Source organism: Crassostrea angulata, chromosome 7 (assembly GCF_025612915.1).
Source record: "Crassostrea angulata isolate pt1a10 chromosome 7, ASM2561291v2, whole genome shotgun sequence".
Lineage (NCBI taxonomy): Eukaryota > Metazoa > Mollusca > Bivalvia > Ostreida > Ostreidae > Magallana > Magallana angulata.
In genome coordinates, this window is record NC_069117.1 from 5,061,837 (window position 1) to 5,267,989 (window position 206,153).

General features: G+C 32.0%; 9 protein-coding genes and 3 pseudogenes across 11 annotated transcripts; 4 read left to right on the forward strand and 8 right to left on the reverse strand.

The window, feature by feature from the left end:
• Positions 1-602: 602 nt before the first annotated feature.
• LOC128155967 (uncharacterized) lies at positions 603-3,131 on the forward strand. The gene is made up of 2 exons (XM_052817898.1): positions 603-1,873; positions 2,252-3,131. Exons 1-2 carry the CDS (start codon positions 603-605, stop codon positions 3,129-3,131), a joined length of 2,151 nt encoding a protein of 716 aa, XP_052673858.1.
• Positions 3,132-37,778: 34,647 nt separating this feature from the next.
• On the reverse strand, positions 37,779-43,145 carry LOC128155927 (uncharacterized). 3 transcript variants are annotated; one of them, XM_052817814.1, is made up of 5 exons: positions 42,820-43,145; positions 40,078-40,183; positions 39,719-39,788; positions 39,368-39,463; positions 37,779-39,069 (listed from the first exon to the last, which is right to left on the reverse strand). In XM_052817814.1, the coding sequence occupies exons 2-5, from the start codon at positions 40,166-40,168 to the stop codon at positions 38,850-38,852; spliced, it is 477 nt and encodes a 158-aa protein (XP_052673774.1). In that variant the 5' UTR covers positions 40,169-40,183; positions 42,820-43,145; the 3' UTR covers positions 37,779-38,849. The 3 variants fall into 3 exon arrangements, with proteins under 3 accessions (XP_052673774.1, XP_052673776.1, XP_052673775.1); XM_052817816.1 differs by lacking the exon at positions 42,820-43,145 and adding an exon at positions 42,422-42,446; XM_052817815.1 differs by lacking the exon at positions 42,820-43,145 and adding an exon at positions 41,238-41,775.
• A 12,775-nt stretch (positions 43,146-55,920) lies between these two features.
• On the reverse strand, positions 55,921-56,916 carry LOC128156009 (uncharacterized). The gene has a single exon (XM_052817961.1). The coding sequence runs from the start codon at positions 56,914-56,916 to the stop codon at positions 55,921-55,923; it is 996 nt and encodes a 331-aa protein (XP_052673921.1).
• A 7,599-nt stretch (positions 56,917-64,515) lies between these two features.
• LOC128192067 (putative nuclease HARBI1) lies at positions 64,516-65,538 on the forward strand (annotated as a pseudogene).
• Positions 65,539-72,575: 7,037 nt separating this feature from the next.
• Positions 72,576-103,024, reverse strand: LOC128191744 (low-density lipoprotein receptor-like). Its single transcript, XM_052863986.1, has 26 exons — positions 103,009-103,024; positions 95,172-95,256; positions 93,994-94,060; positions 93,597-93,619; positions 93,162-93,213; positions 92,632-92,651; positions 92,047-92,098; positions 90,841-90,860; positions 90,059-90,110; positions 89,638-89,657; positions 88,777-88,828; positions 81,899-81,918; positions 81,682-81,727; positions 80,166-80,185; positions 78,769-78,820; positions 78,369-78,388; positions 77,715-77,766; positions 76,291-76,310; positions 75,565-75,631; positions 75,434-75,450; positions 75,205-75,250; positions 74,680-74,729; positions 73,174-73,222; positions 72,972-73,003; positions 72,837-72,888; positions 72,576-72,684 (listed from the first exon to the last, which is right to left on the reverse strand). Exons 2-26 carry the CDS (start codon positions 95,247-95,249, stop codon positions 72,668-72,670), a joined length of 996 nt encoding a protein of 331 aa, XP_052719946.1. The 5' UTR covers positions 95,250-95,256; positions 103,009-103,024; the 3' UTR covers positions 72,576-72,667.
• Positions 103,025-113,509: 10,485 nt separating this feature from the next.
• Positions 113,510-120,831, forward strand: LOC128156548 (uncharacterized; annotated as a pseudogene).
• Positions 120,832-120,878: 47 nt separating this feature from the next.
• On the reverse strand, positions 120,879-121,641 carry LOC128156016 (putative nuclease HARBI1). Its single transcript, XM_052817970.1, has 3 exons — positions 121,505-121,641; positions 121,221-121,403; positions 120,879-121,099 (listed from the first exon to the last, which is right to left on the reverse strand). Exons 1-3 carry the CDS (start codon positions 121,614-121,616, stop codon positions 120,879-120,881), a joined length of 516 nt encoding a protein of 171 aa, XP_052673930.1. The 5' UTR covers positions 121,617-121,641.
• A 7,795-nt stretch (positions 121,642-129,436) lies between these two features.
• Positions 129,437-133,540, forward strand: LOC128156027 (uncharacterized; annotated as a pseudogene).
• A 3,636-nt stretch (positions 133,541-137,176) lies between these two features.
• On the reverse strand, positions 137,177-151,141 carry LOC128156382 (tenascin-like). Its single transcript, XM_052818492.1, has 28 exons — positions 151,102-151,141; positions 150,383-150,470; positions 150,198-150,252; positions 149,906-149,925; positions 148,597-148,657; positions 148,473-148,489; positions 147,836-147,890; positions 147,721-147,737; positions 147,501-147,549; positions 146,493-146,512; positions 146,051-146,105; positions 145,924-145,940; positions 144,616-144,679; positions 144,484-144,500; positions 144,284-144,329; positions 143,945-143,961; positions 142,759-142,822; positions 142,643-142,659; positions 141,806-141,869; positions 141,694-141,710; positions 141,522-141,567; positions 140,028-140,065; positions 139,377-139,428; positions 139,055-139,077; positions 137,835-137,883; positions 137,635-137,666; positions 137,500-137,551; positions 137,177-137,309 (listed from the first exon to the last, which is right to left on the reverse strand). The coding sequence occupies exons 2-28, from the start codon at positions 150,467-150,469 to the stop codon at positions 137,299-137,301; spliced, it is 1,062 nt and encodes a 353-aa protein (XP_052674452.1). The 5' UTR covers position 150,470; positions 151,102-151,141; the 3' UTR covers positions 137,177-137,298.
• Positions 151,142-158,915: 7,774 nt separating this feature from the next.
• LOC128155830 (prion-like-(Q/N-rich) domain-bearing protein 25) lies at positions 158,916-174,346 on the reverse strand. Its single transcript, XM_052817706.1, has 21 exons — positions 174,305-174,346; positions 173,798-173,882; positions 172,597-172,663; positions 172,096-172,118; positions 171,846-171,897; positions 167,645-167,661; positions 166,578-166,641; positions 166,219-166,290; positions 166,069-166,088; positions 165,782-165,836; positions 162,610-162,629; positions 162,332-162,392; positions 161,996-162,012; positions 161,678-161,723; positions 161,373-161,407; positions 160,834-160,885; positions 160,400-160,422; positions 159,577-159,625; positions 159,441-159,469; positions 159,296-159,347; positions 158,916-159,165 (listed from the first exon to the last, which is right to left on the reverse strand). Exons 2-21 carry the CDS (start codon positions 173,873-173,875, stop codon positions 159,155-159,157), a joined length of 843 nt encoding a protein of 280 aa, XP_052673666.1. The 5' UTR covers positions 173,876-173,882; positions 174,305-174,346; the 3' UTR covers positions 158,916-159,154.
• Positions 174,347-176,406: 2,060 nt separating this feature from the next.
• On the reverse strand, positions 176,407-179,497 carry LOC128156672 (G-protein coupled receptor daf-38-like). Its single transcript, XM_052818901.1, has one exon. It carries the CDS (start codon positions 179,495-179,497, stop codon positions 178,304-178,306), a length of 1,194 nt encoding a protein of 397 aa, XP_052674861.1. The 3' UTR covers positions 176,407-178,303.
• A 1,423-nt stretch (positions 179,498-180,920) lies between these two features.
• On the reverse strand, positions 180,921-193,409 carry LOC128155488 (uncharacterized). Its single transcript, XM_052817209.1, has 9 exons — positions 193,340-193,409; positions 186,125-186,235; positions 185,520-185,653; positions 185,297-185,429; positions 184,654-184,793; positions 184,258-184,332; positions 183,787-183,908; positions 181,770-181,971; positions 180,921-181,275 (listed from the first exon to the last, which is right to left on the reverse strand). The coding sequence occupies exons 2-8, from the start codon at positions 186,225-186,227 to the stop codon at positions 181,776-181,778; spliced, it is 903 nt and encodes a 300-aa protein (XP_052673169.1). The 5' UTR covers positions 186,228-186,235; positions 193,340-193,409; the 3' UTR covers positions 180,921-181,275; positions 181,770-181,775.
• Between the last annotated feature and the right edge of the window lie 12,744 nt (positions 193,410-206,153).

Sequence of the window (206,153 nt, forward strand, 5' to 3'; positions counted from 1 at the left end):
TTGCAATACAGAGCATTTGATAGTACAACATATTGTGTGTATGTACATATTTTATTTGTCATATTTTCTATGCAAGCATACAAAAATGAATGAGTTCAATGAGTAATGACAGTAGGGAAAGGGGTGCTTCCTAGCAAGCATAAGTAAATGAAAGTACAATATTTGTATTTAAATAGACGGAAAGTCTTTATTTTTTAAAGGACAATTGTCATATATTTTGAAAATGTTTTAAGATTCATGGGCACTCATAGTCAATATCACGTTGTATTAGTCCTTTTAACTAAAACCGCTATTCAGTCACTTGTATAGGTTGTGTTTTATCCAGATATTTAATGTTTTGTTACTGGTGTTTTAAGACTGCTTATCGATAAGTTCGGCATTTGCAAATGGCGCTGCGAAGCAGGCACATATGGCCATGTGAGGTAAATTTATTTTTGGTTACTTTTCGAAAATCGATGTTTATGAGCTATCGGGACGTTGATTTATTTTCTTATTTGCAGACGTTTAAAAACTATAACAGAGAATTTTTTAAGAATTGACTGGTGAACTATAATACCGTTTCAAAAAAGGTGTCGCTATCCTCATCTAGCCAATACTTCATCATGAATAACACAGAAAGTGTTGAAATGTCAACAACGACATTGATAAACGAAAATAAAGTGAAAATTTTTCTAACGGAACTTGCCAAAGATATTAAAAACGGGGATAAACAGAGTGCTGATATTAAGCTTAAAACTTTACAGGAAAAAGGAAATCCTATTTGGTTGAAGGAGTATAAAAAATACAATACTCTGGGTGAGAGTCTGCTCCATTTGACAATCAAGAAACATTACGATGAAAAATTTGTAAGACAACTGTCAGAATTATGCCCTAGGCTTCTCTGTGCGGACATTAGAAAATCAAAAGAGTTTTTGGGGCAAACAGCGCTTCATATTGCAATTACCAAGGGCAACGCGAAAGCAACTAAAACAATGCTAGAAATTGGTCAAAAGAAACTACCTGGTAACCAGATGTCGACTTTATTACAGACAAAAGCGACAGGATCTCGGTTTGTGAATACTGTGATGATGGGACAGCTTCCTTTGACAGTAGCCGCACTGAAGGGGAATAAGAAAATCATAAAATATCTTTTAAAGTTCGGAGCCGAATTGCAAAATAAAAATGAGGAAGGAGACACGGTGTTTCATTCGTTAGTTAAGTATGCAGCAATATACCCAGAAAAAGTAATAGGCATTGTTGAGATAGTGAGATACTTAAACGAGAAAGTAGAATTTAAGATTCCATTGGACGAAAATGCGTTTGAAGACATAGAAATAGATGAATGTCGACCAATTTCTTCCTTTGTATGGTTTCTGAAAAATAATGAGAACCTGACGCCTCTTCAGCTTGCTGCCAAACACGGGGTTTCAAAACTTTTTGAAGAGATTCTTAACCTAAAAGATATCTACTGCTTCATTAGGGAAAACGATGGACTGTTTGACGTAAAAGAGTACGACATAACAGAAATAGATACCGTCAGCAATATTCGCTCATCAAGAGCAAGTAATCGAAAAATGTTCCCTTCAAAGAAAACTACACCAGAGAATATGGAAGGAGTAGCAAGAAAAAAAGTTGATCAGGCGCACGACACACAGTGTATGCCTTGTGTGGGGCAATGTTGTGCTTACCCAGAAACAGAATCTATCTTGGAAATGCTTTTCACATCTGACTATGAGAGCAAAGATGCTTACCGAATTATTGAGTTGATGCCTGTGAAAAACATCATACTAATGAAATGGAAGCGTTATCAGTATTTCTTTGGTTTGTTGATGTTATTCCATTATGTTTTTGTAATACTGTTGACTACATATAGCGTGTATAATGTATGTATAAGTGTTAATGGAAACAAAACCACAACATGGGAAAATGAGTTTGTTTCCGCATTTCGATGGGTTTCGTTTTGTGCAGGTGGTCTATATTCCTTCATCGCAATAAGTATACTGATTACAAAAATTTTAAAGAAAAGAAATTTTCTACATAATTTGGAGTACATTATTCCAATGATGATTTTAGCAGTTTCAATGATTGTTGATGTGCTTTGGTCTATTGCAGAAGAACACGATAATATTCCTTTGATTGTTGCAGTAATCTGTGGATGGTGGCTAAATGTTTTCTTCCTTTCACCCATAAAATATTTTAGCTTTTTTACTGAACTGATCAAACGTGTGATTATTGGCGATCTTATTCGGTTTGGACTTGTAATTGTTTTCATACTGGTTTCTTTTTCTGCTGGAATGTTTATCGCATTTCGTGGAACTGAAAAAGAAGACTTTGCATCCTTCTCTAGCACAATGATGGCAATGTTTAAGCTAGGGGTCGGGATTGAAGATATTAGTGTGATAAGTTCTGCGCGAATTCCCGTCGTAGCAACAGTGATTTTTATTGTCTTTACTGTATTTACGTATCTACTCATGCTAAATGCGTTAATTGCAATGATGTCACAGACCTGTTCTCTTGTGTTAGAGGAACAGTATCCCCAGTGGCGACTACAACAACTCTCTGTTGTTCTCTTTATTGAAGATATCCTCTGTCTATGCTGTTTTCACAAAATTCTGTCTAGTGTAGGGTCTAGAATTCCTACGATTAGGTATGACCCAATTACAAAACAAATGAAACAAGAAGATCGGTACTATTTAGAAATACATTCTTTGCAAATGGAATATGCGACAGCCGAGGAAAAAATAAGGGTGAAAAAGAAATCTAACGAAATACAAACATTACTCCTGCAATCAGATGAACAGCTCGCGAATCCAATGTCTTTAATTCGTCAAAGTCTGAGGGATAAGGTTGGAGATCCATTAAATCATTGGAAAAAGAAAATAAAAGACCGGAAACATACACCGATGGAAAACCGTGATGAAATGCAATCGGAAGAAGAAACGGGACACGCAGTTAAAGTATCACCAAATTACCAAATTGCATCTTCTTCTAAAACACCTTCAACGATACTAACGTCAGATTTGCAACTGAACGGTCCTTTGAATGAGAATGGCAAGAAAATGGAGCCACCTTTTTGTCGAGTATCCTTTATCAGAGTACCTCATAGCAAAAACACATTTGAATATGATATACGAACTCTTACTGATTCCTAGAGAAGCATTTCAGCTAGGGTTGTTTAATGAAGCAAATGGCGAGCTTAGCAAAATGACCTATGAAGGGTTTCTATTCTGATTCGATCTGTGATAACGTTTTCTGTGCAAGATGCAAACGTTGTCGATATGAGTTTTTATGCTTGGTAAAAAATAAGAAGGGCATCGATTATTCTAGTTTCGTAACATGTTAATTTTTTATTCATTTTGTTTTTGCAGAATTTTATAGGCAACAACTTTTGAAAACTTTTTCACGTAAATTTCAGACTTGATGCAATATATTCATTGCTAAAAAATCACCTTTTCAATTTTTACAATCCGCTAAGTATACTATTTTGTAGTGTTTAAAATACTTTATGCAGAGCTGTCAATTCAAGGTCAAACTCGCATAAATTGCAGTTTTACAAGATCAAATGCTTTTTGTTTAATTAATTTAACAAAAAGCACTTGGTTTCGTAAAACTGCACTTTATTGACAGCTCAATCTCACAAATGTCTCATACATGTTTCAAATGGAAACATTTTTTATCACTTTTAATTTTGTAAGAATTATAAGGAATTATTTGATTTTTTGTTCTGTTTTTAAAAAAAAAAATAATAAATTGATAAAAAAAAAGAAATTAACTGTAAATTGAATTATCCTGTGATTTAATAAAATCTCAGTAGTATTCCTAGAATGCTTTGACAAATACTAAAGGTATTATACGTATTCAAATATTTATTAAAGGGGCATGGTCACGATTTGGTTGAGTTATATTTTCAATTTCTATTTTTGAAATGCAATGTAATCTTGTTACATGTTCAATATGAGTGTCAGTGAGATACAAAGCTCACAATTCTTTGTTATCTAAACAAACCGCGTGCCATCTTTTTGTTAACATTGATTCATTATACCGTTTAAAGTGCTGTGTCAAGCTGATTTATTATATATACTGATTTGTTTTGAACAAAAACAAAAAACAATCCCCAGCGAGTGTCACATTCATTCTAGGTCTAAATCTTGAAACTTCTTTTTAACATCAAAATTGTAAACAAAAATCAAGACCTGAGCTTTATTTACATAACAAAGAACTGTGAGCGCTGAATCTTGCTTATAACTGGATGACAGACACTGAAATTTTGCTTGACCATTAAAAATGTCTTACTGAAGCATTGCAAGCATTAAGACAATGGAAAAATAGTGAACGAAATTGTGACTATGCCACTTCAGTAGTATTATTAAAGTTTTACTTTTTCTATCATGTATATTTTGTTTGACTTATAATTTCTGAATTGAATTATATTGTGTGTAAGAATGTTTTTTTGCATTGATTTTGGAATAAAGTGGAACATTTAACATGAGTATGAGTTTGAGAATCTTAATATGCAAACAGTATTCAACATAATTATGTTAGAATTCGTTATTTTAAATGTTTGTTTAATGGTCTTATATGGAATATATAACTGCCGTCATTTAAGGTCAAAATTTCGCGAACTTGCTTTCTGCTTTTTTGTAATTAGACAACTCTTTCTGAATGCAACTATACAAAGGTATCAAAGATCTTGTGTGTTTAAAGAATTTTATGACAATTTAGTAGGAAATGTTAACACTACTCCGACGTAGCTGGTCAAAAACGTCTTGAACGTCAAATTTTGTTTCCATTATTTTATTTCTTCATTGTTTCCTTTCACCGTCTTAAATTGTTTGAAGAAAATTTAAATTATAATGATCGACAATTGTAAATATCTTGCAATATGAAAAAAAACAACACATTTTGAATATCAGGATATCGCCTCAGTTCTGCAGCTAATCTATTTTGCTTGCAGTGAATCCAATTGCGGTAAATAAAACTCCAAGCAATATCATATAATAGATAAACAAAGGATATTTAAACCAAACAAATGTTAACTTTCTTCCCTACGTTTAAATACATAAAAATAATCTAAGCCGCCGAGAAGTTAATTGGCAAACATGTTTAAAAAATGCAGAAAAAAGATACTCAAAATCGATGCCTATGTTTCCTCAATTTTAAGGTATTGTTAAAACAGCATACAAGTGTTTATTTTTAAAAAGAGAATTGATTAGTCCTTTTGATAATCTTTATGCACCGACATGTTATCGCATATTTGCCGATATTACTATAAGTATCTTTATGGTTTTGAAGCAAGTTTAAAAGAAATAGCTGTTTTTGAAATTTGCAAGCAATATGATGGTAAATTATTTCCCTTAATTTTTCATCTCTTTAATTAGTTTAACACTCCTTATAAAATTACCGGAGAAAAAAATATCTTTGACAGCATCACTGTATTTTCCAACAACAAAACATAAAGACAGTTGTTTAAAAAGAAAAAAAAATTGAAATGCCTTCTATTTTTCATATGTTATTTCAAACAACTAGACGACATTGAGACCCACTTAAATAATGGACAATAGGATGAAAAGCATTTCAGAGAATTTTGCATTGACCTTGACCTTTAACTTAGAAATTCTGCAGCATAAAACTTTTAATTCAATCTCACTAGTCCTTGCATACATTTTTGTTCAACCTGAGCAAGATTAAGCAAATGGGATATAATTTACGGTCCAAAATTGAATATAAAGATATCTGCAATGCCCTTCACATTGACTTTATTCAAATTATAAAGTCACTGCACACCATGAACCCAAAAGCTCTGTTAATGTAAAGAAAAAGACAAATAAGGCCAAGTGGAGAGTATATGTATATGCTCTGAAAAACAAATTGCCTGATCCAATATGACCTTGACACTTGACCTAAAAACATCATTTAAGGTCACTGCACACCCTTTGATCATGAGAACTCTGGGAATGAAGTATGAGCCATATTGCATCAAAGGGAGAAAAGAAATGCTCCGGACAGTAATTTTTCATATAATTCTGCTATGTCTTTCACTTTTGATCTTGAAACCTGGTTCAAGGTCATTGCACACACTTTACTCAAAAGCTCTGTTTATGTGAAGTATGAGCTAAATAGAGCTAAGTGGAGAGAATATATGCTCTGAAAAAAAGAATTTTTGCATGATCCAATATGACCTTGACCCTTGACCTACAAACATCAATTCAGGTCACTGCACATCCTTTGATCATAGGCACTCTGTGAATTAAGTTTGAGCCAGATTGGATTAAGGGGAGAGAAAAAAGGCTCTGGACAGGGATTTTTCATGAAATTATATATGTCGTAGTCTCTTAAGATACGAGCTCTCCTTATTCTTCTTCTTCTATGAACAGCCATGTTTTGATAGTAATAAGTTAGGACACTTTCTATGCAAAGACGGGTTTTGCAGTATATTAACTATCGGTGAAATTCTAAGATATGTCTTATATAGGATAGATTTGATGTCCCCACTTAAGACTAAGGTATGTCTTAAGTTTATCTCAAGATATATCTTAGTCGTAAGAATGCTTCGATGGCATGTCTGCTGGTGTATAAACCCTTCGATTTCGTTAAACCCGATAGCATATCTGAGACTCGTGGCCAAAGTGTAGTATTCTTTTCGTGGTTTTCGTGATTTTTTTTTACCTGTACTAGATCTAAATCTAAGAAAATACGAAGTTTTTGGTTTGAACTGCTAGCTTTCACTTTAGTTTCACAGTAGTGAAGAGGAAGTAAGTATTGTCAAGTAATACATATAATTTCTGTTTAAATTGTGTTATTTTAACGATATAATAAAAAGAATTCAACTAATTGACTTGAAAATTGTTGCGCAAGGGTATAGAAACGAAAATCAAGGAGTCTCAACGGTAGACAGTTACTCGCCTATGAGTACTTGCAAAGAAGTACAAGTACGGAAACAGTAAGGGCGAGATGATTCGGGATAGAAATCTATTTGGGACATCGTCACAGGTGAGGGAAAAGCTTATCGCAGAAGGTGAGAAAATGACATTAAAAAAAGCATTACAGATAGCTCTGTCACACGAGTATTCTCAAGAACAGTTGAAGACCATGTCAGGCCACGAGCTGCATGCAGTAAGCCATTCACACAATCACAACATTAGGAAGACAGGTCGAAGCAGCCCAGCTCAAAACACTGCCAAAGATACATAGCAAAGAAGACCCCTGCAAGCCAGACCAAACATCACCACAATATGAAGACACAAGAGTGCGACAGTTGTGGTATGATCTTTCTAAAAGTGCTAAATGCCCTGCGAAGGGTAAACAGTGAAAGACTTGTAATAGATGGAACCATTTTGCTAGGAAATGTTTTATAAAAACTGTTGCATGTCATGGATTACAGACTTTGCCACAGCAATCAGATTCTGAACCAGAATTTTCATAGATATTATTGAGATAAATCACAACCATGACCAAGCATTTTGAAATTTGTTTTTGGGTTCAGACAAAATATATATCTTTAAGTTAGATACAGGTTCACATAATACTAAAACATATCCTCAACTCATTAGGTTTATTCCATATGTACGACCTGAAACAAACTGGGTGTCTGCCTACAATGGTAGCACTCTACGTTCCCTTGGTTGTTTTGAGCTCAATTGTACTTACAAAGGTCAGTCACAGAGTCTAACATTCCATGTTGTTGAGACAACTTTCCCTCCCATATTAGAGATGAGAGCATATTTAGACATTGGCCTCATAGAACTTGTCTACTTTTGTATCTTGGACACAACCCAAAATAATAGTGAACCCTGACTGCAAGTCGAGTCATGTCAGAGATTTCAGAGGTATTTGAAGGTATTGGTCTTTTACAAAGGGAATGTTCTGTACACACAGACCCTGCCGTGCACCCGAAGGTATACCCACCCCGTAGGGTACCCGTTGCCCTTCAAGACAAATTAGAAACCGAACTAGAGAGAATGGAATGTCTTAACATTATACAAAAGGTCACTGAGCCCAACCAATGGGTGAGCTCTCTAGTAGTTCTCGAAAAGCCCAATGGCAAACAACGGGTTTGTCTTGACCCAAAATACGTAGACCCCATTACCCAATGAAAACCCTTGAGGATGTCTTACCCCAACTAGATTAAGCTAGATTCTTCACTAATTCGGATGCTAGGAGTTGGTATTGGACTATCAAGTTATCAGAGGCACCTCCTTACCTCACAACTTAATACGCCATTTGGTCGTTATAGGTATCTAAGACTTCCTCATGTCGTCACAAGACGAGTTGCAGAGAATGATTGATGAATGCTATGAATGTCTTGACGTAGCTTTAGTCGATGATTTACTTGTATTTGGTCAAACTTGGGAAGAGCACGACAGGAACTAATAAGGTCAAAAGAGAGAGTTGTTAAGCTAAACAAAGACAAATTAGAGGTAGGAGTCACAAAGGTAAAATATTTTGGTCATTTGCTAACCTCAGAGGATGTGGGTCCAGATCTTGATCCTAAGAAAGTCTCTGCTGTGTGAGAGATGAAACCCCCAAAAGATAAATCTGAATTAGAAATCTTCCTGGTATGGTGACTTACTTAAAAAAGTTTGCATCTATCTTGTCCGAAATAAGTCGTTCCCTTAAGAATCTGCTTGCAAAGTACGTATTATTTCAATGGGATAGTGCCCAAAGCAAAGCTTTTGACAAGGTTAAAGACCTAATCACTTCTAGTCCAAGACCTATTTTAGCCTATATTGACCCCCATAAGATCACCACTCTACAATGTGATGCATCGAAGTATGGTCCTGGTGCTGCCTTGATGCAGGAAGGCCAGCCTATAGCATTTGAATCGAAAAGTCTCACACAGAGTGATTTGCAATATGTCCAGATAGAAAAGGAGATGTTTGCGAACTTCTTTGGTTGCAAACGTTTCATCAATATATCTATGATCGAAAGGTCAAGGTTGAACCAAACCACAAGCGGTTAGTACCTATCTTTAAGAAAACACTATTTGCAGCCCCACCTATACTTCAGAGAATGTTATTTAAATTATAGGGCTTTGATCTTGAAGTGGACTATATCCCGATTAAGCAAATCCTTGTTGCTGACTCACCGTCACGCAATTTTGTAGGTGACACATTCCCAGGTCTTTCTAAAGATATAGAAACCCAAATACACTCGGTACTGGCTAACATCCCTATTAGTGAAAGAAAACTTAGAGAGATAGAGACAGAATCGGACAATGCTAAACAATTTCAGTTGCTTAAACACACCATACTTAATGGTTGGGCTGAATGCCGTAGAGACTGCCCCCTCAAGTTATCGAATTCTGGAATCACAGGGATGGACTTTCTGTCACTAATGGTATCTTGCTTAAAGGTATGATAGTGTTGATTCCCCACTCTCTTAGAGCTAACATAGGTCAAATGAGTATTGAGAAATCACTGCAGAGGGCACGCACATCAGTACTTTGACCAAACATTTCATTAGATATCACAGAGTGAGTGTCAAATTGCAATGTGTGTTTAAAACACAGGTACTCAAACACCCAAGCAACCCCTCCACTCACACCAAGTACCTGATTATCCTGGCAAGTTGTCGCCACAGACTTGTTCTTGTGGGACAACAAGGATTGTTTAATCGTCCCTAAATACTACAGTCGACACTTTGAGGTCGTCCAGCCTCGCGACACAAAGAGCAAAACAATAATTCAGAAACTTAAAAGTATATTTGCTAGGCTAGGTATCTCCCAAAAAGTAGTGTCAGATAATGGTACTCAATATACCTCTCAGGAATTTGCAATTTTTTCTAAAGAGTATGACTTTATTCATGAATCTTCCTCCCCACGATACCCTCAGTCGAATGGTTTGGCTGAAAAGTCAGTGCAGATTGCGGCGAAAATATTCGAAAAGGGTGAGCTTAATGGCCGTGACCCATACTTTGGTATTCTTGAATACCGAACTAGACCCTTAGAAGTTGGTTATTTCCCGGCGGAACTCCTCCAAGGTAGACAACTGCATTCAAAGTTATCGACTCTAAGTGATCAACTAATCCCCAAGTTTATCGATCATGAGAAGGTCAAGGTCACGTTAAACAAAAACCATGAATACCAAAAGCACCATTATGACAAACAACCTGAACAACTCACCCCATTTGAAATATGAGATAATGTTAGATGTCAACATCGTGACCATGCCCCTTTAAGCCCCATTGCCCCCTTCCAATCCAAATCACTCTTTTTTTAACACTTTTTCACCAACGTTTTCTTTACATTTCTTTACATTTACACACCATGTTGAAATTTGGACCTATCGGGATTTTTCATAGTATGTGAACCGAGTTATCTCCCATATTTTCTTTGCTACAGAGACAACACACGGAACGCATTCTATCGATAAACCATGTCCATAGGACAATAATTCTATATTTTTAACGAGAAAAAATTCTATCTACACTCTATTTAGAAATATGATAAGAACTTTTTGAATGGAATTAAATATGTTTTTGCCTTTTGTCTCCACAATATCACAGATAAACTCAGAAACGGTAATACAAGTATGTTTATATTTTTAATACAAATTTATATATAAGAGAATATATAAAAAAACAAATATATATCAGCTTCTGTCTTCTGAGTTTAACACCGTGATTAAGCGTGAATGTATTGCGCATGTGCAAGATTGTAAAATCCAAAAAAATTCAAATGAATTACGGAATTTTTTGATAAATTTTCGTTGATTAATAATAAGAGAAGTTAAATTAATTAAAAAAAAAAATCGGTAATTTTCAAGTTCCAATGATGTTTAAAATCTTTAAAACAAAAGACAGTACTCTTACGATTTATCGGTATTAAAGGCGAACATTTCAGGTCTTTTTAATAATCAGATGACCCTGATCTAATGAACTTACTTTAAAACATTTCTGACAGCGGCATTATACTTAAGTTTGATAAGTTTTGTAATTACACGAGTTTTAAAAATGAATTGAATATTCAAGACACTGATTGTACAAACATATAATTTTATCTTAAGCCTCCCCCCTTCCCTGCAGCTAGGGGTTTGGGGCAAACTAGATAATGTCTATTGATTTATTGGAAGCATTAAACGCGACTAAAAGGTAACATACTCGCATTATTGCAATTTTTCAGAGTTCCCCCTGTCATGTTTTAACATGCTTCGTTTATTTTAAATTTTTTAATTCTGCATAGACATTCGTGTAGGAACAGAAAACACCCTGTTGGACGTCAAACATTACTGTTTCTCGAGTCAAGTTCATTTTATTAACGTTAAATTAATAATGCAAATTGTTGCATAATAGAAACAAACAATCCAAAAACCCAAAACAAAACAAAACAAAAACCAGTTATCCACAAGATCCATCGAAGTGTTATTTAAAAAAAAAATTGTAACAAGGGTTCCGTATGCTATGAAATTTGGGAAATTTGATACATGAAGATATATTTGCAGATTTGTATTTGAAATCGCACAACCATGCTGTTCTCATATTTGATTTACGATGCAACGTTGTGTTACGCGGTTATTGTTACATTGTGCAATACACCATGTACGTCATTTCGAGATGAATATAACTGTTTTACTGTAAACCATGTAATGTAAACTTATATATATATATATATATATATATATATATATATATATATATATATATATATATATTTATATATATATATATATATATATATATATATATATATATATATATATATATATATATATATATATATATATATATATATATATACTTAGACCTTATTCACTTTAATGGAAATACTGAAGAGTTGAATAATCATCTTTTCTGATATGTACAAATTGAAATTCTCGTTGGTTTAAATTGACTCGAACTAGAAATAATTATAAACGTTTATAAGTAGAACTGATTCAAAGTTTAAAATATTGAATATAGATGCTGAAATTGTGAAATAAAAGTCTTTGGAGCCCTTAATTTGGAAAGTTTTGTGAATAAAAACAGAACCAAATCGTCCTGTTGTTGTCGCGTCGTCAGAAGGGGACTGCTTGATAGCAAGGTGATCTGACATACCTATGTGCTTTTTCTTCTTCATTTTTAAAATATAAATCTTATAAAAATCTTCATCTTCACACGACCTTTATTTCTGACCAATCGGGGAAGGGCTTTCACTGCTTTAGAAAATCCATTGGAAATCTTCAAATGGAGATAGAAACATTAATTCCTTACTAATTTCTATGTTACCACCAGTATTGTAGAGTTACACCTGTTATAAAACAAATAAAACATGTCTGTGATTGAATTGGCTATATTTAAATTGAACGGAAGAGTCGAGATTGCAGATGACCTCTTATCAATACCTATCGGGCCCTGACGAGTATTATAAGAAGGGGTGGTTTTAATCAGCATGACATCAAACAAACTAAATGCGTTGTTGTTTTTGATGAATTTCAAAATAACTGTTTTTGTTATGACGACAAATCATGATAAAAGTTTTCTATTTCTCACAAAAATGTTTGTCGCATACAAAAGCGAAATTAAATTTCAGCTGTCCATCTATAAGGCTTGGAAGTTTACTTTTTTTCTAATGCAACAAACGTGCATATTTAAGATCCGAAACCCGTGTTTTACTTGGAATTTTTTAAATATAGATTTAATGTTTGTGGCATATGTAACAAACGATTTTACAATTCACTTCGAGTTTTATACCAGTTTAACATGTTATCAATGAATGTGCAATGTTTTAAGACATGTTTTAGTTTAGTATGAAAGCTGATAACCTAAAAATGATAAGAAATAGAATAAATGATATCATTTAGAACATCGATTATTTCGTTTGCTTTGAAAGTCGTTGTTCTTATACCCTTAAAGTCCCATGTAAATGGAAACGTAAATACATTGTTCAGTACCTTGCATGAACAAGTAAGCAATGGTTTTTCCTAACCTTTTCAAAAAAATGTATGTTACTTTCTTTTAAAATTGCTTCAAATTACGCTAGTACACTTTAAAACTACCTGTACTATTCAAAAGTTAATCTTTGATCTTTTTAAGAGGACATCATTCGATTCTTGAGAACAGTTGAAATATATAACTGTATTCAGATAACGAGGCCTAGATTATACAAGATATGTTGATGCATTGAAATGCGGCATGCAGGTGACATGGTACTCATGGCTCTAAGCATGTTTTAATTGATCTTCTACAGATAGCATGCTAAAGATAGGCATCAAAATAGCCGCTGGGATTTACTTAGAAAAGATTTTCTATTGATAAATCTCATAATAATATCGGGAAATTCTTTCATATTCAAACTAAAATGAATACCACACAGCTGATAACTCAATGAGTGCAAATTTTCAAAAGCGATCGCAGTGTCAAACATGCCCCAGCATGCTTTGTTTGATTGAGTGATTATTTAAATACAATGTATTCATATACTGCATACTGAGTCTAGACTTTAAAATTATTGAAATAAAGATATTTATCAGCAAATGTTATGTATTATTTCGCACAAGAAATGGTTCTCATTCCTTGATGATTTATATCCTTGTCACTCATCTAAGTCAAGTATGGTCTTGTATGCCGCGATTACAAATGCAAGGTATATTTATAAGTAGACGACAGTCATCTTATTAACATAACTGAAAATATGCATTGTTTACAAACTTTTTTGAAATTCCCGTAAGATATATTTTATTATATAAAAACATTCAAACACTGTACATTCCAGTATTGTACCATTCTGTTTGTGAATTTTCTTAGACTGACATTTAGTACATGTTGGTTGTATTCTACAGAACAAATGTGCACACGACCAAAATATTAACTTGTCAAGCATTATATAACATATCTGTATATATCACTGTATATATAACTCTTATCTTTGGTAAGTTTTGTAAGTAACAAAAACCTTGTTACAAACAGCAAAGAAATATATTCGTTTTGATTTGTTAAAAAAAAAGTATAAAAGTTTTAAACAAAATTGATCAGAATCAGTTGCATTTGAAAAAATTATTTTTATTTCAAGCAAGGAGTTTTGACCACGCGGCTTCTCTGGATATAAAAGCCCTTTTAATGAAGATAAAGAACGATAAATGCATGTTGCTCCTTCTGTAGACTTTGGTGTCTGTTTTTAAATTAAACCAACATTAAGTTAAACATTGATGGATTGCTCTTCAGCATTCCTCAAAAAATGTTTGCTAATCAAATTACGGTACATGTGTTTTCAACATTTATTATCTGCAAACGATACCCTTAAAGAAGCAACTAAGCTTGAAATCGTGAAAACTTACAACTTGTTTTTGTGGTAACAACCTTTTATGAATTGTGTGAAAACATTAGGTCAATGAGTATGTTTATCTGAAGGAAAAAATTTAAGAACCAAGCGTTATTCTAAATGAAGTTTGTACACAAAACAATCTTTGCAAAAGTTCAAAAAATTAAAGCATGTTAATCGTAGAAACAATGTTTATTTTAAAAAAATTCTCTGCCATATACCATCGTAATTAAAAAATGACAAACACTGATAAAAGATGTTTTATGTTTTGTTATAACACGAACTTATAAATTGAAAATACAACACACTCGATGATACCAAGTTATAAAGAATCATTTTGTATAATATAATCGTGCCTAGAGTGCACTGTCAAAATGATATACATTGTAAGATCGTTTGATCTACTGGAGTCATTAAATACGACTTAAAAGTAACAAACTGTCATAATGGCGTTTAAAGTTCTTGTCTTTCGTTCATGTTTTATTTATTTATTTTAGTCCTACAAAAAGTGTTACGTAAAATTACAAAAACCAAACTATTTGTCAGCTTTCGAGTCATTTAAAAAAAACAAAATTTGTCAAGGGCTTTACATTTTTACAAGCATTTGCAAAAAGGTTCACATGGCAACTATCCATATGGTTATATGATATGAAATACATTGTAGCAAGTTTTCAGGTCGATATAAAATTCAGCGATTTAAGTTAAAATAACACACTTCGAAAAAGTCACTCAATTAACAGTAATTTTTTTGATTATGAAAGATATATTGATTAATAAACTATACGTAAGTCAAATAGGCGAAACATTTAGTTATGTAATTATAGCAAAGTCTAATGAAATTTGCAACCATTATTTGTTTTAATCTATCAATAAAGTAAAGTTTGAATTACGTAAAAATTATTTATAAAAAAAAGATAGATAATCTTTGTTTATTCTTTTTCTGTTTAAACAGCTACATGTACATAAGAAAACCTGTAAACTGCTTAGCAATTATAACAGCCCAAGGTGGGTAAAATTTCCTTTGATAATTAGGATATAAACTGGATATATTTTTCTCAAAGTATGGAATGCGACTTGCGGTTTTCAAGTTGCCTTTAATCATGGCGCGATGTTTACATTCGTGTCTTTGCATGTTTTCTTGATCAGAGTTTGGCAAGGTCAGTTATGTAAGATTAAATAATCCCCCAAAACGTTATACAATAGACATTTATTAAATTATATAACATGAACCTAAGTACAGTTATGTCAACTTTTTCTAATCTTTCAGTTCAATGAGAGGTGTTATGCAATGTTTGCAAAGAGTTCTTCATGAACAAATATATGCAGAATTAGGTACATGCATACTAACACCAAACTGTCAGAAGACGAAATTTGTCTCGCTACAGTATTTACATTCCCCTGCGCTTGCATTGCTATTGAGCAGAAGGGAAATTCAATATTTCAGTGATGACACAAGAACTAATTCCATTTTTCTCATTTTAATTGGATCTATTTACTTTAAACTCCGAACGCGTATATTTTTAAAAGTTTTACATCTATTGAATTGTTAAATATGTAAAAATCGTGTCAAAATTCGATGTTTGGTAAATCATGGGTTTATGTGTAACCATGTCTCTTTAAAGCAATGTTTTTGTTGATAGCACATGGTTCTAGCCTGGAAATGTCAATTCCGCTACTTTCTACATTTCATGTTGATATGTGAACTACAACTGGTCTGTCATTCTTATCTATTAATACTTAAACAAAAGCCCATGGGCCACATCGCTCACCTGAATAACAGTCGCTTGTGTCATTTATATTTGGACCGTTCTCTGGAAAAAGGAATCTTAATGATATTTTTATCAAAAATTGTTTTTTTATTCGAAAATGTAGGAATGGGCCTACAGAATAATATTTCCAAATTCAAATTATGTACTCCCACTAGTTTTCTAGATACAGGCTTGTGAAAAACGCTACATTTATATTACTGGTACAGCGTCATAACGTCACTCGACAAGGAGTCTTTTCTGGTTTTTGACTTGTCAAACTTAAATTTGATTAACTAATTAAAACTAGTATAGTTTTCTTTCTTTTTTACTATCATACAACTTGGCATAGAAATATTAATAATTTTTTATAATCTAATAAGGACTATATTTCTGGCGGGATATTGGCGTAGAAAAATATCACATGTTTCGCAAACCAAAGTTGCTGTAGATTAATGAGTCTATTTTAGCATTTTTAAAACAATAACAATAATGTTGGAATTTTAACTAATGTGAACAAAAAACTATAATACTTGGGTTTCAGAATATATTTCTAAAATATGATTTGCCTGTTAAATGACATTTTTATAAGTTTTTTTTAAGCGTCCGTTCTATACTTTGATTTGTGTGGTAAAAAATCACTAAAATCAGTTTTCCTCTCTTATTAAATGGTCATTATAAAAGTTAGTTTTTTTTCCAATTTATATCTTTATATAGTCTTCGTAGTACTTTGAAATTAGAAATATTTCAATGCTGGAAACATAACAAAATAATCAAAATATCTTCAAAATTTAAGAAAGTTAGAGGAAATATTGGCTAAGCAATATCAATTTTAGTTTTAATAGTTATTCCAATTTAGCAGTATAGGCTGATAGACATTCTGATATTCTATCATTGCAGTAAAGAATAGAACCTTCATATCTTAAGCAGATGTCTCCATAACTGCAAAGAACTACATTTATTTTTATCATCCTTTAAGTCGAGGAAAGAGATAATGACCTTGACCTGATCTTTTGCAAAAACAGGGAGGTCAAATTTGAATAAACTGATAGAATCAATTGTTTATGATCTGTTTGACTGTGTGAAAAATTCATGAATTTCTTATCATAAGAAGTATGTTCGATAAGGAGAAAACTCCTTCCTTAAGGTGTTTCAGCTACTATATAACGTATGAGCCTTGACGTTGTGCACCTTACACATATTTTTTTTATTCAATTCAGATACATGTATGCACCTACTTGATTTTTTAAAGTTGTATAATTTTTAGAACTTGATAATATCTTTTTAAAAGTTTTCGTTAATTAGTTAATCATTATTTGATCAATTTAATTTTCTCACCAAGTAGTAATAAAAAATATACAAAAAAAATCATAGAATGAAATAGGGAATTGTTTTTAATTAAATAAGTCTTCATTTTCATATTTGTCAATTTATAAGTATATTCAAATCATATTTAATGGTGTAATTAACATATGAACTCTATTATAAAAAATAGATTTACACAATAAAAAGTCCACCACCTCCTTAAAAAAATGTTAACACCAAAATGTATCAAAGTAAAGTTTCAGTTCAGTGAGTTTATTACTGGACTGGAGAAGGGCACGTCTCCTCCCGGAAAGCAGGTACATGTATCACAAATGGCCCCACATGCGAGTAGAGATAACGCACCCTAGATTCAGACAGTCCACCAGTGGGAGGTACACCCGGTTTTATTATTTCTCTGAACTGAAATCCCTGATCTTTCAAAATCTCAATCTTCTCCTCGGTTCCATCACTAGTCTTCTTCGGCGTTATAATGTCTGGCCCGTTGGAATTAAATGAAAAGTGCTGGTACTGGCGGATATCCTTCACTGGTTTGAAAAAACTACCCGAGATACTTTTTCCAGGATCTTCATTGCCACGCTGGATATCGCACATCAGTGTTTGTAGTGGAAGAACTGTAAAAAACATCTTCAAGTTGGCCAATGCTATCAGAATCCCACCGCCTATACAACTTCTTGAGAAGAGCAAATCTTCCATCGACGAGGCACCGTGCGTATCCAGGGATCTGCATCCTAAACTCTATTCTGTTGCGTTGCTTTGTCATTACTCGCCACATGAAATATCAAATGACATACTGTTTTTGTTCTGGCCACAGCAGTTAACAACGTATATTGTGCATGACATTTCGCCCGAATCGTGGTTTTGTAAGTCCCAGTCTGATCTATGCACTTTGGTTCCATCTGGTTCGTTAGTTTCATTTTCGTTGATCAGAAAGAGTTCAGTTGTTTTGGTTCTCCATCGGAGCGGACACCAAATAATAATGTATGTATCAAAAGAATGATTTAACCAACTGCGCCACGGACGCTACTCAGGAAGAGGAAATAAAATGTGTCAGATCTTTGTAAACTTTGTACAAAAGGAGTTCTCCTTATTACTTCGAAGCACATTTTATATCTACTCATTTTTGCCTTAAAATACCCTAAAAGTACTATTCTTAAGGATACTAATGCTTGTACACCATGCAAACACACAGACAATACATAATTGCATCTATAAACAAAACTTTGCGATTTTCGGAAAGTTCGTTTGGTTCAAACATTATAAAAATACCGGCTTTGGCTGATTTTGAGAATTTTGTATTACTGATACACATTACTAAAGGTTTCTGAAGTTGTGTCTTAACGTATATCGCATATAAGAGCTAAAACAACTAAAAGAACATTATGTAAACATAACAGAGACGGCAATCTTAAAATAGTTCTCTTTAAATAAATGACCTTTATCATAATAATCAAAGCCTATCGTCAATAAAACATACATGGAACAAGTGAAAAGCTGTCAATGTGACAGCAAACCGGGTGTTCTTTTATGTGAACTATATCCATAACCCATGTCAATCCTGAATTCATAAACACTACCTACCATATCCAGTGAAATGGAGTACCATATATGCAATATTTTGCCATAAAATGACTAAGTTCAAAAGCTGGTATTTTTTTTTTTAAATTACCAGAAATCAATATCCTAACAATATGCACACCTCTGATATATGAAATATATATATAAATAATCGGAAAAGTCCGTAGACAATTAGGTGATTAATTATGGTCTAGCAGTTAGTATGAAAAACGTCAGACAGCATGCGACCCCGTTGAAGATTGTATTTGCTGACAAGGTCGTTGTATCGACCACAGAACTTACGAAAAGATAACTTCAAACGAGACTGTTGGTAGTCCTGTTTTATCAACTTGTTTGTCGGTAGCTTGCCTCGCATTAGAGACTGCTCATAAGAAGAGCATTCCCTTGCGTATCGAATCAACTGAGAGACAAAAACACCATATGCAGGTGTTGAAAGTATTTTGCTACATAAGTAAGGAAAGTTGACTATAGAAAAATTGAGGTCATCGCGTTTTACATAAAGTTTTGTTGTTAAGTTACCATCAATGTCTACTTCCAGTAAAATATCCAAATATGAAACACATGATGCAGACTCAGTGATATCTTTTATTTCAAGTTCACTGGGGTGTATCGAGTCGACGTAAGTATGGAAATAATAATTGTTAATTGATAATACGTCGTCGATATACCTGAATTTTGAATTGAAGGCCACAGCGAGTGATTTATTTTTTTCACGTACAAGTTTTGAATAAATTCTGCTTCATGAGAATACAAAAATAGATCTGCTAACAATGGGGCACAATAAGTAGCCATGGGAATTCCAACAGATTGTTGGAAGACTTGATTTCCAAAAACTACATAGATGTTGTCCATCAGAAACACAAGCATCTTTTTAATGTCAACTTCAGAGTACTTTGTGTACAATCAGAATGGTTTTTAACAAAATATTTGTTAAATTTCCAATGACAAGGTAAGCATTTTTACGACTTCCATTTTTATTGAAGAAACAACTGTCGATGATATCAAAAAGCCTAGATTTTGATTTGTCATGGGGAATTGTGTATAAAGCGTTGAAAAATCGTACGTTTTGATGCTATTGATTTTGGTAAAATTTTGTGACCTTCAAGTTTCTAATAATTCTTTAGAGTTTTTAGTATCCACATCTAATTCACACTGCTTCTGGAATATATTATTGTACAGTACGCTTGAAGTTTCTCCTCCACTACTATAAGAATTTAAGTAAGGAGTAAAAAGAGAGGTTTGGTAGAACATTTACTGTAACCTGCTATATATCTCTGTATGTAAGGACTTTTGTGAAGCTTTGGAATCCAGTACAAATAAAATAAATCAAAGTCATTTTGTTTATATTGGGGATATTAAAGATATCCATAACAGATTTATGTTTTGAACTATTTCCTGCTTGGAAAGGTTGCTATGGGTATAAGTAGGATTACCATGTGTAGAATCAAAACCTAGTTCTTAGAAAGTACAATTATAATATAATGTGTCTTACAAACAAAGACAATGTTGTTACTTGCCTTATCAGCAGGGACCAGTACATACTGATCATGCAATCTGTCTAGTTCTTTTCGCACTTCTGCTTTATTGAAAACAGAAAGATAAATGGTTTTCATTTGACCTCTCAGTCGTTTAATACGATATTTTAATATACATCTGATGCTTTTAACCTAATTTGACAAGGTATTCAAGTTCTTCTTTTTCAGATTTTGCCCATCGCTTGGCGTAATCTCCAACAGAATTCATGATATGTATAAAATTACGACGCCGTGTGAAAGATCTAGGCTATCTAAATTTTGGTCCTTTCATAATAAGTGATTGTTAACTAAATTAACATCACAAGTAATGGCGTGTCCGGAAGGACTATAGTTGTAGGGTGAAGAAGAATATGAGCGCGTTGGAGGATTATCTTTCACATGTTCGATATTAAGGTCTTGTAGATCTGGTTTGTAATTGAAGAGTTTGGGAGCAATGGTTGAAGTATAGTAGTAGAAAATACAAGGGGTTGACTTTATCTTGATATATGACGGAATTCAGGACTGAATTTTTTTGTGATTAAAAATATTGCTTATATTAGCAGCATCAATTCTCTGGTTGGCAAACTGCAGTTTGAAAAAATAACGAGGTGCATGAGCAGTATTTTCTGTTTGTGTAGGCTTAAAAGCCGATGATAAGCAATATCCAAAATCATGGACCCGAGTCTGTATTTAGGTGTAGAAAAGTAAAAAAGCGGCTTTTCCTTGACTTTTCCAAGAAAATTGTTAAACGCTTTCAAAGGAACAGAGTAAAGTTTGGTGCGAATGTAATGGAGACCCAATTGTTTATTACCATAAGGTAATCATGAATTAAAAAATAAATTGTGTATAATTGGTTTATTAAAAGATCGATGTCCATGACTTCGCCTACGTCTCTTGGTGCTGTTAAAAAGTCCCACTACATTAACATTGGTATACTGTGGACTTGAAAGATTCCTCACACTTTCAACATTATTACTGCATCCATACGGAAAGGCTGTGCCTAGTTTTCTTATCCAAACTTCTTGTTGTCTACGTAATGGCGTACTCAGCGATGGGCTATTGGTATGATGGTAATTTTTTTTTAGAATTCTAACTTTCATTGACAACACAGTATGATCATGTGAATAAAAGCTGCTGACCGCCATTATTGATTTGAAATCTATGACCTGATCCTCGTTTGTTCAGTGAACCTTTGGTTTCAACAACATAGATGAGTCCACAAAGGGTACATGCAATTCCGTAGATAACATTAGAGGTTTTACAGTTCAAATTTTCCCACATTTTGGTATTAAAACTTTTTCAAGTTAGATTGCTGGTAAAAGAGGTCTTTGTGATCAAAATGTCACAGGTTTAACATTTTTTGGCAGAATGTTTAGAAATAGAACACATAGGACCAGAATCTGCAAATATATCTGCGAGAAAAACATGGCATTGCTTGAAAACGTTGAAGGAGCTGTTGCTTTATACCAAAACTGGGAATCTGTTGACTGTACATATGACATATCTTTAATGTTCCTTAGGACAATCTGAGGGACACCAAGTGAAGTCCTAGAGTATGTGTCCCTTATGGACTCTGAGGAGTGACGCCTTATTATACTGGGCGACGCGTTTGCCAGTATGGTAGTGTTATATGCCGTACTGCTCATAAAAGAGGAAGTATCCTCGGGGACAGACTGTCCATCAGCAGAGATACTTGCTCGGTGGTTAAAATGAAAAAATGACAATAACAAACCCTAAACCATCTCATAAATCCATAAAAAGAAACATAAATTCAAAGCAGAGCAATACGGACCTCCAAATAGATAAGAGGTAGGATCAAGTGCCTAGGAGGAGTAAGCATCCTTGGCTGCCCGGTCACACCCGCCGCGCGCCCAATGTCATATCGGTAAAAATTTCATTACTAGGAAATACGGTATGTCGTAATTTGGAGAAAATATCATGGTCGGGAAAAACGGAGAAAAATACTTGGAAAATTCGGTATTCAATCAATAGTAGGGAGCAGAGCAATCACGGACCTCTTGAAAACTTCAGAGGAAGGATAAGGTGCCTGGTAGGAGTGAACATCCTCTGCCGACCGGTCACACCCACCGTGTGATCTTTGTTGTAATCGGAAATCAAAAACCGGAAAAGTCCGTAGACAATTAGGTGATTAATTATGGTCTAACAGTTAATATGAAAAAAGTCAGCAACGCCACTTCTTGGGGCCTCAGTATTGGTCCAGGGTTCACGATTTTAACAATTTAGAATCTACATTATTTGAAGATGCTTACATAGTAATATCACAGATTGAAGTACTGTAGTTCTTGAGAAGAAAATTTCTAAATAATTTCCCTATATATTTTATTGTTAAACTTTGAATCCCTTTTGGGGCCCCAGTTTTGGTCTTGGGGTGACATGTTAACAATTCTGAATCTACAGCATTTGAGGATGCTTGCATAGAAATCTCACAAACTGTATTTTTAAATATGTTTCCTATACGTTTATCTGTTAAACTTTAAACCCCTCATGGGGCCTCACTAATTGTATGGCCGTGACGATTTTCATAACTTATAATCTACATTATTTGAGGATACTTACACTGTTATCCAAGAAATTGTAGCATTATAGTTTTTGACAAGACGATTTTTAAATACCTTCTTTGTATATTTCTTATGTTAAAATTTGAACCCATATTGGTTCAAGGGGGTCACAAATTTATCAATTTGAAATCTACAGTATTTGAGGATGCTTGCATAGTAATATCACAAATTGTACCATTGTGGTTATTGAAAATTTTTTTCCTATATATTTTATGTTCTTGGTCCGGGGTCACAATTTAAACAATTTAGAATCTACATAATTTGAGGATGTTTGTATAGTTATATCACAAATTGGAACAATGTATTTCTTGAGAAGAAGATTTTTAAACAGCTTCCCTATATAAACCCTTCTTGGGTCCCCCGTATTGTCCATCGGTTAGGATTTCAACAATTCAGAATCTTAATAATATACACAAGCTTTGGTGTAAATATTGATATTTCTGGTGCAGTGGTTGTTAAGAAGAAGATTTTTTTAACATTTCGCAACTATCTCCATTTTTAAAAATGATATGCCCTTTATTTCAATAATTTAGAATCCCATTTTCATAAGGATGATTTGTACTTAGTTTAATTAAATTTGACCCAATGGTTCTTGAGAAGAAGTCAAACATGTGAAAAGTTTACAGACAGACGGACGTACGAGCGTGATCAGAAAAGCTCACTTGAACCTCCGGTTCAGGTGAGCTTAAAAGCATTTGGATTATATTCATCTTTTTGCTGTGTAATAAATATCAGAGCCTCACGTTGCACCTAACAAAGGTTCACATACAATAGTAGTAAAACAACTCCTTCTGCATTGGCACAATATGTTAAAGTCATGCATTGTTTTGTTGACCAGCCTGATAAATGTAGAACGTCATCTGTGTATTTCTGTCTCATTGCTTCCACAATCACTCCGGCTATACTCCTGTTTAACGTGAAACCTGTTTCATCTGAATTATTAATTGCATGCGGTTTATATAACAAGTTTCTCTCTGAAATAAATGATTGGTACTTTCCAAACCAATCATTTACAACCCCTTTAGTGACTTTTAAGGAAGGGGCTTCAAGAAGTGTATCTTTTCTTGTCTCTTATTAATCTGTTTATCTAAATGTACAGCCATAAATCCAGAGTACAAAGGTTAGCGTGGCATGTTTTCCTTTAAAGAAGTTTATTGGTCGTTTTTCAAGACATTCAAAACCAGATTCAGACTATCAGATGGTCCCAATCCCATTCCCCTTAGTACATATATCACATACATGATTGACAAACGCATTCTTTTTATCAATCACCAGAACAGCTGAAGGGTCATTCCTCCTTTCAAAAGACACTAGGCCACTAACTCTCCTTTAACTTTAAAGGTAGCTATAAAATAATTTGCACTTTTCTGCAGTTTAATTTATACTCTTTCTTTCTCTCTTTCTCAAAAAAGCCTTCTTAGCTATGGACTCTCTTGACGAGGATTTTGGAAATCCTCTTCTTTTCTATTTCTATTCTATATATTTACTTAAGACGCTGTAAGAACAATGGAAGTTCGGGTTTCAGAAGTATTATTTGCCTTTATTTTTTCTTTCACTGATATATCCTTAAACAATATGCAATTATACATGTATTCATGTTTATGTCAGTGTCATCTTTCCCAATACCCAATAGTACTCCTATGTTCATTAACTGATACTGAAGGCTAACATTAGTTATATTTGCAGCTTATAATGACCTACCAATAGTGTTTGCGTGAAATATTCTACCTGGTGCCAATTCAACACTGCATTGCTTTATAAAGAACGTATGCGACCCCATCCTCTAATTTTTTGCCTTTAAAACAAGTTTTTAAAGTTTTAAAAATTAATATTAATTCATTTTCATATATATATATATATATATATATATATATATATATATATATATATATATATATATATATATATATATATAGCTGATATCAACCAAAAAAAACATTGAATAAATCGGTTGAGGAGCGTTCATTACATTTGTTGTAAAATTTACTCTATTTTAAGTCTTGTTATCACATGAGTCTTTGAATTGAACACACTCAATGCTTTGAAGGTAATGAAGAATGCATTATTACATCTTACTCAGAAAGCAGGGTAAAAATTAGATAAGATCCTTTGATCTATTGGAAGCATTTAAAATTCAAAGATAACGATTAGTTGTAGTGCGTCAAAAAGACTTCTCTTTTATGTTAAAGGATGTTTTGTTCATTCTTGTTCTGCATAAACAGTTATGTAAGATTGGGAAAACCCACACAGTGGCGTCGGAACAAAATTGAAAGTGGGGGGGGGGGGGGCTAGACTAATCCTCAGATATCTTGACAAGCAAAAAACAAAACAAAACAAACAAAACAAAACAAAAACTTAATTCCCAAAATCAGGAAAATCATATTCGGGATGGGGGTATACCTATGGCTCCAACATCTCAATATTTCCGTCTTCTCAAGATAACTTTTGGAACAATTTTCTTTCCTGCGAGAAAAAGTGTGTGTGGGGGGGGGGGGGGGGGGGCTGAACCCTCTATGATGCTATGTGCCTAATGGTTAGGTCTAATTTTGCAAAGCTAAGGCTAAGCCTCCTAAGTTATCATTTTTACATGTGATTGCATTTTAAACAAAGACTATGTATATGTAACTCATTGTGTGAAATACATGTACATTGTTGCCATGGTTTTAGGGGGGTAGAAAAATTTAGCACTTTAAAAAATATATCAATTATTCTATTATTTTGACTCGTGTATTTATGGTCAAGTCAAGTGATAGAACTTTACAAAAGTGTGTATTTTATATTTACTAAATAAATATCTTTTTTTAATCTGCCAAAAGGCCAAAGCACAGAACATTAATTTCAAAGACTTTTATTATATAAAGGTGTAACTACGACGGTAAATCTCAACAGTCATTAGACTATATATCATAATAATATTTTACATTAAATTTGCTTAAAGTACATGTGGGTAAATACCAAAAATTATCATAATACTATATCTAAGTTCACATTTTGAGTTCTCAAGTTTAATTTAGAATCTAACATGATTAAAAATGTTTAGGTTCGGATTCATCTTGAAACTGGAATCTTTAAACAAATATTTAATAATCCTTGTATCATATTTTATGTTATCTCAATCATCTCCTCATTAATGAGATTTGATCATTAAAAAATCCACAAGTCTTTTAAAAAACGAAACCTTTTGCCGAGCTTTTGTAAACTTGCTTGATAATTTCATTTTGGGAAGATGAAAACGTGAGGTTAAAAACCCAGTCGAGCAAACAACAAAATGCAAGTAATACCATAGAATATAAAAAGATAGCATTAAATAGTGTATTTGTTGACACATTTGTACGCAAATGCATGGAAATGCCCTTTCTTTCGATTGATTGTGGCTGTAAAATTTTAATACAAATACGAAAAATTTAAATTATTTATCGATAAAAGACTTTTTTTAAAGTAAAAAGAGGAATAACTTTTGGAATTTACATTTACACACTTCTGTTTAAAGTAGTTGATAATACATGTACCCTTGATTATTTACAAAAAAATATCTCTTTGAATGATAGACAGTACATGTGCAATGTTGCTAAATTGATCATTTATTTCGAAAATGATTCCTAGCATCTCCTGTTAATCTTTATTGCATAAAATTCCGAAAGGGGGATTTGTGAGGTGGATTAAACAAAATAATCCACCCAATAAAGATGTTTTTGGATGATTGCATAAAATTACAAATTGTACAATTATAATATTTGAGATAAAAAAATTACAAAATGTTACCTTTATATTCGTATACAAAATTTAGTATTCCTCTGAGGTCTCATCATTGGTGTACGGAGCTTCGTTTCGATAATTTCAAATTTATATCAGTTTATTTGTATGATTTTAACACCCCAAATTACACCCTACATTTTCTGTAAAAAAAAAAATTGAAGCAATTTACTCTGAAATGAGGTCATTAGATTCTTTATGAATGATCAGAAAGCCAGACTGTTGCCGATCTTTTGTGATACTAGTCATCGAATAACTCTCCATTGCATTGACGCTCAGGATTGCTGGGTTCAAGTTAGTTCCTTCTGGTCATGTGTTTGCTACAATTTCAGACTAATGAATAAAGAGTTGATGACCCAACTATCATGATAGTTAAATATAAATAAAAGTACTGAAAGTACCGTTAGGCGGAAGCATAGTTGCAAGTTGTCAATGCCATAAATAAATGTTATTATAACTATTTTCTCCTTAAGAATTAGTTTAATAAAAGAACACAGTACTAATACATGTATGTCAATTGAGGTATATACATGTGGTAAATATGGAAAAACTCAGTTACTGCACAGTATTAATCTGGACCATGCCTTAAATAAAGATTAAATGAGAAAAGCAATTTAAACATCAAAATATTTATTTTGTTAGGTACATTTGTATAGCCAGTTGATTATGATATGCAAGCTGAAATTACTAGTATACATTTTCATTCATTATGCAGACTTGATGAAAATGTTTATTTTGACATCAAAATGATGAAAGAATATAATACTATTTTAATTCATTATACTTTCATGTTAAAAACTGAAATCTGATTGGTTTAGACGCATTTGATAATTCGTTCTATTACCCTCAGCGTTAGCAACATACTTAGCAACGGGTAACACAACGAATTGTTACATGCGCGTAAATTATGCGCGTACGGTTTGCCATAAAATTCACGTCATTTCTATATAAAAGCAGAAAAAAATTCTCTAAAATTAAGACATTCAGTATAATAAAATAAATAGTGGCTATTTGGGAGGATAACAGTTGAAATTGACACCTCCGCTTCGCGTCGGTTGACAATGGTTTCCTCGGGGTGTCAATTTCAACTGTTACCCTCCAAAACAGGCACTATTTATATACTAGTAAATTGAACTTCTGAAACTACAGTATTTTATTCCTTACAATAATGACTCACCAAAATAAATAAATTACAGTTGTACACTATTTGATAACAGTATTTTACACAATCAAGTAGTCTGTGTGTCACATTACTAGTATACATTTTCATTCATTATGCAGACTTGATGAAAATGTTTATTTTGATATCAAAATGATGAAAGAATATAATACTATTTTAATTTATTATACTTTCATGTTAAAAACTGAAATCTGATTGGTTTAGACGCATTTGATAATTCGTTCTATTACCCTCAGCGTTAGCAACATACTTAGCAACGGGTAACACAACGAATTGTTACATGCGCGTAAATTATGCGCGTACGGTTTGCCATAAAATTCACGTCATAACATTGCTCACTTGAGAAGCAATAGCCATTGAGAAATCAGCTTTATAGAATAATACACAAAATATCTTGACAATGTGTAGTAAAAAAGGTAATAAATAAAGATATTTTTAAGTTTTCTTAAGATATTCTCACGTTTTACAGTAACAGGATGATTATAAAAGTCATTTCATATGTGGAGAATTGCTGACCTCTAAATGATCCGCAGTTCATACATTTTGTTAACAATATATATGCAAATGGGAAATAAAAGCCCAGTGTTTTATATATACATGTATATAGCTGTTCAACCTCATCGATACACACTTTATGTACCGCAATTAGTGGCTGACCTTGCAATAAATTAACATGCTAAGATATGCATTTCAACGTTATTTAACATGCATTTAGTACTGTGGCGAGTTTTATATCAGTTCAAGTTAATTATAACCATCTACATCGGTTAGTTTACAGAATTTGAGCCATTGAACAAATCATTTTTACTTCCATCCGCTTCAACACACGTATTGAAAATAGAGTAAAACCGCCCCTTTGCTGAAGTTTTGAACTATTTTATCATACACAAATGTTAAGCATACTTTAATAGTTGTTTTGTTTCATGAGTCAACCTCTTAATAATGTACAAAAACTTTTTCTTAGAGTTTGCACAGTACTTCACATGAAAAATTGAAGAAAAAAAACGACAAACCGCACTATGGCATTTACCCCCATCAATCGACGTCAATGACATGGCCATTTCTTAAATGATATTAATTCAAAATCATCATATAAGTGCCATATTTTAATTTGGATAGAAAATCGATTGCAGTTTTAAAAAAAAATTATTTTGTCTCTCACAAGAACGCTTTTTCCCATTATGTTCAATTGAAGAAGAGATGTAACACAAACATTTTATAAATGGTCCCTACTAAAAATTTAATTTGATTTTTTGTTATTATTTTTTTTTGGATTGATTTTTATGTATATTTAGCAACTCTAACTCATATGAAATTTTCAAGAAAATCCCTATTGTCTGAATTGGGTCCGGCGTCTTTAATTCTTTATTACAACACAAATGGAATCTTCAAGAGAATTTTACCCATGACAGAACAGACTTCCTAAGAATTCTTTAACAGCTGCATGCTGTAAACGTGTTTTTGGCAAGCGTGTTATCTCAGTGTGTGCCATTATACTAATGACAACTATCTTTTTCAGCAGGATTTTCTAAAATGTGTTGATGAAAAATAAATTGTGGATATCTTATCAAAGCAATATTTCATATAGTTACCTTGCAAATGGTGTTAAAGCCATTGAGATAAGGGTCACTGCATATTTTAGATGCACTGCTTCAATTTAGAAGTTGCAAACGTTAACAGTGCTGAACTTGGAAGTCAACACCGCATTTATAGCATTCGTCTTTTTCTTTGTTCTGCTTAAACTTTGCCGTGTGTCCAAGTTTAGCAACTCTCCCCTTCACCAGAGATGAAGAATGATTGTTTCCTCTTGTCAGTTAATGTTAATAATTTTTAAACGGGGTCACGTGACCCCGTCTATTGGTTTACTGTCAGCCGAAGTCTCAAACCGGAAGCCACGCGTAGAACACATGAATTGAGTCTACGCGTAAGAAAATAGTGCAGAAAGTTGTCTTGCATTTAAGTAAATATGTGTTATAAAAACACGCATTAAATCTTTTTAAGTCCTCTGTGTATAAACAATTTCTATATAGAAAATAAACAAATAGTTTTATTGATCAAAATATTCTTGCTCGGGTTCAAATGCGGAATGAGTTACGTAACTGAATGCACAGCGCCGTTGACGATTCAGTTGGTGTACGAGCTCATTAATCAATATAAGAGGTTGATGGTGGAATCGAAATTAAAGTTCCCAAACGCAATGTGCCATTTTTGAAAAGTTGTGAATTTTATTTTGACAATCTTTCACCTTAATATTACCAAACTTCCTGCGCAAGCCGAAGTTAAAATCGGGACGGGTTATACACAGATGTTTTACAAATGAAATAGGTGTTTCATTGGCCTCCAGTCTACTTGCGGTATGACTGCTGTTCGTCTCTAAAGGAATTTTGTACAAAGAAAATAAAAACAAGTCTGAATTTGCCTTCTCGTTCGTTAGCTCTTTAGCTGATTAAACTGAATTAGAATTTTAAACAATTCATTGTAAGCAAAGTCTATAATAGATTATACATTTTGAAAGACTTATACATCATATAATATATACAATCTTATCGATTGAAGAACCAGGTTAAATGTTAATGTTCATGTTTTCCGGCTTAGTTGGAATCAGGCTTGGGGTGAATTACATTGTAAAATAATGCATTACATTACCATTACTTCATGAATTAGGGCATTAAATTACCAAAACCATTACTTAATTTTCTTGAAGTAATGCATTACATTACCATTACATGAGTTAAGTAATGCATTACCATTACTTTGTGAAAAGTCAATAAGTTTTAAAAAAGTAATTTAAAAACTAAATAAAGAGTTTTTGTAAATATTTCATAAATAAAACATGCTTAAAATATTTATAGGTTCATGTTCACTATCAGGTTCAAATTTAATGACTTATACAAGATTGCTGTAGCACCTGTAGTTCTCAAAGTAAGGTTGGTCCCGTAACATTTACACGCTAATGGCGGAGTTGACAATCTCTGTTATTTATGTCTCTGATTTTCGGAGTATGATTTTTAATGAAAGGAACGGTTATATCGTAATTCGTGTAGGTGATGCACGGGTTTACACAAAAAAGTAGTAAGTGGCGAACGGATTTATTTTTACCTATAAATTTTGCATGAATCGCAAATGAAGAAAATCGTGTGAGATAAGTCGGTCTTAAAAATCAAAATGGCGACCGTTACAAATCTTTTTATTGTTTAAGTTCTTGGAATCTTATTGTAAAAAAAATATTTCTAACGTCAGGTGCCTTTGTTTGTTATCGGCATACAAATGTTCACTTTGTTTGTTAATTCAGCAGTTTAAGAGTTTTTGGGGTTTTCATAAAACTTTTATTACGGATACCGTCCGACTTGTGGATTTTCCCTTGGATCACAAAATTGAATAAACCTAATGATTAAAATTATCTACTTTGATACAGTTGTTTGCCCGGTTAGTATTAATCTTAAAAAATTTTCCTGGGGGTCTTTTTTTTTTTTATAATATACCGTTGTGTCAATTTTCTACAATTATGAAGGCCTGTATTGAGTAAAATTTAGACAAAGTAGCAGACAATTGCAAAAAAGCCGAATTAACATAAATTGTAACAACTAATTCAAACTCATAAATTTTGGAAGCATATTCGAGGAAATCCAGGACAATTATAAATTCAAACTTTCAAGACCCCGTCTTTCAGTACTCTCAGTACTTTGATTTTGACATTCATCTGAAAGAACATACACATGTACCGTAATGAAATATTTATATCATATACCTAGTAGTGTATCAGCCCTGATACACGTGTTTTGGACTAGGTGAGACAGCAACTGGAAGCTAGGGCTGTATCACCCTCGGGGCTGATATTTCTCTGTCTCAGCCCGTCGTCAAGGGGGTGTAGTGCCCTCAAATTTAAAATCGCTAATTCCCAAATATCTCTGCTTTAAATTAAGACTAGTTTGTTAAATAACGATAGAATAACAAATAAATAATACAAAGCATCACCTTACACGTCTAAATATTTTTATTTATTGCTGATATTTGAAAAATAATATATCAAAAATAACGCCAAAGAGTGATATGTATTTAAGCAAGGGGAGGTAACCTACACAACGGTTGTGTATTCAGAACAATAGCACGCTTTATTTAATATCAATCAACATTTAAATTATGGAAGATATAACGTTAGAGAAGGATGGAACGAGACTTAATCTTAGAAAACCAGAGATTAGACTATAAAAATTAAGTGATTAAAGTAATGGACGCGCTTTTATGAACGCTCTCAAACAACTTGCTATAACAGTATGAATTTTTATAAATGGAATCTGACAGGAAACTTACGAAAACCCAGTGAAGGAATTTGACTCATTACGACGTTGCGAGGGATGAAAGATTCTCTCTCGATAATTTTGAATTCTAGAAGATAGTGCTTCATTTCAGGCTTGGGCCGATACCAACCGCTCGGGCTGATACCAGGGCCGAGATCAAAACAACAGTGTGATATTCTATATTAATCATATAGATATCATATGTTAGGTCATTATCTATAATCAGTGTCAGTTATATTATTGAGTCTTTATGGAATCATGAACATGGTAGATCAAAGACATAGTCCGAGTTCTCATAAATTGAAAATTTTCAAAAACATGCAAAATTCAAAATTATCATATAAATTTTGTTTTTAAGAAATTTCCCTAGGAAATTTTAGTCACTGGTCGCTGGTTCAAACCCAGCTGTGGTCACTTGATGTTGTGTGTTGTGCACTAAGACAAGGCACTTTATCTACATTGTCTCAGTCCACCCAGCTGAAATTGGGTACCGGCTTACGCTGGGGGTTAACCAGCGACGGACTGGTGTCCCATCCAGGGGGAGTCAATGACTCTCATCCGCTTAGCACCACGGAAACCGGGGATAAGCACCGGTCCTATGCGCCTTCATGTCTCAGAGAAGGATTTAACTGAACTAACTGACTCATTAGAGAGTAATGATAACGTAACTAATTAAGTACGTAAAAGGGTAACTCGTGTGAATTTTTTTTAAATGTTTAATTAAGGGTCTTCCACACACCTTGGAAAAGTTCTTCATACAAGCCCATTCTTCTAAATTACTTAAAATATGGATTTTCGGCATGTGTTCGACTTGGAAATGACAAAAAATAATTTCAATTTTTTTTTTTTTTTTGGGGGGGGGGGGCAACTTTTTAAATTTTACTGTTGTTCATGAAAATAAAAGTCCCTGCAGTACTCAAACTCTTGACCTGCGGGTTGGTAGACCAAAGAAACACCCATTGCGCCACAGAGATAGACAACAAATTATGGCGATATAAACTGTTTTACAATGCGTTAAAATCGCCATGTTGTGACGTACTGTCATAAAAAGTAGAAGTCACGGGTTGTCGAGGATCCTTAAATATCTTTACAAGTAACAGCTTTCCAAAAAGCTTGCCTGACTAAACAAATTTATTCAATGGAAGCATGCATGTATTAATTAGGCTATCTTATCAGAAATGAATTTTAATTTTCGTTGCTGATCATAAATTTATAAACGGAACGTGCAAATTTAAGACGAAATGTCAGTCTTTTCTTCGATCTAGAACATGCACATATATATATATATCACTTGAAATTCATTTATTTTATTAATTCAGTTTTTTAGGAATGTACACATATCATATAAGTGCATGTAAGCTTGAAAGCTGGAGAGTAAATAGTCGTTTTTTAAAATTGTATTTGTTATATTAAGATGCAAAATCAAATGAAAGGCATTTTTAAAAATTTCCAACCATATGAAATATGAAAGGGTATACAAACACGTATTGTTTTTGAATGTGTGTGGGCAGCTTCATCAAAATCATCTTGACAAGCAATTAAAAAAGGTTAAATTCTCAAATTCATAAAAAAAAAACCTAACTATAACTTCAATTCAATTAGAATTCCTTATTTGCAGTTTCGTTTATTGCATGCTCCTACAAAAGTGGGGGGTCCATGATATTTCCATTTATCCTATAAAGTTAAGAAAAGTGTCAGCTGCCAAAACAGTGGGGAAGCAGCCTCCCTCACCCCAACCCCCGATGCTACGTGCCTGTGATGTAAACACATGGTGTGCTCTGGGGGATTCGCATGATCCCAACGGACTCGTCAACTATTCGGCGCGCAAAAATTATGAATGAGATATTATGGCGCGAAATCCTGCTATTACCGTTCACGCAAGGAATGAGCTCATCCATTGGCAGAGGGGTCAGATGAATTTTTTGACATTTGTTTTGTAACAGCTACATACATGTATATTATACTTTGGAACGGATGTTTTGGAAGATTTCTATCGAATTAAAAAACACACTAGCTTGATTATATAGTAATTGTTAAATGTAGTAATGTACATTTAGTAAGACACGCGAGTTATGACCCCTTTTCAAGATTAATGAAATCGCCCAACTGAACGAAAATCGGGTCACACCCCGCTTTGGCGATTTAGTTCCTCCAGTAAACATTCCAGCTGTATAAATATATATTTGTTTTAACCCAAACTGATGACTCTCTTGCAATAATGATAATCCAACGCCAATTATTACTTACAAGTTGTACCGTAATAGACAAAATGTTACAACTTATTGCGATGACCCCTCCCCCTTTTTCACCGTTCAAATATGGTGGAATATATGCCTGATCTATTTTTAAATCAGGATTACACACGTGCACTGCATGCTGAACGTCCCTTTCACTTAAAAACTCTTGCTCGCTGTTGTTATAACATGCCATATAACATTTTCATCAATTGTGAATGTAAATGCTGACATCTTAAACATGCATCGGTAAATCTTTTTTGTGAAATATCATGATATTGCTTGTCCCATTGTCTGCACTGTTTCGGAGATTGCAACTTTTAAACCTTAGATATGCCTGACGTCATGACGTCAGGCAATGATAGCCTATCTGGAATATTTTATCATATCAACCAATCAATCGCATCTTGTATGAAACTTGAAAGCTACTGTACAGTATATTCTGAGTATTCTTTGTGTCATTGATTCCTTGTAATACCGGTTATTATGAAAATGACTATAAACATGTATAACAAATATATTGTAAATTTCTCTAAGCAAACTGAGCGAACCCTTTATCTTACAGTGCAGTAACGTATTATGAAATCACCATTTGAACATAAATGCTCGATGTGCAAAGGTGTCACAAAATATCAAAGGTTTAAAACAAGTCTAACGTTATCTTCCGTTTATTGAGATTCCATTGTGCTTAATTTAATGTTGAAAGAAATCCTATACGCCTTGTACAGTGTTCATAACTATATACTGACATTTTTTTTCAAAATGATCGATGAATGCCTAACAAAAACAATATAAACTAGAACGTTTTTGTCGTCAAAAGTAGGCTTTTTCGACATCCCATTTCCCCCTTTTTTTAAATGTCAAAAAAAAAATCATCTCTTAATTTCTGAACGCCTTGGAATAACCAGTTGCATAGATAGGAACTTATGAGTAGTGCAATGTCATAAGAAAGACAACTCCAGAACTTTACAGGCAGCTACACTTCTAATTTTCAAAAGAGTATTTTCAAAAAATCATTTTAAAGTAAGTATTAATTCCTGGGACACAAAACTTGGTATGCCTACAGTATTTATGATTTACATTCTTAGAGCAAAGCGAGATAACTCTTTCTTTAAAAAAAGTTTAAATCTAAACAAGCTGTGATCTTTAGGCCTTTCAAACCCCTATAAGGAGTCAAAAAGTGGCTCCTCGGACCACAATTTTTAGATTTATCTTTGTGTTTTTAACAATAAACTGAAAAGATTTTAAACATCGGACGAAAAATCAAAAAGTTACAGCTAAAGGGCTGTTTTAAACGTTAGCCCCTGCAGACCCCTTATTTTTTCGAATTGTCTACCCAAAACTCTTTCCGGTCCGCGGACTGTGTGTGTCATTATATAGATGAAATATTGTAACATTTAACTGAAAACTTTTTGAGAAAACGAATGACGCATGATTTTTGTTTAACATTGAAACTCCCATAGACGATTTTCATTGACCTATTAAACCGGAAGTAGTCAACATATTTTAATGAAACTCGGAATGTATATTACTTACTTCTACCTTAATAATGTCCGGGCATCAAATAAATTTTAAAGGTCATTTGAATGTTTTTGTTTTTTCATCCCCCTTTTCTAAATTTGTGGGCTTTATATTTCAAAAACGGTAAGATAAAGATACTTGTGAACGCTTACAATTTTGTAAGGCTAGACAAGGTACATCTAATTCTAAAATTTGAACGTTCAAACTTATAGAATAAACAAAATATTGCGTTTTCTTTAATTTTTAGAATTGTCCCTCTAGTTCCGGAACCGGAAGTCTAAAACCTTACATTCCATAGATTGAAAGGTTTGCTGTATAACTGTTGCATAATTGAATCAATATATCTGACAGCTTTTTAAAAATCCTGTCAAAAAACTGTCTAGTATAATAAAAAAAAAAAGACGAAAACAATAGGTCTTTTCGACTGAAAGTCGAAAAGCCCTGATAAAACAGAAGAATAACAATAGGTCTTTTCGACCGAAAGTCGAAATGCCCTAATTCTTCATAAAATTGATGTCAATATCATTTAATATTTATTCATTTGATGAGATATCGGCGCTTCTGATTGGTCGAAAAATTTCTTTGATACCTGCATCAATAAAATTTTTGCCGGATCTACTTTTCTCAACTGTTCTGATCTAACACTATTTATAGAACGGGAATTTCCAAGATAAACACTGTCAAGAAAATGTAAAGTTGTGTCTGTTTTATTGTCAGCAAACAAAATGCAACCTTGTGAATATAAAAAAATGAAAGTTTAACCTTCAAAAATAAACAAAACACATTATTTGATTCACAAAATAGAGAATTAAGCGTCTTCTCACGATTTCGTATGCTTGAGATCAATCAACATTTACAGCGAGGCTGGCTGTTCCTTTTCCAGGAATATTATAACGAACATATAGGCCTATAAACTTTCACGGTAACACTTCTGTTCAAATTTGGTAACGATGATTTTTGAATTTACACAAGAATGTACCAGCTCCTAGATCAAGATACCGTTATCACCATTATTTAAACATTAAAATCGGAAATAATGAGGCAAAAGTTTATACACGGAGAAATAACACATTAGTTACCTAACTTAACTTGCGTATGTCGAAGATGGACATTCACTAGTTATTCTCAACGTGCGTTTGTTGACAAACTTTGAGTTGTACTGCAGTATGGTGAAAGATTACTATGCGAAACGTTTGTATGTTTACAAATAATGTATAGGCATGGCATCACTTTAATCATCTTTTTTCAAATAGAATTAAACATGCCGTTTTGTCCTTTGTTTATTTTGCATACCAACGCAAGTATCATTCGTTCCTGTACTATCAAATAGATACAAGCCTAAACGTAAACTCATCTACCACTTGCTATCTTTCCTATTAATTAGGCATTTTCAATAGATAATTATGAACGATAAAGTAAAAATCTATACATTTACCAGAATAGTTTTACTATCAAATACGATGTTCAAACAGGGGTCGAACGGTGAAGGGGGGAGGTAAAGAGTTGACAAGTGTGCCCTTAGTTTAAATAACATCCGATAGATTTACCATGAAAATGACCTGTGACGTAAAAGGTAATGAAAACAATTGCAATATGCGCTTCCGCCTAAAAATGGTTAGAAAGTATTAGAATCAGTATTGTAAGCACAATCGGCTTACAAAAATAATAAACTAGTTTCCATATGCCTATTCCATCATTATCAGGATAATTGATGTCACCCCATATCTTGCAATGATGTGATTTATTATCAGTTTGCTATATGGAAATTCAAATGAAAGTCAAAACATAAATTGGACTATCCCATTTTATTTTCAGCATTAAATATTAAATATTCTGTTAGAATAGTATTCTATTACACATTTGACGATACAAGGGAACTGATTCTTTAAACTGAAAATAAGTCATCAATCTCAGACTGATGGAATCGGAAAAAACCTACCATTTTTTCTAAAACACAAGAAAGTGTCATATATGCATGTAGCTTTGTTCTCCTTTTAATACAATAAAATTTTGTATGTATATAAGATCTAAAATATGCCACATATTGATTTCATATTTCATATAATTAGATTCTAAAATATATAAATATGTTGTTTTTGATATTGGTTGGCTTTTAATTTTGTAAATACATTTTAATTTTTCAATTAACTCTCGCTACAAAATCTTTAACTTAAAGGGCGTGCATATGATCGGGCAATATTCTGATCTGTTAAAGAGCTTATCTTATTATGAGGATACAAAGGTTTATTGCAAATACGCCAGTGTTTTGATAAACATTTTAAAATACTAAAGCAAGATATAAAATAGTATGGTAAGAACCCAATAATTGTCAGAACCTGTGTTTGAACCATCGTTATATGTTAATACAATTATATATGTTCAAACAGCAAAATATATCAATAATGTGTGTACTATTTATCGATCAATAAGTAGATATTATACAAATCTTATGTACTTCAGTTCTCCTTTATCCTTCGTATCCATCATTAAGTAATAGAATACATTTAGAAAAGCTTTATTCTTCAATTAAATGCAATTTCAAAAAAATTGGAAACTATTTCCTCTAAACCTTTATTCAATGCGATTCAAATAGTGAAGTAATTTTGTTCTCATTTTGAGACAATTGATGCATTAAACGATCGACATGCTTTTGTCAACTGTCGATTTATAATGATCGATCCAAAGGTAACCAGGACAGTATAATATTGATGGGATGCAATACTTGATATGTCTCAATGACACTAGTTGGAACCAGAAATCCATTAGTTCTTTTATGACATCTCAATACCGCTGTTATTTTTTTATGAAACCTTTATTATTATAATTCTTGCTGGACAAAAAATAAATTGATCATAATTTGGGGTAATTGTCGATGGAGTATAGCCTTGAACAGACTGATGGCGAACTATCAATCAATTGTAACACTCCTTTTTGTGGGGATGGCAATACGGGTACCGACTGCAGCAATCGTTCGAAGTTTGGCATTTATATCCATGCCAGCAGTCATGACACACTTTCACATATGGATCACAAATATTATGACGTTGACAACAATCTGATGACGAGTCACATCGCTTCCGGTAACAGTGAAAGTCAGGAAGATTTTCCCACGGACGCCGAAAGTAGTTGTACCTGAAATAACAATATTAGTATATATCCCATCTTAACCAGAGTAATGATAAAAAATCAGCAAGGCCTGCTCATTTTGCTGTTTGGTCAATTCTTTTTTGCCCGAAAGTAATAAGATACATATACAAATTGTTTTCATTACTTGCCGGTTGTTTTTAACAATTATACAACTGTATTGATTTTTGTCCTTTAATTAAAATTTCATTGGACAACATTTTGTAATAGTTCTGTCCATAAGGAGAAAAATGTGGATATTCGATATATTATACGATGCAAAAACATGATTTCCGACAAAACCAACCTGTATCGCTTTGGGACATAGGCATTTCTTCGGCTTTGTAAATAGGTCGGCGAGTACCTTCTGCTTGATCCAAAATTGTAGGACAGCATAGCATACCTAGGGGTACAGAAGTATGTATTAAATTTGGGTCAGTTGTTACTTACAGAATAAATAGAATTTTGGGACAATTAACATAACATACCTAGACATGTAGAAACATGTTTTAAATTACTTTCAATTATAAATTCAATAGAATTAAAGGACAACGTAATATACCTAGACATGCAGAAATATGTTTTAACTTAACATTTTAGTCAGTTGTATATTTAAGTATAGAAAAGTATTCCTGATTTTGGGGAAAAGTTTAATTACCTCTTATTTGTCGGTAAACTCTCTTCTAAAAGACCCGCTGGGGAAAAGGATTTTGGCACCAGAATGTCATCTGAAAAATAGCCAAAGAACATTTGACAAATTATTGCCTGTTTTTGTATCTACGCATATGTAATTATTTTCTAACTAGCATCTAAACAGTAAGTAATCTGTGTTATTCTTTATTCACAATTTTTTAAACGATGATAAGACTAATGATTAAATATGCCAAAGATGTCACAGCTGTTATTTTTTGTTTCATTGCAGTATATATACAGAAAGATATGTTTATAAACAAATGTTTAATTCTTAATGGTTTTTGCTTTTCAACTTTTGCTGTCATCTAGCGGACGTTAACGTACCTGTAAATATTGCACTAGTTTTTTGTAGTAGCACCGTCAGAAGAGATAAGGCGAGAATCAACTGTGGGAAACTCATCATATTAGCGTTCATTGCGAGAGCTTCGTTCTGGAAGTAATAAAATTTCATATGACAAAAACATAAAGACGAACTCTGAATAATTAATAAACTCACAGTTCTCTGTTGATAAATTAGATGACATTTGCAACTGAGATTCGGCGCCCAATGCATTAGTAAAAGTGATAACATAGTTCCTAGATTATGTTTGTTTTAAGCTTTCTATCAGGATATTCCAATAGATAGTTCGAGATCCGGTTTATTTCTGCGATATTTTACAATCTTTTTTTTATATGGAGTCAATTTTGTAAAAATAAAATAAAAAATAAAACAAAATTATTTTATAAGTATTTCAAATATCAACTTTTAGCTTGCCGAATATCTAACTTTATGCCGATTTTATTCTTTTGTTTGATTGGATGGTAGCACTTAGTCAAAATGTCATTAATTCGAGAACACATCTAAAAATAAGTAATTGACACTTGGAAAACAAATCCATTTCACTTCCTGGCAGCTGAAGCTGTGTTTGGCAACAAAACGTCCATCAATTGTCGGGAAGCTAGAAGAGTCCTGATCTCATGAATGTTTTGGACGTGACAAAAGCGATAAAACAGCGCTGCATACAAGGAGATATGACGAAGGCCGCGTAAAAAAATACTTTTTCTTCCAAGAACCCCATCACCATATTAAATACAGTTTAGGGACCGGATTTTAGCTTAGAAATAAAAGCCCTAACAGACAAAGCCAGTGACACTTGATAAAAATTGGATAATTAACATTAAAAAAATTATCTAAATATAGACGTATTTAAAGACAAAATTATTATAGGTGCCGTTATTTTTTGTCCATTTGAAATTAAAAGTCAAAAGTTTAAAGGGGTGTTGAATGCTATGAATCCGGAAATATTAATTCTATGTAGTTAGCGCATACTACAAACTACACATACATACATTATATTTTTCAGTGTATAATATACAATATTTTTGTCACATGCATCTGATTCAATAATTTAATATGAATTAACTTTCAGCACAAAACTTTTTTGCTTGTAAGAAGATATTTTCTTTAGTTTTCAATTTTTAAAGTTAATATAGAGCACACGTACCAAGAAAAGGTCCTTTCACTAAATGTCAACCCTTCGAAACATTCCCAATGTCACAACACGAATTTCAGATGCATTGTTATTTATCAATTCCGTATCGATGTCTTCATAAAGTCAAATGGGTCGTGGGAAGACATTACGTCACGCTTACAACCACTCCTTTGAGGTTTTTCAGAGCCAAAAATCCTGTCTCTGTGGACGTTTGAATATTAATGTGTGTAAGACGCCATAGTCAGACTGTTTAACGAACAATCAATGATGTTCAATAATGGACGGGCGATGTCAGAGGAACTTCATACTCTCCCTTTTCCTATACTTAATGTATTCATTTTTATAAATGAACATACATATTGAGATTTATCGTATGCGATACCACGTAGGTAGTTGTGTTAATGCATCGGTTTTAGATGGCCAAGTCCGATTAAGTAACAATTATGATCTTATGAATAATACTGATAAAACCTTTTTTCAGCAACAAAGATAAAATTTCAATGCCTTTAATTTGTATGCCAATAACTTCAATAATTGAATAAAAGAAATAAAAACACTACCGCCGAAATCATTTTGATCATTGAACTATTTTGACACAGACCAGAAACCGTCAAAGATAATTGCATTGATTTTATTGAGAAAAACTATCGAATAACAGAATGATAGCCCAAATATGAATAGTGGACGCCAATTTGGTTTTGCTGAATTATCAACTGCTTGTTTTATATTTAATTTTCATATAACGAAAAAAACTTCCGTAAAAGCGAATAAAAAATCATGTAAAAGTACTCATTGCTATTAAAGAAAAGGATTATACAATCACTATAAAAACTGTAAAAAAAGAATGTGGTTATTTAACCTTATCTTATTGGCAAACACCTTCGACAAACTCAGGTATCCGTAAGAAAACCATAAACTTATTTTTTTGTTTGTTTGTTTTTTTTTTCAATTCATATAGATATTTTCAAATAAAGAATAAATAACTACCATAACAAGAATTTCATTTATAAATAAAACCGACAATGACAAACTGCTTTTTAGTTTGTCAATTTTTTTAAGCATGAAGATTGAACTTAAAAATCTATACATTAATTTATTATAAATAAAAAAAAATAAGAATGACGTTCTTATTGCAAATAAGCATAATAGCAATTAAGTTAACTTTTTTTTTATAAACTTTATGTATTCATACTTACTATAGGTTGTTTTCCGCGGCCTGTTAATTAAAAACTAAACACAATGTTGCTTAAGTAACTTCACTCATATATTGTTCATTAAAAATTTATCAGATATCAACACCATCACATTGAGGTAAGACTAAAAATGGATTAGTCAGGTGAGAAATCCCTTCTGCCCCCGCAGGGGAGTGATAAGATCAATGAAACATAAATACAAATACAGGCCATTTTGAAAAGATTGATAGCGTTATCTGATACTGTGCTATGTATTATAACCATCAATTTCTATCGATGCTTTTTTAATATATCATTGACTATTGGTAGATTAAATTTAAATCGATCATATTTAACCACGAAAAGATTAGTACAATTAGTAAGAAAATGTTAAAGTACTAAAAACAAGTCAATACACGTACCTTTTGAATAGTTGCACACTTTTACAACGCTTCCTTTTGAATAATATCTTCCATGTCACATGATGCAGACATACTGTTTTGATCTCCGACTTATTTCCCTCTCATTAATGCACTATTTTATGTTAGAAGTTTGAGAAAGTGGTTTGGTCTCAACAGACACGTAAATAAATGTCTGTCACGGAAGGTCGATCGAAAACGTGATGGAATTATTTACTGTAGAGGCGGGTTAATGCAATTTGTACTTCTCCTGGTAGCTGCAGCAGAAATTGATGGTGAATTTCAATCCTTGGCTCTCTGTTTCTCCCCCAGTGTAATGTAACAGCATAGGCTACCTGTCTCAGCGGACCGTGATCAAGGCCTATCAGGCGGGCGTGAGCTGTAATTCAGCCTCGTTACAATATGGGTTAATTTCAGATTCAATTTAGTTTTGCTAGCAATATAATATCTTTGATCATGCCATGTCAGTAATTAATGATTCAAGAGCCACATTTTACGAGAATGCCTCTCTGTGTTTTATTTAATTCAATTTATAGATTAGATCGATATTTCATGTCATTAAAATCTTATATCTGGGCGCATCTGTAGTAAAAATACTTGAAAAATGGCAAGAAAGTAAATTGAATGCACGTTTTTTATGATATTTAAAAAAAACTCAAACGGAACTTAAAATGACTTAAACTACCTTTTTCTTTAAAAGTTATTTTGTTACATGTAGGAAACAAATATAAATAAACCATTCATGTAAGGCCAAAAAAAAAAAAGGATATTCCTGTTTCCTGTCCACTGACCATAAAAATTAGGGTATGTAGGTAGGAACAAATTATTTTTAAAACATATTTTGTTTTTAAAAACTTGGAACAACTGTGTTATAATAGGATATAGAAGTAAATTCATATAGTGCATGAAACGTTAATGAAGATTGAAAATTTTAAAAGATCTTTGTGTTATTGATACGTGTAATGTATAGTCAACAACAAGCAAAGAAAAAATATTTTTTTTAATATAAAAAAATTAACTTGTTTGGAAAATTGAATCTACATATGTATTAATGTATTTATACTTTTTATGGATAGATATTTCTTTATTATGTTAGATGAATGACAATATTTATAAAATCAGTCTCTGCACTTCTGGGTATTTGGAATAAAGTCCAACGCTTTGACCCACTTCCTACCGTACGTTATGTAGGGCATCTGTTTAATTCTCAAGATGATGTAAAAAACAATTTTAAGGTAATCTTAACATTTATTGCAGAGGGATTAACTAATAACCGATTATTTACTAACTGTTATATCAGGATTAAAATATCGGTTTTGAAGTTCCTATGCAAAGTATGTTGTTGTGTGACGGTCAGACCGGTTCGAACACCGCTGCCAGATAGCTCAGTTGGTAAAGCACCTGGCTAGAGATTTAGGAGGCTTGGGTCTGATCCTTCATTATTTCTCCGATCCCGTTACATTTGGTGCCGTAACCAAACCTTGGAACTGACAGGTTAACTCCTACCAGGGGAAGAGCCTGGGGGTGATCTATGAGGTCCAAGATCATTTAAGGAGGAGGAATGTGACGGTCAGACCGGTTCAAACATTGGCCGGCGTCAGATAGCTCAGTTGGTAGAGCACCTGACTAGAGATTCAGGAGGCCTGGACTCAAATCCCGGTCTGCTCCGATATTATTTCTCCCAGTTGGTAGAGCACCTGACTAGAGATTCAGGAGGCCTGGATTCGAATCCCGGTCTGCTCCGATATTATTTCTCCCATCACGTTACAGTTGCATCACCCATATTTATAACCCCTAAAGATACGATAGTCGCACGTTATTAACCACAAGGTTAATTTGCACAGTTAAGATGTTTGTACATTTGTTTACTATCATTCTTTTGCCGGTGAGGTTAATTTACACGATTGTGAACTCAGAAGACTATAAACACCTTCATTTCTCATACGGAGGAAATTCTGGCAAAGTTTCCGATCACCACCATAATCACACAAAAAAAAACCTCCCAGTGTCGGAGGGTAAAAGATAGGGTCGGTCGAGCGACAAGAAACGGGAATAATATATATACATATATACAAACTAAATTTCCAATCTGCTTGTATACATTGTTTAAAAACATACAATGTTATTGTCATTTCATGTCTGTGACTCGTGTTCACACAACATGTCTTTGAATGCTAACAAATGTTGATGATGGTTTGAAAGTCTTAAAATATAAAAGAATGACGTTTAAACAACCTATCTACGAAAAGGGTTAAGTTGTGTAATTTAGGCAGTTTAAACAGTTTTTCGAAAGTCTATTAAGATTCAATGTATTACAGACATGAACTACAAATACTACGGCTAATGTAGGAACGAGTCTCCAAAGAGTCATTCACACAGAACGTTTTATCTCCTTGACGAAAAGTTCTAGAAAATCCAAGATTAATGACAGCTCAAAAATATCTCTAAGAAACCTGTGGGAAATCAGAGGAACCATTGGAGAAGTATGATTGATCTGTAGTTCTTTGTGAAAGCTGTAAACCACGACGGCAGAGTTCTTTTTTTGCACTGTTATTGGAATTTATCACAAAAGGAGAAGACGCATTATCCATACTTATTGCACAGTTCCGGTATTTAATTGAGATGAAATGGATTCATGATATTGAATTCTATGTTTTTACGATAACTGTCTTGTGAGAATCCATCAGGAGAAGTATCACTCATTTTGTAAATCACATTTTAAACGATTTTTGTTTACTACTAAATGTTGTAGTTGAACTTTGAGCTAGTAATGTTAATTTGTTTTTTTATCGTTTGTAACTTTTAAAAGAAAATAATCATTTTAGGTAGAAATTTCCCGATTTTTTGCTAATTTTTATTTAAAAGACAATCGTAAAACAAAACCAACCGCCTGTTGTGGTCCTGTGACGATCTAAACTTCCTTAAGTCGTTAAAAACCTGATTAATATTCATACCGATTTTAACTTACTATTGATCATTCCTTTAAATAATTTCATTAATGGGATGGAAATATATATTACTGTTAATGGATTCTCTACTGATGAGTTGGGGTACAGAATTTTTTCAAATATTTTCCCTCATGTACTGATTCAGTTACAACGTGGTTTTCCATAGGTTAGAGTTTTTATTATCGTATATAGGTAAAGTAAATAATGTAAGTATCAAAATGAAAATCTAAAAAATAATCTTCACTTTTATATTGATTTACCAATAGGTGACATAGCCATTGAATTTGAACAACAATTTTTTCCTATCAGGCTTATCCCTTATACGTTTAAGGAGTGATTTTTTGTTTTGAAATAAATCTATTATAATATTGAAATATCTACTTAAATTGCTGTAATACACGGAGTAACGATATAACATCAAAAGCAAATAATTATTTTCTAATATTTACATTGTCCAGTGTCTTTGCCTGTGATAACGCTACGTATCGATTTTGTACTATATAACCCATAACTTCATTCATTCATTTTATTTATTCTCATATTGTATTAAACAACATAGAGAAAATATACAATACATACAATATTATACGAAAAGCAAGAGTGTATACTGTACACATCAACCTGGAGAGTTGACTCTCTTATTAATAATATTGATAAATTTACATAAGTTATTAATAACAGCTAATTTATTACATGAAAATAATTCAAAAAATTTGAAAGCATTTGGTCGTCTAAAATACATTGATGGTAAATAAGCTTTTCTATATTCTTTCAATTCCGGACATATCATAATATAGTGATATTCGTCGCCAATGTTATTTTTACATAAATTACAAAATCGTTGATTTCTAGGTACATTGTTCCATCTTCCTGTCTCAATTGGCAGTTTATGGTTGCTTGTTCTAAATCTAGCTAATGTAGTAATGTTATTCATATAAGCACCAGAGTTTATGTAATTTCTAGGTACAAAAGTGTTATTGGTAAACAAGTTATAGATCAATCCTTTACTAGATGCGTTACAATCAGAGACCCATTTTTGTTGAAATTGGTCAATCAAAGTTTGCTTAACAACATTTAAAATCCATTTTTCATTTTCTACATTATGCGTCAACCAGACATAGCTTAGTCCACATTCATGTAAAATATTCTGTATACATTCAACCCATTTGAAATTATAATTATTGATTTGTGTTAGGCTATGTAAAAAATTATACAATATATATGACAATTTTGATTCTTTACCTTTCAACAATCTTGTCCAAAAATTCAACATTCTAATTTTTACTTTCACACACAATGGATATCTAGCAAGTTCACCGTAGATCATAAAATTTGGTGTGGACGTCTTAAGACTAAGTACAAGTTTACAAAATTTAAGATGCAATTTTTCAATGATACATAATTTTTCAAAACCCCACAATTCAGAACCATACAGTAAAATTGGAACAACCATTTTTTTTTTAAATTTTTTTTTCAACCTTTTATTGTCCCATCACTTAATATAAAGCAATATAATTGGTGCCAGGGTTGGGGCCCTGGGATCACCAAGTACTAAGTTACATACAGTTATATATAAATATATAAACTTTTACACTTTTGTGAGAGGTATTTCTCTTTAACATTTATACATCATTCATCCAAACACATGCATATGAAAATATGTAGACAACTATAATTTTACGTTAATCTTGATTTTGCAATAGATAATAGTATTACATCATCTGTAACTGCATAAAAAATAATTATCCTTTTTCTTAAAACATCATCAGGTTCCATCGCTTATTAAAACTTTCCACGTCACCATTTTTTTTATAAATATGTTTTTCACAGTGAAAGTAATAAACAATTTCCTCTTTAACCCTTTCAATTGAGGGTTTACAATTCTTGCTCCTACTTCTATAAATATGTTTTTTAATTATGCATATTATTAAATTAAATATATTGTAATACTTATAGTATTTTCCTAACAAAACATCAACTTTGTTTAGAGATATATCTATTCCAAACTGTTCTTTGAACCAAATCAATGCATTTTCCCAAATATTTTCAACAAATTCACATTCCCAGAAAAGATGACACAGTGTTTCTGGATATAACTTACAAAAACTACATAAATTTGTATTGGTAATGCCAATTTTACATAAGAATGTATTCGTTGCTAAGATTCTATGTATAATTCTATAATTAAACCACCTTAATTGTATATCATTGGTTATTTTAAAAAACAAAATATTCTGTTTTTTCCACCAGGAGTTGTCAACATTTAAGTTTAAAATATTTTCCCATTTGATTTCACTTTTTGGCTTTCTGTACTTCTGATTAATAAAAACATCATAGAAATCTCTACCACCTTGTTTGCTTTTTGTAATCAATTATAAGAATTTTGGGAAAAAAGGTTGACTTCTTTGAATATTATCATAGTCATAATTCAAATGTAATTTTCTAATACAATCAATTACTCCAAAAAATAATGTAAAAGGTGTTTTTAAGTCAAATTTTGTACAAAATTCCTGATATCCTAGCAAGGTTCCGTCCGTATTGTAAAAATCAAAAACAAACTGAATACCCTTTTTTAACCATGATCTATAACAAACACTTTTGTTGTTTATACATATATCTTGATTATACCATACTGGACTTAAAACAGATGTCAGATTATCAATGCATAGTCTCAAGTCTGATAAAGCTGAGAAAACATCAATCCAAAAAGCATTCTTGACATCTTTCTTAAACTTTCTATAAAAATCTACACCATATATAGCTAGATAACTTATATCTCGAATTAAATCCTTTATTAAATCCTTCCATTGTGAACTACAGGAATTATCAAAATATCTGCGAATCCATGTGATTTTTAAACTTTTACAAAAAGAGTCAAGACATGTCATTCTCATGCCACTGTATTCATAACTTTGGCATATAATGTTTTAGCTACCCTTGCTGTTTTGTTATTCCATATATAATTAAACAATAAATTCTCAATTTCTTTGAGTTTTTCTTTAGATGGGCTTGGTAGAGTCATCAATAAATGACTGAATTTGGGTATAAGCAAAGTCTTTACTATTGTTATGCGGCCTGCAGTAGTTAAAATCCTTCTTGACCATGATGATATTAATTTCTTAACTGATTCAATTTTTGGTAAAAAATTTAAATCAATCATTGTATTTGTATCTAAGTCTATGCAATATGTAACACCTAACACTGTAAATGGTTCCTGTGACCACATAAGGTTTTTGTATTTTTCATATAAATTATTGCCAGTATAAGCAGTAGATCCAATCTTTATACATTGTGTTTTATCATAGTTTGGTTTCAATCCAGAAAATTTGGAATACTGGTTGACTAAAGATAAAGTTGACCTGATGGAGTCCTCTGACCCATCCATGAATAAGACTGTATCATCAGCATATTGTAATAATTTGTATTCCTTATCTTCAATAACAATTCCCTTAATTAGATTATTATTTCTAATCATTATTTCTGCGCAAAGTAAGAACAAGTATGGTGAAATTGGGTCCCCTTGTCTACAACCTCGTCCCATATGAAAAAAATCAGAAAAAATACCATTTTGAATAACACATAACTTAGGCTCTTTAAACAAAATCTTTATCCACTTTATAAAATTCTCACCAAAATTAAAAAAATGCAATACTTTGTAAATAAATTTCCAAGAGATAGAATCAAATGCTTTTTCAAAATCGACCAGAAGAATAAGACCAGGATTATTATATTCCTTACAATAGTGCATAATGTCATACAATAATCTAGAGTTTTCACCTATGTATCTACCAGCAAGAAAGCCCTTTTGATTTTCGTGAATTATTTTCGTTAAAGTTGGTTTCATTCGATTCGCCAAGACACTAGAAAGCAGTTTATATGTAATATTCAATAAGGTGATTGGTCGCCAGTTTTTTAGAGATTCCCTTGGCTTATTGCCTTTTGGGAGAATAGATATAATTCCTAGCTTTTGATTATAAGATAACTGTCCCATTTCATAACTTTAATTAAAAGATTTGAGAATATAAGAATTAATATCCATCCAAAAAAATTTAAAAAATTCTGCAGTAAAGCCATCTGTTCCAGGTGTTTTGTCATTCTTAAAATTTTTGAGGGCTTGAAGCACCTCTTGTTTTGTAATTTCTGCATCTAAAATTTATTTTATTTTATTATTTATTTTGGGGACCTCTACTTTTTGTAGTTAATCTTTTAGGTTTACATCATCAAGATCTTGATCTTTATTTGCATACAGTTGTTTATAAAACTTTTTTACTTCTTGTAATATTTCTTCTTGTTTATTTATATGTTTACCCTCGATATCCAATTTGCTAATATTTTTGTTAACATAATTTCGTTTTTCTAAAGCACAAAAGTATTTTGCAGGTTTTTCTCCATCTTCTATCCACTTACAATGACTTCTTAGCAAAAGCCCCTTTAGTTCATATTTTCTAATTTCTTCCAGATCTCTCTCAAGGTCGTTTATCATATCTACATGTAAGTATAGTGGGAAATGGTTATCAGAATACATATCATGTAAAATTTTTAAATTATTACTAATCTTTACTTTATGTTCTCTCCTTTCTCGTGTTAATTTTGACGACATTTGTATTGCCATATCCCTTATTTTCATCAATAAAACATCTAAAAATAAGTTGTCTGGAATTTCCAGTGTTGATTCATTAATACGATATTCATTATCAGTTTCTTTAATAATTTTTTTAACATTTGTTACAAAGTCTTTATTCTTGAGTAGTGAATTATTAAATCGCCAGAATCCCTTTCCCTTTTTAAAGTCATTTATAGTGATGTCTAATTCAATAATAGAATGGTCAGTCCTATGACCGGGTAGTATGTGTACATTATCAATAATTGATAGGAGTTCCTCCGACACAAGGAAAAAGTCAAGTCGAGCTTGCTTTACAGGATTTTTTCTACTCCATGTATATTTTCTAACATTTGGATTTTAGATTCTCCAGGGATCTACTAGATTGAACTTTGATTTTAGTTTTTCTATTTCAATTTTATTTTCTGGATTATTTTCTCTAAGATAATTAAAACAATCTAATTGGTAATCTTGCACAACATTCCAATCCCCACACATAATTATAAAGTCAGTATCAAAAAAGTCATTTATTTTATCACTCAACTCAGAATAAAAATTAGGATTATCCCTATTGGGCCCGTATAAATTGACTAGCGTAATTGAGTACTAAAGTCTTGTTATCTATCATTATATTTGATATAATGAAATTTCCTTCATTATTGCTAAAAACTTTTAAAATATTTATTTCATTTCTGTTATTAAATAAGGTTAATGTTCCTCTTGCATCCGATTTACCCGGGCTTATCAGCATCTCATTACCCCATTGAGCATAAACTGATTTTTTATCTAATTCCGTACAGTGAGTGTCTTGTAAACAATAGATGGATGATTTATGACTTCTTAAATAGTTAAGAACATCTTTTCTTTTCATGGGATCATGTAACCCTCTGCAGTTTACAGAAGTTATTTTACACTTAGTCATTGATAAATTGTAAACTGTATTGCAAGTAAGCACCTATGCATGATACATTCACTCAACCCTTTCACACCTGCATCAAAAAAGAAAAATACTTCCTGTATGGTAATGTAACAAAACATGTCAAAAAAAAAATATATAATGTACAGATTTGGGTCTCGCTAGTTTAAAGTATGTTATGAAATTCTAAATAAGATAGTAAACCTTATCTTAAATACTTTGAAATGAGAAAACCATGTAATTGCTTATATAAACTCATACACAGGGGGACCAAAAAAAAACAAGTATAAGTCCCCATGCGTCGTTACTACGTATCAAAGCTTTAAGGGTATGTCTTAAATATATACTATATATCAATAGTATATATACTACGTATCAAAGCTTTAAGGGTATGTCACCTTTATTTTAAACAATCATACTTCAGGGCACAGAAAAAAACAAAACAAATGTAAGTCCCTATGTTTAGTTACATTATACTACATATCAAAGAGAATACCTGTAAATCTTAGTTTAATAACCAATACCTTGTAGACAGTGTAATTACTTATATAAACTCAGTATAATTCCCATGTGTGATTACTACATCTTTAAATCTTTTCTATCTTAGAAAATTCCTGTAAACTTCATGTATATATAGACCTACAAAAATATATGTAAATTCATACTTTGAGGCACAGGACAAAGAGCATACATCATTATAATGAATAAAGCACTTGCAAGAGATTTCTTCTCTTAAATTATTTGGTATTCTCTAATCACATCCATGAACACTGGAATATTACATCACAAAATTATCACGTTTTTCGTAACTAAACAGAAGCCTTGTATGCGAGCCATTCTTTTCCATCTCTTGGACGATATTCCAAAATAACGTCATCTTTTGTTTCACGGATTCTGGTCTTCCTTCCCGATTTCCTGAGTTCATATGCCTTTCGAGCCAATTCCCCCCTCTTCTTCTTCAAATGCACCGGTAGATCTGTTCGGACAGCGTAGCCCTTTGGTAAGGTTTTGAATCTTTCTAGGTTTAAGATCATATTTCGGTCCCCCATGCGGACAAATTTCACTATAATAGCCTCTGGTGCATCTGGTTTGTAGGTGCTTTTAGGATTCTTTTGTACTCTGTGCGAGTTTTCAATCAGGATTGACTCTGCTGATTCTAATGAAATGCTTAATTTCTCATGAAAATTTTTTACAATAATATCATGGGTTACTTCACCTGTTTCTTTTGGAATACCGTAAAATAATAAATTGTATTTACGTGATCTTGCCTCTTGTTGTATTATTCGATCCTGGAGTTCTTTCAATGCATCCTCCAGCATGTCCATCTTGTCAACCTGTGGATTAATAACTTCATTCTGTTGTTTTTCCAGCTCAGCCAGCCTGTCCTCATGATTTTGAAGGGAGTCGTTTATTTGTTTCAACTCGCTGGTCAACGCATCGTCCACCTTGCCTTCTAAAGCAGTTAACCGCGCAGATAGCGATTCGTCTAGTTTCTTAATTAAACGTGAGAAAAGGTCTTTTAAGTCTTTGTTTGATACCTCATCATCCTGTAGACCTTCTTTCTCTCTCTGAGTTTCCTTCTGGGTTTCCTTCTGCTGGCATTCTTTCTCTTTCTGTGTGTCTTTCCGCGGCATCTTTCTCGTGCGTCCCGAATTTCCTCGCTGGTAGTGTAAATTATTCCACTAAACCTTTACAAAGACGCAAAACCACGTAATACTCAATGTAGGACTCGAGAACCTTGGTTCACATATTGTTCTTGACCTATTGATGTTCTAACGCCTACTATCTTTTTAAATAGTCAACAATAACGGCCCTCTGCACTTTTTCACCTCACGCCATGTGCGTAGCAACACCGGAAGTCTGGAACAACCATTTTGTCGAACATATCAAGTTGACAATCAATCGATAGATTTAATTCTCTTGACTTTTTAATTATTGCGTACATAGCTCTGGTAGTTTCACTACATATTTCCTAGTACTGTAGAAAGAGCCTGTTCTTGAAAATATAACTCCTAAATATTTAAATTCCTTGACGATTTCTATTTCGTTACCATTGTATAGAAATGATACTTTTGAGGTTTGTTTACCTTTACCAAAAATAATAATTTTAGTTTTCTCAACATTCACTTGTAATTTCCATTTTTCACAGTACATTTGAAAACAATGAAGCTGATATTGTAGATCATCTTCGGTTTCGGACATCAACACAGTGTCGTCTGCATACAACATAATCATAATTCTTAGATAACAATTTAAATTTTGTTCAATTTCTTCAGACAGGCTTTTTAGTCCTATGACATTTTCATGTGATAAAAAATCTTCAAGATCATATGCATAAAGATATAATGCAAAAAGAAACGGAGATAAGTTTTCTCCCTGCCGGACACCATTTTGACAAGGGAAATATTTGGAAAAATCATTATTATAAAATATTCTTGATCTACAGCCATTATACATATTGACAACAACCCTTAAACATTTCCCTTAAATTTGATATTCAATGAGTTTTTTCCATAATCCTATTCTCCACACTTTATCGAATGCAGCTTTAAAATCAATAAAAGCACGGAAGAGTTTCTTTTTCTTAAGTGAAAAAAGTTCAATCAGGGAGTAAAGAACAAACATATTGTCAATTGTAGAATAATTTTCTCTAAAACCACTCAGATTTTCCCTGATAAGATTAACATTATCAGCAAAAGTAGTTAACCTTCTACACAATACAGAAGTAAAAACCTTTCCTAGACAGCTCAAAAGAGTAATCGGACGGTAATTTTGTGGGTCAGCATAACTACCCTTTTTCTTATATATTGGTTTTATGTTCCCGACCAGCCAGGCTTCCGGAATAATACCAGTATCAAACACTAAATTAAAAAGTTTAACATATAATGGTATCATGATATTAATAGATGACTTAATATATTCATTAACAACAGTATCTGGTCCCGGCGATATGTTATTTTTAATAGTTTTAACAACCTCAAGAATTTCGGCCGCGGTAACTGGGTCATTGAGCAAAGAGTTACAAAATGTATCTTCGCATTTATCATTGAAGGAAGAATAGTCTAATTCAATATCTAAATCATGTTCGTTCGCGTTAACAGTTTTAAAATAGTCATAAAAATCTACTATGTTAATATCGTTAGATTCGTTACAGCTTTTATCATTCACGAGTTTCCAGTATTCTCTTGGATTTGAACTTCTTAATGTTTTAATGTTACGCTGTAGGTTATTTCTATAAACTTTGTAAGATTTATTTAATGTGCGCTTATATTTTTTCTGTGCTCCTTGCAGCTCGGATTTAAACACGCTGGTTCCATATAACTTGAATTTGCGTCTAATTTTCCTACAATTTTTTCTTGCTGTGAAGCAATCCGCATTAAACCATTGTTTTGTTTTGCTATTTCTAACCGAAGTTTTATTGCGCGGTAAAAATGTTCCAAAAGTGGTTTTGGCTGAGGATAATAGTACATCAGCTAAACTATTGAACAAAAAATCTACATCTTCCTTCTGTATTTCGACAGGGTCGCGTACTTTATCATCTATAGTTTGTTCAATACTTAATAAATTTAATGTATTTATATTTTGGCAAAACTCGCTCGACTTGTTTGGATCCCATGATCTGATTCTTTGTGTAGGATTAACATGATATGATATATCCTTATGATTTTCGTTATTTAACATTTCACAGCTTAACTGACAAGTCAATGGCATGTGGATATCAGAGTACAAACAGTTAAAAACTAATACTTCAAAATGTTTAACAAACTTAAAAATATCTGCATTACAAATAAAATAGTCAACAACACTTGATCTTGTAGTGGTGAAATTCCCACTATCTGCATCTCCGTTAACTCTTCCATTCATTATATATAAACTATTTGTTTTACAAAAATTCAACAGCTGATTTCCAAAAAAAATTGTTTTTTTATCACAACTTTTTCTATCAATATTAATGTTAAAAATATTCAACTTGTTTACATCAGTTAGGATATCACAATCTGTGTCTATCGATACTTCAAAATTTGACAAATCACTTTCCTCAAAAAAATCTTTCTTGTCAGATACTCTGGCGTTGAAATCGCCTGTTAAACACACATAGTCAAACTGAGAAATTAAATTTAAGTACTCAAGTTCTATTTCGTTAAAGCTTCTGATGAACTATAATTTGAACATTGAGGTGGGATGTATACAAAACCAAATAAAACATCATTCTCACAATCAAACAATTCACCCTTCACCCTAAACCAATAAACATATCTACATTCTGTTGCTATAGGCGTAATACATTTAGATAAGTTTTCACGGCACCCGACGACGATACCACCCGACCGGATTCGCGCACACACCTGTCTATTTTTCGCAAACAATACGTAATTGTCCAGTTCGATGGTGTCCAGGTCGTCTGTTTTTGTTTCGGTGAAGCACAATAGATCATAACAGTTCACTAGTTCTATGAACTCTGGATAGTTGAGACGTCTGTTGATACTGCAGACGTTTATGGATAATAGTTTGAGAATATTTCCAGAATATTGTAGGTTAACATCATCAGAAGTATCAGTCTGAGAATAGTTAAGAGAGTCGGTGCCATAAAAATCATGCTGGTCATCAATCGCGTTTTCATCGCGCCCTCCATGGTTTCCCTATCTCCTCTGTCCTTTGCCTCCTCGACCTCCGCCCCTGGGTCTTGGTGTGAACGTCGGTGCCGCTGCTGATAGCCGTCTCGATTCGGTGGGCCCAGAACGTGTCGGAGGATCTAGTTGTGGATTGTTTGTGTCATCTTGGGGTGGGGGTGTGAATAATTCGCCATCGATGTAAAGTTTGTCATATATGAGTTGGGCCCGCTTCTGCTGTCTTTTTGCTGATTTATAGTAAGGATAGAGTAATTTTCTCTTCTCATTAATTTCACGCGGAAACTGTTCGTTGATTCCATAATTTCTATTTTGTTCTCCTTTTAGCTTAGTAAAGGCTGATTTCCGCACTAGTTCCCGTTCCTTAAATTGAACAAACTTTGCAATGATGGGTCTCGTTTTTTCGTGCACCCTGCGCCCCATTCTATGAACTCGATGGAATTCTACGGTGTGCCTTATGTCTAACTTTTCTGCAATGAACTCTTTTAACTTGTCTTCACAATTTTCATTATCTGTTTCGACAATTCCATGAAAGATTAAATTGTCCCTCATGCTCCGTGACTGTAGGTCGACATGTCGTTCATTCAAATCATTCATTTCACAACTTAATTTTTGCAATTGGGCAGAAAGATTGGCGTTAGTTGTTTCAAGAGTTTGTATGCTCTGTAATTTTGTTTTAATTTCTGAATTATTTTTTTCACTCTCATCTAATTTTTCGCTAGTGAATTTGACACTTTTTTCCAGCTCATGCACAGTTTTTTTCAGTTCATTTACATCCTTGGTGACAGCGGTCATCTTGTTCTCAAATGAGTTGATTTTGGATTCGATATTGTCGAGTTTGTTTAATTTTTGGAACGTAAGATCTAATTTTTGAGCAAGATTGTCGATTTTTGATTCATATTGGCTGTCCGTATGCGCTATGAATCCAACGGGCTGGGCTACAGACGGGTTTTGGGGTTGATAACCAACAGGGGATACATTATAGTTCATAGCATGCATTGGATTCATTGTTGTGATCGAGCTAATCGGTGTCGAAAAGCAAACTTTTAAATCTCTCGCCACTTCAGTGAAAATGCTATCGTTACTGTTACCATCACCCTGAAGTGTACTCAGTACATTGACTTTGTTATGATTTCCATCGTCACAACTTACATTTGCGTCTTTCTTCCTTTTTTTCCCTTTGTTTGTTTTTTTGTTGCCCTTTCCTTGACTTTTAGGATTCATAGAAACACATAGTTGCTCTCAGGAATTAAAATAAAACCGATTTTCCGTAGAAAAACACAAAAATATTAAGGCCTAAATTTTCGTGACTATACACTCTCGCACATGCGCATCGATCCCTCAGACGCCAAATTGAGGCGCCAGCGGGGTTTGCTTATTAAGTTTTAAATATTAAATCGTTCGATGGTTTAAAATTATATAAATATAAGTAATAAGAAATCATTCTTTGAGTATTATGAGGTGATAATTTCGGTCGGGGCGTGATCAAATCGATCGTAAAGCCCTGTGGGCTTTATTGGATTTGATCACGCCCCGACCAAAATTATCACCTCATAATACTCAAAGAATGATTCCTTACTCCTAAATTAAAATGTGTTCTAAACATTTGATGTAAATATTATAGCATTGAATCATGATTTTTTGAAGTATACACTCTCATAACTGCAGCGGTGTGTGCATACAAATTGAGTAACGCGCGTTAGCGCGTTACTCAATTTGTATGCACACACCGCTGCAGTTATGAGAGTGTATACTTCAAAAAATCACGATTTAATGCTTATATTTACATTTTTTAACTTCTTGCCTTGTCTGCAAATTATGTGATTCATACCTTAAAATTCCCGTCTTATCTTAAGGGTAAGTTAATATTAATGGAAGAGCCACAGTAACAGCCACATGCGTGAACTTTGATTTTCGCTTGTTGCGTTGCAGTTTACAGCGTTCAACGTTTGTGACGTCATAATAAAACTCGTCAATTTGACCTTTGACTACTTGTTGCATTTAGAGGCATTTGAAGATCACAGAATTTAATGGAAAAACACAGTAGAATGTAAATATACCCGTTTAAAAACAAACAAAATTATCTCACCGTTTATGCATACCTTTTCTATTACTGAAGTTTTCATCTGTTTCAAGAATTAAGAATTGTTGTGTTATTTATTGATGCAGTGGTGTGGGTTTCGTGTGGTTCTGATATATGATGCTTTATCACATGGGAATAGAGATCTTCCTTCCTTTATTGTAAAACATTCTGAATAGATTATTTAATTCTCGTGATATTATTTGGCAAAATATCCAAAAATTGATTGTTCCATTAGAGTGATTATGCAAAATGAAACTGAAAACAGCTACAAGGTCACAACAGAGTGACTCTTTGGCAGATATATATCATTCAGTCACGTATCCCACTTCTCTCAGTAAAAATTCAGATAAATCTAAAAAGTAGTCTACATAAATCAGAGAAATAGGCATCACTTCCCAAGCATTAATTCTTTAAAAGGAAAACTCCAATTAGAAAAACAGGACTGTGAATTCTCATTTTGACGCTACACAGCAAGAAACTTGTTTTAGCCTCGTTGTGAGAATCTTCATTTAATTAACACCTCAAATATAAATGACGTAATTATTACGGAATTATTCTACCACCCTTACTCCATTTATTGGTTTTTGTACTATATAATGCTATGAACAAAGTTATGCAAGGATGTTAAAATTGATAACTAGCTAGAAGATAACTATTTTTAAGACATACATTTGTAAGTGTGTTATGTGGTATACACTTATGCTGCGTTAAGGCGTTCGCGTTAATTCGCAAAAAAGTGAAATTATGCAAAAAACATAGTAAGGTTGGTTACCTAACGATAATGAATAAGGTTTCCCATATAAAATATCTACATTCATCCAGCTACAATGTTACTAGGTACGGAGGCCAAGACATGTTTTAGACGACAACAAATAAGTAAACGGCAAACAGTCTAAAGTTATTTTTATTTTTTTGGAAAGGGGGCGGGGGCTTCAAACGCTTTTTGAAAGTGTCACATCTGGAAATAATTAAATATTTTGAATTATCCTAATCGCTTTGACTTCAAACGTCGTTCAAAGAGAAGAAAATATTGAAAGCCATGAACTAAAATGTTTCATAATTTAAATATATCTTATGTTTAAAAGAATCGTGGGTATATGGAAGTCCATTGGTGCAACGTAAGAAATTTTTCCTGACAGCCGGTGGTCGCCAAATCATTTGAAGGCGGATGCAGTTTAAAATTGGTGTAGTAAAAAAATACAATTGGAGGAGTTTTAAAATATTTGATTATGTTTCAGTTATCACTGACAAGGTCTTTCTGGGCTTTATTTTGTCATTTTCTGATTTTTATAATTTCCTCTATAAAAGATATTTTACCAGAGACATAATTATGTCTCTGTTTTTACATATTATAAAAGCAAAATTTTAACGTCAATTGTCTTATAAAAAAGCTACAGATTCTTGGAAACAAGGCTTGTGGCATGTTTGTTAGTTTGGTGTCGCATAATTTCTCTATTTCAGCGGATTGCCAGTTTTTTAATGGAGATTTTAATTAGGAACTTCTTATAAAACCAATTTGTTTTTATATGGTATATATATTCTGATAATAATTTTTTTTAAAAATGCTGAAAAATAACCTCATTTTGCTTAATAGGGAAAACAAGGACATTTTCTTAAGTTACCCAATCATGTTTCAAATGATTAATCCTTTTCTCTAAGGGTTACTTAAGTTTTAAACGAAAAATTATTGATTTAAATTTTTTCACTATCGCCGGTGTGAAGCAGAATAACCCCCGTAGAATAATGCCTGAAGAATAAGTGTCATTTTCATAAAAATGAGCACACTCTACGTGAAGAAAAGTGACCCCTGTAGAATAATGACCCCCTTCTAAATTTAAGTTTTTCGGGATCATTTCTTGTAATTTGTGGAACGTTTTTTTTTAAATATTGCAATTTTTATTGCAGTAAACAGAAAGTAACAAAACTTATAATTCATATTATTAAACTTACATTGAACCGGGGAATGATTCTCATCTTACCGAGTTACATATACATGTATATGCATATCAATATGACAAGTGAAAACACATTATAAAATTATTTTGTATACAAGTGAAGCATCCAGAATTAATGATTAAACCAAAATTATGAGAACGCGTTTACTCTATTGTTAGAAGTTATTGCTCGAATAATCAATATACCTGATCTTGAATTCAAAAATACCTTGCTTGAAGTCAAAACATTTGTTTTCCGCTTCACTAAAAATATATATCAAAATTCACATAAAATAATTCATACAGCATTAATGTAAATAAAAACATTTATTGTCTAGATAAATTAACAATCTTCACTAAAGTGTTATGTTCTTGATAGTCCCAGCCAGATCACCAATATTACCGTCAGTTTAAGCATGCCTTTTACAACATACACCATAGCATAGCATACAATGTTATAGATTCTCATTTGACAAATCGTATCATACCATAGCATACCAAAGCATAAAACATGATTTTAACTCGATTTGAAATGCTTTTATTTTAAAGATTAAATGTTCACATTACATATTAGTGGTTGACTTTGCCTTATTATCTTTTTACTTTGAAATATTTGGAACAATTCTGTATACCGAAGCCTTTGTTCAAATCTAATAGCATACCATATCATTAAGCTTTTTATTTCAATTTCTCATAGCATACAAATATCATATCATTGCATTAAAATCTCATAGCATATCTTGAAATCGGGTACCATAGCATATCATAAAATTAAAAAAGAAATGCATAAAATGACCGTACGTAAAAGCTAATATTGGTCTCTGTTTTGTGAAATCATTTTTTAAGAAAGGTTCTTTGTCTATCGATCAAATAAAATATTTGTCGACGAGAGAAGAGATAGATCTAACAATCATGTGTGTCAATGTAAGCTAGTATGCTTGCTATGGATAAGAAAAACTATACACAGCGATTTCTTAACAAGTTGGGTGTTTTTAACTTCAAATTCAGCTGAGCAGAGTGAAAATTCAAGTAATTTTATAGTCAGATTTCTTGGATATGGGGTAACACATATAATTGATTGCGCCCACGAGAAAGGGGTATTATGACCTTTTTTTAAACAGAGAGAAATAACATCACAAATATTGACGTAATTTCATGACGTCGTCCGAAATGTAGAAATCATAAAGAGTGTTATTTTCACAACGAGTAGCATTCTTTACCATACTTTATTAATTCAACACGTTATTATGGCTTAACTCTTTATTTTGGTTAAATTCTTTAAGATATATTGACAAAATCAATTTGTTTTTAGATTTTCCCTCATTTTGTGCTAGATTCATCAAAATATGCTAGTTCAAATATTAGCTATATTTGAATAGCTGTTGAGGAAATATTTTGAACCGGGTTTTCCAAGCATTTTCCAACGGAAAAATCAGGATCCGGTTGCACGAACGTTATAGTTTAGTTAAATTTAACTAGCCGTTAACTTGACGTTAACGTGAAGTTAAAATTAACGGCGAGTTAAATGGGTTGCACGAACGTTAACTAATAGTTAAAGCTTAGTTTATTATCTAATTGAACTTAAAGATTTAACTCAGGTTACCTAGGTACATTAAATATTAATATCAAAATGGCGGATCTGTTGTTATTTGGAAACGTGTTTGTGGAGAAGAAAAAAAGAAACTACAGAGAGAGAATAGAAATGACAGATTTGAGCGACATGCAAATCCGATCCCGATTTGGATTTCGACGAGATTCGATTACGTATATTTCGGACATTGTGCGTTATGATCTGCAAAGAGCAACAAAACGAAGTCAGTCCATATCGTTGGAAATGCAGGTACTTGTTATCAGAATACACATTCATATAATTAAAACAACATCATCACAAAATAATCATTATACTACCATATATATAATATGTAAACGGTGTGACCGTTGGACCGAGCGCAGATTTATCACAATGCAGTTTGATTGTTGTGTGATAAAATCTATTTAACGAGGCTGGGTCTAATTTGTTCTGCCCTAGATTTTTGGATGAAACTTTTTACATGAATTTCTACTGATATAATTATTTTTTTAAGATTAAAAAATAAGACATTTACCACACCGTTTGTTTAGGGGGTCATCTCAAAGTGTGTTAATCTTTAACATAGGACCCTATGGGATTTTGCTTGAAATGTATCAATTTTGCATATTTTTTACATTTTTTCAAAACTTCTGCCCTAGGGATTTCTTTTTCTGTTCTACATATTAAAGTAATTGCTAAAAGGCATCAAATGGTCAAATAAAAAAAACCTTTTACCTCCTGGTTTGTTCCAGGGGTCTTATCAAAGTTGATTTTTATATGCCCAATTTCCCAGATTCGTCAGATAATGGCTATTTTTTATTTGACAAAAGCGGAAAAGGTGATCTAAATAGTATTATTAAAACATTAAGACATATTTAAGTAATAAAAAAATATATAACATCACATATTAAGGGTCATTGATATAAAATACATGATTATTGTCTGAAATATATGAATTTAGCTATATTTAGGCGGGTTAAGAAAACGTGACAGAAGGCTAGGCTTGCTGAACCCTCTTCACGTTTCGACCCGAGCCCAAATATAGCTTATACCTCGAGACATTTATGTTTATTCCACAATATAACATTATTTTTACGCATCAAACGAGATATTTTCAACAATTTTCGCTGAATATCTGCAGTTGAAACTATCACGCCATGGCGTCAAACAAGCAAAAAGATGACGTCACAATACAAATGAAACGCTGCGCGAAAGCTTGCGTACTCGTTCTGTACTCGGCCTCGTTAAAACGCACACAGTAGGATCCGCCTGCCTGGTTGCCTACTCAAATCATTAAACTAAACGTCGCGTGCTCAGCTGTCTACATTATGACGTCATATATCAGATGTAAAACGTTCAAGTTTTGTCTACGGAAATAGCCGAAGAGAGTTACGCGATTCCAATTTTTTTTATATTTCTTTCATTTTTCATCAATTTGATTCATATGAATGCCGCTGTCATAAATTTGAATACTTTATTCAGTATCTAAAAGATCAGTTCCTTGACGTTAATGTTTTTATTTTCCATCTGATAATTTGATAAGACATACATAGAAAAAGTCGTGTTTCTTGATTGAAGCACTATTGAAACTTATCTGGTTTCCTTTTTAATTTCTTTTTATTCAAATTACCTTCTATTGAAACACTGGAACTTATTTAATCCAGTTCAGGGGCAATAAACATCGATTAGTACTAGTCAATCAATGATCGAACTAACTTTAACAAAAAAATGGCTGCCAATATGGCGGCGCCCAGGGCTGGAAGAAATTTTTTTTGGCCTTAGTACCCCTGATTCAACTTTCATTTTTCACTGATTTTCTTATATATACGTGTTACCATTAATCCTCGCTTCGCGAGGCGGGCTTCGCCCGCCTCTCGCTGCGCTCGGTAATATGTAAACGGTGTGACCGTTGGACCGAGCGCAGATTTAACACAGTGCAGTTTGATTTTTGTAGAACAAAATTTATTTGAAACGCACACAGTGGGATCCGTCCGGTTGCCTTCTCAAATCATTAGCTAAAGTTTAAGTAAACGTCGCGTGCTCAGTCTACATTATGACGTCATGTTTCAGACGTAAAACGTACACGTTTTGTCTTCGGAAATAGCCGAAGAGAGTGACGTTATTCCGAATTTTTTTTTAAATTTCTTCTTTCATTGTTCATCAATTTAATTCATATGAATGCCGCTGTAAGAAAATTAAATACTTTATTCGGTATCTAAAAGATCAGTTAATTGACCTTAATATTTTATTTTCCATCTGATAATTTGATAAGACATACATAGAACAAGTCGTGTTTCTTGATTAAAGCACTATTGAAAATTATCTGGTTTCCCTTTTAATTTCTTTTAATTCGAATGACCTTCTATTGAAACACTGGAACTTATTTAATCGAGTTTAGGGACAACAAACATCGATAAGTACCGATCAATCAATGATCGAACTAACTTTTTAAAAACAAAATGGCTGCCAAGATGGCGGCGCCCAGGGCTGGAAGAAATTTTTTTTGGCCTTAGTACCCCTGATTCAACTTTCACTTTTCACTGATTTTCTTATATATATACGTGTAACCATTAATCCTCGCTTCGCGAGGCGGGCTTCGCCCGCCTCTCGCTGCGCTCGGTATAAACACATACTGGACCAATTATTAAAATGCTAAGTTACATGCAAAGTGAGGTTTTATGCTTTGTATATTGCATACCTATAAATTTGACGCATCGGGCCGAGAAATACATATCTCTTTTTATCCTTGGTGAACTGTTTATTAAATTGTTTATGAAATGAAAATTGTCGATCTTAAATTATACATATTACCAATGCAAACATCTAGAAAAAAATGAAAACGTTAGCAAATATGAACGCTGTAAAATGACGTCATTTTTGATACTTTGATTATGACGTCAGTACTTTATAAATACAAGGATTGCTAACATCGATAATAGTACCATGTCCCCCCTCTGATCCTATTCAAAAACACGTGAAAAAATACATGTTACATAAAATTATATCAAACCTTGCAGGTTATGCTGGCTCTACGTTTTTATGCCCCTGGAAGCTTTTTGGAAGTTATCGGAGATACCATGGGGTTTGATAAAAGTACAGTCAGCAGGGCTATCGACGATGTTACTAAATATAAATGCACTCATTGCAAAGAAAGATAGATTTATAAAATGGCCTAATCATGAGGAAGTTTTGAAATCCAAGCAAAATTTCTTTTCACGGGGTGGATTTCCAGGAGTAATTGGCTGTATAGATGGAACCCATGTCCGAATACAAGCACCTTTTGAAGATGAGGCCGTGTATGTGAACAGGAAGGGGTTTCATTCCATCAATGTGCAGGCCATTTGTGACCATGAAGGTACTTACTATAATATAGTCTACATATATTATCTCATTACAGATTGGTTAAATAGAGAGTATATTAAACCCAGATAGAAAACCTATCATATTTTCGGACATCCGAGGTGTGTACCTTCTTGGAAGAAACCACCGTGGTGTCGAAGATGGCTACCTCATTGGTGATAGTGGCTATGCTTGTTCTAGGTTTTTAATTACACCCTATCTACATCCTGCAAACCTGTCAGAGGAAGCATTTAATACCGCTCATTGCCGTACACGCAACGCTGTAGAGAGAGTCTTTGGTTGGTGGAAAAGAAGGTTCCACGTCTTGCATAGCGAAATCAAGATGAAGCCTGCAAAAGTCTGTAAAATAATTGGTGCCTGTGCCATTCTGCACAACATCGCCATATCTCTTAAGGAAGAGATGGATGATGAGGACGAAGAAGAGGTCAACGCCGCTGTTCATTTGGCTTATCGGGGACCTTAGGACGGAAGAGCAATCAGGAACTTTATAACCCGGACCTACTTCTAAAATGAATGCATAACAAAAATAAATTTTGAGAACCCTTCATATTATTTATGTAATGATTTAAAACTGTAACTGTTTTATAAGTAGTACATGCATGCTTTTTTTTATTCGTCCGTTATGGCTTGTAGTGCTAGCAAAGCATTTTCATTCTGAGTTACAGTCTGCTTCAGGCATTCAATCTGCAGCGCCAGCTTCGAATTCTGTAATTCCATATTCTGCTTCTCGAGGTCCGCCCGTTCGAGGTCCTTCTGTAGTAGCTTCATGTTCTGCATTTCGATTTTTTTTTTCTGACAGCATAGAAACTTGAGAATGATCATTTTCTATATAAAATACGACATTGTAGTATTTGTCGTTTACTGCTGATCTCTTTTAAGTGTTAATAAATAAATCATTTCTTATCCAGCAAATTAAAATCAGTAAAGTAGGCCTACATGTGAGAAGTACAATTTCCAACGACAGTATGAAACCAGGATGAATGCACAATGCTTATTATTTTACCTCATACTGTATCTTCTGAAGCTGTTCAAATGAGATCTTTCTTCTTTTTATCTGCACATGAGAAGTAGTTTTATCTCCTTCGCTATAATTTAAAAAAGCAAAGAAAAAAGTAAGTGAATTAGCTATTAATATATATACATGTATATGTATAAAAATCTGTATCATCAGCCGATTGCATGGTTACTCAATTCACTTACTGATTAACCTATTAGGTATTTACATGACAATACAACAGATTCTAATTTGACTGAAGTTAACGTTATGGAACGCCATAGCTGCCTTAAGGTCAATTTCATATTACATGAATTGGTATATTTATGTCTCCCCTTTCAAAGGGGAGACATATTGTTTTTGTCGACTTTCTTTTTCTTCTTCTTCTTATTCTTCTTCATCCAAATTTGTCCAGGCCGTAATTTAAATACCCTTTGAAAAAATATAATAAATTTTTGTCTGGGTCATAACTTTAATACCCTCTGACATTAAGACTTCAAACTTGGAACATAGGTAGATGGTATAGATAAGGAGTGCACACTACCAACACATTTAACCTTGATCTATTTTGTTCTTCAAGGTCAAGCTTTTCATAAAAAATATTGTCTGGACCATAACACAAGACTCCTTTAACATACAGACTTTTAACTTGTATCATAGATAGATGGTATATAACCTAGTTGAACCTTACCAAAATTTTTGACCTTGACCTAAAATTTATATTTCTATGTCATATTAGAAAAAACTTCATTGTTCAACTCCTGAATACACTTTGACAGAAGGACTTCAAACTTTAAACAAAGAACAATAATAATACACTTAGGTGTACTTTTGAATAATATTTGACCATGACCTTGTTTTACTCAAGGTAAAATTAAGAAAAATATAATAAATTTTTGTCTGGGTCATAACTTAAATACCCTTTGACATTAAGACTTCAAACTTGGAACATAGGTAGATGGTATAGATAAGGAGTGCACACTACCAACACATTTAACCTTGATCTATTTTGTTCTTCAAGGTCAAGCTTTTCATAAAAAATATTGTCTGGACCATAACACAAGACTCCTTTAATATACAGACTTTTAACTTGTATCATAGATAGATGGTTTATAACCTAGTTGTACCTTACCAAAATTTTTGACCTTGACCTAGAATTTTTATTTCAAGGTCATATTAGAAAAAACTTCATTGTTCAACTCCTGAATACACTTTGACAGAAGGACTTCAAACTTCAAACAAAGAACAATAATAATACACTTAGGTGTACTATTGATTTATATATGACCTTGACCATGTTTTACTCAAGGTCAAATTAAGAAAAAGATAATAAAATGTTGTAACATATAGCTGACATCATTCTTTTTCAATTGTTAAATTTGCCCCATATTACAATCCTTTGGGAGAAGGGGAGACCACAGGGGCTCGTCACGAAGTTTTTTCAACCTTTTATATATACCACCTCTATACTATAAAATACACAAGGGAGGAATCAAAACTCGGAAAAATCGCTACCTCCCGATTTCGGTCGCCTCGTATTAATTCTTCTCGGACGTTAAACCCTGCACTCTAGGTATCATTAGATCGGGAAAGGACCATAGTTTTTAGGAATACATGTAAAATTTAAACATCGGCAACAATTTTAGAAGTTTTCACGCATTTTCTTCCAGTTTACTCTCCGGTGACACTTTCTTCGATCAGATGTTGCGCTCTCATCGGTCAATTCAATGTTGCTCAAGATAACTCGTACGCGGACTTGTATTTTAGAGGGATTTTCAAACGATATTCAAACTTGCTTTGATGCAAGAAATACATAGTCACGTCCTACCGAATGTCCGATGTATGGTTAAAATATTTCTACATAAATATGAAAATTAATACATATACTCACCACGTAATAAGAACTTCTTCACTCACAATTTGAATATCCCTCTAAAATACGAGTCAACGTACGATTTATCTTGATCAACAAAATTAACCAATGAGAGCGCATGAATAAATTTGGTGCGCAACATCTGATCGAAGAAAGTGTCACCGGAGAGTAAACTGGAAGAAAATGCGTGAAAACTTCTGAAATTGTTGCCGATGTTTAAATTTTGCAGGTATGCCTAAAAACTATGGTCCTTTCCCGATCTTATGATACCTAGAGTGCAGGGTTTAACGTCCGAGAAGAATTAATACGAGGCGACCGAAATCGGGAGGTAGCGATTTTTCCGAGTTTTGATTCCTCCCTTGTGTATTTTATAGTATAGAGGTGGTATATATAAAAGATTGAAAAAACTTCGTGACGAGCCCCTGTGGGGGAGACATGTGTTTTTTGTAAAAAAAACAATACCCACTAGTTTTTATATGCAATAGTTATATCATTATATGCAGTGCTAACATCATTATATGCAGCGCTAACATCATTATATACAGTGGTAACATCATTATATACCTTTATTTTGCCATTATATTCAGGAGTAAAATCTTTATATGAAGTGGTAACTTTATTATGTCGTAAGATCATTATATGCAGTAGTTTATTCATTATATGCTATAAATAAATCTTTATATTTTAAACCCATTTCATGCAGAGCTAAACTCATAATGAACTATTGTTCAATCGTTATGTTATATGGTACACTCTTAATGTGCAGTTGCAAAATCCTTTTATGCAGTGCAACTTCTTGACATTAGGTGATAAGTTCATTATATGCAGTACTAACATCATGTTATGGTGTATTAAAACCATTACGTGTGGTGGTAAAACCTTTATGTATTGTGTTGAAAGCTTTACATGCAATTGTAAATCCTTTGTATGATGTGACAATTTTATAATATGCCGTTGTTGAGTCATTATATTATGAGGTTTGTTCTTTACATGATGTGATCATTTCATTTTATGGAGTGGTACTAGCATGGAACAAACAGAACCTTTGGACAGAAATGCAAAAAATAGTAATTTATTTGGAGATGATAGTAATGCTTATTCGACTGAGTTCGAGTTGAGAAATTGTATTGAAGACTTAAGTGTACCCCCCCCCCTCCCCCCCCCAAAGAAAACTCCTGAAACTCCTTTCTTCACATTTTCTGTCTTCATCCTTAGAGCATTTCCAACTTCCAACAGACATTCTGTATTGAAACTGATTTTTAACCGCGTTTGTTAAATTGGTTTGTTAAATTGGACACCGCTCATCGACGGTCATCGTCAACACTTTCACATGGATGTTTATGACCGCACGGACTTTATTTCTTAGCCATTTTGGGTCACAATTGAATGCATTCAAACAACATATATTGTTTGTACAGGCACAAATACAGCGATAAATGAAATAAAGAGTTCAAGGAGTGCAATATACATTATAAAATACCTTTTATTCCTTGGGATGTGTGTATAATTTTATTAATAAACAGTATTTAATAATATCAATGTTTCAATCACCCAATTTTATCATAATTATAGTTTAGACAGCTCAGTTTAGCAATACCCCCACCCGCTTTTTACTCTTTATACTATCGGAAAGGTTAGGTATACGCAAATGAATACGGCTAGCATCCGCACAAGTATAGAAAAAAATCTTGACATATGAACGCATGTAAATAGATAAAAATAAAGAAAATTGGTAAATTCAAATGAAGCGTGTCTTAATAAATGTCTCAAAGCATTTTCCAACGGAAAAATCAGGTTATTAAAATGGTTAAAATGGCGGGCGGGCGGGCTGGCGGGCGGCATCCAAAAGGATACCCTCATTGTACGGATAACTCCTCCTACAGTTCATAAGATAGGAAGTTGTTCTTTTGCAGATCAATTGTACATATATCAGAGGTGTGCATATTGCTTGGATTTTGATTTCCGATTATTTATGAAAAAATACCAGCTTTTGAACTTAATAATTAATAACACTAGTAAATCTAATTTACCGTCTTTAAGAACAGGGGTGGGGATGAGGGTGGGGGTTAACCGACGATACAGGTCAATCACCAGTGTATCATTTAATGAATTACAGAAAGAACGTCCCAAAACTCATTTTTCCTACCAAAACATATTATATTCAGCAACTTGAAGTTAACGTTTAAGATCGAAAAAATACGCTTTGTTGTCAGTTAAGTACAGTGATATTAAAAAAAAAACGAGCTGGCCTACAATAATTTCTCCAATGGTCTGTTAAAAAATCCATAAGTGTTTCAACATAAAACTTCTTTTCATATTCGAGTCAAATAAATCATTTCAATATATATAAAAATACATAAACAAACATTTAAGGTAAGGTTTGCGGCTTACATTTTTAAGGAGTTATACTAAAGTTACATACCATTTTGTTAACTACACTAAAGTGTTTTTCTCATGAAATTCAAATGAATTTGACTGTCCCGTTTTATAACAACAGCTTTATAACTATATTCGTTCTGACATAGCCCAATATACCAGATATGAAGTAAATTTCCTAGGTACTCAAATAAAAAAAAAATGCAGTCAATGCCATCTTTGGATAATTCAAGTCTCCCGAATAGTTCTTTATGTGTAAATTGTCAATAATGTTTTATGAAAGTAGAAGAGAAGAAACAAATTCTAATCGAGAAACTGTTTATCAAGTTAGCTGAGAATATAATGGGTTCTTTATAAAAGTATCAATTATTTTGATTAAACCTGTAACAATTTTTTTTTCGAAGCACTTAATATCGACGATATATAACAACGCACGTTGAATTTTTTTTTTTCAAATTGCGTTGCATTGGTACCAAAAACAACGCACTTTGAATTCTTTTTCAATGTGCGTTATTTTTCAAAGTGCGTTGTAACGGTCACGGTCCAGTATACGTGGCTAAAGTCTGAAGGTTTATTATCTCCTTAATGTCCAGTTATCCAAAAGATCGAAAAGTTCGTCGGTTTATTTGTTTGAAGGTTTATATATATATTCTTTATTTCTGTTATCTGTTTCGTTATATAAAAAGGTACCAAAAGGTACACATACCAGGTGTGGTCGCTTTTTGCTAACATGGAGGCATTAGAGACTTGTAGCTGGATAATGGTGGCTCTATATGTTAGCATAGGCAATTTATTATTGTACTGAAAGTGATGTATACATATATGTTAGCATAGGCAATTTATTATTGTACTGAAAGTGATGTATACATATATGTTAGCATAGGCAATTTATTATTGTACTGAAAGTGATGTATAAATGTATATCTGCAAAAGTCTGAAACCCTTTTAATGAACTTTTGTCAATGATTTTATTTGCTTTTTTCAATTAATTTTATTTACAAGAAATATATTTCGTCAAATACACTGTATGAAAATATCCATGTCTGCTTGTAATTATATAAACAATCTTATGTTGTATTTATAATTATGTGATAAACTATGTAGTTATTAGGGTCTCTTGTTATTCTACGGTTTCTTTTTCTTTATTATTAGGGTCTTCCGTTTCCAACGGAAGACATTTGTTAAAACATCTCGAAAACGGTTAACCATTCGTGATTTTTTTAAACAAAATATGTTTATATTTGCAAGACATTGAATTTAATATCACGAAAAAGGGGCTGGCCCCTCAAATTATGGGCCAGGAGGGGTCTTAAGTCTTCTTACAATAACTCTTTACTGAACAATAATTTGTTATCAATTATAGAAGAAAAAATGTTAACTGTACAGCTGTTTATCTATACAGTACCATACGTAAGTCATATATTATGTAATTAGGGGTTTAAAGGGGCCAGAAGTTCAAAACTTTGATCATTAATATCGGAAAAAGGAAAAATATTTTGAAAAGCAATGTAGAACAGTTGTTCAAAATAATGTTTTTTTCAATATGATACCAAAAATTTTGTTGTTAATGGCCCCGGTAAGGGGTTAAAGGGTCGGCCCCTAAAACACAGTTGTTTAGATATCTCGAGAACGGTTTACAATTCATGAACACTTGTAGAACAAAATGTGTTTATATTAGCAAGACCTTTTATTTGATATCAGAAAAAAGGGGCTGGCCCTTTAAATTAGGGGTCAGAAGAGCTATTAAGTCTTTTTATAATAACTCTTTTCATACCAATAATTTGATATTAACATAAAGCAACAAAGGAGCTTTTATCATACTTAATTTAAAATTGAAGTCCGTTTTAAAATCGAACGATGCATTACATAGATATTGGGATCTAAAAATTGAGTTTTCCGGAAATTTTGATTCCACGTTCTTGATTAAGAAAAAACTCGTACCTAAAATAATTCGGAAATTATTCATTCGTACTTGAACACATTCGGGATTTTTTTATTAAGTCGTTCTAGAAATTATAAAGGATTTTTTTTAATTCGCTCTTGAAATCGCAACCTTCACTTCATTGTTTTGATTTGATTTGATTCCTCTCATTAATACGTTGTCATTAACGTGTCTGTAATAAATTGACAAATTTAGTAACTTACTTAATGTCAGCCTTGAATAGTTGATATTAGGCAAACAATTCAATTTTTTTCTAACGACGACAACTGACATCAGTGATAAATAAGTTGAACCTTTTTATTATTGAATAATAGTATCTATAAATCTAGCAGTCTGTTTTGTTTTGCACAAATATTTGAATTTACTAAAAATTCAAAGGACACATAAATCGACCTTCTTCAGGAAGTCTGTAGGTTAATTTTATCGGACAAGTCCTTATCTTGATTTAATGTGCTAAAATAACTTATGCATCTATGTCTAGAAATAGTATAAATAACAAAAAATCGTGGAAAATCAACAATTTATTGATTAAAACGTCCGTTTTAAAAGATAAATAAATGATTTATTTTCTGGTCTGTGTTTCTTTCGTATTTGGTTTTTCTTCCTTTAAGATGACCATCATTGTATCTAGCCGATTACAATCCCTGAAATGGATGAACAACTAAATGTGAAATACGTATCTTACGAAATTCAACTTTTTTTATACACGGAAAACCTATGGATTTTATAATCAATGATCTATTTACACTAGTTAGGTGTATAATTGTACGAATATTAGTTTGACTTTATGATTTACTTGGAACACAGCGTCCCCCAAGACATTGATGGAAGCGTTGACAGTCTCTGCTCTGTAAAAGAAGACACTTAGTTAAGCAATTTGATTGTATTAAGTGTGACTTTAAGGAAAATCAAAACACATTGATATTCTTACTGATCGGCATGTGTTTGGTAGCGTTGGTACATCTGAAAGAAAAGAAATACTTTAATTGCGGATCAATTCATACATAACGGTTCAAAATGACAATATTTGTTATTTTTAGTTATATGAATATGGAATCTGACATTGTGTTCATGTTGAATAGAAAGTAATATTATCTTAACGTAACTTAGAATCTAACTGTAATGTGTCATACCTTCTTCACATATTCCTCTACGACAACGATATCCTAGTGGACAAGGTCTCTAAAATAGAAAAATCCACACAACTTAAATTGTCTTAAGAGTATAATGAATTACACCAAGCTTCGATGTCCCTACGATGTAACATTTAATAAATAACAAATATGTTTTGTTATCATTAAGAAACTGTATTTTTCGGGGGAATGATTTACATGATTAGTATTGTATATTGCTTATTTGTAGCCTTTTTTTCTTTCTTTTTTCTTCTAAAAATAATATTTATTTTTTTATCAAATCAAAACAAATTGAATTTATTGTTATTGCTTATCACAAAGATCACAAAGATCATTAATTATCTTACCCTACGAATATAAGTCAATCACCAGTTACTGTTGTGAGCTTTATCAAATAATATTGGTACTCTGTGAAAGTTATTGTAATCACTAATGTTTTGTATATCATTTCACAAATCCGATTTATACATTTTCATAATTCAGTCTAATCGTAAGCTTACACTTCAGCAGCGTTATTTTTTGTTGCTGTCACATATGGCAATATTTAAAAAACGTAAACAACAAAAAAATCACACAGAAGTCACAGAAGTTTAAAAAGTATTCGTCTTAATACATGTTTACTAATCGCCGGCAATTGTTGCTCAATTTTGGAAAACATAGCTATTTAAAATAATGTTATTGGAATATATGTTATAAACTTGATCAGTTTTGATAAAGAAAAAAATATGTAAATATCTTTATTATATTATTATAAAGATTTAGGTTAACGCTTATGATAAATAAATGATAAAAACATCAATGTTTTAATCACTATTTAGAATAACAATGTAACTTTTATAAAATTTATCAGACACTACTATCAAATCTGAATAACTAACTTAACTTATATTATTATTAGCAGGTTTGAATTTCCCCCATCATTCTAAAACATATATATTCCGTCTAATTTTCTATGCTTCTTATTTTCAATTTTTTAATATTTCATATTATCAAATTAAAACGCCACTTGTTAATTGACTACTGCCACCTAAAGCAGAAAAATGCTAATTTTTAAAATTTTTACCTCCAGTTAATTTGTGTACAGATTGAAAACTTAAAAAAGCTTGCATGACAGTAATTTGTTCATGAAATCGATTATTTTATTCAGATTTTGAGTCCAAGTCCATATATATAAATTTCATATTCTTAAAAAATGTAAACTAATTAAAATGGTAACAATAGTTTACACTGTAAAATATTTCTTTATCAAATACTGTAAATATTCGGTGTTATGCAGTAATTTGTTAAACATCGCTACATTTAGTACCAATAGACTTGATATAGTAAACACCACTTTAGACATTAGAGGGTAAGTATTATACATGTACTAAAATTTTGAATAATTCCTCGGCGCGTAGAGTACATATAGTAGCTGTGTATAGGAAAGGTTGAATTGCTAGTCGGCAAAAGCTGTCACGTGTAGTGACACCGTAGATTGTACATAAACAGGATGGATAAAATACCTACATTAGTATTGGGGTAACACAATGTTGGAGTTGGAGTGGTGGGGAATATATCTACAATAAATAGATTTTGGTTAGCAAACGTTTCAATAAAGTACGTAAATAGTATCATTTTTTATGGTTTTATCTGTTATCATAACTAATTATTGTTTTCTTTTATCAATATCACTTAAACCGACAACTAAATAGGCGTTCATTTAATAACACTATTATGTATTCAGTAAATTTTAAAAAATGTATTGAATGATCAATTAATTTCTAGAGCAAGAATTTTCCATGCATAAGTTAACTTCAAGATAGTCTCAGTTCAAAGCCTCAATTTTCATTGTTTATTTACTCGCACTGAGGGACAATAATTAGGAAAAGTTCAGATGATTCTGGTATAAAACTCATCAATGTCTTCCTTATTTATGAAGTTTGAAAATAAACAGGATCATTGAATGAATTTAAAAAAAGATATAAATAAAATCCATTTGTCTGCAGATTAGAGTGTACAAATAAATATCTTTCTTGGAAAATAAATCCTTACCCTCACATATTCCTCCATTGCACCAGCCATTAGGACATTCATAATGCTGTTGTAATCAAAAACATTTTTTTTCTAGAAATATTATATAAATTTTTAGATATTTTTTTCGGAATTAGGATATTCTAACTAAAACATTAGTTTTTTTTTTAAATTAGGATCATCATCATCATTTCATTCATCAAATCCATGTTGATAGATTTTATTTTTCAACAGATATTTTTCTACGTACCGATCGACACACTGATGCTGAAAATATGCAAAATGAAATATTTAAAAATTTTAAATGAAGTTTTTATTTAAGTATAATTAGATAATGAAAAGAAAAGCAAATTCTACTTGGTAAAAATAAAAAGTTCTTACAAGTAGTATTATAAAAACATCTTCCTCGACGGCAGCGTCCATTTGGGAAAAGTAAACACTGGAAATCCTGAAATAAAAAATGGATTTAGATTTCCCAAATCAAGGAATATCTGCCATTTGAAGTTACTCAGAGTTTACTTTTAAATGACAGATGACTTTGATAATCAAACTTTGAAATACAATGCCGTAAATGCCTTTCCACTGCTCAACATTATATCTGAATATTTATTTGTTTTGAGGTCTATTAGGCCTATTTAGAAACAACCAATTCGTAGTTTCGAGTGTTGAATTTCTTTTCTGTAAACAGATAGAAATAGTTGTGTGCGTTAAAATGTAATCGTCAAGCATTGTCAACTGCAGTTGTCCCTGATACAGTAGTAGTCCCAGATACAATACGGGCAGATTATATTTTAAATATTTTTTCACACAAGAAGTCTCCAAATGGCACACTTTTGTCTTCTTGAAATGCTCGGACTAGGATGCGGTGTATTAAAATTATAAGTGCACGTGTCACCGTAATGAGTTGAATAAATGTAATAAAACATATATATAAGATTAAGTTTTATTTTTAAAAAAAGTCATAATTGTGATAAGCAATTTCAATGCATATTTGGTTAATGTAAACGTATTATCACCACTATCATTCGGATTCTCGAAATTAAAATTCAAAACATAAAAGTTGCTACAATTAAGTTTTGCCTACATTTTTCACATGTTAATACTTACAAATGTGCAAACTTCTCCACCTGGAAGTAAGAAGAACATTATAAAACTATAATTATTTTTCAAAGAATATAAATTCTTAATCTGTTTCCTTGCTTAAATTTATCATATTTAAGAAAGACTGCATTGCTTTTTTGTTTAGAATATTACATTTAAAAAGTTTTATATATTGAAACGGGTTCGAGTTTAATGATTTTGTTAAGGAGGTTGGCACTTGAAATAATTCTAATGTCAATCATCGAAAACCTCTTGGATATAAAGATGTGGACCTAAAATGCTCGTTTATTTTACTTGTGACCCATGTCACATGCCATTTTTTTGGAAATATAGGGCCCCAAACAGAAAAGATATTTTTCCTGAAATTATTGCTAAAATTTGACATGAAAATTAATAATTTGAAAAAATCAAACAAATATTTATAGTTTGAACTATCATTTGGTTATGATTTTAATGAAGTGACTATAAAAATAAAATATAAGTCAAATTTTAAACATTCTTTCTTTACTTGGGGCTTCAAAGGCCAGTAAATAATGAACACAACAACAGATGTAACAAAATTTTGGAGCTATCAAATTATAACGCAAATAAAAAAAATTCATAGTAATTTCATCGTTCTAAAACTTTGCATACAAATAGACATACATTTAATGTCTTATTTAAAAGTTAAACAAGTAAGGATCACAATTAAAAATTTGAGATATAGCTGAAATAAGCTAATTTAAGGCCAAAATTGAAGTTAATTTTTCTTAATTTCTATAAAATATAAGCTAAAATACGTGGATAGAAATATCAAAGTATTGTTTTAATATGTTTTTAGAACATCAGGAATATATCGTAATACACAAACTATCTAGAAGTTTGGTCTCCGCTGAAAATTAGGAAGTTAAAGTAACAGTACTCTAAAACAAGTGAGTTATATAAAGTGTTCATTTCCTTCTTGAAAACAAAACCTTCCACCACAAAATATAGTACCTTACTAAACTTTGAAAAAATGTAATTTAAAAAAAAAATTATATTCAATAAAGTTTATTTGACTGTAAAATATAAACATACCACTAGAATTAATATATGAGGCAGAATTTTCAGACTAAAAGTGACCCAAAATGGCTATCCAAAACCTAAGAAGCGAACTTCTCTTAAGTTAAACTTAGAAATGACAGTGTTAAATGTAAAAAAATATATATATATTTGACTAAATTTGTTAAATTTATAAGGAGGTATCTTAAAAATGATCTAAAAATAACAATCACATATAATTATTTTCTCTAAATAAAACCAATTATTGGCTTATTAGATTGTGTATGGTTTCAAATTTGACACATCTTGTGACACTTACCAACTATTTAATACAATGTGATCAGATAAATCATTAGATATTCAGAATTTGCATCACAATGTTTATTAAGTATACAACCAAAAATACTTACGTGAAACACATCTTCCGTTTTCACAACGTTGATTTCCTGGACAATCGTAATCCTGTTTTTAATACTTAGATATTTAGATAGGCAAGTTTCATTAATCTCTGTGGTGCAAATAAATTTATTTCAGTAAGGAATAATATATCAATATCTAAGTGTTTTTGCAATTTAAAACTGGCTGAGGTTATCATTGTGTAAATTCTTTGTTAATTGATCAGAACCCAAATACGCATTAAATAATATGCCAATCTGACAGTTCATCAAAACAATTACAATGGCCTCCTTCGCCGCCCCCGATTCATGTGGGTAAGATTAACAAAATCCTATGGCTATGTTTTACATTTCATCTTTCCAAATGTGAAAAAGTAACCATATTTTTATACATCGTGTCTTAAAAGTTCAAAGGTTCGCTTAACTTGAAAAGGTCGAACCGATGTGTGTTGAATTAACATTGTCAGTGCATTAGTTACTATCTTGATAGACAAAAAATTCACACTTAAAAAAAATCCAGGATTGTTACAAACAGTTTCATTGAGTTTTTTGTCCAAGTTAGCTTATTATTATCACCCTCACTCACGTATTTGTCCCAAAATTGATATGCATAGTATAGAAGGTTCTTCAAATGAGTTTGAATTACATTTGTTATATGTTTATACGTACATCTGTGCAAAGTTCTCCCCCTGGAAATAAGAAGAATATTAAAAAGCTTGAATTATTTTTTAAATAATACAACTTTCTTATTTGATTTTTTTTTTTTTTAGAATTGGTCATGTCTAAGAAACGCTGCTTTTGCTTTTGAAATAAGCTATTTTTGTAAAAAAAAAAAAAAAAAAAAAGAAAAGAAAAAGAAAAAAAAGGGGGGTAAAAACTATAAAAATTGTTTTTCTTAAACTGAATGTAACTTGACTTTAAAGAAATAAAGAAGGGGATATCTTGCCACAATATCAATTTTGACACGTCTTGTGACACATGCCAACTATTTAATACATTGTGATCTGATACGTTATCAAATATTCAGAATTTGCATTACAATATTTAGTATATAAACAAAAATACTTACGTGAAACACACTTTCCGTTTTCACAACGTTGATTTCCTGGACATTCAAAATCCTGTTTAAATAGTTACTAAAATATTTATAAATGCACGTTTTGTTAATCTCTGTGTTGCAGGTAAATTATTTCAATAAGGAATTAGGTATTAATATTAATGTGTTCTAGCAATTTAAAACTGGCCGATGTGATCATCGTGTAATTTCTATTTATCACATGTTTATCTCAATATGCGGTGGATATCACTCATGGGATAATTTTTTTGATATTCCACTTTGTGTTTTTACGCCACGTGACGTCAAAATTAAACATTACGTAGCTTTAGGCAGATTATTGACATAGAATGAAAAAGTAACAAAATAATTCAGATAAAAAGCGTTGAGTTCTAATGTCCTGTTTCAATCTATTTTTTTAAAAATTGATAAAAAAATACCAGAAAATTAAATGTTTGTTTGTTTATCTTCAAGGAACTTTTTTCCCATGCATAAGGTTGTTGACGTCTTGTAGTGAATGTGTTGTGCAGCTCACAATTATAATGTTTACAGAAATATTGAGGTTTAAAAAAAGATTGAGATTTAACGTGTGGTAAAACATGTATTAGAAAGAATCTCTCAAGGCTCGGGGATAAAAAACACATAACTCGTTGGATAAAAGTCATATACCATCGCAAATCATGAAAAATCCAATATGTTTATTGATCGAAACACAAATATGTATGAAATGAAATGCCAATCTGACAGTGCATCAAAACGATCACAATCATGTTGGTTATGTAGACCTTTATGTGATAACAATATCTATGAACAGGTTATTGACGAAATACCTTAGTATTGTTGTTGAATCAGATCTGGATTTAAAAGAGATACAATCATATTTTTAATGATTATTAAACCTTAAATGCAAAGCTCTGAGACGGATATCTATAATTACTAGTGTTGATCAAATGATGAAGTTAAATTAACTTACATACGATGAAGGAAACTCCTCAATGACAGCACATATACACCGTCAGGATTAAACATTATGAAAAAATACTCAAGTATGGCCTCCTTCGTCGCCCACGATACATGTAAGTCAGTTTAACAAAACACAAGGCCGTGTCTTCTATATCATCCTTTTTTTTATGTGAAAAAGTAACCATATTTTTATACATCGTGCCTTAAAGGTCACAGGTTCGCCTTGTGTGAAAAGTTCGAACAGGGGTGTGTTGAATTAACATAGTCAGTGCACTATACACTATCATGATAGGCAAAATATTTAAACTTGATTTTTAAAGAAATCCTGGATTATTACCCATAGTTTCACTATATCATTGTCCAAGTAAGCTTATTATCATCACCTTTACGTATTTGTGTCTAGAAATAAATAGAAGTTTCAAGTACATTTTTCATACGTTTATACTTACATTTGTACAGTGATCTCTACCTGGAATGTAGTTAATAGGAAAAGGAATTCATTTAATTTTTCAAAAAAATAAAAAATGTATTATATGACTATATCACAAATATTCTCCATTTTTCATCATTTCACAAACACAATAACGAATATGAAACATATTTTAGATAAGAAAAATAATAAGGTTCCTGTGACTTCGTTCAGTAAAATCATGATTCTACTTTTTATCCCCTCGCGCAACTTGTTGCGAAGGGATATAGCATCGCTACCGTGCGTGTGTGTGTTCGTATGTGTGTATGTATGTATGTGTGTGTGTGCACTCCATTTCAATTTTCTGGTAAATTAAAAAAAAACCTTCCAATAGAATTTCCTCAACCTTTGCACAAATATACCTCATTGTAAAAGATTAAAACAAATGCAATTTCATATTAATTGGTCAAATTTTTATGCAAAAACTTAGATAGAATTAAACCATTGTAAAGGACGGGGGCATACATTATGACAAAATTCGTTCAAAACTAAAACCATTTATCATGAATTGCACACTTCTGTAAAATAAAAAAATAAAAAATGCATGTGCCTTTCCAAACAATTTAATACTATTATTAATTATTATTTAATAAAATCAATGTCATAATCAACTTTGTATACGAGTTATCAAACGAAATTTTTGAGTAAGAGTTATCAATCACCCAGAGCGAAAAAACTTTACGGTGAGTTAATAGAGTTAATAGCTTAATGTGTGTTTTAATGTTTGGTATTATCCCCTCGTGCAACTTATTGCGAAGGGGATATAGCATCGCTGCTGTGCGTGTGTATGTGTGTTCAGCTTTGAAGCAAGTTAAAGAAAACCCTTGCACGGAAATTTATGAAACTTCGTATACCTATTTGGCATAAAATGACAAAGCCTGGTAGTTTTGAAGTCAATCGAATACTTGTTGATATATCGTTAAAATAACACAATTTTAAACAGAAATCTTATGTACGATTTGACAATAACTACTTCCACTTCACTTCTTTGAAACCAAAGTGAAAGTAAGCAGTTCAAATCAACATCTTGATATTTTTTGGATTTTGATCTAGTACCGGTAAAGAAAACGTAGTTTTTGAAGTAATGGAGGGTTAGTAGAATGTGGTCTTCTCATTTACATTTACATAACTATATATTCCTAAATAATGCATCCCCACACAATAACTCATGTCGCGAGGGGATGCTCCGCTTAGCGGTGCCCTTGTTAAAATTTCCAATAATAATGTGAATTGTGTGATGTTGTATTTTTTAAATAAAAAGATATTTAATATTTACATCAAACATAATGAATATCAAAGTGTTACAATTTTAAGACTGTTTAGCATTTTGAAATAATATTATCATTGATTTTCATCGGCTTATATATATATATATATATATATATATATATATATATATATATATATATATATATATATATATATATATATATATATATATATATATATATATATATATATATAAAAACACATTTCTTGAAAAATAAAAGCCTTACCCTCACATATTCCTCTATTGCAATAGCCATAAGGACATTCAAAATCCTGTTATGATAAAAAAATATATATATATATTTTTCTTGTAATATAATAACAGTCCTTCTAAAGTTTTTTTTAAAAAATATCTTTTTAATTGGAAAATTCTAGATGAGATTAAAAAAATAGGATCCTTTTTTATCCTTTTTTATTTTATTTAGTTGATATGGTTATACTTACAAATGTGCACACTTCTTCCCCTGCAATGTAAAAAAATAGTGTTATTCAAATTATTACATTTTTCTTCTTATTTCCCCTTCAATTAAATGTTTATCTTTTTGTATATCTTAAATAATATGAAGATCAAAAATGTTTTGAAAATCATTTTATTAATTTTCTATTTGAGTCTAAGACTCTTTTTTTTTTGCCATATTTCAAAAACTTTTAATGAGTTTCTGTTTCCTATAACGAAATCTCAAAACGGCTTCTAGATGCGAAGAATGTAAGTCTGCATTTCTGGAGAGTATGTAAAACGAATATTAATCCGACTTTAATTTTTAACAAGAGGTCCATGGGGCCTGAACAACAATGAATTTAAATGGGCGTTTATAAGATATTGTGCCATATGGCCCCTCGGTAGAATAACAAAAAATGAATATTGTAAAGTATTTGAATTTTACTATTTTTTGCATACACGTAGTCTTTGCCATTGTACCTTTATGGAATACTATTTTTACCGAGACAAAGAAAATCCTATGTAAGATATAAAACTAAACATTTGGTAGGGGTACACTGTTAACTTCCAATTCCCTATATTTTTGCCCCCCCCCCCTTCCTCCACTTTATAAAGCGATCAAAATATATGAGAGGATATGAGAGCGTATAAGTGCATTTTCTTTCTCATCCTCTTACTAGTTTTTGTTTTTTAAATAGTAAAATAGTTATTGTATTTTATTTAAAAAATTCCTATAGCTATGAAGAAGAAAATTGTAACCCAATCAAATGCGCTCAATTTCTCTAATTAAAAACATTTTTTTTTTAAAATTCCCAATTATTTTTAAACGATTGTCGTTTCCTGGCGTATACTCGTTGACATTTATAAACTTACTCATATTTGATTGATAAATGCACTGCAGTGAAAAATATTGAAACGTGACATGTTAAAGAGCTAAAAAAAATAAATGTATTGACCGGCATATCCCTTTATTTTACAATGACCCACCCATTATTTTCATCTTTATTCAAAAAAAAAATGTCTGCAAACCAGGATAATTTTTTCCGCTGTAATATTTTCTTAGGAATAGCGATAATGTCCTTATCCTCGTATCAGAAATGCGTCAGAACATGGAAACGGTTTTAACGGTGTCGATTTTATTAACTAGTGTCTCGAAAATTATCAAAGTTGATGTAAGCTTCATATTTTTCATTGTATGAAGAGGGGACCCCAGAGAGTAGTTACACATATCATCCATTAATTTTTTGAAGTATTCAACGTTTAGTGAGAAATTCCTAATGATAAACCATTCAAAATTTCAGTGTCCATCATAGAATTATAAGTAAGATACAGAGCTCAAAATTCTGCTAGATTTGATTCATATTTTGTTCACATTTGTTTATTACATTTATCTTAAGATTTGTAACTTGGTATTTTCTATTCAGCATTTAAAATGAAAACAAAAAATGTCCTCAGATCTGTGTACAAACATAGAATTGTGAGCAAAGCCATGTATCTTGCTTATAATTCGAAGCTAAACATTCAAATGTTATTAGTAAATAGAAATTGTAAACAATTAAGAGCCATTCTCTGTAAGAACATAAAAACAACAAAAGTTGGTTGCTAGGCAACTCTGTAACCATGGATACACATACCCATCATTCTTTGCACAAAATGGTCTTCATTTTTACTGAAGAGCACACTTTTTCAGCGTAAATATTTATTTCAATTAGATTAGTTTGTAATAAATCTTCATCAAACTCTCAAAGCATCACATCTTAACTATTGAATAATACAATAATCAAATCAAAGTATTTAATTTTTCTTTATTGAACCAAGGGTTTAAAAGTCCTTGGTTAACGACTTCGTAAAAAACCTAGAAATGATGCATTTTTGGTGATGCCCTGTAAATTCTTGCGGACAGGTTGATGCAAACCGACACCAATCCTGAATTGACTTGGTCTTCTGTTATCAGAAACAATCAAAACATGATGGGGAAGATACCTTAAAATTGTTGTTTCCGTGGAAACAAAAGTGTATATTTTACAACTTTCAAACTTCATAAAACTTTCTATGGTTCATAAATATGTGTAAATTATGTCCTTTTAAGAAAAAAATATGTGAATATTAAAATAAGCAATATATTGAGAGTGTTTGTAATATTAATTTACATATTAATGAATCTAGGAATGATATATAAACAATCGTTACCATGGAAACATGATAAACAATTTCGTTCAATTCTATGTATACGTTTTTTTAAACAGTTGATGTCTTTGTATCTCATTTCATTATGTAAGGATTACCAAATTTTCAAGGAAAAAAGGAGAGAACATTTTATCAAACTTATGTTTTTAGCTAATCTGAGCTGAAAGCTTTTTGTAGGGCATCCGTCTCTGTTCTGTCCGTCCATCTGTGAACTTTCCACATTTTAGCTTTTTCTCCAGAACCACGTGCACTAAGCCAATTGTAACCAAACTTAGCACAAATCATCCATAAGTTTAAGAGGTTCAAATTTGTTAAAATAAGGGTAACACCCTCTTTCAGGGAGGAGTGATAAAGGACTGAACATCTGCTATGATCTTAACATTTGACCTTGAAATTGGTTCAAGGTCACTGCACACTTTTAACATAAAAAGTTTTGTTTATGAAAAGTATGAGCCAGACAGAGCTTAAAGGAGGGTTTATATGCTTAGAATTTTTTTAGAGTAATCTGATATGACCTTCATTAGATGGACAGATGCTTGGATGGATGAATGTACAGACAAAAAGATCACTATAGGTCACATTCAGAGCACGACCCTTATTTATAATTATTAAAAATTCGTTGGCATTCTTCAAAAATCTCCTCAAAAATCATTCGGCCAAAAAAGCTGAAACATGTGTGGAAGCATCCTTCGGTAGCGTAGACTGAAGTTTGTTTAAATTATGATTCCTAGGAGTAGGGTGAGCCCACAGTCAGAGGGGGGTGAATTTTTACAAAAAAATGAAAAGAAAAAATTCAAAATGTTCTTCTCAAAGGAAAAAACATTTGACGTTTAACATGAGAATATGCGCAGAAAATTTCAAAGATCTATTTTAAACAAGAATTACTTTACTAACTTGTCAAGATACAGTGTTTTAATTTCATCAGAGTTATGGCTACAGTTGATTAGGTGAGCCATGAGGCCCTCAGGCCTCTTGTTTGCATAACTGATTGCTTTGGTAATATTTTATTATATGGTAAGAAAGATCACAATGCTACATGTACATGTATTCATTTAGAGCAACAAAAAAAAAAGTTGCTCGACTTCTTCCTTGATATTAAATTTTCATTCAAATAATTTAATGATTAAAGTATCGAAATATTTGGCATCTTCTTTTTCAATCCCTCAAGTAATTGTTGCAGCACTAATAAAATCATACATCTGTATTTTATTTCATTATAACTTTAACGAATTAAAAAAAAAGTGCATAAAGATGAGAATGCTGAAATTAATTAATTTTTAAAATCAAGTTTATATATATATATATATATATATATATATATATATATATATATATATATATATATATATATATATATATATATATATATATATATATATATATATAAATTCTTCTAATTATAAATATGCTGGTCAGAATCCCAATTGTTGTAGTTTCCATTTCTCCATTGCTTAAAATGCCAATTCACTCACTCAAACAACTTGAATTTTTCATTCATGGATGAACCCATATACTTATAACCATGCAGTTTGAAGAAAAGTTTCAAGAGCTCTTAAAAATTTATCTTATCCCAAATGTCATCAAATTTGATGCTGATTTCAAATGGTCTTAATAACTATAAATCTTAAGGTATGTGAACTTCAATAGATAATAAAAGTAAATTAAAGTAACTCCTCCCTATCATAATACAATGGACCCCACAATACATTTTGATAAACATGATTTTTAAGTGTTTTCCTGGGTAGGCTGGATTCATTGTGATTTGTAATTCTAAATACAACAGGGGAAGTGACCCTGACTCCCGATACCCCTATAGATCAGTGCGTGTAATGGCAAATTATTTATACTCAAATTTTTGAAGAAATAAAAGGTTTAAAGATCTGCAAATCTTATATTTACAGTCCTATTCCTATATCCCATTGACAATTACTGGCATAAAGACAAGTAAACACAAGCCAATCTAAATCAATACCTATCAATACAATACCTACATGCATTTTTATTCATTGATGTGAGTATGCTTGGAAATATAATCACCCTCAAACAGTATAACAGTTAGTTTGGTAACATGTTTTAACTTTCTTAATAACTAGCAGGAAACTTATAAGAAAGTAACAAAATTCTCAACTCAAAAATTTAGAAACTACCTCTGACTGTTGATTGTATCCCCTATACATATATGAATGCATTCTACATAAATGTACATGCATCAAACAGTTGTAATACATGTATTTTAAAAATGAATACATGTACATATATGCATATGTGAAAAGTGCGTGTTTGGATTTAACAGTCAATTTTCTAACTTTCAAATGATACATATGTGATTTTGTGTGTATTTTGTGGTGAGGGAGGGGATAATTTTCATATTATTAATAGAATACCAGAATAAGGTAATAGCTATATCTTTGCACACATTTTATTTTTGCTTACAGATTTAATTAGTTTGGTTTTCTTGTGTGTATTGATGTTTTCTTGTTTGTTTTCATTCAGGGCTTGAAGGTACTAAAAGGGGAAACAACTCATATATTTTAGATAGAAAGAAACATGCATGTAAAAATTAAGTTCCAGTGGTATTGTAATTGATATAACTGGTATTTTTATTTGTAATTTATGATTTTTCTCAATAATTTATATGCATAACATACCTGAAGTAACAAAGATCCATGAAATCCAACTGCACTACATGAACATCATGATGATAATTAAGGCATTGGATGGGATTTCAGTAACACTAATAGAGGTTCATGTTAGATCTGTAGTGACAATAGCTATGGGTCTTAACAAAAATAAGGATAAAATCTTCAAGATCTGGGGGGAAAACCGCTTTGTTGACATGCTGTTTCAACACTTCTCTTTGAACTCTCAGCACAAAAGAGTTCTAAATTGCAAAGGGAGATGATTCATTTTCCAAAAATGTTATCATTTTGAACATACTATTTCACAACAATAAGGATAGCTCAAGATTGAAGATTTTAATTCTATACTTGTTAATCATTGAGCTTGCCGTATTTTTTTAATAACACTGCATTAAAAATGGCCTATTTTGATAAAAAAAAATGAGGTTTGGGTCGAGTTTCCGTGAAAACTGGACAGTATAAAGACAATTTGGCATGTGAATTTTAAATAGTTTAATAAGGTCTACATTCTGGAAAATTTTTGGCAAAATCCGTCTCTATGCGTGCCGAAAAAGTTGAAATGCTTACAGAAAATGGCTCTTAAACATAAAAAACATGCAAATAAAGAGCACAAATTATTTTTCAAAACGAATCATATACATGTATATACCTACATATTTCCGTCAGCGATCTTAAACTCTATTTAAACTGAATAAACTCGAGATAATGCTGAACATCTCAACAAAACATATTAAAATAATCAACCATTACGCAAAATATCATACCGAAGTACCGATAGAATGAATTGTATTTTAGTACTTTGTAAAACATCAGATTTTGCTTAATTTGCGCAGGTTAACAATCAGCTGTCTGATTTATCGAAATCTCTGCTTGATTTGATATGTAAAAATTACAAAATACAGGCAATAGGTCCCAGGTTACAAAGCATAAATAATGAAAACGAAAAAAAAACAAGCAAACACCACCGTCATATGTGAAAACTGTCAACGCAATGAAATATTTAACCTCAATTTACTTCACAAAATCGGCATCAGTGTATTTTGCATGTTTCAAAGATTCCCTTTGCACGCGAACTGTTGCACAACAAACATATTCTTCTTTGTCAGATCGACCCTTTTATCACATGTCATGGCTGCTTTAAATGAAGAAACTAATTTTAGAAGTATGGAATTTAACATAAATTATTAAGTATCTTTTTAAATAAGTCCGCAAACCCGGAAAATGTGGACCTGTGTTTGCCAACCCATTTTACCAACTTGGAAATCATCAATTATCAATAACTTTAATTGTTGTCTATCAATATTTACAGCGAATACAAATATACCAGTCTGTACCATATCCTGAAAATGTCAATGACATTGTTAATTATTCTTGACATAAAATGAAAAATATTGATCTGCCCCGGCTTTTATTTTGTCCCTGCCCGGGGTAGCCTACCAATTTTACCAAGACTCGTACGGAATACCGAAGCTTTCGGCTGATTGAAATACGCCTTTCCTTTATTAATATTTTCGTAATAACTCATATTTGAAACAGAATTAGCTTTTAATTTTTGCAATTTATATTTTCCTTTCCATAAGGATTATTTATGCTAAATTACGTTGATTTTGACTCAGTAGTTCTTGCAAAGAAGATTTTTAAAATGCACAACCCTTTTTCTACAGTTTCGAGGTTTTCTCCGCTTTAAAAAAGATCGGTCTTTTATTTCTGCAATTTGTTTTTGTCTTCCCGTAAGAATGTTTTGTGCCAAATTTGGTTGAAATTGGCCAAGGGGTTTTGGAGAAGAAGTTCGAAATGTAAAACGTTTACAGACGGACAGACAGACGGACGGACGGACGGCCAGGCAGACGGACGGGCAAACGGACGACGGAAAAAATGTGATCAGAATAGCTCATTTGAGCTTTTAGCTCAGGTGAGTTAAAAATGAAAGAGGATATATTGTCATCAAACTTGAAACATTGCAAAAGGGGACAATCAAATGTGATGAGAAAAAAGAGGTTTCAGCAATTCAAAATATTTTATCACAAACAGAATAAATATTTAACTAAAATACTTACGTGAAACACATCTTCTGTTTTCACATCGCTCATTACTTAAACATTGAAAATCCTGTTGAAAATGTTGAAAAAAAATGTCATCAAACTTTGTGGTAAATATTGTTTCATTTACATAGTAATGTAAATAGGAGTTCTGAAAATGTATTTGGTATTGTAGGAAGTTGGATGGTCAATAGATTCACCATCAGATCTTCCTTAATTTTTCATATTTGATTTATTTAGATAAAAGTTATCATTTGATAATGAAAAAAATTGTATATTGTTAGATTTAATATTTTGCTATATCTTTATATGGAGCTCGGTTTCTTAAGGTAATTTATACAATCTAGCATTGACTATTCAAATATGCATTAAAATGAAATAAATGAAGTAAATTTCTTTGTCAATCCCCAATCACCAGCATGTTTGTAAAATCAGGAAGAACACGTGAAATTTCTTTTTCATTCATCTTACCTTAAAAAGCAATTATTTGTGAATTGAAGTTTTGAAATTTGTTCCTCGAGCAATTAGATGATTATCTTATTTTTTGTTTTGACTATCTAAATATTGATACACATTGTCTTTTTCACTCTCGCGTCTGAGGTGTTAAAATGTCAAACGAGTGTCTGGTGCGTTGGTGTTTTAAATCAACAATATACATGTTATTATGGTGAATAGAATAAATGTATTTGAAGTAATTTATAAGCAGAAGATTCAGGTTTATATTTCAAAATAAGCAGGTATACTGCCATCACTGCCATCAAATATTTGCTAAATGTAAGCTAAATATCATCAATTAAATCTTCTTTCTAAAATTAAAATTGCGAAAAAATATTTTCTACAAATCATTCATCATCTATATTTGTTTATGTTTATGCTTACGTATCTGCACAATTTTCCACCTGTAAATAAATTTAACGCGGAAATCATTTTTTTTAAACTAGCGCTTTTTATTTTTCAATTTTTCGGAAAGAATATTGGTATTATTGAACATTTATACAAAACTAGCCGTTGCCTTCTAAAAAAAAAATCATGAATATTTTAATCTTGGGTTTTTATTTAAGAATAATTAAATTCCATCATTCTAAATTGTATTTAATAATTATAAAAACAGGTAAGAAGTTCATTTATTCATTTTTTTGTTCTAAAATAAAACTACCGATTGGCATGCACTGTTTCATAAAATTGTTGAAGATATTTTTATAACTCATATTAAGAGTTTTTCAAAATGAAGGTAATATCTCGTTATTAAATTGCTTCTTTTTTCTTTACACTTTTAATAGTTTTTAACTAAAACACTTACGTCGAACACATGTTCCGCTTTCACATCGTTCACCTCTTGAACATTCAAAATCCTGTTGTTAAGATTCAAACAGAGACATTCAATTAAGCTCGTCTTATGCAATGAATACACAATGTATAGAAATGCTCCTGAGCTGACGTTTGATTCAAATTGGTTGATGTTGATAATAACGTAATTCTATTATTAAACTAAAATTTTTAAAAATATATAATTTTTCAAAGACAGTTGATCTTAATGCTGTCTGGCAACTTTATATGATGACGTTTTCTTTGTATATTGGAAAATTCATAAATATGTTTTCAAAAACTGAAAATTAGAAATGATTTTAAAAAAATATCATTCATTGCACCTAAAAATATATTATGTATGTTTGAAATTTCTAGAGGTATAGTGTTTTAAAAAAACCATTAGCGTGCTTGTTCCTTGGATGAGTGGAATAAATGCCAAGAAAGAATAAAAAAAATTCAGCTTATACATGTATTTATATACATCTACTTAGTTATATTACATTTCGTTATACTTCCAATTTTACAACCTTTTTTCCTTCATGGCTGTATGTAAAAACTTCTGGCGATTTGTGTATATGTTTATTACGATTAGTTGCTCCGTTCCTCTTGTACCAAAATATTTGGTTTTAGTGAATAAACTGAACTTTAACTTGAAATTAAACATGTGGTTAAAATAACAATAAATCATTTTTTCATTCCAAAGTTGAGGTAAAATTATACATGAGATTTTAGAATTACTTTTGTCCTCCCTTAATTTAATACATATATACTCACATATCTGCAAAATTGTCTACCTGTGAATAAATAGAGCAAGGAAATTGTTTTTGAAAGAATACAAATGTTTATACAGGATTAGAGTAAAAGTTTCTAACCATAGTTGATGACTTTTCGAATTTTTTCAGGTATATATAATTGTTTTGTTGTTTTGTAGAAGAGTTGGTATAAGGAACATTTTTTATTTACTGTAAATTCCTAATTAAAGGCAAGGAATTAATATCCGCGTAAAATCGCGATAAGCACCCTCAGCGGATTTCAGAATCTCGCCATCATTTTTTCAGAGTTCAGAACAAGAAGAAATAAAATAAAGAGTTCCGCGTTCCCGATTTTAATGTTCTCACAGTTTGATTTTAAACAGTGGAATCGCGGAATAAAGTATTCGCGTAATTTACAGTATTCATTTTATTTAATTTCTTTCACTGGTGGTTTATGAAGCCTTAAGTATCCTTATATTTAGAATTTAAAATAAATCCGTCAAAAACGCGAATTTTTGTAATTTCTTCGAATGAGATAAATAGAGCGTAGCTTTAGCAGAGCAATTTTTTAAGATGTTAGTTTGGGATAGACAAATCGTCGCTTAATGTTTTCTGAAGGAGAAATTTCCTTAGAAGAAGCCCTTTTATATACATATAAATATGAAAAAGCAAAACGGGTGGGGAAAATTCATCATTTCATATTTTGGAATAAGAGGCGATTGGATCAATAAGAAAATTATGGGAAAAAGATCAAATAACATATGTACAAAGAAAACTAATAGGACGGTAAAGATATGATGTAAACTTAAGGGGACCTTTAAAGTCCCCTATTTTATGTAGTTCTTTCTCCATTTTTTTTCCCTTGATATAGTAGCTATCTTTAATTTCTGAAAAAAATTACTTAATGAGAATATTATCGAACATGCTTGAGAAAACCCGCCTTTTGCGTTTGAAATAATCGTTAATATTTTAAACCTATTTTTCTATTTTTTATCAAGATAATAGTATTCGAAAAATGAGTCTGTTATATACAAAGGTGTGGCCTTTCCATCATCAATCATCAACTTAATCTCTAAACTAAAAAAACCCACAGATATCCTATCATTATAAATTTAAGGCAACTAGATTTTTTAACAAAGCATATCATGAATTATTATGTGAACTTAAGTATTGAACAATTCAACGTATGTCTTACAATTTGAAATAAATACAAATTTAAAATACTTACGTGGAATACACCTTCTGTTTCTACACTGCTCATTTATTGAACATTCCAAATCCTGTGTTTAAAGTTAAATTAATACATAATTAAAACTCTGTGGTTCATGTCTTCTCATCTACATAGTACATATGACATGATTTATTTGCACATTGTTTGCAATGAATGAATCAAATATTGATTTGCATTTATACAAGAGGATGATGATAATAGTGTTAGTGTAATGAGTTATTCCCCCTTTTCAACTACAGTCTATAAAAAAGTGACAAAAACTTAAAGATGCACAAAATAATTATGCCATTTTCATTCGAACAATCAATTTGTTTTTTTTATTTCATCTTACAAAGACTAGGTAATTAAGCGTAATTATTAATCAATGTAAAATATAGTGTTGTAATAAAATTACATGTCCTACATTTATCAATTGTTTATCGAAATATTAAAATCCTATTTTTGCTGTTTCATGCGCGTATTGCAAAGAAAGAATCCGATTTAGCGGGTTCATTTCTTATTTCTGCGATGTTCACGTGCTTGTGTTTATTTACTTCAAAAGAAATAGTGGAAACCTTACTCAGTGTATGTGAATATACTTACAGATGTGCACATTCTTCCTCCTGTAATGAATAAACCATTTAAATAAATTATTTCCTCTAATAATGCACATTTTTATCTTTTTTTCCTTTCTTAAAATTGATCTTTTTGTAAATTTCTTACAGAATATGAATATCATTTTTATCACAATAAATTTAGTGTAACTAAATTTGTGATCCAAGCAGACAATTTAATTTGTTATACCCCTGTAAAACAGTTACTATATAACTCTATACGAAAAAAAGTCAAGCATTTTGACTGTTGGACTGGAACTGTTAGATTGGAATTGTTAATATCGACTGTTAAAAGAGACTGTTGACTGGTGACGTCACATTCCGCGAAAACGTGTTATTGATTAGAAGGGGTATAACAAAACAGTTGTTGACTGTGTCTCGGGCAACAGTTGATCTGTCGGACGGGCTCGCAAATTGTTGCCCGCGGCCTTAGGTTGTTTAACAAATTCTTCAGCCATTAAATTTTTGCATAAAATATATATCAAAATAGAAATACATACATTTAATGGTAACACTTACGAGTAACACATCTTCTGTTTTCACAACGCTCATTTCTTGAACAATCTAGATCCTGTTTTAAAGGTTTAAACATGAACATTTTATTAAACTGTATGGTACATTTTTAACTAATTCCCTGCCTATTTGTATGGGATTCAGTGATTTAATGTTAAAAAATTAAGCTGATTCAATATGATGTATATGTAATATTAGCTCTGTATAGATTTCAAAATACACACATGCGTCTACTTATTTCTTCTAAGAAAAAAGAGTTACGTCACACACTATAGAAATATGTTGGTAATTTCACTCTAAGCTCTGTCATTTTTATCTGACGTTATTGTACTCATTTTTTTTCTAATTTATCTATGCATGTACAAATTTATATTTTACATTTTTATTGACTGTCATTGTAAATAATAACTTTTTAAAAGTAAAACTGTTTAAATATCTTACCGAAAAGCATGGATTCGACTGACCTGAAATTCAGAAAAAATGTTAGTATGATATAGTTTTCTGAGAAAACTCACTGAACAACTTATTTTTTTTTTAAATCAAAAGATATTTGATAAAGAACAGTTTTTGAATATCACCAAAATAAATGTATTTTTCATTTTTCCCCCCTCTTCACATTGATATCTAAATTGAAGAATTATATGAAACTAGGCTTTGGTCGTTTGGCTGCAGCGTCGCTCATATATGTCTTTTATGGATTTCATTTCAATGTTAAATAATTAATAATTAATCAAATACGATAATAAACAGTTGCTTACATTTCGTGATTATATTTGTATATGTATTTCGGAAATTATTTTAATACTTAAGTTTCTTGTTATATATATCATATCTTTACCATTATCAGGTATACATTGTCCCTCGTGGCATCGATATCCTTCATCGCAAGTGTCCACACCGAATAACTGAAAGTAACACATATAGTGCTGATACATTATTCGATTTCGTAATCTGTGAAAAAAGATAACGTATTTTTAGCCGAATTGATGGCATGTCGCTTATATTACTGTTTCACTTCTTTAGCACTTGCACATTTTTCACACGAATTTCAACATAGAGGGACTACTTTATATAGCTACACATGTCAATATCAAATAGAAAATATTACTACTTGGAGTTAAATCTTCCCAACATCTACTGTGTTAAAAAAATCAATAAGAAACGCTCGGTAAGTGATTCCGTTTTTTAATGTAAAAATGTTATTTAAAAGCAAGTTTTCTACAAATAGTCATATGAAAACAAAACAATTCGGTTGTGGTTGATGTTTTAATTTGTAGTATCCAATTTGTTTTAAAGACCCAAAAATGAGACACACACGTTGACTGATTTGATATTAAATAACTCGGGGGTGGCATTCATTTAAATGATTTGAGAGTTTAAAATAAATTTCGTAGAATCTGTTCATTATTAGGGTCAGGGGACACGTTTCTCGAGCATCTTTTTCGTTTCTACACGTTATCAAGAGTTCAAATAAAAATTATTATTTATAATCATTTTTAAAATGATTATTATAATAATTTTGCATTTGTATGCCTAGAATGGTTAAAGAAGGGTAACCGCATATTGCTAGGAATGTTGGTTCCATAGATTTTGAGTTTAAACCCCAGTCTTGTCTGTATATATAAAAATATATTTTTTTATATCAGCAATTCAAGTGTATTTTCAAGAAGAATATAAAGGAAATAACATACTCTTTTGCAGAAATGCCTGGTAAGGTATCCTGATTTTTTGCAAGAAAGCTTATCAAAGTAGTATAAAATCAATAACAAATTACTGGAAAAAGTTATTAATATATGAAATTGAGGAACCTGTCGTCTGACATTAAGGTTTGACAATTCAACAAAACTTTCTTTCTTGACATTTGCTTTTAGTTTGTATTAATGAAAATCACGCTGCTAAAAAAAGAGAATGTTTGAAAACCTTAACAATTATACCTTAACTTCTTGATCATGATGCATGTGATACGTATGATTTCATACTATTGAGAAATAACCACATAAATGGTAAACTACTCACTATAAAACAGCGAGGTATACTCTGTGCATGTACACATTCTGCTATGGCAAATATGATACCAAGGTACAGCAACAGCATGGTGATGCTAGGAAAAAATATATAAACTTCAGTTTCAATTCTAATAAAATGAAAAAAAAAGCTATATGTGGATCTGTTCCTTAATAATACATTAAAACATTTTTGTGACATCATCTTTAGTCAAACCGAGACCAAATCTCAAAATGTCCAGCAACCCTGTAATATGTTACCTGTAGCTGTCCAATAAGTTTGATACTAGAGGGCTACAGGTGACATACTGGACTGCTGCCAATAATTTGGAGAAACATCAAGTCAAAGAAACACAATAGATGAGAAAAACGCACCCAGAGGGGTTTTTTTCAATCTCACAAAAATTTATCAGTTAAGAATTGAAATTACCAGATCCAACTAAATTCAATACTAAGTTTATTTACGTAACCAAAATCAAAATGATCTATTTTGAATAAATGATTAATTTTAACTTATTTGATAGTGCCAGGTGAATGAAATGAAGCATGCCGATCGTTCATAGGGAATGAAATGACAAAATGATTTAAGTATGCTATGTACCTTAAACAGCACATTCTGTCAAATATTGCACGGTCCTCGCCGCTAATGCGCCTCAAACTGTACAATATCTCACAGAATAAAAACATACTGTCAAATATTAAACATACTTTTGCTAAAATCATACGTAATGAAAAGTAACACATAAAGGTAAGAAATTTTGGTGTATTATTTTTATGAATATTCAATTGTACATAAATGTCTAGAAAATGAAATAGCATATTGGAAATTGCAATAGCTTACTGTAACATAACTAATTTTGAAATCGCTTTTTACAGATTTTTAACCATTCCTCATTAAAAAATTACGAGGATCGTGTACTACCTGCAAAAGCTCCAAAGCGGTACGCCGTACGTCTTTAGGAAAGACACCTTGAACGTTGTCCTCCGAGTTTTATTTGTTTAATTAGCATATGTTACGCATATGTATACTATTTACAAAAGTGAACTGTAACTAAAGTTTCAAAATTGCTAAATTTTTCACATATTTTGCTCTAAAACTTTTTAGTTTCAAATATTTTCTGAATACATATGAAGCAAACGTTGTGCAAAATATTATAGGTTTTCATTTGATTTTGGTATTTAAATTCTGGAGCGATGGCGTGATAATGTTTTTTAACTTGAGCCTGGCTTACCCGCGTTTAAACCCAGAATAACGTGTATTTCTTGCCTGGTTTTTGTTTTTTTTGGTGCTAAGATTTTCTATTTTTTTTTTAAATGATTGATTAAATTCTTTTGATTTGATTTGGTAAAAATATCATAAAAATAGCACCATTCCCTGTATGCGTAAACTGAGTTCCTCAGAGATGTTTTAAAGAATTTCAAGGAATTTTTATTAATGACATAAAAAAAAGTTTTTTTGGATAGACAACAAAGGAAGAAGAGTTGAAACTTTCTCAGGATATGAACCTTTTATTGAGATTTGTAGAAGGGGTTTTGTCGGTCACTTCCGGTCGTCACCAAATATGAGACCAAATTTGGACGAAGGACCTAGTCGTTCCTCGCAACGAGATCGCATCTAGATAATTAGGGTTTTCCGTTTTCAACGGAAAACCCTTCTGTTATTCTACGGTTTCTTTTTCTTTATTATTAGGGTCTTCCGTTTCCGACGGAAGACCCTCTTGTTATTCTATTGTTTCTTTTCCTTATTATTATTTTATTTTTTATTTTTTTTCTGACTTTTTTCGAACGCTATTTCTCATGAACTACTCGACCGATTTGCATGAAATTTACAGGACGTATTGAGCATCAAACGTACTTGATATTATTAAATTTCTGGCTGATGACGTCACTTCCGGTTTGAGATTTTGAGGATTTAGTAAATTTTTAAGGACCATTTTGTCCACGTAACTTCTCAAAAACTAATTGCGATAGAAATATGAAACTTTCAGGGATAGTAGATGAATGTTTGTAGATGATCCTATTTATTTTATATTTTGAAAAATGCGCAAGGCGGCGAAGCTCGCCCGAGCTCGAAAATTGGCACCAATTTTTTTCACGAAATTTTCGCACATTTTCGGCCCTAACTTTTAATGTGTAAATATTTTGTTAAGACATGTAATGCAAAAGTTGTTTAGATTACCTAGATCTTTTGTTTGATTTCAGAAAAAAGGGGCTGGTCCCTCAAATTAGGGGCCAAAAGGGCTCTAAAGTATTTTTGCAATAACTCTTTACTGAAAAATAATTTGTTATCAATTATAGAACCAAAAATGTTCATTGTACATCTGTTTATCTAAACAGTACCATGTCTAAGTAATATGTTACATCATGAGGGGCTTTAAGGGGCCAAAAGTCCGAAATTTTGATCTTAAAAATATCTAGAAAAGGAGAAATATTTTGATAAGCATTATAGAACAAAAAATGTTTAAAATAATGTTCTTAACAATATGCTTCCTAAAAAATTTTTGTTGGTGGTCCCAATAAGGATTTTAAGGGTCGGCCCCTAATACACATTTGTTCAGATATCTTTAGAACGGTCAACAATTTCTGAACACTTGTTGAACAAAATGCGTTTATATTTACAAGACCTTTTATTTGATATCAAGAAAAAGGGGCTGGCCCCTCAAATAAGGGGCCAAGAGGGCTGTAAATTCTTTTTATAATAACTCTTGGCTGAAAAATAAATTATCAATTATAGAACCAAAAATGTTCATTGTACATCTGTTTATCTATACGGTACCATACATATGTCATATAATACGTAATTAGGGGTTTCAAGGGGCCATATGTCCAAAACTTTGAACATTAATATCTAGAAAAGGAGAAATATTTTGATAAGCATTATAGAACAAAAAATGCTTAAAATAATGTTCTAAACGATATGGTATCTTAAACATTTATGTTGGTGGCCCTGGTAAGGAGTTTAAGGGTCGGCCCCTAAAACACAATTGTTCGGATATCTCTAGAACGGTCAACAATTCGTGAATACATGTAGAACAAAATATGTTTATATTTACAAGATCTTTCATTTGATATCAAGAAAAAAGGAGTGACCCCTCAAATAAGGGGCCAAAGGGGCTACGAAGACTTTTCATAATAACTTATTTTTTGCGATGATTTGTTATTAATCATAATAACAGAAAATAAGAGCTTATTATTCATAATTTAAAACTGAAATCCGTTCTAAAATCGGACGTTGCAATAAAGAGATATAGGGGTTTAAAAATTGATTTTTCCGGACATTTTGATTCCACATTCTTGGTTAAGAAAATAGTTTTATGTTCAGACTTAAATTAACTCGTACCTAAAATTATTCGATAATTGTTGAATCGTACTTTTACACATTCGGATTTGTATTTGGTAAGTCGTTCTTGAAATCGATAAGCTTTGTTTATTCGTACTTGGAATCATTCGGATTTTGTTAATTCGTACCAAGAATAATTCGAATTTTTTCGTCTTAGTTTCTTATGTTGGTTTAAGAACCCTGCTTTTAACAGGAACTTCTAGCTTTACTTTCGACATTACCGGAAGACCCACTCGTTGCTTTGCAACGAGCTTTGCTCTAGTTATACTTTTTTTTCTTTTTCTGACTTTTTTTGAGCCTTATTTCTCAGAAACTATTCAACCGATTTACACCAAATTTTCAGGAGTTATAAAGCATCAATGTCGCTACTGATCAATAAAATTTCAAATGATTACGTCACTTCCGGTTTCAGATATGGACGATTTTGTAAATTTTTAAGGGTCATTTTGTCCACGCATCTCCTCTGAAACTAATCAAGATAAAAGCTTGAAATTTGCAGGGATTGTAGATGAATGTCTGTAGATTTCCCTCCATGCTTCCAATTGCGAAAAATGCGCAAGGCCTAGAAGCTCGCCTGAACCTGAAAATTAGCACCAAATTTTTTCACAAAATTTTCGCACATTTTCCGTAATATCTTTTGACGTATAAATATTTTGTTAAAACGTGTAATGCAAAAGCTGTTTCAATTTGCACGGGCTTTTATTTGATATCAAGGAAAAGGGGCTAGCCCCTCAAATTAGGGGCCAAGAGGGCTCTAAAGTCTATTTGCAATAACTTTTTAGTGAACAATAATTTGTTATCAATTATTGAAGCAAAAATGTTCATTGTACAGCTGTTTAGCTATACAGTACCATACTTAAGTCATATATTACGTAATTAGGGGTTTCAAGGGGCCAGAAGTTCAAAACTTTGATCATTGATATCTGAAAAAGAAGAAATATTTTGAAAAGCAATGTAGAACAAAAGTTCTTCAAAATAATGTTTTGTACAATATGCTGCCTTAAATGCTTTTGTTTATGACCCCATTTAGGAGTTAAAGGGTCGGCCCCTAAAACACATTTGTACAGATATCTCAAGAACGGTAAACATTTTGTGAACACTTGTTAAACAAAATATGTTTATATTTACAAGACCTTTCATTTAATGTCAAGAAAAAGGGGCTAGCCCCTCAAATTAGGGGTCAAGAGGGCTCTAATGTTTTCTTACAATAACTCTTTACTGAAAAATATTTTGTTATTAATTATAAAAGCAAAAATGTTCATTGTACAGCTGTTCATCTATACATTACCATACCTAAGTCATATATTACGTAATTAGGGGTTTCAAGGGGCCAGAACTCAAAACTCTGATCATAAATATCTGAAAAAGGAGAAATATTTTTAAAAGCAATGCAGAACAAAAGTTCTTCAAAATTATGTTCTTAACAATATGATACCAAAAATTTTGTTGTTAGTGGCCCCGGTAAGGGGTTAAAGGGTCGGCCCCTAAAACACATTTGTACAGATATCTTGAGAACGGTTTACAATTCACGAACACTTGTAAAACAAAATATGTTTATATAAGCGAGACCTTTTATTTGATATCAAGAAAAGGGGGCTGACCCCTCAAATTAGGGGCCAGAAGGGCTACTAAGTCTTTTCATAATAACTCCTTTCTGACCAATAATTTGCTATTAATCATAAAGCAGCAAATAAACTTTTATTAAGCTTAATTTAAAACCGAAACCTGTTTTAAAATCGGACGATGCATTACAGAGATATCGGGGTTTAAAAATTGATTTTTCCGGAAATTTTGATTCCGCGTCCTTGGTTTAAAAAATAACGTAATGTTTAAAGTAAAATTAACTCGTACCAAAAATAAATGTTAAGTCGTACTTGAACACATTCGGATTTTTTTTGTTAAGTCGTTCTTGAAATCGGAAAGTTGTTTGTTAAGTCGTACTTAAAATCATTCGTATTTTGTTAAGTCATACCAGGAACAATTCGATTTTTTTCATCTTTCATATTCTTGTTACTCTTGTTATTGGTTTAAGAGCTCTGTTTTTTACAGGAACTTCCAGCTTTACTCCCGACATTAACGGAAGACCCACTCGTTGCTTTGCAACGAGCTTTGCTCTAGTTATCTTTATTATTGCAGTTACATGTTTGTGCTTTATATAGACAAAAGCATTTGCTATGTAAATAAGAAATGTTGCGTTAAGTGAAAAAATAAACAAAACATGTTGAGAGTAGGTACAATAATTATCATTGTAACGGTTCTCAACATTGATTAGTATCATTAATTATTAATAAAATACAAGCTGAACAAACAGGGCAATGACTATGAGAGCAGCAACGTCGTTTCTCCGTTGGGGAATGGTTGAAATCAAGTTACAGTAATTTTCTGTAAAAATTGAGAGCATTTTACTTTTAAAGATAATATTAATCTGTTCGAAATTTAAACGTAACGTCAAGCGGATAAGTATGTTTTTGACGTTGGTGCATTGTGACATCTCTTGTGAGGTGCAAACCAGGTTATACACATTAAACTAAACGTTTCTATCCAATCAAATGCTGCGCGTTACAACCAGAGTTCATTAAATTATAAAATAAATAAACATTTCACGTTCCACTAAAAAAAGAGGATTTTTTTATACAAGAAAGAACTGCGAACGCTAACGCCCGTTTCCCGCCTACATTTTTTATCCAAATATTTCGGAATTTCTGTCAGATATTCAAAAACTAAGTTTTCAACTAAAAAGTATAATCAATTCCTAATCAATGTATATAAAAATAATAGGTGTAATCAAATTATTTATTTTTAAAACAAAAGCTTTGCTAACGCGGGGTCTTGAAAAATTTCATTGAAATCGGTCTCTATGAGTGCGGAAAATATTATTTAGCGGCCCATATTTGCATAAAAACTTAATTACATATTTACGATATGTATTCAAGTAAAATTTCATTTGAATTCATATCTGGTAATTATTTTTCGAAAATTTACAAAGCAAAATTCTTTTTTTGGAATGTATTTTGGTCTGTAGACATATGTTCCCCCCCGTGAAACAACAAACCCTTTGGTAAAAATATGCTAAATAACAATAATTAAAACCCCTCAAAAGGAATTTTTGTTTCACGGGGGGGGGGGATGTTTTTAAAAACATTTCCGTTTTCCGTTATTTTCTATTATGAAATGAGCTATTTTAACCCAAAATACAAACTTATCTCTCTTTGTTTGACCAAATAATTTATATTTAATGAAAATATACATAAATGTTTACATTATTATAAAAAAATAACTTTAATTAGACAACTTTCAAAAAATGACTTTTAGTTAGGCGGGTAGACAAAGCTATCGTTCGCAGTCCTTTGAGATTAAGCTGTACAGCAAGTAGCTAATTGCAATAACTAGGTCAGTAATATGGGCACGCACAAACCCATCACTACTGCAAACACTGCTGATCTTGGGAATTATGTAATTTTCTAGAATGCTCTGTGTCAGTTTGACCGCTAAAGACGCTAGTGGCGAACAAAGAAAGCCCGTTCTTAGATACACCTCGTGCAGTCACTACACGGATTTCATTTTCAGTAAAATGCTAATCTAATTAAATGGTAAAATGCCGGAATTATAACTTTTGGACTATTGTGACTACTTTAAATTTTCCTTTGAAGTATTTTGGAATTAATATTTAGAACAGTCTGCAAAATGCAAATGATGAACTGACTGTTAAAAATTCTACAATTTTGTGTTCAAATCTTTTGGAAAACAAGCAGAGCTACTTTTTTGGCGGAATGCGCGTGGTTTTTCTTTTCTTTGTGTTCATACGATAGCTGTATTATCATTTTTTAAAAGCCAATTTCAACATTTCAATAAGGACATGATAAACAAGCTGTTTAGGAAAAAATGTATACCACTAAGGTTTAAATGAAGAGCGACTTTTAAAAAAAACTGTATTTACTATTTTTTTAATCAAGTGTCAAAACATATAAAGTAGCACAAACTAATAAAAGTACATGCATATTTTTATATGCAACATTTTATTTGAAAATTAACTTAATTTTGACTGATTTTTAACACATATTTCACACTAAATTTCAACAAAAATTCTACCCTAAATCAGCGTTGAGTTTTAACATTGAAAAACGTTGCATTTTTAACATTGCTTCAACTTTTATATGCAAGCATATTTCAGCGTTAATTCAAAGTTGATGAATGACTTTGAAACATGATACATGTATGTTATTTGGGTAATAATATAAACCTACTGACTTATTTAACATACGATCGACTACCCAAGGCCTGTACTGCCTCAAATCAAACTTGAATAGATAACACAGTTTCAAAAAATGCAAAATCAAGTTGTGATGAAAATTGTTTTAAAATAAGCATTTTTTTATATTTAAAACAAATTTAAAACTACAGTTTTTTATTTGTTAATGTTAACAATTGTTCCGAGCAAGTGTTGCCATCACTGTACATTACTTTTGCGTATCAAGTAAATCAAATTAAAAATAAACCAAACATTTATTACCTTTACAATGTCTTTCTTCTTCCTAAACTAAATTGTAAACAAGCTTAAAAGATTTTATAGTTTAATTGTGCACCAAATATAGCACACTGATATATTATCTGTGTTTACAAGTAAGCAGCTAACATCGCTTAATCAACATAATTAAACAAATTAGATTTTCCTTTTAACCTAATTTATGTGCATTTGCATCACCTTACGTGCAAGAAAACATTTGCTTAAGCGATATACCTGCGATTTCATTGGGGTTTTTTTTTATAAAAACTTTTTTTTTTATTTTTGACAATTAAAGCCCGAGAAAATTGATTTCGACTATAGTATTTTTTTGTATGATATGCGACTTAGTATTTGTGTTTGTAATGTATGGCTGGTTTTATTGAAGCCAATGTAAACGTACTTTATCTATGCAGTATAGCTTTCATTTGAAGAAGCAATGAAATAAAAATATGTACGTGTGTAAGTTTTAAAGTCTAACTAGTTAACACAAAATATACATGTATACGATGGATCTCATTAAGATTTATTCAGGATGTTTAGAAATATTCTGCATGAAAAGAACTGGAACAAAATGTCTATCGTGTTATCAAGCTTATATTGTTGAAAATCCAATTGAAAATTTTGAATAAGTAATAAAAAAGCAATGAAAATAACGAACGAAATAAATACTTATATGATCACAATTTAGCATAAAATATTTGCAAATGTTATATTTACGCGTTTTTTTTTATCGGTTTCAAAATTTGCTTTGGTATTTCTAATAGTTAATCAAAATTTTAATATTAGTTTCACAATTTAAGCGAGATACAGAACTTGCAGTTCTGTGTTATGTAAACAAGGTTCGCGCCATGAATGTTGTTGGCTAGACAATGTCATATTAGAAAAATATGGGATTTGACCAATACTAGATATTGTATAGATGTGTTCAAAATCAAATTACTATTTTAAAAAATCTGTTTTAAAGAAACTTTTTGTGGCATATCTCTGCCCCTTGTATGCAAGATATTTTTTCTATCAAATATGTCAACATACAAGATAAATATGTTGATATGCAAGATAGCTATGTCAGCATGGAGCATAACTATGTTGACATGCAAGAAAATTGCAATCAAATGAGAATTATAAAAAATCTCTAAAAATCGCCCCCATATGTGACATCTAGGATGCGATATCCTACTTATCTATATCGAAATGCAACTAATTTATGTTAACATGCGAGATGAATATGCTGACATGCAACTAATTTATGTAAACATGCAACTTAGTAATGTTGACGTGCAAGATAAATATGTCGACATGCAACATATTTATGTCAACATGCAACTAATAAGTTTATCTCGCATGTCCACATAAACAAGTTGCATGTCAACATAAACAAGTTCCATGTCAACATAACTATGTTGCATGTTGACATAAATTAGTTGAATGTCAGCATAAATGAATAGCATCTTCCATCCTGGGTTTCACATGAGAGATATTTGAATTTGTTTAGATTTTTTATAATTCTTATTTAATGGCAATTTTCTTGCATATCAACATAGGTATGTTACATGTCGACATAACTATCTTGCATGTCAACATATAAATCTTGCATGTCGACATATTTGATAGAAAGATCATTTGCACACAAGGGGCAGAGATATGCCACCATATTTTTCCAATATATATGAGATGTAAACAAAACTTGGTTTGAGCTATGTTTACATAACAAAGACTTGCTGTATCACGTTTGTAGCTCAACAGCTGACATTTGAGCTTTGGTTGTCAATAAGAAATATTTAAGTTTAGCACAGTATACAATATTTTCAAAATATGAAATTTTAGAACTATTTGTTCAAATCATGTTCAAATCATGACCATGCTCCTTTATAAATTTTTCCAATAAATTCAGAAACAAATATGAAAAAGAAAGTAAACATTTATACAAACAATAAAGTATTTTCTTTGGTGATTCATGTGGGCATAATGGTAGCGAAATTGCAGAAAAATACATAACACGCGTTAAGTAAAATAAAACAACTAACTATCTTTCTACTTTTGAGCATGATGTATTGTGAAGACATGGAACCATTCAAATTGGTACTACGTGATAAGTGAACTCAGATCCCTTTATTTGTCAGTAGCGTGTTAGAACACATTGGATTACCTTTTTTATCGTTAAAGAAATGGGTTACAAGTATCATTGCTAAAACATCAAAATAAATAATATAGTTAGTTAACATTAAAATTGATTCATGCTGACTACACACGAGGATATATATTTCCTAAAGTGATCTATGATTGAACAAAGTTTAATAAAGTTTGTTCAGTTGGTAGACGCAATTCCTCCATTATGACCATAGCCTGTTGTAGTATATCTGGAAACATCAAAGAGGTTTAAATTTTAACCCTGACTTCTCCTTGACATTTTAACAACTTAAAAATTAGACTATTGCGCAGAATACTGACGCAAACAAACGAATATATCATTATCAACTTCTATTCCGTAACATCAGAATAATGGATGAAGATGTCTAAAAAGTCATTGGGAATTTACACATCTTTGATAATTCTGCGTATCTTCATTAATCTTTTTTTCTTCAGAGACGCTGTACCCTGTGTAACCTCTTTTGACATCAAAAGCCATCTACATTTTCTATATTTTGAGTGAACTCACAATAGAACTGCAGAGGCTCTTTCTGTTTAATTAGCTTTACTTATACCTGATATACGCACCTGATTTTCAATTCTTAGGTAATGTCTAACACTTTGCTTGCAACGTCTGATGTAAAATAAATAAGTTATAAAAGACTATGTTTATCTTTAATTTCATTGCAAGTATTTTTAAATCTTTTTCTTTTTTTTGTGTCCTATGCAGATTTTTTTTTCAGAAGTGTGAAACGATATTATACGTATGAGAGCTACCAAAGTCTTATCTGTCGCCATTTTTGTATAAGGTGAAAAACTTTTTTAACAAGCATTCTGAGAGTATTGCATAAGCAAAACACGTTCCTTACAGGTTTGTAGAAATTTGTGAAAACAATGTACTATTATGCAGAATACCATTTCTTACCGTCTTCTGTACCCCGAATCAACAGACCAACCCAGGCCGGGTAACGAACCCGATTGCAATTATACAAAAAACCCTGTCGATTAAATTTACAACACAATGCTTAAACTATTTTATAGAACTTATTTGTTTGTTAGAAACAATAAAAGGAATTGTCCAAATAATGCACTATATTATTATTGACTACATAACTTGTTCATTTATTCAATACACACCGAACCTGATAACGAATCAAACCCGAACATTAAAAAGTTGGAGTGTAAATTACAGCATTATTGTACATAATAGCATTTATATAAATTGTGATATGTTATTTTTATGCCAGTACCAAAAATAATAGTCTAGTCATAATTCAATTGTAATTCTAATTTTTGAGCATTTTTTAGTATTTAGCTGATCTTCTTTTTTGTCTACTTTAGCCAATCAGGGTGCAGCGTTTAGTCGCACGATGTTTTGACTACGTCATTTTAACTGTCAGCTGTCAACAAGTTTGTAAATACCGCAATCAAGTTTTTGTTTGAAATTTTGTTTGAGGTAATAATATCTCTAGTGGTTATTTAAATTCCCCGAGACAGGCTCCGTCCAGACAATGGCGATAGATGTTTGCAAAATCGGACATTCGTTTATTCGCCGTTTACAGGAATATTCCTAAAACTCGACCAGGAATTTTTCAACGTGTACTTCCGAGTGAAGGGAGGTATTACTTTCGCACGACTCTCACGATCTACGGAATCTCTGAATTTCCTCAAACCTAACACTGTGTTTTCATCCAGATAGGTGAAAATCACTTGTGCCATGCGGATCAACGAAAAGTGACTACTGACATTTTGTCATATGCGGAATACCTCAAAAAGGAGGTTGGTTAATCTCAGCGAGATTCGTCGAAACTGAAAAAGTTTTGACGGACGCCACACAAAGTTGACTGGAACTCTTCAGCATTGGAGATGTGAATGAGTGTGGAAATGAATTGAAAAATAAACAAGTTCATATTTTGTGGGATATACATCTTTTAACGGTAGGAAGCTAACATTTTATGTTGATAGGGAGTTAAAGGGATGTTCAATGTAAAAAGTTGAAGCGAGCAGATGATTTAATTCAGTGTATTTCTATCATAACAACCGGCCGAAGTTGGGGCAAATTTTCCCGAATCACTTTGAGTGGCACTGTTTTGAGATTCGGAACAGACGTCCGTCAAAATTTTTCAATCTCGACGAATCTCGCTGAGATAAGGAGTTGGAATCCCTACAGTTATCATTATGATCATAGGGCAACTACTTAGACGTCAACCATGGGCCTCTCGGACATCCTTCAATGATGATGTCGTGACTGTGAACAAGCAGCTCAAGTCAAAGACTGAAAAGCTTCAGGGAATTCATTTTTGGTCTCATCGTGGTTTCTGGGCGGACCTGACCTACCTGGGGAGAGATGGGGTTTTCATTGAATCTGGTTCTCGCCACATGAAGAAATACCTTCACAACATTAGAAAAGCTGTCATTCAACATTCAAGATAAGCAGTCCGACATATTTTTATTATTTTATGAGCTAAATTGCATTCATAGAGTTCAATATATTCACAGGCTTATGCATAAAATTTACAATTAGTTGCTAATTTTGATTCACATGCACAGTCGTGTGCAATATATTTTCTGGTTCACATGCAGATCATGTGCACTATTTTTCTGGTCAGCATGCAGAGCCGTGTGGACTATTTTTTTGTTTCTCACTCATGGTCATGTGGACTATTACTCATGCACATACAGAGATTCCATTTTCATATGTTAATATATATATATATATATATATATATATATATATATATATATATATATATATATATATATATATATATATATATATATATATATATAAAAAACTTAAATAAATGAAAACACAAAGATCGAGTAAAACATAAGCGCTTTCATTTTCTTCAGATGTTTTACAATACTAACATGGTAACGTTTGTTATGACGTCATAATAGTTTAACGGCGTCTTCAAGTCTCTGAATGACGTCATATTTTCCCGTATTTTTAGATATCACAATACTAATAATAACAGATTATATAACACGGTTAAAACATGAATAAAACATTTAGAATACTCAGATGTTACATTAAGCTATTCAATTTAGGTTTAAAAGTTCTTATAAAATGTTTTTCTTTATCACGCCTTTCAACAGTATTAGAATTGTACATTTTATAGAACGGAAAAACAGTGAATGATTTTTTTCCGCACAGGTCAAGGTGTTCACTAACTTTTAGTTTGCGGTATTCCGGTTGGTTGATGTGCTGTTTGTGAATTCGGATTCTCTCCCGTAAGGTACTTCCCGTTTCTCCAATATATAGTTCCCCGCAACCTGAGCACGTGATAACGTACACTAGATTTCTGGTTTGACACGACATGTTGTTGTTAACGATAAACTGTTTCCCACCAAAATTAAAATGATGTCCTTGTTTAATATAGGGACAAGTGCCACATCGCGAATCCTGGCATTTAGTGACTTCAAACTCCGATTTTTCTTTGAAATTGGATTTAGTAAGGATGCGTCGAAGATTCTTCGGCTGTCTTTTGCTGTTTATAAATTTTTGTTTTTCAAATATCTTGGCCATTGTTTCATCAGTCTTCAAGACGTCGTTTAGATGGTGAACAATCGGGGCGATGTTAGTATTTCTGGGATTATGGGTGGTAACCAGTGGTAATATCTTCGATTTTTTATTGTTGTTTTGAACGGGATTGAGGAGCTTCTTTCTGTCTAATTTCATGGTTTTTTCAATAGCATCGTCAATAATTTTATCCGGATAACTTTGTTTCTTTAGATACTTTTTTAATTCCTGTAATCTCTGTATTTTGACAGAGTCGTCGTTAACGATTGTGCATATTCGTCTAGACAGGTTATACGGTATTGCTCTTTTCGTATGTCGTGGATGACATGAGTTGAAGTGTAAATACTGATGAGTATCCGTAGGTTTGTAGTATACATCCGTCATAATGACTTCGTCTTGTTTGGTCAACAAAATATCTAAAAATGAAATTCTATTCAGGCTTTCGTCCGCTGTAAATTTGATATCTGGATTAAGTTCATTCAATATATTTTTAAAAACTGACAGAGCAAAGACAACAACGGATTAGGACACCAAAGATACAATCGATCAACTACCCAAAACCAAAACAAACAATCAAACCGTAATAACAACAGCGCCACGCTGTATAGAAAATCAACACCAGGCGAGAGAAAATACCAGAATTATAACAATGTTCATACAAACACTGTCTACAAAAAGAATCATGTGACATATGTGGGGAAAAACGCCAGAAACTATTTTTTAGGAGGAGGCAAACCGAACCAAGGAGCAAACAACTTAATTTCCAATCGTCGCTACAATCACAGATTTCAGGAACGACGCCGCACACAACCACGGTATATGTAGATCAAGATTTAGAATCTATACTGCCATCAAACAACATCGAACCTAAAGTGATTAACCTGTCTAACAGACTTTTAAATGAAGCTGAAGTGCGACTTTTGTGTAAAGGTTTGAAATTTACCCCAACACCCCAGAGGAATATGTCAGAACTAAGGACAGATATAAAGGAATACACAAGAAAATTGAAAGTAGCAGAACATTTTTATAAAGAGAGTGAAAGTGACACAGAGTCGGAAGAAAACATTGTACGTAACAAATCATTTTTTAATCCAAAAAATGGTAAAAACGACATCTTAAATACCGTTTGTGACACACTAAACAATCTACCTCTTAACAGTAACATCAACAACTGTAAAACAAAATTCAACTTATCAAGAGAAGAAACCACAGCCCTTGAATCATTAGCAAACGACGAATCAATTGTGATTAAAGAAGCTGATAAAGGTGGCGCAGTAGTGATTATGGATTCTGGTTTTTATAAAGACCATATCATGAAAATGTTGTCAAGCGTCGACTATTATCAGGAAATACCAACCAATGATGATAAAAAAACGATGCAGAAAATAAAGAATCTGTTAAAAAGACATAAAACAACATCCTGCTTAACTGAGAAAGAGGAAGACTACCTAACAGATTATGAATATAAAGAAAGCAATTTTTATGGTCTCCCAAAGATTCATAAATCAACAAAAATTAAAGATGCCATCAAAGTCCAGTGTTCTGAATACATCCGTTGTCCACATCCAGATGATATCACATCCAGACCTATTGTAGGGGGGCCTTCAGCACCTACTCAAAGACTTAGCAATTTACTTGACATTCTACTTAAACCATTGTGTACTGATGTTAAACTACGTGAAAGATGACTTGGATTTTCTACGTCATTTACCTGAAAAAATTAATAAGAATAGCAAGTTCATTACTTTTGATGTCATTAATTTGTACAGCAACATTTCAAATTCTCTGGGACTTAACGCGATGGAATATTGGATCAATAGGATACCTGAAAAAATCAACAATCGGTTTTTAAAAGAATTCATTTTAGAAGCTGCAGAAATTGTATTGACTAATAATACATTTACATTCAACGGAAAACATTTTAAACAAGTTAAAGGAACCGCCATGGGCACTAAAATGGCTCCAACATATGCTACCCTTACATTAGGATACCTGGAAGAGAAAATGTATAAGGAAATAAATAGATTATTTAACGAAGAGACGGAAATGTATATAACAAAGCACTGGAAAAGGTACCTGGACGACTGTTTTATTGTTTGGAATTCTGGAGACAACAATCTGTCAGTTTTTAAAAATATATTGAATGAACTTAATCCAGATATCAAATTTACAGCGGACGAAAGCCTGAATAGAATTTCATTTTTAGATATTTTGTTGACCAAACAAGACGAAGTCATTATGACGGATGTATACTACAAACCTACGGATACTCATCAGTATTTACACTTCAACTCATGTCATCCACGACATACGAAAAGAGCAATACCGTATAACCTGTCTAGACGAATATGCACAATCGTTAACGACGACTCTGTCAAAATACAGAGATTACAGGAATTAAAAAAGTATCTAAAGAAACAAAGTTATCCGGATAAAATTATTGACGATGCTATTGAAAAAACCATGAAATTAGACAGAAAGAAGCTCCTCAATCCCGTTCAAAACAACAATAAAAAATCGAAGATATTACCACTGGTTACCACCCATAATCCCAGAAATACTAACATCGCCCCGACTGTTCACCATCTAAACGACGTCTTGAAGACTGATGAAACAATGGCCAAGATATTTGAAAAACAAAAATTTATAAACAGCAAAAGACAGCCGAAGAATCTTCGACGCATCCTTACTAAATCCAATTTCAAAGAAAAATCGGAGTTTGAAGTCACTAAATGCCAGGATTCGCGATGTGGCACTTGTCCCTATATTAAACAAGGACATCATTTTAATTTTGGTGGGAAACAGTTTATCGTTAACAACAACATGTCGTGTCAAACCAGAAATCTAGTATACGTTATCACGTGCTCAGGTTGCGGGGAACTATATATTGGAGAAACGGGAAGTACCTTACGGGAGAGAATCCGAATTCACAAACAGCACATCAACCAACCGGAATACCGCAAACTAAAAGTTAGTGAACACCTTGACCTGTGCGGAAAAAAATCATTCACTGTTTTTCCGTTCTATAAAATGTACAATTCTAATACTGTTGAAAGGCGTGATAAAGAAAAACATTTTATAAGAACTTTTAAACCTAAATTGAATAGCTTAATGTAACATCTGAGTATTCTAAATGTTTTATTCATGTTTTAACCGTGTTATATAATCTGTTATTATTAGTATTGTGATATCTAAAAATACGGGAAAATATGACGTCATTCAGAGACTTGAAGACGCCGTTAAACTATTATGACGTCATAACAAACGTTACCATGTTAGTATTGTAAAACATCTGAAGAAAATGAAAGCGCTTATGTTTTACTCGATCTTTGTGTTTTCATTTATTTAAGTTTTATATATATTTCACCGACCACTGAGGTTTTTCTTGGATTTATCTATATATATATATATATATATATATATATATATATATATATATATATATATATATATATATATATATATAATATATATATATATATATATATATATACTTAAATAAATAAAACAGAATGCGACAGTCCAAATTAAATAAATTTAATTTGGACTGTCGCATTCTGTTTTATTTATTTAAGTATTTTTTGCTGTACCAAGGCTTTATTTATCTACATATATATATATATATATATATATATAATCCAAAATGGGTAAAGTTAATCCACACAAGTAATAGATAATAAAAAATTACAGAAAGCCGATTCAAAACTCTACCAGTTTCATTATAATCTTCAGGAGTTTTGAACAATCACCATAGATACATAAGTACATACATTTCAAAAGATCATTGTGACGTCATATAACATCAAGTATATGTTGCGCTTTTCAGAGTTCATTATGACGTCATAGTAAAAGCGTTTTGTAATAGTACGGGAAAAACATATAATATATATTCAAATATTCTATAATTGTACAAGAAAAACATAAAATATATTCAAACATTCATAATTATAATGCATTCAGTTTTGGTTAACATAATGAAATGAAATGTTTTTCTTTTGTTTCACGTTCTTTTTCGGTTGTTGTTTTATGAAATTTATAGATAGGACACACTGTAAAGTTCGGAAAAATGTTTTTGGCACAGTTTCTGAGATGTCCGCTAACAGCCGTGCACTGGTATTTTGTTTCACGAATTTGTTGTCGGTGGACAGTCATTCGATGTCTGAGGGTATCCCCGGTTTGACCAATATAGTTTTCTACACATCCTGCACATGTAATAACGTAGATTAAATTGGAACTTTCACATGTAATAGAGGAACGTATATTAAAATTTCTGCCATTTTTGAACTTGAATTGGTGGCCTTCTTGTAGGTAAGGGCAGGTTGCACATCTTGGCTTCTGGCATTTACGGACAGCTGGTGTTTCTTCGATATTTTCAAATTTGGCACGGGTTAAAATCTTTTTCAGAGACGGACTTTGTTGTTTACTTTTAATGATCTGAAATTTGTTTAAGACTTCATTCATATTTTTATCACGTTCTAAAAGTTGAAGCTTGCTTTTTATAATTTGGTAAAACTCTTGATTTTTCGGGTTGTGTGTTGAGACGTATGGAATAACACATTTTTCTGATTTATCTTTTATCTGTAGTAGCTCATTTCTATCATAGTATGTGGCTTTTTTGATTCCATGTTCAACTAATGATTTGGGGTAGTTCCTTTGTTGTAGCAGGTAGCGTAGTTCACTTAGTCTGGAATTTAGAAGATTTTTGTCCTATATTATAGTACAAAGGCGCCTGGCTAAATTATAAGGTATGTTGTTCTTAATGTGTTTTGGATGGCACGAATCATAAACAAGGTATTGTTTGGTGTCCGTAGGTTTATAATATATATATAATAATTATGTCCTCTCTTTTTATGATCATAACATCAAGAAATGGGAGTTTTTGTTCGCTACAGTCCATTGTAAATTTCAAATGGTTGTCCAAATTGTTTGAAATATTGTAAAACTTATTTAATTCATCCTTGGTTTTAGTCCAAATGATAAAACAGTCGTCCACAGTTGTACACTCAAGAGTTGCATTAATTGTATATTTGGAACATTTAGAAATTTGATTGTAACAGTTTTAAAATATCTTGTAGGCGTTTCCATGCCAAAATGCAAACATCCTGTGGAGACAAGTGAAAGTACTAGAGCAAAACATAAACCTCAGGCTGAACCAATCGATTACTAAAGACTTGCGCAAGAAATTGTTAAATTGCAGAAACCAAACTCTGATGCATCAAGTAGTACAGTGGTACCCCTAGAAAATGCTGCATCTGCTACATATGACAACACCGTCAATGAGTTACCTGCACCAACGACTTCTTCTTCCTCTACGCAAGATAACCCTATATTATCAATAGTGTCTCAACTTTTAGAAAACACAGGTGAGCCAGTAGGCACAAACAAAGGTTTCTTCAATTCTGATAATCTTATCTCTGTAACAGAAGATATAGGTGAGCAGACAAATTGAATAACGCGCGTTAGCGCGTTATGATAATTTGTTTGCTCACCTGACGGCAGTTATTGACACGACGACGTCAAAAATAAATCATTTAATGCTTATATTTACATTCCCTTACTGAAGAAATCAATTGTTTACTTAAATAAATCGATATAAAGTGCAGATCACGGAGGGAGTGAGTAAGTAACAGCAAGAACAGCTGTTTTGCAAAACCGGTTCAAACTGGTATTCACATAGACTGTTGAGATGTGATCGACGAGCATGAAAATGTAATCCATGATAAATAACTCTTGAAATGTTGTTTTTACCAATAAAGTCAACATTTTTGTTGAATAATTATAAAACATGGTGTTTTGACAACATTCATGCAATGTTTTTTTTTAACAGATAACATAGGAATCACTGTTTGAGAACTACTTATGTAAATTACTCGTAAATTCATACGCAGTGAATAGGTGTTGCATTTAGAGGCATTGAAACATCACGGAATTTAATGGAAAAACACAGTAGAATGTAAATATTGTCTTATATTGGACATTATTTTAAGTGTTATTCGTGTATAACATTTATGTATACTATGTGCATGATGTGGTTACACATAACATTACACAGGTCAGAAGTAAACTGATGTGTTTATGTGCTGTATATGTAGTTTTTAAACCAATGTTTCTGTTGTTTGATTTTGTTATTAGAGTAACAAGTGCCCACTGGTTCATCTGAAAATATTTGATTACATGTATATCTGTCTTTAAAGGGGCATGGTCACGATTTTGGTCAAAAATTATATTTTCGATTTTGATGTTTATAATGCTTTAGTAAGGCATTTTGAACAGGCAACTAAAATATTGAGTGCCATTTGTTGAGTTATAAGCGAGTTGCAGAGCTTACAATTCCTCGCTATGTTAACAAAGCTTTTGTTTACATTTTGAATGTTGAAGTGAAAATTCCAGTTTTTGACCTAAAATGAATGTGTAAATATTTGTGAACTGTTTATTTATGCTTAAAATGAATAAGAGTATAGACAAATAATCTTGAAAAGACCAAACTGGGTTTTTAAAAGGTAGATTTATTGGAGAAAATGTTAGAATGATATATGATATAATGCAATATACTGAACAAAATCAGATCCCTGGCCTTCTAATGTTAATCGATTTTGAAAAAGCTTTTGATACTATCTCTTGGAAATTTATATACCAAACACTGGATTTCTTTAATTTTGGATTTCAATCAAAAACTGGATCCAAACTTTTTATAGCGATATTAAATCTTGTGTTATACAAAATGGAATTGCCTCTGATTATTTTTTTCCTCAAAGAGGATGTAGACAGGGTGACCCAATATCCCCATATCTTTTTCTGCTATATGCTGAGGGATTTTGATTCGAAATAATAAAGAAATTCGTGGAATTGAAATTGATGGTGTAGAATACAAACTTTCGCAATATGCTGACGACACTTCAATAATATTTAATGGATCACATCAGTCCATGGATGGTATTTTAAGAGAACTTGATTATTTTGCATGCATATCTGGTCTAAAAATTAATTTCTCCAAAACTAAAATGGTATGGATCGGAAGTAAAAAATTTTCAAAAGAAGTTTTTCACCACTCGCGATGGAAGCTTGATTGAAACAATCCCACTTTTGATCTACTCGGTGTTAAAGTTTTTGTTAATTTAAATGAAATGGTAGAACTAAATTACCCATCAAAATTTTTGGAAGTAACCCGTTTGATAAAGCAATGGAAATTAAGAAATCTTACAACAGTTGGAAGATTGATTGTGATTAAAACTCTGATAATACCAAAACTTAACCACTTAATCCTAGCTATAAAAACCTAGTGTAGAATACCTTCAACAGTTTGAGAAAGAAATTTACATTTTTTTATGGGGAGACAATGTCCATAAGGTAAAGAAAAACATTATAATTCAAGATTACAGATATGGGGGATTAAAAATGATAGACTATATGGAATTTGTTTGTGCATTGAAATATACATGGATAAGAAGACTTATCCACTCTAATAAAAAGTGGGTAAAACTTTTTGAATCAGAATTAGGATTAAAAATAGAAACCCTATGGGGAAAAGGTTGAGACTTTATTATCAATATTAGCAATAAGATAAGTAACAAGTTTTGGAAAGAAGTTTTATTAGATTCCGTTAAAATTGTTATGCCCTATAGCCAAAATGACATAAAAGTACTTAATGAACATATATGGTTTAATCCTAATATTAAAATTAATAACTCATCAATTTTTATTAAGAATTATTTCAACTGTGGTTATAAATTTATTAAAGATTTGATGACAGAAGAAGGCAATTTTGTTAGCCTTGAAACTCTTGAAAACTCAAATGTTAAGACCAATTTTCTAGAATATAGGAGTTTGAAAGGAGCAGTTTTTGAAAGATTAAAAGCCTTAAATAAAATCAAGGTAGAATATGGACCATTTTTTCCAAATTCTCTCAGCATTATTTACAAAAAAGCAAAGGATGTGAGGATATGTATTATGTACTCATCGATAACAAAAAAAAAAAATCAATTCGTTCAGTAAAGAAGTAGACAGAAAGTGGATTTGCTTATACAGAAATTGAATGGAATAATGGAATTGAACTCCCATTTAAAACCTCGAAAGAATCCAAATTTCAATGGTTGCAATTCCAGATTTTACATAGAATTTTGCCAACAAATGAGTACCTTTTCAAACTCAATATAATTGATTCGCCAGCCTGCTCTTTCTGTAATCAAGATATAGAAACTATAGAACATTTTTTTTGTGGACTATTTTCATGTCAAAGAAATATGGCTCTACTTTGAAGAATGGTTAAGAAACAGGTTTAACTTTTTAATGACATTTGATTAAAAAAACTATACTTTTTGGTAAATTCAAAAACAGAAATATGTATAGACTTGAAAACATATTGATTCTTACAGTAAAACAATTTATTTTTGCCAGTAAATATAAGAATGTCCCAAACCTCTCGACGCTCATTTTAAAACGAACTGTCACTTATAGAATACATATTGAGAAACTACTATTGTTGAAGAATTGTAAATTTGCTGATTATGAAAAGTATTGGCAAACTATTTGCGATTTGTTATAAAATGTGTTTATAATAGCTGCAAGGAAATTGTAAGCAAATAATGGCAAAAAACTATAAGTCTACTTTTATGTATCCTCTTGCATATGAATGAGTTTTTGATACTTTTTAAATTTATTTTTATGTATCCTCTTGCATATGTATGAGTTTTTGATAGATAGTGTTCCCCTCTCTTTCTCCACCCTCTTTCACCCCCCCCCCCTCCACCTCATAACTAAAAATACTCAAACTCTCATGGGTAATAAAAGCAAGTTTTCGAGATCGTTTGTGCATATATATGTCTGCCTGTGTATACTCTTGTCTGTACATGTGCTTTTTTATCTTCGGTATGTGACTGTGCCTATATTATACTTATATTCTAAATCTCAAATGAAGTGAATATGTGATGTGTATGCACTGTAAACTAAATATATAAGAAGATGTGAATAACTTGTACATGAAAGTTTGAATTAAAAAAAAGAAAGAAAATAATCTTGAAAAAGATTTTTACTGTTATATTAAACCTATGTTAACAAAAAACAGGGCACGAGCCTTGTTTACATGACGAAGAATTGTGAGCCCTGTATCTTGCTTCAAACTCATCGACGGGCACCCAAATTTCTTTTGATAATTAGAAATGCATTTCTAAAGCATTGTAAATAATAAAAACAGAAAAATGAAATTTGATTAAAAACGTGACCATGCCCCTTTAATACATGTTTGATAGTATAAAAACTTTTAAAATGTATATTATACTGTTATATTAACACAGGGCAGAAGTCAACTGATGTGTTTATGCTTGCAAAGTTAAAGATAAGATGTTCCTAGTGGTGTTCAAATTTTTAACTGGTTTGGTTATATAGATAATCTGTGCCTTCATGATGTGTTTATATTTATATCTCCATATAAGGCAGGGGTTAGTCATTGCCATATGTGTTGTATGTACTGCCATCTTTCATATTGTTGACTACTATGATCTGGTTAGTCCACCTTGTGTGGGGTCTTTTTTGGCAAACCTGCTGTTTGCTTTGGTTGGCTGTTTTTTTTTTCAGCAATATTTTTGTTGTATGTATATTTGGTACATGTTGATATTGTATACATCTTTGTTTAATATGGGGGAGGTCATCTGCTCACCTTTTATATCTTACATTCAATGTCTGGTAATTGATATTGGACTGTTTGAAGACCTCTCCTAATTGCCTAATTTTTCTTATTAGCAAAAATAAATGGCAGTATATATATACACACAACCATGTTTTATGTTTTTCTATCAATCCTAGCCAGATCAACAATATTATATAAAATTACTTTTCTCGAAAATATGTTAACCAGACGCTACAAAAATGTAAACTTAATCTGTAATTTGACATTTTAAAGCTGTTCAGCAAATTTCATGTTATTCCTCAAACGCTTAAAGAAATAAATCATGATTTAATGCTTATATTTACATTTTTTAACTTCTTGCCTTGTCTGCAAATGTGATTCATACCTTTAAATTCCTATCTTATCCTAAGGGTAAGTTAATATTAATGGAAGAGCCAAAGTAACAGCCACAAGCGTGAACTTTGATTTTCGCTTGTGACGTTGCAGTTTACAGCGTTCACCGTTTGTGACGTCATAATAAAACTCGTCAATTTGACCTTTGACTACTTGTTGCATTTAGAGGCATTTGAAGATCCTAGAATTTAATGGAAAACACAGTAGAATGTAAATATAAGCAATTAAGGATTAAATAACTAGTGAATATTATACCATTGTATATACTGTATAGAATAATATGCTACACGTATGTTACTGTAGTTATATGTATTAAATCTCAAAGTATCTCGTTAAACGTTTTCTGAATTCTATCATTTTTTTTTTCGTTGTGCATGATTTTTATTACAGTAAAAAAATGCCAATGGTCAATCTTAAGTTTTAAATAAATCTAAAAACTATAATTTCAGAGTTGGTGTTTATGTCCAAACAGGAAAAGAAGCTGGAAAACAGTATGCAAATTTGAAATGCAGAGGTAATATATATAGAATCATTTTATTGCGTGTTAAGTTTGATTTATGTCATAAAAAATGAAAGAAAGTTTGGAGCGATAACGAAATTGATACTTTTTTAAAGTACAGCTAAGGATAAAATTTCACAGATGAAGAGGCCTAAAACCGGTGGAGGACCGAAACCCCAGTCCCCCACCCCCATAGAACGAGCCGTCATCGACCCAATGGACGGTCGACCCTCACTTCAGGATCTCGACTCCGGCATTGATACTGGAGGTATACATAGGTGCAATTTTAAAGCTGAAATAAATGTATAAATACGCATTATATCCGTTATTTCTCCACTACCACCATAATATTAGTTTTCTATATCTATAGTTACGCCTATGTATTTTTTTTTTCTTTTTTTTTTTTTACAAAAAATCAACACTTAGTGATATTGTCATGTCGTACTAAGCAAGTAGTTTCTTTTTAAATTACACATAAACTCGGACATCGGGTAACACATTCAGCTGGCTAACCTGTCAATCAAACTCTGTGTATTTTTTTCATTGGATGGTCACAAATCTTTTTTGGTCAACAGCCAATAAAAATTTAATGATTTTAAAGCAGTCAGAATCATTGTTTGAAATGGACACGGCCTAGCTTAACAAAATTAAAGAAGAATAAAGCGCAAAATTTACTGTTCACAATTTATAAGTCTACTTCAATTATGTATGATACGATAATTTTAAACAGTTTGTGGTAAATACGCCTTGTGGTAAATAAGCTGCGTATATTAATTTATTTTGTTCTTTTCACGTACAATCTTTTTAATTATATTTAGAAACAAAAAGAAAACGTTATACTGGTTTAATGTACTTAACATATTTTTTATGCGGTTGATACGATAGAAATATTTGTTTGATTGCATTGCATGTTTTAAATTCTGTGAATAATTCACTTTAAGTTTTTAATAATCTTTAAGATCACTTTACCGATGAATAACATAACATCTATCTACGTTTGTAATGATACGGAAATTAAATTTTAATGCTGATTAATAAGCCATTACATATTTCAACATTTACTTGTATTAATTTTACGCGACAATTTCAATTTGCCTACGACAAAGATACAAATAACGAATATATTTGAGCGATAAATACATGTACATGAATGTTCAGCACAACCCGGTTCTGTAGCATTAAAAACAAACTGTGAGTTATTTTTAAATAAACGTTAATATTGCTACAGTTCTCTAGTACGTGGCAGCTGAGGAGCGATCGGAACTAATATGGCGATTTACCAAGTGCTTTATGAATTCATGTCAACTGTAAAAAAAAAAAACACAAAAAATTACATTAAACGCTAGTGTTCTATTGCATAAGATTGCTTTTTATTCAGATGTAATGGACTTCGAGTCAAGCGTGGAGTGCCACTAGTCAACGTCATCATCTCTGAGCACCACCAGTTCAATCGTTCCGGCTCCCAAAATCCCGACTGTGAGTCATTGTGATCAAGCTACATCCGACAAAAAGCAAAGTTTGGTGGATCTACAAAAACAGCTACTGATGAAGGAAATGGAAAAGATGGAGATGGAAATGGAAGTGATGGAAATAAAAAAGGAGAAACTGAAAGAAGAAATTCATCTTCTGAAGTTAAAGAAGGAGAAATTAATCAGGGGACAATAAATTATCTAATTTCTGAATTTATCGGTGTGTGTTTTCTATTAAGATAATTACCAGTTTATCAATTTGCAAAAAAAGGTCTGTGCAATATGGTCCCGCACTGCCTTTCCTTCATTCCGAACTCCGTTCACAGCTGGCAATGCGACCTCGTCCACTATATGTCTGTTGACCGGTGGGATGTCAAAGATGTCCTGTCGCTCAATGCCCAGATTGTGCAGCACAACACAGGCCATCACAATAGAACATGCTTGTTCTGGCTGAACTCGTAATCCTTTAAATACAAATAAAACAAAGCCAAAAAGTAAGAGACTTGTTCTTGAAAAAGTATTATGAGTACTTATACACGTACATGTAAATTACATGCTAATATTCTAAGCATTTGAGCATATTACCTATTTGAAGGCAAGGAAATCGCCTCTTGAGGAAACCGAACGCTTGCTCAATCGTTACCCTTGTACGACACAATGCATTATTGAAGTTTTCTTTGGCTTTGTTTGATGGAGTCAGGTAGGGTACCATCAATAATCTTTTCAAGCCATAACCAGAATCACCTAAGATCAAACCTGTGCGCGCATCTAAGTATGAAAAATATTAAATATATATGCATGTATATTTTATTTGTCATCCTTTTAAATTCTTTTATGAAAGAAATTGATTTTTGAATTTATATACTTACTAGTCTCAAATATCCTGGCTAGTGAGGATTCCTTAAATACACGGGAATCGTGTACACTTCCGGGCCATTTTGCAACGCAATTTACAAAACGATATGTAGCATCGCAAGCCATCTACAATTTATACTCATTTAATGAGGATAGTTATAACATAATTAGGATGGCTTTAGGATTGGATATTAGAATAATTATAAATTCATTTTCATAACGATATGTCAAATCTGTTAGAGAGAGAGAGAGAGAGAGAGAGAGAGAGAGAGAGAGAGAGAGAGAGGAATTACAGATATGTGTTGGAAATTATTGCATGTATGACCTGGACATTTAGAGCATAATAAACTCTGCCTCGTTTTGCACAGGACATCGAATACGAATGAAAGTCCCATCGACACAGCATACCACATTTGGAAACCCTTTAATAATATGAATTTATAACTTTAAATTTACATTCACACATTCGATAGATTTCTTCCAAAACATCCGATCCAAAGTATAATAAACATGTTTCTAGCTGTTACAAAACAAATGTTAAAAAATTCATCTGACTCCCTCCCCATGGATCTCCGCCAATGGGTGAGTTCATTCGTTGCGTGAACGGTAAAAGCAGGATTTCGCGCCATAATGTCTCATTCATAGTTTTTGCGCGCCGATTGACGAGTTGACGAGTTGAATACCCTAGAGCACACCATGTGTTTACATCACAGGGTGCTTCTCCCTCCCCACTTTTATGGCAGCTGCACTCTTCTTAACTTTATGGGATAAATGGAAATATCATGGATTTACTACCCTTCTTTTTTGTAGGAGCATGCAATAAATGAAACTGCAAATAAGGAATTCTAATTGAATTGAAGTTAAGTTAGGGGTTTTTTTTAAATGAATTTGAGAATTCACCCTTTTTTTAAAGGGACTTGGACACGATTTGACTTAAAATTTATTTTATTTTTACACTTTTAATGTTTAAACTGATAAATATAGAAGTTAATAATGCTATATCAAAATTTGAAAGTCAAATATCAAGTTATAAACAAGATACAGAGTTCTTAATTCTGTGTTTTGTAAACAAAGCTAGCGCTCGAATATTGTCATTTTTTACATATGTGTTGTATTGGTGTAAGTTTCTTTCATTTGTTGATAATAGTATTTATAAATATATTGAATTAGTTTAAATTGGTTTTTTTTTTCATGTCATTTTGTCTAAGAAATGGTAATTCTCTACATTACATTTTTTGTAAACAACTATAATACTTGATCTTTGTTTACATAACAATCAATTCTTACCTCTGTATCTTGCTTGTAACTTGACTTTAACATTCAGTATTTTGGCCAGTCATTTAAAATGCACCAGTAAACCATTTTATACATAAAAAATAAAGATAATTTTTTTTATCTCAAATCGTGTCTAAGTCCCTTTAATTGCTTGTCAAGATGATTTTGATGCAGCTGCCCACACACATTCAAAAACAATACGTGTTTTCATATTTCATACGATTGGAAATTTTTTTTAAAAAGCCTTTCAGTTGAAAGCACGTTCCGGCTATAAATTTATGATCAGCAGCGAAAATTAAAATTCATTTCTGATAAGATAGCCTTATTGATACATGCATGCTTCCATTGAATAATTTTGTTTAGTCAGGCAAGTTTTTTGGAAAGCTATTACTTGTACAATAACATAATGTTTTAAATCTTTACATCGGTAAGAATTTCAGTCGGAAGTACTCCTCGCCTCCTCATCTAGAGTAAAATCTATTCATTCTTTTACTATTTCGGAAATGATCAAAAGTGTCCAATTTATTCTATTTTAGAATGTAATGTTCTCATCATTGAATTAAATCATTGCATGATCCTGACCTTTGATATTACAAGCGAAACATTCCTTTACAAGGAATACTTCTTTTGGAACCCTTCAATGTTTGTTGGTTCAATTTTTATATGTGTGCAAGAACGAAGTGATCGACTTTTGTTTTGTTTCCCCGAGTTATTAACATCCTAGTCTCATAACCTAACTTTATTGTAACACTAAAAGAAACACAAAAATAGATTTGCAGTGCTGTATTTCGTAGCAAGCCTTAATTAAGAACAGAAATAATGGAAATGCCCTCGCTCTCTCTCTCTCTCTCTCTCTCTCTCTCTCTCTCTCTCTCTCTCTCTCTCTCTCTCTCTCTCTCTCTCTAGACACTCGTACTATTCACACTAGTTTTGTTACTAGGAACTGTCCAGAGTCAAAAGACTTAATAAATTCTTTGACGTTTGGGGAACTCAAACTGTCTCTTTCACACCACGCGCATCTTTTACTGAAACATTCAATTAACACAATCAAGGAATCATATCACTCTCACACCGACGACTCTTTAATGGGAGAAATGATTCTAATCTTATTTAAACAACAATTCCTATGCTCGTTAGCTTTGTCCACTGCCCTTAGGAAATTAAAAAAAAAAGGTTTTCACTTTAGGACGTTGTTTACTCAGGGTTTGAGTTATCAAATCCTGATTGTGAAAAAGTTCAATTTCATGAGTATAATTTGTTATAAATAGAAAAAGTATTAATGAAGTAAATTATTATTAACATAAAAATCGATATTTTTACTAAATTATGGAATTAGGCTCTGACAAAGTTTGACTTTTAGCGAAACAAAGGAAATTTGGACTTAATTTTTCAGATTTTGTTTTCCACTGAAATATTTTGGTAGTACTTTAATATTTAAATTAAGATTTTATTTGTTAGTCAACATGATTTGTAAATTTTTCTGTTGGTTATTTCTTATATTTCTTTCAGATAATAGCATGGCAAACACTACAAAAATATTGAAAAATGCTTAAAAAAGTTAAAAGACACCATATCTCAGAATTTTGATCATTGGCCTCACATAAATTTTATGCCAGAAGGGAAAGGTCAATATACTTAGTTTAATACTATTAACGTGTTAGCATTATCATTATTCAGTTTTTTGTTTGATTAAATCAAAAATGGGTAGTAATTTGAAAACTGATGGAGGAAATTCGGACTGGAATATCTATAAAAATTGTGAATGAAAACTTAATGCTTTGTATCTAATCAATGTCACTTTCTCAAACTGCTCTTACATCTTATAAACCAACAAACTCAACTCTTGTAGCTTGATTTGGGGTATCATGTTGTTTTGTAAAAAGGTTTAAAAAATTCTCTGGTAGTCCTGGGGGTCAAATAATTGGTAAAAATGAAGTTTTTCACAAAAAACCTTCTTCCTCGAACTCCTCCTACATTTATAACAGTAGACAACTCATCTCTTTGAATATGTTTTAGGGTATCTTATAGATGCGCAATAAGGTTTCGGAATTTTCAATTTTGTTCTCGGGGTCATTTAATGGCTGAAAAAAATAACGATTTTTTACAAAAAAAAACTGGTTTTAAAAAGATCACTTTATTTTGGCACTAGCCAAATGATCTTCTAGAATATAATTGGGGGTGTAATATTGATGTGTGATCAGGTTCCAGATTTTTTTTTTATTAAGGGGAGCAGTGGGCAACAAAAATGACGTTTTTTTGCAAAAAAAAAGTGTGGTTCCAAGAACTCCTCTTACAACTTTTGGAGTAGCTACGTAATCTCTTGGGATATAATTGGGGCTGTTCTATAGATGTGCAATTAGGTTTTAAAAATTAAAATTTCATACAAGGAGTAAAATAGTAGCAGAAAATTTACGTTTTTCTATAAAAAAAAACCCCATAGATCCAAGAGCTCCTCTTATGATTTAATGAATAGACACATCATATCTTGGGATATGATAGGGACTGTTCTATAGATGTGCAGTAAGGTTTTAAAAATTCAACTTTCATCCAGGGAGTCAAAAAGTAGCCGAAAATTGACGTTTATCACTTCAAAAAAACATAGATCCTAGAACTCCTTTTATGATTTAATGGATAAACACATTATATCTTGGGATATGATAGGAACTATTCCATAGATGTGCATTACGGTTTTGAAAAATTAAATTTGACCCTGAGGCCCATTACCTACATACCTTTTGATGCCCTTTAAGGACCAAGAATATATATGGTTAAGGGGTGGAGATCTCAACCGTTTTCGAGATATTCGTGCATTTCCTGTTGGAGGGGGGTAATGACCACCCCCGGGGCCAATGACCTACATACCGTTTGATGCCCCTTGACACAAGGAACAAGAATATATATGGTTTAAGGGTGGTGATCTTAACTGTTTTGAAGATATTAAGGGACTTGATGTTTAAGGGTGTCAGGACCACCCACAGGGCCCATGACCTTCATAACATTTGAAGCCCCTTGACATCAGAAACATGAATATATACGGATTAGGGGTCATGATTATAACATTTTCTGAGATATATGGTAATTTCAAATTCAGGGGATGAGGGTGGGGATGGCCCCATGGGTAAGATCTAATAAACCCTATTTATTGCCAGCAACAGTCAATATATGATCATGAAAACCCTATATTATTATCTTTGTCCGTTTTCAAGTTACCTTTTACAATAGAGTCTACGGTTCTTTTCACAATGTTCAATGTTAGACCCCACACCCTTTTGCCCCCTTGCACCCCCCCCCCCCGAAAAAGTGGTTGTCAAACCCAAAATGAGAAAAATCAAACCAGGATGCGCAACTAGATATACAGGCCTATCATATCTTAGAGTTTGGTACAGTTCTGTTCTGGTTTCTCTGAGAAAGAAGTTCACAGCGGGAAAGAAGAAGACGAAGACTAATAATACATGTATTAAGAACTGTACAAAAACAATAAGTCTCCAAATTTCATTCGGAAGACTTAATAAAGATTAAATAGAGATAGGATCATCAAACATCAATAATTTAAAGATAATTGACAATTTCTGATTCTAAAGGGGTCAGGATGACCCCTCAGGGTCATGACTTACATGCAATAATAATCTGATGCGCCATGACGTAAGGAGGAATAATATCTTTGGATTAAAGTGGGGGTCTCAATGGTTTTTATGATATTTGATAATTTCAGGAAGAGCACTTGGGATCATGACCTACATATCATCTGAAATACCTTGAACAAAGAAACAATGATATAATATGTACATGATATATGATTCAAATTAAGAAACCAGATACATGTATAGATCAATCATCTATGTTTTTTAATACTTTCTATGTATATATACATGTATTAGTTTGTGTTTTGTTCTATACTTTTCATGTTCATGACTGTAGTATGGCTTAGTCTTCTTAATTACATTAAAAAATTGTCAAATATATGACTTGGAACCCCCACCCCAAACAAACTCAAATACTAGATGCTGTCATTAGACAGTAATACCCGCACCAAGTGTTTGCCCCTAAATAACACTGATTTGTACCAGTTTAATTGAAAATGAAGGCCACATGCAAGTTCCGGTAATACATTTAAAAATTATAATTTTCATAACTGAAGGATGAGATCCCTTCCCATATGATAATATGGGCAGCACTTTATGTGCAATTTGGGGTTGAACTGTTTGCAGTGAATTTTCAGTTAATCAATAATCTTAACATTTCATGTCACAGAAAGTATAATGGTCTATATAATTATTACAAACAAAATTAAAAATAAAATTATGCCCCCTCCCCATGGCGGTTTTAGATTTGCTTCTGTGTGCCTACATGTACATCATCGTGTGCACAGATTTAGAGAAGGGGTGGGAGTGAGGGGTCCAACCACCCCCCCCCCCCCATGAAATTTCTTACAGACATGTAAACGCTCTAACCCACTGCGCTTCAATGTTAGGTAACATTATTTGGGGGGTAAATATTTAATTAATATTTGATATACTTTATTGTTTATCTCAATAGGAAGTATACATTACAAAATGCAAGTGTCCTGCACCACATTAACGCTGTTATTTACCTAATAAAATAGTGCAAGTGGATTTGAAGAATAGGTCATAAAAATTCATGCATGTTATAAATTACTGATCTTTGTCTGAAGTTACGTACACAACACAGGTCTGCAGGTCTCATTAGCGGGTACTAGCTAGCTAGTTTTACCCAGCTCTTCGATTAGATGGCCGATTCACGTGCATACATACATGTAATCTATGTGTTTTCCATATGCAGAAAAGGATTAGTTAAGATCAGCTAAAGGAATTCATTATTGTGTTTTAATTGGATTATCATTATGATGTTGACCAATGTAGGTAAGCATAATACATGTAGTAGCAGTAGCACATTATAATGAGATGCCAGATACATAAGTTTTACTTTCACTTTCTAAATGTGATCTCCCTTTGACAGCATACTGTATCATCATCTTTTAATATTTAGATAAGCTTATCATCGTAACTTATCCTACCGCATTTGTAAAGTTTCTGTCATTTTTATTGCAAACGTTATTTTTTTTTCATTTAAATGTCAGACTTGCACTATTGAGTTGACCCCATATTGACCCTGTATAAATAATTTCGTATTAAATTCGTGTATTACATGTAAGTAAGTGTAGACACTTATCATTTTTATATGAGTTATAATAGGAAGGAAGGAGTATTTCTTTCTTAATGTATTATAATGCATCAACTACAATGTACCCTTAGGGTAGGTCATGACCTTACCTTATGGGACTGTTTTGACCCCACGAAACAGGAAAATACAAAATACCTGTAATGTCATTATGATGCATCATATGGTGTAAAGTACATTAATGACCCCCAGGTGTTGTCTTTAACACACACCCCCGCCTTTATGAAATAGGAAATGATGATACACTGTATATTTTGTTAACTTCTGAGATCTGAGATCCTCATCCCTAAACCATATAATTTATTCTTGCTCTTTGTGTCATTGCGCGTAAAATTGTATATAGATTATGCCCCCTTGGAGACACTCTGACATTCTAGAACTAGAAATAATACAGTATTTTATCTTATTCATATGTAGTGTTTGATCCATGTGGGTAATTCCTAGCCTAATGATAACACGGCTTTGTTTAGGAGACTTTACAACTGCCCTAAATAGGCGAATACGTATGCATATAACATTTTGTTCATAAATCTTAAAAATTGAATTAAGCAATTTCCAAAACGTTAATGTGCATCAGGAGAGAAAAAGCAATCAAGAAATGGTTTAAAATTTGATACTGTACACATGTAAGATTGTTCTAAGAAGACTGAATCTTATGAACCATGTTAGATTGGGGGGTTGTGGGGGGGGGGGGGGGTGAATGTGGAGTATAAACATTTATAAATTGAATCATTTATTGTAATTAATTTTAACTTGTCACTGAATACTAGTTATTGATCCAAAGGTAGAAATATGACCTCTGATCATATCTCAATAGATCTTTTGTCAATTATGCAAGGTGTAATGTAATTTGTTTTAAGAATAACATTTTTTACCAGTTTATAAAAGTTTTTAGACAGCCAAATTATATTTTGATTTTAATAGATCATTCGACAATTAAGGGGGGGGGGGGAGAACAGTTTATATTTGAGTTTGTTTGGGGGTGGGGGTTCCAAGTCATATATTTGATAATTTTTTAATGTAATTTAAAATAAGACTAAGCCATACTACAGTCATGAACATGAATAGTATAGAACAAAATACAAATTAATACATGTATATATATGATTGCGCCCATGAGAAAAGGGTCCTTATGTCATTTTTTACAAAACAGAGAAACGACGTCATAAACATTGGATGTTTGATCATTATAGCGGCGTATTCCGGCCACATGTAACGTTATACTATAAATGAACGAATAAAAATGTTTATGCTAGGCTATTTTGAATAAAGAATAAAGTTGTGGTAAAAATATGAAACATTGTCTGTATCTTCTCTTATATTTCATTTATTTATCGATTTTTGTTTCGGTTTAAATGCTACACAACCATGGCGACGATAAACAAACTTACGAGGAGCGGATTCAAGAATACATGTACATTTGTAGTCAAATTATGAGAGCAAGCTCTGTATTACTGCTTTCATTCTGTACCATGGATCAGTTTGAGGTATAGAAAATATGTGTACACATTTATTTCAAAGAATTCATTATGAAATCAAACCTTTTATTTATATTTACATCAATTAATAATGATCCACCGACTCGTGACAGACGAACATCCGACATATTGTTGTCGGCTACATGTAATTAGTAGCGAGACATATTTTGCAAGAAAGTATAATAAACTGTATTTAGTTAATCTATAGTTTTACATAAACGATTCTAATATTTAGAAAAAGTAGTGAAATCTATCAGTACTACGATACACGTATGTGTATTTTCATTTATCGTAATAATAATTCTATATCATGAAATAACAGTTGTAAGTTTTGTATAATTTTTCTATTTAATGGTAAAGACCTAGTAAGTTGTCAGAACTTGTGTCCAAACCATTTGTATATGTATTTTATATATATGTATACAATAAAATATGTTCAAATCAAAACACGTATGTGTTTCTTTCTTCGAGTGAATACAAGAGAGATAACTCAGTCATGCATTAACTTGGGGCTCAGGAGGGAAAACTGTATCAATTTAAAAATGACTATCAATTTAATTTTTAAACAGTTATTATTTTTTTAATTCTTTATTTAATCAAAATTAACACGAAACAAAGTCTAATTTAGAAGTCTTCTGTTGATATATCTTTATATGATTTTATTTATTTAAAATAATTTAATTAGATATTTAAAAAAAATTGAAATGTATATTTTACACAATTTAAAAAAATAATAATAATAATTATTTTGATAAAAAACCGAATCAAAATGAAGTTGGATACAAAATAATTGTAATAATTTAATCTATTTATAAAAAAATAAACAAATCCAAATAATTCTATCAAAAAGAAAAATAAACATCGAAAAAAGATACTTGAAAAAAAATCAACAGACGGACGAATGGATAGAATTGTAGATGGATAAATGCATGGATGGATGGATGGATGGATGGATGGATGGATGGATGGATGGATAGAAAGAAAGATAGATAGATAGATAGATAGATAGATAGATAGATAGATAGATAGATAGATAGATAGATAGATAGATAGATAGATAGATAGATAGATAGATAGATAGATAGATAGATAGAAATATAGATAGATAGATAGACCCCCTATTTATTTTTCTTTTGGTAAACGATGTACCAACATAATTGATACAAAGCTGAGACACAACTGTGTATAAAGTTATTATCTTTGTAAACGCAATATTATAAATAGTACATGTAAGTAGTGTTTATGTTGTAAAACAGAAGATGTCTATAATTTCTTTTTTTTCTTGTAAAAACTACTCAAGAGAAAGAAACAACATGTTTGATCAATTATTTATGAGCTAGATTTAGTCAATATTGATACTAAGAAACTATTATATGGCAACGACAACCTACCTTTACATATTAAAAAAACAGTTTTGCTTCTGTGCAAAAGTTTGTTGAAAAATCTTAGAAATTCAAATAGTTTGTCTTTGTTTATACCAAGATTATATTTTCTTTTGTTCTATTTATATGCATGACAATTATTTTATATTCAAAGAGAAGAAGATAGATAGATAGAGAGATAGATAGATAGATAGATAGATAGATAGATAGATAGATAGATAGATAGATAGATAGATAGATAGATAGATAGATAGATATTGTACAATTTTAAAACACACTATACATATATTTTAAACATGTACAATATCCATACTATAATTTAATGTACTACAAAATTTACATTCATGAGAGAGAGAGAGAGAGATTGCAGGAGGGAACTTTTTTTTGTTTTTAAGTAAGTTATTTTTTTAATAGGAATTAGACAGACTAATTGAAGAACATTTTGGGCGCTTGATTGTGACTCGACATGATGATGATCATCATTCTGAAAGTGGCCATGAAGATGAAAATGAAGATGTTGACCATGACGCAACGATCCCTCTCCGAATGTCCGAGTTTGTGGAGACACAGAATGAACATAATTCAGCTGTAGATCTAGAAACAGACGAATGTTTGGATACATTGTGTGTCGCTTCTGATGGTTCGTTTATGAATAGATGCGCATGTACCAAGAACTGCTTTGGAATATTTTCAGATAATGAGATTAAGGAACATATATTTAATATGAGAGAAATGACCAAGGTAGAGAAGGAGTTGTTCATCATGGGCACTCTACAAACTGGTTGTTTTGGACAAACAACACGGAGAAACACCAAGCGAAAACGTGTGCGCTGTACATATAACTTCAAAGGAGAGAGCATATGCAGAGACGCATTTTTGGCAATATATGATGTGTCAGACAAAGTACTGTCAAGTATTGTGACTCATGTGAACATAAATGGAGTTGGTCCTAGAGAACACGGAAACAAGAGGAAAAAGTCAGCTCATGCATTGAAATTTGAGGAGATTGAAAATGCTGTGAAATTTATAAAGAATTATGCAGAAGAGGTCGGCATCCCACAGCCCGAGGCACCCAGAGGCAGCGATAGAATTCCCCCTGTGTACCTGCCAGCATCAGATACCAAGAAAGCAATACACCAAAGGTATGTGAAGTCCTGTGAGGAGTCCAGCATCCGTGCTATGAAAATTTCATCATTTGAAGATCTCTGGCTAAAATGCATTCCACACATCCGGATAAGCACTCCCCGTGATGATGTGTGTCAGAAGTGTGAGTGCCTGCGTAAGAAGATCATGGATGCTAGGACAGAAGATGAGAAACTAACATCCGTAAGAGCTTTCCAGCACCACATTGAAGCAGCTAGGAAAGAACGACAACATTACAGGGAGTACATACAAGAAGCAGTCGAAGAAATGGGGCAGTGGCAAGGCGGGCAGCTTCAGAACGTGCACTACACCTTCGATTTCGCCCAACACTTCCAGCTACCGCACCACGCCAGACAAATGGGACCGACATACTTTGTCATGCTTCGCAGAGTCCAGCTCTTTGGGGTCCGCATTGATAGTGCGTCTATGCAGTTGAACTTTTTGGTTGACGAAAATCAAACAATCGGTAAATAATATCATTTTTTTTTTTACCAAAACGTGTAAATAAAAATGACGCAGTGTATCTTTAAATCTGTTAAATTGAAAAATTTGTTAATTCTTATTTATTTTTTATTTACATATTTTTTTTACCTGTTTTTGCAGAAACTGTATATGTGTAATATGTTATAGTATTGTAATTTAGGCCAAGATGGGACTTTGACCAATGGCGCAAACGCGGTTATTACAGTGTAGCATGTTGGACTACACATTCAACGAATATGGATTTGGGGACAAGTCATGTTGTTTACATGCAGATAACTGCAGTGGTTCCATATTTTCATTATTGTCATTGATATTATTTTTTTTAGTAATTTTTTAATTTAAATTTAAATTCACGTTTATTATTATGATATTTACCTCGTCGTAAAACTTTAACAGTTTTTATTAAAAAAAATTCTTTTCCTTTTTGTGCAGGTCAAAACAAAAATCATTATATGTTGGCGTATCTGTGCTGGAGAGTTCTAATGGGCTTTCACGAAAGAATCTCACTAAAAATGCAGATTCCAGGACACACAAGGTATTGAATTTGTTTCAGTGTAGATATTATTTTGATTTCTGTTTACATTTACATGTATCACACTGGCATAATGATTATGAATATTTGTCTAGATGTCTTGTTGATGGAGGATTTGGCCACATAAGAAAACTTTTCCGCTTAAGTGATGTGGACTCTTTTAATCAGTTGATGGACGTGGTGCAAAAATCAGCCTCCAGCAATGTTGCCATCCCATACAAGCAAGAGGACGGTGGAGCGACTTGGGAATGGCGGGATTGGAAAAGCTTTCTCTCTACCAACTTCAAGGCCGTCAGAAACATAAGAAAGTACCATCACTTTCGGTTTTCTTGCCAAGACCCTGGGTATGTCTTTCTTAAGAAGAGCGTTGATTCAGAGGAGACCAGAGTATCCATCATGAAGAGTCCCATCTCAGATCCTCATGCGAGACCAATATTGATCACGCCACCTGGACTATCCAGAGATCGCCAGACGTACCTCTACAGGAATGTCCGCCCTTACGTCAGGCCACTTCATCAGTAGGAAGTGTGCCAAACTCCTACAGATCTGGAAGAGTGACTGGTGTAACATTATCTTTTAGGTTGTTCGACGCCAGAACTTTTGTTAAATTATGAAATTTTGTTCTGCTGAAATTTTAAATTCCTTGTAAATATGATTGATGTATTTGTGGTTTTTATTGATGTATATAATTTATGTGTACCAGTGTGTTGTCATATATTTGTGATCTATTACTGATAATGAAAATAACATGATTAAAATTAATTACATAACCATGATTAATAAAACTTTACAACACTTGTTTTGCCGCATATCATTATGACGTCACTGACGTTACGCTGCCGAATGCTGCACTGCAGTAAACAAACTTGTTGATATAAATGCATAAAAATATAATTTTAAAGTTGCAGAAGGATCTAAAATTGCATTTTTTGAAATTGTCAACATGTTTACTGTCAAATTCTATGAAAATCTCAAAATGTTTAAAAATTGTCATAAGGACCCTTTTCTCATGGGCGCAATCATATAGGAAGTATTACAAAACATAGATGATTGATCCATATCTGGGTTCTTAAATTGAATCATATATCATGTACATATTATATTACTGTTTCTTTGTTCAAGATATTTCAGATGGTATGTAGGTCATGATCCCAAGTGCTCTTCCTGAAATTAACAAATATCATAAAAACCATTGAGATCCCCACCTTAATCCAAAGATATTATTCCTCCTTTGGTCATGTCGCATCAGATCATTATGGCATGTAAGTCATGACCCTAAGGGGTCACCCTGACCCCCTTAGAATCAGAAATTGTCAATTATCTTTAAATTATTGATGTTTGATTACCCTATCTCTATTTAATCTTTATTATAAATCTCCCGAATGAAATTTGGAGACTTATTGTTTTTGTACGGTTCTTAATAAATGTATTATTATTTATCGTCTTCTCCTTTTTCTTCATTCCCGCTCAGAACTTGTTTCTCAGAGATGGCTGAACAGAATTGTACAAAACTCTAGGATATGATAGGCCTGCATATCTAGTTGCGCACCCTGGTTTGATTTAACTCATTTGAGGTTAGACAACCACTTTTCGGGGGGGGGGGGGGGGGCAAAGGGGGGGGGGGTCTAACATTGAACCTTGTAGGAAGAATCGTAGACTCTTGATAACTTGGTAACGGACAAAGATAATAATATAGGGTTTTCATAATCATATATTGACTGTTACTGGCAATAAATAGGGTTTATTAGATCTGACCCCTGGGGTTATCCCCATCCCCAGGAATTTGAAATTACCATATATCTAAGAAACTGGTATACCCATGACCCCTAAACCATATATATTCATGTTTCTGATGTCAAGGGGCATCAAATGTTATGTAGGTCATGGGGCCTGTGGATGGTCCCGACCCCCTCAAACAGCAAGTCCCTGAATATATTCCAAACAATTGAGATCCCCACCCTTAAACCATATATATTTTTGTTTCTTGTGTCAAGGGGCATCAAACAGTATGTAGGTCATGGGACCCGGGGGTGGTCATGACCCCCTCGAACAGGAAGTGCATGAATATCTCGAAAATGGTTGAGATCCCCACCCCTTAACCATATATATTCTTGATCCTTAAAGGTCATCAAAAGGTATGTAGGTAATGGGCCTCAGGGTTAAATTCAATTTTTCAAAACTGTAATGTACATCTATGGAACAGTTCCTATCATATCCCAAGATATGATGTGTCTATCTATAAAATCATAAAAGGAGTTCTAGGATCTATGTTTTTTTTGAAGTGATAAACGTCAATTTTCTGCTACTTTTTGACTCCCTGGATGCAATTTAAATTTTTAAAACCTTACTGCACATCTATAGAACAGTCCCTATCATATCCCAAGCTATGAAGTGTCTATCCATTAAATCATAAGAGGAGCTCTTGAGGAATACTTTATAATTTCTAGTTCTAGAATGTCAGAGTGTCTCCAAGGGGGCATAATCTATATACAATTTTACGCACAATGACACAAAGAGCAAGAATAAATTATATGGTTTAGGGATGAGGATCTCAGATCTCAGAAGTTAACAAAATATACAGTGTATCATCATTTCCTATTTCATAAAGGCGGGGGGGGGGGGGGGTTAAAGACAACACCTGGGGGTCATTAATGTACTTTACACCATTTCATGCCTCATAATGACATTAGAAGATATTTTGTATTTTCCTGTTTTGTGGGGTCAGAACAGTCCCATAAGGCCATGGCCTTCATTGTATTTGATGCATTATAATGCATTGAGAAAGAAACACTCCTTCCTTCCTATTATAACTCATATAAAAATGATAAAAGTCTACACTTACTTACATGTCATACACAAAATTGTTTATACAGGGTCAATATAGGGTCACTCAATAGTGCAAGTCTGACAGATGAAAAAATACCTTTTGCAATTAAAATGACATAAACTTTACAAATGCGATAGGATAGGTAACGATGATAAGCTTATTCAAATATTTAAAGATAATAATACAGTATGCTGTCAAAGGGAGATCACATTTAGAAAGTGAAAGAACTTATGTATGCTGGCATCTCATTATATTGTGCTACTGCTACTACATGTATTATGCTTACCTATATAGCTGATCTTAACTAATCATTTTCTGCATATGGAAAACACATAGATGCATGTATACACGTGAACCCATCTAACTGAAGACCTGGGTAAAACTAGTACCCGCTAATGAAACCTGCAGACCTGTGTTGTGTACGTAACTTCAGACAAAGATCAGTTTTATGTAACCTGCATGCATTTTTGATGACCTATTCTTCAAATCCACTTGCACTATTTTATTAGGTAAATAACAGCGTTAATGTGGTGCAGGACACCTGCATATTGTGATGTATACTTCCTATTGAGATAAACAATAAAGTATATTAAATATCAATTAAATATTTACCCCCCAAATAATGTTACCTAACATTGAAGCGCAATGGGTTAGAGCGATTACATGTCTGTAAGAGCATTGGTGTCCAAGGTGTATTTTTGGTAATTTTACTGTTGATATAAATGAATTTTTATGGGGAGGGGAGGGGGGTCTGGACCCCTCACTCCAATTCTTTCTTTAAATCTGTGCACACGATGATGTACATGTAGGCACACGGAAGCAAATCTAAAACTGGCAACCGCCACGGGGAGGGGGCATAATTTAATTTTCAATTTTGTTTGTAATAATTATATAGACCATTATACTTTCTATGACATGAAATGTTAAGATTATTAATTAACTGAAAATTCACTGCAAACAGTTCAACCCCAAATTGCACATAAAGTGCTGCCCATGTGTATTATCATATGAGAAGGGATCTCATCCTTCAATTATGAAAATTATAATTTTTAAATATCTTGCATTTGGCCTTCATTTTAACCACTGGTACAAAACAGTGTTATTTAAGGGCAAACACTTGGTGCGGGTCTAATGACAGCATCTAGTTTAGGTTGCTGAAGATTGATCGATAATCTGCATGTTTACAACTAGATCGAATAAATTTCAGTCCTGTCTGTTTCTGTACAGCTGTGAATTACAATCAATTTTCGTAAAAAATAGAGGGAATCACACTTAGTGGGCTTCACGTGACCAACCAAGTTCGTATCCCAGTTAACTTTTTTAAATTACTGTTTATTTCTTAATTACTGTGAACAATACGATGTTAGTAATGTATGAACAAAATTTATTACGTTTTAAATTCCATTTCACGTTTTTTTCTATCGGTTGTAAAGAATACGTTGATGTCTTTCTTTTTTGAATTGTCTTCCGTTCCGTTGACTCGTTATTTCTAGCCAGCTGCTGGAATTATAAATAGTTCACACTATTATTATGTTATGCTTATAAAAAGGTCATTTATAATATCAACGGTTTTGTCACTCGCTATTTTGTAGCTAGTATCAGTAATATATACAATGTTGTATTTAAAACCCTTACAATGTTAATAAACACATAGTAGTATATCTGTTTTAAACTGGACAAAATTACTAACTTTGTACACAGCGCCCACTGACACATCGCTGTAAGAGAGGACACTGGCTGCTCTGTAAAAGGAATACAATTTATTTATTATTGCAAGACAACTCAATTTTAAAAATTAACGTCTAAGTAATGCAAAAACACTTACATATTGGCAGGTTCGTGGTTGTAATGTTACATCTGGAACAGGAAAAACATTCCGTTATTACTAAACAAACGATATATAACATGAAAATCAAAATAATTTGTATGGTTTATAATATTCATCAGATGCCCCCTTTACCCTTGAATTTGCAGATAGAAAACAAACTTCAAATGATTTTAAACATACTTTCTGAAAAATCATACCTCTCACACACAGTCCCATACGACAGTTGTAGCCGAGTTGACAGGATCTCTAAATTAGAAAGTGTCGCTATATATAAATAGTGCCTATTTAGGAGGGTAACAGTTGAAATTGACACCCCGAGAAAACCATTGTCAACCGACGCGAAGCGGAGGTTGACAATGGTTTTCGAAGGGTGTCAAAGCTATTTATAAGCTATTAAGCTTATAAAATACATTTAAACCCATTTAGACTCAACAGATAGCCAATGCAGGAAATAACCTAAAAAATCTATTAATGTGCTCAGTGATGAAAATAATAAGTCAATAATATTTGCACATTTGTATATATATATATATATATATATATATATATATATATATATATATATATATATATATATATATATATATATATATTTATATATATATATATATATATATATATATATATATATATATATATATATATATATATATATATATATATATATATATATATATATATATATATATATATTACATTATGTGGGAAAAGTAGTAATTGTATTTTGGATATCAAGCACTCCGAAAGAAAATAGAATATCTGATTTTATTTGATCTAGTCAATAAGTAACCTTATCTGGCGTCCCGGGTTTCCGTCATTGTGAACCATGCACGGTAATAATGAAAACTTTTTACATGTACTACTAACTTATGATTCCGGTACAAATGTGAGCAAATACGATGTTGCACAAAGCCAGTACAGTAGACCAGACTGAGGTTAAAGGCCTAAGATATTAAGCATGATATAAAATGGGGCATTCCTACAAACTGTGCATGCGTCACCTTGACGTTACCGTGCTTCGTGATGAACAGACATGTTGTTTTAAAAACGAGTAAAAAGTACCGTTCCATTAAATGGACTGAAACTTAACTTAAAAGTGTTGGTGCATTTATCAATCTGTTAGCTAAGACTTTATTTCAAAAATATATAACAAACAGCATCTTTTAATTGACCCTCAAAAGAAGAAAGTTTAACACGGGATTATCCAAACGTCAACTATATAAAAAAAAATAATATTAATAAAATATAAATCTAATCTTTTGATGATACAATGTCTCATAGAAAAATCTGTCTTTAAAAAGTTTGCTACATACTGTATCAAAATTTGCTTTAATATTTGTGGGTTGTTTTTTTTTTTTACAGTTGTTGATACTTTTTGCCTCTGCTTCTCAAAGAGATTGATTTAACTTTTAATTACCTGTGGTCCGCAATCAGATTCATCTTAAATAAAGAAAAATAACGTACATTATGATTTAATAATATCTTTATTTTAACATAGTAGTATTGTCAGAAGAAATTGATACTATCTAATTAGCGAAAATAGTGTTGTAAAAATAAACTTAAAATAGTACGCCTCGCCATTACTTCAAGATAAATTCCTTAAATAAGAGGAGTATTGAAAGTTGAATTTCAAAGATCTTAAATGTCAAAGCTATTTTCTGTAAAACTAATTCTTTCTTGGCTTTATCGTTGTTCTTTCTATTGCATTTAAGCACAGGAAAACAATCATTTTATCGTACCATTTGGAATGCACTGCCTATTCACACATCTATATCCTCTGTTGCAATGTAGCTTTGTTGAAAAAAAGAAAAATACTTCAAAGATAAAATAATCATAGTAGTGTCCAAAGATAGAACATATAAAATAATAACATAGAGGTATATGTAAGGTTTCAAACGAACTAGATTATAAACATAAATAGACTGCCTTTATACTTTAATGCTGTAAGATAGTAGGGTTAAATGAAGAAGAAAAAAGTCAGCCATTGGAACAAAGATATGGTGTGCATGTACATTGATGTAGTGTATTCGTTCCATTTTGACAGACGTTTTATTATCTATGTTATTTAATATATTGCACATACATTTGATGTTGTTGATATTAATTCAAGAACGGAGTAACTTGTACACGGGGTGTGTTTACATTTAGGTTGAATGTAACTTGTTAAATTGTGCTAGTCTATTTAGTAATCGAAATCATGGGAGATGGATGGAGAAGTAAAAACATTGTGCTTCAGAAGTATACTAGTAAATCAGCGATATAAATACATGAAATGTAGTGTGCATGATCCTTGTTTGAAATATATAATACATTAAGACCTTACCTGGCGGCTTGTGAATATGGTCTAGGGATCAACATGAACATTCCGATTTGATAGATTGAAAACTTACCCCAAGATACTGGTTACAGGCGGTTGGTGTGGGATTGACTGGAAAAATAAACACTTGCTAGAAGAAATATTCAACGCAATCAATTTCTTTAATTGTAATGACCTTATTGTTCTTCGTGATATTTTAAAAACCAAAACCAACCCCGGTCACACGAGTTTAAACGATTATCTCAGTAAACTGTGATGTGAATAGTTTATAGAGCGGCACTTTTGTTGTATAAAGAAAAAATCATAAAAGAATAAATACCCGTGCATAAATAACACAACGGTAACATTTACAGTGTAACCAAAGACACACACACACACACACACACACACACACACACACACACACACACATATATATATATATATATATATATATATATATATATATATATATATATATATATATATATATATATATATATATATATGTTAAACACTGCTTCAATTGTTGACAAGTTTAAAGCCAAGGCGTTTCCTTTGATAAGCTCCATTACTATATGGAACATAATTCCCCCTATCTTTGCAATTTCCTCATTATCTCAACTAAATAAATGGAGTAGGTGACCATTGATCTAGATTAAAAATCCTTTTTAACCTTCTATTGTTTTAATGGATGTTAATCTAGTTAATCTGCTCCTTGACAGCCTAATAACACTACATATTTGGTCAACCCGGAGGTCTTATCAATACGCCAAAGAAATCACCAATGCCAAAATCTTAAATGATAGTTTAAAATATGCGTTTCTGTTTTGTTTAATGTGTGGGTGGGTGGGTGGATGTGTGTGTGTGTTTTGTTGTTTTTTTGGGGGGCGTAGGAAATATTTTATATGGAATAAATAAATGACCGAGAGACGACAAAAACAATATTTTAAATGAAATATTCTGAAAAAAAATTCACACATCAGTGAGAAAAGTTAGAGGAAATTTTTAACTCAACAAAATTTTGTATGTAAAATATACGTTTTTTTAAACACAGAAATGCATAAAATATGTATCTTGGTGCATGTTCAATGACAATTTTCTTTTTCTGGAAGAAATGTATGTGTTAATGAAAATGATGAGGTTTTACATCTGCGATAAAAATATACATTCTTGACGTCATAAATTGCGTAGCCTTGCAAAATAAAATGATACCATTTTTCTTTCTTCTTTCCAGAAATAAATAAAGCAAGGATTTCATAAAACAGAATTACAAAAGAACAACACAAATTTATCTCATAAAAGTTTTGTGCAGTTTGTGTTATTTTCTGACAATCTTTACAGATCCTGTATAACGTATCATAGATAAGCGGCGCGATAAGTCTAAGTTATGTAAGATTGGCCATCAGCAAAGCCAAAAATCTACAACCAGCAGACAAATTTTGATTGGAAAAACTTTGTAGATGTTTTGGCTCAAGTGGTTTAGGATTAACACTCATTTACATAGTGTCCTAAACCCGCAAAGATAGATGAAAAGCAGTAATAATAATTTAGATACAGTCAAATTTTTTAAAAAAGAATACTTTACCTATACATGTTCCCTGCAGGCACCTGCCATTAGGGCACTCATAGTCCTGTTATATAAAAATGTTTGAATTACCTGCAATTCTATTTAAGTGTAAGTTATTAGAAATTGCAATCTTTCTTCTCATGGTAGAAAAATTTATATCTTGCGATTAATTGCTCAATTTGCTACGTACTCTTCGACACCTTGGGGCTGAAAAGAAGTATGAAACGACAAAAATTACCGGAAAATATGTGAAATAAATCGTTTATCTGTTTGGATGCACCTATAAAAACTTGTATTCTTACGGTTAATATCATTTGGCACACATTGTCCGAGTCGACAACGCTGGTTGCGTGAACACTGTAAGTCCTAGAACAAAAATAATCTCATATAACATTAAGTGTATTGCTGTTCATTGTGACTATTTCGATTCTACATAACATTCAAAATTATTGCTCTTGACTTGGCAATAATATTCAAAATAGAAATGTTGGTAAAGTTAAACGCCTAATATGGCATATTTTAAATGATAAAAGCTGAAATTCCTACTGAAAATGTAGGCAGCCAGAACCGATATTTTTGTTTAAATGCATTTATGATTTGTCACGTTCGCACAATTGCCTTATTCTGTCTCTGCTGTCCATTTATTAAAATATAAATTCTCTTTTACGTTTCATTGTCAAATAAAATAATTCTATTGTGTTTCATAAAACATGTTACCTTTGAAAGCCAAGAGCTACTGTGTTAAAAAAACACGATTATTTTTCATAGTTGCTAGCTTGAAATTCATGCAATGGAAGCCTCGAATTTCTTCGGAGCATTTATGTCATATATTTGCATATCAAAGTTCAAACCTCGTTCATCCCTGTTCTAATATCTAGCTTTTAGTATAGTACATACGTTAAACTATTACATGTTTAGACATTGCTTTGCTTTTACAACACTTTCACAAGATTAGAGTATACATCACTAATGCTTTTTTGAAGGATACCTAACTTTATTTTTGCCATTAGGGCACTCAAAATTCTGTGATTTGAAAATATTTTTCTAGCAATTTTTTAAAACTTTAGTGACACAAAATTAAAATTCTTTATAGAATTTTTTTTATCTTGCAATTAAACTTTAATTGACTGACTACGTACGCTTCGACACCTTGGAGCTAAAAGAAAAGACAAAACAACAAAATTACCCAAAAAAAAACGTGAAATAAATCAATTATCTGTATGGATGCACATATAAAAAAAATTGTCATTCTTACGGTTAATGTCATTTGGCACACATTGTCCGAGTCGACAACGCTGGTTGCGTGAACACTGTAAATCCTAAAACAAAAATATGTGTCATATTACACAAATGTATTGCTATTTAATGTAGCTATTCAAATTCCACATTATATCAAAAGATATTGTTCTTGACTAGGGTTTTTAAATTAATATCTATGATAAAAACTTTTGTAAAGTTGAACACCCAATTATGCATATTTTTTACTGACAGCAATTTTCAGTTTCATTTTAATCTTATTCCATTTATTGTCTTACAATTTTAGCCTCAATACTTAAAATCGAATTTTAATTGACAGAATATTAAAACGTTGAAGACATATCTCTCTCTCTCTCTCTCTCTCTCTCTCTCTCTCTCTCTCTCTCTCTCTCTCTCTCTCTCTCTCTCTCTCTCTTTGATCCCTTGAAATCGGTGTTGCGAATTAATATTTTAAAAATGCCTCTTCATCTTTCTGTTGTCCAGTGATTGAAATATAAATTCTATATCATGTTTAATTGTCAAATGAAAAATCTCAATAATACATGTAGCTTTCAAATAAAATTTTCATATAATCTTTGGCAATGCAAAACATGAATGTTTTAAAAGCTAAGAGCTGTGCGATATAAAAACACGATTATTTTTTATAGTTGCTGGCCTGAAGATCATGTAGTGGAAGCTTCAATTTTCTTCAGAGTATGTTTTAAATTTTAAACCTCGTTGATCTAATATCAATTGTTATAGTATATACACTATACTATTACATATCTATACACATCAGTTTAGCTTTTACAAAATTTACAATATTATTGTTTTTTGAATTTTGTAATCCATTGAAGGTCTTACTTTACAATGTATTTGTAATTGAGGCAAATTTCTTGCTATTATGTATTATGCATTTTGTTTAATACAGTTAATACAGGTTTTTTCGTACTCGTAAACAGATTTCTTATAAATGCCACCCTTAAAATTTTATATCATATACAGTATCAAACTTAAAAAGTGATAGTAATCTTAAAACTATAACTAACAGACTTGTCGCTGCACCTACAAGATGTCAGATAAATCCATTGAGACTTCAGTCATCAAAATAAATACCATATTTTGGCAGAGAAATGCCAACATGCTATTTTTTGTAGTTATTCAGAGAAGTTTCTGAACGTTGTTTTTCTTATATTTATACTTACAAACGTGCATTCACCCCCTGAAAATTAATAACAATTATTTCAATTTATTATACAGGTAAACAAAAGCACACCATTCGATGTTTTTATCATATAACGCATAATGGAAGTATAAAAATTTTACGCCTCCATGCAAACGGTGTTTAAGAGATCATTGAAAGCAACATATGATACAAAAAAATCAGAATATTTATAAGTAGCAATAAAGATATTATACAATATACGAAAGAAAATGATAAAGAAAAAATGTATTAGGATTAAGATTTAATTTCTATATAGTTTGGATAGAAGAAACTTTGATCATTAATGAGTTGGACGAAAAATTGAAAAAAAATATTTCACCCGTGCATCTTCCTCGCTGACAACGGCCTCTAAGGCACTCATAATCCTGAATTTAAATAGATATGAATTAGTCTTTATTAATTTAGAAAGCCTTTTAATAATAATTGGTGTTTCATTCGATGCAAATACTTTTTTATATATTTTTTTTATTTCTTCTATAATATTGACTGTGTTAATCAAAGTATTAAGTATGTACGTACTCTGCGGCACTCTGGAACTAAAATAAAAGTGTCCAAGCATGAACATTTAAATTAAACAGGTAAATATTAAAAGAGTGACGGATAACCAAACAGCAAACGTTACGTTCGTCCTTGCATGCTACAAAAACCTACTCATAACAACGTCTCCAATACATTTTCCACGTCGACATGCATTGTTGAAGGGACAGTCAGAAACCTATAATAAAATGGTATATTCATTGCTTTTAAAGAAATTATGCTTTGGTATCTGACAAATAATGATAATGTTATTCTGAGGAAGAAATAATTATATTTTAAACATATTTTATTAGCTTTCAGACAAAAATAATGAAATTTATCATATTCTTATGTGAAGTACAATAATTTGTTCATTTTTTACAATGCCAGTTATGAAGGGATAAAGTGTCTCTCTTAGATGATTCGTTATGCAAAGGCATGCTATATATGTATGGTCAATTCTTACTGATGACAAACAGGTTTATAAAACAAGATTATCAACAGTCTCGATTGGGGTGTTCATTTGGCAAGTTCTATGGTCGATACAAAGACCTTGTTGGCAAATAAAATCTTTCGCTAGGTCGAATTCTGACTGACGTTTTTTTATAATTATGGTTAGGCAATTATTATGTACCAAATTGTATACGGATTTTTTCCTTTTCTCCGAATACGACAAAGAGCACAGGGCGGGTGTGACCAGTCAGCAGAGAATGTTAACTCCTCAATTGCGCCTGATCCTATTTCTAATTTTTAGAGGTTTGTGTTTTTTCTGCTCCTGGTTTGAATTTTCCTTTGGACTTTTGATTTTGAATACTGTTCGTTATTACCACAATTTCATGTTTTGATTTTCTTTATATGTGCTCTACTAGTATTGTAGAATCATTTTAATAAATGACTAGTGAATTAATATATTGTATTTTTCAAACACTTTCTGAAGTAATAAGAAATTTTCAAAACATTACAGTATTTTTACAATTCTCGTACTTTAAGATATAAAGTTCCTAAGGTTTAAAAATCAATATTTATTTAAAAACTCGTGTGTATGCGTGCAAATACCAAAGCAAATTTATTAATTAACAAATGGTTATTTTTAAAAGCCAAAAAATACCACTGTACTGACACCGAGGGCTCTCTCTTAAATAAAGAACTTACGTAAAGTAATTCACATATTTATTATAAAGGAAGGATTTACGGGGAGCAACATTTTTACAAAAATATCTATTTATATTTCCATAGCTACATGTATACTTATGGTTAATAATCATTAGATTAAAGCGTTAATTTGTTCGAGATTTATAGTTATTTATAAATTTGGTGGCATGTCGTAAGTTATTTTCTAACACACAATCTAGATAGTGTATAGTTGAAAGTCTAAACATCTAACATAGTGTTAGTAGCTTATGACTGCAGTTAATATACGTGTTTAAATTGCTGTCAACTTACACTTCGACAGTTTTGACCTGAAAAAAAGAATACAAATTAGACTCTACATAAATGTCTAAATATTTGAATGTTATAGTTAAATTAAGAAATGTAAATGAAAGTAATTCTAACAAATATCCCTTATTACCGTCGATTACACATCTTCCAAATTCACACCTTTCAATAAAGCTACATTGGTCATTCTGAAATATAAACGAAATATTTTCAACCAAAATAATGAATACTCGTCGATATAGTATAGATGATATTACAAAGAGTACAATAAATGTCGAAGGGGAAATAATACGTAGAAATGAAACATATAATAACAAATAAACTCTCAATCATTTTAATTTATAATTTAATGTCAATGAAAACTACTAATTGAGATCCTGACTATATGATATTATTCATTCGACTCTCTTTCCGAGAAACATAAAATGACAAGTTAATGGAACTTAAACAAGAAAAAAAAACGCGAACAAGTACATTTCATTCAAATCGACTTTTAAACATTTCTCTAATTTTTTTGCCATACATGATTTAAATAAGCAGTTTCTGATATAAACAAAACACAATTTTATACTTACAGTTCTACACGTATCTCCTCCTAAAAATAAATAAAGAAATATTTAATATTTCGGAAATTTTTGTGGAAGAGAAGGGAGTATATGGTGTTTTGTTTTTGTTTTTTTGTTTTTTTTTTATAAGAAATCGATTTTGCAGCATGGTTCAACAGTCAACACTTTTATAAGTCTGCTAGGCTCAGGGTGATAAAGTTTGAGTTTTGTCTTTATTACCTTAACTATTTCTCTGCGTAAAATATTTTGGGAAAACTTTGTTTGCTAGATTCTGTAGAAGAAAGTTGATCATCGATAAATTAAAGTTCTCCAAAACTTTTTTTTACTTGCTGACCAAAGAGCCTCATTCACATACACACTATGTTCACATGTAGCGTCCTTATTGCTTCTTTTAAAAATGCTGCGTTTTGCTTTCTAAAGTCTTTTTGGTGCTTCATGCGGATTATGAGGTGACAACATTGCAAAAAATATACCTAGCTCACGTAACTTTAAAAAAAAAATGAACTGATCGTAATAGGTAAATTTCACCAAATTACTGTTAATGTACATTAGTACGTTTGCTAAAAGAAACAGCCAACTCGTCTCCTCTTAGAGTTTCAGTTTGACATAATCATGAAAATTGTGTTCAGTCCGGTTTTTTTAGGTCGCTGTAGGTTTCGACCAATCTATAAACGGGGTGTGTATATTTCAGTCATTTTCTAAAAGGGCTAAGAATTAACTATACTTTTCCGTAAGAAATACAGGGAATTATACTCGGTAGATGTAAGTATTGTATTATCTTTACCCGATCAACTATACAAAAACAAGTCTTTGATTTACCTTTTTGGCATATATCAATCATAGTGTAGCTAGATACCAAATTATGGATCCTATTATATATGCATTTATGAGACTAAAATGGATACATCTCAATAGGAAAATATTGGATTGAATTTAGGCCCAAATGCAAACCTATATCTTCGACATAGACAGGCTGAATACAGTTTAATTATGGGGGAAATGAAACAAAAACCGTACCTACACAAGTAGTTCCTCCGATACACCAACCATTCGGACACTCAAAATCCTATGATAATTTTAACAATATGTATTTCATTAGTATAAGATATTTACCTTTGTGTACACATTGTTTAAAAAACTATTATTCTTGGAATCTCTCGATTTATTTTATTGTAAAAATAAAGCAATGTTTCAATTTTTTATCATTTGTACTATTGTAAATTACTTGTGTACCTACGTTTTGACAACCTTGAGCTGAAAAAATCAGAACAGATAAATTTTTGAAACTTGAATGATCTAAAAGTGTAAATTACAATAATGTTAAATAATATTAAATTACAAATCATACTCACTACCGATAACACATCTTCCAAACCGACATTGTTCGTTGATTGAACAATCGTTATTCTAAAAAAAGACATCGATGGTAGTGTTGAGTATTATATCGAGACTTCAAAAGAAAATGACTGCATTTATTTGTCGTTATCAGATTCTCAATCAAATTTCAGACTTAACTGGTAACTCAAGTGGTCAAAAAATCAAATTTCAAAATCAAATGGAAAATCGAATAGTGCGTGCGCACATTTAAAAGAGTAAGAATGAATTTAACGATCTCTAATCCTGTTCAAAAAACTTAAACTCTTCGAGAGTCTTTTTTTTATCAATGGTTAGGGATTTATATTAAAGGTTCCAATGAATCTTTTATGTTGTTGCATATTAACATGTTTGGCTTGAGGTATCATGCAAAGCATCAAACATTCAAATTATGAATTAATGTCGCTTGTGAGCCAATTAAAAGTTAAACAAAATGCTCTGTCTTCCCAAAATTTCTGACTACCATAATACAAGTAATAAGATTTTTTTTTCATTTTCAGTTAATCAATACTTTGAGGTTTAATGTTAGAGAATCATAAATTTAATAACTCTTTAAATATTTTAAAGGCAATATCCCTGCTATATTTGATTCCTGTTTATGAAATGTCCACCTACTGTTTCACACATTGGAGCTGAAAAAATATATAATTTAACGTTGAAAAGTTAAAACATGTTAATTATGTTTAATTGACGAGAAAAGTAGTTCAGTATACGTATTTTTATCAAACATAATGCTTACATGTATTTCTCATTACACATCTTCTAAGTTCACACCTTTCATTGATAGAACAATCTTCATCCTGTAAATATTCATTTGAAAATTCCAAAAGCAGTATTTAGATATTTAGAATTACAGTTTTAGAACTAATAAAGAGATAATTTGAAAAAAAAAAACAAAATGTCTATAGGCTAAATAAATAATTTTGCATATGTTCCATTATCCAATATTATAGCTCGAGGGTATATTCCTTTCTCATTATTCAATGAAATTCAAATTAAACATGACCATAGTTAATTTTGTTTAAAAAAATCATTTAAGATAAAATACATTTTTCTTTTAGTTTTCTTTTCTTTTATTTTTTTTTTTTCTTATTTGGAGTAAGATTTAGCTGCAGCCAGGCAAAATCACACTAACACAGATATAGTAAACACAATTTTGTCAGATGGAAGGTTCACGCATTGCAAGTAATTAATTATCCGTTAAATTCAGCAGAAAATCAAGTTTCCTCAATAGGAAGCTAGCATGTGATATAGTCCTCGTTGCAATATTTACATTTCCATGTGGCTATGAAATGGAAGGGAAACAAAATATTTTTAAGCTGACCCGCAGCTGAATACTATTTTCTCTTTTTAATTTGAATGATTCACTTTTCAACATCAAATGCTTTTTAAAGTTCATATTTTCATTATGATATGTAAAATACGTGGAAATCGTGACAAAATTCGATATTTGATAAATTATGTCTCTTTAAGGTATACAAAACGCCTGTCAAAGGAAAAGTTTCCATTTTACCGACCCAACCTTACGAGATGCTCCACATTTCAATCGTAGCTACTAACGTTATACTATAAATGAGATTTCCTCTTGATTCGATGAAATTTTTGTACAAGCATATTACTATTATAACTTTTGTTTTCATTCACCTTTTTTTTTATTTGTCAAAAAATGTTGCGATTTGTCAATCTATCTATCTATCTATCTATCTATCTATCTATCTATCTTTCTCGATCATCTATATATCACGTGAGTGTGTCTGCGTGTCCTAATCTGATTTGGATATGCCCTATGCAAGTATGATACTTTTTAATATTGACATACATTGATAATTTAAATTGCTGGCAGATTTTTATTATCTTCTTTTTTAATTTACAAGTAATACAATTTTATTGTAACCCTCATAGTGGTATTTGCTGATCCTTAGCTTCGGTTTGAGTGAAATCTACCCAAAATTGTTTTTGCTAATTTTAATTTGATATAACCCGGTGCCAATTCTTAAGAGAAAGTTGATTTGTTTTAAAAATAAATTGTGAGTGTCGTTCGTACTTACGTACGTGCACGCATTTCCTCCTAAAAAGAAAAGGAACGTTCAGAAGGATTTTCAAAAAAAAAAGAGTTTCTTTGATTTTATTTAATTTTCTGGCAGTAAAATTAGTTGTAATACTTTTAAAGTTTGAGATAATATCTGTCCCAATGTCTTATTTAGTTTAAACCAAGAAATAACCGGTTGTAATTAACTTGAATTAAATGTAACGAAGCAATGATTATAATTTTCAAGTTTCTGTCAAACACATGTATCTTACATTAACGCAATTAATGAATGTAAGAGATAAAATGCTTACCCCGGGGAACACATAGTCCACGATGGCATCGCTCATTTCCTGAACAGTCAAAATCCTGTTTTAAAGATTTATTCACACATTTAAAAGAATAAAAGAAATATACTGATTTACAGTCTATTAAACTGAAAAATTTAAAGTTTCATTTAGTGAATAAAATATAATGTGAATAGTTAACAAATACGTACAATAAAACATCTTCGCGATTGGCCTTCAACCAGTACAGTTGCTCCTACGACGAACACAAATCCCACGAACATTTTCAGCATGTTCATACTAGTTAAAGAAAATAAACATCTTTGATTCTAAACCTTTAATTTTCCAATAAGAGTTAGTTTTAACGCAGTTCTAAATTATACTAAGCTAAGGTATTATATATTTTTGCGTTTTCTTCTTAGCAAAAAGAAATAATCAAATTACACATTGCAAACCTTCTTTCTACAGGCTTGATCAGCTTTTTAAAATAATAGTTAAAGGTGGTAATATCATTTCCCAACATTTTCCCATGATTTTTATTCTCCATATCTTCAGTGTGTGAACAACATTTTTTGGTTCATTTAAAACAGTTTTTTTAACATTTCAGATATGAAAAAAGGGTCTCAAAATTAAATGGAAAGGTACCCTATTATAACGTTTTGTATGATACATTGTACATCAAGTGCATTGTTCCAAAACAAATATTTTTGAAATAGACATTTATTTTTTAGTGCAACAATTTTTGATTAAACAGCGAAATATATGGTTTTAACATATTTTATTACACATTATAATTGTTACTATTTCATCTATAATTTACAAAGTGTTTAAATATATTGCAACATTTAATCAAAACATGAACAAATGTTTTAATTTGAATAATGATTTTTTTACAACTGTGGTTTTAAAAACATACATGTAAACACTATACCTGTCTTAAGGTTCATAGCAATGAATGTTTAGTGTCTCTTGAGAAATTCACGTTCGTTTTATTGCAAAGAGGATACTGATATATTATGATCTATGTTGACAATAATGTAACGATCATTGCCTAATTAACATGTTTTCCTTTAGAACTTTGATGCATAAGACATTAGATATGCAGAACAGCAATTGGTGACCAGCCGGTTTACAGTGACTTTTTTCTAACTTTGACCAATATTTTGTTTTAAACGCTAAAAATTACTTATTTCCCGAACAGCAAGAACCATTTGTGTCGTAATAATATATCATTTGTTACTGTCTGAAATGATCATTTTTGCGTATTAAGTATGCTTCACCAATTTCGAATGTCATTAGTTGATTTTGTACCAAAATACAAAGAACAGAATTATTTGTTTGGATAAAAGATTATGCTTTGTTGTTATTTGCCTAAATAATGTGTTGGTATAGGTGCAATTCACGTCCTTTTAAGACGAAAGCAAATGAGCCTCCTCTATTGCTACAGGTCATTGTCAAAAATGAACTTGATAGATTTGACGGGCATCACCTAGCGGCAATATAGGTACTATACTATATATAGCATTATACTTTTAGATTCATCTTTAAATGTCATTATTGAAATAAATAATGTATTTTCTATTACAAAATATACCATTAATACAACTATATATGGTTAGTGTTTTTACAAGCTGATAATATTGCTGCGAGTGAACAAGTGTTTAACCATTTTGAAAGAAAAGTTTTCTTTGAAAAGTGATATATGGGGGGGGGGGGGGGGTATTACAGGTGTTAAAAAAATATCACTCCTTAATAATATTGATAACCAGGTATCTGCATTATATTATATTATTTGATACAATAAAACCATTGCCATAATATCATTAAAACTGGTATTATATTAGGGCGTGTTTACTGCAAAGTCAAAATTTTGTTCATTGTGTTAGCAATACTTGTTGGGAGATTATTATTTTCAATATTGAAAAGTGGCATTGTTTGTTCACCATAAAAAATCAATTAAACATGAATACAATAAATCATATTTTAAAACGGAAACTCTCTATTGACGTTAGAAAGTGTCGTTTATGCGCAATTTCCCCTTTGTCAAGGTTATATAAGACGATTCTCCAATTGAGTATGTTTGAAATGTTAACAGGTATGCGAAAACGTATACATTATATCAGACAAGCAAACCTGAATGATATGTATGAAAAGAATCAAGTAATATATCTATTGATCGACCTATACAAAAAATGACCTGAAATTTTTATTAATGTGCGTATCATTTCTATATTTCCCCATTTAGATATAAGATTTTCACGAAATATGAAAGGCATGTCGAATACCTCGAACCCCTGGATATCTCGAAGTTTTGTTGCGAAGTTCGAGATACTAAGGCCAAATCTGTAGTTTGCACTTGTATTTTGTCTTCATCTCTTTTGAACTTTTCTAGTCAAATCTGTCGAAACTCGTGGTCTTTTAATCTCTTGCAAAAAGCCACGCTGAAATGATTACAATCGATGGGCTGATTTTATTGGCTGATGGACTGGTGTATTTATATTTATGCAAACTCTTGTGTACTAGGCTGAACGATAAGAAAAAGATGATAATGTATTAATTTTTAAAATGACTCGATATTGTGTTGCTTATCAGATAACAAAACAATCTATGACTGTAGATTCGCCTAATATTTAAAATAATCTCGTTTTTAGATGGCTCACTTATCCACTATAACATTTTATCATATTTGTTATTTTTATAAAACTTTAATTGAACCAAAATACGGACAAAGACGATAGCGAATCTAAAAAAGAGTTAGACCACTCCTAACTACTTTACCGCATAGTAAATGATAGATGAAAAATTTCTATAGAGAACTCATTGTGTTAATGGTATACCTTTGATTCCCACCGCGAAATCATTTATCTTGTGTAAAGACACACAACGATTAAATTAATTATCATCATAGTGTTTTAAATCCAAGGAAATGCTACATATCAATGAATTACCTCACGGTAGATATTCTAATCAAGGCCAAATTACACTGCGTTCCCCGGAAGATACTATCCAATGTCGGAGAGACAAAGCAAACAGAAAATGCACTGACAGAAAAAAATCTGTAAAAAAAACAAATGTAAACAATGATTAAAATGCGGTGGTATAATGAGGAAAACAAAATGAAGAATGAAAATACATATACATCACCTGCTTATAGGGTTTAAGTCTCTCAGCTTATTCGTCATGCAAGAGCATGATCTACATAAGGGGCAATATCTTAAATGAGGCAAGCTATTAACAATATAAAAAGTTGTTGGAAAAAGAATATCAAGAACTTTGATTAAAATAATCTTTTCGCGGGTTTTATGGTCGACACATTGAACTTGTCAGCGAGTACAATATTATAAGCACGTGCTGACGTTTTTCATACTTGTTAGACCATTATCTATTCACCGGACAGTCTACGGTTTCTTCCTTTTTCATGATGTTCACAATGAGCATACAGCAAGTGCGTCCGTCGGCAAGGGATGATTACTCCTACTAGGGACCTGCTCCAACCTCTGTTTTAGAGGTCCGTGCTGCTCTGCTTTGAATTTGTATTTTGCTGTATGGATTTTTGCAATGGCTGATGGTTTGTTATTGTCATTTTTCATTTAAAAAAGTTAACTTCCTTAAAAAATCATATTGTACATTGACACTTTGTAAAGAACTATTTTCTTAAGTTTTTATTTTCTTTAACATAGCATACAGTGCAAATGACGTAGTTAAAACTGCAACGTGTTGCATCAGCTCATAAAACTTCAAATTTATGAAATACAGATTCATCTTGAAACCCTTGTTTCAACAAATGTCATTTCCGACAATTTGGCAAAGAAAACCTTCATAGTGTTTTTGAGTGAGAAAAAATGATCATGCAAGAGGTTTTTAGCTCACCTGAGATGAAAGCTCAAGACATTTTGTCCGTCGTCCGTCTGTCCGTCTGTATGTCCGTCTGTCTGTCCGTCTGTGAACTTTTTACATTTTGAACTTCTTCTCTAAAACCGCTTATCCAATTTCAACCAAATTTGGCACATAGCATCCTTATGGGAGGGCAAATGTAAATTGCAGAAATAAAAGTCCGATCTATATTTAAAGCGGAGAAAACATTGAAACTGTAGAAAAAGGGTGGTGCATTTTTAAAAATCTTCTTCTCAAGAACTACTGAGTCCAATTCAACGTAGTTTAGCATAAATTATCCTTACGGGAAGGAAACTATAAATTGCAAAAATAAAGTGCTAATTCTGTTTCAAATCTGAGTTATTACGAAAATAATAATAAAGGAAAGGCGTGTTTCAGCTTCGGGTTCGGCATCCGGTAAAATGGGTAGGCAAGACTTGGCCTGGGCAAAACAAAAGATTGGCAGTTATTAATCTGCCAATCTCATTTAAATTTCAGGTTATTTGATGGACCAGTATATTTGTATTCGCTGTAAATATTGCTGCAAAATAATGCGTATTTGGAATTGACGATTGCCGATCTGTCCCGGCTTTTTTTTTTGCCACGGCCCGGGTTTGCATACCCATTTTACCAAGACTCGTATTCCATACTTCTAAAACGAGGTTCTTTGTTTAAAGTAGCCATGACATTTTACAAAAAAGGTCGATCTGACTATGATGAATATGCTTGTTATGCAACAGTTCACGTATGAAGGGAAATTTTTGAAACATGCAAAATATATTGGTGCCGGTTTTGTGAAGTAAATTGAGGCTAAATATTTCAATGCATTGACAGTTTTCACACATGACGTTGGTGTTAGCTTGTTCTGATTTTCGTTTCGTTTTCATTATTTATGCTTTGTAACCTGGGAACTATCGTCTGTATTTCGTGATTTTAACACATCAAATCAAACAGAGACTTCGGTAAATCAAACAGTTAACTGTTTACCTGCGCAAGTACTGAAATACAATTCATTCTATCGGTAATTCGGCATTATCTTTTGCGTAATGGTAGATTAATGCAATAGGTTTTGTTAAGATGCTCGGCATTTTCTCGAGTTTATTCAGTTTAAATAGAGTTTGATACCGCTGACGGAAATATGTAGGTATATATACATGTATATATATGATTCATTTCGAAAAAATAAATTGTGTTTTTTATTTGTTATAGTGCATGTTTCTTGTGTTTAATTGTTTACAATTTCTATTTACTAACCATGTTTGAGTGTTAAGCTTCGAATTATAAGCAACATACAGAGATTTGCTCATAATTCTATGTTTGTACACAGATCTTAAAAACTAAAGATTAAAAAACTAAAAAATTTGTCAAAATTTTTAAAGAAAATTTTCAAAGTCTGTTCTTCCAGAAACCAACTTTAACAACTTATTGTATTGTAAACTTAACCTTTTTTCGTCATTATTACTTCTACTGTACATGTGATCCTTGACTGTGTTTGTGTACATTTGTATAAACTGATTTTGAACCTCAAATACCAGTGAACTGGTCTTGAGTGAATAAAAGAATTAAAAATCTTAGGCCATTCTTTTTTTTCCATTTTAAATGCTGAATAGGAAATACCAAGTTAAAAATATTAAGCTAAATGTAATAAACTCATATGAACAAAATACATGTATGACGCAAACCTAGAACTGTGAGCTCTGTATCTTGCTTATAATTCTACGATTGACGCTGAATATTTGGTTGAACATTAGAAATTCTATATGAATTAGAGTATGTTAAATACTTGTATAAACAAAATAAAAGAATGATATTCTGTATATACCTACTCTCTGGGGCCCCCTCTTTATACAATAAATAATGTGAAATCTACATCAATTTTGATAGTTTTTCAGACACGAGTAAAAAAAACGACATCTTTAAAACAGTTTCCATAGTTCTGACACATTTCTGTTGCGGGGATAAAGTAATTATTGCTATTCCTAAGAAAATATCACAGCGGAAAATTATCCTGGTTTGTACGCGAGGTAAATAACAGTCATTTAATTATAATGGAGAACACAAATTAAATTTTTGAATGTTTTTAATTTGAGGAATTGAGCACATTGAGGTACAATTTTCTTTTTCACATCTATACATGTAGGATTTTGTTAATCAAAGGCCGGAACGGCCACAAAGGCGTCGAACTGACATTTTCTTTTATATAGAATGATATCAATAATTTGAATTTCTGTATTAATTAATAGTCGTTTATCAAATAATTTTAGACATAGAATAGAAAAGTATAATTATGAATTATGTTTTGTGCTGCTTTAAAAACAAAAATAAGTTTATTTTCTTGGTAGTGGTGCTTTTACAATTCAATAACTCATATTATGGTTACAAAAATCGAAGAAATTTCAAAGTTCAAAAATAAATTATATTTTCTTTCTGCTTTAGACATTCTTTGAACAATTTTCACGGGTTCATAATTTGAATACATTTACAGTGTCTCCCTAATCATAATAATAAAACATACTTTTATTTATTTCAATTCCCGTTTGAAACAAGATTCCCTATGGTACGGTTGTTTACAAACAAATCACAACACGTGCTATCTAAAATGCTCGACCAAACCAACTGCATTATCGTGTTTTTATTTTTTGCAAATACGTTTATCGCTTACATTTATTTTGGAGACCGTGCCCGATAACAAATAAATTTACACCTCAAATTTTATTTCTGTCGGGCATGGTCTCCAATTAAAATGTAAGCGATAAACTCAAATAATATATAGTGAATTTTTACACCTGATTGTATCCATCCGCCATTTCTTGATTAAGCAAGTTTATTCTTATGCAATGAGTTGTCAATAACCAGGGAGGCAAAGTTGGGTTTTTTGTACACAATTTAGTTAAATAAATGGAATAAAAATCTTGTAATACGTTTAATACTTTAAGGAACTTATTTCTTATGCGCATTTAAAAGGCGGTGCAGTGCATGAATTTTTGGACGATTGCCAATCCAGACGATCGCTAGAAGGCTGCCGAGCATTAGCTCGACGCCTTAATAAAAAACAATAACTATTATATTTTTTAGAAAATACAATAACTAGTAAGTAGCTGATGAAAAAAAATGTACCTATATGTTCTCATATATTTTGATCGCTTAACAAAGTGTGGGGGAGGGGCAGAACGAAAATATAGGGAATTGGAAGTTAACAACTTAACAGTGTACCCCTACCAAATGTTTAGTTTTATATCTTGCGTATGATTTTCTTATTCTGGAAAAAAAATAGTATTTCATGAAGGTACAATGTCAAAGATTACGTGTATGCAAAAATAAGTGTAAAATTCGAATACTTTACAATATTTATTTTTTGTTATTCTACCGAAGGACCATATGGCACAATATCTTTTGAACGTCCATTGTTGCTCAGGTGAGCGATGTGGCAACATGGGCCTTTTGTTTTTAGAACATCCATTATATCTAATAATAAGTAAGTAAATGTTCCCGCTCAAAAAAGGTTTAAAAATGTTAAATTGCTCATGAATTTTTATCAAAATGCTTACAATTTTGAAATATGGCTTTGAAACATTTACCTTTTCCCGCCATTCTTGCATTTTTTTTTCAAACAGTTTTTCTTTTTCTTTCTTAAGTCAGTTTTAGAATGTTTCAATATTCCCAAAAAGCAAAATGAATTTGATTTACCTTTCTTATATTTGATACCTTAACTTCATAAAAATTCTAACAATTAAACAAAGATACAAAGCGGGTTCCATTGGATGTTCTACCAAGCCTCCTTCCTAACTACTCACTAAAATATCAACAGCAGTAACAAAGAAACTTCAAGATTTCTGTGCAATAGTTTATTAAAGAAGCGGGGAAATCAGATGTTGAGACTTAAACATTCACAGGAACTTTTAGAAATACGAAATCACAAAATGTTACTAAAATCAATAGCATCAAAATTTACGACTTTTTACACTTGATGCAACCGTTCTACTCGATAAACAATAGTCGATACTTTTTCAATAAAATGGATCTCGCAAAATAAAAACCATCTGGATTGTGTCGACGAGTACTTTGAAATAGATATATGAAAATATGCGTGCGTTTCTGATTGACAACATCTATGTAGTTATTGGAAATCGGGTCTTCCAACAATCTTTTGGAATTCACATGGATACTAATGGCGCGTCATTGTGAACAGGCCCATTTCTATATACATATGAAGCAGAATTCATTAGAAGACTTATACATAAAAAAAATCACTCGCTGTGGTCTTCAACTCAACATTAAGGTATACAGACAACGTATTAGCAATTAACAATTGTTACTTGTATTCTTACGTCGACTAGATATATCCCAGTGAATTTGAAATAAAAGATGCGCAAGAGCATTCTCTACGTATGATCAATTTCTAAAACGAGGCAAACAAGTTGATAAAACCAAAAAAAAGATTATTAGCATTCTCTGTTGAAGTCACCATTTTGTAAGTTTTGTGGTCGATACTATGACCTTGTCAGCAAATACACTCTTCAGCTAGGTCGAATGCTGACTGACGGTTTTCAATTTGTTAACCCATTATGATTCACCGAACTTTCTACGGATATTTCTGTTTACCTGGTTACAAAGAGCACAATGCGGGTATGACCGTTCAATAGAGGATGATCACTCCTCATTGGCACCTGATCCTACCTCTTATTTTCGTAGAGGTCCGTGTCTGCTCCTGTTTTTTTATTTTTCCTTTGGATTTATGGTTTTGAATATTAAAATCAAAGATGTATCCAACCACGACTTAAAACTGACAACAAATCTTGAAAACCGTGGAGCATGGTCGAAATGTTTTCGGGTGTGCTTTTTAAAACGAAATTGTCTTAATTTACACTAGTCTAATGGTAGTTGCTGTGCCAATTTTGTTAGTGTAATTCAACCCAAAAAACATGGATAAACTCAAAATGATATCAAAATTTGTTTCATTATTTCCCTTTGCATGTATTTACATTAGATCTTATAAAATTACAAAGTGATCAATATAAAAACAAAATTAAAATCCCTTTCGTGGAGTCATTATCGATGTTTGCTGTCTTTCTTTCTTGAGTTTCTTTCTATTAAGAAGACCGACGTTTTGTCTATCCAGCTCCTGGAATTATAAACAGTTGTTATTACACACAGCAATGCAACATTAAACTTTAATCAAATGTATGAATAAAGAGCGCATACTTGTACTTTATTACATTATTTGTATATTGACTTTCAATATTACGACCTACTTTGGATACAATTTCCCCGAACACACCGTTGGTAGGGTGGGCACTCTCTATTCTGAAAAAGTAAAAACGATCGTCATATTAATTACATTAACAGGCCAGTATTTAACATCGGTGATTACATAGACAAACTGATTAATCATCTTACGGTTCGGCAAGTAGGTTGTGGATTTACATCTGAAAAAGGAAATACATGTGAAAGACAATGTGAAGCAACAGATACATAACAAAACAGGAATAAAGAATATAAACCGATTTAACTTAAGAAGACTCGTTAAAGTTACCTCTCACACACAGTCCCATACGACATCGGTATCCGGATTGACAGGGTCTCTATAATATTAAAAAGTCAATACAGTAGAATAGGCTGGAAAGTAGTGTGAAATAGTAAAGACACAATAAAAGTTCAGCAATATTAGATAATTTCGTATGAAATATTATTCCTTATCTATTTCATTTAAATCTAATAATGCCCAAAAATTCAAGATACATTAACAGGCTATTATTGGGGTTTAGAATATTTTCAATTTTTTTATAATAGCATGAAAATTGCAATAATTTTCCATTGAAACTATATATCTAAAAGGAAAAATATCAGAAAAAGAAATATGACTTTCGAATAACGTAGTTGAAATATTCACATTGTGGAGATATTACAAACAGAAATTAATGAAAGATAGCTCGCCTCTGACCTAAAGTACCTGTAGAACCTATTTTAAACAAATGAATGAATAGATAATCGGTCCTGTTCGTTTAATCATTTTGTGATTGTTTTAAAGCCTTTAACAGTTTAATCTTTTAACTGCTCCACTATAGAAACATAATTAAGTGAACTGATCATGATCTGATTACATCTACAGAACAGCATCATATATCACATATTATAATGATATGTTTATACATTAATGAAATACAGTAACAAAAGGAAAAATAAGCTTCCAAATACACGAATGTGTTAACGTAATACCATTAGTACAAACAAGATGATTTCTACAACATTGGTTTATTGACAAGCTGCGATGAGCATTCAAGTATATGATTAAAACACTTTTTATGGTAAAACTAGCAATTATGCTCCCCGTGGAAAAAATGTAATGTTTATACTACCTGTGGTCCGCATTCAAATTCATCTATATTAACAAACAAACAAAATATTAGCAAAGCACTCTATTTAAAATAAAATTATTTTTGGTATTATTTGACTTAATTATTCAAACATAAAAACATATCATATTTCTGTCAGTTTGAAATAGTTTAATGCAAAATGAACTTTTAAAATTATTATTCTATTTCTTCTTTTACACATGCACTGCTTTTGCTCTGAATGTGTACTTGTATGGCAGTGTATAATATAATGTATGTATTAAGGAGAGAACAATTTTGACACATTTGGTCAATAAAATATGTTCTATTCATTTGAAGATAAGGTAACAGAATCACGCTTGCAAATTAGACAAAATACATACAGGTTTAATCTCTTAATCTTTAAAGAAAACCTTACATAACTATAATCTTAGCCATTAATCTAAACTAATCCCTACCATTTGGGAGGCACTGCCTATTCACACATCTGTATCCTCTGCTGCAACGTATCTAAAAAAGAAAAAGCAAATGCTACAATTGAAAAAAAGGAAAATGACATTGTAAGAGCTTTCTCATTATTTGCTATTACACAAGAGGAATACATTAATTTTATGTAGAAAATGCTTCACAAAAATGGAGTGTAATTATAACCTACTAATTATTGGAATGCATCGTGTAAATAACTTCGATGTTTTGGATAAATTGATTAGCAATTCCACATATAGTTGGACTGTGTTTTGTACATATATTGTACAGAACGAACAACAGTAGTCTTCACATATAGATTTCATTCTTGCTGGGTTCTAAGTGATACATTAAGCGGGAGCGTGTGATACGGAACTGTATTGTTCATAATGATAACTTAATCCAATAAGTAGGTTTTGGTCACGTATAGTAAGAATAGGTTTTCTACATAGAATAAAGTGAATATTTAATCAACAGTTTACGGATGTGTATTGTTTTCTTGTGACAGTTTCAGCAAAATCTAAACACTTACTCCACGGTAGGGATCACATGTGTTTGTGGGTGAACCTTAAATAAAAAGAAATTAGCTACATGTAAAAAATTACTCCATTAACAATCACATTTGTAGATTGTTCATAATCCCAAAACAAATCACATCATATACCAGATATTATTATTGTGCATTTAAAATCTGTTGTGATACTTAGATATAAATGGTGAATCCAAATTATAGGTATCTTGAGCATAAATGTACTCAATGATAAACTGATAAAAGGAAATATTTATCTTATTTACGTAAAAAACGACTTAAATAATAGTAGGATAAATATACCATACCTACACATGTTCCTCGTTGACACCTGCCATAAGGGCAATCAGTATCCTAGTAAAACAGTGAACATAATATTTAAGGTCATTTCTCATGAGTTTGGAGCGAAAACTATTACCAAGATAATTGGCTATCATTTCCTTATTTATTGCCTTGTTAAAAGGATGGTTCTACGTAGGAAAACGTGTGTATTTCTTATAATAGATTTGACTCTGTAAGATAATCAATGTCAACAAATGAAGTTTTATCTAAATTACAGATGGATTATGAATTATACATTTTTTTTCAAAGTTAAAAAATATTATTCATAAGGAATTTATACATACTCGTCGACATTCTGGAGCTGGAAAAAACGTACAAGTATTAATCTTGTGATCCATATGAATAAAAAGCTGTAAATTATTAATGATTGAAAAAACTTTGAATATATGTTAATGCTAGATGGTCGTGGTCATTTTTAAACAATTTTGAGACTTTTTTCTTGAAAAAAAGAGCTCTGAATAAAGATATAAAATACGTTCAATTTTTTTTTATTTAAATTATACATAAATTTAATTGTCATTGATTAATTCATAATTCTTAGCTGAAAACATTTCTTTCTGAAAATTAAAGATCGATCTAATTGGTCTAATAAGCCTCTTTAAGCAAATAATCATGCTTACTGTTTATTCTAGGCACGCATCTTCCACGTCGACACTCCTCATTAAAGGTACAGTCGCGATTCTGAATCAAAAAGCAAAAGGTCTAAATTATGTTGTCGTGTTTAAAGTAGGTTAAATGTTATTTTCAATATACAATTATAAATAGCAGCAAATTTTGCAACACGTAATTATAAGAAACTAATATTTTGATTTAAATTATTTTGAAACAATATCTTAAACGAAGATGCAATTGAGAATTTTAACTGAGTATCTGATCCTTATCTTAATTCAGTACTTACATTCATGCATGTATCTCCACCTAAAAATATTTAAGACATTTACATTTTCTCAACAAACAAGTTTCAAAATGTTAACTTTAGGAAGTATTATTTTTTAATCAAGCTTATCTGTTGGGTTTTTTAAATGAATTCAATACCTATGCAAGTTTAAATTGAGATTATGCATTTAAATTTCTACAAAGACAAAAATTGGCTGTTGTTTTTATAAGATTATATAAATATAATATAGTTTCTGTTTGCATTTAATAATCTTATAGGTCAGGAGAATCAGTTAATACGGGTATAAACTTGGTCTTAAACAATGGTAAACACCACACTGGAACAAGTATCTACATATTAAATTATATGTTTTAATAACAGCTAATGATTTACACTCACGTAAAGCGCTAATTCTCATATTATAAACAAAAAACCAACGGACCTTAACGGTCACCTAGTACCATAACCAGACAGACCTTTTGAGGATTCTCATATATGAATTTTATTAATCTACATTCTGGAGTAAAATAAAATCTAAAATATGGTAATGACCACCCACCATATTCCTTCCTAGAATTTTATAAACAAGAAATTGGTAGTAAATAATTGCCTCTTATTTGTTAACTTTCAAAATAGATTTTATATTTATATTTTTAATAGATAAACTAAAGGTGGCTCGTAACATGTTTTATCAAAAACAAAATCAAATGGTCCCAATCCCCATGAACCAGACAGACACTTCCCCCCTTTAGGACACTTATACAAATACAGAGGGCTTCCTGGTTTACATAATTATAAATACAGTTTTTCTTACAGATGTGCGGAAGTAGAGAATATTTTTGATAATATAGTAAATTTCCTAAAATAGAACATATATCAATTCAATATTGCTAAGTGACAATTTACTGTTAAGTTTTCAGGAAAAGGTTAAAATTGTTCATGGATGACAAACAGCAAATACTGGTACACTTAATAAAAATACACGTTCAATATATGATAATATTAACCCCCCTCCCCTTCGCGCCTCAACATCTGTCTCGTGGCCTGGGAACCATGAATCTTACCATTGAACATTAGATTATTATGAACATAATAACAATGCATGACTATCTCCAACAACGAAGAAAATTTAAATCAATACAATTTCACTATGTAGGCGCATTGGCCCCGCCCAATGGCCTGAACCCCTGACATAAAAACCACAATTTTGGTAAATGGCTTCATAGACATCATTACAATACATTTAGTTTTCTCGATTATATTTATACTAGATGGCATCCCGCACAAGCGTGGATATTATTGCAACTTTATACAATAATATGATACACATTTTTTGTTGCAGCTGACTGGGAAAAAATTACAAACTTTTTTATTTTATTTCAAATTAGGGAGTGGGTGTATACTTCGTGGTATCTCTTTTTCTAAATTTTGTTCTTAAGGTCAAATCACAATATAACTGTTACCACTCTCCCAGATAACAATTTCAGATAAAATACTTTCACCCCACTCCCAAATGCAACTTCCCTGTTTTTGCATAATCAATAATTCACACAGACATAGAGTTGTTAAAACAATCTGCTCATAGTTTACACTTCAATACAAAAGGTTTTCTACAAATCTGTAGTGGTATAGAATTATTTCATAATCAACAAAATAATATATTTTTTGCATATCTTAAACCAACGTTGTCAAGTCCAATGTGATTAATTCGCCCTACACTGAAAAGTTCTATCCATCAAAACTAAAATCGCGCACTCAAGAAACGAATTGGCTCATTTTATTTATTTAACATTTGTCATATTTTAATTTCTATGCAAACGCTAAATATGTTTCCACTAGATATATTCATTCTTTACGGAATCATACCATATTATTTCATTGCAAGCATATACTTCGATACAAAATCCTTCTGACTTGAATCCGCCAAAACGTTTCCACCACCTAACTCTCATTTTAACTATTTCGGGCTGGTTTTTCGAAATTGAAAGTAGGTTTTCAATTAATTTTTCAATAATAACTTATCAGATAATATTCAATTTATGCTTACGGACATTAACTCACACGTGATGATACACTAAAGGTGTAACCAGTTACTCTGGTGCAGGCATTTTGTAGTTTAATGGCAAAATATCTCAATTTTTAATAGATGGAAGTAGAGAAGAAGAGTTTTTAAAGATTTAATATATTTTAACTACATAGCCATATTGATCCCTACCTTGGGGCCTGAACCCTTGTACCAGGGGTCATCAATTTCGCACATTTGGTAAAGGGCTTCATGGACATCATACTGTAACCATGCATTTAGTTTTTCTCAAACGTATGTAGGAGTAGAGAAGAATATTTTTGTATTACAATGCATTTAGTTTCCCCCACATGTTTTGAAATGGAGAATAACATTTCTGGAAATGTGGCTTGTTTGTGTATTTGGCCCCGCCTATGACACCCCCGGGATGGTAGAGCCATGAATTTCAAAATTTTGAATAATCTTAACATAGAGATGCTTCACACCAAAAATAGTAACTATTGTCCTTGCAGTTTTTAAGAGGAAGTTAAAAATGTAAAACTGTTAACGCACGACGACGGGCGAAGACCAATTGTAATAGATCACCTGAGTGACTTACGTGACCTAATTATCTTATTATCTATTTAAATTTTTCTTAGTTGTTAAATTCAAAAATCATCAAAACTTGAATGTCAAAGGAGTGATGATTTTTGAAAATAAGAAAAAGTATTACAAATGTATTGAATATCGTCAGAAATTTATTAAAATGGTGGTGGTATTTATAAAAGTGTTTTCTGTTGTGTCGTCTTTAACATGAAAATCAAGGTCTTGTTTAAGAAGTCTATATAATTAAAATGGTGCAATCATAAAACAAGCTATTTAACACGTTTTAAATTATGAAAATAAAATCACAAACATAATTTGACATGTTTTAAAGGACTTCATTAACTACTTGCATTTAACAACAACGGGCATAAACTAGATTAGACACGGATATTCATAAATAAAATCAGGAACTCAATCTTTTCTGGATGCGCTATTTTGATATAACAAGGAAAAATTATTTATTCAATTCAATTTCAAAAAAAAAGTTTGATGCAAATCGCAGTTAGTTGTCGTTAAACGTTGAAGGTTTAAGCCAATATCAATAAATGTTAATCAACAAGCAGCACTAAATAATATAATACTAACCTCTGGGAACACACACTCCCTGCCGGCAATGTTCAATACTTGTACAATCTCTATCCTGTTATCAAAATTCAATTATCAACTTTAAATTTCATTGACATTTAATCATTAGATAGATACATGTAGCAATTCTCTTCAGTCTTATTTTGAGAATAGATAAACGCTAGCATTCATTAAATACTTGCAGCTAAAGTATATTTTTTTTATAAAGGATAGCATTTTGATTCCATCAATTCAATTTCATTTTTCTCCAATCCATTAGCTTGGGAGTTGGATTATAAGATACTTACTCGTCTGCATCTTGGTGAACCTAAGAAATATTTCAGGTTGTTAATTAGCGTTCCAGTTGTAAGAAATCTTTAATTTACATCCGTATTTAAACCAATGAGATAATAGGTCTTCATTCAGTTAGATGATTCAGATTTGTGTAATATACATACTAGTGGATGTGCAGACTCCGACTTGACATGAATAGCCTCTTGAACAAGGTTCGTACAACGGTCCACACGATGCTGTTACAAAGGGGAAATCAATATGTTAGGTATGGTTACATTGGAATTACATACAATATATCAGGTTAACTTAGTTTTGAATTGTCGGCCATGTTATTCAAGAATCTGTCTTAAACATATCAATCGTCTATTTGTAATTTTGAAAAAATAGATTTCCAACAGGAACATAATTTAAACGTTTCATTTTTTATTAGAAACTTTTGAAATATATATCGTTGTTTTAGAGGATAGTGAAAATAGTTTAATGTTCTTTGATGTTTTTGTCAATGTAAAACAAATCAATTTACCTCCCGGACTCCTTACACAACGATCATTTTCACAAATGACGTTTTCTTGAAATTGGCAGCCAAGCTACGAAATAAAACAATTTGCTAAAGGTGTACATTGCTCGCCTGAAAAAAAAACTCTTCCTTTGCCAGTTTTCAACCACCTCATTCTACGTATTTTTAATGGAAAACTTTAAACTTCTTCTGATTGAATTTAAAAAATTATATTCTTTGCCCTTTTCAATCAATTTTTAAAATCATTATCAGATCATTTGTACAGTATATCAAAAATGCAGCATTTTTAGGTTGACGTGATACTGTATAAACAATATTTTTCCAATTTGAACATATTTAAACCTACAGTGGCCACATTGTAGGTCATGTAATAATTGCCATTTTCAAAAATGAAACCACTCGATTTAGGTATGATTGCCATTTAACATCACAAAATCAAAAGATACTGTATATTATTTTAATGGAAACGTAATAAACAACATTAACGGGAATGGTATGAACATACTTGGATCTACAATACGTTGGTGATTAGACCGCGTTTTGTATCAGTTTTTAACTCGGTTCATCTTTCCTTACAAGATTTATTAAGATGTTCCCCCATATATTCTTATGCAGAATATTTGCATAATTGCTTCATGAGCGTTAGTTTGAACGAGTTTGAATGAAAAGAATATAGATAAATTTTTCTGCAAATATTGTCATTTCTAGATGACAAATTGTTAAAGGATGATTTTATAAACTTAACATATTTTGGTCCTTACTGTGAATAAACGTGAAAGCCGCCATCAGTTGAAATATGAATTAATTTAAAATTTAAGCATAAAAACATGAAATTTTGCCTGCGATGGCGACACCGCTGGACAAACGCCGGACAAATTATAATCAGAAATCACACTTTGAGTTTTCATATTTTAAAAACCACGGATTAAAAAAATCGATCGTTTCCAGAACTAGTGAATAAAATCCACACATATAATCAGAAAGGATAAAATGCCTGATATATTTTCTTCACCGAAATGGTCCAACGTATTTATTATTCTTAAATTGAGTCAATATATTCAAACAGTACTTACGCATCCGCTGGTTGCATCTAATAAAAAATAAAAGTAGGCACATCAAAAAGCCAACCTACATTAATTTTATGCTATATTTATGACCATTTCATGATAAAGATAGGTTTGATTTGGATCTAATTACATGTTCTGTTGTCGTTAAAGTTCTTAAACATTTTGATAGATAAATATAAATGAAATGCAAAGTTTCAGTGAGTAAATCACGTGCAAAAAGTACACCATAATCTTTAAGAGAAACAATCTTATTTAGAACTAGACTCTTGTTGCTATAGCAACAAAAAGGTCTTCCGTTCCTCAAGTATTAATCTGTACAAAACATCCATTTATCTTGTAAACAGAAAATGGATATAATATCGACTGTACAGGGATTCCCCAAAAAATAAACAAAACAAAAAGACAAAATGTCAATTTTGGAGTACTTTCTATGACGACCGGAAGTTAGGCCGGATCATACAGAACATAGTAAACATATCTTCATACATTGTTTTGTCTTTCCTCAAAGTTTGTATGTTCAAGTTTTTGATAATTTGTTGTTAATATCTCGTTGAGAAAAGGTTTTTGTCTCGGGACCGGAAATGAACAAATGGAAGTAATTAAAGAAATTGAAAGTACATATTTTAGTACATTTACCTACGATACTTTACTGTTCATCACATTGAGTAAAATGTTTAAAAAAATCTAAAGTTAAAAATAAAAACTTTTGTTGCTTGAACGCTTCGTAGTGAGAACCGGAAGTGACTTACGACTAAATGAAACCTCTTGAACACATGTTCAATTGTCCATTATCCATACAAGTTTTTTGTCTTGATATCTCACAGTTTCTGAGCTCTTGTGGGTACTTTGTTTTTTAAAAAGAAGGGTACCTGAGATATTTAAGAGTTCTCACCGGAAGTAAAAATTTTTTTTTACCATCTGTGGATGACTTTTGTATTTTTATAGCTAAAACGTTATCCTATGCTAAATATCTAACAGATTTTAAAAAAATTAAAATTGGGTGTACTTCCTGTGTCGACCGGAAGTTACGCCGGATAAAACAAAATAGCGTTAACACATGTACAAACATAAGTCTATCATCCTACAAAGTTTGGTTGTTCAAGTCGTCACCGTTTAAGAGATCTCGTCGAAATAAGGATTTTAGTCTCGGGACAGGAAACGGACAAACGGAAGTGCTCAATGAAAATTTAATTTATTATTTCTTGTTTACTTGCCTATCTCAGATTATTATTTATCAAAGTAACTGAAACTATCGAATGAAAACAGTTAAACTGAAAAACAACTTGATTTGTTTGAACTGTTCCCGTGTGGACCGGAAATGACGGAAGACAAAATGAATCTGGTTAAACACATCTTAAATTAAATGTCTATCATCCGTGAAAGTTTCTTGCTTTGATCACTTTTAGTTTCTGAGATCTCGTGGGTACAAAATGTGGTTTAAAAAATCTACCTGAGATAATTGAGTTATCTCACCGGAAGTAGAATTTTTTTGTTGATATAATATCGCATAGATAACCTATGTATAGATTTGTACTTATATTTTTATTATATGGAAAAGTAATTTAATGCTTAAAAATAATTATTTTTAAAGTGCTTCCGGTGACGACCGGAAGTTACGCCGAACAAAACAAAATAGTTTAAACACATCTACAACTATAGGTCTATCATCCCACAAAGTTTGGATGTCCAAGTGCTTGCCGATTCTGAGATCTCGAGGGAACAAGGTTTTTTGACGCGGGACAGGAAACGGACGACCAGAAATGAATTTTTAAAAAATCAAAAAAAAGGCTCGAGATATTATCATTCTCTCTCATCCCTGAAAATTTCAGGGAAATCTATCAAGCCATCTTTGAGAAATTCTGCCGACAAAAGAAGGGGGAAAAAAAGAAAGAAACAAAGAAAAAACACTGCAATCACTATAAGGTCTTCCGTTGAAAACGGAAGACCTTAACTAGACTCTTGTTGCTATAGCAACAAAAGGGTTTTCCATTCCTCATGTAATAATCTGTACAAAACATCCATTTATCTTTTAAACAGAAAATGGATATAATATAGACTGTACAGGAATTCCCAAAAAATAAACAAAACAAAAAGAAAAAATGTCAATTTTAGAGTACTTTCTTTGACGACCGAAAGTTAGGCTCGATCATACAGAACATGGTAAACATATCTTCATACATTGTTTTGTTTTTTCCTCAAAGTTTGGATGTTCAAGTTTTTGTTAATTTGTTGTAAATATCTCATTGAGAAATGGTTTTTGTCTCGGGACCGGAAACGAAGAAATGGAAGTAATTAAAGAAATTGAAAGTACATATTTCAGTACATTTACCTACGATACGTTACTGTTCATCACATTGAGTATAATGTTTAAAAAATCTAAAGTTAAAAATAAAAACTTCTGTTGCTTGAACGCTTCGTAGTGAGAACCGGAAATGACGTACGACTGAATGAAACCCCTTAAACACATGTTCAATCAAATGTCCATTATCTATACAAGTTTTGTGTCTTGATATCTCACAGTTTCTGGTCTCTTATGGGTACATTGATTTTAAAAAAGAAGGCTACCTGAGATATTTGAGAATTCTCACCGGAAGAAGAATTTTATTTTTTTTTACCATTTGTAGATGACTTTTGTATTTTTATAGCTAAAATGATATCCCATGCTAAATAACTAGCATATTTTTTAAAAATCAAAATTGGGTGTACTTCCTGTGTCGACCGGAAGTTACGCCGGATAAAACAAAATAGCGTTAACACATGTACAAACCTAAGTCTATCATCCCACAAAGTTTGGTTGTTCAGGTCGTCACCGGTTTAGAGATCTCGTCGAAATAAGGTTTTTTAGTCTCGGGACAGGAAACGGACAAACGGAAGTGCTCAATGAAAATTTAATTAATCATTTCTTGTTTACTTGCCTATCTCACATTATTACTTATTAAAGTAACTGAAACTATCGAATGAAAACAGTTAAACGGATAAACAGCTTGATTTGTTTGAACTCTTCCTGTGTGGACCGGAAGTGACGGTCGACAAAATGAAACTGGTTAAACACATTTTCAATTAACTGTCTCTCATCCGTGAAAGTTTCGTGCTTTGATCACTTTTAGTTTCTGAGATCTCGTGGGTACAAAATGTGTTTTAAAAAAGCTACCTAAGATAATTGAGATATCTCACCGGAAGTAGAATTTTTTTGTTGATATAGCATCGCATAGATAACCTATGTATAGATTTGTACTTGTATATTCATCATATCGAAAAGAAATTTAATGCATAAAAATAATTATTTTTGAAGTGCTTCCGGTGACGACTGGAAGTTACGACGAACAAAACAAAATAGTTTAAACACATTTACAGTTATAGGTCTATCATCCCACAAAGTTTGGATGTCCAAGTGCTTGCCAATTCTGAGATCTCGAGGGAACAAGGTTTTTTGACGCGGGACAGGAAACGGACGACCGGAAATGAATTTTGAAAAAATGAAGAAAAAAAATGCCTCGAGATATCATCATTTTCTATCATTCCTGAAAATTTCAGGGAAATCTATCAAGCCATCTCTGAGAAATTCTGCCGAAAAAAGGGGGGAAAAAAGAAAGAAAGAAAGAAAGAAAAAACATTACAATCACTATAAGGTCTTCCGTTGAAAACGGAAGACCTTAATTAAGTAAAATTCTAATTTTTCGTTACAAATCTGCGTTTGAACATAAAATAACAGAAGATTAAAGTTAAAATCCATGATGGCTCATTTTTGGACACATTAAACATTTTCAACAAACAATAATACACCGTTTTATACTAAACACATGTTTGTAGATACGAAATTGTTTAGATGAGTTCACACAAGGTGTGTGACTCTCTTCGAATAACGACAACTTTAAACTAAATTATTACACGCATCTTTTCTAGTCAAATGCTTTTACTTGTACTTGTATGTATTTATTGGTCAACAGCCGTACAGCTCATAGACATATACAATATACACATGTTACAATACATATACTGGTCACTTGAAAAAGGCAAGTTTATACATGAAGTTTTCTGATCACAAAAGCATTCTTAATATATTTAACTAAATTGCACAAATCCTTTGCATTTTGTGTTGACAATAATAGAATTAATTTAAAAACAGAGGGTTCAATATAATAAAACTTCTTAAAGATTTTTTCTCTTAAGTTACAGTTATAGGGACATTTCAATATAAAATACTTACCTGGAACACAAAAGCCCTGAATACATCTGTAATTAGGTCTGCAAGGCCTCGTCTGAAAAAATAAATTAAACGATACACTCCTTAACTAGGACGTTCTCGAATAATGTCTCATGTAAGACATCTAACAGGCTATCAGTCAAAGTTACAACTAAAAATCAAAGAATCAATAAAATACTTATTCATCTTTTTTCATAAAAAAAGTGTCTGTTTTTGCCGTGTCAGAATGTTTTAAAGTCTCTGGAAATCTTACCATTGAGCATTCATTCGGCTGACCTGAAATACAAACAAAACTTTTAATTAGGAATGTAACAAACTAAATATCTGTAATTGATAAGAATCAGTGCCAATGGGAAAATAGTGTGTATGGCTTGTTAAAAGTTAAGCTAATGTATTGACAAAATAGAAGCGTCAGTTGATTTTAAGAATAAAATTTCAGATTTAACAACATGTAACTTGGCTTAAAGACTGGTTTTTCTAAAGTCTAGGTACAATTACATTCAGCCCATTTTGAGGCTTATTAAATCCTCAATCTGCTAGTCATTTATACTGATTTATATATTTCCTTTAATAATTAATAATTAAGCTACATCAACTCCACTGTCATGTTGTAAATTTTGAATTTACCGGGTTGCAGTGTGTCATGTTGTAAATTTTGTATTTACTGCCACCCAGTAAATTCAAAATTTACAAAATGACACCATCATAACACATCTAATAGGAGATTGATTTTTGAAACTATGTGTATATTTACCTATATCGGGTCTGCACTGTCCCCGAACACATCGATATCCCTGGCGACACGTGTCCTGGTCTAAAATCTGAAAAATACAAATAGGATGCAAAGATATGATATTTTAAAAATGAAATATGATATGATATATCATCTATAAATGGTTGTGTGTATAATCTATTGTATTCAGAATAAACATTTACGTGTTTTCAAGGATATCTGGCTACCCAAATATTTAGTGGATAATGCTTTAAATCTTTACAGATTGATGTAATGTTTAAACAAAATCGTTGTAATTCTATGCACTTGAATCACAAATTTTGACTTTATACTAATGAAAAAATGACAATAACAAACCGTGAACCATCTCAAAAATCCATAAAACGAAATACAAATTCAAAGCAGAGCAACACGGACCTCCAAAAAGATAGAGATGGGATCAGGTGCCTATTCTCTTATGCAGAAGTATCCATTAAGAGTTTAAATCTTGTTAAAAGATGAAGTATTTTTACACTTTCACCTTTTAAAATCAGTTGTACATATTGACAAGAGGTTGACAATATTCAATTCTTACATAAGCAGTTTTGGTAATAATGTACAGCTAGTAAGTATAATCACATACTGTATTCTGCCACATCATGTAGTACTTTGCTTCCTGATCAGCTTTATAAACATTTGTTTAGTAATCTAACAAATATCTCTTTTTATAACATAGGCTGTTTTGATTTCTTGTTTCTTACTAATATTCATTACATCGGCAAAATCAATTTACGATAATGAATTTGTTCATTATTCCACGATTTTAGGTTTTTACAAAGCATGGCTTTTTCACACCGCGACACCAATTATAATTATTTAACCAAGAGATAGATGAATAAGAATTATCATTATATATATACGACCTTGCTCGCAGACTTTTGCTAAATTAAAGGTTTCACAGATAATACTGATCCCATTTTGTAAAACTTCCTTTTTTATTTAGGTCTTGTGTCAAAGTTGCTTAGTTTTGCACTACGTTTGCATTTTATATTAAAAGATTTTCATAAGTGTTTTGAATGTCCCAGTGTTTCAAATTAAATTTATGCAGCCATATTATAATTTATGTAAAAATTGGCTGGTGTTCCTTATATAATCTCTAGTTCTTAAACTTTGCTTCCAATTTTTTTATATGATTCTCAAAGACATTTAATAAAGTTTTTTTGTTAATTTGGATTTTACTCACGATGACACAGTCTCTCCGGCCTTGGGCCTTAACACTGGCTCCTACGATAAACGCAATTCCTAGGTACAGCAGCAGCATGATGATGCTAGTAGATAAAAGTTTTAATTGCTTAATTTAATTTTTTAAACAATATTGGAATAAACATGGATGACATTTATTTACTTTTAAACCCGATTTCACATACTTTCATATTTGAATTATGATTGTCACACGATAATCAAATGTCGTCGAAAATGTTGATATTATAAACGAAATTGTTTTATGATACAGCCACTTCTAATGTTTGTCTGTTTAATTAATGATACATGACTGATTTTCAAACAAAATCGTACATTCAAATCAATTTAAAGAATAGATTAAATACTTTTACATTTTTGATAACACAAAGACTTTCTCAAATATTTTTCTGATATAACATTAATATGAAGTAACAATTGACTGGAAACATGTAAAAAGATAAACAATATAGTATATCTTTATAAATGTTTTAAACAATCAGACTTTTACCTTTTCGAAGTTTCCTCTACAATAAATGAAAAACAAAAACCTGAGAAATTTTATAATCGGTATTTAGAAATTCAGTGGTCCATGAAAACAACTATGATGTATAAATTAATCATCTGTATAAGTTATTGCTTACTCAAAACAAATTGGCATTGCTTATTTTAATGACTTCGTAATGATATGTGTGTGACATCATTCAAGCGAGTACATCCATTCATCACGTTTTAGTAGGCACATTTTATAGTTAGAATCAGTCCTTTTGTAATTCCTTAAGCTGGAGCTACATCTTTATGAAGTTAAGTTGCAGATCAGTTTAATAAACTGTTGAAGGATTTAGAAGTTTATCCCGCCAAAGAAAAATCTTTAGCTAAATTTTCTACTGATGTATAACTCTAGTACGATTGCACTGGGCAGAGGTATTATACTTTAATTTTTGAAATCTAATCTTCATCGGACAAATCAATTACGAAATATAAGATATGAAAGTAATCACGTTTTCATTATTCATTCAATAAATATTCATTGTATTTAGAATTAAGGAATGAACACTAAATATTTTCTGCGTCAGTAAAAACGCTGTAGGGAAAACACCAACTATTTTTATCTTGGGATTTATATTATCAAGTCTGCCCACTCCTCGTTGGTGCTTTCGTAGTATAGTGACTATAACTTATTCTCTCTCTCTCTCTCTCTCTCTCTCTCTCTCTCTCGCTCGCTCGCTCGCTCGCTCTCTCTCTCTCTCTCTCTCTCTCTCTCTCTCTCTCTCTCTCTCTCTCTCTCTCTCTGGAATGGCTGTTTACTCTAAATTGAATATATTGTCATTATTCTATTCATTTTAAAATGTAAAGTAATAAGTTGAGCCACAAAACATCTTTTATTGTTACTCAAAATGAATTGTTATTATTATTTCGAAACACAACGTTTCCATCATAAAACGTGGATAAATTGGAAATAATTAACTACACAAACTATCCGAAAAAGTGTTGGTTGTGGTATTTATTTTCACTTATGTTTACAAGCAATCTCTGTCAGAAAATAAAAATAAAGAAAAAACATTCAGTTCAGACATTTTGAAAACGTACTGCACTCCATCATATTTTATGAATAATGGAGTGAAGGTGTATCATTTCGTTTTGGCAGATTTTCGGTAAAGGCGGTGATTATGTGTCAGCTGACATTTAAATATCGCGTAAAAGCCACAGCGTACAAACATTGTACAAAATGGAATACGGTACCTCTAAAAACTTAAATATGTCTACATAAAATTGGTCAATGCATTCTTTCAATATTAATTCCATTTTAAAGTTGTAAGATAGGGTGACTTATCTAATTCTAAAAGGGGAATGAAGAGGGCTGGTAGCTAAACAAATTAAATAATAAATCATTTCATGTTTACAAAATAAACATCTTTCAATTGGCACATGATTCAGAATATATGATAATAAAATCGATTGAATTCCATATTTATTTTCATGTTCATATGAAAACAAACTTTAAATGGCAACTACAACTTAAACTTTTCTTTAAAACAGTCATAAATTAACCGTTTGCTGATGAAAATGCCATCATTTTCAGTACAGATTTTTCGCTCTGGTTAATAAAAAGCTACTTTTTTAACTTATTAATACATTTTACTTTAAACAAAATTAGATATGAACGATAGCGTTTACTCAGTGTAAGAATTTACGTGTGTGATATTGTTAATTTAATACTTTACGTTTTAAAATTAAAAAAAAAGTCTTAATTTAAAACATAAAAACTTAAAACCCAATGACGGATTAATCCCTATCTTGTTACTGGGCACATATTCCCCTTGTCAATCTATGATAATTTGGAATTTTGATTTTTAAGATTTTTCATAATACTTGGCACTGCTGACCTAAACTTGCCCAAATCAAACATGATAAAAAGTAATTTTTTCTTTATAATGTCTATTTAACATTTTGTTTTAACATGTTTGAGAATTTTTAAGCCCGTCAAGAATATGTTGGTTTTATGCTCTTTGAAATTCGTGTTTTTCTGCAGAGTCAATGCAATCAAATCAAATGTTGCCTTTTACTAATTAATAAAAGATTTCGTTGAAATAAAGAACATAGTTTTCAATATGCACATTTCTTCTTTAAAATAAGACTATTGAGTACATTCATTTAATCACAAAAAATTCAATAATGTTTTATATTTGCTGCTTAAATATTTAACACACACATAACTTAGGCATTGTTCATAATAACTGTATGGTACTTTCATTTGCTGATATTTCGTAGAATACATAGCGATAATTTTAACTTCCAACAACCACAGATTCGGGTTTTCCTAAATGATTGAGTTGTACTTTGACACAGAATTTACGTTTTGTAAAAATAACACACACGCTGTTCCTCAACAAGTTAGACATCGGTAATAGTGTTTTTAAGATTGTTTTTTTGGGGGGGCACATCCTGAAATATGGCCAGGCTTTCCAACAGCACAAAATCGAAACCCGTGAGGAATAAATGTGTCTTATAATATAACACTAATTATGAAAAATGTGTCATTGTTTAAAAAATGTTTGTGTCGGATCCAGAAACCGTTGGTGGAAAACTATACACCTACTACTACTATGTACTACTTTTCGGCGCAAGAGATGAATGATTCGGTAGTTGATGTGATGTAGTGTCGTAGTTTCGCTTTTTCTTATTTGACATATGTAAATTATTGAACGTCAGAACGTTACATCACCCAATGTTAGATGTTGATGAATGAAGTCAAGGTAGTTAGGAGTCACGGTAGAATGAACATCCTCCAAAAGGATTACAAAAACTTTGAAAAGGGCACTGATAAACTTCGCAAAAATTTAATCATTTATCTTAAAAAGGTCTCATTGAGGAATCAGAAGCAAAAACACAGTATAAAAATCACCGTAAATACAGAGGTTGTCAACAGGAAACGAATGCAAAGTGAACAGTGTTGTCAGTTTCGGATAGAAATATGGATTCATTTTCCTGTTGAACATTTCAATTTTCTAAAACTTTTATCTAACTAACGTTGACAGGCACTTCTGAACTTTAGTACATTCCTATATCAAACTCAAGGACAATTTTGTCTATTTGACACAAGTCAAACTCCAGTCATTTAGATAAACCCTTAAATTTTACTTGTATTTTACATCAACACTTGGTTTCATGAACTCTGTTTATTCAAATAATAATCTAGAATAAAGATCTGATAAAACACTATTTCATATCGTTCTTTGAAAATCTCTGAAAATTTCTGATCCTTCTATTAAACCAAATAAAACTACATTTCACTAATCATTCGATCTAATTTATCAACAACCCTCAGCTCCCATACAGTAGTACAGTTTGTATACTGTTAAAATGCATTAGGTCATTTTTTTAAATGGTAGGTGCCCCCAGTTTTATGAAATTCAAGATATAATTTTTTTTAAAGATGCTTCATAACAATATCTTTGTTTGATAGGGTGAGCCTGGGCTTAATATTTACATGTAGTTAACACAAAGATCGAAAAATCATGTTTTAGATTCTCATTTTCTATGAAATATGAAGGAAATAATTACCAAATCTCGGAGTTTTATTCATTTTTGACTAATATAATATCTCTAGAATGCCTATAGTCCCTCCAAAAATGTCATTTAACAAGCGTTTGACCCCCTCTTTAAAATCATGTTAAATTGATTTGTAAAGAGTTTGTTACATTTTCTACATAATTAGAATCCGAAGCGTACAGAAAAAGATTCATCAAATCAATTATAATGTCATAATAATCCTAGCACCAAAAAGACAATCTGGAATCATTTACTAGATCTTGACTTAAAGCTTATTCTTTGTAATATCAATCAATTTCTCATTGTTTTAAAGACCATCAGAAAAAAGTATAATTATAAAAACAATTTACTCAAACGTATTTTCCCTTTCAAAAAAATTCAAAATGTTTAAAAATGTATTCGAAGTGATTGGTCATTTTTTTCAGATTGAGTATAAATCCGAAATCAAAATGATAGTCTATTTGTAAAGTTTTGAAAAACATCGATTACATTCTTTTCTAAATCTTGAACCAAAGAATCCATATATCAAAGGATTAACTACACTGCTTAAGAAATAAGACTTGAGGCAAAACTTGAAGAAAACGTGCATCTCTTCACCGAGTGTTTCTTCAAGGTGCTCAGTAGTACTGAGAAGAATTGCAGCAATTAAGTACGGCAGAAAGCTGAGGACAAACCCTATAGTTATGTACATAAAGACAAGGGTCATTCGTCTTGTACGCCTGTGCAATGTTCTCCTGCGATGAACTTTCATCGTCATGCTTTCATTCGTTGGCAATGTCTGATGAAGACTAGTTTGGTTATTGACGTTGGACTGTCCCAGGGCTGTCGATGCAGTACTAGATATTGTTTCTCTGTCCCTGTTCTCAATTTCTGTGTTAGTCGTGGTAGATAAACTGAAGATATTAACTTCAGAGTTAGTGATTGCAGAAGAAGACCGCCTACCCTGGACTTTGTATCTGACGGCGTTCATCTGTCTTGGGTCCAAAGATGTCCGCGTCTTGTTAAGAGCCGCTTGGGAGGTCACGATACCAGATCTTATTCGTGAATAAGCAAAGATTATTACCACAATACAGCTGACAAAATAGATAACTAGAAGTCCAAAGTAAGCCAGGAGGGCTGTGGAATTTCTGTACAAGTCAGAAATAGAACATGCCGACCCTGTCTCATTGTAATTCTTTAGATGGACCGTCTCCTTCCCGTAGAAAACGAATATAGGACTGGCTGCCAAAATTCCTATTACCATAGACAACACGCATATACTTTTCGTCGTTTTCTGGTTCATGTTCCTTTCTAACTTACATATTCGCCTGTACCGATCATACGTAACCGACAACAATAATATAGATGACGTCATTATTGATACACCTTGTATACCTTTCAACATCTTGCATGCCACGTCCGAGGTGAAATTGATTGAATGCAATAAGCCATATATCTCTGCGGGTATTCCTACAAAACACGTGATAAAATCGTGTATTGATAGGCACATGATGAATATTTCACTGGATGACAATTTGGTCTTTCTCCTATTTATGTGAATCACAAAACAGTTTCCGACTACTCCAATCATCATTGCGATTCCAAGAATAACAATGAGAGGCGTAAATCGAACAGAAAAGTCAGCGTTCAAACTATTCAAAGTCTCATTCATTCTGCTGAAGAAGTTAAGAACAAAACTTGTATGAATATCATATTATATCATTTCAAAACTTAATGTTTCCTTCTCTTGCTAAAGGACGGAAACTGTTATTAATGTATTTTATGCATTATCTGTTCCTCCTGCTGGTTGATTCTGGTCCAAACACAAACATTTAGACTTTGGAACAACTACAATGCCTATAATAAGGGGAAACGGGTCATTGATCACGTGACTATTGTTAATCATGTGCTATTTATATAGTAGTATAAAGCTATGTAACATTGAAAACGTCAGATAACATATTTTCCATGTGTATATTATTAAAAGCTATCAACATGTTTATTTCTGTAATAAATTATCGTTTCAGGCAGATAGCGTCAAACATCAAAAAAAAGGGGGGGGGGTACACTTTTTCACTTTTTCTCCCAGCAAACATTTTTCTTAAATTTAAATATAGAAGATTTAATGTTGAATTTTTTTTTTTATTTGGGGGGAGGGGGGGGGGGGGGCATATAGCAAACTGTCGTGAAATGAACAAAAGTAACGTTAAAGTATAAGTTTGTTATATTGTTACGCTAACACAACATCCCCCCCATACACACACACACACACACACACACATATTTTGATTCAGTAGGCAAACGCCTTCTAAATAATTTTAAGGCAAATTCCCTGATTTTTGGAACATATATTTGAATGTTTAAGTATTTTCTTTTTTCGGTTACAAAGATAGATGATTACTGAAAAAAAATTAACTGGTTCGCGGCGATTACATTTCGCAATCAGGATTTGGTGAATACATGTAGGTTACAAAGGACATTATATATATATATATATATATATATATATATATATATATATATATATATATATATATATATATATATATATATATATATATATATATATATATACACAATGTATATATATATATATATATATATATATATATATATATATATATATATATATATATATATATATATATATATATATATATATCCAAGATTAATTGCAGAAAGGTATGGCATGTTTGTATTGTCACGCACTTTATATTCCCTATTATAAAACACGTTTAACAAATTTAATTATGGGGCTAAAGTTCACTTTATCATATGATCAATTGTGGTTATTTTCTGATGTAGGATCTACTAATAAAATGTTAAAGGTTAGCATAAGTGTTGAAAAATTAAAAAAGATAAATGTTACGAAAGTCTGCAAAATTATTTCCCGTTCATACCGTAAACCTTCCTCAATGTTGAAGTATCAACTCCTCAATATTTACCTCAAATATATGTGGCAAAACCTTCCTCCATTGGTGAATGTTTAGTGCGTGTTTATAGTATTCTTCTGCATTGTTAAACCTTACAACTTACAATACATAATTTATATGATAATTGTACTCTGTTAACAGATACAAAGTACGTAACTCAAATTTGTGTGAACGTTTTTAATCGTTACACAGAATAAAAGAATATATATGGCATGTGATAGCATTCGCTGTGAAATATAAAGGTTTTCATTTTCAACAAAGATAAATAGGATAACACTCGATATTCAAATAGCTGTTTCAATACATTACACTTTAAATAAAAAAATTAGACATTTTAATATAAGTTTGCACTGACGAACTTAAGAAGATATATATCACAGCTTTATTAAATCAAATGCATAACTGATAGATTAATTAAGCGCTCTATGGTTTGACAGTGTGAATAGTGTTACTGAACTCTATTATCCTCCTCCTCCTCCTCCTCCGAAAATCAAAGCAATACAGCTTGCTGCATCATCTGAAATGAAATAAATGGCCGGTCATACGACTTCTTGTATTTACCTACGCCAAAATGCAATTTCACATACAATTTTTGTTTGTTTTACTTTCATGTTAAATACTGAAATCTGATTGGTTAAGACGCAGTTAATAATATTAACTATTACCCTCTGCGTAAGCAACGCATTTGGCAACGGGTAATATTAAAAAATGTTACATGCGCGAAAATTATGCGCGTACGGTTCGCTGTAGAATTCACGTTATTCCTATATAAAAGCAGTAAAATTTTCTTAAAAATTTTAAAAAAAGACATTCAGTATAACAAAATAAATAGTGCCTGTTTGGGAGGATAACAGTTGAAATTGACACCCCTCGAAAACCATTGTCCGCTTCGCGTCGGTTGACAATGGTTTTCTCGGGGTGTCAATTTCAACTGTTACCCTCCCAAACAGGCACTATTTATATAATATAACCGTTTGTAATGCAGTAACATTAAAATAATTTAAAGCTCACTCAAATTTAGTTGTAGGACGACTTGGCCGGACTCTGTAGTCCAATGTAGACCGGGTTCTTGGCGTCAGCAATCACTCGTACCCCAAGGTACGAGATGAAACCCTCGGTGGTTAAGTTTAACCCCGTGTTCCCTAGAATCCTTTGATAGGATTCCGCCTCTTTTTCATACTGAAGGAGAATTCCACTCGCTTCTGTTTTGGCTCTGAAGGATAAAAACATAAAAACATTTCCCTATACTTTTATTGAAACATGAGGTCCATAGATCTTATCAATTACCAGAACAACGCAATAGATTTTTGTGGCTTTATAGAACTTGAGACGAAATATCAAACGTTTTCGCATCTACGTTAAGTTCACGCCCCCCCCCCCCCCTCTCGCCACATACCCCACAACTGTTTCAGGGTCATGGATTGATAAACCAAGAACTTCCCTTATGTCAGGGTGCTTTCATATTTTATCACATAGTGGAACATGAAGTTTGTAAAGATTGTTTTAAAATTATATCATGTATATTTCAATGATGAACTTTTTAAACCATTCATTGAATTGAACTATTGATCTCGTTTGGACAATTCAAAATCACCACTATACCTGAATACTAGTAGTTTGCAACAGTAAACCAAATGTAAACCTTTCATTTCTATCAAGAAAATTATTTTAAAATAATTTCCCTATATATTCCTATGTAGAACTTTGCACTCCACTTGTGGTCCAATTATTTGCCTAAAGGCCACGGTTTGAACAAGTTAGAAAAATGCCGTATACTAAAGCATGTTATTCAATTTGTCTGCTCACCTGACGGCAGCTATTGACACGACGACGTCAAAAATAAATCATTTAATGCTTATATTTACATTCTATTACTGAAGAAATCAATTGTTTAATTAAATAAATCGATATAAAGTGCAGATCACGGAGCAAGAAGTAAACGCAAGAACAGCAGTTTTGTAAAACCGGTTTAAACTGTTTTCACATTGACTGTTTAGATGAGATCGACGAGCATGAAAATATAATCCATGATAAATAACTCTTGAAATGTTGCTTTTAACAATCAAGTCAACTTTTATGTTGAATAATTATAAAACATGGTGTTTTTTGACAACATTCATGAAATGCATTTTTTAACCGATAACATAGAAATCACTGTTTGAGAACTACTTATGTAAATTACTCGTAAATTCATACGCAGTGAATAGGAGTTGCATTTAGAGGCATTTAAACATCACGGAATTTAATGGGAAAACACAGTAGAATGTAATTATATATTTATACAAAGAAGCTTTTTTGTTAATTCAGCACTTACAGTGCATTGAGTTTTGAGATCTTTGAGGCACTTATCATTATCTAGTTTTTAATCATCTTTTTTTTAATGTAAAATTGATTTCCGTTGACCTAAGAATGCACTGTTTGGTTAAATAGTTCTAGAGAGAAAGTCAAAAATTAAAAAAGTTAATTAAGTGACGGCCATAAATTGTGGGCTTTTGTTTATTCGTGGGGATGTAATTTCGTGGATGTGTCCGTTTTCAAATTCAGTAAGAAAGCTAACCATATCAAAGATTGTTGTCATCGAGGACATAAATTCGTAAGGAAATGCTACCAGTGAATCCCGCGAAAATTGAGCCGCCACGAATTCTAATGATTTCACAATACATATAAAATAAGGTGACCAGAAAAGCTCATGAATACATTCGCTTGAAGCGAACTAAAAACACATTACTTCAAGACAACAATATAATAACGACGTTACCTCGTACTATTTACAATAAGGCTAAACATGAAGAAAGCGAATGTTGCTCTAAATATTTAGTATGATTCCATTTCAGAGTAGAAATCAAGTCTTGTAATTTGAACAAAACATAACTGGATCTGAAACATTTCTTGTAAATTTTCAAGACGATGATACAGATGCCAGGGAAATAGCTAATTTATAGGGCTAAGGAACCTTGGTTTATTACTGTGATGACATATCTTCTTTAGCTACAAGCCTTCTCTATATGGTCCCTTTATAAGGCCTTACTTGTTGGTCAGAATTCTGGCATCAGACTCAGCCTTGTTCTTGATTATTTCCGCCTGAGTTTCCGCCTCACGTTTCGCCGTCTCTGCTTCCGTCAACAGCCTCGGTCTCTCATTTAGAGCCACCTGCCGAGGATAAACGAAACCATTACATGTTAGCTAGGAATACGCATGTTTGTACGTTTTAACAAGTTATCACATTATTTTGGTTGATACAGTATCAAATTATTTGTGAATAAATTCGCCTCAAAAGTTATTTGGTATTAGAAAACTACTGCATTACTAATCAATATGCATGTACTCTTACGAAAAAAAAACACACACATAAGATTTCTCAAATGAGGTCACAGGAGCTAGGTCAGGTGAATATAATAACCATTTGTATTAATTCACCTCATTTTGTCAACTCATATTTATTGATTCACGTATTAAAGGTAGCGTCTAGACCAAATAAAGCAGCATTGAGCATGCGTACCTGAATGTCCTCTCGGGCCCTTTCCTTGCTCCTGATGGCGCTCTCATACTCCGGAGGTCTCTCTATATTGCTCACCTGAACAGCAATCGTGAAAGAATAAAACACTATTCTTGGGTAAGGAACCCTTACACATATTCAGAAATTGGATTATTGGTATGTAGTTTATTGAAATTTCACAATTATTTGACATCACAAGTAACTCAGAATTTTTAGCGTAACATAAGTATATAATATACTCTCGAAGGTACGACAAATATGATATATGAATGATTGACATTATTTTTTTCTCTTCAGAATAACGTTATTCCATTTGATGTAACTTAAAAGTTGTCATAAGTAAGCAAATATTACTGTTTGAGATGTAAACTACGTGTACATTTCACGTTAACTTGTTACCTGTAAGTCGGTGATGTCCGCGTACAATATATTGTACCTCTCAATAAGCTTCTTGCGGACAAACTCCTGAAATTCAGCTCTTTGACTCTGAAACTGTGAGGTGTTGAAGTAGCTGCACGCCTCGTGGAGAGCCGCCTCGCCTAAAATAAAAAAATTAATAAAAAGTGAGATCATTATTTAAGGAATAAGGAATCAGTCTTTGAGTATTATGAGGTGATAATTTCAGTCGGGGTGTGGTCAAATCCAATAAAGCCCGAAGGGCCTTATGATATATTTGACCACGCTCTGGCCGAAATTATCACCTCATAATATTCAAAGTATGATTCCTTATTACTTATATTTATATTATTTTTAATTTGTACAGTTTAAAACAACATTATTTTAAAATCACTATTTTTTTATGTAGCACACTCTATGTATTACTACGCGCCTCGGCCAATACCGTGTCATGGTTATGCTGTAAGACACGCCTATATGTGTCACTCATGCTTTATGAAGTTATTGGGTTTTAGGGTTAAAAATTGATTCGTAATGTTATCACAGACATGTAAATATATATCAATATGGCCCCTAATGGTAAAGGTATGCTAGTAAATGAGTGAATCCCGTTCACTACTGACAATTAACAATCACGCGTATCAACCTGCAAAGGTGAGCACTTTCTTGTAGCCAGTGAAGTTCCTGAAGTCCAGAATCACCGTGCGTAAATTGACAGCGCGCACTTTGTACTGATACGTCACATCCAGTTTAATCTCGACGCCATCTTTGTTTAAGCACTGAAACATAGATCAATTTTTTTTTATTGACGCATCATAACTTTTTTTGCGCAAGTCACATAATATCATCACGTTTTCTGAGTAGCCTACCTTCAAAGAGAATTCCAGAGACCTGAAGACGCTAGGAAAGACGATAAACTCGAACCCCGGAGGTCCATTGTGTAGCCCTTCTCTTTCTGCAGAGGAGCCCAATTTCTTGTTGATCACGTCATATTGTAAGCCAACTGCCCACAGAAAACATAAATATTTGTCGACACATTTACCTCGGTCAACAAAAATCTCCAAATTTGGAAATATTTCATCGAAGCATAAGTTTATCGGTGTTAATTCTAATACTAGTAATCCCATTATATTTTAGAGTACCACCGATCAGCATGCGTTTGAACCCCTCCCTTTATCTAAGTCACAACCAGTGAATCTGGACCTCAGTTGATTGGACTGAGTTTCACGACACCATTTCAGCCGCATCTTATCTCGAAATCTATCTAGCCCAGTCTATGTGTTTTCTAAATTCATTTCGTAACCAATAAGGTCTGAGGAAATCTTATTTTGAAGGACTATTTTTCGATTAAAACAGTATACAGAGATTTTGCTAGAATTGACAATACTGACCAATGGACTCTTGTTTGTTCATATTGTTTAAACTAGTATTGATCAGTAGATTTGCTCTAATGCAACGTCTACTGTATACTTACTTTCATCCGAGGCTAGTTTGTGATAGGATGTGGAAATTAAGACTACTATCATTAATATAACCACGACTACACAGGATCCAATGATGTACTTCTTTTTGCCCATTATTCACGCTGAAAAAGAAGCATACCTTGATCAGTATCGGACATGCATAGTCTGCCGGTACAAACATAATCTGTACCGGATACAAATATTATCTGCTGTACTTACACAATCTGTACCAGAACATGCATATTCTTTACATATATAATTATTTATACCGAGCGCAGCGCGAGGCGGGCGAAGCCCGCCTCGCGAAGCGAGGATTAATGGTAACGCGTATATATAAGAAAATCAGTGAAAAATGAAAGTTGAATCAGGGGTACTAAGGCCGAAAAAAATTTCTTCCAGCCCTGGGCGCCGCCATATTGGCAGCCATTTTGTTTTTAAAATGTTAGTTCGATCATTGATTGACTGGTACTTATCGATGTTTATTGCCCCTTAACTCGATTAAGTAAGTTCAAGTGTTTCAATAGAAGGTAATTTGAATTAAAAGAAATTAAACAGGAAACTAGATAAGTTTCAGTAGTTCTTTAATCAAGAAACACGACTTGTTCTATGTATGTCTTATCAAATTATCTGATGGAAAATAAAAACATTAACGTCAATGAACTGATCTTTTAGATACTTTTAATGAAATATTTAATTCTATTACAGCGGCATTCATGTGAATTTAAGTGATGAACAATGAAAGAAAAAATAAAAAAAAAAATCGGAATCATGTAACTCTCTTCGGCTATTTCCGAAGACAATAAACTTGAACGTTTTATGTCTGAAATATGACGTCATAATGTAGACTGAGCACGCGCCGTTTAGTTTAACTTTGACGAACGATTTGAGTAGGCGACCATGCAGGCGGAAAAAAATCAAACTACACTGTGTTAAATCTGCGCTCGGTCCAACGGTCACACCGTTTACATATTAACCGTATGTACCAGACATAATTTGATCAGTACCGAACGTGCATATTCTGTATCAGACATATCTATACCTGTACCAGACATATCTATATTTGTATCAGACATATACCTTTATCAGCACCGGACATACCTGGAGAGGAAACACCTAGATCAGATTCGTATATACCTATACCAATACTGGACATACTTAGATCTGGCATCAGAGCTCTAAATCGTAGACGGGCCCACTTTTTAACTATATATCAAATTAGTTCATGTGAGTCTTAGACCAACAGTGACTTTTCTTAGTTTCTAAGCTTTTCTGCTTTTTACCGGAAACAGTTTTATCTCTATCGGACATAGCTCATCTGTACCGAACAAAGTTTCATCATTACCAGACATAACTTTATCTGTACCGTACATAGCTTTATCTGTGTAAATGTTGTAATTTCTTCAAAACTTCAAATGTTTAAAATAACCTTTATTTACAATTTGTCTATTGCATGTATGTATGATTTTATGTAATTAATTCCGGATGGGAAATTTTTCTATTTTTGGGTCTGGTAAAACTTAGTATATCATGTAACTTCCGCCCAGCATCTCTGTGTACATGGTTTGACGAAAACGATAAACGAATTGTAACGCTTATTGACTTGGTCAGGGGAACAAGGTATTTTACAATTATACCGAGCGCAGCGAGAGGCGGGCGAAGCCCGCCTCGCGAAGGGAGGATTAATGGTAACACGTATATATAAGAAAATCAGGAAAAATGAATGTTGAATCGGGGGAACTAAGGCCAAAAAAAATTTCTTCCAGCCCTGGGCGCCGCCATATTGGCAGCCATGTTGTTTTTTAAAAAGTTAGTTCGATCATTGATTGACTGGTACTTATCGATGTTTATTGCCCCTAAACTCGATTAAATAAGTTCCAGTGTTTCAAAAGAAGTTAATTTGAATTAAAAGAAATTAAAAAGGAAACCAGATAAGTTTCAATAGTGCTTCAATCAAGAAACACGACTTGTTCTATGTATGTCTTATCAAATTATCAGATTGAAAATAAAAACATTAACGTCAAGGAACTGATCTTTTAGATACTGAACAAAGTATGCAATTTTATTACAGCGGTATTCATATGAATTAAATTGATGAACAATAAAAGAAGAAATAAAAACATTCAGAACTTTACGTAACTCTCTTCGGTTATCTCCGATGACAAAACTTGAACGTTTTACGTCTGAAATATGACGTCATAATGTAGACTGAGCACGAGACTTTTAGTTTAACTTTGACGAATAATATGAGTAGGCAACCATGCACGCGGATCCTACTGTGTGCGTTTTAAATAGATTTTATCATACAAAAATCAAACTGCACTGTGTTAAATCTGCGCTCGGTCCGACGGTCACACCGTTTACATATTATACATATGTATTTATGCTTACTGTAACGTTAACGTCTTTGATCTTGTTTATATACATATATTTAATGAAGACATAACGATTACTCTGTATTTAGAGCATTTACGTTCAAGTATTGCTAGGGTGGATTTTATACATGACGCCATTTTGACCCATATGTAGTGATAATGATTGGCCACTTAGTATTTTGTATCAATATTTCATTACATGTACTGTATTTTAATCAAATCGTTTTCATTTACTACCTAAGTTGCTACTAGTGGAATTATTTGTTGCACCCTTAGAATTTTGTGTCATTTCATTACATGTACTGTATTTTAATCAAATCGTTTTCATTTACTACCTAAGTTGCTACTAGTGGAATTATTTGTTGCACCCTTAGAATTTTGTGTCATTAGTAACTTAGAGTTATCCCCCTTTGTACGGTAAAGTAAGGTAAAGCGCCAGGTTTGTTTACATGTTTCAGTGAAGTATCAACATAATATTTTCTTTTCTAACAGAAATGATTTTGATTTTTTACTGACATTTTTAGTGAATAAAATTAATGTATGGTTGTTATGTAATTACTAATATAAACAAGATCAAAGACGTTAACGTTACAGTAAGCATAAATACATATGTATAATATGTAAACGGTGTGACCGTCGGACCGAGCGCAGATTTAACACAGTGCAGTTTGATTTTTGTATGATAAAATCTATTTAAAACGCACACAGTAGGATCCGCGTGCATGGTTGCCTACTCATATTATTCGTCAAAGTTAAACTAAAAGTCTCGTGCTCAGTCTACATTATGACGTCATATTTCAGACGTAAAACGTTCAAGTTTTGTCGTCGGAGATAACCGAAGAGAGTTACGTAAAGTTCCAAATGTTTTTATTTCTTCTTTTATTGTTCATCAATTTAATTCATATGAATACCGCTGTAATAAAATTGCATACTTTGTTCAGTATCTAAAAGATCAGTTCCTTGACGTTAATGTTTTTATTTTCAATCTGATAATTTGATAAGACATACATAGAACAAGTCGTGTTTCTTGATTGAAGCACTATTGAAACTTATCTGGTTTCCTTTTTAATTTCTTTTAATTCAAATTAACTTCTTTTGAAACACTGGAACTTATTTAATCGAGTTTAGGGGCAATAAACATCGATAAGTACCAGTCAATCAATGATCGAACTAACTTTTTAAAAACAACATGGCTGCCAATATGGCGGCGCCCAGGGCTGGAAGAAATTTTTTTTGGCCTTAGTACCCCCGATTCAACATTCATTTTTCACTGATTTTCTTATATATACGTGTTACCATTAATCCTCGCTTCGCGAGGCGGGCTTCGCCCGCCTCTCGCTGCGCTCGGTAATATGTTAACGGTGTAACCGTTGGACCGAGCACAGATTTAACACAGTGCAGTTTGATTTTTGTAGAAAAAAACTTATTTGAAACGCACACAGTAGGATCCGCCTAGTTGCCTACTCAAATCATTAGCCAAAGTTTAACTAAACGTCGCGTGCTCAGTCTGCATTATGACGTCATGTTTCAGACGTAAAACGTTCAAGTTTTGTCTTCGGAAATAACCGGACAGTTACATGATTCCGAATTTTTTTTATTTCTTCTTTTATTGTTCATCAATTTAATTCATATGAATGCCGCTGTAATAAAATTGCATACTTTGTTCAGTATCTAAAAGATCAGTTCCTTGACGTTAATGTTTATATTTTCCATCTGATAATTTGATAAGACATACATGGAACAAGTCGTGCTTCTTGATTGAAGCACTATTGAAACTTATCTGGTTTCCTTTTTAATTTCTTTTAATTCAAATTAACTTCTTTTGAAATACTGGAACTTATTAAAGCGAGTTTAGGGGCAATAAACATCGAAAAGTACCAGTCAATCAATGATCGAACTAACTTTTTAAAAACAAAATGGCTGCCAATATGGCGGCGCCCAGGGCTGGAAGAATTTTTTTTTGGCCTTAGTACCCCCGATTCAACATTTATTTTTCACTGATTTTCTTATATATACGTGTTACCATTAATCCTCGCTTCGCGAGGCGGGCTTCGTCCGCCTCTCGCTGCGCTCGGTATTAAATGTTGTATTGTTTATAGTTCTTACGTTGAAGAACCAACATTGAATAAAAATCTTCATCACTATCAAAGACTTGATTCGATTCGATGACCAAGCATGCTACAATCTGTATCGGATATACTTTAACTCTACCGAACAAAGTTTCATCCGGACAAAGCTTAATCTGTACCGACAAAGCTTCATGTGTATGAGGCATAGCTTAATCTGTACCAGTCACAGTTTTATCTGTAGCTGACAAAGCTTTATCTGTACCGGACAAAGCTTTATCTGTAGCGAATAAAGCTATTTCTATACCAGACACATCAATATATGTAATGGTGTAATGGACAAAGCTTTATCTGTACCGGACAAAGCTTTATCTGTACCAGACGAAGCTTTATCTGTACTGGACATAGCTTTATCTTTACCAGACAAAGCTTTATCTGTACTGGACATAGCTTTATCTGTATCAGATATAGCTTTATCTGTAACGGACTTGCTTTATCTGTACTGAACATAGCTTTATCTGTATCAGACAAAGCTTTATCTGTACGAGACGAAGCTTTATCTGTACATGACATAGCTATATCTGTGTCAGACATAGCTTTATCTGTACCAGACATAGCTTTATCTGTACCAGACATAGCTTTATCTGTATCGGACATAGCTTTATCTGTACCAGACATAGCTTTATCTGTACTGGACATAGCTTTGTCTGTATAGGACATAAAAATATCTGTACCGGACACAGCTATATACTGAGTATTTACCAGACACAAATATATCTGCACCGGAAATACCTTTATTGGTACCAGACATAATATAAGTACGGGGCATTAAAGCTGCTTGGTCCGATTTTTTTGTAATTACAGTATCAATTTTTTTTTCATACAAATCATTTATCTTAGAAAGTTAAGGACTTTCTCCTATTTACACCAGCAGAATCAGTCTCCTTTCAAAGTTAGAAATATTCAAAGTAAATAAAAATAATTTCTCTTTGGGCAAACGAAAAAACAAACCAAAATGCATCACGGGAATGTTTAGAAAAGGAAACCACTTGGTTTCGTCCCCCGAATGATTGGGGTTATTCAACCCGCATGCTATGCATCGATTGTAAAGAAAGCAGACTTTAGAAATATTAGCGAACAAAACGTACACATGTTTATTTGTAATTTGTCTGATCATTTCGACCTTTATTTAAAGCGATGTCAAATTCGTAATACAACTATACCCGTCTCGTCGTCAGGGGTGAAATTTAATATTAGGCGAAATAACAATGTACCTTTTAATGTCGTTTGTTTTGTTAGCAAATTTTGTACGTATTTTTCTTCATTGAAATTTGGCATAATTGATGGGTAAAACTACTTCAATGTCTATTATTATACATATACTAAGCATAGCCATTGTTTAAAAGCGTGCATAAAATTTGATATAAAATCGGACCAAGCAGCTTTAAGTTCTATTTCCAAGTACTAAGTATGTTTTTTTCTTCATTCCATCTACTAGAGCATTTGTATTTAAAAAAAAAATGCAGTTCTCCTTGTGTACCTCCTAGAGTTTCTTTATTTGTAGAAGGAACTCCTTTATATGTACAGTATTTAGTAAAGCTTCTGGAATAACTAGATATAGTCGTAAACATGAGTCTTTATAAGTACAGAAGTCCTTAGTATGATTTCTAACTTTTAGTACTAGTGCCTTTGCAATCATGTAGAAACAGTTCCATGTTTTGTATTTTTACAATATTTCTAATGAACTGATCGGTTTCTAAAATTGGACAGGTAACTACTCTGTACAAACCTTAAACTTTCCTGACTTAACTTTCACGTGCATGCTTGGTTTTCAGTTGATTAAAAGTGCTTTACTTTGATATTCGTGTTTTTACAATGCTTGTCAAGTGACGTGGCCCTTGCTTAAATCTTTGCAAAGTATGACTTACAATTTCTAGATAAAATACCCAACGATTTCATGCATCTGTATGTTAATCAATTTATATTATGTAGTTATCAAGTCGTGTGAAATGATTCCCCCTATTTTAAATTTTAAAAGGTAACCCCGCAATCGATCTCGGAATAAATGTAAGTAGTGATAATACAGGACATGGCCTCTTTGTGTACTGTACTTCTATCAATCAACAGATCCCGTTGCCGGATTGTTGAGAATATAAATCAGTTAATGTGGTGCCATTAGCTCATTCTTGATATTCTAAGTATTTTTTATATTTCTACTGGATGACAATTATGACAAGTAGGGCAACAGAAACATATGCAAAAAAAAAAGCTAAATCTGGACGTAAGAACATAAGTATAAGGCTAAATGAAGGTAAAAATAGACTAGTATTAAAAATATTGAAACTAGCGGATTAGGTTTTATACTAGTAGGTAAGTCATATACCCTAAACACAATATTTATTTTTCCTTTCTTTATGTTCTTATACATCATCGCTTTTCAGCAATCAAAATGTACTATGTGGATTACAAATACAAAAAAGCCCACACATCTAATCACCTATATACAGAATTAAATTCCAAAAACGGTATGTAGTGCTAAATAACGTAAACGCTCAGAGAGAGAGAGTCTCTCACTTTTTGTGTTGAATTACCGAACGTGGCAGCATCATAAATCACAGATCTAGCACGGTCTACTTAATCAACTGTTGTTCGTGATTCAAGAATGTGTAAAGTTTAATAAACAAATCAAACAATATCTGGTAATCATCTATGGATTAAACTAAACAAGTTCTGACTGAACACTATTTATAGAGGTATAACTGAGATACAAGTTTGTGTATGTACAGACCTGTCATAAGGAGGCTCTCACACGACTGAGTCGGAAGGATCATACATGGTCCTACATCCTTGCTCCTTACGTAATCTGAAATTTATAAATCTTCATGTTAATGGTATGACGATTTAGTGCAACCGGAGAGGCGAAATCAGGCGAAAACAACAAATATTTTAGCATTTTTCTCAGGTCGTCATTGTTATGTTGATGATAGTACATCGTCGAATCCTAAATAAAAACTCACGCAAATGATATTATCAGATATTACAATCTTCAATTTGATTACATTTTCAAAAAGGTTTTTTTTTCTTTTTCATATTTCTTAAAAAAAAAGGCATGAGTTCTGAATTGAGCAATTTACCTAAAAAGTAGAAATAATTTCACAGAAGTGTGCATTTAATGATGACTTAATTTATCACCAACAGTACAGATACTCGTGCAACATGTAAAAATCCCATAGAAGCCATCCATTTTCTTTCAAGGGTAGGATCATTAGGGGGGTTATACTTTTATACATTAAACCATCCATATACAAATACTTAAAAAAGTGTCTCAAAGTGAGATTAGCATTTGGTAACAAATATTCAAAATACCAATTCACTACAAAATAACTATTCGTATTATTTTTGTTTCTGTTACATAAAACCGTTATGTGAACAAAACTAGATCAGAAGGAACATTTTCAAATTTTGAAAATGAGATAGCCAACTACAAATCTAAAGGAGAAATTTTTATTTTAACTAGACTTTGACCCGTGCGTGCACGGGTTGACATTGCATATCGGACATTAACGAAATAGGTACATGTACATCGACACACCTTATTACTGACATTTACATAACAAAGCTATAAGCCTACAATAATGCTATTAATTTCACTACACTTTCCTTAGTTTGAATAATGTGTGTCTCGGGAAAGGCCCTCACAACAGTTAGAATGCCTCCCTTATACCCGTAATGTAGCAGAAAATTGCAGAATCGCCCCGGAACGATTTTGGAGAAAGTTAATGAAGTTGCCTTGAAATTAACAGTCAAATTCATCACAACAAACCTTCTTGAGACTGCAAATACCTTTCAACTTAAAATTTTAATCCATAGAATGAAAGAATTCAACACCTTTTCACAAACATATACATACTTTTTTGTAAAAATGGGTCCGTTGGACATTATTCATTTTTACGATAAAACATATTCTATCTTTACTCTCCTAACAAATATAACGCAACTTTCTTGCATGTTATCAAATATTTTTTGTCATCACAAAGACAAAAGTAAGTACTTAATTGAAATGTATATTTGTTATTTTATACTTTCTCTCATAAGAAATCATATATATATATATATATATATATATATATATATATATATATATATATATATATATATATATATATATGAACAGAATATATAGCAAAAGTCCAATGAAAATTTACCCGTATTTGTATTATCAATTCTGAGTTTATTCATGCAGATGTGATATTGTGGAAACATGAACTAAAGATCCCGTTAGCGTGAATGGTTTGCGCAAGCGCAAGATTGTAAAATCCAAAAAATCCAGGTGATTTCCGGGATTTTTTGAGGAATTTTCGTTGATTATTAATTAACGAAGCTTACATAAGAAAAAATGAAAACAAATTGGTAATCTTCAAGTACCAATGATGTTTTAAAGGAAGTGAACATGAAAAAAATAATTGTTGCTTAATAAATTATAAAAGCCTTTTGAAACTTAAAAATGAGGTCTGTTACCTATTTGTTTATTTCTATTAAAAGATTTTATCAATTTAACACTCTCAGTGAAAGGTTCATGGAGGTAATCCATTATTCCCCAGCATGCATCTGTTCTCTGACGTAGATAAGCCACATTGCTGCTGGTGACTGGGTCAATGTTGGAACTAGGCCAGTGTTTATGTACAGAGTTGATAAAAGTTGAGGAGAAAAATTATGCCTTGATGTGAAGAAAAATTTTGTGTACTGTCATGAGAAGACAATGATTTAGTACATTTCTATAAATGAACCTCAGATAACTATTTATGATTTGTACAAAAAATGAATATAGATAAATTAATTTGTGAAATATAAGACCATCACATTCCAGATCTTTGTACGGATATGCATGTGGCAGTCAGTGTTTACATAAATAAAATGCTGTTTTTAGATTTCAATTTAAATTAATATAAAATTGTAATTCCATTTTCCATGTGGGGTTTCTTACCGTTACTTTTTATTTAAATGCCCTGGAAATTTTTCTGATTTGTTTTTTTTTATACATAAGATCTTGATGATATGTACACCGGTTCTGTTTATGCTGTCAGAAGAATAACAGGACTAAGACACTTCTTAAAAGTCAGGATGCTGTGCAATGCACCTTGTGTGCTCATTTATGTAGCACACATAATGTTCAAACTCATAAACAAGAAATTCCCGAGTGCAAGAAAAAATAGGTCACAATAACACTGATCCACCGTCATTCCATTCTAGTTACATGTCACATTAACTGCTGGTGGGAATGCATCATTCTGAGATCCAAAATCTTCCTCCATAAACACTGTTTAAAATGACAACTCTTTACATTCCTTTCAAGTTTCCATTCACATTTTGATGATGGCATTTTATCCCTGTTACTACACGTGTGTAAAAATGCAATGTGTCTCACTGACGGCAGCATCAGTGCTGCCCTCTCTTAGATGCTTAGAGATAACCCAGCAGGGAGGTAATGATTTTAACAATATGGCAGCGCTCATGAATTGCAAGAATTAGTTATTCTAAGTGGTATATCTTTTTACTGAGGAAAGCTCAGTCTAAACGGTTTTCAGATATCATTATACACATCAAACAGACAAATTTGAGCCCTTGATAATTTTTTCATGTTCACTTCCTTTAAATATATAAAACAAAAGACAGTATTCTTCCGATTATTAAAGACCAAAAATTCGAGTCTATTATTTTAATATAGTAGTATAGATGCGCGACTCCGAGATTTTATACAACATAACATTAAATGATACATTTTCAGACTGCCCTTTACCAGAAAGCATATATAAACCTGGCATTTTAAAACAGATATCAACTCGATAAGACATCAAACTTACAAGGGCAGTTGCTCACAAATATTTGTAAAACATATAGATTATTTATACTAAATGGGAGGTTTATTGGTGACTCTCAAGGTTATTTCACATTTTTGGGAGCTGATTTTAATCAATTCTCCTATGCACTTACCCGGGCAAACCGAAAGTGAAACAGTGTTTGGCCATAAGCACAAATCAATACCGCTAACAACACTTAGTTCCTGAAAATAATCGATAAAATTCGATGCAATGTATTCTGAAGCATTGTTTTTCAAGAAAACCTATTTATTAATACCATGAAAATTGTAAGATTTTAAATGGTACAAACAGTTTAGATATTTTTTGAAGTCGTATGCATGTATTCATACGCTAGACTTCAATGTACTAGTCTCGTTCAGCCAGACGCTCGGCTGTCTCCGTTAATATCCGACAAAACAGAGAGTCTCTCTTGCTTGTCGGAGATAAACGAAGACAGTCGAGCGTTTGGTTGAACAAAACTAGAGTTCAGTCTTGCCTGGATCCATACAATGTCTCAGAAATAGTTCGATTACTGATACTACTTGCCTTGCTAAATCACATATCGCTGATTTTAAAATAAATGATAATCGATAAAATCAACTCCCGTCAGCACTTCAGTACTTTGATTAATTCAAATGGTTCAAGCACAGTTTATTATATGTTGGCATCAAATCAGTTGTACCACAAAGTTGAACATTTCAATTTATTATACTTTTATGTTAAATACTGAAACCTGATTGGTTTAGACGCAGTTGATAATCCGTTCTATTACCCTCAGCGTTAGAAACACACTTAGCAACGGGTAACATAACGAATTAATATACTTTCATGTTAAATACTGAAATCTGATTAGTTTAGACGCAGTTGATAATCCGTTCTATTACCCTCAGCGTTAGCAACACACTTAGCAACGGGTAACACAACAAATTCTCTTAAATTAAGACATTCAGTATAATAAAATAAATAGTCCTCTTTTGGAGGATAACAGTTGAAATTGAAACCCCTCGAAAACCATTGTCAACCTCCTCTTCGCGTCGGTTGACAATGGTTTCCTCGGGGTGTCAATTTCAACTGTTACCCTCCCAAACAGGCACTATTTATATAATATTACCTGCAACAGAAATATCAGATTACTGTCTTATATAACTGCAAGCATTCACATGAACTTTGTAATGAAAAATATAAAACATACTTATTGAAAGGAAAATACTTTGGTCAAGCTTAAGAATTTGTAAAATACAAATATGCAGACGCTTTCATGGAAAACGACACTAAAAATCAAATTTTGATGCTTGATAACCTACTTGGTAAAGTAAAATGTGATAAATCATATGATCCAAATAATCTTTGTGACACTATCATATAATACGATTAGGGCGGCAAACAAATGTGTTTCATTTAAAACTACAAGACTTACAAAATACAAAAACAAGTCAAAAAATTAAACAAAAACAAGTAGTAGGTGTCTAAAGAATGTTCTCTGCTTCGAAAAGAAGTAAGAAATTTGGGAAAGAAAGTGCAGAAATATCCAAACAACTTGAACTAAAACATGCTTTTGCAAATTGTAGAAAGATCGATAACTAAAACAGATTTCAAAATTTGAAATAACGAATTCAGCAAATTTGTTATATTAATTTCGTTATAACGAATTCCTAACATTCGTTATAACAAATTTAATTCGTTATAACGGATTCAACAATTTGTTATAACGATTTAAATTCGTTATAACAAATTCAAGAATTCGTTATATCAAATTCAAAAATATTTTTTGATAGGTCCTAAATGGGCTTCCGTAATAATAAGCTAAGGAAAAGTCTTAAGTCAATTTTTTACAATTATATTGCACTACGTCATTATACAAAAATTGTTATCATAGAGGTCTCTGTGTTATAAGGTGTTTAGGAAAACTCTTTATGTACCTTTTACAGAAACGCTTGGATAATTATCTCGAATGAAATAACTTGCAAAGTTAGTATCAATGTGGATTTAGAAAAAATATAGGACCACTGACATTATGTGCCCACATATCCGGCTTATCTTGATACTATGCCAATTTACCATATTTGGCTGATGATCACATTATTGTATCAGATTCACCAGTTGGTTTACAAAACAGTTTAAATGTGTTAGGAAAGTGTTGTTCTGACTGAAAACTGTGTGTAAATATGAAAACAATAAATATTATGATTTTAAGTGGTAAAACAGTTGATAAAACTTTGTACATATTTTATTGATACACCAAATAATTAACATAACAGATGAAAATAAATATATTGGTGTTGTTTGTACATCAGATGAAAACATGAAATTTGTAGCCGAACAACTATCAGAACGCACAAAAAAGGCATATTACGCTTTGAAAACAAATTTTCTTACAAATATTAATTTCTCTGTGGAAATTATGTTAATTTTTTTATCTGGCGACAATTGATGGTTCCATCATGTTTGTTTTTATATCATTTGTTTGTTTTGAGGAGAAGTTGTGATGTTAAAAAATGGCGCCATCAACTGACTCGAGAATGATTTTTTAACCTATCTACCACATTCATCAAATATCAAATTAAATGACTCCATTGTGTCTGCTCAAACAAGGTAACAAGATGTAGTGTAGCAAAACAAAAGCAGACATACAACTCGATCTCATTATACACCTACCGGAGACATTTCACCGCGCTTATTGCTACCTAAAGTATTTTTAAACCAATTATCGCTGAATTTTTTATTTTAAAATTGTCACTTGATACATTAATCTTCCAAGAACATAGCATCTTATTCTTGGGTTTTCTGCGTCGAGGTAAACTGATTAGTTATAAGAAGGACAAATGCTCTACCAATGAAATGAAAACAAATTGTACGTTAAATGAGGGTTTGAAATGATGTAACAGAAACACAGAAAATCACTTAATAGATTACAAAGCAGATGTATAAATACAATTTTAATCTAATCTCGTTTATCAAAAATCTGAAATGATGAAATATTCCATAAAATAATTGTTCTACAATGACAAATCAATTTCCAAACTTTTCAGTGTTTTCCTGTTAAAGCCTGTGTAGTTAAACAGTTTGTATCTTAGACCCGATAATTACATTTTGACAGAGTCAGAGACTTCTTGTGAACTACAAGCGATTTGGAAGGTGGCATAATACCTCTTTCTCTGTGCCTTAATTTCTTCCCGTTTATGTTGTTGGAAAACATACCGTAAAAGTTTCAACTGGAATCGGCAATCCGAAAACCTTAAAATATACCAAATAGGATCCATAATAAACGATGCAGAGAAACTAAGTCCACACACAATGTCAGTGATAACGACCATGGTCCGGTCGGTGGCATACGGCTTCAGTATGGTCCATATCATCCCAGGGGTAAACAGAATTAAAAAAGTACCGGTGATGGCGGATATCTTCAGGAAGGCCCTTGTTTGACTGATACATTTATACCTGTCGGACACCCCCGCGAAGCCGTACTTGACGTGGTAGAGACATGTCCCGAAGAAAAAGACGTTCGTCAGAAAAATGGCTAACCGTATGTAGCCCACTATCACTGTGTTACGTTTGACAGAGGAGGGCACCATCAAGCAAACGCTCCCTCCAGTAACGCTACAGTACTGAGCGGAAGTCAGAGTCAAGGACAGTAGCCATGTCACCAGGCAGAGGGCCTGTAAACTACGTCTGGACACCTTCCTGTAGTAGATCATTGTAGCTTTGAGGGCGAGGAATCTATCTAGGTTGAACAATGTAATTGTCAAAAAAGAAACTGTTGCAGGAAGCAAGACGAAGAAGTCTTTCAGGTTGCTTCCGAATAGCTTGCGGTAAAAATCTCTCGGGGGGCACAAAGAAATACAGGTCCAGCAATCCGCTAAACAAAGGTTTATGGCCAAAGTTCTGATTTTGAAATCCAACTTTGAGCTCTTGGCTAGAATATAAAGAGCTAACAGGTTAATGAATAATACCGGAAAACCAATTAACAATTTAAAATTATCGGATGCGTCGGTTGTCATTTCGGAGGGTAATCATACAAGTAAACTTGTATTTTTCAACTGAGGGTTGATGGAGATACTAATTCATGTTCTAAATACATTTTTATTAAAAACCATCGAGAAGTCACGTGACGCTACACGCCGATCCCTACAGCTATTTAACGTCTATCACTGGAGAAATTACCACCAAAGATGTCAACAGACATATCGATCGGATGGCTACCGAACAAATCAAGCTTTCTGCTTATGATACCTTGTTCTGAAATTGTTAAAAATTATTTACAAGTGAGGATCTAGACGGGGTGTTACTTTGAAAAGTAAAGCACTTTGAAAAAAATTTTCAAGGTGCGTTAAATTTGGGACCATCTTAACACACTTTGAAAAATTTGTTTATCAAAGTGCGTAAATATCGACGATATCAACGCACTTTGAAAAAAAATTCTCGATTTTTTTTAACTTTCAGATCAAATTGGTAGTAAAATGTATCCCTGTTTGAACGCCCAAGTCATACACAAATATATATATATATATATATATATATATATATATATATATATATATATATATATATATATATATATATATATATATATATATATATATATATATATATATTACTGATTATTATAAGTTCCTTTAAATTTCATAAACGTCTACGCAATTTTTATAGGACAAGTTCGTATTTATCTTTTCGAATTGATGGGCTATTTCAACAGACGTAGCCGTCAAATTACTTAGTGTTAAATATTAATTTATATTTTATAATTTACTGAAATGTACATTCAGTAAAAAGAATGTTATGATAGGAATTCAAAAATGGATAAATTCTTTTAATTATCCAACTTATAATTTTGTTTTCATAATTTGATGCTAAAAGATCTTCTTTAACCACACATAAGAACTGAAATTGGAATAACGACTGAATTAAATTCAAAAGCTCGCGACCGTAATATAAGGCTTAGACATAAACTGGGTTAGAACAACGTTTTTAACGTTTATTAATACATTCTTAATGCGTTTAAGAAAAAAATTAATTAAAATTCATTGTTTTAACTTTTATGTGGTGTTACATCGATTTGAACAATCATCGCTTTATCAACCGCGAAGTTGGGAAGGTGAAGAAATATAAGATGTATATGTGCCCTATTGAATCTTTTTGTTTTTCTTTTCAATGGGCGCGGCAAGTGCAATAATCCCCTTCAAAGAATATAGATTGTTTGATTTTAGATCAAAAGATTGTAATATTCGGAAATATATATAATTGTATTATATAAATCCTATAAAGATTCAGATAGGTATTTGTATCGAAAATTTAGAAATAAGGTCAACCACTTGAAAAATATTATGATAACATTGATTCCCAATTGAGGGATGCAAGTAAAAACAATCAAAAGCTTTATTGGAAGTTAATGAAAGATGTTTTTCACACCAAATCTACAACTGAAATACCACCTATGCATTACACAGACAATAATGGGACTGATAATTTTGCATTTTCAGATAACGACAAGATTGAACTTTTAAATATATATTTCTGTTCAATTTCCAATTTAGATATTAACAATAAGGACTTACCTGTTTTTCAAACCACATTACTAGTAAGTTTTTGACATTTTGTCAGCAATACCTGTTAATTAAGCAGTGGGTCCTGGCAGTATAAGCCACAAAATGCTTAAATCCTGCAAAGAAACTATTTCAAAACATTTGTGTCTTCTATTAAACAAATCTATATCATCTAAGAGTTTTCCTGACTGCTGGAAATTGGCACATGTAATTCCTTTATTTAAGAAAGATGATCCATCTATCACATCAAACTACAGACCTGTGTCATTGCTGAGTTGTATTAGTAAAAGTTGTGAGAGAATCTTGTTTAACCATCTATACATTTTTTTTAAAGTCCAACAACTTATTTTATAAATATCAGGCTGGTTTTCTGCCTGGACATTCAACTGTGTACCGACTTTTAGAAACTTTTCACTCTATTATGAAAAGTATTGATGATGGTACCGTAATTATTGCTCTATGATCTTCTGTGGTCTTTCAAAAGCTTTCGACAGGGTCTGGCATAAGGTTCATAAACTTTAATCATATTGAATCTCAGGGCCAATTCTTGAATGGTTTATTAGCTACTTAAGCAATAGAACACAGAAGGTTATGTATAAAAACAAACTCTCTTCTAGTCAATTCATAAATGCAGGTGTCCCTCAGGGCTCTGTTCTTGGCCCATTATTGTTTTTAATCAATGTAAATGATGTGGCTAAAACATGAGATCAATATGTAGACTTTATGCTGATGGTAGTACATTAAACAGTGTTCAAACAATATTTCTGTCATCCAAGATAAACTTAATTATGATCTTCATCTACTTAAGGAATGGTCAAAACAATGGCTTCTAGAATTTAATCCACAAAAAAACAAAATTGGATTCTTTAGTTTTAAAAATGTGAAAAATTTCCTAATTTGTTGTTTGATGATTGTGCTTGGGAATATGTTTCACAACACAAGCATCTAGGAGTATTGTTATCTTCAAATTTAAGTTGGTCTAATCACATAGACATCAATGTAAAAAAAGCTTACAAAAAACTTGGTCTACTTAAAAAAAACTTAAATTTACTGTATCTAGAGATATTTTAGCACAAATGTATATATCATTTATAAGACCACAACCAGAGTATGCTGTTGAAGTTTGGTCTGGATGTACCCAATTTGATATGGATAAGCTTGAAAAGGTTTAATTATATGCAGCAAGAATAGTTTCAGGTCTTTCAGTCATAGATAGCTTCAAGAAATTCTCTATATTTGGAAACAGGGTGGGAACCATTAATAATGAGAAGAGACCACTTTAAATTATCTACTATGTTCAAAATTCATAATAATCTTGTTCCTTCGTATCTAAAAGATATAACTCCTGTAATTAAACATGTCACTTCAAACTTTAAAGGGGCATGGTCACGATTTTGGTCAAATTTTATTTTTCTGTTTTATTATTTACAATGTTTTAGGAATGCATTTCTAATGATCAAATGAAATATGAGAGTCAGTCATCGAGTTATAAGCAAGACACAGGGCTCACAGTTTTTTGTCATGTAAACAAGGCTCGTGCCCTGTTTTTGTTTACATAGGTTCAATTTACCAGTAAAAAATCTTTTTCAAGCTAATTTGTCTATCTTCTTATTCATTTTAAGCATAAATAAACAGTTTCTAACGGTTGAAACATTTATTTTCTAGGTCTAAAACTGGAAATTTCACTTCAACATTCAAAATGTGAACAAAAGCTTTGTTTACATAGTAAAGAATTGTAAGCTCTGTAACTCGCTCATAACTCAACGAATGACACGTACTCAAATTTTGGTTGCCTATTTAAAATGCCTTACGGAAGCATTGCGAATATCAAAATCGAAAAATTAATTTTTGACCAAAATCGTGACCATGTCCCTTTAATACTAGAAACTCCTCAAACAAGTCATTTTCCTGACACTATTCGTAAGTGGAATAGTCTGAGTAATAATACCAAGGAAGCTACTTCGTTAATTATTTTTACGAAAACACTACAGAGCGATCTTTTAATATCATTCATACGAAACTAAGGCATACTTGTGTTCTCAATTAAGATCTTTATCGATGTAACACAATACTCAACCCAATGTGTTCATGTGGAAGTTTAGAAGGTGCACATCACTTGTTCTTCGTTTGTAAAAATTATTCATTATTAAGACAATCATTTATGTATAAACTTTTTTCGTTGAACTTTTTGAATATAATTGATGTACATTTGATACTTTGGGGTGACAAAACTTTATCTTAATCTGATGAAAATATAAAAATATTTAAAGAAGTTCATACATTTATACAAAATAGTGGATTTATTTCAGTTTTTACATTATTTGCATAACTTTCTTAAAGTCTAACTCTTCTTGTTGGACTTTAAAAAAAATGTTTAGATGGTTAAACAAGATTCTCTCACAACTTTTACTAATACAACTCAGCAATGACACAGGTCTGTAGTTTGATGTGATAGATGGATCATCTTTCTTAAATAAAGGAATTACATGTGCCAATTTCCAGCAGTCAGGAAAACTCTTAGATGATATAGATTTGTTTAATAGAAGACACAAATGTTTTGAAATAGTTTCTTTGCAGGATTTAAGCATTTTGTGGCTTATACTGCCAGGACCCACTGCTTAATTAACAGGTATTGCTGACAAAATGTCAAAAACTTAATGTGGTTTGAAAAACAGGTAAGTCCTTATTGTTATTATCTAAATTGGAAATTGAACAGAAATATATATTTAAAAGTTCAATTTTGTCGTTATCTGAAAATGCAAAATTATCAGTCCCATTATTGTCTGTGTAATGCATAGGTGGTATTTCAGTTGTAGATTTGGTGTGAAAAACATCTTTCATTAACTTCCAATAAAGCTTTTGATTGTTTTTACTTGCATCCCTCAATTGGGAATCAATGTTATCATAATATTTTTCATGTGGTTGACCTTATTTCTAAATTTTCGATACAAATACCTATCTGAATCTTTATAGGATTTATATAATACAATTATATTTCCGAATATTGCACATTGCGTTTTTTATACAATAATGATTGTCTGTAAAGGTAAGATTCAAGCAAATATTTATAGGTTTGTCTCGGAAAATTTGACAGTAGAAAAATAATAGTCTATATTTGACATTAATAATGTTGGATTATATCCGACATTATTAAATAATTCCCTTCTAAAATCAGAATACATTGCACAATTCAACAGAAAATGACTCGTCTTCTGTTTCATTTAATACACAAAAATACATATTCTTTCATCGAGACGTTTCCCCTTTTTATCGCCCCGTTTCAATTCTAATTGGAAGTATCTGGATTGTGCCATAAAAGATCTTTGAGATTTTGAAATGTTCATTTCAAGGTAATTTTCAGTTTTTAAATTTGTTTTAATGCTTTTATACAATCGTAGTTTTGGTAGTTGATTTATCTTTTCTAACCATTCATTTTCATAATTAAGTAAGAAAAAGCTTGTTTCCAAATTCATTAAAGTCACAGACCGATTAAATTATCATAAAATTGTAACAAATTCATAGATTCAAATAGTGATTTAATGCGTGATGTCCATCTAGATATACCAGTTTGATTAAAGTCCCACAAGAAAACATGCTTTAAATGTAAATTTAAGAAAAATCTTTGCGCATCTTTAATACGATTGCACACTGGCTGAATACTGAAACCCGATCGAGATATAGAGCAACGCTTTTAACAAGAACAATTTTTTTGTCACTCATAGATACTGAATAGATACATTAATGATTTTTGGTGAGAGCAATGCTGCATTATTAATTAAAAGAATATTTAGAAAGAGGGATTGTACTAAAATAAGCATCTGGGTAGTCAGTATCACTCTCCGTAATTAAGCTGAATCTGTGATTCATTTACATCCTTGAACTAACCACGCCTGTTTAAATTAAGGATCATAATATTCCTACAAGATATGGGACGTCCTCCAGCATCTAAAACTAAGTAGTATACCGGTAATTATTGTGCTGTTTGTGAATTTTTATCACAGAAACTGTGACCTATATTCATAACGTGTCTCTAGCTGACAGGGTAAAACATTATAATTACACACAGAATAACGAGAACAAGCTGCCCTTGCTTGCCATTATACTGACCAATGTTCATCGGAATAAATTAAGAACTTTTTTATTCTATTTTTTGATAAACCTAGAGGGGAGGTTTTTCATGTATTTTAAAAGTATGTTTCAGTCT

Coding starts and splice junctions, on each gene's coding strand:
- LOC128155488 (XM_052817209.1), bottom strand. CDS start 186,227: ATGGGCAAAAAGAAGTACATCATTGGATCCTGTGTAGTCGTGGTTATA. Junction 185,654..186,124: donor CAAACTAGCCTCGGATGAAA/GTAAGTATACAG, acceptor TTCTGTGGGCAG/TTGGCTTACAATATGACGTG. Junction 181,972..183,786: donor GCCAGAATTCTGACCAACAA/GTAAGGCCTTAT, acceptor TTTATCCTTCAG/AGCCAAAACAGAAGCGAGTG.
- LOC128191744 (XM_052863986.1), bottom strand. CDS start 95,249: ATGCTGTTGCTGTACCTTGGTATCATATTTGCCATAGCAGAATGTGTA. Junction 89,658..90,058: donor AAGCGGAACATGTGTTCGAC/GTAAGTGTTTTA, acceptor ATTTATTTACAG/GTGGAAAATTGTGCAGATAC. Junction 73,004..73,173: donor TAGAGGAATATGTGAAGAAG/GTATGACACATT, acceptor CTTTTCTTTCAG/ATGTACCAACGCTACCAAAC.
- LOC128155967 (XM_052817898.1), top strand. CDS start 603: ATGAATAACACAGAAAGTGTTGAAATGTCAACAACGACATTGATAAAC. Junction 1,874..2,251: donor GTGTATAATGTATGTATAAG/TGTTAATGGAAA, acceptor AATTGTTTTCAT/ACTGGTTTCTTTTTCTGCTG.
- LOC128156382 (XM_052818492.1), bottom strand. CDS start 150,469: ATGAACATGCTGAAAATGTTCGTGGGATTTGTGTTCGTCGTAGGAGCA. Junction 150,253..150,382: donor AATCGCGAAGATGTTTTATT/GTACGTATTTGT, acceptor TCTTTAAAACAG/GATTTTGACTGTTCAGGAAA. Junction 148,658..149,905: donor GAGGAAATGCGTGCACGTAC/GTAAGTACGAAC, acceptor GAATATTTACAG/GATGAAGATTGTTCTATCAA.
- LOC128156009 (XM_052817961.1), bottom strand. CDS start 56,916: ATGAATCCAATGCATGCTATGAACTATAATGTATCCCCTGTTGGTTAT.
- LOC128155927 (XM_052817814.1), bottom strand. CDS start 40,168: ATGAACGCTAATATGATGAGTTTCCCACAGTTGATTCTCGCCTTATCT. Junction 39,789..40,077: donor AACTAGTGCAATATTTACAG/GTACGTTAACGT, acceptor GCTATTTTTCAG/ATGACATTCTGGTGCCAAAA. Junction 39,070..39,367: donor TATGTCCCAAAGCGATACAG/GTTGGTTTTGTC, acceptor TTGTTATTTCAG/GTACAACTACTTTCGGCGTC.
- LOC128156672 (XM_052818901.1), bottom strand. CDS start 179,497: ATGAATGAGACTTTGAATAGTTTGAACGCTGACTTTTCTGTTCGATTT.
- LOC128156016 (XM_052817970.1), bottom strand. CDS start 121,616: ATGGCTTGCGATGCTACATATCGTTTTGTAAATTGCGTTGCAAAATGG. Junction 121,404..121,504: donor AGCCAGGATATTTGAGACTA/GTAAGTATATAA, acceptor TTTCATACTTAG/ATGCGCGCACAGGTTTGATC. Junction 121,100..121,220: donor ATTTCCTTGCCTTCAAATAG/GTAATATGCTCA, acceptor TTGTATTTAAAG/GATTACGAGTTCAGCCAGAA.
- LOC128155830 (XM_052817706.1), bottom strand. CDS start 173,875: ATGCTGCTGCTGTACCTAGGAATTGCGTTTATCGTAGGAGCCAGTGTT. Junction 172,119..172,596: donor ACAGTGCAGACCCGATATAG/GTAAATATACAC, acceptor TTTGTATTTCAG/GTCAGCCGAATGAATGCTCA. Junction 160,886..161,372: donor CATGTGATCCCTACCGTGGA/GTAAGTGTTTAG, acceptor TTTCTTTTTTAG/ATACGTTGCAGCAGAGGATA.